Source organism: Salminus brasiliensis, chromosome 10 (assembly GCF_030463535.1).
Source record: "Salminus brasiliensis chromosome 10, fSalBra1.hap2, whole genome shotgun sequence".
In the NCBI taxonomy this organism is placed as follows: Eukaryota; Metazoa; Chordata; class Actinopteri; order Characiformes; family Bryconidae; genus Salminus; species Salminus brasiliensis.
Window position 1 is genome coordinate 4,901,537 of NC_132887.1, and position 288,358 is coordinate 5,189,894.

The following is a 288,358-nucleotide window of genomic DNA, read 5'->3' on the forward strand; positions in this document are numbered from 1 at the left end:
TCACATTTCACACCACGTTCATGAGCAAATGGCCTGGTGTCATTTATATATATATATATATATATATATATATTGTTTATAGATATATTTATATAGACATATTTATATATATATATTTATATATATATATATATATATATATATATATATATATATATATATATATATATATATATATATATGCACATTCACTAACATACTCACACACACACATAACCTCACAAGCTAAGCCAGTAAAATTACAGCAGTGCAAACTTTCCTGTCACTCAGGCCGAGAGCACATATGAATTAACTAGCTACTGAAGCTCTCTCTCACACACACACACACTCACACACACACACACACACACACACACACACACACACACACACATACACACATACAGACATACAGACACAGAAATCGCCTTTTACTGACATGGGGTAATCCAGCAAAAGACACGCGGTTAACAGAATCTAAATACCGCAGAGTACATGCTGACTAGCAGACATTATACACACACTCACACACACACACACACACACACTTGCAAACCCAGACTTTCTCTCACACTTCCCATACATCCCCATAAAGAACGCACACTATTTCAGACACATCCACACCATTGTATTAAACTAAAATGGGCAAAGTCTTACACACACTTTAATTAGTCCTCACACACACACACACACACACACACAACTCTCTCTCACACACACATACACACACACACACACACACTGAAAATGCTGTCTAACCATCAATCTATCTATATATCTACCTGTCTATATATTTAGATACATGGATAGTTATATACACATACACACACATATGCAAACACACACACACACACATATATGTATGCATTTGTGTGTGTATATTATACATATTATATATTAGATATATAAATGCATACATATATAAATAGATCTATAAATAAAATGTATGTGTATATATGTACATTCATACATACACACACATAATGTTAAGTGCATATATATATATATATATATATATATATATATATATATATATGTATAAAGACTTGTTTGTATATGTGTGTGTATTATATATATATGCATACAAAAGTCTATACATCAAAATTTGACATTTGCATTTGTATGCATATACACACACTAATATATATATATATATATATATATATATATATATATATATATATATATATACACACACACACACCTGCATATACTTTTATACATTTGTCTACCCTGTATACAATGAACAAAGACATCTGTGACATCTGTCTCAACACCAGTCCTCCCTCTCTCCCTCTCTCTCTCCCTCTTACACATTTAGTCTTTGAGGAGAACAATGAACTCTCAGGAAGAACACACTCCTGAGCTCAGATGAGTATCTGCCAGCAGCCGGCTGGCATCTCCCCTGTCTGAAATAAAACACACAGCCTGCTGATCATCGTCCTTTCATTCATTTCACTGGGCCCTCGAATTCTGCCCCCATTGCCTCGACTAGAGAAGGAAGGCGTAGACTATCAGTAACTCAGTGACTGACTTTCTGCCTCTCTCTCTCTCAGGGTCTCAGTCTCTCTGTCTCTCTGTACCTACCCCCACTCTCCCTCCCATAAAAAGAAACTCTTGATGTCTGTTTTGGTGACTACTGCGGTGTGTGTGTGTGTAAGTGTGTGTGTGAGAAAAAGGACAGAGGCGAGCTCCTCGGTGTAATCGGAGCGTTCTGATCCGAAGGCCAAATTAGTTACAGCAGCAATCGTACAAGCTAGAAGACCACGACTGATGAGGCTGATGGACCGATAGTGTTACGACTGTAACGTCAAGCCTGCTCTCATTAACAGGCGCAGGGACGTGCTCATGCATGGTGGTTCTACAGTTGTGTACATCTGAATAATACAGCCGCTTTGCAAAGGATGGGCTGGCTTGCTGGACAAAAATGCACCATAAAGTATAAATATATATACATATATATTATAGCTAAAATCATCCACGTTAAAAGTGGCGTGTCAGATCAACAGTGCAAAATGTTTAAGTGCAAAAAAATAATCAGTCAGTAAAGGGACGCGCTTTAAAGCCGACAGTAAAAAGACTCAGAGGGAAGGGAGGAAAAAACAAGCTCCCTAATGAAACTACACATGCGTACGCTTAAAGAAAATGATTAGGCCGTTAGTGGAAGAATGGTGTGTGTGGGAGAGAAGCAGCGTACACAGTCCTAACTCTGCACAACACAAAGCAGATTTGGGTGGCATTACATCACTGCTTTCTGTTATGAATTAGCCGGATTAGGCTTGAAGACTATACTTGAATACTGGAATATATTAAGAAAAAAAAACAAGCCTTTGAAGTGCTCGTTATTTCTACCCCCTAAATTTAAAGTAGGCATAAAAATAATAATAAAAAAATATCACATCATTATTAAAAGTATGTGGTTACCAGCAAAATACACACATACACTTGTAGAATCCCACATATATATATAGATATGGATAATATTTAGGCTGCTATGACAAAAGTCTTTTTTTTTTTGTTTTTTTTTTTGCATGATAATCCTTGTCTGTTATGCGGTCACAAGCTGCCTATATAAAAAACTGACCCCCCCAAAACTTTGCAATCAGCCTTTTACTGGTAAAACAGCCCTTCCCCTGGCCCTTGGCCCTGCGTTCTGCAGCGGTGTGTGCATGCACTCACCTACGGCTGCAGATCTGCAGATTTTAAGGGGGGATTTGATCATTAAGGTGCTTTGCAGAAATGCAAAAGCAGGCCTGCAGCCTCTGCATGTGCATAATAATAATAATAATAATGCAGCTCAATAATGCAATAAGAAAAAGCAGTGCTGCTTAAATGTGCTGCCTTTCATGCAAACTGAGCAGCAACTCTCAGGAACCTCCAGCTCCACTCCAGCGTCCATTCAGAGGGTGAATACCTACAGGCAAGGCTGCAGATGACCCTCTCCCACTGGAAGCGCTGCTCTCGTGCAGGGAGGTGGGAGATAAGTCCTCTAAAATCTACTAAAACTGCGCTAAAACCTCTCAGAGGAGGCTGAGATACAGGCTGCAGCAGATCAAGCCTGCAGATAAACCCTGAGTAGCAATGCAGACTTATGATTAACGCTAAAAACGCTGTCACTAAAGTCCTCACGTAACTCAGGGGTACGCGAAAAGATGCCAAACGCCTAAAACCGCGCGCCTTTTCAAAATTAAAGTTTTTAAAAGCGAAGGTGTTTCTAATTTTAAGGTTTTAAAAATGCAAATTTTTCAAAATTGACGTTTTAAAAAATATACGATAAAAATGAAAACGCTGCATTTTAAACTAAGGCTTAAAATTGCAGTGCTAATTAATTTTTAAAGCTTAAAAAAAGGCTGATTTTAAGATGTAAGGCTTAAAAACACGATTTTTTAAAGTATTCAACAAATAAATATATATAATAATATTAAATAATAATAAAAAAAAGTGACGCAACGTTTAGTTCACTTTTTGCATAAAACCCTCTCTCTCTTTATCTTTATCTATCTATTTCTTTATCTCTCTCTCTCATCTCTTTGCTTTTCTTTCTTTTTTTAGTGTCTAACTTTCTTTACGAAGCACAAAACGTCTCTAAACTCACTTCATCTGATGCATTTATGCCTTTTTATCGCTAAAAGATACAAATAAAAGTAAAAAATAATAATAACGTGCACGCGCACCGCGTGCTGGCACAAATCTGCGCTTCCACAAATACACACACACACTCACACACACATTTGCACTTCCATAATATATATATATATATATGTATACAACAGCACCAGCCAAGCAGCACTCACTACTACTACTGCTGCTGCTGCTGCTGCTGCTGCTGCTGCTGCTGCTGCTGCTATCAGTGGGGTAATGCATGGAAAAGGCACCGAAGCCTGGAGGAGCTACTCACGCGTCCTGCTCTCTCTCTGCGACAGATGCTGAGGGTTTCCCTGCTTGCGACGGGACATTGCCCTGGCATTTACACTGGCATCGCCCGGAGACGGTGCGCAACGGACGGCGAGGTGGCCTCTCCTCCTCCTCCTCCTCCTCTTCTTCCTCCTCTTCTTCCTCCTCTTCTTCCTCTCCTCCTCTCCTCCCTCTTTCTCCGCTCTCTTCTCTCTTCTCCTCTCACACTTCTCTTCACTTTCTCCTCGTACTTCTCAAAAAGGAAGAAAGGGGGGAAAAAGCAGCCCTGGCACGCGCAGCGGCACCTCAACAAAAAAACACAACACTGGCAAAAGTAAGAGAGAGCGAGAGAGATAGAGAAAGTGATAGAAAGAGAAAGAGAGAGAGAGAGAGAGAAAAAGAGAGAGCTGAGAGTTGTAGTCGAGGGTCTTTTCTTTTTTTCTTTTTTTTCTTGTTGTGCCCGGTGTACCCCACTCAGCTCGGTGTGAGTGGCACGAGCGCAGCAACTCTTTGCCCCGTGCACATCAAAGGAAGAAAAAAGGGCAAAAAAAAAAAAACAACAACAACAAAAACAAAAAAAAACCCAAAATGAAAAAAATTATCCTCGACGTGTCGTGCCCTCGAGTGCCAGTTTGGTAGGTGCCAACCAAGCAAGCCTGTGTGGAGGTGCTGGAGAGAGAGAGAGAAGTGCCAGGCTGAGCGATCAGGCTGAGAGTGGTGTGTGTGTGTGTGTGTGTCTGCGCGGTATGTGCGCGTAAGTGTGTGTGTGTGTCTGTGTGTATGTGAAGGATGAGGCGAGCTGAGGGCGAGTCTTCTTATGGCCCCGAGTTTCGCCTCTGCAGCCTCTCCAAAGCGCGTGGCGCACGAGACTGGCTAAAGCAGACCTGCACACACACGCTCTCGCTCGCTCTCTCTCTCTCTCTCTCTCTCTCGCTCTCTCTCTCTCTCTCTCTCTCTCTCTCTCTAGACGACTCGGTCCCTCAGTCCTGCTCGTTTCGCCCCCCTCCTCCTCCTCCTGCTCTGTGTGTGTGCATGTGTATGTGTGTGTGTGTGTGTGCGCGCGCGCGCGCGTGTGTGTGTGTGTGTGTGTGAGGGCTGCCTCCGTTCAAGTTCAAGTGCGGACGTGACGTTTGAGTCCAACGGTGGGAAAGAGAGAGAGAGAGAGACAGAGAGAGAGACAGAGGGAGAGAGAGAGAGAGAGAGAGAGAGAGAGACAGAGAGAGAGACAGAGGGAGAGAGAGAGAGAGAGAGAGAGAGAGAGAATGAAGGAGACGGAGGGAAAGTGGTGTGTGAGTGTGTGTGCAAGTGCACTGGGGGCGACTAGCGGTGGCTCCTTGCAGCTGTGGGACGGAGCGGACAGCGAGGCTGCTTTTACGCGCTTTTGCGCGCTGGCGCTCCTGCTCCAAACGCCGTTACGCGCGGCCTCCTGCACGCGCACGGCCGCGGTACTTCATTCCAGCCACCTAAGCCGGTACTTCAGTCCAGGCTGGGGCAGATGGGGCAAGAACCGGGGCAAGGGGTACGTTAGTACAGGTGCTGGAGGGGATAGAGTGCACCGGTAGAATAGTGGAAGCGGGAACGCGTGAGGCTGGAAGCACGGTCGTGGGGTGAGGGCGTTAATGCTGACCGCTGTGGGGGGATTAGGAGGGATATCAGTGTGTTACTAAAGTGGACGGTATTATTTTCTTCTCCAAATGTCACCAATTTATCCAGTATCAGCAGTGATTTTGTGATGTTAGATATTAAAAAAGAGAACACATTACATATGAAACATATTGATATGACCCCAAACTGGTTAAAGTCTGGGAGCACATCACACTCTCAGCTATTTCAACTATAATAAATTAATGAAATCAAATTAAATAAACATTGTATACAAAAAACATATAAAATCAATACTTTATAAGTTTACTAACACTGTTACAGATAAATGTATTATTGGTATATTACTGTAATTTAAACAATATTATATTATTTTATCTATATATCTGTAGATAGATATAAGGGTAGATAGATGAATAGATGTTTAGTCATAGTAGATATAGATACACACACAAATCCATATATATACATATGTATAAAGAGATAGATATAGATACAACATATGCCTGTATATATAATGTTTATAAATATACAATATTGATAAATTAATAGTATATATTTTTATTTATTTAATAATAAAAGTCTCATCTCATAATTGTAATTGTAAATATTTTTTATGTATATGCATTATTATAAGATATATGAGGATATGTATAGAAATATATATATATTTATTGTTTATTGCTCATATAAACAATAGTGTATATATTAATATTATGTTTTCTTCTATTTCATAATAAAAGTATCTCTGAATTCTGTGAATATCTAAAATCACACTTCATGACATTCTACAATTTCTTCATGCAAAATTAATTAAATAAACCACTAATTAAAGAACTAATTAATGCATATTTTAAAACTGGTTATCTTAAAATAAAGAAAATTAGACTCATCCTTTCAGTCGGTTTGTGGATTAAGTGAGAGTATGGGAATAGTCTCAAACGAGAGGAGACCGCTTCCCCACTGCAGGAGGAGAGCCTTTTCTTCTGGAGCAGTGAGAGAACACACACACACACACACACACACACACACACACACACAGAGAGAGAGAGAGAGAGAGAGAGAGAGAGAGAGAGAGAGAGAGAGAGTCAATACTTCATATAAAACCATGAGAATCATAAGCATCTCTTTCTTTATGCATAATCGATAAATGGATTATTTAGGGAGACCGCCTGCTGTCTGTAACCCCGACTATGAGAAAGGTGGCATTACTGGCATGGAAGCTCTCTCCCAGGTAACAGAACAGTCGGCATGAAATGAAAGCAAGGTTTTAGTGTCTGTGTCCGAGACCACGAACATCTAGAGCAGCCCTGGTGAGGCCGTGAGTAAGCAGGTGGTGTGCGGTGGCCGAGCAGTGCCAGCCAGAGCAGGAGGAAACCTTGCTCAGAGACCAAGTGGCAGAGGGAGCCCAGAAAGAGGCCAAAAGACGTCCTCGCACTGCGCCCTCCACACTAAGCTTCTGCCACCTCCATCAGAAGCCCACTGAGGAGCTTCAGCTTTTACACCAGCAGCATTTCCAGACTTCCAGCTGTGCGTCTGGAGCGGGATGAGCTGCAGTGGGCGTCAGCGATTCAGTTTAAAAGAGAGTGTATTTAAGGAGGACTGTGGTGAGCTGAGGATCCTGGGCACGTCTGCAAGCTCAGTGGTGCTCAAACACAAGCGTATTGAGGGCCGATTAGGAGAACTTGGCTTTTTCCAGTGTCAGTTTCACGTTGAAGGCCTCTGTGATGATTCTGTTTGACTCAATGGGAGCTAAACACGCCTCATTCCTACTGTGAGTGTTTACATCTCATCATATAGCCATGATTAGTCACGTAGCCTGCGCTGTGGCACGGTCGGGTGCTGTGGAGCATCTCTTTCCTTGTGCAAATGGATGAGATTTGCTGTGATATTGGATGTGTGGACTATGGCCTTCTTCACCTTAAGGCCTCCAAGGCTGGTCTTTTCTAAATCCACCATTCTTACGTCTGTGAGTCCAGACGCAATCCTAAGCAGCAGTGTAACACACTGGTCTCTTTTTAGGATAGAGGACCATCACAAAACATCTACATCCAAACTTTGGTCTTCAGAGGAAAACCAGATCCACACTGACTGACTGGGTGAGTTTCTCTCAGCCTGTGGGACGTGAGATGTGAATGAAGGGCTCGTTGGTATCTGCTGTCAGTGTTCACAGCATGTCCTTCAGTTTGTTTGGTCATAAAACAAAGTGACGACCTCTCTCCGTGCACAGAAGCGACCTGTATGTTGGGTGAGAGCTAAGTTTCCACAGCTGAAATGATCGGGGCTGAGCTGGATGTGAGAGAGCTGACGCGATTGGCCTCCACATTGCTGCAGTCAGTTTAGGCAGGCTGCTTTGTTGGACCCTTTCACGTGTACTTGACTTGTAATGCAACAGTACCCTCTGTTGGCTAGCAGAGTGTCAGATGTAAACCACAGGGCCGGCTTTACTGAGGCACGCGCTACCAGCAGCAACTGGGGGATGCTGCACTGCACTGTTAAGACTGATTGCTTTTGTATGCTCTGAAAGCTTAAAGGAGTCATTCTATATGAATCCAAATGAGGTGAAAAGGGCTGTTTATGATCATAATAATAATAATAATAATAATACTGTAAAATGGCCCAGTGTTAAAATAATGAGTTAATCTACCTTACAGTGTAAATTTAACTCCAAATAATAACCAATGAACGGAATGTAAAACACAGATTTTTTAATAACCAATTACATTTAACAATAATTTTTTTATTACACTGTATTATTACATTTATGTATGTTATTATGACACTGCATTATAATATGTTATTAAATTCTTTTTGCACTCCATTATTGCATACATTCATTCCATTATTATTATCATTATTATTATTATTATTATTATTATACACTAAATATCTAATAAATACAACAAATATATTATAGTGTATATAGTCAATAATAATAATTACCCTGAGATGGACTGGCACTCTGTTCAGGGAGTATTCCTGCTATGTCCCACATGATTCTGGGTGACCACAACCCTGATCAGACAAACATAGATCAGAAAGAAAAGAAGAAAAAATAAGAAAGAATAAAGGAACACCAGTAATAATAATAATAATAATAATAATAATAATATATATATATATATATATATATATATATAATAGCAATAAACTAGGTTTTACGGTATGCCGTATTAGCTATGTAATTCCTTTTGTTCTTATATTTTTATAAAGATGCTACATGATGCCATAAAAGAACTGCTTTTGCTTCCATAAAGCAAATATGAAGAACCATCACATCCACTTCTTTAGACCTTTAAACAATTCTGTACACACTTCTATCTCTTTTACAACACTGGGTCTTTGTGCAACCAAAGAACCCCTAGCAGCACCTTTATTATTGGGTTAAAAGTGAGGCGTAAACTCGCATTTACACTTTCTGCCCCCTGTTCATTTCTGCACCTCCAGCTCTAAACTTAAATAATAGCAGTGGGTTCATTTCCCTGTAACTGGAGAAACTCAGTGTGAGCTTCTGCTTGGCGATGTTCTCACACTTTAACGTTTGTGAAATTTACACATTTACACATGAACGTATCGGCAGTATATATGTGCACTCAGGCACAGTGAAGAACGGTGAAGTTAAGGAAAGTGTGGGAGCATGACGTTTACAGGTGTTCTTCAGGATTACACACTGCTCTCTCTTAAAGTGAGTGAAGTAAAGTGATCTTTACTGATTTACTGACTCCTGAGCTTCAGGAACACGTACAATGAAGCAGAATCATGCAGGGTTTTAATAAACATGTATGTGCTTTCCCTTAATATTAATAACAATAACATTTATGGTCAGCATACAATGTTAGATAGATAGACAGGCAGACAGACAGACAGACAGACAGATAGATAGATAGGTAGATAGAAAGGCAGACAGATAGATAGATAGATAGAAAGTCAGACAAAAACAAAAACATAAAAAAGAACAAAATTTCAAATATACTGTATATGGAGAAAAATACAATACTAAAAATATAATTTTATTAGTTCCAAAAGCATAAAACATCTCTATATCTAGACATCATCTATAACCTATATATATATATATATATATATATATATATATATATATATATATATATATAATTCAGGCATCCTAAATTATCTTATCATATTATCATCTTATCTTATCTTATATATATATATATTTATTAGATTTATAAGAGGTTGTAAATGGAGAAACTGCAAAGTAAGAATTTCATTGTACAGTGCTAATGCTTGTTGCTGCATTGCATATGACAATAAACTCTTGAATCTTGAATCTATATATATATATATATATATATGTATATATATATATATATATATATATATGTGTATATATATATATATATATATATATATATATATATATATATATATATATATAAATGACAAAGTAGCAGTACTTATGACACAGTTTAATATGCCCTCATCAAGGTTTTAATAATAAACTGAATGTTTCTAATACAAACATCCACACACTTCTAACTGAATTACCCAGATAACAAACACTGCAAAATGAAATATAATGAAGACTAAAGTCCAGATAATGACATATTGTGAATGGGTGTTTGAGTGTATGAGGCTGTGTGTGTGTGTGTGTGTGTGTGTGTGTGTGTGTGTGTGTGTGTGTGTGTGTTCTGTCCACTCTCCATCCCTACTAGCAACAGAGACAGAGGCATTAATCTGCTCAATCTGAAGGAATGTCACCCTTAATTGCTTTTCAATAAAAGACAGATACAGTGTAAAGGCAGCACTTTGTCATGCAGTGACTGATGTGAGTGATAAGCGTCCTGATGCTCTGCTGAGGCCTGCTGACAGCGTCCGGACCCACGCTGGATTCCGGCATGAAGACTTTCAAACACTGAAGTTCTGAAGTGTGTCAAACCCAAAATTCACCTTCTGTAACCCCTTAGAACATAGAGCCATGGTTCCCCATACTGTACATTTAATAACTCACTAACAACCCCTGTAAACTCCTGTAAAGAAAGATGCTAAAGAAGATTCTGTGGAGAAATTTCGTAGAAGAACCTCTTATCTCCCTATAGATCCTTCCAGTCATTTTTTTTTTGTAACTGAGAAAATATTAAAGTTTAAAGAACCTTCATATAATATATAGCAGTTCTGTAGGTGGAACTGATATTTCTAGAAGTTCAACCCAAGAACCAATTAGAAATCTACTCTTTTAAAACGTATGTGGTTAAAGAACCGACGAAATCTTAAAGTTCCAGACCCATTTACGGGTTCTTTGCAGAATATTTACTATACGTGAAGGTTCTTATGACCTTTAACTGGTTCTCCACCCTCGCACATCACATTTACAAAAAAACTGGCCTCTAAAGAACCTTCCAAATTTGGTTCTACTATGGTGGTCCTTGGGTTAGGTGTACTGTTGGCATGAAGGTTCTTCACTCTCACACAATAAACAGACACAAATTCATCCCTTTAAAGATCTACTATAATGTTCCTTTACTGATCCTCATCGTAAAAAATCTGACACACCCTGAAAAGGTCAGGTTCCTAAATGGCTCTCGGCCTGGGGGTACGGTTCTAGGACAAACCTTCACATGGCATTTGTCTTTTCAACTGTGTGGAGGTTCCTGATGCTTGATGAAGGTTCTTCACACTCTTCACATTTATACTCATTATTTTTAACAGTGGATCTTTAAAGAACCTTCTCTAGGGACCCAGAAATGGTTCTTCTTTGGTCTTCTAAGATATTACTACAAAGAACCCAAATAAAGGGGCAGCTTCTTGGTTCTTGCTGGTGATGAAGCCTGAACGGGACTGCTCTGTCAGTCTGAGGAGATGAGATCGTGTAAAGGAGGTTCATCATCTCTTTCAGAAGCTTCTAGAAGTTTTAAGGCTACTCAGCGTCTTCTCTCGGTTCTTTTAATGATGGAACTTCTGCAAGTGGGCGTGTGCATGCATTTAGAGATGCCCCGCAAAGGCCCCCGCAGCTTCTCTTCAGGAAGCCCCTCTCGCTGATCCCCTCAGGGACGGCGGTAGCTGCTCTTTGAGGCGCCCGGCGCGTGGATGCAGGAGGGAAATGCGATTGTTTGAGAAGGAAAATGGCAACAGAGTGTGACTAAATCGGTTTGCTTGGCAGTCGGACATAGGCTTGATTCCACTCGTCCCGAGAGAGGGAGAGTGAGTGAAAGTGAGAGAGAGAGCGAGAGAGAGAGAGAGAGAGAGAGAGAGAGAGAGAGAGAGAGAGTGAGGCCTCACAAAATCCTGGCATCAGATTGAAAAGTTGAACGTTGCCAAAGGCGCAGCATTCACGACAATTAGCTACCTTTTCAGTCCCGGCCCCTCGCTTATCCGTCCCCTAGGTGGCTATCTAATCGTCCGCTTTGTTTGGAGGAACAGCTCTCTTTTACTCCGACGCCAGACCCTCACATCACTTGCAGCTCGCGGCTGGCTCTTCACTAAATCTGTAGAGGAGAGAGAGAGAGAGAGAGAGAGAGAGAGATAGGGAGACAGTGGGAGAGAAGAAGAGAGAAAAAGAGAAAGAGAGAAGGTGAGATTGTGTGAGTAAGAGAGAGATTGTGTGAGAGAGAGTTCGACAGAATAAAGAAAGAAAGTAGAGAGACAGAGAGATAGAAAAAACAACACAGCCTGTGAAAGACTGAGAGAGAAAAAGAGAAAGAAGAACAGAGAGAGAGAGAGAGGGGGGGGGGTAGAAAGAGAAAGCGCAAGAGAGAGAGAAGAGGAAGAGAAATGACAAACAGCAAGAAAGAGAGAAGAAGCGAGAGAGAGAGCGAGAGAGAGAGAGAGAGAGAGAGAGAGAGAGAGAGTGAGAGGGGGGAAAGAAATGAGATAGAAAGAGAAAGTGCGCGAGAGAGAGAGAGAAAAGGAAGAGAAACGACAAACAGCAAGAAAGAGAGAAGGAGCGAGACAGAGAGAGAGAGAGAGAAAGAGAGAGAGAGAGAGGGAGAGACAGATGGGGAGATAAGAAGAGAGAGAAAAACAGACTGTGAGAATTAGAGATAAAAGAAGTGAGGAGAGCAAGAGAAGAGACAGTTAGAGAAAGCGAGAATGAGAGATTGGGAGAGCGAGAGTTAGACAGAAGTAAAGAAAGAAAGTAAAGAAGCATGGAGATAGAAAAAGAGGAAAGGAGAGAGAGTGTGAAAGATTGAGAAAGGAAAAGAGAAAGAAGAACACAGAGAGTGAGAGAGAGGAAAGAAAAGAGCGAGAAAGACAAAGCGCGAGAGCAAAGAAAAAATCAAAAGAGAAAAAAAAACAGCAAGAAAGAGAGAGAGAGAGACAGAGAGAGAGAGAGAGAGAGAGAGAGAGAGAGAGAGAGAGAGATGAGAAAGAGACAGAAAAGAGTGTGTGTGTAAAAAGAGTGAGACCAAAGAGAAAGAAAAAAGAAAGCAAGAATAAGAGACTGTGTGTACAAGTTGAGAGAGAGCGAGAGAGAGAGAGGAAGTATAAAAGGAGGAGAGAAATAGTGAGACATAAAAGAGTGAGACCCGACGTGAGAAAGAAGACAGGGAGAGTGACGAGCAAAGGAACGAGTGAGAGTAAAGAGAGAGAGAGAGAGTTAGACAGAAAAAGAAAATGGAGAGAGCGAGTGAGTGAGACCAAAGAGAAAGAAAATAGAAAGCAAGAATAAGAGATTGTGTGTGCGAGAGAGAGAGAGAGAGAGAGAGAGAGGGAGAGAGAGAGAGAAAGACAGAGACAATAAGTGAGAGAGAGAAAAGGGAGACAAAGAGAGAGTGACATAGATAGATAGATGAAGAGATAGAAAGTGAGGGAGGGCAAGAACAAAAACCTGCTGAAGAGAGGAGAGCGAGTGAGAGAGTGTGAGAGTGAGTTGTGAGAGAGTGCCGCTCTATCTGAGAGACTGAAGCAGATAAGCTGAAATACACTCAGGCCCTGCATGCAGCTCTGTAAGCCTTTAATACTCCAGCCCTGCAACTTCTTCTTCCCACCTCCAACATGTAAACACAATCAGCCGACTCCGCTTTTTGTGCAACAACTCCAAGGCTCGGAGTCGAGCCGGCGCTGCAATGGACTATAGGCTGAAAACTGCCGCGGGAGAGAGAGAGAGAGTTGGCGCTGACAACTCTGAGGGATTAAAGGAACGAGACGGAGATGTGGAGATCCAGCAGAAACGCCGGAGTTTCAGACTCTTCTGTAATAGTGTTCTGATCCAGAGTGGAGTTCTCTGAATGCGGGGGGGGGGGTCTCTCAATCGGATTACACAGCCAAACAAGACACTGTTTCAGTATTCAGTACGCACTGCATTATCTCGCCCAAATTAGAATTACAATGACATCAGACTGAACCTCAAACGACCGCAGCGTCACATCAGCACAAATACGCCTCAGCCTAACTGGGTCTGTACGTGGCCCCACACTTCAGTTCTTAACACTAATCATCTCTCGTACCTCCTAAATGGTGACTTCTAAACTTTCAGTGTCCAAATATTTGTGGACACCCCTTCTAATAAATGCATTCAGCTGCTTTAAGTTGCACCCATTGCTGACACAGATGTGCAAATTTTTAGACACACACACACAGCTTGTCTAGGCCCTGTAGAGAAGTACTGCTGCCAATAGAATAGGACTCACTGGAGCTGTTGAACATGAACCTATTGGCACCATGCTGCCTAATGCCAGGCGTGGGCTAGAGGGGTCTAAAGCCCCCCGGCATTGAGCTGTGGAGCAGTGGAAGAACTGTGTTATCTAGAATGATGGTTGGTGCTTCATCCAATATTTTTGGGAAGAGTCTGAGAGGTCCTGACCTCACCAACGCTCTTGTGGCTCAATGCATTCAATTAAATCCTCACAGCAATGCTCCTCAAAATCCAAAAGTAGAAAGTCTCTTTCACTGGACAGTAGAGACAGTTACTCCAAGAAAAGCAGGATCACCTTTTTTTATTACCTTTGATTTCAGAAGAAACAACAAATAAACAGGTGTCCACATACTTTTGTCTATATAGTGCGATTAAACATATGGACATTTAATCTTCATCTGAACAATATTGAGAGATGAAGGGAATAGAACTAAGCCCAAACAACTGCAGATAGCCCCGTCTTTGTCATCTGCATCTACAAGCTTCTTCCTAAAGGCCTCAGAGAGCTCTCTGGATCTGGCAATGATGGTGATCTTCTTCACCCCTCACTTCAACCATCAAGAGCAGACCAGACTAAACGTCTGAGGTTTAAATAAGACAGACCCCTCCAGAATAATCCTCTCCAACCATGTTCTGATCCTCTGCAGCTGACGTTCTGCACCTGGTTGGTACTAGATGTTAAAGACGTCTTCAAACTAGCCTTTGGTCCATGTTGGAGGGACTTCCAGACATAGTAACTGCCCTCCTGTTGGCTGGGCTGAAGCCTGGAGAAGTCAGCCGGCGCTCAGTTAAACAGTGCAGGCAGAGGCGGACGTGACGACGCAGCGACTGTGAGGGAGGTCGGTCCTGTGCCTTTTAGCTTGTCAACAAATGTATGTGTACAGCTGGCAGTAAGAGGCCAAAAATGCCATGTTCTCCTCAGGTTCTGACTCGAATTGGTTATTTGGACCAGTTACCTAGTGCCCAGCATCTTCTGACCTGCTTCTGCCTCCTGGACAGTAAAACACTGAGGCCTGTAAAGAAGAAGGAGAGGCAATGGTGGAGGAGGCGTGAACACTGAGATGGACTACAGTGATAAATACGGTCCTGCTGACCTCACACAGAAGTCACTCCCGGTTCAAACTGATAGCGCCGCTCCTGAGCGGAACATGAGCCCGGTGTACGTGAGCTGACGGCAAACTTGTGTGTCTGTGCGAGTGTGAGTGCGAGTGGGGGCGGCTCTCTGTCACTCTGCTTGTAGGGTGGTTCAAGGCTACGTATACCATATCAAAAGGCACGTCCCGAGCTTTCAACTGGGAACCAGCCTCTATTACTGTATGCACATGTTAATTATTACACAAATTAGCCCCTTCAGATCCTATTGGGGCTGTTCTTCTGGGTGAGCTGTTGTGATGCAATTATAAGCAATGCTCGCTCTGCCATTTTACATTGTATCAGTATGCAAGATTGTCGCAAACTTGGCAACCCTGCTGCCGTGCATCTACTGTTCAGTTTTAGGTTCTCTCTAAACACTTCAGGGTGGAGCAGACTACCCCCTCTACTAACCTGAAGAATCCCTCACAACCCTCAACAAGACCCTGATACTACTGTTTCTCTTCCAATTAAATGTCTCTGAGAAAGCATGGTCAGTTAATGGTCAAATGTTTGTGGACACCCCTTCTAATGAAGGCATTATGATACTTTAAGTTGAACCCATTGCTGACACAGATTTGCAAATGCACACACAAACACACACACACACACACAGCTTGTCTAGTCCCTGTAGAAAAGTACTGCCAATAAAATAGGACTACCTGGAGCAGATCAACACAAACCTATTGGCAGCATGCCTTCAAATGCCAGGTGTGGGCTAGAGGGGTATAAAGCCCCCCAGATTTGAGCTGTGGATCAGTGGAAGAACTGTGTTCTCTGGAATCTGATGGTTGTGCTCCATCCAGTATTTTGGGATGAGTTGTGGAGCTGGGGATGATGAGGTGGGGTGGTGATCATCCGAGATCTTGACCTCACGAACGCTCTGGTTGTTGAATGCAATCAAACAAATCCTCACAAGGACAGTAGAGACAGTTACCCCAACAAAAGCAGGATCAACTAATTTTAAAAGCCTTAATTTCAGAAGAAATCAGGAATGAGCAGGTGTCCCAATACTTATGTCGAGTACAGCAGCGACTCATGCAGAGACCCCAACACGACCTCAGCATGTTCTTGCTTGTAGAGTGATCTGCTATCTGAAGATTAGTGTTTTATGGAAAGATAATACATTTACAAGCACATGTTCCATACACGTATGCACACACACACACACACACACACACACACACACACACGATTTTCAAGCCGGCGCGCTCTCTGATGTTGAATAATGGTGTCCTCTTTGGAAAGCGGCACTTCTGGCCCTATTTCTTGCCATCCAGCTCCATCAGCACTTTAGAAGATTAAGTTCTACCTTTCTCTTATCACCGGTGGTGGCGGCAGCTCTGCGCTCCTGGCTGTTCGCCGGCCCCTCGCAGGCCTGGCCTTGTCCCGCCTCACCCCGCTGTCTCGACAGGGCCTTAATTCGGCCCTTTCCAGCGACTATCTGCTTGTTTCACATTTCTCTCTCTCTCTCTCTCTCTCTCTCTCTCTCTCTCTCCTTCTCTCGCCCATCTCTCCCTGGCCGCTAGATTCATCACCACGGGATCGGTGGCGAAAGAGCCTCTCCGTCATTGAGCGTTATCTACAATCTCAATGTCATCCCCTACCAGTCCCATCCTACCCAGTGAGAGAGAGAGAGAAAAGAGAGAGAGAGAGAGAGAGAGAGAGAGAGAGGGGAAGGAGGAAGGAGAGTGATGTTTGTGAATGAGAGAGAGAGTAGGGGTGACACAGTGGGTGCTAAAGAGAGAGAGGTACTATCATTACTACAATCATTAGTATTAATTATTATTGTTAATGCTACTAATGTTGCCTCTACTTCTGTCTAGGCACTGAACTGTTGCTGTTATTGAAATAATTAGAGTTGTTTTTGTCATTGCTGCTGCTGTTATGATGCTTTGGCAATTTTGTACTCATGAATCTTGAAGAGTGGGGATAAGAGAGAGAAAGGAAGAGAATGAGTCAGTATGACAAAAGAGACAAATATAAAGATGTCTTTCAAAGGCTTGTCCAATATGTTTGGCTAATGGAGCTATGTCTACAAACTCTTGCCCAAAAGCTCATCCAGTAAGTTTTTATTAATAGAGCTCTGTCCACAAACTTTTGGCTAAAATCACATCCAGTGCACTTGACTAATATACTTATGTCCACAAGCATTTGGCATATATAGCTACGTCCACAACCCTTTGCCCAAAAGCTCTTCCAATACATGTGGCTAATAGATCTGTGTCCAAAAACATTTGGCTAAATTGTGGGGGGCCAAAGCTTTGCCCAAAAGCTCATCCAATACTTTTCGCTAATAGACCTATGTTCACAAACTTTTGTCAAAAAACTCACTAAATACTTTTCGCTAATAGACCTATGTCCACAAACATTTGTCCAAAAGCTCATCCAATACATGTGGCTAATAGTCCTATGTCCACAAACTTTTGTTAAAAAAACTCACTAAATACTTTTCGCTAATAGACCTATGTCCACAAACATTTGTCCAAAAGCTCATCCAATACATGTGGCTAATAGTCCTATGTCCACAAACATTTGGCTAAATTGTGGGGTGCCAAAGCTTTGCCCAAAAGCTCATCCAATACGTCCACAAACTGTCCACAAACTTTTGTCCAAAAGCTCACCCAATACTTTTCACTAATAGATCTATGTCCACAAACTTTTGTCGAAAAAGCTCACCAAATACTTTTCGCTAATAGACCTATGTCCACAAACTTTTGGCTAAATTGTGGAGTGCCAAAGCTTTGCCCAAAAGCTCATCCAATACGTCCACAAACTGTGCACAATATGTCCACAAACTTTTGTCCAAAAGCTCACTCAATACTTCTCGCTAATAGACCTATGTCTACAAACTTTTGTTCAAAAGCTCACCCAATACTTCTCGCTAATACACCTATGTCCACAAACTTTTGTCCAAAAGCTCACCCAATACTTTTCACTAATAGATCTATGTCCACAAACTTTTGTCGAAAAAGCTCACCAAATACTTTTCACTAATAGACCTATGTCCACAAACTTTTGGCTAAATTGTGGAGTGCCAAAGCTTTGCCCAAAAGCTCATCCAATACGTCCACAAACTGTGCACAATATGTCCACAAACTTTTGTCCAAAAGCTCACTCAATACTTCTCGCTAATAGACCTATGTCTACAAACTTTTGTTCAAAAGCTCACCCAATACTTCTCGCTAATACACCTATGTCCACAAACTTTTGTCCAAAAGCTCACCCAATACTTTTCACTAATAGATCTATGTCCACAAACTTTTGTCGAAAAAGCTCACCAAATACTTTTCGCTAATAGACCTATGTCCACAAACTTTTGGCTAAATTGTGGAGTGCCAAAGCTTTGCCCAAAAGCTCATCCAATACGTCCACAAACTGTGCACAATATGTCCACAAACTTTTGTCCAAAAGCTCACCCAATACTTCTCGCTAATAGACCTATGTCTACAAACTTTTGTTCAAAAGCTCACCCAATACTTCTCGCTAATAGACCTCTGTCTACAAACTTTTGTCCAAAAGCTCACTCAATACTTCTCGCTAATAGACCTATGTCTACAAACATTTGTCCAAAAGCTCACCCAATACTTCTCGCTAATAGACCTATGTCTACAAACTTTTGTCCAAAAGCTCACCCAATACTTCTCGCTAATAGACCTATGTCTACAAACTTTTGTCCAAAAGCTCACTCAATACTTCTCGCTAATAGACCTATGTCTACAAACTTTTGTCCAAAAGCTCACCCAATACTTCTCGCTAATCGACCTATGTCTACAAACTTTTGTCCAAAAGCTCACTCAATACTTCTCGCTAATAGACCTATGTCTACAAACTTTTGTCCAAAAGCTCACTCAATACTTCTTGCTAATAGACCTATGTCTACAAACTTTTGTCCAAAAGCTCACCCAATACTTCTCGCTAATAGACCTCTGTCCACAAACTTTTGTCCAAAAGCTCACTCAATACTTTTCACTAATAGAGATGTGTCCACAAACATTTGGCTAAATTGTGGGGTGCCAAAACTTCGGGGAAAATAATATTAATAATAATAATAAGAAGAAGAAGAAATGGGACAACAGTATAATTATCATTAAACTACTTACCAACTGCAGTGTGTGTGTGTGTGTGTGTGTGTGTGTGTGTGTGTGTGTGTGTGTGTGTGTGTGTGTGAGAGAGAGAGAGAGAGAGAGAGAGAGAGAGAGAGAGAGAGAGGCAGTATCCGTCTGCTTTCTATATCAGCTGACCTTTTCTGGCCTGCTGCTGTTTACCGTGGCTCCAGAGCGTGCAGCCTGTCTAATACATTCATTAGAGGAAATGTAGCGCTTGTGTCTGAGCACGTGTTAATCCATTATCAATACCACGCTCGCCCTTAATTACGCAGAGGTGACTGATAAATTAGTTTAGGCAGAATTTGTGATTATCTGTTCAATCCTTTGTTATCTGGAATTAAAATCAATGGCTCATCAGCCGACTACATGCCATACCAGTCCAAAAAGGTGGAAACACACATTACAGTGTGAATCGCTCGCAGCAACCGTGCTCACGTCCTCCTCCCACCCACTTTACTCTCTATTACTATTGAGAAAGAGACGCGTTGCATTACAGCCATAACATTAGTACCACCATTGTCACCATTGTCACAATTTAGCCTGACCATTCGGGCCATGGACCCCACAACACCTCTGAAGGTGTCCTGCTGTGGTATCTGGCCCCAAGCCTAACGTTTGCAGTCCTGTAAGTCGTGGAGTGGGGCCTCCATGGGCATTCGGTGAGCCCATGAGACCCCCTTTTTTTGGAGAATGCTAAGACCACCGCAGAAGATGTCCCGACTCAGTGGTCTAACCATCCTTCTGACCATGGTTCCTGCTTTTAGCACCAACATCACCTTCAAGAACTGACTGTTAGTGGTTTTAATGTTATGGCTGGTGTATCACAGTATGTGACCCTATTTACTGAAGTGGGAGCAGTAACAATACCTCACACTACATGTCCAAATGTTTGTGGACCCCCCTTTTTATCAATGCATTTAGTGACTACAGGCTGCATCCATTGCTGACAGTGTGTCTAGTCCCTGTAGAGAAGCACTGCCAATAGAATAGGACCATCTGGAGTAGATGAACATCATGAACCTATTGGCACCATGCTGCCTAATGCCAAAGGTGAGCTAGAGGGGTATACAGCCCCTTCCCCAGCATTGAGCTGTGGAGCAATGGAAGAGCTGTGTTCTCTGGAATGATTAAATAATGAGTTGGGGAGTTGGGGATGAAGTGGGGTGGTGATCGTCCATCATCCTGACCTCAAGAACTCACTTATCGTTGAATGCAATCAAATCCTCACAGCAATGCTCCTCCCAAATCTAGTAGAAAGCCTTCTTCTTCTCTGGAGAGTAGAGACAGTTACTCCAACAAAAGCAGGATAAACTCTTTTTTTATGTCCTTGATTTCAGAAGAAACAACGAATAAGCAAGTGTCCACATACTTTTGTCCAAAGTGTATCACTGATGCTCTAATCAGAGTGACTGACACTGACCACGTTCCACGTCGACTTTTCTGCCCATACCTCTCTGTGGGTTACAGGTCACTTGCATCCCCTCATTAATTATGCTTTAAGCTCATTAACTGTCCACCACTGCCCTCTTCTGGCTGAACCTGCATGTGTATGTGTATTGATCTACACTCACTGGACACTTTATTGGAAACACCTCCACTGTAGCTTCACCTTGCTGGTGGACAGTTAGAGACCTGTTTGCTTGTGCGTAGTTTGTATTAGTCATCTCCTAGCTTCTCATCAGTGGTCAGTATCTGACCAGAGAGCTGCTCTTGGCTGGATGCCGGATTTCTCAGTGGTGGACCCACAACCTAAACCCGAGCAGCACTGCCACAGCTGAGCTCTACACACACTACCATTAACACGACCATGCCAGGGGCAGTGTCGACCCGAATATAACATGGGGTCAACAGCGGGCCTGTGGTCAGAAACTGACCAATGACGAATGGGCAAGCAACATTTGAGCTACAGCCTACAGGATGGGTTCGCTCACATACACATATGGCTCTTCACACTCATCTCATTTACAAGAAAGATTCTACACTAAATAGACAAAAGTATGTGGACACCTGCTCATTCATTGTTTCCTTTGAAATGGAAAGTCAATGGTATTAAAAGTGTTGATCCTGCTTTTGTTGGAGTAAATGTCTCTACTGTCCAGAGAAGAAGACTCGACTTTCTGCTTGATTTTGGAGGATTGCTGGAGCATTGCTGTGAGGATCTGATTGCATTCAGCGCCAAGAGCACTAGTAAACCCAGCAGGTTAGATGTTCTCCATCCCACCACATCCCCAACTCCCCGGCCCAAGTATTAGATGAAGCACCAGCCATCATTCCAGACCCCAATTGGTTATGCAGTACCAGTCAAAAGTTTAGACACAACTCATCATCATCTTAAAAAACCTAGAGTGCTAGAGTGACCATACACTGGGTACCCAGACATGGGTATCCACTGTATCTAGGATATCATGGCTGGGGGAGTTTTCCAAGTAGGTCTAAGTTGTAGGACCGTGGCCGTGTGTGTGTGTGTGTGTGTGATGGTGGAAATACCTCTCAAACCCTGCAGATAGAGCATTTCAATGTACACAAATACAAGCAATAGCAACACCAATAAATAACCTTAATGGCCTATAAGACCCAATCATCTCCTTTCAAGTCAATTAACAACTTAGGCCTACTAGGCCGCCCCCCCAAGCCCCTTTATGGCGCAAAAGTTGTAACTCAAACAACCACTTGAGGCACCATCATTTATAACTGTAGACGCTTGCTAAATTTCTATTCAGAACCATAAACAGTCGCCTCTGTATGGCACATTACACACGGTGGACTTCTGAGACTGAACACTCCCACTGTGAAATCCACAGGACCTGTCTGATGTCCGTTGTCTTCAGAGCTCCTGCTGCCGAGTGTTTTTGGTCCTATAGTTTAATTGAATTAACAACAGAGGTAGCACAGGCACATTTAAAAGGCCGCCGTTCTGCCGATATGAAAGCACGATTAAATATTAATTGGCCGCTGAATAATAGATGAACAGTGTCGGTGTACAGTTCAGCAGCCTAATTCCTGTTAAAGTACAAGTCTTTAATCAAGCTGTAATGAACATTACTGTGTCAACAGACGTTGTGCCGTATCAGCAACGGATAGAGGGAATTACCACGGAAGGCCCTCAGCGTGAAGGGCCCGGACCAATTGTAATGTAATTATGCTTTTTAAAAACAACTCATTTAAAAAAAATTAAAAAACAGCATTCGGTGAAACGGATTCAATAAAGAGACGACGTTTCGTATTCCAGCCATGAGCTGTGGTCTTCTACCCTGTGCTGCTGAAGAAGGAATTTCAGCCATTTATGCCATTCAGCCTTAACATTAAAACTACCCACCTAATCAATCATTTAATCGAGTTGTCCTGTGGTATCTGGCACCAAGATGCCCTGTAAGTTGTGCTGTGGGTCCTACAAGGACATCAGTGAGCCTCAGGCCCCCAGGACCACATCACCAGGTCACTGACTGTCCTTCCTTGGAGCTCTTTTGGTCAAAGTGTGTGAAGCACAGAGGCCTCACTGCTAGGCTGAAAGTAGGTCCACCACCCAAACCTATCCACCCTATCCTATGGCTCCCTAGAGAGCCATGCTTAAGAGTGCATCATAAAAATGGGTTCTATAGAGCACTATAAACAGGTTCTATGACTTTCTGAAATTTGAAGACATTGGCAGCAGTTCCTTTAAGTCCTGTAAGCTGGGGCCTAGAAGAACATCAGTGAGCCTCCAGCACCCAGGACCCAGTCACCAGTTCACTGGTTGTCCTTCCTTGGACATTTTTGGTAGGTACTGTCCACTGCATACCAGGAACACCCCACAAGACCTGCCTGACATTTTGGAGATGTTCTTCCAACATCAAACTGACTGACTGTTCACTTGCTGCCGAATATATCCACCCCTTGATAGGAGCCACTGGAACCAGATAATCAATGTTATTCAATTTAGGCGTTGGTGGTTGTAATGTTATGGCTGATTAGGGTATACAGCACAATGCACTGAGAAGTTTTTTGTCCCCTTACTCTCATATCTACATGAAAAAGGTTCTTTATTGCACTAAACGAAGGTTCTCTGCTTGGTTAATGGGTTCTTTGTAGGACTCTCTGGAGCAGATCAACATGAACCTGTTGGCACTATGCTGCCTAATGCCAGATGTGGGCTAGTAGAGGGGTATAATAAAGCCCCCCAGCATTGAGCTGTGGATCTGTGGAAGAACTCTGTTGGAGTAATGATGCCTCATTCAATATTGTTGGGATGAGTTGGGAAGCTGGGGATGAGGTGGGGCGGTGATCGTCATCCAACAGCAGTCAATCAAATTCTCACAGCAATGCTCCTTCAAAATCTAGTAGCCTTCTTCTTCCCTGGACAGTAGAGACAGTCACTCCAGCAAAAGCAGGATTAACTCTTTTTAATACCCTTGATTTGGAAAGAAACAATGAAAAAGCTGGTGGTGGTTGGTGTGGCCCAACAGATGAAACCAGTAGCTGCCATGAGCTATTAAACCATGTGGGAGACCAGGGTTCAATTCCCAGTCTGGGTGTGCTACACCAATACGAGTCCTTGGGCAAGACTCCTAACACTGCGTTGGCCATCCTCTGTAGTACAAGTAACCTTGTAAGTTGCTCTGGATAAGAATGTAAATGTAAATGTGAATGTAAATTAAAAGCAGGTGTCCCAATACTTTTGTCCATTTAGTGTGTGTAGATTTTTATCATTTTTAGTTTGAACTCCACTTTAAGAACTTTACCTTCAACTTCGACACTCTTGAACCATGTGAAGGAAGTTGGTCAGACCACAGCTCGGGTGTTTAGATGCTTCAATCGCACCTGACCCTTCCGACACAATATCGCTGTCCTGCGGCCTCCACCCACAGGGCTTTCCTTTGAGATGATCTCTCCCACCCTCTCATCTCTCATCCCCCATTCTCCGTTCCCTCTCTCCGTTCCCTCTCTGCGTTCCTCAGACATTAGCTCTGACAGTGTGGCTAGTGGGCCGGCTGGAGCTCTGGCGTGCCAAAAGTCATCTCGTCTCCCTTTCTGCTCGGCTCCACGCCGCGCCGCGTCCACCTGAGCGGCCCTGCACTCCTCCACCGGTCAGCCGCCACACCACACTGCCCTGTTTCTAGGTCAGGCTGGAGGGAGGAGGGGGTGTGCGTGATGGAGATTGGGTCGGACACTGGAGCATCTCCACTTCACTGTGGGCCAACTGTGAAAAGTGCAGCTCACCAGCCCGGCGTGAGGAATCAGGCCTGATCCAAACTGATCCTGCTCTCTCCACTGTCTCTCGCGCTGTCTCGGAAAAGGGAGACAGAAGGGAGACAGGACAGACGATCACACTGGTTGAAGTATCTCAGCACGGCTGATGGTCAGGGCTGGACAGTGAGACGTACTGCATGCACCGCTTCACTCTCCTTCTGATTTCATTTCACTGACTTTGGGCTTTGATGCACTGCAGTGTTATACACTCCCCAGGTACTTCACTCACTGGCAGTGGAACCGCCAAACCCATCCACCCTATGCCATGGCTCCCTCAAGAACCATGTTTGAGAGTTCATCACCAGTGAAAACATGATTATACACGAATAGCCATAGCAAAACAGGTTCTAAGGAGAACTAAGAACAGGTTCTACGACTTGTAATTTATACATATAGCAGAACTCATGTTGGTGCTATATAATTATGGCACAAACAAGGTTCATACAGGTCTGGAAAACCTGGAAAGTAATGGAAAATAAATAAATATGCTAAAATCCAGTACTGAATAGTCCCTGAAAAATAATACAATTGAAAAAAGTACTTCAAAGTCTCGGAAAATATTGATGTGAACACCTGTTGTCATTTTATATAATAATATATAACACAAATTTCTACAGTAGCATAATTTTTCACAAGACCAATCGCTGCCTGTATTTTATATGACCATGCACACTTTTGGTCTTTCAGCTACTGACATGGACTAAACATTCCCGTAATTAAATTACGAGAAAATATTTGTTCCTAGAATTGTTAGTTTTTTGGTACTTGAAAAGCCACGGAAAGTCCTTAAATTTGAAACAGTTTTAAAGTATATGAACCCTGAAAAAAAAAGCCATCCACTCTGATTATGCGGGTCAACTAAAAGACACTTTAAAATGAAGATGCCAAAAATGTTTTTTTTGGAGCAGGTGTCCCAATACTTTTGTCCATATCGTGTCGAATCTTTTTTGTAAATAAGATGAGTGTGAAGAACCTCTGCCTTTTGAAAAATTGATCTAGGAAGAACCTTTTACTTTCCAATGTTCTTTATATTCCAACAGCCTTTACGAATTATGGTCATTTAGGGAACCAAAAGTGGTTCTTCTATGGAACCATTTGTGGTACTGTACCTTTTTTTTTTTTTTAGAGTGCATGGCCTCACTCCAAATGACCAATTTTTGGCGCATAGCGTTAAGAGTGTAAGTGTTTCCAATAAAGTGGCCACTACAGTGTAAGCCCTGTGAGAGTTTATACGTTCTGGACACTTTATTGGAAACACTTACATTCTTAATGCTACGGGCCAAAAATGGGTCATTTAGGGAACCAAAAGTGGTTCTTCTATGGAACCCTTTGTGTAACTACCTTTTTTAGAGTGCATGGCCTCACTCCAAATGACCCCTTTTTAGGCCCGTAGCGTTAAGAGTGTAAGTGTTTCCAATAAAGTGGCCACTACAATATAAGCCTTGTGAGAGTTTACACGTACTGGCCACTTTATTGGAAATACTTACACTGTTAACGCCAAAAGGGGTAATTTAGGGAACCATTTGTGGAACTGTACCTTTTTTGTATGAGTGTATGGCCTTAGCGTTAGCGTAGCGTTAAGAGTGTAAGTGTTTCCAATAAAGTGGCCAGTATGTGTGAACTCTCACAAGGCTTACACTGTAGTTTTGTCTTAAATCTCAACATGTAATCTTCATGTCAGAAGATAACGCCAGATGTTTGGTTGGACAGTTCGGAAGAGCAGTGAGTGGAGGTGAGCTCTGGTGAGGAAGGCCGTGGCGATTCCCAGAGACCAGAGACAATTCCCTGTCAGCAACAATGGCTTTAATAGGTGTGAAGCATTGCTCATTTCTGCCCGTGTGTCGGAAACCGCCTTTATCTGGAGGTTCCTCTGCAAGGTCACATGTGCACCGGGCCCCAGACACCACGCTGAGAGCTCGGCGTCCAGCAGAAAGCCGTCCGAGACTTGGAGAGTACAAAACCGCCCAAGACGAGCCGGAGACGAGCAGCTCCTCGCAGATACACACTTCCAAACAGAGCACAAATTGTCTCTGACTGTTCCTACATGCTATTTCTGCACTCATATATATTGATCTCAAGACAGACACAAAATTCATTTTTCCCATACAAGTGAAAAGATTACGCTTCGGTTATTACACAGAACCCACGGAGCAGGACCACCACCACACAAACTACAAAAGCCAGAATCCTATTATAGAAAGCCTGCATCAGATACAATAAAGTATTTTCAAGGGATCTTCAGGCAACAAAGTATATAAAATGCCATAAATAAAAAATGGCAGACAATTTTAAGAGCATTAGAAGTTTGATCTCCTTCAGGCAAGGCCGCCGGGGACTCTTCAGCCAGTAATTATTCATAAAAATGAAATGTCATATTAGTTTGTCACAATCTAATTTGATTTTGCTTTGATGAGTTTTTTTCCCCCCACGCTCCCTCACCACCCAGTTCAACAGGACAACCGTGATGCTCCTCTTACATCACACTCTACAATAATGAGCTATTTATATAAGATCATTAAAGCCATGCTGTAGTTATTATTATTATTATTATTATTATTATTATTATTATCTTATTATTTTCCTCAGTTTAGCCCTGCATCGTCAAAAAGCTTGATTATACAGGAATATACAGAGTAAAATACCTGTAAATATAGCAGAACCCGGTGCTAGGTTCTGCTATATATATATATATATATATATATATATATACACATACACACACACACATACACACACATAAACACATATATATATATTATTATTATTTTTTTTATATATATATATATTGTTATATATTGTAATATATTGTATACTTGTAAATATAGAAAAACCTAGTTTGCTGCTATATGATATTAGCAAAAAGGGTTCTTGTGATGTCACAAAAATGAAAATATTTGCATTTGTTCATCAATTTTACACCAACACTATTAACAGTACTGGAGGTTCTTCAGTTTGAAAAAAGGTTCCTTAAGGGTTCCTCCACAGTTTTAAACTGAAGAACCTCCAAAGGTTCCCCAAGGATCTTATACTTTTAACAGTGTACAGCACTTTAGCCCCGCCCCTTCACGCTAAAGTAGTAAGAAGGGCTCCAACCTGGACTGAGGCAAAATACAAGGCGGCCAATCACAATTGAGGACATTTGCATATGCATATGCCCCATAAAGGTAGAGTACAAAAAAAAAACAAATAAATAAAGCAATGGAATGATAATTGAATTCTTTCAATGATGATTGAATGACAATTCTTGGCCCATAAAACAAAATGGTCAAAACCCAGAACACAAGGAACGTGTGAGACGTCAGGCCTTTAAGGGCGAGCAGTGTTTTCCTGATCAACTTCAGCTCATACATATTTCACAGACAGAGCAAAGATGAGCGGACTGACGCGCAACTGAGGACATGAAAGGTTTGACTGGGACAGAGAGGGGAGCTCTGGCTGGCTGGGATGTCCTCTGAGTCCCAGACGTACCTTGTTAAGGGTGTTAGGATCAACACGGTGATTGATCTACATGTCAGATCCTTAAGTGAAGGCGTGGACGCGCCAGTCTACAGCTCATTTTACACCCAGAGGTCAATTAGGAGCTGGAGAGGTGAGGGAGGAACTGGGCTGGAGCCTTCATCTACTGTAGAGAGCCTACTTTCAGTCCTACCACCCACCTTTTCTCTCTCTTACACACACACACACACACACACACACACACACACACACACACACACACACACACACAACCTCATTTGCCTGCCCCCCTTCCCTCTATGACTAGTTTTTCATGGGGGAGGGTCCAGCCCTCAAGGACAGTGCACACCTCACATATCTGTGTTTCTGAATGTGTGTGTGACACGGACACTGTTTTTATAGCTTCTTAGGACACTCGTCGCACAGTGTCCCAGTAATAATATGTGCGGTATATATATTGCATATATTTAAACACCTATATGGAATAACACATACATTATATATAATATAATATTTATAATAATTATAATAATAATATAATATTATAATATTTTCTTTTTTATTTAAATTTTTTATCACAGTAATATATAAGTAATAATTATAATAATAATATAATATTTTCTCATTTTTATCACAGTAATATAACCCATAGGTATTATATATATATATATATATATACTGTAACATAACTGATTACTATATTAAAGTAATGTAATCTGATTACTTTGTGTTACTTTTTAAATTTTATATTAGAATAAAATAAATAAACTTTACTAAATAAACTCTCCTGAAAACCGTGTTGGATGTCTACATCAAATACCTGACTGTGGTGACAGAATCTAATGTCCACATCAAAACATCTTGTGCCACCATGAAGCAAATCCTCTGTCTACTAATATCATATACACCACCGTGGTTGGTGTGGCGCAACAGATAACACCACTACCTGCCACTGAGCTACCACACCATGTGGGAGCCTGGGGTTCGATTCCCGGTCTGGGTGACTATGCTGCGCTACACCAATAAGAGTCCTTGGGCAAGACTCCTAACACTACACTGACCCACCTCTGTAATACGAGTAACCTTGTAAGTCGCTCTGGATAATGTAAATGATACTTTAAGGTTTAAAAAAGGTTGAATTGTGTCAGTGATGTACAACAGTTTGCTTGAATTGATACTGTTAGCACAGAAACACACCTGTACACTTAACTAGCAGAATGAAAGACTTCGACAACACAGCACTACTCACAGGCTAGTTTAATAGCAGTCGGCTAGTCAAACAGCGGTCACCTAGTCATACAGCAGTCGGCTAGTCAAACAGCAATCGGATAATCTTACAGCAGTTAGCCAGTCATGCAGCAGTCGGCTAATCTGAGCACTAAGCCAGTCATACAGCAGTCGACTAGTCAAACGGCAGTTGGCTAATCTTACAACAGTCAGCCAGTCATACAGCAGTTGGCTAATCATACAACAGTCGGCTAGTCATACAGCAGTCGGCTAGTCAAACGGCAGTTGGCTAATCATACAACAGTCGGCTAGTCATGCAGCAGTCAGCCAGTCATACAGCAGTCGGCTAGTCATGCAGCAGTCGGCTAATCTGAGCAGTAAGCCAGTCATACAGCAGTCGACTAGTCAAACAGCAGTCGGCTAATCTTACAACAGTCAGCCAGTCATACAGCAGTCGGCTAGTCATACAACAGTCGGCTAATCTTACAGCAGTCGGCTAGTCATACAACAGTCGGCCAGTCAAACAGCAGTCGGCCAGTCATACAGCAGCCGGCCAGTCATACAGCAGTCGGCCAGTCATACAGCAGTCGGCCAATCATACAGCAGTCGGCCAGTCATACAGCAGTCGGCCAGTCATACAACAGTCGGCCAGTCATACAGCAGTCGGCTAGTCATGCAACAGTCGGCTAGTCATACAGCAGCTGGCCAGTCATACAGCAGTCGGCCAATCATACAACAGTCGGCCAGTCATACAGCAGTCGGCCAGTCATATAGCAGTCGGCTAATCATACAGCAGTCGGCCAGTCATACAGCAGTCGGCTAATCATACAGCAGTCGGCCAGTCATACAGCAGTCGGCTAATCATACAGCAGTCGGCTAATCTGAGCAGTAAGCCAGTTATACAGCAGTCAGCTAGTCAAACAGCAGTCGGACGATCATACAGCAGTCGGCTAATCTTACAACAGTCAGCCAGTCATACAGCAGTCGGCTAGTCATACAACAGTCGGCTAATCTTACAGCAGTCGGCCAGTCATACAACAGTCGGCCAGTCAAACAGCAGTCGGCCAGTCATACAGCAGTCGGCCAGTCATACAACAGTCGGCTAATCATACAGCAGTCGGCTAGTCATGCAACAGTCGGCTAGTCATACAGCAGCTGGCCAGTCATACAGCAGTCGGCCAATCATACAGCAGTCGGCCAGTCATACAACAGTCGGCCAGTCATACAGCAGTCGGCCAGTCATACAACAGTCGGCCAGTCATACAACAGTCGGCCAGTCATACAACAGTCGGCTAATCATGCAGCAGTCGGCTAGTCATGCAACAGTCGGCTAGTCATACAGCAGCTGGCCAGTCATATAGCAGTCGGCTAATCATACAGCAGTCGGCCAGTCATACAGCAGTCGGCTAATCATACAGCAGTCGGCTAATCTGAGCAGTAAGCCAGTTATACAGCAGTCAGCTAGTCAAACAGCAGTCGGACGATCATACAGCAGTCGGACGATCATACAGCAGTCGGACGATCATACAGCGGTCGGCCAGTCATACAGCGGTCGGCCAGTCATACAGAGGTCGGCCAGTCATACAGAGGTCGGCCAGTCATACAGCAGTCGGCCAGTCATACAGCAGCAGCAGTGCTACAGCAGTGCTAGCTTGCCTACAGGACTGCAATGAAGATTTTCTTAGCATCAAATGTCTCTGGAGTGAAGCGAATGTTTACTGCTGGAAAGCTCAATTCACACCTTTTCATTTTTTAAAAAACTAATTATTTTATATTTTCCTTTTTCCACTGTAACCCCTTCTAATGATTGAATTCAGCTACTCACCCATTGCTGACACAGATGTGCAAATGCACAAATACAGCTTGTCTAGTCCCTGTAGAGAAGTACTGCCAACAGAACAGGACTCTCTGGAGCAGATGAACATAAACCTATTGGCACCATGCTGCCTAATACCAGGTGTAGGGTAGAGGTGTACAAAGCCCCCCAGCATTGAGCTGTGGAGCAGTGGAAGACCTGTGTTCTCTGGGATGACAGCTGGTGCTCCATCCAATGCTTTTGGGATGAGTTTGGGAGCTGGGGTTGAGGTGCGGAGGTGATCAATCAACACTCTGACTTCACTAACACACTTGTTACTGAATGCAATCAAATCCTCACAGCAATGCTCCTCTTCCAAAATCTAATAGAAAGCCTTCTTCCCTGGACAGAAGAGTCAGTCACTTCAACAAAAGCAGGATAAAGTCTTTTTAATAGCCTTGATTTTTGAAGAAACAATGAATGAGTGGGTGTCCCAATACTTTTGTCCACATACCCCAGTCTTATCAGCAGGGACCAAACATAAAGGACACATCTTCTACAGGACAGTTTTGCTGTATTTGGACATTTTTGTCCTGATCATTTATGAAAATCATAAATATGGACAGTAAAACCTGCCCAAGCTCTTTAAACGTGGGTTTCTTGTCCGGAGAGAAAGAGAGAGACGGACAGAGTTAACAGTGTTAATAAACTGACTCCCCTTCCTCAGTCTATTTACCGCTGCTCTTCACTGATGGATTGAAAGGAACGTCTTCTCAGCATTAAATATAGATGCTGTCGGATTAACATATCACGAGAGGGAGACGGTGATTAATGGGAGATTTGACTGGGTAGCGCTGCTCCTTATTCCATCACTAGCAGACTAATGGGCTTTGATTTCATTCAGATCATCCTTTACCCATCAACCTAACCATCCCCACTTAAGAGGAAGAGGGTTTTCCCACTGCGCCGTCGACAACAACAGCCACGGAGTACAAATGAGAAATAACAAGCCGGGCCTGAAGCCTCTCCACATCACCGCGGCTCTGCATCAGCATCCATCACCAAGGCCTTTACTTAAAACCTGAGCGTTTAAGATTCATAGCGGATCCTCGAGCTGTTACGACGAGCAACGGATGAAAAAACGGTCATCTCTTGACCAATCCTTGCCCGAGCCATTTATTTCACTTGCTTTCCAATTTCAGAGCTTTTTTGCAAATAAGCACGTCAGCATTGGATGTCCATGTTTCCAATAAATTGGCCACTTAGCGCATCAGTATTCTCCAGCCTGGTCCTCTATTGCCTTCTTTCTTTCTCCTTGAAAGAGGTGCCCATAAAGGGTTAACTCCCTCCCTCCCTGTCCCCTGCCCCTGACTTTGCCTCCCTCGCTCTCTCTTTTTCTCTCCCTCCATCTCCCCGCATCCATTTGCAAATGATCTCGCTTGTCTGCATATTGTCACTTGCAGCCTGCCCGCACATTCATCAACTGTCGGCCGGCTCGCGGCGCCCTCCACACTTAATTGTTCCCACTCTGACCTGAGAGAATAGAGAATGATGTTCCTCCTCTCTCGCGCCGGAGCAGGGCGAGGAGAATTAACAACTCTGTGGGGATGGCCGAGGCACAGCGGTCAGGCAGCCTCGCCCCTCTCCCCCCAAAAACGCCTTTCTGGGCCACAGTCCTTCCCCCCCCATTCCCCCATTACTGCACAACTCACCAGCCACACAAAAGAACCAGAATGGAGGGGGTGGTGGACGAGTCTATGGGGCAGAAGAAAGACGAGGCCAGCTCTCTCTCTCTTACTGCAGCCTAGGGATGGGAGATACTACTACTATTTCTTCCAGGTCCTCTGATATAGGGTAGTGTGAAGGCTACAGGCTTAGCAATAAAGGACCTACAAAAGGTTAGAAAAATTTGAGAACCACCTTCAGTTCCCTAAATAACCACACTAGCACAAGAGATCTGTGAGTGAACCGTTTGAAGGCTTAAATAAACTTCGCTTGATTTGAAGCTGCATCATATTTGAGTAATGCCATCATAGAACCACTTTTGGTTTCCTAAAGAACAAGGTTCGGCTACATTGGAGGATCATTGACTTCCCGTTTAAGGTCTGGCCACTTCAAAACCTTCATGTTGTTACTGCTGAGCCATTCAGAGGCGGACTTGCTAGTGTGCTTTGGGTCATTGTCCTGCTGCAGAACCCAACTGCGCTTGAGCTTTACGTCACAAACTAATGGGTGGATGTTCTCCTTCAGAAGCAAAGCAGCCTCAGACCATCACACTACCACCACCATGTTTGACTGTTGGTATGATGTTCTTATGGTGAAATGCAGTGTTGGCTTAACATTTTAAAACATTGCTGTGAGAATTGTACTAGGGCACGAGAGCATTAGTGAGGTCAGGTACAGATCGGCTGATCAGATCTGCAGCTCCAACTCATCATAAATTTATTGAACTGCCCCCCAGTCGGGGACGTTTCCCTACAGAGCAGCGTTTCACACGAACCACACTGAATGGCTGTGTTTACATCTTAACGACTTGCCATTACGAGTTGAGTAGAAAATTTTAAAAGATGGTGGAATTCTCCTTTAAGTCAAAACCTGTTCGGACTTGTTTCAGGCTTGTTTTAAAAACGTTACATAAAATTTACATATTCATAATCTTGCCTGTTACAGAACTGGGTGGACGGTCTCCATTTGTTCCCCTAAGCTAGTGTGTGTGTGTGTGTGTGCTGAGTGAGGTTGGGGGCGCTCTGGGGGATGCTCTGGGAGCGTGCTAGCATAGGAGACGTCACACACAATGGATTTATGGCTCCTTATCAGCATGCCATTTGCATGTGCGTGGAGCCGTGTGGCTCAGGCCCATTTTCTCTCTCTCTCTCACTTTCTCTAGGTAGAGGCTCACTCGGCCTCTCAGTGCCCACAGGGTCTGCCATGCATCACTCCTGCTCCTAAACACTCCCGCTGCATTAGTTAAGACAAGGCATCAATTATACATGCCTTGGTTTCACTGTTGCAAAATACTATTTCCAGTTGGCTTAAATAGGATTAAAAATTAACCATCGCTGCTGAAAAGGAATACCAAATCAGCCTGAACTCCTGCTACTTTCAAGCAGGACTGCCGGGGCCGGCGGGGGAGAGAGAGCGGCTGTTTTGGGGCGAGATGCTCATGCTAGGCCACGCGATGCCAGAACGCGAACCCTTTGATGGCTGGTCTCTGAACAGATCACCAGCAAATATTTACCCGACTTTAAGTCTGCGGCGCACAAACAAGCACCGCCGAAAAGTGCACTTAAAAGGGCCGAGGCTGAAAAGTGACCCAGCCTGCACTTCATAATTCACTCCTTACTGCTGTTAGAGAGACAGCCCGACTGGGGTTTGAACATGAACTCGTGTTCACACACACACACACACACACACACACACTGTAGCTCTGCTCATGTTAAGCGGACAGAGAAGAAACTCATGTTGTAGGTATCAGTTCACCTGTTAAAATCTTAAATAGCACACAGAGAGAGAGAGAGAGAGAGAGAGAGAGAGAGAGAGAGAGAGAGTGAGAGAGAGAGAGAGAGAGAGAGAGAGAGAGAGAGAGAGAGATGGAAGGAGAATGGAATGAAAGACAAAGTAATTAAGAGAGAGAGAGAGAATTATGAGTGATAGAATAAGATAGATAGAGGACAGACAGATAGATAGAGAGACAGACAGACAGGAAGGCAGGATCAGTGTATGTAGGACAGACAGACAGACAGACACAAACACACAAAGATTGATATATGTATACATGTAACAGACAGGATCGATAGCATATGTAGGACGAACAGACAGAAGGACAGAGAGAGACAGACAGAGAGGATCGGTAGCATATGCAGGACAGACAGACAGACACATGTAGGGTAGATGGACACAGACAGACATACACATAGATGGATATATGTATATATGTAGGAAAGACAGACAGACAGACATGTAGGATCGGTAGCATATGTAGAAAAGACAGATCCAGACAGACAGAAAAAATAGCATTTGTAAGATAAACAGAATAACAGACAGGTAGACAGACAGACAGACAGACAGACAGACCGACAGACAAGCAGGATTTAAAGTATATGTACGAAAAGACAGACAGACACATGCATGTATGTAGGGTAAATATAAACAGACAGACGCATACAGGGATAGATATGTATATATGTAGGATAGACAGACAGACAGACAGAGACAGGATCGGTGGCTAATGTGGATGTCGGACAGACAAGAGAGAGAGAGACAGATAGAGAGAGGAAGAGAAAACGAGAGAGATAGATAGATAGAGAGAGACAGGTAGAGAGAGATAGAGAAAGAGAGATAGAGAAAGAGAGAGAGAGAGAGAGAGGTAGAGAAAACGAGAGAGATAGATAGAGAGAGACAGGTAGAGAGAGATAGAGAAAGAGAGAGAGAGAGAGAGAGAGAGAGAGAGAGAGAGAGGTAGAGAAAACGAGAGAGATAGATAGATAGAGAGAGGTAGAGAAAACGAGAGAGATAGATAGATAGAGAGAGACAGGTAGAGAGAGATAGAGAAAGAGAGAGAGAGAGAGAGAGAGAGAGAGAGAGAAAGACAGGTAGAGAGAGATAGAGAGAGAGAGAGAGAGAGACAGGTAGAGAGAGATAGAGAAAGAGAGAGAGAGAGAGAGAGAGAGAGAGAGAGAGAGAGAGAGGTAGAGAAAACGAGAGAGATAGATAGATAGAGAGAGACAGGTAGAGAGAGATAGAGAAAGAGAGAGAGAGAGAGAGAGAGAGAGAGAGAGAGAGGTAGAGAAAATGAGAGAGATAGATAGAGAGAGAGACAGGTAGAGAGAGATAGAGACAGGTAGAGAGAGAGAATCCAGATTTGCTCTCTCCACTCTTTCTTCTCCCAGAATTCTGCCACTCACTCCTTCCACATGTCGCTTCCATGAGGCGGGGGGTGGGTGGAGGTTTGGCCTGGTCACGCTAGGCCAGACCCACAGACTCATCCTCAGGCCTACCATCCCTCCTCATCCATTATACATCCACACTTCCATTATGAGCCACAGCTGCCTTAAAATCAGAGACGATAGAGGAAGATAGACAGAACTCAAATATTCAGTTCTCTCTCAACACTAATTATTTCTCTCTCTCTCACACACACACACACACACACACACACACACACACACACACACACACACACAGCACTTTGAGAGCTTTGAACTAAGGTCACTGACTGAGGGTAGACGTCTTCACGAGGTCACTTGAAGGTCAAAGCACTTTAATGTAGAGCGGCTAAGCAGGAAACATCTGTAGGCTTCTACCAGGGCTTCAGCGTTCCACCCAGGTGCTTTTCTAAGAAGAAGTTTGGATGTTTGCATGCCAAATCATTATGTCCAAAAGTATGTGGACATGAGCCTCTACCGTTCTGGAAAAACAGCACCATTACTCCACAGAACCCGGTTCCACTGCTCCACAACCCAAAGCTGGAGGGCTTTCATTTTCATAAACAGATGCCTGGTATTGGGCACAGTGACCCTAGGCTCCTCCAGAGGGTCCCATTATATAAGCAATGCTTTTCTATGGATCACACAAGCTGTGTGTGAGCAGCTGAACAGCTGTGTCAGCAATTGCTACACCTTAAAGCAGCTGAATTATAATTGGCATCTGGACACTTCTGGACATTTCTATGGTTGAAGTCAAGGGGAGGCATCACACCACTCCTGAAAATGTGAAATTTGACAATTGGCTTGGTACCTGGGCTAAAAGGAAAGGTTTGATTCTGTGACAACCCTGCTCTAACACACTAAAACAAGCGGACCACCTCCAGACCACCATATTTGTACAAGGTTAGGAGCAACTTGCTGTAACGAGGCCAACACCAGCGAAACGCGCCGCCGCTGCTGTTCTGAAAAGTTGCTGTTTTGGAAATTGAGGGCTTTTCTTGTGACATCAGTGATATAAAAGGCTGGAGGACAAGCGCTCAGCAGCAACCACTTCAAAAAGACAAGAGTCTACAGCAGCCATGACGGCTCGAACGCTCTTTATATGTAACCGTTAGCATGTCTGAGCCTCTTAAAACGGCCAGACTAGAGCAGAGAAACCACAGGTCATACGGCGTGCAGAAACCTACAGCAACCTTCTCACCATCTCAGACTCAAAGAGTGGCTCAAACTGAAGAGGGGCTGCAACCGCCAGCAGCTCTCTCTCTCGAACCATTGCGGCTACGGTGAGAGCCTTACGCCCTCAATACAAAATAGGGGCGAGTGAGGAGATGTGCATCATGCTCTCGTTAGGACTGAACCTTCTTCAACTTGTTTTGTTTTCTGGATTAAAAACAACACACTTTACAAGCCAAAGGACCACTTTTGGTTCCTCAATGGATGGTTCTTCAAATAACTATTTGAAATTGTTGGGTCTTTTTGCGTTTAGCAACTTTAGTTTGAGCTTCAACAAGTGAGGGCACAAGAACAGGAGCCAATTTTAGTCAAAACAACACAACATAATGCAGTGGTTCCTTATAGGGCTGGGCGATATGGTAAAAATACTATATCACGATATTTATCACAATATATATAATCATAGACTAACAACTTATAAATTGCTATTCAGATCTGCTGCTCTTCATCTAATTAATCCAGTCTAATGACACTGTTACTAATGAAACCTGCAGCTGATCAGTGTTTATTAAGCACTAACAGTCTCCTCCATATGCCTAGAAAAACTTATGGTTATCACGATAACAATTTAATCACGATATGATAAAATATCGTCATATTGCCCAGCTCTAGTTCCTCACCAAGGCCCTTTTAGAACCCTTCGTTTTTAAGAGCATTGATCATAAACAGGCTTCAGCTAACTCCAGAAGCATGAGCCATTATTAGGGTTCTGCTGAAAGTCATTTTTGACTAATTGTATTGATACACACATAGAATTTAGGGGAGGGGGGGCAGCTGCACCCATCTGCTTGCCTAATGATTTTACTCATTAATAATAATAATAATAATACAAATAATAAGTTTAACATAATTTGTGATTTTGTCTTTACATCATCAGTTCATGTTAGCTAGAGCTTTAACTGGCTCTATTGCTATCAATATTTTAGTTAGCATAGCGCTTTATTTAGGCTAGCATTACTGATGCCTCAGTAAAGGGCCTTGCAACAGTGGCAGCTTGCTGAGCCCGGGTATGGAACCCACAACCCTGCCATCAATAGCCCGGAGCTCTAACCACTGAGCCGCCACTGCCAAACAGGCTCTGACTGAAACTGCTCAAAGTTTTGGAATGACACTGGGCATTATGGGAAATGTAGTGCTTGTAGTGATTTTTTTTATGGCATGTCTTGTAGTTCTGCTCAGCAATCCAGGATAAAATTGACTTTTTACTGCTGTAATTTTAGTAGGGCACAACCAGTTGGGTCTCATGAAGGCCCTGGTTCTGGTTCTTTACACATTCTTATTCATATTCATATTTTACTGGTTCTCATAATAATCTTCTGAACCCTGACTTTTAAGAGTGTGGGCGTCTCAGGTCTAGTAACAGTTTATGATACCATGAATTGTACATCTGATTTTGTAGGTGTAACAAAAAAACCCCGGAGATACAGTACCAGTCAAAAGTTTGGACACACTGGTTGAATGTGTGCTGATCATCATTTTAAAAATATCTGATTCAAATTCTAGGGTTTACATATTTTAGTTTTCCGTGGGGACACTCAGGGATCCATCGTAGTTAGGATGTGGTGGCTAGGGGGGATTTCATACAGGCCTAAGTTGTACTATGAACTGAAAGGAGATGATTGGGTCATATAGGCTATTAGGGCTATTTATTGGTCTGGCTATTGCATGTATTAGTGTGCATTAGTGTACTATAGCTGCAGGGTTTGCCACAGTCCTACAACTTAGGCCTACTTTAACCCCCCCAACCCCAACAACATCCTACATAGCTTTTGGATCCAAACTTTTTAAGATAATGCTCAGCACACATTTAACCAGGTGTGTCCATTGCTCCAGGTACGGCTGTGTGCTCCATCATGATCCGAACTCAATTACAGTGTAACGCTCACAGTACTGGACCCCTTACCTTATAGAGGCCATTTTCTTTCCTTAATGATTATATAATTACCATATTAGGGCAGGACAATTAATAAAAAATAAATAAATAAAAAAAAATCTACATTCAGAACATCAAATCGACATAATCTCACCCATGTAGATTATTTTGATTTTTAAAATTCTAATATATATATATATATATATATATATATATATATATATATATATATATATATAAATTATTAGAATTTAAAAAAATCAAAATAATTTAAATATTTTGGTTTGTGTGGGGCACTATACCGTATGATTACTAACCAGGCTCACGGCTAATGATAAAATTGAATGCTATTAAATATTACCTATAATCTACACATATGCCACAAACGATGGTATATAACATCAAGTGCCTCTTCTGATAGTTTAACCAAAACATTCAAACAGCCAAACGGTCACTCAGAAAAGCCCACTGTGACTCATTATAACGCAACGTATCACAATAATGATAAATACTGCTATGCCGGGCCTTCTTCTGGACCAGCTTGTGCCACCTACTCTCTACCAGAGAGCAGCTCTCCTGTGCTGGAGTTCATCTGCTTGCTTTGTATGAACCTCAGCATTTTTTACCTGACTCAAAACCTACAAATATTACAGTAGAGCTGGGCAACATGACAATATTTTATCATATCGTGATAAGTTATATTATCGTGATACACAATATCTATATGTTTACTATCAATATGCATATCGAGAATATTGTTAGTGCTTAATAAACACTAATCAGCTGCATCAGCTTCATTACAGACAGTGTAATTAGACTGGTCTAATTAGATGAAGTGCAGCAAGTGCAGATGTTGAATAAAAATCACTGTATCCAGTACGGGAGAGTGTCTGAATAGTAGTTTTTAAGAATCTGTTGCTATTGATGTATTTAGGCTGTGATTATCTGGATCATGATAAATATTGTGTCTCGTGAAAATGTTGTGAAATATCATGCTACAGTATTTTTACCATATCGCCCAGCCCTACATTACAGTCTTTCCAACTGATGTTTAAAGCCTGTCTGTGTATTTCATTACTACATAATGTTTTTTCTTTTGTACACATTTTAAAAGTCTAGAATGACCGCTCAAAGGAAACTCAAGGCCGATAATGTAATTAATATCGGAAAACTTCCCAATAGTCGATATCAATTCTCTGCCCAAGGCTACGGTATAGTGTAAAACCCAGCACACGATGTCCGAAAACAAGGACGTAAACTTTGTCCTGCTGGACAAACTGAGAGGCAGAAGACCCACTGCACATGCAAAGCTGCAAAACTGACAACCGACACATGCAAGAACGATTCCCAGCATAAATGAGCCATGAGCTGAAATACTTTTGCTGAGTTTGACTGTCAGAATAAAAGAGACATTTTTACTCAGCTGTCATCTCTTCCCAAAGTTACCAAAGACCGAAGCCAGCTTCACGTGACCGAAACGTCTGGGGTTCACGGTTTCTGGTCAATAAACAGCTAGCAGAGTGACCTCTTGACCTCAGGAGTGGCCTCGTGTCCTCGGACAAAGGACGGGGGACATATTGGTAAATACTCGCATGACAATAGGGTTTCCACTCGAGTGCATTCAGAGCCATTGTATATTAATAGAGGGAGTGTGTATTATTCATGAGCGAGATTACTTTGGTGCAGTGGTCCCAGGCCAAGGGAAGCTCCACACGCTCTTGCTCTCAGCCCTGACACGAGGAATACTAACCACACTGGACAAGTGCAGCGCTGCCCCCGTTTACCACTGCCCATCCCACTGCCCATTATAATAATCTATTCAAGGATTAAAGGGGTTTTATCTCGAAGCCCATGAATAATGAATATGGAATTTCAAAATTTAATTGCCCCGAATTAAATGATTCAAGATAATGTTTCTTTTATAAATTCGTAATGGGGCTAAGGGGGCAAAGAATAGGAAAAAAAATACATTAGATAAAACTTCTTTTTCCCCTCTCTGTCAGGGAGGGAGACAATAGGCTGGTGGCCTTATGTCATCTTAGGAATAAGAAAAAAAAAAGGCAACTTCAAGTGATAGGATGGGTCACATATTGGAGAAAGAACAGCACCTTACACAATTCAGGTGAAAACCGTGAGGGACTTTAATCCTGGACTGTTCAATTGTGGACATTTTCTGACAAGGGTTCTTCCCGCACAATCCGCTGCCCCTTGATGGAACCCTACCACAGGCAGTGTGCAATCCACCAAGGACATGTTTGTGCCTAGATAACAAAGTTTTAAGGATTTGAGAGAACAGAGTACAGTTAAAGCTATAGGTTCTCAGATACTCTACACAAAGCAGCAGGAACATCCAAGAATGCCAACCGGACAGAGTCCTCCAGAGCGGAGGCATCAAGCACTTTCAAAACCAGTGGGATTACACCACCAAAACCTGAAACTACAACCAAAAAAAAAACCCAAAACAAAAACAAAAAGCTGAACTTTCTTCTTTAACAGAACATTCAAGCAAAAAATACATTCAGTTATTAATGTGACTGGGTGAAAACAGGAGAATGGACTATGTGCAGAAATGACCATCACAATAGATTTACACCTTAGCACCTTCATACATTACCATCTCAATGCTTTACAGACCATCTTCATTATTTTACCTTCAAATTACCTCCAGCTTAGTGGACGCTCCAAACGACCACACGACTTATTTTTTAATACATTTTATATTCTGCCCCCCGATTTGTCCAATTTTGTCCCCTTTTCTTCTCCCAATTTGGTTCCCAACCCACGTTCGTAGCTCCACCTAGCGCTAGCAATGCTCCCGACACAAGGAGGTTAAGGACTCGGCTGAACCGCCAGCCACTGCCTCTTTTCAAACTGCCACTTATGCGTCATCGTCAGGCAGCCGGGACGAAAGTGCCGGGCTAATGGACGCCTGTGCCGGCCAACATTGCTTAAGAGTGATGATGGGAGAGCATGCCTACTCACAACTGTGCTCTCTCAGACTCCGGCTGCTGATGGCAAAGAGGCATGGCTTGGGATTCAAACTCATAAACGCCCCCACCTCCACCGCACCCCTCTGGGGCCGATCACAGCCCACAAATGAAATAGCTAAGCACTTTTGTTTTGATACTCCACATATTTAAAGCTCATTATTCTTAATAGAGGTCACCTACTCTTCGTTATTATCTGCTTTACATAAAAATACACAAAAATGGTACATTAGAATTGTTCATATTTTATTCAAATTGAATTAATTGTTGTCAAGCAAAAACCCTCTCTCTATTTTTGCTGATTTTGATTTTTGACAATGTAAATTGTCAATATTTAATAACTGGAGAAATGCTCCAAAATGACCTGGAACCAAATCGATTTACATTGAGTTAAGAAGGTTTTGGAGATTTAAGAAGGTTTTTGGGTTGTGGCGACATTTTACAATTTATTTACCACCTAAATAAAGACAAAAATTTGTTTATTTAAGAGTTCATTGTCTGTATTCAGCAGTGCATATACTGTAAAACACTTTAAACTGCATTCAGTTGTATGAAAGGTGCTGGAACTGACGTTTGTCTGAGGTTTTTATTACCGTTATTGAGGAGGAAAGAAAAAAAAACAAAAACAAACAAAAAAACACATTAACGAAACCTACTTTGGAAAACGTGACGTGTGTTGTGTTGCAGTCTTGTACATGACCGCACTACGGTATCTTCGTTGCGGGAAGCAGAGCAGTTTAAGGCTTAAAGATAACCACAGAAATCAGAGATGCGACCACATTAGATCTGGCTAGGGACGTAAACAAACTGTGAAGAGAAGACCATACTGATAAACAGCTCAGAGGCTCCTTAGCAGCTCAGAGGCTCCTCAGCAGCATAAAGTATTAAACCTACTGAATGACGATGCGTTTTAACTACATTCATTGTACGAGTATTTCTCGCCAACCAAAGTAACCAACAGCTTCCTGTTCGATTGAGGATGATCAAATGATCAAAACAGGAAACTACACCCTCAAGAAAAAAAAAAAAGTGCCAAAAAGGGTTCTTAATGCAATGCATTTAGAAGAATGGCTTTTGGTTAATTTAGTAAGAGCTTAAATTCCCTTTAAATTCCCTTCATATTGTGTAAAAGCTCTAGGAAGTGCCCTTAAACCGACACAGAAGTTTAAGACGTCAGCCATAACATTAAAACCACAGAGCAGTCGATGAACAACTGGTGGGACAAATGGTAGGATCTACATACAGAACATGATTCAGTTCTTGAGGGTGATGTGCTGGAAGCTGGAAAGCTGGGCAAGCATAAGAATCTGAGCCACTATGATGTGAACCAAACTGTGATGTTCTAGACGATTGGGTCAGAACATCTCCAAAACATTGGGTATGTCCTGTGAGGTGTTCCTGGTATGCAGTAGCCAGTGTCTACCAAAAGCATCCAAGGCTCACTGAAGCTCATGGAGGTCCCACCTCACATCTTACAGGACTTCATCAGCATCAGCTGCTAACGTTAGCCTTGGTGCCAGATCCCACAGCAGGACACTTCCAGAGGTCTCGTTGAGTCCATGCCTCTACGGGTCACGACTGTTTTGATGGAACGAGGTGGACCTAGACAATATTAGGCAGGTGGTTTTAATGTTATAGATGATTGGTGTACATAGACTGACTGAGCTTTTACTTCATTTGTCAGTTTGATTACAATTTTCAAACTGAGTTCTTCAGAGAACCAACAGTGGTTCTTCTGGTTTGAGAAACTCTGGTTCTATACAAATTTCCTAAAGAACCCTTTGTAGCACCTTTAAGAGGGTTGGTGTGGAGGATATCGCTTTGAAAAATACACTGACTGTCCCCAAAGTGCACAAAAACTAAAATCCATCATCTATTTTTGGGCGAACGTCCTTTTGGAAATGCCAGTACTCCACAGGTAATATTAGCAGAGAGCAGTGCAGGAGCAGGAGGCTTCTCCAACAGATCAATGCAAAAAACATGAGCGGAAAATGATTGTCTAGCAACACATCAACACATCGAGCACTTTCTCGGCGTAGCCTACGGTAATTAAAGTAAACGCTGGCCTCCGTTAGAGCAAAGTGAGTCACTCGGGCAGAGTTTTTAGACGGGAGGAACTGAAAAACACCCCTGAAACATCAAGTCAACAGTCCTTTACGAACTGAATGGAATCCTGAACGCTCACAAACTGGCTTCCCTTCTGTAAGATCCGTGAATTAGACCCACAGGCGTCCACAAGAACGTCGCAGAGTGACGGCTTATTTAAGGAGCTATATCGCATAAGGCTCCTTGCTCTCCACGTTCTCCACATTCTTCTTTACCCGTGGCCTCTCCTGTGCAGGACGAGTGATCTGCTTCAAACAAGAGCTCGAACATAAACCAGTGTGCCACTGTAAAAACCTCAAAACACGGGACAGAACAGCAGATCGAGCTCAGCTCCTACTAGCAATGCTAAAGGCTGCGGCGCACATTTAAAAACGCAAATATAAACAAAAATATAAACAAAAACAACCCCCAAAAAAAGCAATAAAGGATAAACGCACTGAAATCTGCCGTTTTAGTTTCGATTGCTTTGACTTCTATTTGCCAGTCACTTAAAACTTAAAAAAAATAAATAAAGTAGCATAAACCACGACTGCGCCAAGCTCCCGACTTTACTATTCCCCCTTGTCTTTGGCTGCATCTTCAGTTCGCTGGCTGCTTGGCTCCTCTTGGTGCGAGCGAGCCTCCTCTTTTCCCTTTTCAGTCGCTCTCCCTTTCTCTGGTTGGCCGTCTTCCTGGGTTCCGTTCACCTCCTTGCTCTGGCCGTTGAGAAGCGGCATCTCCGTGGAATCCAGCAAGGCATTATGGGCCTCGGTCCCGGCCACGTGCTCGTCCTCCTCGTCCAGCTTGCGCAGGATGATGGGCAGCTTGGCGTCTGCGTTCTCCAGAAGCGCAATGTCGCTCTCCTCGTACAGAGGCAACGGAGCGCCCTCCTCCAGCTGCTTCTGGAAGTGCAGGCGCTTGTTGCGGCCGCTGGCCACGGCCCGCTCCAGGATCTCCTTCTCAGCCAGCCGCAGCTTAACGGCCGTGCGGGAGTGCAGGGACAGGTCGGGCTTCTGCAGGATGGAGCGGTCCTCCTGAAACACACGAACAGAGGCTACGCTTGAGGAACTGGAAACCACATAATGATGTTTTCTGGCTAAAATAGCTACAATTTATGCAGAACCAAGAACCAAGCGGCGGATGCATATTGAAGTACCTCAGATGTGGTTTTATATGTTTTGAGGAGCAGAGTGGCTCTCGTCTCCAGGAAGGTCCACAGCTTGATCTCGTTCTCCCAGCTGACAGGGAATTCTGTGTTCCCCAGCGTGAAGATCTTGTTGATGGCATGGTCACCCACCAGGTAGTCCTTCAGCTCCTCTGCAGACGTGGAACATCACAAACACCTCAGTGGTTGAGCTGCACTGCAAAGCTCAGCCAGGCTACAAATACTGTTAAGGTTCCCCTTAAACAAATGCCCAACAGTAGCAGCTGAAGTGAACTAGGGTATCAAACTCAGAACCCTGTGGATCAATAAGACAATACTTTAACCACTACGCCACCACTACCCTTGTATCATCATCAACAGTTATACTGTTAGCTCTTTAGCCTTTGATACTAGAGGGTTTGACTGGGGCCATTTTTCCCCACAAATATTGCACTTCTACTCTGTTAAAATCTTCCATTAATTGCTGAAACTGAAAATAGTAAAGTCAATCGTTAAAAACCCTTCACAGCCTTTACCAAACTTTTATTACTTACTCCTTATTAGCACTTTCATAGGCCCTAAAATAGAACCCTCGGGTACACCACAAAACCTGGTAAACCACATAAATAAGTTGTTTAGTTTACCAGGTTTTGTGGTATGCCACAGGGTTCTATTTTAGGGCCCATTTTGATTAGTTTTCACTTCTGAGAACACTCCCAATTTTCCATTGTTTTATTGACAAGTCCATTGAATAACTTGCAATAGTACAAAGTCCTACGACTTCAAATATTACAAACTTAGGCAGCAAACTGCCGTGGGCTTTTGAGTAAAATGAACTAAAAACTAAACAATTATGTAGATTTGGGGGGTGGGGGGCTTTTTAGAAAATTTAGGGTGTTAGAATGTTGTGAGGACAGTTTCCTTCACCAAAAAAAAGGGGTCTGGTACAGGAAGAGGTCTGACAGACTCGCATCCACAACATCATCAGAAGACGAGTTTCTGAGAGTCAACACCTTGTGTGATCGGCAGCTCACATGACAACACCTGGTAGGTTATCTTAACACTGGACCAGGTCTCAGCTTCAGCTGTGAGAAGACCTGGAGCTGCAGGTTTGCCTGCAGGTGAACCGGCTGGAAGAAAGTCAACGCTAAGATGGCAAAACAAGCAAAGCAGGCTTGTGTGGGGCAGGCAGCACTGACTACTAAAAAAATGGAAGGTGTTCTAAAAGTAGTTTTGGCTTTTAGAATAATACTTTTTTTTAATCATTTATAATGTTTTCACCTTCTGGAATAATACTTCTTAATATCACTGGAATAATATGTATTGATTTCTAAATTTTCTCACTGTATTTATATTTTATATAAAAATATAAACATCTTAATTTTATTTATATTCTAAATATTTGCCAGATTTATTATATTTATTGTAAAATAATATTTATTATTTATTAATAACATCTTTTGGAGGGATGTTTACTGTAAAAAAAACTTTTCTGTTTGGAATAATTAGTCAAGTCAAATTTATTTGTATAGCTTTTTACAACTGTTGTCGTCACAAAGCAGCTTTACATAATTAGTAAAAGATGATATTAATAATTGGTGATATTGGTGATATAGTGGTGATATTAATAATTACTGGATCACTAACTTTTAAAGGGTTTAGTGGTGATAATTGGTGATATTGGTGATATAGTGGTGACATTAATAATTGGTGATATTGGTGATGTAGTGGTGATATTAATAATTGGTGATATTGGTGATATAGTGGTGATATTAATAATTGGTGATATTGGTGATGTAGTGGTGATATTAATAATTGGCGATATTGGTGATATAGTGGTGATATTAATAATTACTGGATCACTAACTTTTAAAGGGTTTAAAGAGCTTAGTAATAAATGTGAAATAAAACATAAAACAAGACAAAAATAAAGATACACATATAAACATTTCGCTCCAACAGTAATGATCTACAGACGGAAATGCACAAACCCACATCTTAACAAGGTATAAAAACAAACCTGTGTGTGCCCATACGTGTGTGTGTGTGTGTACGAGAGAGAGAGAGCACGTGTGTTTTAGCAGTGAGGCGGCAGCCCTGACGAGTGATGAGACATTACGTAAGGTATGATTACACGCCTGCTAACGAGATGAAAGGGCTGGGTGAATGAGTACTTGATGTGTGCGGTGCTCTGCATCATGTCAGATGTGTAAAAGTGAGCCTCTACTACAGGGCCCGCGCCTCCTTTAAAAAATTAACATTCAAACCCTGAATAATATATGGGCTCACCCTTAAGAGGTCTTTGCCAGAGGACACGGCCTTGCTTCATGGGATTTATGACACAAACTCTTTCTGCATATGTGTCGATGAATATTTCACTGCCTCTGGATCGCTCCTTCCACACAGCTGTGTGACTGTCTCGATCAATTAAAACACCTTAGGGACATTCGCGCAGCCGGTTTCCCGACTCTCTCGCCGCATGTAGGGTTGGGTAAGGTATCTGCCGTGGAAAGAGGTGGAGCAGCTCAGGTGCAGCAGGGTGACTGTGGCCCAGGGCTGCTAGGATGGGCTCCGACTAAAGCTTGGGCAATTTGGCGTTTGTGAAGCAACATTATGTAGCAATGATTCCTAAATATAGCAGCTTCAGAAATATGCTGATGCTCCACTGACTGCGATGGTGCTGGATGGGAGGGACGATGGGGCACGACTGGGGCTCTCTGATATAGTTATCAGAACATCAGTAAACCCTAAAGATCTGTGAAATCAGATGTTCTCAGAGGTCTGAGGAGTGCAATTTGACGATAGTTGAGCGATGCATAATTTTTCTGCTGTTTTCTATATTAATTTAACTGAACATCTCAAACTGCGATTCCTGAGGCTTTCAGCAGTTTGGGCAGCAGTAAATAGAGCTATCTACCAGTGCCACTGCTCATGCAAACCATCAAGAGAGGGTACAACCCCAAGAAGCTTTAATCAAATCTATATAATTTGCCAAATTCTTCCCTTTTTCTCCCAATTTGGTACTGCCAATTAACCCACCCGTTTGGGACTCCCCGAGCACTAGCTGTCTATAAGCTGCCAAAACCAGGAGGTAAGGACTTAACGCATGTCTTCTCCAATACATGTGAAGTCAGCCATCACCTCCTTTAAACCCGCCGCCGATGCAGCACTGCCGGGCAGCCGACACGTTCGGAGGCAACCGCTGGGTCCCAGCTTCACCCCACCAGATAAAGGGCAACCAACCCAACTTTAAGAGTGGTTAGACTACCTGGAGAGACAATTGTGCTCTACCTGACTCCGGCTGCTGATGGCAAGTGTTTTAATGTAAACGTTCTGCTCAGTTTGTCTTTTTAAAACATTTTAAATCAATAATGAAATAAAAATTATATTTTTAACAAACCTTAACAACACTTGTCTTAACAATACTTATCGTATTATGATCAATTTAGTTCTCGTGATACACAGTATGCTTTTCTTAGCATACCGGAGATATTGTCAGTGCTTTAAAAACACTGTAATATAATTATTACAGTAATGAGTAATTATACTGGTTTAAATGGATAAAGTTCAGCACATTTTGAATAAAACCCCCTGTGCTCAGTATAAGACAGTATTTGAATAATATAAAAAATAAAAAATAAATAAATAAATAAAATAATATATATATATAATCAATGCCATGCTAAACATATTTCTATTCTAAAAAGGTATTTAAGATAGATTTATTTTTTTAACTTTATTTTCACTCTCAACTTAATATTGACTGTAATTTTCATTTTAGTAAAACACTACTAAGCTTCAAAGTTGGCTATTTAAGAACAACATTTCAATATTAATGAAATTACTAGTCTACACTATGAAAACCACAAATCAAGGTCATTTTTACCACCAATACCAGTATAACAAATATATAATCAGCCATTAATAGATATCATGACTATCAGCTCTTTGAAAGTGTCACCTTCCCGCAGCTCTGACTCTTACCTTCAGTCATGCAGAAGACCCGCAGAAAGGCCAGGAGCTGTGCGGATATGGGCGGCTCACTGCAGTGCAGGGCAAAGATACTGGACCTGCAGGAGTTAGAGGAGCAGAAAGGGTTCAAAGTGAGGCTTTACAGTGAGGGCCTTTTTACCCCCCACCCCCCACACCCCCACCCTAGAATTAAACCCTAATTAACTCCAGCAGGTGGGGCAGGCAGGAGCTAATGGAAGCCTCCTGCCTGTAACGGAGCACGCAGCAGCTCCCCCTCACATGACAACTGATTGATCTGAAGTGATGAGAGGCCACCGAACCCGATGCATTTTTAAAAACACACTCAATCATTTATAATTTACCATTTAATTACCGGAGCATATCCGTGGCCTTTTCCTCACTGATTCCGACACTGGATGAAAAGGCGAGCGATCGCTTGAGCTGAATCAAAAAGGTAATTTTGGACGGGCGGCGTTTTCATAAATTTCAGGCTATTGATCAGCGAGACAATACACGGGCGATCGAGTCGACAATATTACACTGCAAATACATTACAGAGGCTTTGCTGCACAGCAATTCAATTACCCCATGCCCTGTGCTTCATATAGAATGGATTCAATAGGGGAAAGATTAACCCTTCACACAGACAGCGAAAATAACCACTGTCAGATCTGTCCAAACACCGCCTGAAGTTTAAACTCTGAGAACACGGATATAAGTGTGGTCTGAAAACATCAACGTCACCATCAGAGTAGCTAATGCGACAAGTCAGAAAAGAAATGGACTGTACTTTTTTGTTGAGAATTTGAGAAAGAGATTATAAGCAAGTTACCAACAATGCTGTGTGTAACTCAATAAAACCAGACAAACACAAAATGCGGACCTGGAACTTTCCATAAAATCTATACAGCCATACATTTCTAGTTATCTCCATTTGTGTGGAGGAGGTGCCTGCACTTCTGAAAGCATTTGGTATTAAAGCCATAGAAGAACCATGTAGGGTTTATAAAGAATCATGTTTGTAACAAAGATCTGACTCTAAAGAAACTCAAATTCATAGCTTCACACTCATACACCATATGGACAAAAGTATTGGGACACCTCCTCATTCATTGTTTCAAAGGTCTTAAAACAGAAGGTTATCCTGCTTTTGTTGGAGTAGCTGTCTCTACTGTCCAGGGAAGAAGGCTTTCTACTAGATTTGAAAGCCCTGTTGTAAGGATTTGATTGCATTCAGCAACAAGAGACATTAGTAAGGTCAGGATGTTGGAGGATCACCACCCCACCTAATTCTCAACCCTCCAGCTCATCCCAAAAGTATTAGATGGAGCACCATCCATCATTCCAGAGAACACAGTACCTCAACTGCTCCACAGCTCAATGATGGGGGGCTTTACACCCCTCTAGCCTACGCCTGGCATTAGGCAGCATGGTGCCAATAGGTTCATTTCTAACTGTGTGTGTGTGTGTGTGTGTGTGCGTGTTTGTGTTTGTGTGTGTGCGTGTGTATGCATTTGCACACCTGTGTCAGCAATGGATGCAATGTAGAAAAGCGGAAAGCATTCATAAAAATGGGTGTCCACAAATATATGGACATTTAAATATGCAGAGATAGTGTTTTAAATGTCTTACGCTGGAATTCCAGCACGGGCCAAAACCTCAGCCTTCATGGCGTACAGTCTCTCGCTCTTGCTGACGCCCAGTTTAATCTTCACCCGGTCGTGTGCGTTGTCCTCAAAAAAGAAGCCGTTGTGGATCACGAACTCTGCGTTGGATCTTGTACCATAGAATATGTAGATCTGGAACGGAACAGATATCGTAAGAGACATTGCATACGGTCACAGCCAAGCAAAAACCCCACAGCTTCAAAATATCAACTTCACAGGAGGAGGAAAAAAACCTTCTTAACTTTTAATAGAAGTCTATGTAAAAAGATTTTTTACCAGGTCATTATGGAGCATTTCCATTGGTCAGTTCACCATAACATCAGGACACAATGTAAAGAACCACTGCCAGATTCACATTAGGGTCAAAAGGCTGTGCAGGAGGTGATCTGCACTGACTAATGAGAAAGGACTGAACCGCTATACACAATATGGACAAAAGTATTGGGACACCTGTTTCTTCATCGTTTCTTCCAAAAATCGAGGATATATAAGAGCTGCTCCTGCCTTTGTTGGAGTAGCTACTAGATTTCAGAGGAGCATTGCTGTGAGGATTTGAATACATTCAGGCTGTTGGATGATCACCACCCCACCTCATCCTGAAAATATTGGATAAAGCCCCATAATTCAGAAGAACACAGTTCCTCCACTGCTCCACAACGAGAGACATTAGTAAGGTCAGAATGTTGGATGCTCACCACCCCACCTCATCCTCAACTCTCCAGCTCATCCCAAAAGTACTGGATGGAGCAGCATCCATCATTCTAAACAACACAGTTCCTCCACTGCTCCACAGCTCAATGCAGGGGGCTTTATACCCCTATAGCCCATGTCTGACATTAGGAAGCATGGGGCCAATAGGTTCATGTTTATCTGCTCCAGAGAGTCCTATTCTATTGGCAATACTTCTCTACGGGGACTAGATAAGCTGCGAGCCCATCTAAATTCTGGTGGCACTTTGCTTTCTTCTACAAATGTCCCATTGAAGGTTTTCTCTGGGTATACTGACTTTCAACACTCAGCCTAATGTTCAGCGATGTGCCCTCCTTGGCATGAAGAACAGGTTTGCCTAAATAACTACTGCTGCAAATGTGGTTTAAACATCTGGAAGGTTTGAGTGCTCAGAACATCAGAACAAGAGGACAAAAAGTGAGGGCCATTAGGGCCAATAAGGCCGAAACGGCTTATCTACATGGGGAACACAGTTTCCCTTGCGTTAAACCCACCGGGACTGATCCAACATGGGTTAGAGGGAGTCTGTGTTTACGGTTATGTATCCTAAAGTCCGAAACGCTGCGTTTCCTGCCATTCAAATCATTCATCTAGACAGCAACTGCAACAGATACAAACCCGATACTACTGTTAATCAGGTCAACTCTACCATGATGGTGTTGTTTTTGCCATATTGCTCAGTCTTTCCCAGACTCGAGACAGATTGACTCCCAAAAACCTAACTTCCATCATTCTGGAGCTGCAGCTGTGTCCCCTTCCAAACCCCACTCACGTCTCCCTCCCCCGTATAACACTTACAGATAGTGCAGCACAGAGCGAGCCGAAGAGAGGGCCAGATAAAGAAAGAGGAGAGCTGGATATAGAGAGAAAAAGAGAGAAAGAGAGAGAGAGAGAGAGCGCAAGTGAACGAAGCAGTTCTGATTTCAGCCACTGCTGCGAGTTCAGGCCCCATGTGAAATCTGCGGCAGGAATCAGGGATCAAAAGGCTTGGCACAGAGAGACACTCTCGAACCCTCCCTCCGCCCTCGTCCCACACCGCGGCCTCCATAGCTCCTTTCTTCTTCTACTGGCTGTCTCCCCAAATCTTATCAAATAATTCGTATTCTGCTGTGAAGGGGGGGTGGGGGATGGAGGGGGGTGGGAATCTACCTGGTCTGTCAGCTTGTGCCCCCCTATCCTCTCTTTCTATGGCTGGAGCTGAATGCCTCCGCTCTGATATTACCCACGGGCCTCTGTAATGGCCAACGGCTGATAAACGCATCACACGACCGTGAGCAGGAAAAAAAAGAAAGTGCAATAGCATGTGAATGGAAACCTGAACCGAGATGGATGTAGTAACACTGAATTATAGTTTATAATAAAGCTAAATCTGCTTTGAATTTAGTAAAGTGCAACGGTCTCTCTCAGCAGTGAGAGTGTCTACCTGTAAAACTCTATATAACATTAGAATAAACCCATATAAGCATAAAGTCAGTTGTCAGTGAGAATGTCTACTTGTAATTAACTCTATATAACATTAGAATAAACCTAAATAAACATAAAGTCAATAGTCAGTCAGGTAGACAGTCAGTGTCTACCTGTAAAACATTTGGGTTTATTCCTGTTATTAACTCTATATAACATTAGTATAAACCCAAATAAGCATAAAGTCAGTGATCAGAGAGTGTGTCTACCTGTAAAACTCTGTTTATTTGGGTTTATTCTAATGTTATATAGAGTTTTACAGGTAGACACACTCACTGATCACTGACTTTATATAACATTAGAATAAACCCAAATAAACATAAAGTCAGATGTCAGTGAGAGTGTCTACCAGTACAACTATATAACATCCGAATAAACTGAAACAGACAAAGTCAGTGGTTAGGGGGAATGTTGTCCTGCTATTACCTCTATATAACATTAGAATAAACCCATATAAGCATAAAGTCAGTGGTCAGTGAGAGTGTCTACCTGTAAAACTCTATATAACATTAGAATAAACCCAAATAAACCACATGTCAGTGGTAATATTAAGATGTTAATTAGAAGAACACAGGATTTGGCGCTGATCTTCTTTGTGAACTCTAGACACTGTATAGTTCAGTCCCACCAGCAGCTCACCTGATTTACTTTAAAGAAGTATCCATATATAACGCTGCCCTGTATGCAAGGAAGAAGCTTTCAGAAGGGCTCCATGTAATGCTCACCTGCTCATTCTCCTTATAGTCCTGTAGAGCGACACACTCACATCTGTCATCTTCCAGATTGTAACCAGTTGTAATCTGAAGGCGAAAAAAAGCAGTGAGATCAGATACGATCACTCTAAAGTAACAACATACAATCTGGAGATAATGCTGTTAGTTTAGTATTCCTACACACTCTGTCAGCGTGGAGGAAAGCTTTAAAAGTATTAATTGTTCAATTAAAAAAACCTTATACACAACAAACAATACAAGGCCGCTCTGTCATGTCACTTATTACCAGAGGGGGGAAAAAACAAACAGATTAAGAGGCTTAAACACATTTTAAGTTATAACCCACTAATCAGTGCATGTACCAACAAATATGTACCTGCGAAATCCAATCACAGAAAACCAAGAAATTAATACAATTTAATAAAGCCTAGCTAAATTGTCAACTTCATGATAAACAAAACTATTACAGAAACCATACATTTTTATTAAACCTAAACCAGGGGAATAGCAGGAAGCCGTTTCATTAAGCACCTTAATGACTCTCATTTCCAGAACATATGACAATTCAAAACAAAAATTCATTGTAGGATATAAATGCCTTTCCCACACAAATGAAAGAAAGCGATATATTGCTCTGTGGCAGGAGTCTCTGAATGCAATCAAATACAAATTATTCTAATAAATATAAAATATCCCCTGAGACGCCGGCACAATCAACACCAAACAGAATTACTTTGGAGGTTTTCTTACAAACAGCTTGTTCACATATACCCATAATACGCAATTCACAAATACATAACACACACACACACACACACACACATATATATATATATATATATAAAAAAAAATAAAAGTCAATGGTCAGTAAGAGTGTCTACCTGAAAAACGATATAATATCAGAATAAACCCAAATAAACAAAGTCAGTGGTCAGTGAGTGTGTCTACCTGTTATTAACTATATATAACATTAAAATAAACCCAAATAAACATAAAGTCAGTGATCAATGAGAGTGTCTACCTAAAAATCTCCATATAACATTAGAATAAACCCAAATAAACATAAGGTCAGTGGTCAATGAGAGTGTCTACCTAAAAAGCTCTATATAACATTAGAATAAACCCAAATAAACATAAGGTCAGTGGTCAATGAGAGTGTCTACCTAAAAAGCTCTATATAACATTAGAATAAACCCAAATAAACAACAACAAGTCAGTGGTCAGTGAGTGTGTCTACCTGTAAAACCACTGACTTTGTTTATTTGGGTTTATTCTAATGTTAAATAATCAGTGGTTGGTGAGAGTGTCTACCTGTTATTAACTCTATATAACATTAGAATAAACCCAAATAAACAACAACAAGTCAGTGGTCAGTGAGAGTGACTACTGTTGGTAAGTAAAGTTATTGAGATGTTGAGTAGAAGAACACAGGATTAGGTGCTGAACTCCAGACACTATATAGTTCAGTTCCACCAGCAGCTCACCTGATTTACTGTAATGAAGGACACTGTATACATATATATATATATATATATATATATATATATATATATATATATATATATATATATATATATATATATATATATATATATATTCATATAAAGACCATAGAATCAAATTTTTGTAACAGAGTTTAGAGTTCTTTGGAGTGATGCCATAGAAGAACCACCCTTTGGAAGGCTCTGAAGGTACCCAAATGTTGTCGTTGCCCCATTTCATATATATATATATATATATATATATATATATATATATATATATATATATATGACATACATCAGTCAGTGCCAGTGTCTAGTTTTGGATTGGAAGCAAACTGTAAGTGAACGTGCTTTTAGATCCTGATGAATGTGTGTGGACTCACCAGGCCATTGGTGTGGTTGCACATGTCCCACAGTGGAATCAGAGCCAGGGTGACCCGACTGCCGTCCTCTGTAGGGATCTGGTTCTGACGGGTCATCACAGATGACACGGCCCACCTAAGATATAGAGGACCATTACTTCCACCAATCAAAGCCCTATCAGAGGTGGATTAGTTTTACCTGCAGATGTGTTAGAATTGGCCCAATATCACTTTCCCCTTTTTGCTTTTGTTATTGTGGAGTGACTTTAATCCAGTATGAATCTGCAATGTGTAGCTGTTACAGTATGACAGCAATAAGTGTGGAGAGATATGTACCCAGTATGAATCTGTGGTTGGTGTGGCGCAACAGATAACACCACTACCTGCCAGTGAGCAGCCATACCACGTGGGAGACTAGGGTTCGATTCTCGGTCTGGGGACTATGCCGCGCTACACCAATAACAGTCCTTGGGTAAGGCTTCTAACACTACACTGACCCACCTCTGTAATACGAGTAACCTTGTAAGTCGCTCTGGATAAGAGCGTCAGCTAAATGCCTTAAAAATTGTGATTTTAATGCGGTCTGAATCTGCACTAGATTTTGGAGGCGCATTGCTGTGAGAATCTGATTGCATTCACAGACAAGTGTTAACGTGTTCGTATTGGATTTTATGTATTATTTGCTTTAATCCAGTATTTAATCCTGAAAATATGGTGTGATGTGATGGGTTTTCTGTGATTGGCTGGATCCTGTGGAGTAATACATGTTAGCTATGACCTTTCAATCTGGGTTATCTTTTTATCACCTGGCCGAGGAAATCCCTAACCTAACCCGGCTCCAGTACTGCTTAGTTATCTTTGAATTCACTCCAAGAACCACAGCTTTATTAGCCAGTTATAAACCTTAGGAGGCATCCCTCAGCAACTACTCGGTGTCTGTGGGTCACAAACAGGTCCTTGCAATTTAATCGGTTAAATTACTGACTATAGAGTGTAAGAATCCTTCACTACTGTGATTTACCAGGAAATGGTAATAACAAAAGATTAATACACAGATTATTATGATTGAAATTAGGCAGTCTTACACCAATCAATCAGCCTGGTTACATATGTACTTTCCCAGCCCAGGTATGACTATGGCTTTAGGACAGCTGCTGCTCATCCTCGGAGAGCGGAATACGCCGCCTTACCTCTACAAATGATCCCGTTCTAATTAATAAAGATCAGGAAAATCTGAGGCCACTAAAAACTCCAGCATTATCTATGACAAGATCCTATTTCACTCCTTTCACACATTGCCCAGCGGGAGCAAAAACTTGCATCATGCTCAACAATCCGAAGATAAAAGGGGACCAATGATAAATAATTCCCTTACAGATAATTTGGTGCTAATGAAAGAACAATGAGAACAAACGCCTCGTTTTAAGAGGCCATTTCATTTCCTTACAGCCACCCTGTGCAGTTCTCCCTCTTTTTTTTTTGTTTAATTTTATTCCTTCCCTCTTCTTTAAGGAGTCAAAGAGGAGGAAAGTTCCAATTCGGGAAGTGCGGTAGGACGTTCCAACCAACCTGTAGTCGTCAAAGGTGAAAGCATCCTTCAGGGGCAGTTTGCTGGCGTTGGGATGAGTCTGGGGATCGAAGGTGACGAGCAGAGAGGATGGTGGCGAGGAGAAAGGAGAGACAAAAGAAAAGGAGGGAAAAATAAAAAAAATGAGGGATGGAGGGGAAAAAAGAGAGAGGGGGAAGGAAAAAAACATTACACACACACACACACACACACACACACACAAATCAGTCAGTGGAATTTCATTATGTGGCTGCCTAACAGATCCTAACAAGAGCGTGGAGAAGGTAGGAGCGTCCAGCGGTGGTACTGAGGGATCATTGTGGCATTAGCCCCCCATACATCACTGTCAACTTAATTTGTTGTGCCCAGCAGCCGTCATAAATCTGCTTCATCAATTTGGGTGACAGAGAGCCACTGGTGCCACAGAAATCTACATTTAAAGGAACAGGCCAACTCCCTCCAAGGGCTCATTTGCAGCGGGTGTCATGGAGGGGCTAAAAAAACTGCATTCCTGTGGAGAGGAGAGATATGGGGGGGGGTTGCAAAGAATGCCAGGGTCCAACTCAGCCAGACTGAAGCGCCCTCCTGAACATGCAAAATGAGTCATAAAAATAGACGTAGGAATGAATGTGAACGAGAACCATGCAGCACTTCTCCCCACCCAGGTGCTCCCTAGGCTGTGTGTGTGGCTCTCCTCGTCCTACTAAATGAAGCCCCGCGCTCCACACTGAGGACACACACACACACACACACACACACACACACACACACACACACACACACACACACACACGGCTACAGTCTCAGTGGGAGCGGAAAAGCAATTCATCACCTTACGTTTGTGCACCAAGATCATTAGCATTAATCAAACGATCACTGCGTCACACTGACCAAATGATCAAACTGCCCTACAGCCAACACCACGCTGTCTGGACAAAAGTAATGGGACACTTGCTCATTCACTGCTTCTTCCGAAAACAAGGGTAGTCCCAAAAAAATAAAAACCTGCTTTTTTTTTCTTCTTCTGTGGAGACAGTCCACAGAAGAAGGTTTTCCACAAGATTTTGGAGGCACATTGCTGTGAGGTTTTGATTGCATTCATAGAGGAGAGCGTTAACGAGTTCGCATTGGATTTTATGTATTATTTGCTTTTTGATTCAAGATTTTTGAATAAAAAGATTAAAGATTATTTATTTGTTATTTTATTATTTACATTTTAAGACTTTTTGTTTAATTTAGTAAACACTTAATAATAATAATAATAACAATAATAATAAATATTTATGTAATTAGTTTAGCTTTCAAAGTGCCACAGTATGCATTTATTATTTATTTTGCCTTAACTTGTTTATTAATGTCTAAATATAAGCTCTGACTTTAGTTGGGGTATAATTTACCCAGAAGCAGTTTCCTTTTTACCACCCCGTTATTTGGCCTCCTAATAAAACATGTTGATTTGCCCCTGAAAAGTTTTATGAGCACCATAACACCACATAGCATAGCATAGCTTGTTAGCACTGCAACAAGAACATTGTAATTGCTGCTATCCGGATTTATGGAGTGCAGTTAACTGGCCTATACGATACAGCTGGTCGGCAGGGGTTAGCTTTTAGTCTAGCACAGATACTCATTTGCTTCTCTGGGTTTGGGTTCGTCACACGCACAGAGTTTGAGCTCCTCTTCTGCGGACACTGGTACAGGAGAATCCGCAGCCCCGAAGCCTCGTTCCCGGAGCAACTCGTACAACAGGTAGTCTGGTGGTGATGAGCTGCACTCCAGTAACACCACCACCATATTCTCCCGAAGTTGCAATAAGAATATACAGATTCACCAGCCTTGACTAGAGCTAGTGGGTGGAGTTTATGCAAATTATGGGAGTATAATAAGTATAATGAGGCAAAACTGTTATATAACACGACTGTTGCAGCTCTGTTTTGGTGATGTCTGAGCTGTTTGAGGGTTACAGTTTGTCAAGGTCATGTACTGAACTCTTATTATTTAATTATGCTGAGATAAACACAGTTTTCCCTTTAGGGCCTCTTAAAATATTTTCGCGTATTAATTTTATTATATCTAGCACTTTAAGATTTTATCATTTAAAGCAAATTATTTTAGTTAAATGTGTACAAAAAGCATGTTTAGGTGTAAAATAATTGTCATTTTTGTTTTTGGTCATAATGACAATAATAATAATAATATACAATTATGATTACACATTTTATTTAATTTCAATACTTAAATATTATTGCATGCTTAGTTGTCAATTTTGCTTGAACATTAAATTTGTTATAATAAATACAATTACAATTATGATGTCTCCTTTATATATTATTTTTTTAAATGACAATTAATTAATTTATATTAAAAAAATTATTTCATGTATATTGTATTGTATTATATTTATTATATTTCATAAATATTTATCACCCCATTTAAGTTTTTTTTTAAATAAATGTTTCACATTTTCCCATGTTAATATAAATAATAATAATAATAATAATAATAATAATTTTATAGTATAAATAATAATATATTATTTAATTTAGTTATAGCTATAAGAAACAGTTTTGGCTTACAAAGATGTTCAATGCTGACATCAGACCACCCTTTCCCTCTCCCTTTTTTTTTTTTTTTTTTTTTTTTTAGAGGTGGCGGTACATGCGCATATCAAACAGTATAATTATACACACTCAAAGAGTAGGATAAGCATGAAATGAAACCACTCAGAGGTGGTAGCTAACTTTTACCTTCCATGTCTCTTCCCATTAATCAATTTCACTGACACTAATTGAGCCCTGTACTACCCCTTGCTGGTCTGCCACACACACACACACACTCACATACTGAGACTGTGAGTGCTGTGCTAAGGGTAGGCGTGTGGTCACGTCTCAGTCTTGCCCATGGCCCGGCGCAGTGGAGCTGCAGCAGGCAGGTCCAGCCTTGATGCTGATTCAGGCCTACAGGGGAGCGAGAGCTGCCGTCTAACCAGCTCTTTCCTCCGCCCCTCCTGACCCTGCCTGCAGCCACTCTGACGTCTTCTCCAGCCCATTCTCGCTGGCCAAGGTGCAACCCACTCAGGGGCAGACGAAGGGTGGCCGGTTACGCACAGGCCTAAATACTGAGGCAACAGCAGAAAGAGAAGAAGCGCCAAGAAGCATCTTCTCGAACTGCCACCGATTACCACCTCCACAAGTGACCGTTACTTGACTGATCATCTCATAGAACTGTACATTTGGGTCTTCATCCAGTTACATTTTTTTTTGTTTGTTTAACAATTAAAAAGTCATATCGCCCCCTAGGCTTCATGTAGTGTATTGCAATCTGTAAAAATCTCACATATTGCGAGATCGTTGCACAAATGGCGCAACTGTCTAAGCGTTGGCCCGGACCTTGCATTAGACTCTCTCTTTATCTGTCTGTTACAATCCATCATTACCTGCTATTTTAATTTATTTTAAATACATTTTTTTTGCAACTGCACATAGCATTATAAAATATTATTATTAATAATAAAAATAACAGTAAATAAATAAGAATTTTATATAGCCTCTTTCACAAACCCAGGGCTGGGGAAAAAAGAGGGGAAAAAAGGAAAGTGAGCAGAAATTTGAGATAATATAAAAAGAAAAGCTCTGAACTGAAAGATCTGACACCCACAGCAGAATAAACAACTGAAGGAACAGAAAGAAGCCTGGAGTTAGAAGATACAGCCAAGCAATGCCATTAGACAGTGAGGTTACACATGTAAGCTCAAAAACAAGAACCTAAGACGTAAATTTTATTTGAACGTTCTCCCCCTACTGGACAGGGGTGTGAATTTCTTAAGCTTATGGTAGATCGTAATGGTCAGTCATGATGACAGACAGCTTACAGTAATTTCATCTTCCTTCATTGCTGTTTTAAAATTATATAACAGAAATAAATAAATTAATGAATAAATAAAAGTGCCAATGACAGAAAATGATCAGGGCTAGCATGCACTCTGCACTGGTCCCATCACCCAATTACTGAACAAATGCAGATTAAGAATTTTAAGCTACTGTTCCCCTCCAAGGAGGAAGCATGTGCTGGCCTTCACCCTCCCAGTGCTGGTGATACTGTAGAACATGGGAAGACAAAGCTCTGAATTGGCAAGCTGGGAAGTCTACCAGTTCACACTGGCTCAAAAGTTCATAATGAATGGACCAATAGAAATAGCCTAAAATTACCTGAACAAGATCAAGGTAAAAAACTCTACTGTCCATGTTTTGTTCTGTATAGTTACCAACTCTGTTGACCAATCACTGCCGTTCTATCCCCTATCACCCCTCCCTTTCTCCTTCAAAAGGGTGCTGAAGGACTGCCCCGTCCACAGAGCAGCTTTGAAGAGTTGCTCATAAACCCCTGATAGACAACCATTAAAAGATAGGCGGCGGGTAAAGCCAGCTGAAACCGAGACCGCGAGGGTCGGGGTTTGAGTGTATGAAGCTGTGCAGGGTTTCATGTCCAAAAATAAATAAATAATAAATAACGTCTATTAAAGAGCTGACGGAAATGGGAGGAAGCGGGGGAGGGGGGTCTCCAATCGTAACACAGACCCTTGACAGTCTTGACAGGTCACCCCTAGCTTATTAATCAGCTATTAAATTTTACTCTTATTATTTCTTTACTGCTATGAGAGTAGAGTTATAAGAGTAAGGAACTGAAGTGTGGGCCCGTTCACAAGCACTCAGGGTTTAAAAGGTTAAAGACGGATTAATAGTATCTTCAGCCCGCTGAGATCGGCAACCTTGGAGCACCTGGACATGTTAATAGACTCAATTAAGGCAATAATTAGTTGAGTGGAACAGCAAAGCTCTGGGGAGACGGTGCCGCCCTCTTCAGGGGGCAGTTCTGTCCGAACAGGACAGACATCCAAGAGTCCAAAATCATCAAAGCCAGTAAACAAAAAGATAAAGCATCACATGACAGAACGAAACTGGCAACAAGGGGGTCCAGAGGTGGATGTAGGTGGTGTAGCTGATGAGGGTGGAGTTTTTGGGTAAAAAAAGAGGGGAAAAAAGGGAGGTAGGTGGGGTGGGGTCTTCTGCAGCTCGAGCTCTTGATGCATTAGCATCACCAGAGAGAGGTAATTCATCATGTGCTACAGCAGCCCACACTGGCACCACGTGTGGTGGCCGGGAAGGGAGGGGGGTGGGGCTAGGAGGGGGATTGCGGGGGTGTCCTGTAAATCAATTAAAAAACAAAAGCTCTCACGCCGAGCTCCAGATTTCTTTAACGAGCCGATGGGAAACAGCTAATTGGCCGCTGGTCTGCAGGAGGAGGGCTTTGAGTCCTCCGAGGGCTTTGCGGGGTCCGTGGCCCACCTGAATCAGCGGCCAGTGTTACAGGGAGCCGCCATGAGGAACATCCGTAGGCATTTTACAGCTAAATCTGCATCGATTTTCCTCCTTCTTTAAAAACAGGCATTGCTGATGGGCCATCTTTCAGTTTAGGTTTTCTACCCTTAGAGATCTAGAGGTGTTACTGCCATTCAACTATACTATTCATGTGTAATTATACAGTGACTCGATTATTACATAGTTATTACACAAGGAATTTCATTACAGTCTGCACTGCCAGTTGATTTAAAGTTAGCTATGCATAAATCAGCATATTTTTCAAATGATCAAGCTCATTTATAGCAATAATAAATTTACATATTTGCGTGCCCATAAATTGTCACACACACACGTGTGTGTGTATGTATATATATATATATATATATATATATATATATACATACATACATACATACATACACACACAGACACACACACACATATAATGTTTTGTTTCCCCACTTCTGTCTTATAGTGTTTCTGGTGTGTAAGAGTGTTACCTGTAGTGTAAGCTGTAGTGTCTTTAACTTTTTTATGTCTTATAGTTTCACTCATGTCTTAATAATTGCGCTTTAGAGCGTAACTACCTGGTTGCTCTGCTTCTGACGATACAACTGAATCCTGAATTACTTTAGAGCTCAAATGTACAAATATACAAACTGAAGAGGAACTCAAACACTTCTACACAACTTCAGTGGTTGTGATGTAAACAGACAGTGCGTTTGGTGCTCTGGGAGACTCCAAATTATTTGGAGTGGTGGTGATAAGAACCATAGGTATGGCTGGGCACCTAATCCTTAAATGAAATTGACTTTCAGAACCTTTAAAATCAATATAAATCTAGCCCTTTGTCATTTATTATTTTTAATTTTTTACACCACTTTCTGTGTGCATGTACTGCCCCCTTCAAAAGATCATCATCATCTTACATAATTGTTCATTAAGCGCAATCAAGGTCAAACTTTCAATTAATTGTGATACCAGATTGAGGTCGTATCGTCCAGCGCTAATCAGGACTCACCATTTCTTCAACCCAAACAACGCAGTGGGCCTATATGTGTCTTCCAAGTTTCATAGATAATGTTCATTTAATTTTTTTTCGTTATGGACTATTTTTAATTTTGCCTTACCAAACACCCTGTTGTAAGCTTTTTGCATAACTATCCTAACTCAGTGTCTCAAGCATCAGGCAGCATACCTGTAATTAGTTGGAGTGATTAAGCTTTTAGATGCATTAAAGCAACATTATGAGGAAATTATCTCTTAAACCAGCAGCTTTAGGATCATGCTGATGCTCTACTGACTGTATCAGGAAGAACGGCGTCTCCATTATTCCCAATCCGGGCCAGAACGCTACTGCTACTGCACTATGGGACTGTGGTGGAAGAGCTGCAGGAGGACAACCTCTCTCCAGAACTGCTGTCTAACGCTGCGCAACCCATAGAGTCATATTAGTGTAAAATCCTGTAGTATTACTCTACCGCCTCAGTCCACATGCTGCTCTACCTTCAGATCAAGCTTCTGGAGCTCTCAGCTTGTCCAGAAATGCATGTGTACACTGTATAAGATTTTGCTGAAAGCAGGAGTCTTTAAACTACTGCCGTAAACATGAATTATGCTCCCCAACTGTAGGGGGAGCCCAGGAGCCTCCTAAAAAACAAACAAACAAAAAAAAAACACTATTGCATAACTATTGCATAACACTGCTTTAAATTCTTCAGTCATCTGGTTGCATTAACCACCACTGTCAACAATTCTGACTGTACGTTTCTGTAGAACACGGTATTTCACACCAAACCACTCTGACTGACTCGGTTCACATTGAACTTATTTATTGAATTATTCAGATTCCTGAAATATTGGTGGAGTTTCCCTTTTAACTTCCAACAGTTGAAAATTCAGACATCCTGTATGATCCCATAAAAAAATCCTAGATCACCAAACAGAAAAACAAGAACAAAAAAAAAGGTAATGTGGACGATGTAGTCATGCATGATGTGTCAACCCATTATTTCGCTCGCCACACCAGGAAGGTCAGACAAATATCTTGTGTGAGATACGGGGACGAGGAGGAGGGTGGGGGGTGCGGTGGCGAGAGTGTACCGCAGGGACCCTATTCATTTCTCATCAACAGCGGCAGATGCAGCACACCAAGGTTACTTTGCATTCGCTGCATACTGGGGGTCACCTTATGAGGTCCACCTCCCCCACACACACACTCGCATAGTCCCAGTGAGGACGGCACAGCGATCATTGGTCCCCTGCGGACAGGAAAGGCACTCGGATACGCCTCAGAGGGCAGTCGACGCTGACAACAGACTATCCCTCTTCAGACGGGAAAATATATATATTTAAAAAAAAGACCCCCCAATTCCAGCAGACAGAGGGCCTAGCCTTTCCAGCCAATGCAGATTGGGGGGTTGGGTGTGGGGGGGGGGTTTGGGCAGACCAAAGCAAGCAGGCAAAAAAGGGAGGGGTGGAATAAAGGCGACTGGTGGAGGGATGGATAGGCGGAGGGGGAGGGGGGGGGGTACAGGGTGGTGTCAGTCTCCTTTCTCAACATGTGCGGAAGGTACAATCAGGTCAATTCAATTCAAAGCCGATGCGACAAGCTAATTTTCCAGCCCGGTCATCTGCGGCCGCCTCCGACGAGAGGCTGACATTGACAGTAGTCATTACAGTGACACCGGCTCCAACCTGAGCAGAGGAAGAGTGCGGACAGGACACTCTCCGAAGGGGCCAGAGCGACACCCTCCCCCTGAAATCTCCAGCCAAGCAAGAAACAGTTATATGCACATATCACTTCTGACTCCTCTACCTCTGCACTGGGCCAAAGTGTGCACTCAAAAAAAAGACACTGACTAGCCTTTAGCTCTGGAGACTTCACTTGGGGTTTTAGTCCTCTGTAAAAGTGTGAAACTTCTGGTTCTCCTGTAAGTTAAGATGAACGATGAGCTTTTGAGATTTACAGCTCATTCCATACATCCACAACCAACTACTGCCACCTAGTGGAGAGATACAGATCTGGAGAACCCCCCCCTCCCCCCCCCCCCCCAAAAAAAAAAAAATTGTCAGCGCATCAACCACACACATGCTCTACCCAAAAAACTGATGAACTCTCTGATGAAAGGAGCCAAAGGATACGAGATTACCTCTGTTAATTATTTGTCCCGTATATTACTGTATTCAAATTGGCACAAATTCAGCTGATTAAGACAAGGCTGAGGTAGGGAAAACAATAAAGCTCAGCCTAATTACCCCCCCCCCCCATCCAACTTCTTCAGCTGAGCACTAGAAAACATTTAATAAAGAAAAATGTCAATAGACTCAGTGACACAATGACAAATACATTAACTATTCCCATGAATATTTGATGGCTTATCTTGACAATAATGTGAAATATTACCTTTTCCCTAATTGACAGTCATCTAATGAAAGAGACAAAAAGCACTGGCAGACATTCGGAGTGAAATTTGGGGGAGCAGAGCAGATTATTGCTTCTTTAATAGCCAAGAAGAGGAACATAAACAAAGCTAATATTTATTGGCCTGATCAAACGCATGTTAAAATGAATAGTCATATCTGCACCTCACTTCAGAGCGTCACATCGGCTCGTTCGAAGCCTTACTCACAAATTGAGGAACGTAAATTAAATTGAGAAGTAATAACGTAATAATCATTTCACTGCTGTAATTAATTGTATTTTAGATATTTCGGCACAAGTAGCATATAACCATACATATTTTTACCCTCAATCCGTCTCTTAAATCAGTCTAAGCATAATATAAGCATAATATATATATAAAATATATAGTAATAAGAATATATGTTTTTATATATGCACATAACAAAAAAACAGAAGAAAACATACTAAGATTATTGCACTTGCTTACAGTCCTGAGATCACCCTGTTGTGCGTTATGTTGGTGGGTGTTCAGTAACCTGATGGCTTGTGGGGCGAAGCTCTTAGTGAACCTGGTAGTATTACACTGCACACGGCGGTAGTGTTTTGGGTTTCTGTAAACAACAGCACCATAACTCGGGTAAACAATGCTAAAACAATAATAAAAACAGCAGATAAATTACTATTTCTGTGTTAAATCAGGGCTTAATGATGGTAAATCAGCTGATGATGGAATTGAACACATCCTCCACGCTGTGCTGGCTGGACTGGGGGGCGTCCAGGAGAAACCAAGCTCTGTTCTTCAGACTAAAGATCTCAGAAGATCTCACCAACTTTCTTCAGAATGAGAAGCTCTTGTTATTTATTACTGGATTTATGTTCACCTGCATCTGGAGCTTCTACAGTGAAAACAGTGCCTAAAGCCTCTGCACAGCTCTGCATGTGGATCTGTTTGGGTGTAGAATCCAAAGTTTCATGACTCACAAGGTGGACTAAGGAGGAGGGAACCGCTTGGGAGTCAGCCTTCGTTCGGCGTTCACGAGCAATGTGGTTCATACGGATTGCTTCAGAGAGCAGGACTGTTCATGCTAATGGAATATGGACAAAAGTACTGGGACACCTGCTCATCCATTGCTTCTTCTGAAATCAAGGTTTTGTTGGAGTAACTGTCTCACTGTCTCCGGAACACTGTTGTGAGAATCTGACTGCATTCAGCAACAAGAGTGTTCGTGAGGATGGGATGATCACACCTCCACCTCATCCCATACTCCACGCCTCATCCCAAAAGTATTGGATGGAGCACCATCCATCATTCCAGAGAGCACAGTTCTTCGACAGCTCCACAGCTCCTCAATGCTGGGGGGCTGTATAGCACTCTAGCCCACGCCTAGCATTAGGCAGCATGGTGCCAACAGGTTCATGATGTTTATCTGCGCGTGCAGAGAGTCAATTCTATTCTATTGGCAGTACTTCTCTACAGGGACTAGACAAGCTGTGTGGGCTAATTGCACATCTGTGCAAAGTCTAAAGAAAAGACTCTTAAAGTAGCATTATGTAAGAACTGGTGCTACCTGCTCATGGGCTCCCCCTTCAGTTGCAGTGTCATTTACCACCACCCAAACTGCGCTTGGATAAAAAAACGCAATGACCTAATGTGAATCTTGGAGTTAGCCTTTACACTATATCAAAATGTCATGGTAGATAGACCATAGACATGCTATAATATTTTAATAAGTATTATTATTTTTATATATTAAAAGGTAAGGTAAAAAGGTAAAGGTGCACGTATTTGTCACTGTACAGTGTGGACTGTACAGCGAAATGTGTCCTCCGCATTTAACCCATCTGGTAGTGAACACACACTCACACACACACATGTGTTAGGGGCAGTGAGTACACACACACACCCAGAGCGGTGGGCAGCCAACTCCAGCGCCCGGGGAGCAGAGAGGGTAAAGGGCCTTGCTCAAGGGCCCAACAGTGGCAGCTTGCCAAGCCCGGGAATCGAACCCACAACCTTGTTATCGACATCCCGGAGCTCTAACCGCTGAGCCACCACTGCCCCACTTACATTGCAAGTTTATCCTTTACACATGTAAAGATTACAAGACAAATTGCTACATAACATTGCTTTAACAGGCTAGCAGTGGCACATCAGGGGTTAGAGTACCAGGCTATTGATGACAGGGTTGTGGGTTTGCTTTGAGCAAGGCACTCTGGGCACAGAGTCACTGTGTGTGTTCGCTCACTAGTGTGTATTTTCCAATGGCCAAATTCCATCGGTGTCCAACACAAATGGCGAATATGGGTGACTTGTTAAAGTTAAACAACGGGCCGAGACCCACCTACCCATGCTTACTTTAATGAACCAAAGCTGATAATTAGAAAGACACCCTCAAAATGCAACAAGAGCCAAAATGTGACTTTAAAAACTACCATTAAATATTATAATCATCTTTAATAAAAGCACCCATAGAAAACCCAGCCTTGTAATGTCCTAACTGCAGTCTGAATTTGACTCCAAAAGAGCCATAAAAGAGATGGCCTTATACAGTATCTGTGCCCTGTAAGCGGTGTTCATTTTGGGTTGAAGGCCACATTCATTAAGGGATGAACAGCTCCCCCTGCTGGCCTCAGAGGGCCACTGCAAGCCAGCTTCTGAGCCATGTCAATGGCAGCTTATCAGAGCCCCTGAAATTGGGTGCAAGAGGGCATTATAAAGCTCCTTTTACCCATCTCCAATGTGCTGCCAACGGCGAGAAACCTTTTAAAACCTGATTTCCACACCTGATCACTGAGCAGAGTAAAGTACAGCTGTACATGGCTACTGAGGCTGAATAAGTTGTGGCAGAGGCTGCTTAAAGGAGCCAATGACTCCGGAAAGCTTGGGAATAATAAACCAATGGCCTATTCCATCATTATATAATAAAATAAAAGACATCCCCCCTCAAATATGTTAAATTAAGCAAATAATGTATGTACCTGCATTTTTTTTTAATCTGGTCATTTGATCTATATGTGATCAATACTAAGAGAATTAATATAAATCTCTTATATAATATTTAATATAACTAAACTCACACACCTGAAACAGACAGTCTTTCAATATCATTTATAAAATATAATTTATAGAAATAAATTACATTTATTTATTTATTATGTGTAGAATTAGACCCAGGTGCAGAACGTCAGCTGCAGATGATCAGAACATGGTTGGAGAGGATTGAGGGGTTTGCTCTTACAAATGCTCTAAATAAATGGTAATATGAATTAATGGACTCACATGGATGACTTTGTAGAAGTAAGCGTACTGACGCGCTGTGTTCTTGTACTGGCTCAGGACGTCCTGAATGGCCTGAGTGGCCAGCAGGTGGCGCACTTCCTCCTCCTCGAAGTATAAAGGGGTGTCATAGTCACCGGGCAGGGTCTTGATGTAGGGCAGCCAGGGAGAAGCAGGGTTTGCCCGTTCACAGAGCAGGTGGAGGGCCAGAGTGACGTTGCCCATGGCCTGCAGGATCCGGTCCTGACCGTATAAAGGGCCTGAAACAGAGTTCAGCACAAAGTAAACTTCATCATAGTGAGCAGATTTACACTTACGATTGCCAGAGAACCTAAACAAAGACCAGGACGTCCGGAACAATGCACTTTGGGAAGGTGAATCTTAAGACAGTAAGGGTTTCTTTCTTACACACCTCCCAGGAGGTAGATGCTGGACTCTGACATAAACTGTGGCAAAATCTACCTGGAGGTCCAGTGATGACATTTTTAGGATTGTTGGAGACTTCCCCCTTCCCCCACTCATCTGCATCTACAAGCTTTTTTCTGAAGGCCTCAGAGAACTCTTTGGATCTGGCCATGGTGATCTTCTTCACCTCTCACTTCAACCATCCAGAGCAGACCAGGCTAAACGTCTGAGGTTTAAATAAGACACTAAGACTCCTCCAGAATAATCCTCTCCAACCATGTTCTGATCTGATCCTCTGCAGCTGATTTTCTGCTCCGGATTTTAATTCTACACATTTTTGGTGGTAATAAATGTGGAGGGTTAGAACTTTTTCCCCTCACAGAAAAAAACAGATTAATTTAATTTTATAAATAATGTTTAAAATATATTTTATTTCAGTTGTGTGTGTTTAGTTAGAGCTGTTTTATATACATAAAACATTTTAGCAGCATCATTAAAAGGCGTGCATGTCCAACAGCCACACTGCCGGATGTGCAAGGTCATGCAAGGCAAATTAAATTAAATGCAACATTAAATTCACACTGTTCTCAGGCAGGTTATATATATGACCAGAATAATTAATTTTACTCCAATACTGGACATAGCAAGTGTATCATTAATAATATATATATATATATATATATATATATATATATATATATATATATATATATATATCACCTTCCCAAAGTGCATTGTTCCAGACGTCCTGGTCTTTGTTTTATATATATATATATATATATATATATATATATATATATATATATATATATATATATATATATAGCTGCTGTCCAATGAAAACCATGCATCTCGATTTTTTCCTCCTTGGTTTGAATTCTGTAGAAGCTTCTGTAGACTGTGTACATTATTCTGACGAATGGACCATCAGAATTGACCTTAATTACTTTGATTGAAAACTTTGATTTTACATTGACTTCCATTCAAAGTTAAGAACAGTTTCTTCAGTCTCCTGTAAAGTTCCCATTTTGGAAATACATGTTTTTCATTGGACAGTATATAGGAAAAAAAACAAATATAGCAATGTCAGTTTTTCCAATATTGTGCAAGACCTATTTAGTTATATTACCTTGATCTCTCAATATCGATCAAACGCTTAAATAAGAAAAAAAAAAAGGTTTTTGATTAATTATTATATATTTATATATATATATATATATATATATATATATATATATATAGTAGTAATTAAGATATATAATATATTAGAAATTAAGATATATTTATTTTTTATTTTTTTTCATTTTATACATTTAAAATATTTTTCATTTTATACATTAACCTTTTTAAATTCTTTTTATTATTAATTACCAGAATTTATCCACCTACAATCAGTATTTCTTACAAAATATCCACATTAAACAGACAATGTCTTCAATACCTGAACCTGAGAATGTAATAGTATGCAGATCAGGTGTGCATGCAGACTGGGGACGAAACTTGTCGACGCTAAGGATCAAAACCAAATCTGAAATTCTTCTGAACTCACCAAGAACAGAGTTTTTAGCTGATTCTACGGTCATCAGCATCTTCCTAGGGATCCACAGAAACAGCTCCTCTGCCTGCATATGGCAAAAAGAGTGGGTGAGTAAGTGAATAAGGAACAGAGCAAAAGCGACTCAGGTACAGCGGTTAATCTTAGACTCAGACCAGACAGACGTGAGAACAGCAGTGCAGAGCGCCGGCCTCTCATCACCAAATTCAAACACAATCCAGCTAAATGAGGATAATCCAAATGGGGCAATAATTGCGCACTCTGTTGTGCTGGGTCATTTAATAGCTGAGTACATTATAGTTTTAGGGCTTCGAGCAGCATGAATGGAGGCAATTGAAAACGTCAATAAGGACTCGCGCCGCAGCCATATGGAAGCGTATTGACCACTGAACTCAGCCTCGTCTGAAAGCAAACGCTGACCAATCGATAACTTCTATTTTTCCACAACCGTCAATGCTCAGGTTACACCGCAATTCAGGCTGTTTCTAATAAGCTAACAAGTTGCGCTGAGGAAAATGACAATGATTATTCCATCTATATGTAACAGCAATCACATTGCTTTTGAGAGGAAGTGGACAACATTGATTTCTCCAGTAAAAACCTGTCTGGTAAAATGCTGGTTTGGTTGCGTTGATCAATTCGTCAACATTCGACTGGAATAAGAATCCATCGCTCTGTAAAAAGCAAGATTCTGGCCATCTAGAAAACTGCAGACAACTAATTTCTACATTACAGCCAGCACACAAGGTTGGGGGGGTGGGGGGGCTCCAGTCCAGGAGATCTACCGTTCTTACAGTAAGCTCTGGTTCTCAGATGCTAGATCAGGTGGTTCAAAATTCTGGTTTGATTAATGAATACTTTACACTGAACTGAACTCTGAGCTTACTCTGGGTGCTGTATATTCCTCACCAAGTATATACATCAATCAGCCATAACATTAATACCACCTGCCCAACACTGAGTAGGTCCCCCTCATGCCACCACAACAGATCTGACCATTCCAGGCATGGACTCCACAAGACCTCTGAAGGTGTCCTGCTGTGGTATCTGGCATTAGCAGACATTAGCAGCAGATCCTTTAAGTCCTAGAAATTGTGAGGTGGAGCCTTTATGGATCGCATCAATGAGCTTCAGGTGCCCATGACCCAGATCACTGGTGGGTTCACTGATGGTTACTTTTGTGGACTGAGTACTGACCACCGCATACCACAAAACCCCTAACACTGTTTTTCACCAGACAGTTTGTTAATAAACTGGACATCTGTAGATAATCTACAATGGGCTAGAGTGTCCTATCCAAATAAAGTAAATTACTTCATTTTTGCTTAAATTATGTCATTTCCTGTGGTCACAGGATTTGGTTTATCAATATAAATGCTCATGGCATCATATTTCACTGTGTGATTATGTCTATATCACATTTATATACTTTTAGTACTTTTTAAACGTATTATTCACACATGAGACACATAACGGGCCCTAAAATTCTCCAATTACTCAAAGAACACCACAAACCTTGATGTCTCTGGTGGCTTTCAGACCATATCCTTCATCAGCAAAGCTGCTGATCTCAAAGCCATCGCAGGATGCACCGCATTCTGCTGCCCAAGACATCAGCTCAGGGAAATAATCCTCCCTGCTGCCGTCAAACACCACAGAGACCCCTGCAACAGAGGAGGACACAGACAGTGCTATCAGATCAGCCCACAGTGAGGTGGTTCTGGCCTTCTCGTTGGTTTAAACTGCAGAGCGCACCTTTCTGTTTCTTGCGGATCTTCTCCACCAGGGCGCGGATCTGCACGTACTCCTCCCACTCTTTCCCTGCTGAAGGAGCTGCACTGCTGCATTCTAATAAACACAGATGAACACAGCTTAACATGAAACTGCAGGTAAAGCAATAATAAAACAAATAAATAAAACAGTTAAACCGGCTGGTTAAAAATGGTGCATTCATTCTATTAATTCTAATGATCAATTCTAATCAATTCTAATAAATCAGTTATTTTATACTTTATTAAAGTTAGGTGCAGGGTTGTGAAAACTGTTGGATATGGATTAAAATAGTGGTCAAATCTAAACATCTGTTTGATGCTGGTTATTTTTGTTTAGTTTTTTGAGCAACTGCCTGCTGAATGTGATCAGTTTCTGATATTAACACACAGTATACAATCATATGAAAATGTCTGGGCACATTTTGCTTAGTGAACATAATTGAACATATTTAGGGGAAATAATCAGAAAATTATATAACATAAAAACAGACAAAAATGGAGATATGTGTTTTTATTGGACAGCAGGTATATATATATATATATCCAATAAAAACACGCATCTCTATTTTTGTCAGTTTTTAGTTATCCCAATAGTTTGAACCCTGTTGCTGCTTCTGTACACTGTGCAAATTATTCTGGATGAGTGGACCAATAGAAACGCTCTATTTATTTACAGGTAATTAGTTTAATCCACATGAACTTTAAATGAAATGTAAAGGTAAAATCTATTTTGCGACTGTATATATATATATATATATATATATATATATATATATATATATATTGCGTGTGTGTGTGTGTGTGTTATAAATGTTCCTGCAGAGGACTTCAAATCAACAATTAAAAAATATATATATTAAATATTAAAATATATATTAATTATTTTATTTGTAAAATTTATATAAAAAAATTCAAATTTTACAGTCACATGCAATGGTTTGGACACCTCTGTTTTGTTGAATCCTCTGCTTTTTGAATCTCACTAAATAATTGAATATTTGAGATTTCTTTATTACTTCTGATTTTAAATTATGTTAATCTTTCTTTAATATGACATCGATTGTGTTAGTGAAGTAACGTCTGGGAGTTTTACTCACTCTGTAGGAGTTCAGAGATCAGGTTCATCATCTCTTTGGGGGACACCACCGCTGTGGCTCCTGTCCCAGACTTCTGAGTCTTCACTCGACTCTTCTTGCCCATTGTCTGGCTGCGTTACTTTCTGTGTTTCTTTCTAAGAAAAACATGAACATTAAAAGAGAGCATGAGCCAAAACAGTCATCTGTGGCTGATGATTTCACTGCTGCTACACACCTGAAACTCAAGAGTTAAATCAGACGACTGGGCAGAGAACTCACTAAACTGTTTAGGACACTGTGGAGTCCTGGGCTTGTAATGCCACTTGCGTTAACTGTCCACTAGAGGGCGACACTGCTATTGTATACTATATAACTGCTGTAAAAGTTTTAACCACGCTGAATCAGGATGAAATACCAAGATAAAATGCCTCAGTGTCGAGATTTCCCAGACGTTCAGAGTTACAAAGCCAAACTGCTGCAGTGCTACCACCTAATAACCACCGCCTGAACCTTTTAGCTGTCCCGTTAGCCTCAGTAAGAACAGGCAACATGGTTGAAAGATCCATTACTGCAAAAAATGCCAGTTTATCTGCATTCTGGAGTGAAGGTCACCAAGTCTGGCAGTCTCAATGGTCTTTAAGCCAAATAAATAAATACATAAATATAGTATATTATATATATAGTATATATATAATATATATAGTCTCTGAAAGGCTTTCACACTAAACCATGCAAAAAAAATGAACACATATACATAATGGGAGTACAACCTAATCATAACCTATAACCTGAGCTGGGCGATATGGAAAAAAATTATCACGATATTTAAAGACATTTTTTTTTTTTAAGAACCGCGAACTGTAAACAAAATACACCAATAGCGTAAAAGTCCAAATACTCTCTCATACTGAGTACCATGATTTTTACTCAATACATGCTGCACTCTATTTTATTAGACTGATTACACTCTTTATAACGAAATGTGCAGTTAATCAGTGCTCTTTAAGCACTGACGATATCCACGATATACTCATAAAAGCATAGAGTACAACGATTTAAAATTTATCATGATACGATAAAATACTGTCACATTGCCCAGCTTTACCTATAAGGTAAAGGTAAAGCTTTGTACATACAATTATCGCCATCTGCATAGGATGCAAGTCTGGCTTGAGCGGCTACTGACAGTTCATTTCATATTAGAGAAGCACCGATACCACCTTGTCCTCTCTGATACCAATACCAGATTTTCAAGTATCTGCTGATACCGAATACCGATACTGATACTAACTCTGAAAGACTGAAAAACTTGACAGAAGGCAATAAATCCTGATATTTCTAGTGTTCCACTTTTTACAGGTTGTACTTTTTAATATCTTCTCCCAAATAAAATCTAATAAGCTTGAAAGAACAGCATTTACAGGCTGAGGAACTGCACAATTTGATAAGTTTCAGAGCTATGAAAAATAAAAAATGGCCAAAATGCAGAAACATGTGCAGGTAGGGAAGCATAATCGGGCTAAGTTTCACTTCTGCTGAAACTCAACTAACTAACAAACTACCAAACCCCCCCAAAAACACCACACTGAAACAGAAGGTGCTGTCATGTAAAAGTTCTATTAAGAGTCTGTTTAATGATAATAACTATTTATGACTGGCTGTTTAAATGTTTGGTATGATAATAAATTACGCAAAAATAAAATGTGTGTAAAAAAATAAATAAATAAATAAATAAATAAAATAATATATATATATATATATATATATATAAATGTAGAGCATCAGTAGGCTTCATGGTATCAGTGTTTTCTATTACTGATACTGTATTTAAGAGCCAGTACCGGCACAGATACTGATACAGTATGGATATTGGTGCAACACTACTTTTTCATTCTTCATCATTCTGACTAAACCTTTAAAAGTGACACTAAATGATCTACTAGAGTTACACTGGACCTAAACAAGAAATATTGTAAGTTTTTGATCATTTTAATCCTGTATGAAATAAGTGCAGATTAAAGAATTCAGCGTAATTATATTTAATGCTCGGGTCAGATCGTGTCAGACGATATTTTATCTTATTGTGATAAACTTTGTTATTGACAAATGTACATATGACAGTGTAATTAGACTGGTGTAATTAGATGAAGAGCAGCAGATGTTGAATAAAAATCACTATATTCAGTCTGGGAAAGTATCTGAATAGTAGTTTTTAAGAATCTGACAATACTGATGTATTTAGTCTGTAATTACATGTATTGTGATGAATATTGTGTATCGTGAAAAATGACTTGTGATTGTGTTTTTAGCATACCGCCCAGCACGCCCAGGGCTTGTGAGGTTAAACCTTAAACAGGTGTGTATAACTCTGATAGAGACATATTTGGTTCAAATGAGCACCGACAAAAGCATGAAAAACAATATTAAAAAACAGCACTGAACGATATTTCTCATTATGTATTTAGGATCTGGCAGTGTAGTGGTAATATCATATTTGAATATGTTGAAGGTATTTCAAAATGACGACACATCTGCTAGTACATCTGCAAAATATTTATGATAATATTTATGAGCCTTATTTACTGCATGTGACACTTTAACTGCTTTGTTATATTCTTATTATATCTACATGTGTACAGATATGGGAGGCTGACTGGCAGCTAGGCAGATAGAGACAGACAGACAGACAGACAGACAGATAGAGACAGACAGACAGACAGATAGATAGAGACAGACAGACAGACAGATAGATAGAGACAGACAGACAGACATATACATAGATAGATAGATAGATAGATAGACAGACAGACAGACATACATATACATAGATAGATAGACAGACAGACAGACAGACATACATATACATAGATAGATAGATAGATAGATAGATAGATAGACAGACAGACAGACATACATATACATAGATAGATAGATAGACAGACATATAGATAGATAGATAGATAGATAGATAGACAGACAGACATATACATAGATAGATAGACAGACAGACATACATATACATAGATAGATAGATAGATAGATAGACAGACAGACAGACAGACAGACAGACAGACAGATAGATAGATAGATAGATAGATAGATAGATAGACAGATAGATAGATAGATAGATAGACAGACAGACATATACATAGATAGACAGACAGACAGAAAATGTGCTGTAGTGTTTGGCCTGCTAGCCTTGTCCAAGCCTAGATTGCCAGCTATGAGTCCTAACACACCGTCTCTCACTTCACCTTACTGTCCCTCCCAACACCCGGCGCCCGACTGCGCTCTCTTTAAGACACCAGGTTTTATGGTCAACACTTGTGTCTGTAGCTCAGCGGTCAGTCAGTCGGTCGGTCGGTCAGCAGAGCAGCTGCACTGGGCTGTGTGATACTCAGTGGAGCTTTAGTCCAGCTAGCAAAGCGATGACTAGCTTAGCGAGTGGCTACAGATCTAAAAGCTTTCTGTCCTTTCAACAGCTGACGCTCCACCGGAGTCGGTCAGTCACAGGTGGTTTACAGACGTTTACAGGTGGGCTTTGACCTGAATTAGCCCCCCCGATTCAGAGCAGCTGCAGCTGTTGTCAGACTGACTGTCTATGAATGTGATTTTGCTGGGTTTCATATTATTAAAAAAAAGAAAAGGTTTAAATTACATTAAAAAATGATAAAATAAAAATAATAAATAAATAAAACTGGCAGCATTTTCACGTGAAGTCTGACTATGAAGACACTAAAAAAAGCTTGTCCCATGATCGATACTACAGCTGGGCAATATGACAATATTTCATCCTAATATCACGATATTTAAAGACTTTTTATCACAATATATTCAATAACAGACTAAAAACATCAGTCGCGACAGATTCTTATAAACTACTATTCAGATCCTCTCCTGTACTGAATACAGTGATTTATATTCAACATCTGCTGCTCTTCATCTAATTAACCCTTCAGTCTAATCACACTCTTACTAATGAAACCTGCAGCTGACCAGTGTTTATTAAGCACTAACTGTCTCCTCAATATGGCTAGAAAAGCTTACTCTGTATCACAATAACAAAATCGATCACGATATGATAAAATATCATCAATGCCCAGATTGAATTGTGATTCGTTTTCTTATCCGAATACACAATATGCTTTCCCAAACATAATAAACACTGATCCGCTGCACGTTTCATTACAGACAGTGTAATTAGCCTGGTTTAAATGGTCAAAGTGCAGCAGATTTTATGTAAAATTCACTGTTCTGCCAGTACAGGAGAGGATCTGAATAGCTGCAATTATGTTTATCGCGATAAATATCGTGATAATATATTTACCATATCGCCCAGCCCTATTCAACATTATTAAATATATCTGTACAGTAAAAATAGACAAATATCCCTCTAGAAGGCCGATATTTTTGTTGCTGCATCAAATGGTTGCTATCTCCAGATATTTCAAGATATATCAGAATATCAATATTTTTCACAGTATTCACATCAGGACCATATTCTACATCAGAGAGGATTGAGAGGTTGGTAGAGGGCCTACAAAGCCAAGAAGCCGAGCCAAGAACGGACCAGCCCCTCCGTACTTGATGGCAATGGTCAAAAGTCGATCCGCACCAAGAGCTTCGACCCTTCGAGCTTCAAGTACAGCTCGGCTCGACCCGCCATCCCTCAAAATCAGGCTTTTCTCTGTCCTGCACCGAAGTGGTGGAGCGAACTTCCCCTGGGTGTCCGAACAGCAGAGTCCAGAGTCCTCAAACCCAGACTGAAGACCCTCCTCTTCTGGGAGTACTCAGGCGAAGAGAAGAGTACTATGGTCTCCTTACTGACTTGCGTTTAGTAGAGTCTAAATGTCTAAACTTAGAGGATCTTTGAATTATTAGTCTATTTAATCTAGCTGAGGTTTTTCTTGGGTAAACAGCCTTAAATGTAAATGTAATGTTAAACGGATCACGGCTACATAAAAGATCCTACCTTACACTTGTTCTCATGACTGGATTTGTCTCTCTTCATAAACAACCAAAAAATAATTTTAGATTTCTCACAATTCGATAAAACACCATCATATCACCCAGCCCTAATGACATGAATATGGATTATTGCAATTATTTCTGGGACAATACAACATCCAGAAGAAGAGTCATCATGACCGCCCTAGACCCCAAGACCACCTGCACCCCTTCCAAAAATAAACCACCTAACTACAACAGAACGGGCTTAATAAAAATGGGGTTTAGTAAGTCTTAATGGGGTTTCGACATCATTTTAGATCCTATTATAAGACATAAACTATTTTTAGACATAGAGGCTTTAGTCTGGGTTCACTTGAACAGGAAAAAGAGCAGAACAGCTCATTGCAAACAAGCTATTGTAGCTGTGTGAGACTTTATTACTGCTTATTACTGTTCCTGCATGAATTTGATCAACATTAAAGAGGGAAGAGCACTGCAGACAAGCATGTTTGGCATAACCCCCAGAAGGAAACCCCTGATCCCTGCAACACTACAGGCCTTTAAGGGTCTCTAGCTGCTGCTGCTGCTGCAGCTGCTGCTGCAGCCCCATATACTTCTGCAGGAGGCCCAGACTCCCAGAGTCATGGAGAAGCACGAGCCAGTGTCTGGCCCTGTGTTCCCAAGCACACAGAACCGAACCAGTTTCAACAGGCGTTGCACACCAGTCCACTCCAGCTCCTCCACCTCCAGCACCACCACCAGCACCACCAGCTGCACCACCAGCACTAATGCAGCCCTGCCTTCCAGCATGCAGGAGCATTTCGCAGCTTTCCCAACCCAAACCCCACCAGCAGGCAGTGGCAACCCCACGCAGTTGGGCTCAGATAGGCAGCCTCCACCTGCACCACCCACGCCTGCTAAATAACCCCCACACAAAGTAGTAATGCAGCTGAAACTACCTGGAAAAGGCCAAAGGAGCTCGCTGTCAATCCCCGTCCACTTACGAGCTGGACTGGTGCAGCCTAACCCTTCGCCTCCTCTTGACAAAACCCCGCCCTCTAAATCGGCTGTGTGAAGCTGATTGCATGAGCCACGCGTGCCCCCGCCCACATCACTGCAGACTGGCTTTTCATTGGCTGCTGCAAATGCCCGTCTCAAAGCTTCACTTATTTTATTGGTCGGAAAGTCTGTCAATCAGCCGTTTTTTCGGCTGCACTAAGGTTGGTGTCACTGAACGAGCAGTAAAGCACGGCTGGAAGTTTACTGGGTGGATGAAGTTACCATAAAAGGCTGGAGTTGGAGGAGCTGAGATTCATAGAATAAAAGTCCTGCAGCAGCAACTAGGCTTACTAATTTCAGTCTTAATTAATCCTGCATTTAATTAAGATACATTGATTACATTAATTACATTATATTAATTATAGCTCTAGTTTAATTGTAGTTGTAGTAATTAATTGTAGTAAATGTGCACATAAATATTTCTTATATTATAACAAAAATATATAAACAAAGTGTTATATATTATACTTTTATAAGTGTTTATTTTGTAGCATTCCTTATAATAAAATAATGAAAATGATAATAATAATAATAACAATAATAATAACAACAATATTACTACTACTACTGCTACTACTACTACTACTACTAATAATAATAATAGCAATAACAGCACCACAACCAACAACAGTATATAATAATAATAATAATAATAATACATGTATATAAATTCCACTATAGCTATTATTATTATTGTTGTTGTTGTTATCATTTTCATTATTTTATTATAAGGAATGCTATTATATTATATTGGGAATATAAATATATTGGCTTTATATGTTTTATACATTATCGAATTTCATGTTTATTTAGAAACATACCATGTGCCATTATACAATAATAGGCAAAGTAGTATAGTATATATATATATATATTGTATATATAAGTATATAAGTATATATATATATATATATATATATATATATATATATATATATATATATATATATATATATTGTGTGTGTGTGTTCAGATGCAAGTGAAATCTGATTTCTACACCAACTTAGACCAAAGTCTAATTACAGTGTGTGTATATGTCTCATATAAAAACCTTGCGTTGAAGAATTGATTCAAATATTCATACAATGTGGAAAAAATATTCTGCTATTTATACAAACACTTCCCACTTCCACATAATTTCTCGGATTTCTGTTTATTTCTAAATTCTTCATTTTTTCCTACTTTTGCCAAAGGGGTGAGTTGAAGTACTCTAGGGACTTTTATTGGTGTTTCAGAAGCATGCACTGGCAGTGAGTGTGCAGTAGGTGTCACCCTTGCTCTTCAGCCAACACCCTTTTACTTCCCACAGTAAGACAGACAGGCAGCAGTACAAAGAGTGTTCAGTTTATTTGAAATCATCTACAGGAGGTCCATTAATTTCATTTTGACAGCTTTCATCTTCTAAAATACTGCTCACTCCTCTCCTACGTACAGTTTATGAAAAAAAAAAATATATAAACGCATGCTAGTTACAGGTATTCTACAGGAACGTGTATTTACACAGCATATCTCCTAGAAATACAGCGGCTTGCTCATGTCTCTCACATAAACACACTACAACAGAACACTGAGTTTAATTACAGATGCCACGTCGAATCCTCGTTCACAAAAGAAGCAGTGCATTTGAAGGAAACATTAGGAAAATATCAGTTAGTGATTTACTTTGTGCTTTTTCAGATTAACAAATATAAAAAGTCAGTAGTTCAGACTACATGTTTACAAAGGACACTTTTTTCTTGTCAAAAATAGTTTTAAGAGCGAATGAGTGCGCTCGTACCTGCACACTTATTCATATGGCCGTAATCACCATGCCTTCACCTTAAAACCCTTCAGGCCCAACAGAATACACTGTGCTAATAACAGTACGCACTGTAGCTGACCTCAGTCCAACCGCTGTCCTTTTTCACAGAAATATCAAATATAAACAATTTTCATTTCTCGGTTTTCAAATGATTGCTGCTCATTTTGTTTATTAGCATATCAGACATAAAAAAGTAACAATAACAATAACAATAATAAGGATGTCATCCACACACAGACTGCCAAAAGCCACCTGCTGCATCCTGGGTCATTAACAAACCAACTAAATCCATCCAATAAGAATGTGACTTCCCAGCAGGCACCAGACGCCAATTTAACGTCAGACAGACGTTGGGCAGTAACGTTGAACAGGCGGTGAATTCTGGTTGATAAATGAAATTCGGGCTGCCGTCAAAACCAAACTCTGTACAGAGCGTGAATTTCTGTTATTAAATTAGAATCGGATTGACACCAACACTAAACGTTTTGCAGACATTGAATTTTGATTGAAATTTTAAATTTGAGTTGACGTCAAACTTAACATTGTATAGATGTTACATTTTAATAAAACCTTTAATTGGGTTGACACCAAAACTTAACGTTTTGCAGACATTGAATTTTGATTGAAAATCTAAATTTGAGTTGACGACAAAGTTAACATTGTATAGATGTTACATTTTAATAAAACATTTAATTGGGTCGACGTCAAAACTTAACGTTTTGCAGATGTTGAATTTTGATGACAAATTCAAATTGAGTTGACGGCAAACTTAATGTTGTAGAAATGTTACATTTCAACTGAAAATTACATTTTGTACAGACAATAAATTTTGCATACAAATACAAATTTGGTTGACGTCAAATCTAAACATTGTACCAAACATTGAATTTAGATGGCAAATTAAAATTGAGTTGACGTCAAAACCAAACGTTGTACAGATGTTGATATTTGATTAGAAATTAAAAATTTGGTTGACGTCAAAACTTAACGTTGTACAAATGTTGAATTTGGTTGTAAATTAAATTTGGGTTGACGTCAAAACTAAGCATTGTACTGATGTTGATATTTTAAAAAATATTATAATTGGGTTGATGTAAAAACTTAATGTTGAACAGATGTTGAATTTTGGTTGGACATTAAATTTGGGCTGACATCAGATCGGATTCATGTCAAACCCCAACATTGTGCAGACGTTGATTTTAGTTGAAAATGAAAACCGAGTAGACGTCAATTGGTCAAACCCAAACATTGGACAGATGTCGAACTGGAAATCAAAGTCACATATATCCACAAACAAACAGCACTGGGTTGACCGTAAGCTCCAACGTTAGACAGATGTTGAATTTTGGTTACTTAACACCATTACCTAAAATCACCAGCATATAAACGTCTAATGACATAGACAATGACAAATAGATAATTTCATGTTGGTTGGACGTTAACACGATAAAATTTAGCAGACGCTGGAATTTAACGTCACTATGACATTGGCATGTGACGTTTGGAAGACGTTGGATTTTGGATTGTACGTAACATCACAACTTCAAACCAACAAAACCTCAGCATCAGCTGTCGTCACTTTTCTACGTCGAACTGACGATGGCACTAGACGTTGTTCTGGCGATGAATTCGGATCACCTGACGTCACGCCCCACGTCAACCAGATGTCAGCGTTTATTGACGCTGGTGGCCAGCTGGGTTTAGAGCAGCACTGAAAACGTGCTTTAAGAAACGTAGAATTTCAATGAGAATCACCAAAAGCTGGGTGTTAACTGACCGGTCGGAAAGTCCAGTCAGAGGTTTCAGAAGATGCTGAAACACTTTTGATTTGACGTAGTAAAATACAAAATTATGGCTTATCAGATCTGCGGAGCTCCAATAAGAACTGTACATGCTCGCTTGGCTGACCCCCTCTGAGACTGTGGGTGCTTTTAAAACAGGGTTCTCACACACATACCGGGTCAGAGAGCTGCAGGAATTCTGGTTTGGGGGTTTTGGAGAGTCTACATGTGCTCTAGGACTGCTGTCAGTACAGTACCAGTCAAAACTTTAAACACACCTTATGCAGCTGTGGCCTAAAGGTTGGCTAGAGAAGCGGGCTTGGGCCTGGAAAGGGGGGGGGGTGGTTATACCCCTTTAGTCCACGTCTGGCATTAGGCAGCATGGTGCCAATAGGCTCATGTTTATCTGCTCCACAGAGTCCTATTCTATTGGCAATACTTCTCTACAGGAACTAGACAAGCTGCATGCAACGGGTGCGACTTAAAGTAGCTGAATGCATTCATTAGAAAGGGTGTCCATAAATATTTGGACATATAGTGTCCCTTATATTATTAACAATGAGCACCAGCGGGGTAACGCTTATTTTGCTCTATTTGTGCAATTTCATAGTTACGCCGCCTTTTAAAATGTGGGAGAATAAGGGCTGATGAGTGGGTGTGTCTAGACATTTTGACTGGCACTATCTAGGAATCGTTACCACTGTAGTGAAAGGCAGCATTCCTAGGGATGAATGTACGTACAACACCTACATAAGCCTATCATGACACCTGGCATACACATTCATAAGGCCTTATTCCCACAAACTAATCTGAGGGGAAATGACATCACAGCCTTTATGACAGTTGATGTTTATGCAGCTTGAAGACAGTTGAATGCTTATGTAGATGGCTGGTGCACCATACTACACCAGTAAGAGTCCTTGGGCAAGACTCCTAACTCTGCATTCTCCTACATGGATTCTGTACCATCATATGGATGCTTATTTGAAAGACGACTCTTCTGCAGCTCTCTGCCCGACACATCTGTCGTAAACCCTGTGATGCACACGTAGATGCTCCTGAGCTACTGTGAATGACACCAGCCCAAGCTTGATGATGTGATTAGCAAATCAGCCAGAGCATGGACAGGAGACTCGTCTAGCAGTGATATCCTGTGACCACTGTGTTTCCACTGTTCACAAGAGCTTTGCACGAATGCAGCAAATATCTTTTGTGGCAGTTCTACGCCACTATCTCGCATGGTGTCGCTGTCGTATCTCAGAAATGGTACGTTTTTAGGAAAAAACTCCAGGTTTTGAGTGTGGATCCTTTGTTCCTTGGGCCCATTTGCTGGGAATTGCTCAGGTCAGACAGTTTTTGATATGACAGCGACGGTATGCACCTAAGGGATCGTACATAGTACACGCAGAGTTCAGTAAAGACACCTCACTTGCTGCACAGTTCCTTATCTAGAGACCTTCCTCATACATGACTGCTAAATGTCACGAACATGTCGCTGTCATGCAAAAACCTTGTATCTCTAAAATGTCAATTTTACAGCCGAAGGAAAAAACCTTCTGGACTTTTAATGGAAGTCAGTTTGGAGCATTTCTATTGGTCCATTTCTTTAAGAAATTTGGACATGACATAAAAAAACAACTGCCAGATTCGTATTATACCATAAAGTGAAAATGCAAATAAAAAATAAGCAAAAATGGAGATACAAGGACTTGGGTTGTGTGACAGCAGCCATATACAATAAGACCTCTGCCTACTGTTTGCTTTTTTTAGTCTAGGCCTAAGCAGCAGAGGTAAATCTCAAGCTAAACTCAAGATGACAAGATGACAAACTAAGCTACGTGCCCCCAGACAATGTTGGCAACGCTTGGCAGTACCTCATAGTTCAGTTCCACACAGAATTGAGCAAGCCTGGTTCAGAAATCTCTGCCTTAACTGCAGAGGTTGTACTTCTAGATCATTACAGATTCCATACAGAGAGTGGAGTGTTTACACAGTGCCCAGTTTAACCAACGTACCCATGCTCTGTCCACAGGTGCATACTTTCTGTAGCTGGTGTTGCTAGACTGGACGAGTCCTGGCAAATGGTCTGTCCAACCAGATGAGAGCTGTAGCACACTTGTGCCTTTTTGTCAAAATACATGAATTATTTGCATCAGATTTCTACAATTTATACGTAGAGCTGCTATATAACACTCAGTTTTTCTTCTTGCTTATCCAGCTAATTTAAAGGGCCCATATTTGACATTTTATTGTTCTTAGTTTTCCAAATTTTTTGGCAAATATTAGGCAAATATTGCTCCAATAAGCACTAACACAGTTAGACAGGTGACAGTGTTGCTTTCCATACATTTTGTGGTAAAGAGCTCCTACACTCTTAAAAATAAAGGTGCTACAGGGTTCTTTGTCATAGAAAAAACACTTTTGGTTCCATTAAGAACCATTTAGAACATCTAAAAGTCTGAGAACAGCTTCTTTACACTCACAGCTTCTTTACAAAAATGTTCTTTATGGTTCCTCTAAGATCCCTTAGTAGCACCATGTCATATTTTTGGTGCTGCCATTTAACCCACCTGTTCATAACTCCCCCCAGCACTAGCTAACAGACGCCTGTGTCGTCCAACTTTGCTTAAAAGTGAGCCATTTGAAGCCATGACACACACCGGAATCTAGAACCCTAGTTTCAGCATCTACTCTGCAACACGATCTGGCTTATAGTGGTGTGTCCAGTGTGCTGCTATGACCAGAAGAGTTGTGTATTGAGTTTTCCATTGGATTGAATAGGATTTTTTTTTTTTTGGTAAAGCTTCTCCAGCCTCACAACAGTAACTATGAAAGTATGCATTTGTGGACAAAACCCTACCATAACAGTACTATAATATAGAGTACTTTAGTACTATACCGATGATCACCTTGCCCAGTTCTGGATAGGCCAGACTACAAGAGCTCTGACGGTGTTCAGTGTCTTTAATGGTCTTTATCGACCATTTATCTTGATTGTCAAATATGGTATCAAATAAAAAGCTCTTAGGATTAAAAACCTTTAGACATCTTCTCTAAAGGTTCTCAAGATGCCCTCAAGAGTTCACAGGACGTGACAAAAGACAGTCAGTCATTTGTCAGGATAAGGTGGATAAATGTTTGAAATCTGATCCAGCACATTCAAAGTAAAAATAGATTCACACTGAGGATTAATGTAACTGTAGACGTCTGAGCTGTCTGATGAAGTGATGCATGCCCCAAAAAAACGATGAATGTGCTCATGGCTTATTACAGACAAACAGGGCTGCTATCATTGTTCCTTTTTCTGTGTTCGAGGGGCTTCTATTAGGGCGAGGGGAGGACTGGCTTCTGGCACAGAGTGTGTATATCTGGGACAGTACGTGGGAATGGTTCCTCTGGGCAGAACCGGCTCTCAGAAAGAAGGCATGAAGCCTGTGAACTCACACAAACCCCCAATTAGTGTCTCTACGCTCTTAAAAGTGAAGGTGCTTCAAAAGGTTCTTTGGTTCTGCAAAGAATGTAGAACGTGTGAGGAACCTGTTACGGGTCTAAAGAAGCTTGATGTAAAGGTCTTTTCACGCTCACATTTCTCTACTACAACACGGTTCTTCATGGACCCAAAAGAGGTTCATCGCCTCAAAGAACAATTTAGGAATGAAGAACCTTTAAACTGATAAAGAATCTTTACATTGTTGAAGGTTCTTCACACGCACTGATCTCTATTATAAACATGGAACTCTATTTTTTATGGAAGCAAAAGTGGTTCTATATTTGCTTCCCTCCAGGAACCATCTGAGAGTGAAGAACCTTTAAATTGGTGAAGAACCTTTACACCTTTACATCAAGTAAGTGTCCCTTAGACCTGCAAAACGTAAAAAATTGATCTATTCCTTACAGAAGCAAAAGTGGTTCTTCTATGGCATCGTTCAAAGAACCCAGGTCAAGAACCTTGAAATCTTAAAATTGGCAAATAACCTTTACATCAAGTAAAAGATCTTTACACTTACACCCTATATTACAGACATGGTTCTTGATGGAACCAAAAAAGTGCTTCTTTCTATGGCATCCCTCTAAGAACCTTTAAATCGGTGAAGAACCTTTACATCAAGTGAATGTTCTTTAGACCTGCAAAAAGTTCTTCAATCTTACTTATCTCTATTAAAACATGGAACTCTGTTCTTGATGGAACCAAAAGTGCTTCTTTCTATGGCATCTCTCAAAGAACCATCTGAGAGTAAAGAACCTTTAAATGGTGAATAACCTTTACATCAAGTAAATGTTCTTTAGACTTGCAAAAGGTTCTTCACACGTACACATGTCTATTACAAACATGTTCTTTTATGGAACCAAAAAAGGTTCTTTTATTGCATCACTGAGAGTGAAGAACCTTTAGACTGGTGAAGAACTTTTACATTAACAATGTTCGTTAAACCTGCAAAAGGTCTATTCATCAATCTTACTGCTCTCTATTATAAACATGGAACTCTGTTCTTTATAGAACCAAAATGGTTCTTCTATGGCATCGCTCAAAGAACCCACTGAAGCACCTTTATTATTTTTGAGAGTGTAGAAAAACAACTGCATCCCTGCCCAGACTCGGTCTCATTCATTTATCTTAATAGAGTCGTTCATCTGAAGCCATTCAGGTTTAGACTGAGAACACTGGCTCCAGCAGCTCAGGAGTGTTCGCACAGAACCACAGAACTAACAGTGTTAGGTGCGTAGACTTGAGACTTCCACTGGGAAATGGGTACTAGCTGCCTGTCCCGAGTCCCTGGAGGGTACGTAAATAGATAGCTTAAAAAGTTAGCTTGTGATATAACTGTAAGATCATTTTTGATCAGATAGCTTTATCAGTCCAGTAGATTGACCTGTTCAGGCTCCGCCCACAAATGCAATGTCTTTTCATAGCAACAGTGGCCGGGTTGGACAGGGTTTAATTTTCGAGTTGGAGAAAATACTAAATTCTGATTTTTATTTTATTCTGTATGCATTAAGACTAATGCTGATACGTGGTAAATGCTTGGTGGTGTCTGTAGGGTTGTCACGATACCATACATTTGATGCCAATACTAATTGCAATATTACAATACTATGGCATTACTATATTATTTTTTGAATGCCAAATATTCCAATTTTTACCATTTTATTTGTTAATATTTATTTAATTAAATTAAATTATTAAGTAAATGAATAATTATTGTATTTATTTTGTATTCAAATATTTGTTTTACTCATATATATATATATATATATTATTTATTTATTTATTTATTTTTAGCTAAAATAAAACAAACACTATATCAAATTGGTAATATTGTATTTAAATAAACAACTGAAAGTATTAAAAGTTACAGCACTAAGCTGTTTGAGAAATTGCAGCATTGGCTTAGTCCTGAACTTTCAACACTTTCAATACCTGCGACTCTTTTTTCCAATCTGCCCTGCCTTTGTCACACCACAGCAATTCTAAACGAAGCCCTTTTTAGGCTGAATTAGGGTGAATTAGGCTGAATTAGGGTGAATTAGGCTGAATGGGCCACAGTTCTGCACAGCTTGTCCAATCTAACAGCAAACACAGCATTTCAGGCAGAGCATGGAGAGGTCAGCTGAAGGGTGAGAGAGGGCTCTGGACTGGACTGACGGTATGAAGCTGTGTGATACTGTGAGCGCAGTTCTACGGGCTGGTGCCCTTGTGAGTGTTACATAACGCTGAGGCGTCGTGGTCCTCCGGTTGTAGACGGATTGGTCAGTTGGTGCGAGGCTCTGTGGTCATGGACTGGAAGCTACAGAGGACCTTTGAACTGATTCCCAGAGAGATGTTGCCGGATGGATGGCTTGGTGCCTGCTGCATCGCCGAGCTTACGCCACACCACCTGAGCACACAGAGAGAGAGAGAGAGAGAGAGAGAGAGAGAGAGAGAGAGAGTGGGTGTTATACAATGCTTCACATAGAGAGGTTACAGAGTAAATTGGGGGGTGGAGGGGGCGGTCAGAGAGGGGCTGATGGCAGCCTAATTCTTCTAAAGCTCAGTGTATGTAAAGAGAAGAAAGGCTCCATTGTAGCTGCATGTCATCTCTGCGATTGTGCTTTTGACAGGCGAGAGAGCCCTGAGCACAGAGTCATCCGTGCGGGAACAGTGTCCGCGTCCAGGTCCCAGACTGCACTGCCTGTAACGTGTGTGTGAGCGGAGGCCTCCAGCTCTGCTCCAGCTCTGCTCCAGCTCTCTGCGGCTCGGTGCAGGAGTTGATAGGGCTGCATTGTTCTCTGCACTGAAGTTATTTTAATTGCTCTGACAACTGCGCCGTAAACAGCGCTGAGCTGCTTTACTGAGGCCTCTAATTAAAGCTGCGTGAAGAAAGTGGGGTTCTGCTGGGAGGGGAATTGAAACACTGTCCCCCATCAAAGCCATGGAAATCCTGCAAATCTGAGAGACAAACAAACACAAGGACAGGGAGTGCAAACCCCCACAGTCCCTCCACCCCTAACAGAGCTTACTGCTGGCCCATATAGTGCTATGCACAGGTCTGGGCACCCCTGTTTGAAATGCATGTGTTTTTGATAGCCATTATTTCCAGAATTTAACATATGGCCAAAAATAATAATAATAATAATAATAATAATAATTAAATAAATAAATACCACACTAAATGTGCCATCCTTCTTGCCTCTCCTATCAATAATGACTCACTACTGAACTCCAGGAATCCCAAAGCCACACACATGACTGCCATATGTGCACTCTATCCACCAATCCCAAACTGTTCCCAGGATCTATGTCAGCTCACCATTACTGACCATTCTCAGCTGTGATGTCTGTAGTTCATTATATCGTCAGTGTCATGCAAAAACTCCCATCTCCAAAATGGAAATTTTACAGGAGAAGGTAAAAAACCTTTTTTCATTTATATTGACCCATGCATCATGAGAAGTACATACATCGTCTCTGCATACTAAGCGTTTATCTGTGTGCTTGATCTGGCCCTGTCTGTATGCTGCTCTTCTGGATTGCCCTATTGGTATTAAGTCTACTTCACTAACCACCAGCAGCCAGAGCCCACGAGAGCAAAATTGGCCTTGCTCTTGCCGGGTGGGTAGATCACTGTTTCTCTCTCCCCAAATCACTTCAGTATGATGCTGGCCAGCAGGTGCTGCATTAGAGCTGGGTACCCGGGACTTTCTTCAGAGTTTTGCATCAACGCCAGTTTAAACAGGGCGGTGGCTGGTTGCGCCTGTGTCAGTCCTCACCCTCCCAGTGACGGGAGCATGTGTAGTAATTGGGAGAGTATTAGGGAGAGTATCAGGCTTTATTAAAAATGGGGAGAAAAACTGGGCAAAAATGAAAATTAAAAATGTAATGTGTTTGCTAAATAAATAAATAAATAATAATAATAATAATAAAAACACACACACACACATATATATATATATATATATATATATATATATATATATATATACACACACACACACATATATCTATCTATCTCTCTATCTATATCTATATATATATATATATATATATCTGTCTCTGTCGATCATTTAAAAAAAAAAAATTCCCAGTTTTTTGTTAATATCAGAAATAAAAACATGCAGGATATATATATATATATATATATATATATATATATATATATATATGATAAGATATTCCTTTATTAATGTAGATATGTAAAATGTAGATAAATGAATTACACTATATACACAATATAAATAAGAATTAGAATTAGAATTAAAAAAAGCAATACAAATATTTATATATACATTTATTAGATATATATTAGTTAGTTAGATCGTTTTTTTCCCAAATGAAAAAAAATATCTATACATTTGTTTCCTGTGGAAGATTTGTTTACTTATTCACACTTAGAAAATCAACAAAATGTGTCACCTGACCAGGGGCGCCCAAACTTTTGCATACAACTTTATACTTTAAATACTTCATATAGTTTACACAAGCTTTAACATGAACCTTTTTAGCGTTTTAGGAGAAGAAAGTCGACAAATAAATTTTTCATGATCAATGTTGTCAACTCTGGCGACACGCTGCTGCTGCAGCTGTAAATAAATACAGAGCAAGGTCAAGCGTGGCTAATCTGGAGGTGCAGTTCTGCAGACTCACATTACACATCTCCCTGACAATAGCTTTCTCCTTCTCACTCAGATCCTCCTCGTAGTCCTCAGGAATCTGTCTATCCAGGTTCTCATGAACCTCCAACACCTACAAAACAAACAAACAAACAAACAGAACATCAGGGGGGCCATGGGACTGTTTGGGCCACTTGTTCTCATCAGGAGGGCAGAGATGGACTAAAGGTTCTTGCAGGGTAACATTTGGTCACAATCCCTCTTTTACTCCATCAGAGGAAGTTACATAATGCCCCTCCAGAGCTGAACATCCCGTTCTCTAACACAGACGACTGTGGACAAGCTGACTCTGCCTGATCATGATCTGTGCCGACGCCCAAAACATCCATGCTTCAGTTTTTATAGTCACTGACGTCCCGATGGACGTTCACGATACGATAATAGGTAACGGGTAAAAAGGGGAGAACATTCTGCACTGTTCAAAGTATAAGATCCTTGAGGAACCTTTGGAGGTTCTTGAGTTTCAAACTGTGGAGGGACCTCTTAAGGTGCTTCAAGGAACCTTTTTCTTCTAAAAAACCTTTTCTTAAAGGTTTCCCAAAGCACCTTAAGAGGTTCCTCCACAGTTTTAAACTGAAGAACCGCAAAGAACTGCCATGTGCAGTGAGAATAAAAATTAAAAAATGGGGTCGAACACTCTAGCACAGAGTAAATGGGGTAGAGCAATCTAGAACCGTGTGAATGGGGTAGAACACTCTAGAACAGGGTGAACAAGCAGACAAGTTTAAGACACTATGAATGGGGGAGAAGATTATAGGACATTGTGAATGGGGTGAACATTACAGAACAGTGCTGAAGAACATTCTAGCACATTGTGATCGGGGCAAAATCCAGAACACCTGAATTGGGAGAACATTCTAGAACAGGGGGAACACTTTAGAGGAGTGTGAATGAGGAAGGCATTCTAGAACAATGAGAAGGGAAAGAACGTAGCACATGGTAAACAATGAGAAGATTTTTAGAACATTGTAAATGGTGAAGAACATCCTAGAACAGTTGTATTATGGTGAACATTCTAAAACAGTTTGCATGGTGGAGAACATTCTAGAACAGTTGAATGATGGAGAACATTCTAGAACCGTTTGAATGGTGGAGAACATTCTAGAACAATTTGAATAGTGAAGAACATTCTAGAACATTGTGAACAGACAGAACACCTCAGAAGAGTATGAATGATGGAGGACATTCTAGAACAGTTTGAATAGTGAAGAACATTCTAGAACATTGTGAACAGACAGAACACTTCAGAAGAGTATGAATGATGGAGGACATTCTAGAACAGTTTGAATGGTAGAGAACATTCTAGAACATTGTGAACAGACAGAACACTTCAGAAGAGTATGAATAATGGAAAACATTCTAGAACAGTTTGAATGGTGGAGAACATTCTAGAACAGTTTGAATGATGGAAAACATTCTAGAACAGTTGGATGGTGGAGAACATTCAAGAACAGTTGGATGGTGGAGAACAGTCTAGAACAGTTTGAATGATGGAGAACATTCTAGAACAGTTTGAATGATTGAGAACATTCTAGAACAGTTGGATGGTGAAGAACATTCTAGAACAGTTGGATGGTGAAGAACATTCTAGAACAGTTGGATGGTGGAGAACATTCTAGAATAGTTTGAATGGTGGAGAACATTCTAGAACAGTTGAATGGTGGAGAACATTCTAGAACAGTTGAATGGTGGATATATATATATATATATATATTATACATTATATAACCTGACAATATCAGCGGTTCTGGCAGAGCACTACTGTTAAGCTTAGAGCAGGCATACCTTCATGGCATGGACCACAGCCTCAGGTTTCTGAGCTGATGGCAGGTAGCTTGTGATGGGGGACGTCAGATCTCCACCGGGGAGCCGGGTGGTACCCTGTGGAGGAAAAAATTAAAAATAATATTTGATTAACTATAAATCAACAAAAATTAGAGAACTAATAAAAAAACAACAACAATAAAACATAGAGGAAGATTAAGACATTAATTAAAAGCATAAAATACAATCTGATTAGAGGGATTTTATTAAAATCATAATTAAAGAAATATAAATAAAGTGTATTGTTTGTATTATTTATATATTATTATTTATAGTATTATATATATTTAAGAGTTAGGAAATATGAAAACATACAGTAAACTAAAATTAAGCTAAACTAAATCAACTGAAATAATTCTATAAAAAAATAATTAATAAAATAATAAAATTAAGTAAAACTAAAGCTATAGGCAGGGTGGGGGTGATCAGAAATGAGCATTTTTAAATGATTGATTAATCACACAAAACAAACAAACAAGCACACGTCCATCAGTCCATCATTAAGGTGTCTGCTGAAGATGCCGTCCCATTTCAGCAGCGGAGGCATCAATTGTCGGGAACAGGCTGGGCCTGTTTTTCGGCGGTTTACCGAGTTACAACTTGGGTTAAATCATCTCATTAGGACTCATCTCTGCTAGTGTCCTCCTCTTGGGTACGGAGCGCAGAGTGCATCAACAAAGAGCTCTTTGAAAGGGGAAGGCCTGGTGCAGCCCTGTTTAGACACAGCCTTTTGAGTTCCAGTCTAGCGTTAAATCCACAACAATTGAGGCCGCATTCCAGCGGTGGGGCCGGGAGCACAGCGCTGAGCGAGAGGAGCAGCCACTCACACTCGGCCTGCGCTGCTCATTTACAGCTACAGCAGGCTCACCATGGGCTGGACCTGAGGGCGTTACATCTGCTACTGACTAGGGGCATAATGATGCTATGAAGTGGATCAGTGCATCGACCCCAAAGGGTGGATCTAGTCTTGTGTGAAAGTTTGGGCACCCTCCCTTTTAAAAAAAAAAAAACAGTAATATGTAGCTCCAAAGTAATTGTTATGCTCAACTGACCATTAATTGAAGGAATTGCTTGTCTGTCGTTGCTACTCCAGGCTTGGCACGCCGCTAACTACATGATGTGACTCGGGTGAAGCGGGCAGGACAATCATATCCCCTCCGTCACATGTGAAGCCAGCTTGCTGCCACTCATGCAGCATCGCTAGCTAGCCACGGCACTCTGAGGAAAGCATGGCTCCCCAGCACCAATACAACAGCTAACAGATGCCTGTGCTGACCAACATCACACTAGGAATGATGAGGGAAGGAAGTGCCATCAACCCACCCCTCCCTGAGAGGGCAAGGCCAGTTGTGCTCTCTCTGACTGCGGCTGCTGATGGCAAGATAACGCTGCTTACTCTGAGAAGTAGTAAATAGTCAAGAGACCCTCACAATATTACAAAAATATGTCTCTGTCAGCTACTGTGTGTGTCATAGCATAGATAGGGGCCTGTGCAGAGGTCGGACCACCTTACTACAAATACCAGTAGTAACTAAAAGTCTTTCAGTTCATGTAGTTCTTTGCAAAAAGCCTCTAGTTTTGAGATAGTCTTGGCATGTCTTGCTGCATCGCTTATTTATATATCTGTCCAGAAACTGTATATAATCAGGAGACTGTGAAGGCAATTCCAAGACCTTCAGTTTGTCTCTATAGACAATGCACAGTGGATTCTGAGGTGTGTCGGCCTTTTAACACATGCTTTGACATTTGCATCCAGGGTCATCGCTACTGGTGGCAACATAATCCCATCGCATGGTACATCCAGCCCCATGCTTTACAGTTGGCAAGGGGTTCTACTGACATCATCGCAGGTAAGAGTGGTGGCTCAGTGGTTAGAGCACCAGGCTATTGATGACAGGGTTGTGGGTTCGATACCAGGTTTGATATCGGGTTCAATACCCCACAGTAGTGTGTGTGTTCACTGCATAGATTGGTTAAAGGCGGAGGCCAAATTCCATCTGTGTCCAGATCAAATGATATATGGTTGAATATGGTTGTCTTGTGTTATGGTTCTTCCCTGAAGACTGCATTTGTGCAGAACAGTGCACACAGATGGAATTTGCATTCCACAACCTTGTAATAACCCTCATCAAGCATGAGCTCCACCAAGCACCACTTTAAAGACTTAAAAAATGGAGGTAATCAATGCCTACGAGGCAGGGAAGGCTATGAGAAGAGTCTACAGTGCAGAATGTAAGAAAATGGCAGATCAGGGGATCTGTGGAGGTCAAGATGACCAAGGAAAAAAAAATTGTTTCTTACCAGCATACTGCAGGTTTCTGATAGGGTACCTGATTTGCCTTTCTTACCAGCATACATTCTGCACTGTAGAATCTTCTTATAGCCTTCCCTGCCTCATGGACATTGATTTCCTTAGTTTTTTAGGTCTTTAAAGTGTTGCTTGGTGGAGCTCATGCTTGATGAGGGTTAATACAAGGTTGTGGAATGCAAATACAGTCTTACAAATCAAAATATACTATAATAGAGAAGCCCCCCCTCCTACTGCCCTAGAATTGATATGGGCCTATTCCATATATCAGGCTTAAGCTGGTTGCACATTGCAAACAAGGCCTAGTAGTATGCAATTATTGTTATGATGTCCCACTGGAGACTTCCTAGGAGACTGAGGTGAAAGCATGTCTCAGGTTTGTGATATTACACCAACTCCCTCTGATGGAGAGACGAGTAAGCAATCAAACCTGTGTTGCTGTGCCCATATCTGGAGCAATGCCACCGAGAACATCTGTGTGATCGGCTCAGCGGGGGCCCCTAATTACACAGCATTAGTCTTCTATGAGCTGCTGGCCAGCAGAAATCCTCTGAGGACAACATTCCCCCTCGATCCTGTGGGCTACCTGCAGCCCAGCAAACAGCAGGACATTACCATATCCCTCCGATCCATCCTCCCACCACCACTGTAGCAAGGGATTACCATCATTCTGCCTGGACTGGATCCTAATCATTCATTTGAGGAGCATTTGAAAGCCTCCATTTGCTTTGGACGGCCTCCCAGCCAGGCTTGACTTTAGAGGCGTGAAGCCCCTGATGATGCGCTAAGCGTCCCAAAGCTGCTCGAGCGCCGGCTAGCGAGATGCTAACCCACACAGCTGAGAACATAGGCTTAAGGCTGAGCGCGGGTAAATCTTCACAAAAACAAACAGGCTGAGGACGACTGGGCAGTTCTTAGAGTGCCAGACAAACTCAGAAGGGCTTGACCTCAGGACACCCTCTGCCTTTGGCAGGCTTATAGAGCAATATAGAAAGCCCTTGGAGGCTATTATGCTCTGTTAAGGAAGACAAAAGGGTCCAACACAGTAAATCCATTAGGGCCGAGCACGCCTCATAGGCAATAAATAAAACCTCCCTGCCATCGGCCAAACAATGCCTGTCTCTTGAAGATGATGGAGGGAAAGGGGAGCTGGCCAGGCTATACTCATCTCAGCTGCAGATAAGGGTTCAGACTAGAGCTTGATTGATCTATCTGTTAGCTGATAAAGTCTGCTGATCTACTCTGTTATAAGCATAATATCCTTGAGGAACTTTTGAAGGTTCTTCAGTTTGAAACTATGAAGGAACCTCTTAAGGTGCTTCAAGAAAAGTTTTTTCCAGAAGAACAAGGTTTCTTCTCCAAGGGTTCCTCAAGGATCTCACACTTTTAACAGTGTAGAGCGAATACTGCAATATTTCTACATTGTTGAAATCTACATTTCTAGATAGCTGATTTTGGATGGTCAAGCTGGTCATCCAGACGAAGCTCATCCACTTTAGTCATGCAGGTCATGCTGGCCAACCAGTTTAGTCATGCTGATCATACTGATCAACCAGTTTGGTCAAACTAGTCAACCAGCATGGTCAAGCTTGGTCATACTGCTGGTCTAGCCTGGTCAGGTTGATCAGGCTTGTAGCACAGCTAAACCATCAAACTTCTACTCTTTACTGGTCAAGAGCTGACAAACAGTAAAGCACCAAAGCTACTGGAGTAGCAGTATTTAGAGGAACTGTCCTAACGAAAGCTACAGGAGAATAAAAGTAAAATCTCACAGAAATATTAAATTCCATCACTCAGGTATTATTAATATCAGTTATCTGAACTTTGATACTCTTATAATCAGTATAGGACACAATGTTTATACCGGTCAGGGCCGTAAAAAGGACAAGCAGCACACAAGTTGCACTATACAATACCTCACTAAGCTCTAATTACACATCTGTCATCTGTCTAATCTATAAGGCCATGAGTCACTGACACAAAGCAGAGTTATATCATCACCATGATCCTCAGATCTAACAGCAGATTAGATGATGTCTGAGGCACACAAAGGAAAGTGTTAAATGACCGTTACAATGTTGGATGTAAATTTGCTCAGACAGGTAAATTTACCCCAGCTGTGTCATTTCTGAGCCAGTTTTATCAGGTCAGACGTAATCCTCAGCTAATCCACAGGCTGATCTCATGAAAACTGCACTGCATTTCAGCACAGCCGAGAAACCGGGGCTGACTGAGTGACCTGAGCGTGAGTCATCTCATGACGCAACGCTCAGGACCTGGGAGTTGACTCGACCAGAAACCAGAAATGCTTATCACTCCCACTGATGTGAGATCTGATCTGAGGTGTAGGACTCAGACTAGGACCTGTTATGTCCTCAGTTATTAAAAATAGTTATGATGAATGGACTGTAAGAACAATGATCATCAGTATTCTGTGAGTAAATACAGAGGACAGAAATGGATTATAGTTTTTGGATTATTAATGAATTAATGATTTTGACTAAAAGTTGACTAATTTTGACATTTTACTGAACTGATATTATTATTATTTTTATGGAACGTTTTATGGAACTTTTATGGAAATAGAAGCTTCTGGTGCTCATTCAGGTCTTCAAATGAGCTATACAACATAAAGAATGTGAGGCTGAGTGAGATACAGATCATTAAAATGGATTATATGACTGTTTCTGGTACATTGTGGTGTCAATTCCAATAGTACTGGCCATGGCATGCTCTGTAAAGCTCTTTAAGTAGGGGTGGAAATTATACAGCTTGCAGAACTGCCCCCAAAACAGTTTCTGGTCTGGCCCACCAAATTAACTTTCAAGCATCAAGGTTCGTAATAGCTTTTCAATTGAGTTCTACCTCTACTCTCCCTCCATAAACAGCACTGACCTACACTGACCTGTAGGCCCAAACAGGGGTAATTGCTAATCCAGTAGTTGGATGGTTGCGTCCCCAACTTCCAAACTCATCCCAAAAGTACTGGATGGAGCAACGTCCATCATTCCAGAGAACACTGAAATGTTCACAGCTCCACAGCTCAGTGCGGGGGGCTTTATACCCCTCTACTTACATTAAAAAACATCCCACTGCATACCCCATACTCACAATATGGACAAAAGTATTGGGACAACTGCTGATTGATTGTTTCTTCTAAATTAAGGGGGTTAAAAAAGAGTTTCTCCTCCTTTTGCTGGAGTAACTGCCTCTAGGCTTTCTGCTAGATTTCGAAGAAGCATTGCTGTGATTATTTGATTGCATTCAGTGACAAGAGTGTTAGTGAGGTCAGGATGTTGGATAATCGCCTCACCACCTCAACTCCAAGCTCCACAGCTCAATGCTGGTAGGCTTTGCACCCCTCTAGACCACGCCTAGCATTAGGCGGCATGGTGCCAATACAACTTAAAGCAGCTAAATGCACTCATTGGAAGGGGTGTCCATGAACATTTGGACATATTGTGTCCATAAATAGGTTTGGATTGGAGCAAACTGAATGTAAATCTGTCCGTCTCCCTTGACTATGTTTAATGTGGGCCCTCACTTCAAATGGGTCTTGAAGGACGCAGAAGAACTAACTTTCTCAGCTGGATTTCAGCAGGACCAGCATGAGGTCAGTGTTAGATGTTTTGTCTCATTCCTGGTACCCCTGGTCCTCAGGTAACCCCCAACAACCAGCCCGCCTCACCGGCGGCCCCGATTACTGTTTCAGCAGCACGTTCCTGCATTATTTAGAGCCATCATCATCCCACTGTGTTTGAAGTGAAAGTTCAAAGCCATGCTAATGAAGCATTGAGCCCAGAGACAGGGTCTCTCTCTCTCTCTCTTGCTCTCTTGCTCTCTCTCACTCTCTCGTCTGCCTCCCTCTGCACAAAAAGGAGTTTTAAAATAAGCCCTGTCGTTTCTCTGGATGAAACCCGCGGCGCACTCTAATTGATTTCTCCTTCCTGTGGAAGCCGCCCGCCGTACCGAAAGTGGGCCGAGCGCGCAGTTTTAGCCTGTCACGGCCCATGAGCGCCGTGATTAGCTAAAGCGGGGGCTCCGTCATCCTCAGGGCTGCTCACGACCTTTTCTGAGGAGAGGAGGCGGAGGAGAAAGATCACTACCTCAGGGAGTGAAGCAGAAAAACAGCAAGAGGGAGACAGAAAGAGACAGGGATGAAGTGGGTGGTGATGAAGAAGCGAGGAAGAGGAGACTGTTTCTAAATACAGTAGTGTTCATTTAGAGCAGTGGTTACATTAAAAAAAACAGCCCACTGCATACCCCTTATACACTATAGGGACAAAAGTATATGGACACCTGCTCATTCATTGCTTCTTCGGAAATCAAGAGTATTAAAAAGAGTTGATCCTGCTTTTATTGGAGTAACTGTCTCTACTGTGCAGGGAAGAAGGCTTTCTAGTAGATTTTTTAGGAGCATTGCTATGGGGATTTGTTCGCATCGAGCGACAAGAGCGTTATTGAGGTCAGGATGTTGGATGATCAACGTCTCACCTCATCCCCAACTCCCCAACGTCCAAATTATTGGATGGAGCACCATCATCCATCATTGCAGAGAACACAGGAAGTTCCACCGCTCCACAGCTCAATTCTGGGGGGCTTTATACACCTCTACCCTACACCTGGCATTAGGCAGCATGCTGCCAATAGGTTCATGTTTATCTGCTCCAGAGAGTCTTATTCTTTTGGCAGTACTTATCTACAGGGGCTAGACATATGTGTGTGTGTGTGTGCGTGTGTGTGTGTGTGTGTGTGTGTGTGTGTGTGTGTGCATTTGTACATCTGTGCCAGCAATGGATGCAACTTAAAGTAGCTGAATGCATTTATCAGAAGCAGTGTCCACAAACTTTTGGACATATAGTGTAACTCTGTACATGCACACACTGTCATTATACATCTATGGCATTTGCCCTTGTGAAATGAATCACTGATAATATCACAGTATTACACATGGCGATCAGCATGCATGCATACACACACTCACACACACACACATAATCAGTGGTGCATGTTTGACCAAATTGCTGCAAAGTGCATTAATAATATGCTGCATGAATATTGTGTGTGTAATTATAATAACAGTTATTATAGACACTTAATATAAAGTGGGACCCCCTACTTTCGTAACTCCCCCTCACCGAGGCATCCTGCAGTGAGGACAGAGGGAGAGGTGCTGCTCTGCTGGCTCAGCTAATCATGAGAGGCTAAATAAACACAGGGTAATGCAAAGTCTCATACGGAGCACAGACATGCAGGCCTGTTCTACTGCCCTGTGTTATTGCTGAAGTCTGAGAGATGTTTACACAGTGGTTCAGGTTATTGTCTCTCGCTTCCAGAGGACAAGCAAGAATGTGTTGGGTTTGGACTGTCAGATTTGCTGAGTCTAAAGAACTGGAATTCATGCTCCAATAAAAGAGCGTGACTTCAAAAGCACTCAGCAGGAGCCGTTTAAGGCAGCCTGCCTCTGAGCGAAAGCAAGGCGAGAAATGAAAACCTTCTGCTGTGAATACAAAAGCACTCACATGCACTCTGAAAAATGTTGAACCACAGCCTTCTTCATGCTCTGAGTTCATCTGAGAAATGGTTTTCTGCAGGTCATTTCCAGGCTAGCAGATATCCTTTAAGCACTTCAGTGAGACAGCATGTCTCCTGCAGGGATCACAGAGCTACACTACCCCCTACAAGGATGCAGGAAATCGTCTCAAAGCCAAACAGCGGCCTTGTGTATTTTCTCCTTTTTTCAGAGCTGGTTTTATATAAACAGCTCTGATGGCTGATGTGAGAGAAGTTCCAGAACAAACCATCACTGCAGCTTAAATACATGAATACAAAAGTCTTAAGAAGTCATGAAAATAGGTTATTTATATATATATATGTCAGTGGTCAGTGAGAGTGTCTACTCATAATTAACTCTATAAAACATTAGAATAAACTCAAATAGATATTAAGTCAGTGGTCAGTGAGAGTGTCTACCTGTAATTAAATTTATATAACAACAGAATAAACCCAAATAAACATAATGTCAGTGGTCAGAGAAAGTGTCTACTTGTAAATAACTCTATATAACAGTAGAATAAACCCAAATAAATATAAAGTCAGTGGTCAATGAGAGTGTCTACCTGTAATTAACTCTATTTAACATTACAATAAACCCAAATAAACATAAAGTCAGTGGTCAGAGAAAGTGTCTACCTGTAATTAACTCTATATAACATTAGAATAAACCCAAATAAACATAATGTCAGTGGTCAGAGAAAGTGTCTACCTGTAAATAACTCTATATAACAGTAGAATAAACCCAAAACACATAAATTCAGTGGTCAGTGAGTGGCTACCTGTAATTAACTCTATATAACATTACAATAAACCCAAATAAACATAATGTCAGTGGTCAGAGAAAGTGTCTACCTATAAATAACTCTATATAACAGTAGAATAAACCCAAAACACATAAAGTCAGTGGTCAGTGAGAGTGTCTACCTGTAAAACTCTATATAACATTAGAATTAATCAAAATAAATATAAAGTCAGTGGTCAATGAGAGTGTCTACCTGTAATTAACTTAAGCGAAACACTAAGATAATGTTTTTAACTGGTAATAGATAATAATTAAATTGGTTATATGTTGCTTTAGCTCATGTCCAGCAGGGTTCTGTCTGGCAGCCCAGAGCAAAATATCAATCCATCATCATTCCTCATAACCACTGCAAATACACTTGTATCTAATTTAAAATCTGCAAATCAGCTCAAACTGACACTCTTTTCAGACTCAACAGAAATCCAAGCCTGAAGCTTTGCTAGAGAAATAGGAAGGTCAGGTCAGGGTGGGCGGGTGAGAAAGCACAGCCTGTAGAGAACACGTACATTCTGCAAGGCGTCCTGGTACTTAGACAGAGCGGAGAGCTGGGACTCGGAGTGGTACAGCGACAGACCTTTTCTCAGCGTCTTCAGATCCCCGATGTTCCCCTGCTGAGCACAGAGACGGCGTATATGAACATTAGCATATACATACATTATCCGAATCATCAATGAGTCAAACAGAAAACACACTCCCTACTCACTACATGTCCAAATGTTTGTGGACATCCCTTCTAATGAATGCATTTAGCTACCTTACATTGCTCCCATTGCTGACACAGCTGTGCAAATGCACACACGGATACACACAGCTTGTCTGTACTTGTCAGTACTGCTGCCAATAGAATAGGACTCTCTGGAGCAGATGAACATGAACCCATTAGCACCATGCTGCCTAATGCCAGGGCGTGGGCTAGAGGGGTATAAAGCCCCCCAGTATTGAGCTGTGAAGAACTCTGAAATTATGGAGTAATATTGGTGCTCCATCCAGTACTTTTAGGATGAGTTGGGGTGTTGGGGATGATGAGGTGGGGTGATGATGATCAAACATCCTGGCCTCACTGAACACTCCTGTCGCTGAATACAACCAAATCCTCACAGCAATCCTCCTCCAAAATCTAGTAGAAAGATACTCCAACAAAAGCAGGATACGATCATTTTAATACTCTTGATTTCAGAAGAAGCAATGAATGAGCAGGCGTCCCAATACTTTTGTCTTTTAACGATGGGTATGGCTGAAGAAACATTACTTTGCAGCACACTGAACACGACCACACACCAATCTGATTATACGCTGGAACAGTGACCCCTGATCGGAAACCAGGGAAACCCCTCAGCATAATGCCACTAAAATGGCAATGTGTTTTCCCTTCGGGCATTTTCACAAATGTCAAAAAATCTGGATTGACTTCATCCATGCTGAGCATGCTAAACATGCAGTGTCCTCCACTAAAATACCAGAGAGTCCTTTCCGCCTGATATTTAGTGTATTTGGCTTTCAGACCACTGTATTTCATTTTCAGTGGATCGTAATTTCCTCAGTCGACTCGTCTAATCTTCACCCTCAGGATGTCACGGATGGAAGCCTCACAAGCTCTGGATGAGCCTGGATGTCATTTTGAAAAGCAAGAAAAAAAAGCAGAGGGAGGGTCACAGCTCGTCTGGCTCATTATTGTCTCATCTATTTGATTAGAGGAGGAAGAAGCCACTCCAGTCGATAAATTGCCCTCCAGGTCTCGTCAGGCAGCAGTCATTAAGATCAGTCTCCTCCATCAGCAGCCTGAATTATTATTGATGAACTCTGGCGGTTATGATTGAGCGGTTGCCAGCGGGACGTGTCGCGTCTCCAGGTCTCAGTCTGCTTCATTTTCCATCAGCTTTCTGGAAGAGGGCTGGACTGGAGTGCTGCGGAGGGACTAACACAGAGGAAACACATCCCCAGTGTTCGGACACACAGCTGCAGCATGCAGAAATCTGACCAGCAGCTTTGGGCTCCAGTTCTGATCCAGACAGGCTTCCAAACATAAGAAAGATTTTTCTGAATGTGCCAAAAGTCTTTGGGCTGCTCTATTGTTCATTCCTGAGAAATTAAGCTCGAGTTATTCTATAAAAAACAAGATTATTGTAGCTTGAAATACATGGTCTTAAAGTCTTAACCCTTAGAAATGATAACGATTAAAATATGATCAATAAAAGTACTGTTGGGTGTGCGGTCAGGATTTCTGTAAATCCTTTACATCGAACCTCAAATATAGAATTCAATCAATTGCAATGTAATTTCATATGTAACCAGTCTTTTAATTACTAGGAATGTGTCAATATGGGAATTTAGGGATGAAATTTGTCATGTACTCTACACATCAGCAGAAACGGAGACCGAGTCCATCTAGATCAGCACTGCAGAGAATTAGAGCATTTCCTTAGAGTGGCTGAGTGGTCTACCGCGCTACCGCTATGGCCCGGGGGTTATAAGTTCGAATCCCGAGCCACGCCGCTTTGCCATCAGCAGCCGGAGTCCAACAGAGCACAACTGCTGTGCTGCCAGGTGGGTAGATGGCACTCTCCTTGTTTTCCCAGTGTTTGGAGTATTACATGTGATGGGGAGAGTATTAATAACTGGGATGGGTCATTGGCTATTAAAAAAAAAGGAAAATAAATGAATAAATAAAATAAATAAAATAAATAACTCATAGAGGAATGATTTATGGTCATACAAGTCTATGGTTCGGGGGTTATGAGTTTGAATCCCGAACCACGCCGCTTTGCCATCAGCAGCCACAGTCCAAGAGAGCACAACTGGCCGTGCCCTCTCTTCAGGTGGGTAGATGGCGCTCTCTTCCCTCATCACTCTGAGGAGATGTTGACCAGCACAGGCGTCTGTTAGCTGGTGTGGTGGAACCCTATTGGGCTGCCTGGCGATGCAGCACTGACGATGGCAGTTCGAAAAGAGGAGGTGGCTGGCTTTGCATGTACTAAAGGAGACATGAGTAATAATCCTTACCCTCTTAGTGTCAGGAGCAGAGCTAGTGCTAGGGGGAGCTACTAACCGGCGGGTTAACTGGGTGGAAAAGGGGAAGAAATGTAAAAAATATTTATTTAAAAAAATCAGTGCAGTAAAATCAATAAATGCAGGTATGTAAAGGTTTGTTGTCCATACTAATAATTAAATCTATACTTAGTAATTTTAGGGTTTATTTAATTAGCTTTGTATTTATTTGTACACTGTAAAAAAAAATAAAAACGATCCAATCACTGGCAGCAACGGCGGCCAAACAATTAATTTATCTACAATAAATTAATAGATATTTTAATGATTCATTATTGAATTATTCTCTGCAGATAAACAACATTTTTTTACAGTTTTTTCCTGAATTATTAGAATCGAACACTAGGGTTTAAGACTAAAGGTACTGTATGTAAATGTCCCTGTACAGACACTCACCGTCTGTGTGTTGTCATTTCCCCAGGGCTACCTTCTGTGTGCCAGTGTTCACTCTCATACTACCATTGAATTTTTTCTATAATTTTGCTGCTTTTTGTTCGGCAGCCATTGCTGCCAGTCATTTGACCCTTTCTTTACAATGTTTTTTTTTTTTTTACAGCGTAGGTCAAACGTTCACGGGAGGATGAGTGATGGAGCAGTGGAACGTCCCCTGTCACAGTTCATAAATACCGTCTGAAACTGCGGTGTAGCCTCCCTGCACCTGGCCAAAGAACTCAACACACAGATAATCTGTTTGGGTGTGGAGCGTGTCCTGAGGATCTGTGTGTACAAGCTGCCCTGTGTCAGTGACCAGACCGCACGGTGTCTGAGCTACAGACAATCCTGTGCTTGACGTTATCTATCTGATGGAATTCCCTCAGTCTGGGAGATGATCTAATCCAGACATGCAGATCTTTCTCCTTCATGGAACCTCTTGCTACAGTAATAGCATATATGTGTGTGTTTGTGCGTGCATGTGTGTGTGTGCTGTGTGTGTGTGTGTGTGTGTGTGTGTGTGTATGTCATTATCCTCTCTGGTCTTTTCTCCAGAACAGTGCTCTGCATGCTGATTGCTGCTGTGTGCCAACAGCTCATAGCTTTTGACTCAGAGGGATTACTGGAGCTTATGTGAGGTTACTTCCTTTTTTCTAAAAAAAGGGATTGTTTACATGTGTGTGTGTGTGTGCCTGTGTGTGTGTGTGTTTGAACATTTTCAGAACCGGGTTAGCTTAACCGTTTCCAAAGATCTCCTGGAAGAAGTCCAGTATTTAAAGCCCATCCAAAACCTAGTTTATCTAATCAGTCTAGGCCTGGGAAATATGGCGATGTCATCAGATATCAGTGATGATTGACAAGTATCCCGGTAACGGAGCTTTAAAGGCGAATGTCATGCTGGTACACAGAATCTTCTAGGACTAAAGAAGCAACTCTGGCCACTCTGACCAGCCATGCTGCTTTGCCATCGGCAGCTGGAGTCAGAGAGAGCACAATTGGCCTAGTTCTCTCTCTATCATCAGAGCTGGGTACCCAGTGTTTTCCTCCAAGCATGTTGGTTGCCTGGTGATGCTGCATCTGGGGTGGTTTGCATTTGTCATGTGTCAGTCCTTGTTTTCCCAGTATTTGGAGTATTACATGTGATGGGGGAGAGTACTAATGACTGGGTTGGGTCATTGGCTATTTAAGTAAAGTTAAAAAAAATTATAGTAATAATAATAACTCCTAGAGGAATGATTTATTGTCATACAAGTCAAAAACTTGTCGTTTTTAGCCACAATGACCAGTTATGTTTGGATTAGTAAAAGGCATTTAACCCAAAGACAATGGTACCAACTGTTAAGCATGGCGGTGGTACTATCATGCTGTGGGGCTGTTTTGCACCCAGTACGACTGGTGCATCCACAAAGTGGAAGTTTCAATCAGATAATAACTGCAATCACACATTCAAGGCTGATGTTAAATGGATAAAGCAAGCTAACATGAAGCTTTGGGAATGTCCTAACCTCAACCCTATTAAAAATATGTGGACTATGTTTAAAAGTCAGGTCCTTGGCAGGCAACCAATTGACCTCTACCAGAAGCTTGCTGGTGGCTTCCACAAGCTACACTTCCACAGTCTAGTCAAGGGACATTTAACCAAAGACTCAGTGTGCTGTATGTACATTTTTGACCCTGTATGGATAATTAAAACCTGTGTTCATTTCAGAAAACACCCTAAAAATGAGAATTTATGCACTAAATGATCATATTTTGCTGTATTTTTCTCATTCTACCCCAGAAAAATAGAGAAAATTCAATAAATCATTGAAGATCCAGTATTAGCATTACTTTCACCTCCATGATAAGTGTATGTAAACAACTGACCATGACTGTATATAGACTGCTGCATTGTTTACGCAACTGCTGTCCTTGGACTGTAAACGGGAAAACCGCTACAGCTCCACCTGAGCTTTGTGGTTTGGTTCTCAGCTTCCTATTATTATTATTATTGGCAGCTCCTCATTTAGTCTTAGCCACACACCGCTGTCCGTCTCCAGGAAAACGGCTGACTGTTTCCTGGAACTGATGAAAGCTCTGACGAGCAGACATGACTCAGCCGCTCCAGCCCTCAGCGGGTGTTCTCCACTTTGAATAACAATAAATGATGGATAATGCTGTATAGCCTCTGTTCTTGCGGAAGGGGGCAGATCTTTATCACACTGTAAAATGTTTTACAAATTGCAAAAATGAAGCCATTTCTATTCTACTCAGAATATTTTTACTCAGTGAGCCACACGGACACCGGATTCGGCTGCATGCGTGTGTCGGCAGATTCTGTTAATACAGCTCCCAGTGGGTGCCAATAAAGCTTTTTCTCAGAGCCCTTATATACAATGCTATATTGCATTATAGTGTATAACCATTTTTGTATATTTCCTTTGCAGAGCTGATGGTGTTAGTTTAGGGGAATTCGACTGAAAACCAATGTCTGTATAATTTATTCATTGGTGTGAAATTTTCCATTCTAGAGAAACGTATGGAGTCAGGATTGTTTACAGTGGTGGTGAATGAAACCAGATGGCTAAAGCCTCCATCCAACCAAGCTATATTACATAAATGTCGGGTGCATTACATGTGACAGGGAAAGTGTACTAACTAGTGGTTGGGTATTTGGCTCCAATCTAGAATTGGGGAGGAAAGTTAGGTAAAAATGTCTAAATAAAAAAAAATCATGAATAAATACAATTATACAAATATACATTTGTCTAAATAATTTTTATATGAAAAATATACAAATGGTTATGAATACGCTGCCACCATCCCTGAGACTCTGTTTCAGGATATTATAAGATGGTTATTTAAATTTTTTTATATATTAAGTTTTAAAATATACTTATGAAACTGAAGACAGACAATTGACAAAAGTATTGGGACACCTACACACTACACCTACAGGATCTTTCATGACTACATCCCATTCTAGACCCGTAGGCATTAATATGGAGCTGGTCCCCCTCTTCGCTCTAAGCTCTAACAGCAGCAGCAGGTCTGGAGCTCTGCAGTTACTGAGTCAGTTGGAGGCTTTTCTGCACTCTGCTCTGAGCTCAGCACTCGGCCCTGACCCCGCTCTGTAACTTTACGTGGTCTGACAGACACTGTTCCTTCTAAACTCTTCCACTGTTCAATAATAACACCACTCACAGCTGATGGAGGAAGATCTAGGAGTTAGGAAATTTCACCTGCTGACTTGTTGTTGGTGCAGCGGAGTCTCCTATTACACACAGAACCACGCTGGAGTTCAGTGAGCTCTTTAGAACCTCCCATGTGTGTAAAAAAAAAAGGCTAGGGGCTTGACTTTATACACCTGTGGCAATGGGACTGAATGAGACACCTAAATTCAGTGATTAAGAGGTGTGTCCCAATAAATTTGTCCACACAATGGTAGCTTTGGATAGTAAATAAAATGTCTATATTTGTGTTGTGTCGTATTGAAATCTGGGGTCGTGAGTTTCCCTACAATGGGTCAATTCACGTCGAACCCATTCTGAGTTGCATTGAGTTTAGACCTTGAACATCTAAATGATGTAGATTTAAGTTATGTACACTCTATTATATTACATGTCATGCATAGCAGTTGATATTCAATCTTATTTAAACAGTCTTTGACCACACTGCTGAATATTAGCACAGACCCCTTCCCCACAGCCGTTTAAAAGGATGCAGAGAGATGTTCTGCCTTTATTCTGCATTATTCAACAACTGTTTTAACAAGGTCATGGAAGGAGGTATCTAAACAACTTGGACAATCAAACAGAGGGTAAAGCAATTTTGGATAAACCGCTCTTCACAAAAGACGTCTGCTGAAGTGCAGTTTGTTCAAATCAAACATAGATTGTAGGCGACCTCAGAGGAAAAGTCACAGAAGGTCATACAGCTGGAAGGGGTTAGAGAAGGATTTCAAACAGTCCAGGCATCCATCGGCCCACAGCTATCCAGATTGACTCAAACACCACGCCGATCATCCAAAAATAACAACGTAATTCAACAACACAGCCGCTCAAACAGGAGACACTGCTTTTTCAAGAATGGCCGAGTCAGCCTTGACCTCAATCCCATCGATTTCGGGCTGTGGCGGGACTCGAAGCAGCCCAGACCTCTCCACAATCTAAACGAACCACAGCGGGTCCGTATAGGAGAACGGCCAGAAATGCTTATTAACCTCAGCACAGAACAGATCAGCAGCCAGGAAGCATCTGGTTGAGCTTACTGTGAATGAAGATCCCACTCGTTACTCAGCATAAGGATTCATATTCGTTTCAGTGAACAGATGCACACTATATGGACAAAAGTATTGGGACACCTCCTTATTCTTGGTTTCCTCTGAGATCAAATAATAAAAAAAAAAGACGTCACCCTGCTTTTGTTGGAGAAACCGCTGCTGCTACTGTCCAGGGAAGGTTTGAACTAGATGTTGGACGAGATTGCTGTGAGGATTTGATGGCATTCAGCGATGATCACCACCCAAACTCACCCCAACTCCTTCCCAAAGTATCAGATGGAGCACTGAAAGAACACAGTTTTTCCACTGCTCCACGGCTCAATGCTGGGGGGCTTTATACCCCTCTAGCCCATGCCTGGCATTAGGCAACATGGAGCCAAGGCAATAACTACAGGTACTAAGCTATGTGCGTGCATTTGCACATTTGTGTCAGCAATGGATGAAAGTTAAAGAAGCTGAGTGCATTCATTAGAAGAGGTTTTCACAAATATTTGGACATATAGTGTATATTCAAGCATTGGAGTGTCTCATGCCTCTTACCTGGGACAACACCTGCTTGTTGTCGTCCTCTAAAATCCGGACTTTCGTCTCCAGCTGACGGATGTAGTTTGATGAGTCTGTGGAGAAGTCAGAAAGAAAGAAAACGATGAATCAACTGTGAAACAGTCCAGAGGGATTGGAAGTGCTTGATTCCACATCATTAAAGGGCTCATCACTTTAGAAACGAACAAAACCAGCACACACACACACACTTACACCAGTTAGCAGTCAGTTCCTGAAGGTGATGTTGGTGTTAAAAGCAGGAACAGTGGGCAAACGTAAGAATCTGAGACACTTTGAGAAGAACCAAACTGTGATGCTAGACGACTGGGTCAGATCCTCTCAAAATAGCAGGTTTTGTTGGGATTTTCTTGTATGCAGTGGTCAGTACCTACCAAAAGTGGCCCAAGAAAGACAATCACTGAACCGATGACAAAATCAAGGACACCCAAAAGTCATTCATGCTCATGGAGGCCCCACCTTACAACTTACAGGGCTCATAGGATCTGCTGCTAACGTCTTGGTGACAGATCCTATTGGTATGGTGGTTGGTGTGGCACAACAGATGAAAGCACTAGCTGCCAGTGAGCTATCACACCATGTGGGAGACCAGGGTTCGATTCCCAGTCTGGGTGGCCGTATGCTGCGCTACACCAATAAGAGTCCCTGGGCAAGGCTCCTAACACTACATTTACATTTACATTTACGGCATTTAGCTGACGCTCTTATCCAGAGCGACTTACAAGGTAACTCGTATTACAGATGTGGGCCAATGTAGTGTTAGAAGTCTTGCCCAAGGACTCTTATTGGTGTAGCGCAGCATAGTCACCCAGACTGGGAATTGAACCCCAGTCTCCCACGTGGTGTGATAGCTCACTGGCAGGTAGTGGTGTTATCTGTTGCGCCACACCAATCACATTGCCACACTATATTGGCCCACCTCTGTAATATGAGTAACCATGTAAGTCGCTCTAGATAAGAGCGTCAGCTAAAATGCTGTAAATGTAAATGTAAAATGTATCTGAATGGCCTTGAAGGTGATACTCGTACGGCAGTCACATTATATATATATATACACATTTATATTAATCATGCTCCTTCACTTTCGCTGGAGCCTTAGGCCTAAACTGCAACCGTTTGTACAACACGACTGATTACAGCACTGTGGAGTCTGTAAATCACTGCCCTCAGCTCTCACAACAGGAACATATTTAAAAGATTAGCATCTCTTTCTCAACATAATCCCACAGTTTTATTGTGCAGAATTCTGTTCTTTGTATCCACTGATACACAACACCGCGTCCCTGAACGCACTGCACCTGCACAGCGTCAAACGAAAGACATCCGTCCCAGCAAAAGAATTCCTGAGCACGAGAAACCTTCAACTAAACCCAAACCGCGGACAAAGGCAGAGAAGCTTGTACTTTCAACTGATATGAAAACAAAGGAGGCATTCGTCCTTGTGAAAGCTGTCCCTACAATTTCCCTACAGTGGTCTCTGACTTTCTGAATACCGCCTCGGACGTCACTACAGGACAAACAACTCTTCTACGTCTTGAGGTTCGTATGGTGTAAAGCTGTGATCCTCAGGATCCACAAACCATCCTTGTCTGGTCTGCAAAGCACGTTTAATCCATTATAGACTTTATTGTCTTTAATTAACTGCAATTATGTTCTATTATAATCTACACTATATGTCCCAATGTTTGTGGACACCCCTTCTAATGAATCCATTCAGCTACTTTGAGTTGCACCCATTGCTGACACAGATGTGCAAATGCATGCACACACACACAGCTTGTCTAGTCCCTTGTCTAGTAGAGAAGTACTGCCAATAGAACAGGACCCTCTGGAGTCATTAGCTCCATGCTGCCTAAAGCCAGGCGTGGGCTAGAGGGGTATAAAGCCCCCCAGCATTGAGCTGTGGAGCAGTGGAAGAACTGTGTTCTCTGGAATGATGGCGGGGGAGCTCCATCCAATACTTTCAGGATGAGTTGTGGAGTTGGGGATGATGAGGTGGGTGGAGATCATCCAACATCCTGACCTCACTAACACTTTTGTTGCTGAATGCAATCAAATCCTCACAGCGATGCTCCTCCTCCAAATTCTAGTAGAAAGTCTTCTTCTCTGGACAGTAGAGACAGTTACTCCAACAAAAGCTGGATACACACTTTTTAATACCCTTGATTCCAGAAGAAACAATGAATGAGCAGGTGTCCCAATACTTTTGTCCATATAGTGCATGTACTCTAAAAATGGCAGCTGGTTTCAGACGTTCAGAAGTTCATCTTTGATGGTCAAGGTGGTTGAAAAGATGGTAATTCTGAAATTATGTAGTGGAAATGACAAGCATTAGTCATTGGTCAGTGTGAGCTACATATGCAGACCACTGCTCTAAATTCCAGTACTGAGCTGAACGGTGAAAGGACTGCTGAGAGACAAGTGTGGATGTGTCTAGCCACGTGTTCTGGGCTGCATTCCCTGCATAGGTGTCCTGACCTCACTATCTGGAACTAATGGAGAATCCACAGGTCAGGAAGGCCCTTGAGAGAGAGTCCTACCCTGCATTTCACACTCCCTCCTTTTAACCCCCCCCCAACCCCCCAACACACACACACTCCTCAGCACATAGGCAAAAAATATGTGGACAGAAATGAATGGTTACTGTTAATATAGTAATAACTCCAGCAGCTTATGCTTGTCATTGCCATTGAATACTACACTATATGTCCAAATGTTTGTGGACATGAACCTATTGGCACCATGCTGCCTAATGCCAGGCATGGGCTAGAAGGGTATAAAGGATGGTGCAGCTCCATCCAGTACTTTTGGAATGAGTTGAGGAGTTGGGGATGATGAAGTTAAACACACACACACACATACACACACACACTTGTTTACTGGGTGTGTGTGTGTGTGGTGGGGCTGAAGTGATTCTGTTTGAAGGAGAGTGACAGCAGCGTGACTCACCCTCAGGGTCAAACTCATCCTTCTGCACTCTTACACACACACACACACACACACACACACACACACACACACAGCTATTTTTCTCCACTGTTAAAAGTATAAGATTCTTGAGGAACGTTTGGAGGTTCTTTAGTTTGGAACTGTGGAGGAACCTCTTTAGGTACTTTGAGGAACCTTTTTCTTCTAAAAACCTTTTCTTGCAGGATCCTCAAAGCACAGCTCTCTCTTGTCTCTTACCCCATCTACCAATCTCTCCACCTCTCTCTCTCTCTCTCTCTCTCACTTTATCTCACTATCTCTCTCCACCTCTCCCTCTCTCTCTCTCTCTCTCTCTCTTTATCTCACTATCTCTCTCCACCTCTCTCTCTCTCTCTCTCTCTCTCTCTCTCACTTTATCTCACTATCTCTCTCCACCTCTCTCTCTCTCTCTCTCTCTCTCTCTCTCACTTTATCTCACTATCTCTCTCCACCTCTCTCTCTCTCTCTCTCTCTCTCTCTCTCTCTCACTTTATCTCACTATCTCTCTCCAGCTCTCTCTCTCTCTCTCTCTCACTTTATCTCACTATCTCTCTCCAGCTCTCTCTCTCTCTCTCTTTATCTCACTACCTCTCTCCAGCTTTCTCTTGTCTCTCACCCCGTCTACCAATCTCTCCACCTCTCTCTCTCTCTCTCTCTCTCTCTCTCTCTCTCACACTTTATCTCACTATCTCTCTCCAGCTCTCTCTCTCTCTCTCTCTCTTTATCTCACTACCTCTCTCCAGCTTTCTCTTGTCTCTCACCCCGTCTACCAATCTCTCCACCTCTCTCTCTCTCTCTCTCTCTCTCTCTCTCACTTTATCTCACTATCTCTCTCCAGCTCTCTCTTGTCTCTCACCCATCTACCAATCTCTCTCTCTCTCTCTCTCTCTCTGTCTCTCTCTTGCTCGTCTCAATCTCCCGGTATCTGCCCCCATTACTTCCTGTCTCTCCTGTGTCTCGTTCTCACTCTCGGTTCTGGATCACATCTGACACTCCAGCTCGTCTCAAAGGTACTGGATGAAGCTCCATCACTCCAGAGCTCATGCCAAGCTCCTATGTCTCTTTCTCACTCTCCACTACCTCTCTCTCTCTGTCTCTACCTTTCTCTCCCTCTCTCACCCCACATTCCACTCTCTCGCTCCTATCTCTTGCAATCTCTGTCTCTATCTAGCTCTGCTATTTCTCTCTCTCTCTTTCCTATAAATACGGAGATGTCCCTCCAATGTCTCTCTCTGTGTCTCTCACCCTCTCTCCACACCTAATTACCTCTATTAGTGGGTCGTCCCTGCTGCCCTTCACTGCTGTAAATCAGAGTGAATCGTGAAGAGTGTCACACCTGTTCCTGAACAGTGACGGCATCCTGCGGAGAGTTCGGCTCCTAAGCGAGATAAAAGGCTGCATTCTTTGAAACCCAACCCAGGAGTCGTGTCATGGCTCTTTACTCCTCACCAGTAACACCGACCCAGACTACTGACACCATTTTGTACCATCTCATCCCAGGACTGAATCGATTATCAATATCCTCACCTTCCACCAGGTGTCAGTGCTGCTCTGTTTATCTGTTAAGGAGTATAACAACACCCATAATTACAACGAAAATACCTCAGAAAGAGGCGGTTTACATTTCTCAATGAAGGGAAAACACATGGGTGAGAGCTGCGCAGATGATAATGGCTGGTAAATAAGTCCTCCAGGCGTGCGGCTGGGCTGTTTGAGTAGTAAAACGGAGGCCGGGTGGACTGGGAGGCAGAGGCTTCTCTTGGTTAATCCTCTTTGCCTTCCTTGTGACCCTCTAATCTAACTACAGTACATCTGATCACCTGACCCACAGCCAGCGCACAAGCCGATTAGAGAGAGGGCCGAGCAGCTAGGCCACAAATCAAAGCCGAGAAAGAGACAGAGAGAGAGAGAGAGAGAGAGAGAGAGAGAGAGAGAGAGAGTGGACGCCCCCTCCTCTTGCATTCATCATTGGAGTGGTCTTTCATCTCTGCAGGGCTGCAATGCAGTAGAAGCTGCAGAACATGCAGGGTTCTACTGCTTGCTTTTTCTCCACTATGTGAGGACGTGTTGGGCAGAAACGAGAGAGGAATCCACCCAGATGAACATCCATTGTGTGTCTGAATGTTCATAGACACTGCCTACCCATAATTTCTTCAGAAATCAAGTGTATTTCTGAAGAGTAGTAACAGCCTCTACTCTTACACTGGACAGCGGGACCTTTTTTTTTTAAAGATCTGGCTGCATTCAGACCACAGGAGCATTGACTGGGTCAGGTACTGGTTTTGGATGATTGGTTCTGGATCACAAGCAGTCCTCCAGCTCAGTCCAAAACTGTTGAATGAACACTAGAGAACATAGATCCACTGCTTCACAACCCAAAGCTGGTGGAGAAGTAGAACTGTGGTTTCTGGAGTGATGGAGCTCCATCCCAGACATTTGGAATGAATGGCCAAGTCATCCCAAAGCTGATGGTGCTCCATCGCTCCAAAGAAGACAATTCTATTGCCCCACAGACGAATTCTCTGGATGGAGCTGCATCCAAGACCTTTGAATGATTTGGAGTTGGAGTTGTTTGTGATCCAGAACTGATCATCCAACTCACTGTAAAGGTCTTGATGGAGCTAATGCTAGAGCTCCATGCCACCAATGAATGCAGTTTCAGTGTTTCACAGCCAAGTGTTGGAGGAGCAGTGGAACTGCGTCCTCTGGAGGGATGGAGTTCCATCCAATACATATGGAATGAGCATGAGTGTTGTTTATGATCCAGAACCAATCACCCAACTCACCCCAATGGTCATGGGTCGAGCTCCATCACTTAGGAGAAGGCCGTTCCAGTGCTTCACAGCCCAATGTTGGTGGGGCAGTACAACTGCATTCTCTGGAGTGATAGAGCTCCATCCATTACCTATGAATGTTTGTGATCCAGAACTGATCATCCCATTCATCCCAAAACTATTGGGTGCTATTGATGGTGCTCCATCACTTTATAGAACATTAGGCTACTGAGCAGAACTCCATCCAATACCTTTGGGACGTCTTGTCAGGCTGTGGATAACTGACCAACATCAATTGTGTCAACTAAATTTCCTAATTAGAAGGTGTGTCTGGATACTTTTGGACATTTAGTCTATATCTATGTGGACTCCCCCGTCATTTCTGTAAGATCTGAGCCGTGACTGAAAGTGGGCCATTCCACTGTTAGCAATGGGAAACTGAGAGGATTACCAAAGGAACCTCTTCCTTTAAGCCCTGAGTATCTGTATATACACACAAACACAACACACACACAAAGACAAAGCACTTGACACACAGGTGGCTTGAACTAACCCTGTGGATGGGTCTAATTAGTATTAGAGTCATGGCTGAGGTCCTGAGCCCCACCCTCCCTCAGTAACTCTCCAGTAACTCACTCAGCTCTGCACAGTTAGCTTCATCCCTGCCATCCTTACAGACAGTGTCTCCAACATTGTAGCCTATAAACACACTTAAATAAAAGCACATCCCTCAATTCCAACCACAGCTAGACCCAGCATGGCGTAAATGCTGCAACCTCCCCAACCCAGCCTTCACTGTAGCAATTCATACAAACTGTGTCGTGCTAATTCTTATGAATCTGCAATCATGAGACCGGAAAACCCTGCTAATCTCACATAAAGCAATGCTTTGGCTGAAAATTGAATTTAAACATGCCTAAGGCATCACTCACTCGCCCCTAAAACCACATCAGGTTGTTATGTAATCTCACATAGACTTGCTTATGTGGTTACAGACGCACGTGACATACAGTTCTCCGTAGCCTTGGGCAAAATTCAGGCATCTAGATTGCTGATATTATTGTTTTTAGCTATGTTATGTTCATTTCTATAGATAATGGTATGTCAGAATGGTCAGAAACCCCATATAAACATAGGGCTGGACGATATTGCAAAATTATCTTGATACTACATTTTCACGATAGTCTGTATGCATCATAATATTTGATTTTCAAGAGGTATGGTAAGCTGGTATAGACAAAAAGCACATTTTAATAAATGAAAAACACCAATTAAATTTGAGTATACATTATTGTATGCAATCAGTTCACATGTATCCACCTATTTAGCATATCTCACTTTAGCTCCCCCCATTCACACAGTTCTATTTCATTTTCACAGTGATGTTTTACTGTGTTTAACACACTGTGCTACATAAAAGGTATAGTCAACTAATGACAGTTCAATACAGGGAAGTCACAAACTGTGAACCTCAAAAACTGTTGTCTTTTCATTTTAATGGAATTTTACAAAAAGCTTAGCTGTGAAATTCCAATTCCAAAACCCCCAAACTATTTAGATTCATTATATTTAAGCTCCCAAAATGTACATATACCAGCTTTCCTGCCAATGTCAATGCTGGCTGTGCGGTAACATACCTCAAAAGTGGGGCACGAGGGGCTAGGCTAAAAGCTAACCCAAGCTGCCCGCTAATCGCACATCATGCCAAAAGGATGGCAGCATTACTAATCTCTAGTCCATACAAGCCCATATATGGATATTCAGTGGAAAAACAGCCTGTTTTTGCGATCTCACAAAGCTCTCACAAAAACTCGGCAGTTTTGCTACGCCCATTCGCACTGTTAGAAAGACAGTTTCAGCTAGGATCAGTCTTAAAGGCACAAAACGTTCAGTATATTCGAAAGAAAGCAGAGAAATTATGTAAAAATATCTTTGTGTTTGGGTTAAAGAACAGCACAAATGTCACAGTAGAAATTCAACCAGCCAATCAGAGCAGAGCTTATCAGAGCTTATAAGTATTCACAAGCCCATCATAAATGGAAAGTCAGTGTTCATTCTGAAGGAATATAACAGGGTGGTAAACCTCATGTAAAACCTCATGGCACAGGGGTTGCGAGTTCAGATCCAGAGCCATGCTGCTTTGCCATCAGCGGTCGGAGTCTGAGAGTGCATAACTGGCTGAGCTCTCTTTGCGTGAGAAGATGGCGCTCTCTCCCCTTATCCCACTTTGAGCTCTGTTGGCTGACACAAGCTACCGCTGGAGCTGGGGAACCGGCGCTTTTCTCTGAGCCTGTTGGCTGCCCGGTGAATCACAAAAATAATTACGAAAATAGGCGGAGGCTGGCTTTGCGTGTATTGGAGGAGACACTTGTGGTCGTGCTCTTTCTCCAGGTGGGTAGATGGCGCTCTCGTCCCGCATTACCAATGTGTCCATGGACACTCCCTTCCGTTCTATAGAAATAGGTCCAAAACTGTCCGCCATGTTGTAAAATTAGAAAATAGGCGGAGGCTGGCTTTGTGTGTATTGGAGGAAATACTGTGGAAAGAGTGTGTTGGTTGAGGTATGTAGTCCGCACAAATAGCTACATTAGCCATGTAGCTAAAGCACACCAGACATGTCTACGCTGACTGCTTACATTTAGGGGTTGGGTTCATTTAAAGCAGGAAAGAGGAAGAGGAAACATGGCCGTAGCAACGCTGCATTCGCGCAAGTGTTGCTGCTCGTCTGTCTGAGTGGGCTTGACTTAATTGGAGCGACAGGGGGGTGTGTGATGGCCTTGGAGGATGTCTCTCTCTGTCTTGTCTCATTGTATCAGAGCTGTGACCCACTTGCAGCTCTGTGTTTGTATTCCTTCCGCTGATCATTTGTTGGGTCTAGGCTGGGAGCAAAGGGCCTCTCCAAGAAGCGGCGAGTGAGCGTATTAAAGTAGTAGCTGGCCGAGAGAGGTACTTGTAATCAGGCTGGACACAGACCAAGCTGAAGGCAAGGACAATCTGCAAGGCTTGCGTAAACATAACTTTGTACATAAAGGGGTTGAGCTTAAAGATTATTACAAGGGAAGGATTACTGTATGAGGACTTTGACCACTGGACGCCCGGTGGTTATGTCACTTCCCAAGTCAGTCATGTGTTCCCTGGTAGTGTTGCTGATACTACGGTCAGTTGAATGCAGGCCCAACAAATCATAGTAATATTATAGGGCTGATACCAAAGACATACAAGCTTTTGCTGACATTCAGGTTATAGGTTTCAAACAATGACTGTAGAAAACATGGACGCCATGGTTACATTCTCTTCCGTTCTATAGAAATAGGTCCAAAACTGTCCACCATGTTGTCAAATTTGCAACCAGAGTCAGTCTAGCGCAGTCAAGACCAGAGCCAGTAGAGCCAGACCCACCTACTCATTTGGTAGCCCCACCCCCTGCTCCCAGAGCAAGTCCATGTCTCAGACCACCTTCATTGAGCTTCCATTGCAGAAGCAGAGCGGATTTCCCCCTTGGATTCCCAGTTTGTCCAGTAAGTGGACGCTCCAGCAGTAAAAGTGTAGCTCGTGTAAGTTCCTCTACAACTCAGCTCCTCCACATAATGCAGGTCCTGCACACGACCGGTCTCTTCCAGTTAAGGCTTACATTTACCGGCCAACATTTACCTGTCTAGCCAGCCTACAGCAGCTTAACTCTGCCCATTCACACTGTAATGCTGTTATAAGGACAGTGTTTCAGCCCAAGTTGCTTCTTTAGGATGGCACAAAACAGGGCAGCCAATCAGCAGAGACGTCATTTACATACAAAATAGGGTATATAATGTTCGTTTGGAAGGGTGCTGTAAAAATAGTATGGAGTAGAGCAGTTCTGGGGGCTCAGAGTAGCTTAGCGGCCTAATGCGCTACCACGATGGCCTCGGGGTTGTGAGTTCCAGAGTCCCGAGCCATGCCGCATTGCCATCTGGAGCCGGAGTCTGAGAGAGCACAATTGGCCGTGATGATGGCTCTCTTTCCTTTCATGACTCTTAAAAAGGCGTCTGTTAGCTGGTGCAGCGGAGCGGTGGAGCTGTCGCTTTCCTCAGCGCATGTCGGCTGACGGAGGCCCAGTTTGAAAAGAGGAGGTGGCTGACTTGGCATGTTTCAGAGGAGACATGTGCTAAGTCCTTACCCTCTTAGTGTCTGGAGCATTGCTAGTGCTAGAGGGAGGGGTGGGTTGATTGGCAGCACCAAATTTGACAAAAACAAATGATATAAAAAACAAAAGGGCGGTTATAAACTTTTAAAAAGTCAGCAGTGCACACATGATCCGACGTCGTACTCCATAGGCTATTAGTTACATGATTACGTAATCATATTTGAACAGTATTGCGAAAACGACAGCAATAACTCTCAACTTCAAAGGGTTAAAAAAAAATCATAACCTTTGTACTGAGTCCTACAGAACTCGGGCAGGCCTGGTTATGGAATCAATAAAACTCTCGTTATCTTAGCCAGCCGGCCCACCGCCGAGATCATATGTAAAGTTATATTCGAAGGAAAACAAATGTGCACCCCTGCCATCAACTCTTCTCCGACCAATGTGAGGAAATGAGGTCTGGTATGACAGAGGCCCAGGAACGATTTAAATTACTCCAAGATGTGAAAGAGGGGCTGGCCAAACAGTGCTGTATTGTTACACACCCCTGTGGGTCCTCTGTCTGGTGTTAAGCATTTCCCCATGAAACCTGAAGCTACGTGAATGTCGGGGGGTATACAGTGAATAGAGCAGCATGGGCCTGACCCTGTGTGGCACCTCATTGACTGTGGTACATACTGAATCAATACAGAATGAACTGAAAGACAGCACACAGTGGCACACACGGTCAAAGGGCTAGCTCAGCCAACACAAATGGTGTATTTAAGAGTCAAAACCATACAACACTGTGCAAAAGTTTTAGCCACCTTAGAATTAAAAAAATCTGCATATCTGGGCAGTAAGTGTTTATCTCCTCAGTAAATCACTAATAGAATAAACACTAATAACATTCCTACAGAACGTCTTGGTGGTTTTCCATCACTGTGTTCATTAGAACATCTTCAAATAGGAGTCTAGTATTATTTATAGCCATAACATTAGCACCACTGACAGGTGACGTGAAAAACACTGATTATCTTCATCTACAGCGGCTCCTGTGAAGAGGTGGATCTACATATTAGGTAGAGAGTGAGCAGTCAGGTCTTGAAAGCGATGTTGGTGTTAAAAGCAGGAAAAACAAGACAAAGCAGGACAAGAGCCAAATTGTAATGGCTAGACGACTGGGTCAGAACATCTCCAAATTATCAGGGAGGTCCTGAGAGGGGGTCCTGGTATGCAGTGGTCAGTACTTACTTACAAAAGTGCACCAAGAATGGAGCCAAAAGTGCCATGGGCACCTAAGGCTCATTGATGAGATCCATGGAGGTCCCACCTCACAACTTACTTAATGTAAAGTTAAGGATCTGCTGCTAACGTTTTGGTGCCAGATACCACAGCAGGACACCAGCAGATGTATTGTGGATTCCATGTTACAAATGGCCAGATCTGTTGTGGAGGAGGGGGGATACTCAATATTAGGCTGATTGGTGTATTATCCAACACCTCAGGGCGTAATGACGGTGTGCTGGCTGGACTGGGGGGCGTCCAGAAGAAACCTGGAGGATTCAAGCTCTGTTCTTCAGACTAAAGATCTCACAAGAAGTTCTTGTTATGTTCACTGTATTTACATTTACCTGCATCTGTTCCAATGGGATCTTTGATTCCTTTAGGTTCATTTTGTTTTCTACTTGTAATCATGTAAATCTTCATACTTCATCTAAAAGCTTAGAGGCCAATATCAGACCATAGAGGAAAGTTCTCAATAACATGAAACAACCCTAACCGACCCTAACCAATTCATAAAAAGTCAGATCATGTGACTTCATTTGAGGTTACAGGAAAAGATTCTGGGTCTGGGAGTCATTTGTGATTGGCACTGGTTTAGGCCCCGTCGGCCCTGGCCTGCCTTCACTCAGATCTGCAGATATGGGAAAACTGTATCAATGCTATCCGACGCCAGACGAAACTCAGTCACATTTTTTTTAGCTGACAAAAAGTGAAACTGCCCCTCTCCACTTCCTTGAACAGCGTGGCACTGAGCAGTGAAAGGATCAGCTGCACATCTGAAGGGCATTTCCTCTCTGATTTCAGGACAAAAAACAATGATTTGCATTCACTTTCTCAGCCCCGCCCATTTACACTTCAGTTTTCAGGAGTGTTTCAGGCTGAACTGCTTTCCGAATCAGTCACGGGGCAGCTTATCAGAGCAGACGTCATTTACATATAATTGGGCTTAAAGGCACGGTTACAGCCTGTTTATTTCTAGGGGATAGAGACAGGTCTAGGCAAACAATTGACAGGAAAAGGATCAGGTAAAATAAACTGTGCATAAACCACACAGATGTAGGAGATGGGCTCTTCAATGCCATCAAACTTCAAAGTTATTCTGGTTTTATACTACTGGTTTTAGTGCATAGTAAAATTACAGAATAGAATAGAATAGAATAAAATAGAAAGTTAACATGGTTCTCGAAATGCCAATAATCCCCAATGTTATTCTGAATTGATTCTGACGGTAAGTAAAATTACCTAGAACAAAATAGAACAGAATTAAATAGAAATGAATATAATAGAACAGAAAATTATGGTCTAAAATGTAGGACATAATGTCTTTAAACCCCAACATTATTCTGATTTGATTATCTAAAATGTAGAATATGGCCTCTTTAATGTAATCAAACCTCAATTTTATTTGAGTTTGAAATATTACATAGAATAGAATAGAGTAGAGTAGAAAAGTCTGTAAATTGTGGAATATGGGTCCAGAAACATCAATAAACTATACCTCTGATTTTATTCCGATGCTCAGTAAAATTAAATAGAACAAAACAGGAAAGAATAAAAAAAGAAATTGTCGAAAATGTTGAATATGGCCCCTTTAATGTAATTAAATCTCAAAGTTATATGAGTTATATGAGTTTTCACTGCAAGGTGGTATAACATAAAATAGAATAGAATAGAATAGAAATGTTCCAAAATGTAGAATATGGCCCCTTTAACGTAATTAAACCTCAAATGTTATAGGTTTGCTTTCACTCAAAGGTAATATTACATAGAATAGAATAGAATAGAATGGAATAGAATAGAATAGAAATGGTCCAAAATGTAGAATATGGCCCCTTTACCATAATCAAACTTAAAATGTTATATGAGTTTGATTTTACTCCATGGTAATATTACATAAAATAGAATAGAATAGAATAAAATAGATTAGAATAGAATAGAAAGTCTGTAAATTGTGGAATATGGGTCATGAAACATCAATAAACTATTATTCTGATTTGATTCTGATGCTTAGTAAAATTAAATAAAACAAAATAAAATAGAATAGAATAGAAATTGTGCAAAATGTCATTAAACTCAAAACATTATTCTAATTTGATTTTGAAACACTGTAAAATGACATAGAATAGAACCAATTCAGCTCACGAGTGAACACAGCGTAAACAGAGAGTACAGGGTCTCTGATCAGCATTCTGCCGAGGACAGTGAGGCACTATCTTGTCTACTTCCTGTAAAACGACTCTGATCAAAGAGCTGCAGGAGGTCCAGGAGCACAGAGCCAGTTCAGATTGCACGAGCTCAGCAGCCCAGGCTAACTCAGAGAGCTGCACTGATTTCAATCATTAACTGTTAAAGCTGCGAGACTGACGCGTCTCTCTGCAGTGTCGCTGTCGGGCCGCCGTACCGAGACACTGCCACTGATGAGAGCTGCACTGACAGCAGTAAAACTGTAGGCCATAAAGTGCACAGTGGAGGCCTGTCAGGACTGAGCCTGGTGTCAGAGCCTGCTGCATCACTCACACACTGAACTAACACATCTGCAGGATTCAGCTCACACACAGACCTCTCTCTCACACTCTGCTTTCATTATGATAGGAAAGAAAAAAGAACAAAATATTCATGCAAGATGATCCTGTATATGATAAATGGAACAATAGGATAATATTCAGTAAAAAAAAACAAAAAAAAAACATGGATCTGAGTTTCTGACCTCATAGTTTTAAATAATTTATTATCTAAAATTTTATTCAACTCCATTATTTTGGAACAATTCTGATTTTCCTTGGATATTCATTTTTGAAAATTTACCAAATAATGTGTTTTGGCCAATTTAACTGAAATCACCACTCAAAAACTCAATACATCAACTTTGGAAAGATACTATTGATAATTAATCAGTATATTATAATTTCTTATAAACATAGAATATAATAGAATATAATGCTTTTGAAACTCAATTGCCTCAATTTTACCCAGAAACTGAGCACAAAAGTGTAATATATAATTAATCCTTACACTCTAAAATAGAATAGAATAGAATACAGTGTTTACAGAACTCAATTGTCTCCACTTACCCGAAAACAGAGCAAAAAGGTACCATTCATAATCAATCCTAATACTCTAAAAAAATAACATACAATAGAAATGTATAGAATATAATATGATGTTTACAGAATTCAAATGTCTCCTTTTTACCAATAGCCTAAGCACAATAGTGTTGTAAACAGTTCCCTAACACTAAAAATATAATAGAATAGCCTAGAATAGAATATGGTGTTTACAGAATGGTGCCTCCAATTTACCCAAAAAACTGAGCACAACTGGGTCATCCATAATCAATCCCAACACTCTTAAAATAGAATAGAATAGAATATAATAGAATAGAATAGAATATGATGTTTACAGAAATCAAATGTCTTCAATTCTCCAGAAACTGAGCACAATAATGTTGTCCATAATCAGTTATAACACTCAATATTCATTGTCAATCCTAATAAAAATAGAATACATTAGAATTGTATAGAATATAATATGATCTTTACAGAATTTAAATTACTCCTATTTGCCAATAACCTAAGCCCAATAGTGTCATACATAATCAGTTCCCTAACTCTGAAAACAGAATAGAATAGAATAGAATAGAATAGAATATGATGTTTACAATAAATCAAAAGTATGAAATTTTCCAGAAACTAAGCACAATAATGTCATCTATAATCAGTTATAACACTCTAAAAATAGAATAGAATAGAATATGGTGTTTACACAATTAAAATGCCTCCATTTACCCAGAAAGAGAGCACAACAGCATTATTCATAATCAATCCTAATACTAATTCCTAATAGAATATAATAGAATTGTATAGAACGTAATTTGATGTTTACAGTAATTTACAGAATTTAGCAAGAAACTAAGTCCAAAGGTGCCATACATAATCAGTTCCCTGACTCTCAAATTAGAATAAAATAGAATATGATGTTTACAGAATTCAAATGCCTCCAATTTACCCAGAAACTGAGCACAATAATGTTGTCCATAATCAGTTCTAACACTTTAAGAATAGAATAGAATAGAATAGAATGAACCGATTCTATTTAAGCAATGAGGTTAGAGATCCACACCCTTGTTTATTGTTCCATTGTTCCACTAATTAATCAGTTATAATAACACTCAACTAAGCGTGTGCTTATTTTGGTGATAATACAATAGCCTGGCTTTTTCCCCCTGAGAATGCATTTACAGTAAAGGTCCAGTATTTACAGCAAAACACCCATTCACAGCCCTCTGTACACTCCTCACCCCTCGCTGTTCACACTCTTCCTCCTCCTGCCACGCCATACCGAACTCCCCCGAGTGTACAGTGATTCGCAGTGAGGCAGCGCTGACCTCCCTGGTCAGGAGCCGAGCCCGCGGGTACCTCCTGCGGAGACGTGTTGATGTTTTGGTCGGTGGGGAATACCAGAAAGCTTGCTTCATGCGTACGAGCCGCAGACTGGGGCATGTTAGTGTGATCGAGTGTCTGCTTATATTACACACCGTCACAATGTCAACAAACCCTTCCCCTGCATCCGCAACGACCCAACAACCAACACAGCCACGGGCTCTGAAACAGAGAGGACTGTGTGAAAGAGCGAGGAGAGAAAAGCAGGGGAGGACCGAGAGAGACAGACAGAGAGAGAGAGAGTGTCGGTGTAAGAGAGAAAGTAGAGAGACAAAGAGAAAGGGAGTGGGTAAGACAGACAGACAGACAGACAGAGAGTGTGAGAGATGCTGCTGTCATTATTCATCTCATCAGACCAGATTTTAACCATCGCCATCAAGTATGGAGGGGCTGGTTGGTCCAGCCTTGGCTTTGTAGGCCAGAGTCAGGGTTTTGAATCTGATGCAGGCAGCAGCTACAGGATGTCCCTGTAGAGAAGTACTGCCAATAGAATAGGACACTCTGGAGCAGATAAATATGAAGCAACAGGCACCATGCTGCCTAATGCCAGGCGTGAGCTAAAGGAATATAAAGCGCCCCAGCATTGAGCTGTGGAGCTTCAGACTCCTAACAACAGTGGTACCAATTCCACTATTATTATAACCATTATTAAAAGGTCTAGATACAAGAACTATCAAAGAACCATATACAAGTAGTTCTTCACCAGAGATGCCTCATTTGACCAGTCAAAGAATCTTCTAAGTGTTTATCTGGCTCTGTGAGCTGTGATTTTCTATGGTTCTATATATAAAACCACTGGCTTTACTTAAGAACCCTTAAGGAACTTTATTTTTTATCGCTTCTGAGATACAAGCTTTTGTTCAGACAGTGGCAATACATCTCTGCTTCCTAACAGCAGGTGAACATCATCTCAGTAACAGTCTCAGTGGGTGAGCTCAGAGGTGCGCACCCCAAAGTGCTACATCTTTACTTAAAGAGCCAACTGGGCAACAGTAGGAAATACAATTAGCGAGTAAGTCGATATGTCCACTCTATAGAAGCCTGACCCCAGAGCGTAACACAACTCTCAGAGCCTCGCAGTCTGGCTAATGAGTTTCGCTGTGCTGGGAGATCGCAGGGTCAGTTTAAACATTGCATTAAGTGGCTTCAGATGGGCGCTAGCCATTTTATCCACTGAGCTTTTTTTTTTTTTTTTTGATGCAGACTCTGAAAGCTGTAATCATCTTACAGAGAAAAGCTGTAGATTAACCGAGAGAGGCATATGTTCTCCCTCCCACTGCAATGCTCTCTCTATCCCACTCATTTCTTCTTCCTCTGGTCCCTTCTTAGACCTGCACCACAATGGAGGTGTTGTGATTTTAATTATTTTTAAAACATTTTTAGTAATTATGAATTTATTTGTTTATTTATTATTATTCATAATATTTTTATTTTTTTCCTTTTTTTATTGTGATTTTTTTGTCATTTTACTTAGTTAAGCGTTATTTAATTTCTCTTTTTGATCTTACTTTTCTTGTCTTAATTTTTAGCATTTTGCTATCTATTTATTATTATTATTTTTCAAAAATCAAAAATTATTTAAAAAATGACTCTTCTTCACATCTTTATTTTTTCTATCTTCATTTTAGGTCCAGTTTTGTTCACTTACGGCTGCTCATCATGACTTATTTATTTTATCATTTTAATGGTATTACTTTATTCATATGGTCCGTCATAGATGCTTTGTAGAAGCTCACCTGACATTCAACTAACTCGACTGAATATCTTTTAAATGCAACTGAACTGAACTAAGTTGAATGTAAATGACTGTCTATTGAATGTTACCCTATCCCTAACCTTAACCTAACCTTAAATCTACCCAAAATATAAAAACCTTACCCTTAAAACAATATTTAATCAACTTTAATCTTGGAAGTAAATGAACAAATGAAAGAAAACAATCAATAATAAAAGCTAAAATGTTTATGACATGCTAAAATTAACACATTAAGATTTTATTAATAAGAGAAAAAATATGTGCATAAAATATATAATATATATAATATATACATATATAAATTGTGCAAATTAATTATATCATATAATTTACTTTTCATCTTCTATTATTAATTGTATTCTGTAATTTTTTTTTGTATTTTTTTTTTTATTTGATAATTTACCTCCATTGATTTTAGTAGTAAATGCTTGGCTACTTATAATAATCACCCTTGATGTTGTTCTGAGTGAAAGTAAAGATTGACTGACTGCTTGAGATTCTCCTGAGGATTGGCCTTTTTTAAAAATGTGTAAAATGCCTGATGTTACAAAAGTTAGTTTTATTGAATCTGTGGTTAAACACGCTTCTTCCCTCTACAAGCAGACTCCTTCAATCCTGAAAGCGACAGTGGAGAACACAAACCAGATACCACATGGGTGGTTTATCTGGCTGTGTTATCTATAGACCTTTCTCAAAGTGCCACAGGCTGTAATGTGTTCACTGCTGGCAGAGGAAAGCCAGAGCTTGTCTCCAGACAGAGGTGTGAGGAAAGACCATCAGACAATCTGCTGACAACTCACTTCCCATTAGGTGTGCCACGATACACAATAATGCTTTCAGGTTCGGCTTTTGATTCTTAGATCAAGATCCGGCTCAATTTTCAATGTTTTATATGTTATAAAAAACTTTCATGACCCGGATCTCCCGTTCTACCACATTCCAAAAGGAGTTCTACTGGATCCAGAACAGATGACTGGGATCACCACTAAAGAACAATGAACACTGAGAGACTTTCTCTTATTATGGCATGGTGCATCATCATGCTGGAAGCTGCTGGTAGAAGATGCTAAACCGTGGTCATAAAGGGATGCACATGGTCAGCAACAATACTCCAATGGGCTGTGGATAGGCTGTGGCATTCAAGAGATGATCGATTGGTATTAACAAGCCCAAACTGTGGCCACACCACTACACCTCCACCTCCACCAGCATGGGCTGTTGCATCAAATTCTGAGCCTACCATCTCGCGTTCCTCTGCAGAAACCCAGACTACGCTTCTCCAGTCTTCAACTGTCCAGGTTTAGTGAGCCTGTGTCCACTGCAGCATCAGCTTTCTGTTCTTGACTGACAGAAGGGGAACCTGAAGTGGCCTTCTGCTGTTGTAGCCCATCCACCTCAAGGTTGGACATGTCCTTGTTCAGTCTGAAATGCTTTTCTGATCATCACAAGTGTACAGAGTGGTTACCTGAGCTACTGTAGCCTTTCTGTCAACTCCAACAAGTCTCTCTCTCCTCAACAATGTGTTTCCGTCTGCAGAACTGCCGCTCTGAGGAACTCTAGACACTGCCATGCAGAAAATCCCAGGGGATCAGCACTTCTGGAAATACTCAAACCAGTCCTCCTGACACCAACAGTCAAACCACCCCCATATTTTGATGGTTGACATGAACCTCGTCTGAAGCTGCTGGCCTGTATATTCATGAGTTTATGAATTGGCCTTCTGCCACATGATTGGCCGATTAGATCACTGCATGTACAGGTTTTCCTAATAAAGTGCTTGGTGATAAGAAACCCACCACTTTGCACATGCAGAACTCTGCTCATGTCTCAGGTCTCTGCCATGAGCTTCTAGGCAGAGAATTGTAACAACAAACTGAGCTCCCACACATGTTTTCTACTACACACACACACACACACACACACACACACATCTCAGAGAGTGAAGAAAAATGCTTTGCACGTAAGACTTAAATAGCACACACCCTCGGAAAACATCCCAGCGTGACCAAAGTTCAGATCAAACAAGGAGTCATGTCTGGGAAACCTCCTTCCCACTCCAGCTGTGCGGGATGAAGGAAAATCAAAACATGCAAACCTCTAATCCAGGCCAACCCAGCAGTTTGTAGTTTCATTAAAAGTGCAAAAAAAAAACACATTTAATTATTCAGAAATAATCTAATTCACAAGTTCACTTCTAACGTCCTTATTAATCCACAATCAAAGCATGCAGATCCTACAATGGGCCCAGCAAGGGTGTAATAGTACACAAAAGACATGGTGTAAAAAGCAGAACCCCCCCCCCCATGTGGCTAGGCTTTCATGTAAATCAGTGTATGTATGTATGTCAGTGTTCTGCAGTGTGTTAATTAAGCGGTAAAATGTAAACAGTGACCTACACACACTCTTAAATAGCTCATATTTGCTTTGTAGGGTTGATAATACACCAAAACGAATAGGCCACGATTGGCTACAAACCTAAAAAAGCATCTTGTATGATGTAAAATTACACAATTACTGAAAGTGAAAGTGTATTCATATAAGTGTAAATTTAATATGCCAGTCTCTCCCCAGCCCTTATAGTCCATGTATATGGAAACTAAACAGCGACAACAAGCCATTTTGAGAGAATATCAACACACACATATCCACTCATTCAGCTTACAGCAGTTTAGCCCCGCCCATTTCTACTTCTTGAATGAGGCACAATACTTGGAAGCCAATCAGAACAGAACTCATTTACAAACACCAGTCAGTTTCAAGCAAGTTTAAAGCAGCCTTATGAGATTTTTAATTGTATAATGAGGTATTTGGTGCCCCTCCCCCCCCCCCCCCCTACAGTTGAGGAGTGTAATTTACCTGAATACTACTGTTGTAAATACACATGCATTTGTTGACAAGCTGCATCTGAAGGTAAAGAAGCATGTGAACTGAGTCGGAAGAGTAATACTACATATATTACTATATATATATATATATATATATATATATATATATATATATATATATATATATATATATATATATAATTTTTATTTTTTATTATTATTATTTATATATATATTCATGTGTACATCTCTCCGAAAGGGGGCGCTAAAAGCATGATCTGTATTTACAACAGTGGTATTTAGGTGAATTACACTCCTCAACTGTATATATATATATAAAATATTAGAAAAAAAATTACTTATGACCGTTAACGGTTCCTAAACCCATGCAAATGTCAAAAGTTGAGCAAAAAAAAAAGAAAAGGAGGGTAGGATACGGGCGTAGGATATGGGCCCTGAAAAAAACAGCACTGTAGAGGTTAAAAACCAAAAGCCATTAAAATGAATAGAAGGATGAATTTAGCCCAGATCGAGTGCGATTTTGAAACGGTGCTGATGTGGGTATAATAACAGCGGGCTCTGTTTGAAGATATAATTGAAGCTTAGGCTGTTGGGCTGCGTGGTGTGTAAAGAGTAGATCTGTTTGGTATGTGGGACGCACTTTCCAAACATTAAGAGTCAACAGTGGGGGATACAGGGGGTCTCCTGGCTTGCTGCAGGCCAGACTGGAGTTGATTCAGAAATAAGCCCATGAATAAAACCGTGGTGCAGCAAAGGGCCGAGGAGCGCGTGAGGAAGGAGGCCAGCATACCGCGGTATTGATAAGAATGTATCCTAGCAACAAGCCCCAGTGTTTGACTAAAGGGTTTGTCTGTTCTTTAGTGCTTACACCTCTAGCTTCTGCCAAATGCACATGCTCTCTCTCTCTCTCTCTCTCTCTCTCTCACACACACTCACTTTAACATCAGCAGCAGTAGCTGCAGCGCTCTGCACAGGGAAACCCCTAATACAGAAACTCTCATTATGTCAAACCTTCATATGGTTGCAGTCATGTAAAAAGTTTGTATTTATATTATAGATTTGATTTATATTCTATTTTTGGAGCATTTCTATTGGCCATTCATCCATAATATCTGATTCAATGTAAAGAATAAAAAATTATAATAATAAACGTCAAAAATAGAGCAACAAGAAAATATACTACCAAGATAAGACAGCCATATTCAGCATTAGTGTGGGATGGAATTTGGCCTCCATGTGGTGAACACACACATACACACACACATACACACACACTAGTGATCAAACACACACAGTGACAGTGAGCACACATGTCCAGAGCAGTGGGCAGCTAATGCTGCTGCGCCCGGGAAGCAGGGAGGGTGTAGGGCCTTGCTCAAGGGCCCAACAGTGGCAGCTTGAAGAGCCAGGGTATTGAACCTACAACCCTGTCATCAATAGTCTAGTGCTCTAACCACCAGCGCTGAGCCACCACTGTCCCAAGAAGGTTTAGAGCATGTTTTGAGTGGATTGACTTGATCGCTTCAGAAATGTGAGCGTTAGTGATGAAGACGAGGAGACGCATAGGAGTTGAGGTTTCACCTTTACACTCATAATTAAGCCTTAGAGTGCTCATTTGCATGTTTTGAAAGAACTGATCAATCAGACTGAAAAGTTGAAAGGCTTAACCAAGGATTTTCCTTTTTAGTATATTTTACATTTTACAAAAAAAAAAAACAAATGATCAAACAGAACGTGTTCTTTTTTTTTTACTGATCTAATAAATTACTTTTTTTGTTGTTTCGTGACTCAAAAACTGCGATCTGAACTGTTTTGTGAGTTTTGTGATCCGTTACACCACTAATTTATATACTGTCCTTTACATCACAGTTTTAAAATAAATGATCCAGTAGGAATGCTTTTTGCCCTCCCTGTAAAGTTACTATTTTGGAGATACATGTTTTTTATCCACAGTAACGTTACTGTATATTTCCTGAAATATTCTTAACTGTGTTATGAGGGATGTTATTCCAACAGGACTGAAGAAGTTTCTTAACATGTTGAAAACCAGCTTTTGTGCATAAATAATGTAGAAAATAAATCAAAATATATTCCTGCATTTTCTGTTTCTGCTACACTTTATTTTTTATAATTTCTTATTATATTTTATCTTTTTTTTTATTAATTTTATTAATAAGTTTTTTCTATCTATCCATTATTTAATCAACTTCTTCTGATTTGGATTGTGGTGGGTCCTGGATTATTTGGCAACGCAGGAATGCCCCCTGGACAGGACACTAGGCCAGGCTATTACACTTGCCTTTGAATTGAACTGACCTGAACTGAAATAGTATAAATTTTACATTCTTGACTCTAATTGGTAATTATGGCTACAGAAGAGGACCACTGGAACACTGGGGGAGGAAGACCACATGGGTCAAATTTGTAAGTGCAACACCAGCCCTCCAGGACCAGATTTGAAGAACAAGGCCATAGAAGAACCAGTTTTGATTCCTTAAAGGCCCTTCAAACAGATGGTTCTTGAAAGCACCATGTTTATAAATGAGGTGTGCACATGTTTAAAGATCCTCCATACACTTTTCCCCCCCAAGAACAATAATTTCAAGCCAAGAACCTCTAAGGAACATTCATTTTTAGGACAGTCTCTCAACCTCAGGCATTTCTACTGTTCCAGCACAGCGGAATCCCTTTTTCACCAAGAGAGGAGTGCTTCTCCATTGCACTCAAAATGTCCAGCATGTTGGACTGAGTTCAGACAGGAAAATGGATGATCGCTACAAGGATTTTCTCTGATGGCTGCGCTGATGACAGTGATGCCCAATTACCGTTGGAGAGAATTCCTGAAATGCCTCAGCACAAGGAGTACCTGTCAGTCCTCAGGCATAGACAGACCTACAGTGGTAGTATAGCCTACAGCTCACACACTGCACCTTCACACAAAGCAGCCTCTTTCTGAAGCCAGGGGTTGCGTGTTGACTGAAATCCGTCATGCATGAATACCTGGGACATCATTAAATCCAGCCAGCCAGGACATGCTTCACACAGAGGTGCCGCTACTTTGACAAGTGGTGTGTTTAAACTGCTGGATCTACAGGAGAAGCCCATGGGCATACACTCTTCGTTCTATTCAGTTCAGAAAAATGATACCGAGAAAATGGGACCCGTAACAACCATTCCAACCGTGGTAGATACCCAAAAACAAGCTTCTGAGCTTCTGAGAACAGATCTGAGAACATCCACAGGCGTTTGTGTCCTCCTTCCACTGCGAGAGATGGACTCAACACTGTGGATCGGGAAGCATGATCAAGAAGCTCTGACTGAGAAAAGCAAACAGCCAAATCAAACAGAGAAGCTTCATTGTTCTCAGAACAACAGACTGACCACTCCAGAGTCCAGACCTTTACATCAGTGTTGAGTCTGAATGGATTGCTTGAACTTGAAGTGCTGCAAGTTCTAAGACTCTGCTTTGGAGGTGTGGAAACATCTCCCTGCAGATTTCTGCAGAGAGAAGAACCACTTTTAGTTCCATAAAGAACCTTGTTTATAAGATCTTGTGGGCTCTAGTGGGCTAGTTTGAATAATAGTGCCTGGTTCCAGGTTTCTCCAGGACGTCCCCCAGCCAGTGGTGTGTCTACTGGTGTGTAATAGCTGGTTTATAGTGGGTGAATTTGCTGTAATTTGAGTTTCTATAGTGTGTGTGTATTAGCATTAGCGTTAGCCTCCACTTGGTTCTGAATGGGTTCTTCAGTGCTGGTTTAAGAACAGAGAAAGCCGAGCTGTTCTAGGCTCAGATTTAATGTCTGTGGGTGATCTGAAAGAGCTGAAACGCTTGTGTGCTTGAAAAGAACCTAAATGGTCATGCAGTGAACAGCAGTGAGGCCCAGAGCTGCCCATGTCCACTGAGGCTCAAGCATTTCATTAAGGTCCGTCAGAGCTATTAGAGCAAAACAGGCTGATTTCAGATTTTCTTTCTCGTGTCCTTTTACATAATTTGTCCCACAGAAATGCTGCCCCAAGCAGACTTCAGCCAAGCGGCACAAACTGCCCGAAGATCGTTCTTACCTCATTACTGAGGGCCGCGTGAGGCTACGGGGAATGGCTGACTGTTATATAACTCGCTATGATAAAACTCATCTTTACAAACGAGGAAAATGGAAGTGAGCGTCCGGAAAAGTGGAGCAGCACTCCTCCGACTCTCAGCTGGCTAATGGAAAGAGGAAAGAGACAAGAAGGAGCCTAAAAGGTTTGTAGAGACATCCTTATCAGCGTGCAGAAAACAGAACCCCCTGTTTGAAAATGGTTTGTGATAGCAGCACTCCAGAACATCAACAGCTCTGAGAATAAAAGCATCTTAGAGGTTGAGGGGCGGGAGGGTAAGTGGAGATGTGAAGACGAGAAGGGAGAGAGATTGAGAGAGAGAGAGAGAGAGAGAGAGAGAGAGAGAGAGAGAGAGAGAGAAGGAAGCTGTGATAAAAAAGAGGGAGAAGAAGGGCAGAGAGAGAAGCAGAGAGAAAGAGACTGAAAGAGATGAAGGAATGAAAGAAAGGAAGAAAGAAAGAAAGACGAACAGTAGAAAGAAAGAAAGAAAGAAAGAAAGAAAAGAAAAAAGAAAATTAGAAAGAAAGAAAAGTAGAAAAAAAGAAAGAAAGAAAGAAAGAAAGAAAGAAAGATGAACAGTAGAAAGAAGAAAGAAAAGAAAGAAAGAAAGAAAGAAAATTAGAAAGAAAGTACAAAGAAAGAAAGAAAGAAAGAAAGAAGAACAGTAGAAAGAAAGAAAGAAAGAAAGAAAGAAAGAAAAGAAAAAAGAAAAGTAGAAAGAAAGAAAGAAGAACAGTAGAAAGAAAGAAAGAAAAGAAAAAAGAAAATTTGAAAGAAAGGAAAGTAGAAAGAAAGAAAGAAAGAAAGAAAGAAAGAAAGAAAGAAGAACAGTAGAAAGAAAGAAAGAAAAGAAAAAAGAAAATTTGAAAGAAAGGAAAGTAGAAAGAAAGAAAGAAAGAAAGAAAGAAAGAAAGAAGAACAGTAGAAAGAAAGAAAGAAAGAAAGAAAAGAAAAAAGAAAATTTGAAAGAAAGGAAAGTAGAAAGAAAGAAAGAAAGAAAGAAAGAAAGAAGAACAGTAGAAAGAAAGAAAGAAAGAAAAGAAAAAAGAAAATTTGAAAGAAAGGAAAGTAGAAAGTAGAAAGAACAGTAGAAAGAAAGAAAGAAAGAAAAGAAAAAAGAAAATTTGAAAGAAAGGAAAGTAGAAAGTAGAAAGAAGGAAAGAAGGAGAGAAGAAGGGGGGAGTAAAAAGGGGAAAAACAGAGGAAGAAGAGGAAGAAAGAAACAGAAATAGAGAGGAAGAGGGAGCAAGAGAGAAAGAATGAGGAGAGAGAAAGAAGAGAGGGACAAACTAGAAAAATAAAGAACGCAAGGGGGAAAGAGAGAGGGAGGGAGAGTTTGTAAGATAGAGAGATGGAGGAGGAGGAAAGGAAGAAAGAGAGAGAGAAAGAGAGCTCTTACTCAGGCTCAGTAACAGGGCTGAGGAGAGATGCTCTCAGGCTTAAACAGAATGACGTTATTGCCCCATTCAGGGCGATGCTCTTTGAATGGCTCTTTCCCCTTTTGTGCTCTGAACAATACTGTCGGACAGATGGCCTGAGCTCCAAACCCACGGCCCATAACCTCTCTCCCCCCACCAGACAGCGGCAGGGGTCCACCAGCCCCACTTCTCCAGAGTCTGGAGGGGCTCTCTAAAGTGTGGGAGAGCAGAGAGGGGTGAGCGTACAGCCAAACTCCAACTCCAATACCGTCACTGGTCTTTCAGCATAGGCTCCAACGAGGGCTTATACAGCACTGTGCAAAAGGTTTACTGGGGTAGAAGTATTCATGATTAATAACAGTGTAATATCAGAGTCGGTCAGAGCAAGTCTGTGGACGGCATGAAGACAGCTCCGCAAATCTACAACAGAAGGGGTGACGGATTAAGGGATTTTCTGATTAAAACAAGAAGCTAAATATCGGCCTAAAAAGAGCCAATTGCCTGCTTTACTGGCCTCCTTTTTCAGATAAGCACAAGCTTGTTTAACAAGAATTAGAGACCCAATAAGCAGATACTACACCATTCCTAACATACGCTATATGGACAAAAGTACTGGGACACCTGTCCATTCATTGTTTCTTCTGAAATCAAAGGTAGGTGGAGATGTGAAGACGAGAAGAGAGATAGAAAGAGAGCGAGTTGGAGAGAGACGGGGGGAAGAGAAAAAGAGGGAGAAAGAAGGGCAGAGAGAGAAGCAGAGAGAAAGAGACAGATAGGGTGAAGGAATGGAAGGGAGGAAAAAAGAAAGAAAGAAAGAAAAGTAGAAAGAAAGAAAAAAAAGTAGAAATAAAGAAAGAAAGAAAGAAAAGTAGAAAGAAAGAAAGAAAGAAAGAAAGAAAAGAAAGAAAGAAAAGTAGAAAGAAAGAAAGAAAGAAAGAAAAGAAAGAAAAGTAGAACATTAGAAAGAAAAAAAGTAGAAAGAAAGAAAGAAAAGTGAAAGGAAGAAAAGAAAGAAAGAACGAAAGAAAGAAAGAAAGAAAAGTAGAAAGAAAGAACGAAAGAAAGAAAAGTAGAAAAAAGAAAGAAAGAAAGAAAGAAAAGTAGAAAGAAAAGTAGAAAGCAAAGTAGAAAAAATGATAAAATGAAAGAAAGAAAGAAAAGTAGAAAGAAAGAAAGAAAGAAAGAAAAGTAGAAAAAGAAAAGTAGAACCTTAGAAAGAAAGACAGAATGAAAAAAAGAAAAGAAAAGTAGAAAGAAAGAAAAGTAGAAAAAAGAAAGAAAGAAAGAAAAGTAGAAAAAAGAAAGAAAGAAAGAAAGAAAAGTAGAAAGAAAAGTAGAAAAAAAGAAAGAAAGAAAAAGTAGAAAGAAAGGAAGAAAGAAAGAAAGAAAAGTAGAAAAAAAGAAAGAAAGAAAGAAAAAGTAGAAAAAAAGAAAGACGGAAAGAAAGAAAGAAAGAAAGAAAAAAAAATTAGAAAATTAGAAAGTATTGGGACACCTGCCCATTCATTATTTCTTCTGAAACAAAGAGTATTAAAATGAGCGTATCCTGCTTTTGTTGGAGTAACTGTCTCTACTGTCCAGGAAAAAAGGCTTTCTACTAGATTGCTAGTGAGGATTTGATTGCATTCAGCAACAAGTGTGTTAGTGAGGTCAGGATGTTAGTTGGTGGTGTTGATCACCACCCCACCTCATCCCCAACTCCCCTACTTATCCCAAAAGTATTGAATAGCACACCAATATTTGGTAAGGTGCCAAAAGGTTCATATTTATCTGCTCCAGAGCAGATAAATGCTGTGTCAGCAATGGGTGTAACTTAAAGTAGCTGAATGCATTCATTAGAAGGGGTGTCCACAAACATTTGGACATATAGTGTATGTTCTCCGAAAAAGAATCACATCACTGCCAAATGAAACTAGAAAGCTGAGTCAGCACGAGGCAATCCGAGCATAAACACGTCCCGATAGCTGAGGCGGCTGTTTCCCAAATATGAAATGTCATTCAGTTCTCTAAGCTGGGAGAGGTCATATTACACACAGTCCAAAGAAAGAGCTTCAGAGCAGCTATGATGGGATCATTCCCTCATCTGACTGTGGCACAAAGGAAATGTATACATGTAGATCTCAATGCCTCCTCTGACATTAGCAGCATTTCTGCTTAGCTAGCTTCTGAGCCAAGCAGAGTGCAGCCAAGCTGAAAGCTGACCCTGTGGTTAACAGGGCTTGTGTGCAGTAGGACCAGCGATTCGACCTGCTCTGAACAGAGCCCGACTTTGTATCCAACCCTAATCCACCCAACCGGATCCAACTAACTACTGCCTTCAGAAGCCCTTGATTGGCGGGATGAGGTGTGTTAGATCTGTGTTGGAGTCCAAAGGTAAGAAGGCAGATTTCCAAAAGGAGGACTCAGATGTGCAAATACACACACACAGCTTGTCTAGTCCCTGTAGAGAAGACCTGCCAATAGAATAGAACCCTCTAGAGCAGATAAATCAGCATGAACCTATTGGCACCATGCTGCCTAATGCAGGCGTGGGCTAGAGGGGTATAATAAAGCCCCCCAGCATTGAGCTGTAGAACAGTGGAGGAACTGTGTTCTCTGGGATAATGGTTGGGGCTTCATCCAGTACTTTTGGGATGGGTTGAGGAGATGGGGATGATGATGAAGTGGGGTGGTGATCATCCAACATTGGATCTTACTAACGCTCTTGTCGTTGAATGCAATCAAATCCTCCTCACAGCAATGCTCCTCCAAAATCTAGTAGTATGTCTTCTCTAGAGAAGAAACAGTTACTTCAACAAAGGTAGGAGAGACTCTTTTTTTAATACCCTTGATAAAAAAAAAAATCATTGAATAAGCAGATGTCCCAATACTTTTGTCATAAAGTGTATAATTTATCATCATATTGTCTGGATTTTTTTAACCACATAGAGTATAATCTGGATAATATATAATATAATCTCTGTCCCAATACTTTTGTCCATATAGTGTTCATCCTATACTGATGTTGATCAGATGTGATGGATCTTTTCTTGGTGGAGAACCACAACCAATGACTTGATCAGCCAACAAGACACAGTGGGACCCCAGCACCACTCATCCAGTAACAGAGTGGGCTGAGGAGGTTGAGAACCTGTGAGACTGTGTTAGGACCACCACTATAGAAAGTATGTGGACAGCAGTGCTCCACACACAAAGCCAATGCCCACATTAAGTCCTCTGGGATCAATCATAGAGCTGATAATGGCTCCACCCTCGCCCAGTCCACACCCACTGCTCACTGTGAACAGAACCGATCCCAGCTCCCCTCCCCACTGACCCCCTTTTCCCTCCACTGAGTTCATACTTTCCACAGAGTAAAGCTCAGCAGAGTGCAGTGGAGAGATCCACTAATTCATTCAGCCTGGGCACACACACACACACACACACACACACACACACACACTCCTTCAGCCACAATGTGCAGAAATGGAAAGTCCAGGCCCATATGTACACATATGTAGATTTATTTATTCAGTGGTCTTGAACTCCAGCAGACTCTGGGTCAGGACTAACCAGTTCCAGACCAGCACAGACCGCTAGAGTTTCTATCAAACGCAGAGGAATTCAGCAGTTAAAGCCGAGCCTATATGCCTTTAGAGGATATCCACAAAGAAACAATGCGAAACTCACAATGAAGCAATGTGAAACTTCCACTATTGTTGTCCAGGAATGCAGAAACTCACGGTCAGCAAGCTTCTTTTTTTTTTTTTTTTTGAAAAAGAAACACATCAGGGATTTGTTGTAAGCGTGTTTATCATTGTAATTCAAATACCTTGAAATAAGCAGGGGTCATTTTACTGTTATGAAATTAAATTAAATGTTTAATTTTTTTGTTTTTTAAATGCCCAATTGAACTTTTGTAGAGGAAAATGAATTGTTAGATTAATTTACTAATCAACATAGTAATAGATTTATTAATAAAACACTAGTCGTTAGTGTCTGCCCTATCTTGAATTAAATTCACTGTTTAGCCCCACCCATTTAGTCCTGGCCTGCTTTTAGAACGAAGCACAAGTCTCAGGGCAGCCAATCAAAACAGGAGAGACTCTTTTTCAATACCCCTGATTTTGAAAGAATCAATGAATAAGCAGGTGTCCCAATACTTTTGTCCATTAAGTGTAACATTTATCCCCACATTGCCTGGCTTTCTTCACTGGATTGGACTTTGGAGAAATCAAATACAGTATAACCTGGATAATATATAATATAATCTCTGTCCCAATACATTTGTCCATGCCCTGTTTATCCTACACTGATGCTGATCAGATGTGATGGATCTTTTCTTAACTTGATCAGCCAACAGGACAACGTGAGACCCCAGCACCACTCATTCAGTAAGAGAGTGAGCTGAGGAGGTTGAGAACCTGTGGGACTGTGTTAGAAAGTATGTGGACAGCGGTGCTCCACACACACAGCCAATGCCCACATTAAGTCCTCTGGGATCGACTAATCAACATAATCAATATAATAATCAATAGATTAATCAATAGGAAAAATCATCAAGTTGTTAGTGTCGGCCCTATCTTGAATTGAATTCACTGTTTAGCCCCACCCATTTAGTCTTGGCCTGATTTTTGAATGAAGCACAAGTCTCAGGACAGCCAATCAGAACAGGGTCATTTAAATATATCAGTATTAAAGGCAGTAACAGTCTAATTTTAGGTTTAATTTTTAAGTTTTAAGTTTAATTCTAAGGCGTATTATTATTATTATTATTATTATTATATTTATCATATTTATAAAAAAAATAAAGGAAAATTAATTGTCCCATAAAATTGGCTCTCAAGAAAAAAGCTATGACCGTTAAATCAGTGGTTCTCAAACCTCCACATTTTCGCTCAACCTCAATTCACAACACGCTAAGATAAAGCAAACCTGTGGACCGTCTGGGCGCCTGAGGACCAGTCTGAGAATCACTACCCTAAATCCACCTCAGCCCCAATCTTAACAGATGCTAATTTTACACAGGATTTAAGGATTTATACAAACATGCAGTCAAAACGTGTTAGCTGTGCATCACTGATCCATTACAGTCTAAACCCATACTGCAGAACGTGCCTCCAACAGCAAAACCTCCCCAGTTAATCTCCAACCTTCATTCAGTATGACCAGATGTCCAGCCCAGGTGTGAGCTGTCTGATCCAGGCTTGAAATTCTGGCCAACAAACTACACTAAGCACTGTCAGCAACAGTAACAGTACAAATATCTGATTTTAAAAAGTTCATATAAAGAACTTTCTGGAGGTCAACAAGCAGCTGGTAGATACTGGAGCTGCTAAACTGGATCCCATTCTAAACACCCTGATCTGATCACCACCTTCTGCCATGATTACACCAACACAGCTTCTCTGAGAGGCGTAGTTCTGTTCTCGAGAGGCCAGGTGTGACTCTGAAGATCATCTTGATAAATAAAGAATGCCACACAGAACTACGGGACCTCTGACGCACTAGACGAAGCCAAAGCTGAGCTCCTCATTCAACACATAAACAACTTCTCTGAAAGAAATCACATTTGCATCTTAACAGAACCGTGTACCTGAAGACCTCGGCACTCGTTAGAACATGGTGCACGTACACAAAGACGCTGTTTCAACCATTTCCTGCAGTTTACCAGGACACTGAGCCACTTTGCCATAGACGTTGCCCAGTTTCTTCTACAGAGGATCTGTAAAGTCCATCCTCCTCCATTCATGAGCTCAGGACAAGTGTTTCTAGGCTGGACGTCCCAGGAGGGCTGTTTGTTAGGGCCAGAGGCTTGAAGTGAAGTGGGACAGCCCAATTACAGGCCTGTTTAAAAACGGCTCTGGCACGATCACCTCTCAGGGGTGAACCGCTTTGTAGCATTATTACCTTCTTTTACAAGGCAAGGCAGTCTAGAGATCCAGATTATTCTGTATGTGGTTCTTTAAATTCAATACAATTATGGACAAAAGTATTGGGACACCTTCTCATTCATTGTTTCTTCTGAAATCAAGGGTATTAAAAAGAGTTTCTCCTGCTTTTGTTGGAGTAACTGTCTCTAACTGTCCAGGGAAGAAGGCTTTCTACTAGATTTTGGAGGAACATTGCTGTGAGGATCTAATTGCATTGAGCTACAAGACGGTTAGTGAGGCCAGGATGCTGGATGATCACCACCCCACCTCATCCCCAGCTTCTAACTTCTAACTTGTTCCAAAAGTACTGGATGGAGCATCGTTACTCCATCATTGTACAGAACACAGTTCTTCCACTGCTCCACAGCTCACCGCTGGGGGGCTTTATACCTCTCTAGCCCACGCCTGGCATTGGGCAGCATGGTGCCAGTAGTCTCATGTTTATCTGCTTCAAAGAGTTCTATTCTTATGGCAGTACTTCTCTACAGGAACTACACAAGCTGTGTGTGTGTCTGTGTGTGTGTGTGCATTTGTACATCTACGTCAGCAATGGGTGCAACCTAAAGCAGCTGAATGCATTCACTAGAAAGGGTGTCCACAAACTTTTGACATATAGTATTTACTGTGATTGTTCGCATGATCTGTATCGCCAGTCCTGAACAACAAGGGCGTTGGATGCCCAGTGGGGTTGCATCTGCGGCAGTTCGGTAAAAAAGAGGCAATGGCTGGCTGGCTGCATGTCGGAGGAGGCGTGAGTCGGCCTTCACCTTCACAGTGTCCAGAGCATCGCATGTGATGGGGGAGAATATGTATGGGTGGGGTACTTGGAGATCCAAACAGGGCCGAAAATGGGTAACAACTCATTTAGGTCTGCCTACAGACATTTAACCCCACCCAATTTGGTCCTGGCCTGCTTTTGGATTGAAGCACAAGTCTCGGGACAGCCTATCAGAACAGGTTCATTTACATAGATCAGTATTAAAGACAGAGTATCAGGTAGGCCAGGTATCGCCAGTCCTGAACAACCCTATGTTTCATAAACATAAAAAATTATTTATGACAATGATCTGTATAGTAACTGCATCACCTGCATGCTAACACATAGCTGAATGGATGGCAGCTCATTGGGTCATTATATCATATTTGATCATATTTTATTTATTTATTTTCATCAACTATTTGTTTTTTTTTTTGTGATCAGGATTTTTTTTAATAAGGGGATAGGGGGCAACAGACAGCAATAAGACACACAAGAGACATGGGCAGCAACAATGATCATAGATAAGCGATGAAATGTCCAAATTCAACGTATACCTTGCAGGAAATCCAAAATATATACATTGGATTTGGTTTTTATTTTTGGAAAAACTGCTTTAAAATAATTTCACATTAATTTTAAATGTAAAATCACAGTTTTCTGCTGCATTTCAACCTCAGATATCATCAAAATGCTTTAAGCTGTTGTTATCTTTTACTGTGTGTCAACGTTTAAGTTCAACTTTGACCCTCTTTCTCTGGTTGACTTTGTATTTTCGGTCGAAAATCTCCTACAGAGGCACTAAATGAGCTCTTTGAAGTTTCTTGCTGTTTCATGTTAAGAACAGAAAGCATGACTAAACAAGTAATGACATGGGGAATTAAAAAGAGCAGCGCTATCTTATCCTATGCTTGGCCGACCAAGAGTATTCCCAAGGGTACGTTTTCAATTACCATTATCTCACTAAGGCTGAAAGATCACACAGTCAAACATGATGAATGGCTGAGGATACTTATAATGGTGGGCAAAGACCAATGAGACGTTTATCTAGTCTCCCAATTATAGCCCATTACTCACACTCCTAACTCTGAGGTTACTTCAGGTAAAGCTGAGTCAGTAACAGTAGACAACATTTAGACTCTTTTTTCTAAATGAAATGTCTTTCTTAAGGGCTCGGCTGAAGCGTCCATTTCGAGAGATTGACCTCCGTCCTGAACTCATGAATCGGAATCAGCAGCAGGACAGGCCACACATCTGTACCTTTGACTTGTGCAGGGGGTGGCGGGGCTCTAACGACCTGATGAAGGGTCCTAAAAGGGCAACCAAAGCTCTTTCACTCGAGTCATGGGAAGAGTTAGGGAGAAGCGTTATCTGAACTGTGTAACAGGACCCCACCGTGACCTCGGTCACAGACTCTACCCCATAGGTGGCCTGCATGGGGTCTGGATCTTTTCACAGGAAGCGGGAAGCCCTTTTTTTGCATCTGAAAAGGAACTGATACCAGATCCTAAATCACTTTTAATTACTTTTATAGACTTTTATGAACTTTTGGCCAAGTTTTATTATTTCGTATTACTGTTTAACCCCCAATAAAGACTTTTCAGGCCTACATTATTTAGTAATTACACAGATTACATAAAATTGAGGTTGGGTGAAAATGTGAAAAATTGTGTGGGAACCACTGCTTTTTTCTTGAGAGCCAATTTTATGGGAAAATTCCTCTTCCTTTTATTGTATATTAAGTGATTCTAAGTTGAAGGAGTGAGAAATAAAAGCCTGGACATGCTAGTGGCTCCTGGAAATAAAAAAAAGGCCAACCAATGGACTTTAATTTCATCTATGGCATTTTGTAGTTTGCTAGCACTTTAAATGTTAAACAGCAGTGCCTTATAGGATGTGAGGCGAGGAGCGCCCCAATTCTGCCTTAAACGCTGATGTCCCTTTTACACACTCCTCTGGACAACTTCATAAAAGTGCACTTCTTAAGGGGGCTAAGGGCTAAGGGTGAAATTGGAACAATGCCTCTGTTTGTTGTACTGTACAAGTGTATAAAGACAAAGACAACCATATTCACCATTGGTGTTAAATGGAAATGTAGCCTTTGGCTTTAACCCATCCGTCAGCGAACACACACATACTTATCAATATTAATATCATATAGCCCGGTGCTCTAACTGCTGAGCCACCACTGCACCAATGTATATGTATAATAACATTAACAATAAAGGTACTTCATCTCTTCAGCTCCTCGAAACCATCAGCGGTTCCTGGCTTATTTTCCCCACTGTCATAACTCAGGAACAGCTCGGCCAGTTTGCATTGCTTTGCATGCAGTTACTGATTAGCAATCCTTATGCTATAATAAACGTCCGGGATCATACGAGGGTTAAATTTAAGTATGATAACAGTGTGAAGGAAACAAATGACTTCTAAATGGAGATAGCAAAATGCTGTTATTCACTATAGAGGACCAGAACCAGAGGAGTGAATTGCTGGGTTGAAAGTATACAGGCATAATTAAAAAAGCACACAGATTAATTAATAAGTCAATATTTGTCTTCATGCTGAATCTGCTGCAGATCAAAACTACAACTATGCCGAGCCCATTCTTAACTCTTCAGTACTACCATACAAAACACGCCTCTATCTGATGAGGAGTAAATGAGGAATACACGGGAACACACAGAAAATACACAACGCCCTGTTTTTCCACTGCGTTTTTCACCCATCAGTTTCACAGACATGAATTAAAGCAACCTGAAGCTCAAATTAACTCAACAGGGGAGGGGTCAGGACCAGGCAAGAGGACACGAGCCAGCCTAATCTCAGCGTCTGACTGCAGGAAGCCTAAATATAACACACAACAGCCTACGCTGCCATTTACACATGGCGCAGCACGTTACAAAAGAAGCCTCCGGGTTGTCCCCTGCCCCAGACTAGCATTGTGTAATACTTGGAGCCAGGCCAGTTGCACACCACAGCTTATATGGGGACGGAATAACTGAGCAAAATGAACTTTGCTGAGGATCAAACATTGTTTAAATGCTTACCCTTTAACCCTCCAGTCAAGAAGCGCACCTAATAACCACACCACTCACTAAACCACGCTTACCACGCTTCGTCCAGGAAGGCGGGGGAGATGTTGCTGCAATTCCTGATTGGACTTTCAACACCACTGTGGAATGTGTAACTTCAAAACTGAGAGTGAGTGCAGCTTAACTCCTTAAACCCTGAACATAGGCCCACACTTCAGTTTTTCACCCTCAAAAATGCAGTTCTCTCATCCTTCAGATCAGTTTCATAGACCCTACGATTGAACCCTGTGGGACTCAGGGTACCAAAAAAGGCTTTAATCATGCTATCTATACTAATAGCTGAATAAGACACGTACGGCTCAAAAGGTTAGACTAGAAATCAGTGTGAGGTGCTGGAATTGGGTGTGTGTAGAAAAAGCGACTACAGTGGATTGCAGACTAATCAAGTAGCACTGATAACAATAATAATATACACCCTTAAAAATGAAGGTTCCTCAGAACCGCGGTTGGTTCCAGGAATAACAATGGGGGAGTTTTCTTACATCTGTTCTTCAGAAAAGTCCTAATGAAAAGTCTACGCCAGATTCATGGAGCGTTTTAAAGCGCATAATTGTTTACAGCTCAGCTCAGGTCTTCTAACGATGGATCCTGTTGTCCTTGTAAAATTAAACAAATCCCACCCAACAAAGAAAGCTCTGGTGAATGTCAGAATCTTCGTAAAACTTTGTGAAAGTGGGTTTTAAGAAGAAATCTCTTCTTAAGGACGGTTGGAGAATAAGGTCCCACGCTTGTAACAGATATGTAAGAGAGATGTGTGAGTGTAAAGAACCTTTTAAAGGTCCTCATACTCATACATCACAGTTACAAATAAGGAACCAAGTGGTGCCTCTATGGCATCCCTCAAGGAACCATTCAAAGCACCTTTAGCACGTGGTTGGTGTGGCGCAACAGATAATACCACTACCTGCCACTGAGCTACCACACCATGTGGGAGCCTGGGGTTCGTTTCCCGGTCTGGGTGACTATGCTGCTAACACTACACTGACCCACCTCTGTAATACGAGTTACCTTGTAAGTCGCTCTGGATAAGAGCGTCTGCTAAATGCCGTAAATGTAATGTAATCTTTACGTTTTTCAGAATATACATGCTACATGTTATTTAGACAGCCAATCAGCAGTCTAGATTTTAAAACAAGCATGCTTACTGGCCCATGGATGCTAATAAGACCGACTACTGAAATGGTGGTACTGAATAATGGGCATTTTTTTATACTCAGTAGTGTCAGAAGTAATACAGTCAACCCTACAGGTAAGCAATCAGCATTTGACAATTCTAATAGTGTACAGTGGAAAACATTGTACAGTGAAATCGTGCTGCATCTGGACATTGCTAGGAAACGCATGATGATTCAGCCTCTGTGAGACCCCAAAGCTAATTTCCTAAAATCTGAACTGGGCCCATTGTGGGATCCCATTATGGGACTGTATTATTAGAAATAAGAATTAGAAACACACTCTGCAGCACAATGGATTCCAACCTCCACATTTAATCCATCCGTGGCAGTGAACACACACACACACATGCTAGTAAACTGGGGCATTGAGAACACACACCTAGAGCTACACAGAACCCACATACACTATATGTCCAAATATTTGTGGACACCCCTTCTAATGAATACATTGCCCTACTTTACTTTAAGTTGACACAAATGTGCAAATACACACATGCACAGCTTGTCTAGTCCCTGTAGAGAAGTACTGCCAATACAATAGGACACTCTGTAGCAGATAAGCATGAACCTATGTGCAGCAGTGGAAGAACTGTGTTCTCTGGAATGATGGATGGTGGTGCTCCATCCAATACTTTTAGGATGAGTTGGGAAGTTGTGGATGAGTTGGGGTGGTGATCATTCAACATCCTGACCCATTGCTGACACATATGTGCAAATGTACACACACACACAGCTTGTGTAGTTCCTGTAGAGAAGTACTGGCATAAGAATAGGGCTCTCTGGAGCAGATAAACATGAGCCTATTGGCACCATGCTGCCTAATGCCAGGCGTGGGCTAGAGGGGTATAAGGCCCCAAGCATTGAGCTGTGGAGCCCCAGTGGAAAGTCTGGGGTGGTGATCATCCAACATCCTGACCTCACTAACGCTCTTGTCACTAAAAGCAATCAAATTCTCACAGCAATGCTCCTCTAAAATCTAGTAAAAAGCCTTCTTCCCTGGACAGCAGAGACATTAACTCCAGCAAAAGAGAAACTCTTTTTAATACCCTTGATATCAGAAGAAACAATGAATGAGAAGGTGTCCCAATACTTTTGTCCACGTTGTGTAGGTGCGCAGGAACCTCAGTGCCCAAGGAGCATCTGAGGTCAAGCTGTTGTAGAGGCAGGAATGAGAAAGCATTCCTTCACGGCCGCCTCTATAGATCATTACTCAGTAATAACATGGAAACTATGCTACGTTACAGCAGTGAGGAACACTGGTCTGGAACCACCATCACTTTCCTAGAGCGTAGAGGTCAAGCAACATGGGCCATAAAGGTCATGCCCTTTAGTCACAGACTGGTAGAGGTGCAGTATAAATGTCAAGCCTTCTCCTTGCTATTGGAAGAACACCACATTCCAGGTGACGCCACTGTAAACCATCTGCTCGGTGGCAGTGGAGGTACAGAACCTAAATGAGACATGACAATGTTCTTAAAGTGACTGTTTTATAGTGTTTAATATCTTATAATCCAGTCTGACTCTCCTCCCTGACCAATCAGCTCCCAGCTCCTTTAAACACTGCAGTCTGATCACTTCCTGTGTGTGTGTTAGCATTAGCGTTAGCCTCCACTCAGATCTGAATGGGCTCTTCAGTGCTGGTTTGGAAAACAGTGAAAGGCGAGTGTCGGTTCTCCCGCTGGTAAAACAGAGCGTTTCAGTGAGAGTTTTATAAAGGGTCAGATATTATGGTCTGTTTTCAGGTTCCACTGTAAAATAGCTCCACACTGCAGAACCTCAACTCTTTTATTTACCTTCTGAGAACGTCCACACTGCTGCTGAGGACACCGTTGTTCCATTAAAGTATGCCTGGATCAGCCCATGACTCTAATTTTTGAGAACGAGCTCTCAAGAAATGAACATGTTAAAGGTTAAAAGAGCAAATACTGACGTGACAAGTCACAGTTTGATGGACGGAGCTGTTTTGCCTACTGCGTATGCAGAACAGCAGATAGCTAAACCACATCTCGCCATTTATAGAAGCTTTGGGGGGGTAATGACCATAAAGATTGGTAGACACAACACATCAGGTGCGTTACATAAGTTTACATGGTCTCTGAGTACACAGGAACAGTTTGCTCTGTGCTGTATCAGTAACAAAGCCCATATCCAGGGATGGGTCAACAAGCAATGCTTATGCAAACACGTAATGTCCACAGAATTAAAATGTACTGCATCGACTCAATGTCTGCTGTGACAATAACTGGAGGCCATCTGCAGTTATATGTTCCTCCAGACAGTGTGGAGAAGAATCCTCGACACTAATGTCTGGGTTGGAATTGTTTGCAATCCAGATTCCTTTCGAATGGTGGAGAATAGAACCTGCGTCATTTCTGCATAAGAAAAAAGTAAACATACATACGCTATATGGGCAAAAGTATTGGGACACCTGCTCCTTCATCATTTCTTCTGAAATCAAGGGTATTATAAAGTTTATCCTGCTTTTGTTGGAGTAACTGTCTCTACTGTCCAGGGAAGAAGGCTTTTTAATTGCTTTTGGAGAAGCATTGTTGTGAGGATTTGATTGTATTCAGTGACAAGAGTGACCTCATTAGTGAATGATCATCACCGCACCTCATCCCAAAAGTATTAGATGGAGCACCACCATCATTCCAGAGAACACAGCTCAGTGCTGGGGGGCTTTATACCCCTCTAGCCCACACCTGGCATTAGGCAGCATGGTGCCAATAGGTTCATGTTTATCTGCTGTTCATCTCCTACTTATCTACAGGTACTAGACAAGCTGAGTGTGTGTGAGTGTGTGCATTTGCACACCTGTGTCAGAAATGGATGCAACTTAAAGTAGCTAACTGCAATCATTAGAAGGGGCGTCCATAAATATTTGGACATATAGTGCAGGTCTTTGGATATATAGTGCTGGTAATTGTACAAAATAGGAATTTGAGGCATTAAGTGTTATTCCTAGTTTTATTCACCACCACTGTGAGTGACAGATCACTTCTACTCAAACTTTGCTTTATATTTTACCAACAGAATGACCAGAAGTCTTCACTGCATATATAGTCTTCACTCTATTATCTTAACTGGTTAATAACCTTTCCATCTTTCCCCCATTTCTATTTGCCACAATTTGCCTGAGAATGAAACCTCTAATTTCTCAATGAGGTGTTTAATGACCTGTTGACTGAATTTACAGTGTGTACAAAGAGACCACGAGCGTTAAATCCCCATTAGATCTGACTTCACAGGCCAAGGTAATTAGCGCAATGCCATCTGTACAGCCAGCCTGCTCTGGGTAAAGGATGTCTCGTACGGCCATGTGCAAATACTGCCTTGTATACAAAGCAAACCCAAAGGCACAAGTCCTTGTGTCATGCTGCGTTTCCGTGGTTACCCAAGGGAGATTACTGTTGGCATCTCACCTCGACTCCTTAGTTAAGTGCCTCTACAAGCTGTCAGGAATACGTTTGTCAAAGGGTTTTTACTATAAACATACACATGCGTTACTCTGAATGGCTACAACCTCTTTTTTTTTTTGGTAAATTTTCGTAGTCAATAAAATGATGCTAATCTAATTTGGAAAAAGGCCTAAGTCTAGGTCTAAAGAAGGCCCACTATAGTCATTTCTCTTGCCAATAGAATTCCATACTTCTGATTACAGTGCGTAACAGACTGGATGCCAAGGGAGGCTATAGGCCAGGGATGGGCAACGGAGGCCATAGTCCCGCTCTAACAGACCTCCAAAACCTGGCAATTAATGTGTATGTTGAATCAGGTGTGCCTGAGACAGGTGTGCCAGGACAAGCACAAAACCGTGCAGGAACCTGTCCCCCCAGGACCGAAATTGTCCAACTCAGCTATTGGGATTGGGCTGACATCAGCAGAAAACGAGCAAATCCCTACCCGTGCTTTCACAAATCTATCCAGAAACAACTTCCATTGCCGCTGTTGTTGTCCTGTTAGCTGTAAAGTGTTTGTTGGAGAGTTGTTAGAGCATGATAGTCCCCTTTTAGATGCTCTCAACCACTTAAACCTTGGGTGCAGGCCTACACTTCAGTTCACCACTCTCTACATTACAACTACATTACTTCCAGATTGGCATCAGTTTCAGAAACCCTAAAACCGAGCCCTGAGGGACTCCACAAAAAGAAAAGTTTCTGTATTAGGACTCACAAATGATTAATACATCTAGGGTTTACTGTGTGTTAAAAACAGATCCATTTAGAGATTTCAAAATTGGTGTCCGGGCTTTGCACCATCACCAGACGAAACATCCACAAGAACAAATGGACATACGGCTGCCGATGGAGGTACAACCTTGTCCATTTAGGATAAATCTTTAAACAACGCCACTCTCACTAAGAGCTCTCTGTAAACCGTGCCATTTACTTACCGTTCAGCCCGTTGGGAATGCTTCTGTGGAGATGGTTGGCCGACAGGTCATCCATAGATCGCCTGACGGACGCTGTCTTGCCCTCTGCAGGCTTGTGTCCGTGACTGTGGTGATGATCCGGGCTGCCAGCACTGCCCGTGCTGGAGGTGCTGCTCCCATCTCCCACGTCCCTCACGTTACTGGAGCCTCCATTGAGGTTGGTCAGACTAGACTGGCTGTCTATGGAGCTCCTAGAGCCGGCACCACTCCTCTCCTCCTCCAGCATGAGGATGATCTCCTTCAACTCAATGTTCTCCCGCATGATAGTGTCCTGGTTGGCCTCCAGCTCCTTCAGTTTCTGCTGGTAGACACCAACCTCCTTCCACATGACGCTGGCCGTGTACCTGCCGAAGCGCTGCCACTCCCGGGACAGCTTCTTGCCCTTTTGGCGGTCATCGTCCAGGAAGCAGCACAGCTCCCTCAGCTCCTGGTTGTCGTCCTGCAGCTTCTGATTCACTTCTTTCAAGCCCCGGATCTCATGGAGATGGACCTGCAGCCTCCGGTTGACGTCCTTGATCATATTCCCGTGCTCCACCATCAAGCTCATCTTCTCGCTGTCCACCTTCCGGAGCCTCCTGACCAGTTCATCCTTGCTAAGTCTGAAGAGATCTTCGTCAGATAGCTTACCTAAATCATCCCTCGGGTCATCCTGGACTATTTTTGCCATGTTCCTTCCTTTGATAGGGATCTATGCAAGGAACCTGGAGAATGTGATGATCTAGTGATGCCTGGGAGAACCTGGGATCAAATTCATGGTCCTGAAAAGTCTAGAAAAAGAATAAGAAGAGCAAAACAACCACAACTCACAACTACACGAGATGCTTACTATCCTCGAGTGCCTTCTCGTCCACTTAGAAAGAGAAGATCTCCAGCCCAGAGCCTGTTCGAGGAGTAATGAGGAGATCAGCTCAGCTCTGCTCCAGCGCAGCAGGCTGGAAGCCCTCACTGAACCTGGGTCTGTAGAGATGGCACTCTCAGCGTTCCCACAGAACCCATTCAGTCTCCTCGTTCACAATCCAAAGGGAGGAGCGCAGAAGATCTCTCCAGCTACCCACAGACTTACACTCCCATCCACCAGTTCACTTCAGAAGAACGATATAGCCGGCAAACTTTCTCCACTTGGCGCGCAGGAATGGTAGAATACAGCCCAGGACTAACCCCATTCAGCACCCTGCGCTCCCTAACGCGACTCCTCGTTACGCAGCAGCCAGTTCCCCTTCTCCAAATGCGTCACTGGAGCTCTCGGTGTTACGGAGGCTTTTGGAGAGGCAGCCAGCTCCCTGAAGCTCAGCGAGCAGGTAGCTGGGATCTGATGGAGAGGTGGGCAGGCTTTAGCCGTGCAGCTCCTAAAGCTGCTAGATTGAGCTCTCTTAAAGGGACAGGGGCCAGAAATTGCACAGCAATTAGGAAACAACTATAACGGCACGTAGTAGAGCCAGTTTCAAAGGATTGACCCACCTACCTCTCCTTAAATATTAATAAATACTACACACACTGCATTCATACCCAAATAAAACATAATAATAATAATAATAATAATAATAATAATAGGATTCTCAGGAATTGCAATGGTGAATAGAAGCATCTGTACCTTGTAAGCAGATAAAAATAATAATAATATAATAATAATAATAATAATATATTTCAACAAGTAGATCAGCAGTTATTCATATTATTAATGAATCTGATTTGGATATTTTAGGGAACGAGTTGAAAAATGGATAATAATGTGAATATATCGCCATCTAGTGGACATTAAAAAACATTAAAAAAACAAAGTTTTTATTGTGATCAAACACAAACACTGATAAACCTGATTCTGGTGATTATGGTAGTATTAGTCCTTAGATGAGATGAATGTAGTATGTGTGAGAAAAGGGACCAGCTAAGCTGCAGAGTAGGTGAGGATGCTGCAGGTGACAGGTGTAGAGAAAGAGGAGACCTTTCTGCCAAGGGAAATCCTGACTAGTTAATCGGAATTGGAAATGAATTTATATGGAAGAACTAAATAAATGAATTAATAAATAAATAAATAAATAAATAAAGAGTGTCTCTGTCTTTCTCTAACCTCAGTAAAGCAGACTTTGTGTTTTTTGTTGGGTAGAAGAGCAGAATGCTTAAGTGTGTCCAAAATATGAAAATAACAGTAGATTATTTATTAGTACATTAAAAAATATGCATAATTCCCCAATAGAATAGAACTGAATAGAACATTAGTGTCTTCTTCCATAAAATAGAATGGAATAAAACGTGTGCACCTTCTCCAATAAAATAAAATAAAATAAAATATCAGTGCCTAGTTTAAAAGAATAAAACAGAGAATAGAATAGTATATTAGTTTATTGTCCTGTTGAGTAGACTAGAATAGAGTAGAATAGACTAAAATAAATCAGGTGTAGTCTTTCCTTCTACAACAGAATAGAATAAAATATGTGTTCTTTCTCCTATAAAATAATAGATTAGAATAAAGTAGAGTACAATAGAATATGTGTGCCTTCTGGCACACAATAGAATAGAGCAAAATAAAGTAGAACACAGTTGTATCTTTTCCAGTAGAATATAATAGAATTGAATATATGTACATTCCCCAGAATAAAGTGTACATTTTCCATAGAATAGAATAGAAGTGAAAAAAGCAGAACACAAATAGTTGTATCTTCACCAGTAGAATAGAATAGTATATGTACATGCCCAGACTATAGAGTTAATATCCTTCCATAGAATAGAATAGAAAAGAAAAGAATAGAAAAGAAAAGAATAGAAATGAACAAATAGTTGTATCTTCAACAGAAGAATAGAATATATATGTACAGTTGCCAGAAAATAAAGTAAATATCCTTCCATGGAATAGAATAGAAAATAATAGAAAGGGACAAATAGTTGTATATTCATATATATATATAGAATAGAATTTGTGTCTTTCTCCTCTAACAGAATAGAGTTGGAGAGCATCACTGCTTCCACGAATAGAGCAGAACTGATCAGTTTAACATGAGGGCGCGAGAGGAGCCCGAGAGGAGCGTGAGAGGAGCACGAGAGGAACGTGAGAAGAGCGTGAGAGGAGCACGAGAGGAGTCTGAGAGGAGCCCGAGAAGAGCCTGAGAGGAGCCCGAGAGGAGCGTAAGAGGAGCGTGAGAGGAGTCTGAAAGGAGCACGAGAGGAGCCGGAGAGGAGCGTGAGAGGAGCCGGAGAGGAGCGTGAGAGGAGCCCGAGAGGAGCGTGAGAGGAGCCTGAGAGGAGCCTGAGAGGAGTCTGAGAGGAGCCCGAGAAGAGCCTGAGAGGAGCCCGAGAGGAGCGTAAGAGGAGCGTGAGAGGAGTCTGAGAGGAGTCTGAAAGGAGCACGAGAGGAGCCGGAGAGGAGCGTGAGAGGAGCCGGAGAGGAGCGTGAGAGGAGCCCGAGAGGAGCGTGAGAGGAGCCTGAGAGGAGCCTGAGAGGAGTCTGAAAGGAGCACGAGAGGAGCCGGAGAGGAGCGTGAGAGGAGTCTGAGAGGAGTCTGAAAGGAGCACGAGAGGAGCCGGAGAGGAGCGTGAGAGGAGCCGGAGAGGAGCCTGAGAGGAGCCTGAGAGGAGCCAGAGAGGAGCCTGAGATGAGCCTGAGAGGAGTCTGAGAGGAGCCAGAGAGGAGCCTGAGAGGAGCATGAGAGGAGCCCGAGAGGAGCCCGAAAGGAGCCTGAGAGGAGCCCGGGAGGAGCCAGAGAGGAGCGTGAGAGGAGCCCGAGAGGAGCATAAGAGGAGCGTGAGAGGAGCCTGAGAGGAGCCTGAGAGGAGGGTGAGAGGAGCCTGAGAGGAGCATGAGAGGAGTCTGAGAGGAGTCTGAAAGGAGCCCGAAAGGAGCCGGAGAGAAGCGTGAAAGGAGCCCGAGAGGAGCCTGAGAGGAGCCCGAGAGGAGCCTGAGAGGAGCCTGAAAGGAGCCCGAGAGGAGCGTGAGAGGAGCCTGAGAGGAGCCGGAGAGGAGCGTGAGAGGAGTCTGAGAGGAGCCTGAGAGGAGCTTGAGAGGAGCCTGAGAGGAGCCTGAGAGGAGCCCGAGAGGAGTCTGAGAGGAGCGTGAGAGGAGCGTTAAAGCAGAAGCAGCTGTTGAGCAGGAGGGCAGGAAGAGGAGCAGCGCGCGCAGTGCGCGAGAGGAGCCTGAAAGGAGCCTGAGAGGAGCGTAAGAGGAGCGTGAGAGGAGTCTGAAAGGAGCACGAGAGGAGCCGGAGAGGAGCATGAGAGGAGCCCCAGAGGAGCGTGAGAGGAGTCCGAGAGGAGTCCGAGAGGAGCCCGAGAGGAGCCAGAGAGGAGCCAGAGAGGAGCCCGAGAGGAGCGTGAGAGGAGTCTGAAAGGAGCCGGAGAGGAGCCGGAGAGGAGCATGAGAGGAGCGTGAGAGGAGCGTGAGAGGAGTCCGAGAGGAGCCAGAGAGGAGCTTAAGAGGAGCCTGAGAGGAGCCTGAGAGGAGCGTGAGAGGAGCCTGAGAGGAGCTTGAGGGGAGCTTGAGAGGAGCCTGACAGGAGCCAGAGAGTAGCCTGAGAGGAGCCTGAGAGGAGCGTGAGAGGAGCCCGAGAGGAGCTTGAGGGGAGCTTGAGAGGAGCCTGAGAGGACTCTGAGAGGAGCTTAAGAGGAGCCTGAGAGGAGCCTGAGAGGAGCGTGAGAGGAGCCCGAGAGGAGCTTGAGGGGAGCTTGAGAAGAGCCTGAGAGGACTCTGAGAGGAGCCCGAGAGGAGCCTGAGAGGAGCATGAGAGGAGCCTGAGAGGAGCGTGAGAGGAGCCCGAGAGGAGCCTGAGAGGAGTGTGAGAGGAGCCCGAGAGGAGCCTGAGAGGAGTCTGAGAGGAGCCTGAGAGGAGCGTGAGAGGAGCCTGAGAGGAGCCTGAGAGGAGTCTGAGAGGAGCCTGAGAGGAGCGTGAGAGGAGCCTGAGAGGAGCTTGAGGGGAGCTTGAGAGGAGCCTGAGAGGAGCCTGAGAGGAGTCTGAGAGGAGTCTGAGAGGAGCCCGAGAGGAGCCTGAGAGGAGCATGAGAGGAGCCTGAGAGGAGCCCGAGAGGAGCCCGAGAGGAGCCTGAGAGGAGGCTGAGAGGAGTGTGAGAGGAGCCTGACAGGAGCCCGAGAGGAGCCTGAGAGGAGCCCGAGAGGAGCCTGAGAGGAGGCTTAGAGGAGTGTGAGAGGAGGCTGAGAGGAGTGTGAGAGGAGCATGAGAGGAGCCTGAGAGGAGGCTGAGAGGAGCATGAGAGGAGCATGAGAGGAGCCTGAGAGGAGCCTGAGAGGAGCCTGAGAGGAGCGTTAAAGCAGAAGCAGCTGTTGAGCAGGAGGGCAGGAAGAGGAGCAGCGCGCGCAGCGGAGCTGACCCTGTTCACTGAGGAGGAAGAGCTGCGTAATGGAGAGACTCTGAGCGGGACGTTAAGGCTCATTACAGTCCCAGCACTCACTTTCCTGCACCAGGACGGAGCAGGGAAGCCGGCCAGGTCCTGCGGCTGCATGGAAAGCCTCGGGCTGGTGGCTGTGAGTTCATGTCTGCTGGAGGAAACAGGTCAACGTGCGGGAGGTTTGCCGATGTGACGCCTCGAGACGGGCTGTGGACTACATAATAAAATGGAGGCATGAGTCAGGAGGTGGACGACAAACAGATGGCATGGCAGATTAAGCGCGAGACGCACAGCAAACAGGGCGCAGGCTGACTTTTGCCTCGTGCCTCGTCAGTGACTGCAGTCCGGGCAAAGTGCAAAAGTGCAGAAAGGCAGCCGGGGCGCGCGGGGGGTGCCCAGTTCGCTCTTGCGTAACGTCTGCGTACATGGATCTGGAGCTGGGCTCCGTTTAACGAAGCACCATGTGCTGGTTCGGAGATTTGCGCGGCGCTCGGTGGCGATGGCTCTGTGTTTTGTGGTGTTTCGTGGTGTTTGGGACACCACCTGTGCTCATGCACCCCCAGTGCCTGGATTTTAAGCCCCCTTTTCAGCCCCAGCAGGAGCTGCAGTTCTGCGTTATGTACAAGCACTTCGGCTGCTGCGATTACGCCAGAGACCAAGATCTGATGACCAAGTTTTACCAAATCATGGACAACTTCGACTATTATGGCTATGCCAATTGCGCAGGGTACGTCCAAGACCTCATCTGCCAGGTCAGTGGTCCAGTGCTTTTTGGGGGTTCTGCTCATTGCGTAGAAATGAGTGCTGACGTAACTGGATGCCATTGAATTGTGTGTGAGTTCTATAGCAACTCTGGAAAGAGTGAAAGGACACAGAGGGGGGTGTTTCAACAGTTGGATCCAAACCAAAGAACAGAGAATTCTTGTCTGTTTCTTGAATAGAATAAAATAGAACTGAATAGAATTGAATTGAATGAGCAGAATATACTGAATAGAATAGACCTGATTGAAATCTTACTGACTTTCTCCAGATATAATAGAATGACATTGCCTGACCAATAGAACAGAAAAAGAGTTAGCGGGTCACTTGAGTAGAATAGAATAGAATACATTTGCACTGGCTTTAAAAAAAAATAGAATATAACGTTAGTACCATCATCCATAGAGTGGAATAAAGAATTATCCTTGAAAAGAATAAAATAGAATAGAATTGAGTCTTACTGGCTTTATTGACATAAAATAGGATATAATGTTAGTGCCATAATCCATAGAGTCTAGAATAGAATCTAATAGAATAGAAACCTTTCCCCCACATATGCTCAAATACAATGTTACCACCTTTCATAGGTAGAGTAAACAGAGGATCAATCTTGTCTTTGAATAGAACTGCATAGAATATTGCTGTCTTTCTCCAAACAGAGTAAAATAGACTAGAATTAAATGAAGAATTGAATGTTCTGTATAGTATAGAGCATAGATCAACTAGCCTAGAAGAGAGTGTACGCACATTCCCCAGTAGAGCATATTATTACATGAGTGTTAGTGTTTTTATGGAATATAATAGAGTAGAATAGAATAGAGTTTTCCTGTGTGACAGTAATCTCCATAGCAACATAGGAGGTAGAAGTATAGAATTGAATGTTATGTATAACATAGAGCATAGAGCAACTAGTCCCCTGGTTGTGTTAGCACATTCCCCAGTAGAGCATATTAGAGTGTTTTCCTTGAACAGAATAGAGTAGACTAGACTAGAATGGAATGTTAGTGTCTTCATCAGTAGAGTACAATAGAATATTAGTTCTAGTTTCCTTTAAATGGATCAGATAGGATAGGATACAGTGTTAGTCCATTCAACAGTAGAGCTTTTCTTTTACTTTAAGAAAATAGAATAGAATAGAATAGAATCTTACTGACTTTGTCTAGATAGAATAGAACAGTATACAACATTACTCCCTTCACTCCCCACAGACAGATTATCAGTCTTTGAATATAATTTTATGTATGTTAGTGTTTTCTTAGAATAGAATATATTAGAATAGAATAGAATAGAATCTTACTGACTTCCTCCAGATGGAGTAGAACAGTAACTAATGAAAGCCGGCAGTGCTGTAGGCTGTCATTAGTAAACAAAGGAGCAATCGTGTCTTTGAATAGAACTGAATAGAATATTACTGTCTTTCTCCAAACAGAGCAAAATAGAATAGAATTGAATGGAAATATTGCTGTCTGTCTCCAAACAGAGTAAAATGGAATTGAATTGAATGTTAGTGTCTTCATCAGTAGCGTACAATAGAATTATAGAAAACAATAGATTAGAACATTGCTACCTTCATTGGTAGAGCAGATAGATTATCAGTCTTTGAATAGAATTGAATGTTAGTGCTTTCTTAAAATAGAATTGAATAGAATAGAATCTTACTGACTTCCTAAAGCTGGAGTAGGACAGTATACAGCATTACTGGCTTTTATTGGTAAAGTAAACAGAGGATCAATCGTGTCTTTGAATAGAACTGAATAGAATATTGCTGTCTGTCTCCAAACAGAGTAAAATAGAATTGAATTGAATGTTAGTGTCTTCATCAGTAACATACAATAGAATTATAGAATACAATAGATTAGACCATTGCTACCTTCATTGGTAGAGCAGATAGATTATCAGTGTTTGAATAGAATTGAGTGTTAGTGTTTTCTTAGAACAGAATAGAATAAAATAGAATAGAATCTTACTGACTTCCTCCAGATGGAGTAGAACAGTATACAGGTTTGCTGGCTTTCATAGGTAGAGTAAACAGAGGGTCAATCGTGTCTTTGAATAGAACTGAATAGAATATTGCTGTCTGTCTCCAAACAGAATAAAATAGAATTGAATTGAATGTTAGTGTCTTCATCAGTAACATACAATAGAATTATAGAAAACAATAGATTAGACCATTGCTACCTTCATTGGTAGAGCAGATAGATTATCAGTGTTTGAATAGAATTGAGTGTTAGTGTTTTCTTAGAACAGAATAGAATAAAATAGAATAGAATCTTACTGACTTCCTCCAGATGGAGTAGAACAGTATACAGGTTTGCTGGCTTTCATAGGTAGAGTAAACAGAGGGTCAATCGTGTCTTTGAATAGAACTGAATAGAATATTGCTGTCTGTCTCCAAACAGAATAAAATAGAATTGAATTGAATGTTAGTGTCTTCATCAGTAACATACAATAGAATTATAGAATACAATAGATTAGACCATTGCTACCTTCATTAGTAGAGCAGATAGATTATCAGTCTTTGAATAGAATTGAATGTTAGTGTTTTCTTAGAATAGAATAGAATAGAATAGAATAGAATAGAATCTTACTGACTTCCTCCAGATGGAGTAGAACAGTATACAGGTTTGCTGGCTTTCATAGGTAGAGTAAACAGAGGATCAGTCTTGTCTTCGAATAGAACTGAATAGAATATTGCTGTCTGTCTCCAAACAGAGTAAAATAGAATAGAATTTAATTAAGAATTGAATGTTCTGTATAGTATAGAGCATAGATCAACTAGACTAGAAGAGAGTGTACGCACATTCCCCAGTAGAGCATATTAGTGTGTTAGTGTTTTCCTTGAATAGAATAGAATAGAGTAGAATAGAGTTTTCCTGTGTGACAGTAATCTCCATAGCAACATAAGGGGCTTAAAATAACACACACAAAGGCTTTTGTTTATGTTCAAACGCTTGGGTCCAAAGTGTGTTTCTGTGTGTGTACGTGCAGAATCTGAGCAGAGAAAAGTCCCGCCGCCTGCCAAAAACTCAGCCCCCCTTTCCCCACTCTTCCTGTTTCTGCTCATCAGGAATGTTCTCCCTACGCTGCCCACCTTTTTGATGCTGAAGACCCCAGTACACCCCTAAGGTCCATTCCTGGCCTCTGCCCAGATTACTGCTCCCAGTTCTATTCCAAGTGCAGGTCCACCATCTCCCTGCTGTCCGACGACCCGCGGCTGTCAGAACTTCAGCACGACCGAAGCAGGCTCTGTCAGCACCTGGAGCTGGACGACCCGGACTACTGCTACCCTCATCTCCTGAGCAACGAGCAGCTGACCAAAAACCTGGGCCGTGTGACCGCTGACTCCGAAGGCTGCCTGCAGTTGTGCCTGGAGGAGGTAGCTAATGGGCTCAGAAACCCTCTAGCTATGGTGCACGCCAATGATGGCACCCACAGGTTTTTCGTGGCGGAGCAAATCGGCTTGGTTTGGGTGTACCTTCCAGACAGGTCCAAGCTGGAGACACCATTCCTCAACATCACCAAGGCAGTACTGACCTCCCCGTGGGAGGGGGATGAGCGGGGCTTTCTGGGACTGGTTTTCCATCCCAGGTTCAAGTACAACAGCAAGCTGTATGTCTACTACTCCGTAGAGGTGGGCTTTGACGAGAGAATCCGTATTAGCGAGTTCCGTATCTCTGCTGCAGACATGAACGTGGTGGACCACAGTTCAGAGAGGTGAGATTTCCTGCTGAGCATGTTCCTCCAGTCAGGTTTATAGTTTTATTACTGGAAGGGTGAGGAGACACTTCTCAGGCCATAAGAGACTCGACTTTTCAAACACCTCTTTTTTTTTAAGCAACTAGCGACAAATCTAGCGACTTTTTCTGGTGTTATTGGAGATTTTTGGAGACTTAAAGATGTTCTTCAGTTACTGTCCTCGGCAGCGGGTACTGCTCTGAGCCCCGTCCCACAACACTCTCAGTGCTCGGTCTCACAGTCGGAGCAGACCCACACCACTCCACGTCCACACTGCAAAGCTGCTGCTGCCTCCCCCCCCCCCCCCCCCCCCAATTAACAGAGTGGGATGTAAATATAAATGCGTCTTCAAAGAGACACGAAAATAAATCACTGTATTTAACTTCCACAGTCTTCGTCACTCACCCACCTCAAAACTTAAATTAAAATAAAAAAGTAAATCTAACTTAACTCACTAACTTCCCATATCTAGCAGAGTCTAGGGGTGATGAGCTGCTCTCCAGTATCAACAACACTGTCTTCTCCTGAAGTCACCGTCATCGCACCCTCCCATTTTGCCAGCTATGACTAGGGTTTTCTCTAGTGGGCGGGGTAATGTAAATTATGGGGGTGTAAATATATAACGAGAAAAGTAACTCAGCCAAAGTGTCTCTTTTAGGGTCATTTTGCTGGTCATTTTAGCCTGGATAAATGGGGGGGGGGGGGGGGTTGAATGTAGAGTAGCAGTCCCACCCCACATAACAGTCTTTCGATTACATTTGATATGCTAACATTTAACATCACAGGACAAAACTGATTTATGTCATTTATGTAAAAATGATTTAGGTAATGTGGGTCTAGACAAAGCATTAAAGTCATGAAATTATTTTCAGTAGTTTGCCTATTTCAAAGGCAAAAAAAGAAGTTAATTTATTCATTTGTTTAAGTTGATTTGTAGTTCAGACAATTATGCAAATATACACACAATTATGCAAATTGGGTCAATTATGCAAATTAGGAGATGATGTCATTTAGCGACTTTTAGCACATTGCCTTGTTGTAAAAGGGCCATTACACAGAACACTGAATTTGAATCCACAGTTTTAACGGAGCTGTATATGATTTCAATTGACCAGACCTAAAATTCAGTGAATGTGTCCTCGCGGTTCGCTAGCTCTGCGGTCTGTTTGCATGCCGTTGTTGGTACTCAGCCCTGGCTCTGGAAATGGGAAACATAGAAAGTGGTACAGGCCAAGCCACACAACACTATTTCAGCTAATAATCAACAGGGGGCGTTTGTGTTCATGCACAACAGCTGCTGCCAATAGCCTTGTCCAACATCGCTACAGTGGTGGTAGCGCACTAAACAACGTCCTCGTCCAACACCACTACTGCAGTGGAAGCACGTCGGTCATCGGCCTTGTCCAACATCACTATGGCGGTGTTAGCGTGCCAGCTATCGGCCTTGTCCAACATCACTATGGCGGTGTTAGCATGCCAGCCATCGGCCTTGTCCAACATCACTATGGCGGTGTCAGCGTGCCAGCTATCGCCCTTGTCCAACATCACTATGGCGGTGTTAGCGTGCCAGCTATCGGCCTTGTCCAACATCACTATGGCGGTGTTAGCGTGCCAGCTATCGGCCTTGTCCAACATCACTATGGTGGTGTTAGCGTGCCAGCTATCGGCCTTGTCCAACATCACTATGGTGGTGTTAGCATGCCAGCTATCGTCCTTGTCCAACATCACTATGGCGGTGTCAGCGTGCCAGCTATCGCCCTTGTCCAACATCACTATGGCGGTGTTAGCGTGCCAGCTATCGGCCTTGTCCAACATCACTATGGTGGTGTTAGCATGCCAGCTATCGTCCTTGTCCAACATCACTATGGCGGTGTTAGCGTGCCAGCTATCGTCCTTGTCCAACATCACTATGGCGGTGTTAGCACGCCAGCCATCGTCCTTGTCCAACATCACTATGGCGGTATTACCATGCCAGCCATCGGCTTTGTCTAACATCACTATGGCGGTGTTAGCACGCCAGCCATCGGCTTTGTCTAACATCACTATGGCGGTGTTAGCATGCCAGCTATCGTCCTTGTCCAACATCACTATGGCGGTGTTAGCATGCCAGCTATCGTCCTTGTCCAACATCACTACTGCAGTGGAAGCACGTCGGTCATCGGCCTTGTCCAACATCACTATGGCGGTGTTAGCGTGCCACCTAATGGCGGTGTTGGATAAGGTTGTTAGCTGGTGCATTGGACGAAGGCATGTTCTGTTGTCTTCCAGACCTTTTGGTGTTGACGATCATGTAGAAATGACTTATAGCTGTTTTGGTTTCATAAACCAGGCTATAATTATGTATAATTTTTTAGAACTTGTCTTTGGTGTTCTTCACTGACTCACAGAGTGTTGCTATTTTCTCAGAATCATATTAGAGATTGATGAACCGGCTTCTAATCATAACGGAGGTCAGCTTCTGTTTGCTGAGGACGGGTACCTGTACATCTTCACTGGGGATGGTGGCATGGCTGGAGACCCTTTTGGAAAATTTGGAAATGCACAGAACAAGTAAGTCTGGATAACACATCAACCACACTGTGTGTTTTACATTAGGACACAGATATTCCATGATTAAGCGGCCTAACACTCTTGAACTGACCACATACACTTTTATCCAGAGCAACCTACAAAAGTGACCTACTTATTCACTCAGAATATAACGTAACTCAGTCATGCAGATTTCTCCTGTACAGCATCCGGAGAATTCAACCCTTCCTCTCTAGAAACGTCGCCCAGGTGCTCGTTCAGTCTCTCGTCACTTAGAGACTTGACTACTGCAGCTCTCTTCTGGCTGGTCTCCCTCTGCGCACCATCAGACCTCTGCAGCTTATCCAGAATGCAGCGGCACGGGTCGTCTTCAATGTTCCTAAATTCAGCCATGTCTCTCCACTGCTGCATTCTCTCTTCACTGACTTCCTGTAGCTGCTGCCTGCATCAGATTCAACCTTGACGCTGGCCTACAAAGCCCAGAAAGGACCAGCCCCTCTGTACTTGATGGCGATGGTCAAAGGCTGATCCGCACCAAGAGACCTTCGAGCTTCAAGTATTTCGGCTCGACCCGCCATCCCTCAAAATCCACAGAAGACAAGCGTCCAGGCTTTTTACTGTCCTGCACAAAAGTGGTGGTACGAGCTTCCCCTGGGTGTCCGAACAGCAGAGTCCAACGCTCGCTGTCTTCAAACCCAGACTGAAGACCCTCCTCTTCTGAGAGGACTTGGGCGAATAGCAGAGTGGTCTCCTTACTGACTTGTGTTTAGTAGAGTCTAAACTTAGAGGATCTTTGAATTATTAGTCTATTTAAACTAGCTGAGGTTTTTCTTGAGTAAATAGTGAAGCACTTTTGTAAGTCGCTCTGGAGAAGAGCGTCTGCTAAACGCCTTAAATGTAAATGTAAATATCCTGGAGATCGCATTTCTGTACATTGGGACAGATGTAACAAAAGAGAGAGAAAGTGACACAGAGAGCCTCCTGATTGGCCAGGAGACCGTTCAGCGTTCTCTTTGGGCGGTATTTACAGTCATTCTCTTATTAGCATAGCTAATGTTATATACTAGCTTGCTAGCTGTGCTGCTCAATTGACGTCCTTCATGATGAGTGTGATGAGTTCCCTGTAAACTAAGTACACATTTAAATGGCACATATTTTGCATATGCCTAGCCTAGATTAGCTAGCCAACGTGGTTTACAGATTACAGAACCGCAGGGGTGATCGCAGTGGAGGTTACTTTTTTGGAGTTGGAGTTGTTGCTTGGTGCTACTGCTCTGAAATTAGTTATTGCAGGGTGGGTCTGACAATGCCATAGAAGAACCCCTTTTGGTTCCCTAAAGAAAAACATTCATTTTTTAGATTAGTTTTTCTCAAATTGGTCCGTGGGGTTCCTCAGACCATCAAGGTTTTTGCTCTGGAGCTAAAAAATGGAACATCTAGACAACCCTGAGGAACATTTTGAGAATTACACCTTTATTGTGGCACCTCTGTTGGATGGATAAAAAGATACAACAATTAATAAGCCGATTTATAAACACTTTTTTAGAATATGCACATGCTCCTATTACTAATTTTGGCCTTTTTGCCTTTAATTTACAGGTCTGCTCTTCTGGGTAAGGTCCTTCGTATAGACGTGGATGACAACGAAAGGGGACCCCTGTACAGAATCCCTCCCGACAACCCATTTGTGCATGAACGGGACGCTCGGCCGGAGGTGTACGCTTACGGGGTGCGGAACATGTGGAGGTGCTCTGTGGATAGAGGGGACCCGTTCACCAATGAGGGCAAGGGACGCATCTTCTGTGGGGATGTGGGCCAGAATAAATATGAGGAGATAGATATAGTTGAGAAAGGCAGGAACTACGGCTGGAGAGCGAAGGAAGGCTTCTCCTGTTACGACAAGAAACTCTGCGCCAACAGCTCTTTGGGTGGGCATCCTGTGTTTGTGGACAGAGATACAGTAAAAGAACTGATACACTCAAATAGATCTTTATATGTTATTAATATTGCTGTAATCATTAAGCTTCAGTGTTAATTATGCTGGTATTTTCTATTCTCTTTAGACGATGTCCTCCCAATTTACGCATATCCTCATAAAATGGGGAAATCCGTAACAGGAGGATATGTCTACCGAGGCTGTGAATACCCCAATTTAAATGAAATGTACATATTTGGGGACTTCATGAGCGGGTAAGTGTCAAAAATGAAGACACAGCATTGCTCCACATGCTCATCTTATGATCAACCCTAGTTGTATTATTCCAGACTGTAGTCCAGCTGCTTCTCTGCATACTTATGTAATTAGATCTCCTTTCACCCTGTCCTTCAGTGCTCAGGACCCCACAGAACAGACCACCACAGAGCAGACTGTAGTTTTGTGTGGGTGGTGGGTCATTCTCAGCATTACAGTGACATGCATTGCTGGTGGTATGAGTGGATCAGACACAGCAGTGCTGCTGGAGTGTTTAAACACTGTCAGTCCACTAGTTGGTTCACTTTGTAGATGAAGAATAAAGTCATTTGTGTTGGTCATCCTCTAGTCCTTCATCAGTGCTCACAGGACGCTGTTGGCTGAATATTTCTCTCTCCGGGTGGGTAGATGGTGCATTTTCCCCTCATCACTCTTAAGCGATGTTGGCCAGCAAAGGCACCCGTTGGAGCTGGGGACCCGGCACTTTCCTCCGAGGGAGTCGGCTGTCCAGCAATGCTGCATCAGAAGTCGTTTGAAAAGAGCCGCTGACTGGCTTCGCAAGTCCTCCTAGTGTCGGGAGCACTGCTAGTGCTAGGGGGAGGTTTTAGGCCTGCCTTTACATGTTTTACTGTGTTTTACACTCTCAGTATCTACCAAGCCCGTAACCTTCTTAATTCTGTTGAGTAAAAGAACTTCACTGTTTCCTGCAGACGTATGATGAGCCTGAAGGAGAACAAGAACACCAAGCAGTGGGACTACAGCGAGATCTGCATGGGCATGAGCCAAACCTGTGCATTTCCAGGCCTCATTAATAATTACTACCAGTATATCATCTCTTTTGCGGAGGATGAAGCAGGTATGAAGCCAAAGAACACGTAGTTCCTTCCTTCCTTTCCAGGCTGCACTGCAAAAAAAAATTTGTCAGCTCAGCTGGAAGAAATGACACACACAGCCAATAGAATAGGACTCTCTGGAGCTGATAAACATCATGATCCTATTGGCACCATGCTGCCTAATGCCAGGCGTGGGCTAGTAGAGGGGTATAAAGGCCCCAGCATTGAGCTGTGGAGCAGTGGAAGAACTGTGTTTTCTGGAATGATGGATGGTACTTAATCCAGTACTTTTGGGATGAGCTGGAGAGTTGAGATGAGGGATAAGGTGGGGTGGTGATCATCCAACATCCTGACCTCACTAACACTCTTGTTGCTGAATGCAGTCAAATCCTCACAGCAGTGTTCCTCCAAGATCTAGTAGAAAGCCTTCTTCCCTGGACAGCAGATAAACATTTTTAATACCCTTGATTTGAAACAATGAATGAGCAGGTGTCTCAATACTTTTGTCCATGTGGTGTACTTCCCACGACTTCCAGAGAATAATGATGATATTATACAGGACATCTACAGCTGTCCATGATGGGGTGCTCAAAGCATGAGCTGTATTTACAGCAGTGGTGTGAAAGTGAATTACACTCCTCAACTGTAGGGGGAGCCCAGGAGCTTAAAATACCAATTTTTGCATACTGCTGCTTTAAAAGGATGGTTTTGGAGATGATTTGTCTAATAAACGCTGTGCTTCTCTGCTTATTCTGTTCCTGTGTGACCAGGTGAACTCTATTTCATGTCCACTGGAGTTCCAAGTGCAACGTCGGCCACTGGCGTTGTGTATAAAATTGTCGACCCCTCTCGGTAAGGATTCTGCCGTCACATTTAATCGTGGGCCACAACCACAGTTTAGGATGCCTAGGCTCAGCACAATGTGATCTTCCCCTGCTGAAGCTTCTTAAGTGAGCTCACATCTGCTCGTCGTTACGCTGCAGAGTTGCTGCGCTGAAAACATGATTGTAAAAGTTCTCCTTTATTTAAAGGCTATTTTGAACGTGCAGCTCAGCTCTGTCTTCACTCACTAATGCATGAAAGCAGTGGTGTAGATGTCACTGTCTGAGAAGACTAAGCTCTCCTGAAACGAAAAGCCAGGCCTGGCAGCACACCGCACTGCTGTCATCTAAATCTCTCTCTCTCTCTTACTGGTATGGATTAAGTGAACTGGCTGAGATCTACACGGCTGTAATGTGATTTCTGATCTCCTTCTTGCTTCGTTGTGGATGAAGCGTTCGCTTTGGAGAGCATCTGATTTGATTTGATTGATTTGAGTGTGTGTTGAGTCAGAGATACACATTGTATTGCATTGTTCATTGTATTACAGACGAGCCCCACCCAGAAAATGCCATTATGACCCCATTCCAGTTCGAGTCAAGAGCAACATCATACAGTTCCAGCCTAAGGAAAGTATGTTTTCCAGTCTCTTTGGACCCAGCCATTCATTTTTGGCTTCTGTAGTGGATAAAAGCCATATATATACGTCCAGCACAATCAGTTGAATCCTACTGTACTGCTAAGAGCACACCCTGGGCTTCCTAGTGAGGCTAGTGTGACTAACAGAGTACATGGACTTGCTTTTCAAAGTGGTGGACACCACAACTTTCAGATATTAGGGCAACAAGAGACGGCAAGTCATCAGTTTTTGCAGATATTAGAAATATGCACACTACTTGAATTCTGTGTCCTCTTTAGTGAACAACAGGACTCCACTAACTCCCATGTTTTGCCCAATTCCCATACTTAAGGGAGGCAGAGGGCTGAGTGAGGCAGAAAGGTCCCGTCTTTCAACAAAAAGAGCCAGTCAGCTCGAAGTGGGGATCTGTGCGATCGCAGTAGTCGGACGCTAAAAACTATTCATGAGATTTAATTTAATCAGATTTGATCAGGTTTTGACTTGAACTGTAATCTGACCTTCAGTTTTCAGTTTTTTTGGTCTCCCCTCATGCAAACAGACAGAAGCTTGGTCTGTTATGACTGGAAATAACTGCCCGACGGCATTGCATTGCAATATGGCCGCAGATTGAACAGACTTTTGTTTTATTCTTCACCTCTGTGAACAAATCTGACTCTCTCTGAAACCACTCTGAAAGGCATTGTTTACATCTTAATCATGTAACTATGCAGAAAAAAAATATTGATATTTTAAGGTATTGTATCAAAATAGCATTATTACATGACTTTAAATGGCAACAATATTAATGTGGTGATCAATATTGCATTAATATCATCATAGATTAAGATTCTGCTCTAACATAGCAAAATAATTACACATATTAAACAGGGGTAATGTAGTGATACTCTCCATATAACATGATGTACTGCATGTGCTCATTATTCAATTAAATAAAATTCTCCTACACAGCATTAATTGGGGTTGACCTGCCAACAAAGCCGCCGAAAGCTGAAGCCCGGCCAACGGAATCTCCTCTAGTCACCACAAAAGACTGGCTTCAGGAGTTGCTGGACACCCTGAAGGAGCAGGAGGAGGAGGCGCTGGGTGTGACCACGCCATCTCCAACCACTACGACCACCAAAGCTCCAAGGCAGTCCCGTCAGCGCAAAGGCAGACGCAGAAAGGGCAAGCATAAGTCTGAGAGTGGCACACAGAGCGGGGCTGTGAGACTGGCAGGAGACGAATACGGTCAGAAGGACCGCGGAAGGGTGGAGATCTACGCCAATGGGGAATGGGGGACTGTTTGTGATGATCTCTGGAACACCAAGAATGCGGCTGTGGTCTGCAGACAGCTGGGCTTCCGCTATGCGCTGAAGGCCTCCAAACACGCTGAGTTTGGAGAAGGGAAGCATCTGAAGATCCTTCTGGATGATGTGCAGTGTGAGGGCACTGAGGAAACCCTGCTGGACTGCCAGCATGCAGGTGTGGGCACTCACAACTGTGCCCATTATGAGGACGCCGGTGTGATTTGCGGAGATTCCGATTATGTGGAGCATTAACACAGTAATGCAGTCGGAACGGCCTCTGTGCAAAGTTCAGATGGAGAAAGGAACCGTTAACCACAAACATAGCACATAGGTCTACCTCATCCACTCAATTTAAAGCAAATTTTAGCTCGTAACCTTTAATGGAGGTGTTAATTGTGCCAGATGACGATCTGGCGATGCACCACTGCAGCTTCTTGTTAATAAAGTCTATAAAACTATGTGAATATCTAGCTTTTATTTTGTATTGCTGAATAAATAAATATGTGAATTCCCATCAAATTTCATTGTCCGTTGAATCTGAGGAATAACTGTCCCTTAACAATCACACAAAATAATGACTACCACAAAGAAAAGGGGGAAACCTGTTGCCTTACCGTTGCCATTCTTGAGATCAGATAGGTGATTCGATATCAGTCTTCTTCACTGTAACCCAACAGGATTTCTGACATTCCTGATGTTCCTTAGAGACTGGAAACTGGTGGTTTCTGTGTTAAACAGGGGCATTCGGAGGGGCAGCCTTTTCCTGTGGGCAGAGAGAGTATCATTACCATGTGATGAGCTACATTGCAATTGCTTAACACCAATATCCATGCATACAGTGTATACACTATGTGTCCAAATGTTTGTGGACACCCCTTCCACACCCCTTCCACTAAATGCTAACAGGGTTGTGGGTTCGATTCCCGGGCTCGGCAAGCTGCCACTGTTGGCCCTTTACCCTCTCTGCTTCCCGGGCGCTGGAGTTGGCTGCCCACCGCTCTGGGTGTGTGTGTACTCACTGCCCCTAACACCTGTGTGAGTGTGTGTTCACTACCAGATGGGTTAAATGAGGAGGACACATTTTGCCCTTTTACTTCATGAGTTTGAGGCTTGATGCTACTTAATGCCCAGCATGGACTAGAGGGGCACAAAGCCCCCCAGCATTGTGTTCTCCCAACAACTGCTGGTTGGTGCTCCACCCAGTACTTCTGGGATAAGTTGGGGAGTTGAGGATGAGGTGGGGTGGTGATCATCCAACAGCCAACATTGCATTGCATTAAAATCCTCACAGCAGTGCTCCTCCAAAATCTGGTAGACAGCCTTCTTAGGCTTAGCTGGACATCATTGCCTTTCACATGCAGTTAAGTTGCTTGTGAGCTGATTTGGCCTCTAAATGATCCAGACCTTCATATCAGGTAATATCCAGCTGATAGTCTGACATTACAACCAATAATCAGGAAAAGTGAAGCCGAGGCCCCAGCGAGGATCGAACTCGCGACCCCTGGTTTACAAGACCAGTGCTCTAACCACTGAGCTATGGAGCCATGCGCGTGCACTCAGACTCAGGGCTTATAAACATTAAACCACACGGTGGCGTGTTCCCTTCAAATACCTTCATATTTTGTAGCTATTTGGGCTTAATGTGCAGCAATCTGCCCTTATATGGTAACATTACAAATTCCAGGTTATATTAGTTTATCAAATACCTAAAGTTAGCTGGTGCGACCAGCCGGTGCGGCCTCTCCCTGGAGTAACGCTAGCTAGCTAGCTATCAGCTAATGCTAGCGTTACAAGAAGCAGCTAGCTAGCTTCTCATAACTTAAAATAAACTTAAACAGGCGACATTTAGCATCTACTGCTATTTTGTGAACTGCAGTGTCGCATAAACTTAGCAATTAATGCCGTCGACGAAATTATCTAGCGCTAGCCAGGTTGGCTAGCTAGCTAACGCTTCCACCACGTCGCCCCAATCGCCCAAACACGGCTCACCAGTCCCCTAAGTTAGCTATCTATCGTATTTTACATGCTTACAGACTTCGGTATTTACTCGATAATAGCCCCTGTTGTTGTCGTGAGCTAGCTGGAAACAGGAGCCCTCCAGCGGCCACTGAACGTGTGTGTGATAGCTAGCTAGTTCTGTTGTGGGTTGAGCTGTGTGTCCACATATTTCTGGCCACCTCTTCTACTGAACGCATTCAGGGACTTTAAGTTGCAGCCATTGCTGGCATAGATGTATAAACACACACACACACACACACACTGTAGAGAAGTACTGCCATTAGAATAGGACTATCTGGACCTGATGAATCTATTGGCACCATGCTGCCTAATGGTGCCAGGCATGGGCTAGAGGGTCCTAAAGCCCCCCTAAAGCTGTGTTGTCTGGAGGGACTGAATAATGGTGCTCCATCCAGTACTTCTGGATGTTGGGGAGATGGGAATATGGTCCAACAGTGGCAGCTTGCCGAGCCCGGGAATCGAACCCACAACCTTGTTAGCAGTGGTGCAGTGGTGGCTCAGCAGTTAGAGAGCAGGAATATTGATAACAGGGTTGTGGGTTCGATTCCCGGGCTCGGCAAGCTGCCACTGTTGGGCCCTTGAGCAAGGCCCTTTACCCTCTCTGCTCCCTGGGCGCTGGAGTTGGCTGCCCACCGCTCTGGGTGTGTGTGTGTACTCACTGCCCCTAACACGTGTGTGTGTGTGAGTGTGTGTTCACTACCAGATGGGTTAAATGCGGAGGACACATTTCGATGTACAGTGACAAATACGTGCACCTTTACTTTACTTGTTATCTAACCACCACTGAGCCACCACTGCCCCTATGAATGAGGCTGAATATACACAGCTTGGCCAGGTCAAACTAGTCTACCAGAATGACCGGCTAGATCAGGTTGGTCATGCTGATAGACGATCTAACCTATCACCTAAACACTAATAAAACACATATGCTGAGCTGGTCAAGACCTAAGCTGGACGACGAGCTCAACCACTGTAATTTAGTAGGCTCCTGCAGATGGTGTTGCACCATCCATAGATTGAGAAGAGGTGGAGAAGTGCAGTGAGGGTCTCGTGGATGTGTGGAAAATAGGTCACAAAGCATATGTTGGGCAAAAGGAGTGATTGCATTTGGGCGTGCCAAAGACCATAGTGTGAAGGAGGTGGCTGAGTCTGCAGGTGCATGGAAGCACACAGTCCTACGGAAATTCTCCACATTCTCATCATTCTTGTGTGCCGCTCTGCTTGCTCCATATGCTGATGGTATGCAGCTCCCTGCAGAGTGTTCTTTCAGAAATCGATGGTGAAGGACCTGCTCTGACTTCTCGAGGCAATTCTTGCCTCTAAACGAAGCGATTAGAGCCGTGAAACGCGCCGACAGGCCCTGTCTGAGGAGACCTTCCTGTAGGCTGTGATTTCTGCCACTGCTGGTAGACCCTTATGACCGTAAGCTTCATGTCAGGACGTTTATGCATTGAAATATTTGAGGTGAGGCTCAGGTTGATGCTCTACAGGAGGACAAAACTATATACATACTAAACATATTAAAATAAAGTTATGTAAAAATTATATTATATACAAAATATACACAAAATACAGAATATCTGTAGAAATTCTCTGATATGTACATTTATGAGACAGGTATAGTCTGAGAGAGAGTGGAGCTAAATATAAATATGTATGTTTATGTCTATTCCTGTTGTATAAAGTGACTTAGTGATGTTGTCCATAGCAGTGATATATAGAGTATTAATGATAAAGTGTCAGAGTTTATTAATAATAAAGTGTACACCTGCAGATTCAGCTACTTCCTTCACACTACGGCCTCTAGCACGTCCAAATGCAGTCACTCCTTTTGGCCAATCATAAACATCTGGATTAACATATCTAACATAACATACCTCTTCACAATCTATGAGTCCGATTGCAAACCCTGCAGGTATTTATAGCCTAATTATCTTTGTGCAGCACCATCTGCAGGAGCATGAATGGTGGCAATCTTTATATATATATTATATATAATTATATATATATGTATACTGGTCTCCCAATTTCTTTTATTTAACAGAGTGTTTCCCACAGACACAGCTTTCCATTTGACTGTCATCTAATTAATTTCTGGTGGAAAAGTGCAGCTGAAAATGAGGCATGACTCTGAAAACCAGACAGAGTAGCCGAAACCTTTTCCAGATTTAACCAGACGGCATCCTTCTCATGTCAATAAGGCCGTCTTTGTGTGCCGGGCTGCATCTCCTCTTTGAACAGGGTCATTGATATGCTGAGCGTTCAATCACGTAGGTAATGCCAGACTATCGGTGCCAGCTTCCCCTCAAAAGTGGCTGTTCCCCTGAAGTGTAATTTTAGCTTTTAGCTGCCTCCAGCAGAAACCCCCTGAGTCTCTGTGCAGTAGAAGGGCGTTGAGTGAGGAGATGAATATCATTTCATTGAACAGCCCAGGTTTTTGATTTGTCTTGTATTTTTAATTTAATCAGATAACTGCAAGCTCAGCTTCGAAAACCGATGGAAATAAAGACACCAGTCTTTATGGATATACCTTAATGAGTTTATTTATATGTTCACTAAAGGTCCAAAAGTTTGTGGACACCCCCTTCTACTGAATGCATTCAACTACTCTAAGTTGTGCATGTTCACACAGCTTGTCATGTCCTTCTAAAGTAGCACTTCAAGTAGAATAAGACTCTCTGGAGCAGATAAACCTGTTGAACCTATTAGTTCTGTTGTGGTTATTAGCTGTATGTCCATATATTTCTGGCCACCCCTTCTACTGAACGCATTCAGGTACTTTAAGTTGCAGCTATTGCTGGCACAGACGTACAAATGCACACACACACACACACACACTGTAGAGAAGTACTGCCATTAGAATAGGACTATCTGGAGCAGATGAACCTGTTGGCACCATGCTGCCTAATGCCAGGCGTGGGCTAGAGGGGTATAAAGACCCCCAGCTTGGAGCTGTGGAGCAGTGGAACTTCCAGTGTTCTCTGGAATGATGGTGGTGCTCTATCCTGGGGTGGTGATCATCCAACATCGGATCTCACTAATGCTTGTGTCGCTGAGTGCAATCAAATCCTCACAGCAATGCTCCTCCAAAATCTAGCAGAAAACCTTCCTCCCTGGACAGTAGAGACAGTTACTCCAACAACATCCAAGGATACACTCTTTTTAACGCCCTTGATTTCAGAAGAAACAATGATTCAGCAGGTGTCCCAATACTTTTGTCTATGTGGTGTATGTTGTAATCCCTATACAACTGAACTATACAGCAGCTGAGTTGACTTTTCTGGACAATGCTCTTATAATGAAGACTAACATAAGAACCTAATATATACCACATAGAGCATATGGCATTGAAAGTGAGGTCACAAAGACATCTGCTGGTGTAACTGGGGTCCTGAATGAGAGGGAGTGAGTGTGGGATGATTTCGGACCACCAGGGGGCAGGATTGCTCTACTCTTTACTAAACTACTAACAGACTGACAGGTATCCAGTGCACAGCATTCTTCATTCACCTCCACCTTCTTCTGAAACCAAGGCTATTGATAGGGAGTTTCCCACCCTACCTATCCGCCTATCCCTATATCCCTATCTTACCATTGCTGAGAGGGTTTGATTGAATTCAGGCACTAGGACATTAACTGAGCCACACCACCCCAACTCATCCAAAGATATTGGAGGTATTGGACTATCATCACTCCTCAGAATGCAGGTCCAGTGCTGGGGGCTGGGGGCGATGCTTGGCACTGGGCGTGGTGACCCTAAGACTCCAGACCTCCAGACCCCCCCAATATTTATGGGCAACGTAATGAATGCCTGTGTCAGCAATGGCTGCACCCTTGACGTAATTTAATACACTTCATTTAATAGGAAGAAAGACTGCCTGGTCACTTTTGGACATAAAGCGCTGGCTTCCCCAGACATGGATTAAGCCTGATCTTGAACCAGCTTTCAATGTCAATAGAGAATCATCATTGGAAATTATTTTAAGTGTGTGCTTAAGCTTAATCTGCGTCTGTCAAACTGGGCCTCAGCTTTTTTTACAGCTTCTATGGTTTTCAGGAGATTCACTTTCAGAGATTCTGCAGAAATTTGCAGGATTTTTCCAAAGCTCCAAGGTTCAACTGTGGGAGTTTTCTTCTTACCGACCCAAAGTCACCCCAAACACATTCAGTGAGGTCTGGACTCTGGTCAGTCTGGTCATTGTTCACACAGTGGAAGGATGGACACAGACACCTGTGGATGTTTTCAGATCTGACGAGAGAGCAGAGCTCAATTTTTTCCTCTCTCTCTCAAAGATAAAAGCCTTAAGAGCTGTTTATCTGATGGGGCCACCTTGGTGGTCTACCAGGTCTTGCGGGGGTCTGTTAGCTATCCCATTTTCTCTGTATCTCCAGTTTTGGAAACTCCTACTTTCTTGCTGGGAATGAATATCTTGTATGTAATGGTTTGTTTGGCTAGAAACTTTACACACTGCGTTACAGCACTTTATTGACAAAAGTATTGGGACACCTGCTTATTCATTGTTTCTTCTTGAATTAAGGGTATTATAAAGGAGTTTACCTTGCTTTTGTTGCATTTAATGACAAGAGCATTAGTTAGGATGTTGGATGTTGGACCACCCCGTTTCATCCTCACCATACATCATTCACAGCTCAATGCTGGGGGGCTTTATATCCCACTAGCCTATGCCAGAGATTAGGCAGCATGGTGCCAATAGGTTCATGTGAGTTCTGTTTCATTGTCAGTTCTACTGGGGATGAGATAAACTGTGTGTGTTTGCATGCACACATTCATTAGAGGGGTGTCCACAAACTTTTTGGACATATAGTGTATATAAGAAGTTTTTCTTTAACCCCTTAAGCTGCCTGGGATCTGCTGGTAGGCCGGAAGTGTGATGACAAAAGTTCTATTACCAAGGAAGCCCCACCAGTTTGTACAAAGTCCCTGTAGTTAGTAATACGAAGTGGAGTGTTAAGGGGTTAAGGTTTCTTGGAGATACTGACAGCTTATACCATCATGCAGCTGTCCTCATCAGGTGAAAAAGGCATGAAGAACACCTGAACTGTGTCTTCATTGGCAGCGATGCAGGAATTATAGGAATCTGCTGCTGATGGACAGAAGTAAACATTAATAACCATGTGCCAGACACACGGCCCTTCTACCCTTACACTGGTTCTGTCAGGAGGATCAAGAGTTTGCATATTGGACATCACATGTTTAAGGCAAATATTTTCTTTATGAATTATACTGTCAGATGAAAAATGCTCTACGCTGGAAGCGCTGCACTGGTCAGATCCGTAAAGGAAAACAGTCTCATTTCGTGAGGAAAAGGTTTTCCAGGGGAATCGCTAGAACTGTGCTGTGTTCATTGTTACGTTCTTTTCTGACAATCGAAAATAAGCAAATGTAAAAAGTGCGAAGGCCGACTTTCATAGAAAGCTTAATTCACACAGTGGAGGGACACGCTTTCTACCTTCTGTTTCAAGCCAATTCCAATCCTAACAGCCAATATGGATCTATTTCACTTCACACGTTGGTCATCATGTCTCCCAGGTAATTATGGTTGATTAATGAGACGCTAATGAGCGCTCTCTTCCAGCAGGCCGCATAGCAGAGCGCTGTACAAATCCCATTTCCTCTCAGGAACCCAAAATGTTTCCTCCTCTGTTGTTGACGACCGGTGTCTCCACACCACAGACGTGCAATCTGCGCTCTGGAGAGCCATGGGGGCATTTTTCACCCTTGCATGTCAAAACTCATCAAACATGCATAGGCTACTCTTGTTCAAGGCAATTGAGGGTATTTTCCTTATCCGTTTGCAATAACCTGCCATACTGCAGCCCGAGCAGCTGTCTTCAACTGCCTGTACCCCTAAGCTCTCAAACCTACTGTGGCGATTAAGAGGGACACCCTGGACTAAAATAAAAAGTGCACCCATCTGTATGTCTGTGTAAAAGTCATAGTTCCGTCTGAAATTAAGGGGATTAAAAAAAGAGAATCCTGCTTTTGTTGGAGTAACTGTCTCTACTGTCCAGGGAATAAGGCTTTCTACTAGATTTTGGAGGAGCAAACCTGTGAGGATTTGATTGCATTCAGTGACAAGAGTATTAGTGAGGTAGGGATGTTGGATGATCACCACTAGGGTTGCAGCAGTATATGTTTTTTAGATATACTGTGGTATGAAAATGAGTTGAATAAGTTGAAGTTGAAGAAATTGAATTGAATAATGTAATAAAATATTTCAAAAGAGCCCCACCTCATCCAGCTGTCCTATTAATTAATTTTCAAAAGGGGGACAATACAAATAATAGTAAGAAGAAATACCGAATAACATAATACTATACAACCACAATGGTTTCTGAGACAGTTCTCATAAAATCTCATACTGTAGCAATCCTAATCAGCACCCCACGTCATCCCCAACTCCCCGACTTGTCCCAAAAGTTCTGGACCGTCATTCCAGAGAAAACAGTTCTTCCACTGCTCCACAGCTCAAAGCTGGGGGGGCTTTATACCCCTCTAGCCTACGCCTGGTATCAGGAGGCATGGTGCCAATAGGTTCATGTTTATCTGCTCCAGAGAGTCCTATTCTATTGGCAGTACTTCTCTATGGGGACTAGATACTAAGTTGTGTGTGTGCATTTGCAAATCTGTGTCAGCAATGCATGCAAAGTAGCTGAATGCATTTATTAGAAGAGTGTCCACAAACTTTTCACTGAAAGGGTAACTTGTATCTGGGTCAGTTTTTTAGGATATTTAAAAAGGGCATTCATATTTTAAACATATTAAGCCATAGTCGGTTTCACTTAAAGTTTGGCATCCTTGCCAAAAATGCTGTTCTTTAAACTGTCAGGAACAGACGTGAAGTGAAGTGAACAAACAGATCTGGCGAACCTGCACATTTCCCCCATCCAGAGCTTTCCCATTCAGAGGTGTGCCCGTGTCTATAGGTCCTGTCTATTATTAGGAGAGATGTGAACGGGTCACTGACTGGTTGAAGGAGTCTGCATCGCGTCTGGCTCCAGGCCGGCAGCCGATCCTATACTCAGCTGTTTACTCACAGCTTGGGGTCTTCCTGTGAACCTTCCCCCTCCCAAAGCTCCACTCACCCTGGGCCTCCTACTACAGTTCCTCCTGCCCTCTGGACCTGCCACTTTGGAGCCATTCACATGTGTCATTTAAGCTATTGCTGCACTGCACGGCTTTAGTTGGAAGTTCTAGTAAATACTTCAAACATCTCCTAATCGCCCCTCTTAAACATCTGACGTCATTTGTTAGTAGTCCCTAGAGCTTTACGACTGCTAATCCCGGCCTGAACTCCTAACTTGAACTCCTTAATTCTCACAGTGAAATTCTTACCCACCGTATTCTCATGTGTAACATCCTATATCTATTTCTGAGAGTGGTTGTTTGACGTTGGTCATTGGTTTATCTTAGATATCACTTCTCTGTATAACTCATTGTCTCTATTTTCCATTTAAAGTATTGGTTCTTCTCAATGGTTCTTCTTCATGATCTTGGAGAGTGTTTCCTTTTGTATCTTGGTTCATCCCAGTGATTATCCCTTAAGCTTGTAGAAAGTGTTTCTCCATGGTTCTCTGAGTGGTTCTTCCTCATGCTCCTAGAGAGTGTTAACTCTTTTTTCTCAGTGGTTCTTCCTGATTCACATCTACACTTTCTAGTCTGTTTAAATTGGACTCTGGTATGATTCATGTGTGAATACTGTATTCCCACTTGGATTGGGACTAAAACAACCACACCAAGACCCTCAAGAAGAGGTGGTATACATCTGGACCCAAGCAAACTCAGGAGCTGTTGGTTTGTGAGAAGAATGTGATCTGACCTCAATCCGAGTCCAAGTTTGACCTGGTATACTGCCCAGATGATCACATAGCTGTAGTGATTATCTGGGCAGTATACCAGGTGAAATTTGGACTCGCCGAACAAATGCCACCCCTGTGGTTGTCGTCCATGGTGAACTCCACAGAAAAATGCACAAAGTGAAGTAGCGCAAGTATTTGTCACTGTGCTGTGTACAGCAAAATGGGTTCTCCATGATGGTCAACACACACATATACACAGTAGTGAACTAAGGGCAGTGAGCACACCAACATCCGGAGCAGGGAGCTCCAGCTGGAGAGCAGAGAAGGCCAACAGTGGTGGTACTACCTGTGTTAGACTAGTTGCCCACCCTTTAGCTAATGCTATCTGCCTCACCCTCCATTACCTACACTACATTTAAGCTAACACAGACTTTAACTATTTGCTGCTATTATTATTATTACCACCATTAACCATCTTCATTACTTTTCAGTGCAGTGGGCAGCTGACTCCAGCACCTGGGGAGCAGAGAGGGCCAACAGTTGCAGCTTACAGAGTCTGGGTATCGAACCCACAACCCTGTCACCAACAGCCTGGAATTCTAGCTGCTGCTGAATTCTAGCTGCTGCCCTATAGTCCAGAACCACAGGACCTTCTACCTGTATTTACTTTCTTGCTCCCGCTGAGAGAATGTACTTACATGGTTTGGTCTGATTTTGCATTTTGGTGCATTTTGGTGCGCTTGGGTTTTTTCCCTGTGTGAAAACAAACCACACCAAGGGGAAAACGCTCCTAATTTACAGAGCAAACCGACTATAGGTGTGAAAACTCCTATAACTTAATGTTTCCATTTCCATTTACAGCATTTAGCAGATGCTCTTACCCAGAGCAACTTAGAAAAGTGCTTTGCTATGTACCCAAGAAAAACCTCAGCTAGTTAGAATAGACTAATAATTCAAAATTCATTCCCTCTAAGCTTAAATACTACTAAATACAAGTCAATATGGAGGCCATAATACTCTACTCTTCACCCCCAGTACTCTCAGAAGAGGAGGGTCTTCAGTCTGGCTGTTCGGACACCCAGAGGAAGTTCGTTCCACCACTTTGGTGCAGGACAGAAAAAAGTCTGGACGCTTGTCTCCCGTGGATTTTGAGGGATGGCGGGTCGAGCCGAGCCGTACTTGAATCTGGAAGGGCTCTTGGTGCAGTTTAGCTTTTGACCACTCCAATCAAGTATGGAGGGGCTGGTCTATTCTTGGCTTTGTAGACCAGCGTCAGGGTTTTGAATCCTGCATGTAGGTTTCTCTCAGTAATTCTATTTCAAGCTTCAATAAAAATGTTTCCCTTTGAGTCTTGGTTCCTTTCAGTGCTTTAAGAGAGTGTTGGTGGTAAACTGAGATATTAGTGCTGTCATCCCACCACTTGCACATTAAAAAAACTCGGACAATGGAGTGGATGGTTGCCACTGTTTCTGGGTGCTCCCATGTCTGTGTTACCTCCTGGCTCTCTCCTTTTTAGCCAGGCTGTTATAGTCAGATCTGCCAGAGTTGTTAGCTATACTTTGATAATGTTCACATCAGACTCTCCTGCTACCCAAACATAACCAACTCTGTCTCTTTACCTTTTCCTGAGTTAATGACTGTCCACCTGTCGGGCCTGACACAGATGGAAGAATAACGATTGGACTCTCCTACCGTGTTAGACTAGTTGCTCACTCTTCAGCTAAAGTTATATGCCTCAAACTAGCTGCTCGACCTAACACAGACTTTTTGCTGCTATTATTATTACCATCATTAACCATCTTCATTACTTTCATTATTCCTACTGTAATTACATGATTATAGTGTTTGTATGATATTATTACTATCAGTTCACTTAAGCAGAAGAAAAGCATTGTGGTCTAATGACTTTTTATAAGCTGTGGTTCCTCCTAAGGTTTCTTCCTCCAGCTCTGAGGGCTTTTTATGTTTTAAGCTCTTAAAGCGTCTTTGGTTCATCCTCATTATCTTAGGGTGTTTTTGATTTTTGAGTTTTAGGGGCTGGATCCACAGGCGCACAGTCTACTAGCAAACATCTACTTGTTGTTTTTTTCATTTGTAGATGCTGCCGTGGATAAGCTAACTCCCCCATCTCCTGTTCTATTTACAAATTCCCACAATTCCCAATGACTGCTGTAAAGGCCTGACAAACACACAAACAGAAAGCAGCGCCAATAAAGAAAATCAGTAACCCCAAGGTCTTTGGAATGCAGCAGGTGTGGTGTGGTCCTAAGAGAGCCAGCAGCAAACATTCGTTTAACTCTGACGTTGCTTTTAGACAATGGAGGGTCGAGCTTTACTGCTCTCCGCTGCAATAGAGCCATTCCGTTGTCCACATAACCAGGTGAGCTATCTTCTGCCATTGTGAGGATTGTGAATGGAAACAGCTGGGACTCCCAGCCTAGGTCACGTCCGTAGCATAGAGTGCAAAGGGTCAGTGATAACATCTCCTGAGTGCTTGGTTTTGCTAAGGACCGAATAGCCGGCAGACAATAGGATGACCCTTAAAGGTTGGGGTCCAGCCATTCTGACGGGACGTGCTCAGACTTAGTGCACGTTTTTGCACGTCTTCAAGCTGCCCTGATGGCTTACAGACAATGGCTTCTTTTGCATCTGGGTGGTCAACAGCTAACGCAACGTTGGTCAGCCTACCACTTAGAGTAATTATCTGAATACACAAATGCAATTGGCGTGCTTAAAAGCCAACAGATGAAAGACTTTGCACTTCACTGGAATTCTTCAGATAGAGGACCAGGAAAAAAGGAAATGAGACTCCAGGTTCCTGGATTTCCATTTACATTATTAAGCACTGGGCATAAATCATGTGTCTCTTTCACTTTTTGACATAATGAACATAATTTCAATCTGGCTGTGATTCTTCACCTTTTGTCCATTTTTTAAATGACGAATGGACAAATAGAAATGCCCCAAAACAACTGGAAACAAAATATTTTACCACTGACTTATACATTTTTGATACAGTTTTTTTTCTTCTCCTGTGAAGTTGCAATTTTGGAGATATTGTTTTTTTTTCTTGGGACAACAGCAGCATAATACAGATACACAATCCACTGTGATTGTCTAAGATCTTTGCTTAATCATTTCCAAAGCTCTACTGGAGAAAGCTCAATATTTACAGTTCCCATCCATTACCTAGTTTACCTACTCAAGCTGTCATTACGTAAAGGCTGGGGGTTGGTTGTTCCTCCAACTAGCTCACAAGAAATCAAGATATTAAATACAGATTCTTATTAACAAAAATGATTGAGCTTATTCACGTTTATTGTAATGTTAGATTGTATGTGGTCTATTTGGTCACAGTCATTTCTCATATTGTTGGTATTACAGAGTTTGCTTCGATTCATTAAGCTTTACAAGAATTTCAATTTTCTTTAAAAATTATTCAAAACCTTTTTTATAATTTATTAAAATTTTTGTAAAGCAATTCGCCAATGAAAATAACACAAAATCATCTGAATTAATGTACAATTGGTACAGTTAAGTACAAGCTTTCATCCGCCTTTCAGTTTAGATTTTATGTATGATATAAATTTGTTTACTTTTATATATAATATAAAAGCATGTACTATCACTCTGTTGCAGAGAAGGCTGCACATTATACCGCTATGTTTGGTGTGGTGTAACAGATAGCATCGCTACCTGCCAGTAAGCTACCGCACCATGTGGGATACCAGGGTTCAAACAGTCCTTGGGCAAGACTCGTGACACTACACTGGCCCACCTCTGTATTATAAGTAACCTTGCAAGCTCTGGATAAATGTCGTAAATGTACAACGGTGTATCTGTCAATAATTTCTGCACATGGGTCTTTTGACCCGGAGTCATTTTCAAGGAGGGACTAATTATGCTCTCTTTGTTTCATGAAATCTGTAAATATGCTCAGCAAAGTATGCTATGAAATGCACCAGTCAACCAGAACATCAACCTCAACATCCACCACAACAACCATCTACCTACTATTGGGCTTGTCTCTTTTGTGCCACCAAAACAGCACTGACCCACCAAGACATGGACTTTGCAAGACCTCTAATGGGTGTAATGGGTGTCCTATCTGGCACCAAAGACGTTAGCAGCAGATCCTTTAACCCTTTAAATCTGTCTACTTATCAGTCTTCCCACAACATACAGCGCATCCTGAAAATGCAGGCGGAATTTTCCGTTTTTCATTTTAATGGTAAAAGGAACCGACTCTGCCCGGACCATTACAGGTATAGCCAGAACTTACCTGTGGAAGGGTTAAGCCTTGTAATTTGTGAGGTGGGACTTCCATGGTTTCCTTAAATGAGCCTTAGGTGCCTATGGCACTGTTACCGGCTGTCCTTCCTTGGGCCTCTTTTGATAAGTACTGACCACTGCATACTAGGAGCACCCCACCTGCCTGATGTTTTGGAGATGTTCTGATGTCCCAGTTTCCTGCTTTTAACACCTTTATCACCTTAAAGAACTGACTGTTCACTTGCAGCCTAATATGTAGACCCCCCCCCCCCCTTGACAGGTGTCACTGGAGTGGTTTTAATGTTATGGCAGATTGGTGTAATTTATCACACTAAGGAAAAAATATGACCATCTATGTTGCTTGTTTTCCATGTTTTGTATGCTAAATGCACATTAGTCATTGGAGAAGTGGCAGCTTTGTGCAGGTGTACTGACATGCTCATGAAGAATTAGCACACAAATACTAGGGAGGCACTCAGGAGAGCACCTAATCGGGAGAGACGTGCATGGCTCTGGGTTTCGGGCCCTGTTTTTAACACCACCGAGACGAAATGAGTTAAGAATTACTTTGAATAATCATTATGAAATGAAAACATCAGGGTATAGACTATTCCCAGAGAACAGTTGCAGATAATTGGAGTTGACATCACTGACCTCGTTGTTATTGCTCTCTTAAGGGTTTGTGGGACAGACAATCTGAGAGTAGCACATAACGTCAAATCCCCCGTGGACAAAGCCCAAATCAGCTGCAGCTGTGTGCGGGACACCAGGGTTACAGCTAGAGGCCTGGAGTTCAGCACTGTGACATGGGTCCCATTCATATTGCACTGAACTGTTATCACACACACACACATACACACACACACACATACATACACTTACTCTCCAACACTCTGGGAAATGATGTGTTAATTAATAACACACTTTCTCTTATTTTGGTTATTATTTTAACACATTTGTGTGTCATATTGTGTTACATATGTGTTAAAGCTACACCTTTTCAAATAAATGTTCCTTAATAGTTGCTGGCTTGGACGGGTTCTAGGAAAACCACTTTACTGGTAAAGAGCCATTGCCTAAATGTGTTGACCTGAACAGAAGTTTTTATATATATATATACATTATTGTTTCAAAATATACAAAAGTTGGTATTTAGTTTTTTATTAAAGTATTATTTTATTTTTTAATTAATGTATTACTTGAATGTATTACGAAATTATATATTTCTAGTTTTTAATATAAAAGTTATATAATAATATAATATTTAAAGTTTTTAATATATTTAATATCTAAGTTTTTTTGTGTAATAAAGTGTTTTTAACATATATTAACAACTTGGGGACACAAAAATTGAGAATTGAGAAATCACTCATATAAGCTGTTTGGGTTCTTAAACTTATAGCATAAAAGCATAACCCCTGTTTTAACGTAGCCCCAAAATGAGCTTTAACAGAAATGCGGTGTTATGAACAGCCTGCCTATAGTCGAGTCTGGCTAGAGTGTTTCTGTATGTTGAAAGGAAAGCATCGAAACACAGTATTACATTGATCTAGCGGTTCCCTGAGGGCAGAGAAATTTTCAAATGAACTTGTCTGGACTATGGAGGCCTTGTTGCCTAAGGATGCTGAACACCTACTCACTCTGGAGAGGGTCAGAGACTAGCAGGCTGCACAGGGCCGCTCATTGACTGCGCTGCGAGCTTTGCGCTGCTGTGCAGCAGGACTCACTGAGAAAGTCTGGGATTCCCGTTGGTTTGCAAGAGTAAACAGGGCTTTAACCACCAAGAGCTGGCTGTAGGCCTGAAGCCCCACTTGCAGTTCACATAGTACATCCTTTCAGTGAAAGGCCCATGCACCATAGCTTCTCCATTCAACATAACCAAGCAGCACTCCACAGGTGGTTCAGGTGGGATATGTAGTACAGGTATGGGATTTAATGTATCCACCGTAAGCTTGAGGCTCTCTGACTGTCAGATATAATTATTATCACTGCATTAATTGTGTGATGATCAACCTGTACTGCTGAGTTACACTATTATTCAGGAATACTCAGTATCTACTAGAGATTGTTCATTATAGATTTTACCTATGACTCCTAACTCCTATGAATCATTCAGTAACTACTATGAATCATTCAGTAACTACTATGAATCATTCAGTACCTACTGTGAATCTTTCAGTAACTACTATGAATCATTCAGTACCTACTGTGAATCATTCAGTAACTACTATGAATTATTCAGTACATACTGTGAATCATTCAGTAACTACTATGAATTATTCAGTACCTACTGTGAATCATTCAGTACCTACTGTGAATCATTCAGTAACTACTATGAATCATTCAGTAATTGTTATAAATCATTTGGTACCTACTATGAATCATTCAGTAACTACTATGAATCATTCAGTAACTACTATGAATCTTTCAGTAACTACTATGAATCATTCAGTACCTACTGTGAATCTTTCAGTAACTACTATGAATCATTCAGTACCTACTGTGAATCATTCAGTAACTACTATGAATTATTCAGTACATACTGTGAATCATTCAGTAACTACTATGAATTATTCAGTACCTACTGTGAATCATTCAGTACCTACTGTGAATCATTCAGTACCTACTGTGAATCATTCAGTAACTACTATGAATCATTCAGTAATTGTTATAAATCATTTGGTACCTACTATGAATCATTCAGTAACTACTATGAATTATTCAGTACATACTGTGAATCATTCAGTAACTACTATGAATTATTCAGTACCTACTGTGAATCATTCAGTACCTACTGTGAATCATTCAGTAACTACTATGAATCATTCAGTAACTACTATGAATTATTCAGTACCTACTGTGAATCATTCAGTAACTACTATGAATCATTCGGTAACTACCATGAATCATTCAGTAACTACTATGAATTATTCAGTACCTACTGTGAATCATTCAGTAACTACTATGAATCATTCAGTAATTGTTATAAATCATTTGGTACCTACTATGAATCATTCAGTAACTACTATGAATTATTCAGTACCTACTGTGAATCATTCAGTAACTACTATGAATAATCCTGTAATTGCTATGAATCATTCAGTAACTACTATGAATAATCCCCTAATTGCTATGAATCATTCAGTAACTACTATGTATCATTATGTAATTGCTATAAATTGTTCAGTAACTAATATAAATCACTCAGTAACTACTATGAATCATCCTGTAATTGCATGATCATTCAGTGACTTCATGAATCACCCAGTAACTACTATGAATAATCCCCTAATTGCTATGAATCATTCAGTAACTACTATGTATCATTATGTAATTGCTATGAATTGTTCAGTAACTAATATAAATCACTCAGTAACTACTATGAATCATCCTGTAATTGCATGATCATTCAGTGACTTCATGAATCACCCAGTAACTACTATGAATAATCCCCTAATTGCTATGAATCATTCAGTAACTACTATGTATCATTATGTAATTGCTATGAATTGTTCAGTAACTAATATGAATCACTCAGTAACTACTATGAATCATCCTGTTATTGCATGATCATTCAGTGACTTCATGAATCACCCAGTAACTACTATGAATCATCCTGTAATTGCTATGAATCTTTCAGTAACTACTATGAATTATAGTAAAATTACTAAGAATCATTTTGTAATTACTATAAATCATTATTATTAAATATTCTCTAAATGCTATGAATCATTGTAAAATTCCATAATCATTCAGTAACTACTTTAAATCTGGCTGTAATTGCTATGCATCATTCAGTAACTATTATGAATGATTCTTTAATTACTCAGTCATTTAGTAACTACTATAAATCCTTCAGTAATTACAATGAATCATCCAGTAGCTACTAATACAATAACTTTAATTAATGACTGTGTCTTTAATGACATTCTGTGTCTTACAGAGTTAAAAGAGATGATATTTGGAATATTTCTGGTAAATACAAAACAGGTGTACTAGACAACACTCAGTACCAGACTTGAACTTCAAGGTGAGATAGGTTTTGATGGCCTTGAAATTAAGAGCTGTTGACTTGAAGGTAAGCAACATCATCACAACCCTGTGCTCACTGGCCGCTTCCTTTCTCATTGGTCAACTATGTGGATAAACTATACGGTTACAGATTACAGCCCATCTGTTGCACCACACTGTGTCAGTCCCCTCTACCTTATTCATCATTCGTCAGATTCTGACCACAGAGCCACCGTTGATCAGATAGTATCTGAGTAGTTGGTCATCTAAGCACTTCAGAACGTTGTGGTTGAAAGTTGTCCAAGAATATTCAGCCAAGAGCAGCTCTGTGGTCAGAAACTGGCTGTTAAGGAAAGGCTTCAGGATGACTAACACAACATGTGGCAACAGATGGTCCACAGTCTATAACTGTATACTTTGGTTCTTCGAAAATGAGAGTTTTGGGCATGAAAAGCCTTTAAAATTCGCAAAGGATCATCAAGTAAGGTACTTGCGAGGGGGTTCTTCAAGATTTAGTAAGGCTCTTCACTCTCACGCCCCTTATTACCAAGAGTGGTTATGTAAATAACCATCCACTGAGAGGCACATCACTCCAAAGAACCTTCTTGGCACATCTGTTTTAGCGAGTGTTGGGGTTTCTGCTAAATTATCCTAGGGTTGCAGATCTCCACAGAGCAGAGCTTCCACAGGGCTTAAAGTGGCGAACACTGCGGACGTCTATCTGACTGACAGTCAGAATGCTGGAACTACACAACCCTGTTTGAAACCTCTGAAGCCAAAACTCTCTGTTGCTTGTGTTACTTCCCCTGGACTTCACTCTCATCTTCAGGTGATTCCTCATCTTTTCCGTAGAAGTAAATGAGCTCTGCATGTGCTTGGCCGGCCTGCTCGGCCCATTCCCAGCCCCGTTCCCCTCTGAATTAATAATGTGCTATCATTAGGGGCTTTAGACACAGCCGTCAATCCACCCCCCCCCTACAGATGTCCAGCAGGCCCCCCTCCTCTCTGACCTCACTGCTGATGAATTAGTAATGATGCCCGACTGCTCAGGGATTAGCCTGAGAGAGAGAGAGGCCTTAAGCATTTAACAGAAACAATAAGACAAGGTATGTACACGCACTCAAACAGACGTGTGATTGTTCGTACGTTCCACATTTCCATTCAGATTAGTTTGAATAGAGTAGAGTTTGCGTACATGAACTTTATTTGATCTCACCATGAAATTTTATCGCAATTAATTTCGACATAATTTCAGTCTGTGAGTCAAACAATCTTTCTAACTATTTTTTTAGAGCTTTTTTTTAGAGAAATAAAAGCAGTATATGAATCAGTGATGATTCTAATGGATGTATAGCATCCAGAATAATTTTAAAAAGTCATTTTTAGAATTTATAATATTTCAAAAATGATTCGGAGTGAGTCAGAAAACAATACCAGATCTCTTTCAGCCCCAAACAGTATTTATTAACTCTACCAGACCCTGCTGGTGTTGGCTGGCTTCTCAGGTATCAGAGGAGACGTGTGTTAAGTCTGGTTTTATTGGCAGTGCCAAATTGTGAGAAAATAGGGAAAATTCAATAAAATATTTTTAAAAAGAAGAAGAATGGAAGGGAAAATACTGTGCTGGGAAATTTCACTGGTTTGCATATCGTTACTGTGACCCAAAAAATTCTTGTATCGCCAAAACTGCATCTTTACAGAAGAACCTTCTTAACTTTCTATGTAAAAGATTGTATTTCATGTCACTTTGGAGCGTTTCTATTGGTCCATTTATCATGAAATTATGACACAATGTCATAAAAAAAAGAACAACCATCAAAACTTGAGATTTTTGAGCAAAGTATTTGCAGGACAGCGACAATATGCAGTATTTCCTTTGTTTCTTAGCTGATACGTGTGTTTAACGTCTGCACTTCCATAAAAAAAAGGATGGATTGTATGTAGGTCTTCTAAATAGATGCATTATATTGTCCATCATAAAAAAAATGAATTAATTAAAATTCTAGTTGTTTCCAAATTTTTTGATTGGTGTGGCGCAGCAGATAACACCACTACCTGCCAGTGAGCTACCTCACCATGTGGGAGACTGGGGTTCGATTTCTGGTCTGGGTGATTATGCTGCGCTACACCAATAAGAGTCCTTGGGCAAGACTCCTAACACTGCATTGGCCCACCTCTGTAATACGAGTAACCTTGTAAGTCGCTCTGGATAAGAGCGTCAGCTAAATGCTGTAAATGTAACAAATTACTTGAAATATTGAGAAAAAATATTACTTCTGATCTACGTACATAGTTATCATTTTAAATCTTCCCTATATTAATTGATAAAAAAAAACACATCAGATTTGCTGTCGGAAATGAACAATTCAGGAAAGTATTTCATCAATGTAAGTAATCTTCTAAATGATTTCTCAGAAATTATTATCATTAAATCGATGGATATGTTGCAGCTGCTTCATACTGACCCAAATATACAGAATACACAGAACAACTCTGGGCTTTTTTCAGTATCCAAATATTCACAGTTACTTTAACGACTTTAAAAATGTGAAATATAAAGTTAAATATGCATGTAGAACAAACCTTATGGTCCGCAGCTGCCAGAGGAATCATTAAGCCCTCTGGGAACGTGAACAAACAACACTGTTAGCTTGATGCCAACAAGCACAGAGAAATCCATATAGACGCTAATGGAAGTTAGCATCACGTTAGACCACAGCATGGTTTATTTATACTTTTAGATAGTTTTTGCTGGTAGAGATTAAGGTTGGGTACCGTTCACATTTAGAATTTGATACTGGTTCTCAATGGTATTTTGTTGGTACTTTACTCTCTCAGTAATAATAAAAAATAATACAAATAATAATTTTAGTCGAAAAAAAGTCAAAGCTTTTCATTTAACAGTGAATTGATACTGTTATCACTATGTGAAAGTAGTACCCTTAAATGTACCAACTTTGTGGAGATTCAGTTAGATACACAGACTAAGTTCACGAGATCTGTGAGCCGTTATAGTCAGGTCCATAGCTTACTTCAACCCTTTCAGCCCCAAACAGTATTTATTAACTCTACCAGACCCTGCTGGTGTTGGCTGGCTTCTCAGATATCGGAGGAGACGTGTGTTAAGTCTGGTTTTATTGGCAGTGCCAAATTGTGAGAAAATAGGGAAAATTCAATAAAATATATTTAATAAGAAGAAGGGAAAATACTGTGCTGGGAAATGTGACTGGTTTGCATATCGTTACTGTGACCCAAAAAATTCTTGTATCGCCAAAACTGCATCTTTACAGGAGCTGGACAAAACCTTCTCAACTTTCTATGTAAAAAACTATATGTCAAGTCACTTTGGAGCGTTTCTATTGGTCGATTTATCATGAAATTATGACACAATGTAAAAAACAACCACATTGCCAGATGCACATGATATCATAAAGTGAAAAACAGCAAAACTTGAGATTTTTGAGCAAAGTATTCGCAGGACAGCGACAATATGCAGCATTTCCTTTATTTCTTGGCTGATACGTGTGTTTAACGTCTGCACTTCCATTTAAAAAGAAAAGGATGGATTGTCTGTAGGTCTTCTGTGAGGTGTGAAGCTGAACATTCATGTGCAGGTTGTCTGTTGTAGCTGCATTTCTTCAGGGCTCTGGAAGGTGTCCAGCGTTTGCGAGGAATAGCGTCTATCAGTTCTGGGAAGTGGATGGAGTGCAAACAAACAGAAATGTGCTAATGGCTGGATTCTTTCACACCCAGCAAACCTCTCTTGTGTGCGGTGCCTGGGCGAGCTTTGATTAACAGTCGGTGGTCATTTAGTGCCAAGCCCACATGAATACAAGAGCAGTCTTGTGTTAAAGTAGTAGACCGCAGAGCAGTCGTTGGTGTAACCGAATAGCGATTACAACAGGGCCGTGTCAAAGTGTCTCGCGGCGGGTTCCAGTTTCTGTTTTCCCCATCAAACGAACTGAGCGGCCTTCGAAACGTGTGAAGCGCGAATGGAGAGGAGGGCAAAAGACAACAGAGAGGATTCAGTGTTTGCTGAGACGTGATGTTATGAAGATGCATTGTGAGAGGGAAGGCGGAGGGGCTGGCGATGGAGGCCGCAGCGAGCCAAAGCTCTGGGCTTTGATCTCGGCTCATCGCGGCCCATTCCACCAGCCCCCATCTGGACTCACTTTTCTCAGGTCTGTTTTGCATCTCCAACTCTCTTATTTATAGCCCCAAGAGCGGTTGTAAAACAAGTCCTTCTCAAACGCTGTTCCTGCTCTCCACTGCCTGCAGTGACGGAGGGCCAGCGTGTTTTCTGCCCGCCGTTCAGCAGAGCTTCGGCAGGATTTACGGTGCTGGGTAGGGTTTTTTTTTTGAAGATCGCCACAAAAACGCTAAACTCATAAACACTCCACAGCCACAAACACTCCACACTTGTCGCAAACAACACAGAGCAGCATGTCTCAGTCCTTTTGATATCTGGAATAAAATTCTATATGTGGCCTCCGTCCTCACTCCTGTCAGCAGGGGTGGGAAATACTTGACTAATTGTGCAATGTACTGTATTAAAGTACTGTACTGGAAGATTGGTACTTTAAGCCTAGTTGGGCCTGACTGCCATTAGCTGCAATGGCATTTCAACAATGGAGAGTTTGGGACCAAAATCTCTGCTCTTTATTGTGAAAAAGGTTCTGTGGCAGAAAACGACCTCTATTCTGTTTCCAGTAGCATTTTCATGTGACCCTGTCCGGTAAAGAACTCAAGCCTTGCCCTCAGATGTGAAGTGCCCAGGACCTCATGAACATAGCGATTGTAGGCTAGGCTGGCAGCTGGCGATGCTAATCCCGCAGCAGAGATGCTGGATGAGGCCGGTGCACTGCCAGCGTAGTAGCAATGCTGGGGGAGGCCGGCAGCTGCTAAAGCAGTGGTAGCAATCTTAAGTCAACGTGCTACTGCTTCCTAATTTGACAAACACATTAATGCCACAGTATGTCTTTGCCCCACTTCCCTTTACAATAATATTTAAAGCAGGAGGACCTAACCTCAGCTTACCCAACATTTTGCTCACTTCTGCTCGAAATTGAGGAGAATTTCCTGTAGACTGGGATTTCTGCCACTGCTGGTAGACCCGTATGACCGTCCTCTTCCATACAGTTACCACCACCTTAAACACACAAGGTGACCAAGCTTCTGTTCCCAGAGCTTATAATGCATTATACATACATATAGCTTATAATGCATATACACATAGACTTAAATATGGCAGAAAAAGGACCTCTTGCTGAACCGAACCGAACGCACCCACTAAACACAAAACCTCACGTTACCTAAAAGACACAGATTCTCTCCTCCATTGGCACTGATGTTGGCTTATTATGCAAATTTCCATTCCACCTTAAACAGTGCTGCAGTATCGGACATGTACTAATGCCAGAATGTAGTTACTGCATCATTTCAAGTAGAATGTAAAATTAAATGGCTAAAAAAATGCCTAAAACTGCCCTTTCTGTGCTCAGCTTTCATTGGCTATAGACGGGACCCTTTCAGATGGGACCCTTTGAGTCACTGACCAGCATAGTTTACACTTAGAGTCAGCTAGACAAAAATCTAACGCGTCAGATATGGTCCGATTGGTCTAAAACGCCATCAGGAGGCTAAAAATGTGTGGTTGGTGTGGCGCAACAGATAACACCTCTACCTGCCAGTGAGCTACCACGCCACGTTGGAGACTGGGGTTTGATTCCCAGTCTAGGTGACTATGCTGTGCTACATCAGTAAGAGTCCCTGGGCAAGACTCCCAACACTACGTTAGCCCTCCTCTGTAATACAAGTAACCTTGTAAGTCGCTCTGGATAAGAGCGTCAGCTAAAAGCCATAAATGTAAATGCAAAAATTGAGCCAGCGAGCACAGACTCAGCCAGACTGACAATCAGGGCTAAAATCTGGGTAAAAGTCATGTGGTTTAACTGGCCGTGGCTTAACTTGTTAGCCTCCTAGCTCCAGTGCTAACTTCCATTAAGTAGAATCGATATACTACATATTTATTCAGTTTTCGCATTAGCATAGCACCTGAAATCACACCTCGGCCTTAGTGCCAATATTGTATTTATTGTCTATTGTACCTTGTCTTGTGTTCTGTCCATTGTTCTTACACTACTGTCCCACGTCCCTAATCTACTACAGCCCCGGAGAATCAGCCTAGCAATGTGTGCTTTGTTAGTATAATGACAATACAGTTGAATTGAATTAATTTAGGAGCCTTTTTTCTTCTAAAAACCTTTTTTTAAGGTTCATCAAAGCTCTCTAAGAGTTTCCACCACAGTTTCAAATCGAATAACCTTCAAAAAATTCCTTCTACGTTTAATAGTGCACTGCTTTAAGATCAGTTTGAACTCTAAGACTCAGTATTTCACATCGTAATGGGACTCAGGCTGCCTGTTTTTGCTAGAAATAGAGAACCTGAGAAGTATATAGATGCTGAGTCCTTAGATGTGATGGATATTGCATGTGTACAGTATTGTGAGGCTTTGCCCTACTAATGCACTAACGATTTTCTGCATGGTCTATTAAGCAGAAATATGGAGACTCCAATGGAGACTTCCTAATGATTCATAATATATGAGAGAGCGCAAAGGGCATGTACATAAACGCAACAAGCATACACATAATGAATTTGGCGGTCCCTCTCCGGAGTCTGGCCTTTATGTTTGACCAATGTCCTGTAACCGTTTCCCCATTCATTTATTTTTGTTTCCTCCTCTGGCTGGAGACAAAGGGAGGGCGGGCGGGCGGGCGTCCCTCCCTTGGCCTCCACAGCCTTTCTTAGGGGGGGGAGAGAGGGCTGTTTTCAGTGCAAACAGAGGCACATACAGGTGGAGTTATCTTTGTCTGAACCCCAGCTCTGGCCCCTGTAACCCCCCACAATCAGGCAAGCCATAGCGGTCAACATGGGAGCCGTGAAAAGTTGACCTATAATAAATATCCGTCTTGAACTCTGCGGCCAGTGCAGTTCACCTTGTTATTGCCACTGATAGAAAAGCAGCATCGCTGTGGGGGGTGTAGGCAATCCGGAGGGTGGCACTGACTTCAAAGGGTGGATAAACACGGCTTTGTTATTATTGCTTGAATGAAAAATATTATACATTCAATAAAACTAAAAAGATATTTCCACTGAGTAACAGCATGTGGTGATTTATTGCTTTTCTGGAAATTAACTATAATGAGCGCTTTGAAGGCGCTTTCTCACGACGCCTCTCTTGGATCTCTGAGATTTTTTTTTTTTACAACTCAGCGGTGCATCCAACACTGCTGTTACTAAACCTTATCTTTAATGCAAGTTAAAATTATGAGCTGAACCAATGAACCAATTAAACTGTGTGTACTGCGTCAGTCAATTTTACAATTTTACCAAAAAAAATAGTAGAGCAACAACACATAAATAAACTTTTAAACACCAGGATGTTTTTAAAATTATGCTAGCATTGATATCCCAAGGATTTATTCATGAACAGCTTACAGGTTTGCTGCTCTTTCTTACTTAGGGTGCTGGAAATGACTCAAGGACATGTTATCCTAAGCGTTATCAACTCCTGCAGGTATCAAAATTTTGCTAGCAGCGATAAGTGGTTGGTGTCGCGCAACAGATAACACCACTACCTGCCAGTGAGCTACCACACCATGTTGGAGACTGGGGTTTGATTCCTGGGGCAAGACTCCTAACACTACGTTGGTCCACCTCTGTAATACGAGTAACCTTCTTTTAAGTCGCTCTGGATAAGAGCGTCAGTTAAATGCCATAAATGTAAATTTTCCAAGGACCAACTCTAGGAGTTTTTAAACTTTTGGTTGCATAGATATTCCCAGGACAAACTCCAAATCATAGAGGTTTTAAAATTCCACGGATTAAACATTTACTGCATTTAGCTGACGCTTTTATCCAGAGCAACTTACAAGGTTACTTATATTACAGATGTGAGCCAATGCAGTGTTAGGAGTCTTGCCCAAGGACTCTTATTGGTGTAGCGCAGCACCCACAGTCACCCAGACCAGGACTCGAACCCCAGTTTCCCACATGGTGAGGCAGCTCACTGGCAGGGAGTGGTGTTATCTGTTGCGCCAGACCAACCACAGATAAGCTCCCATTAAGCTTGTTTTTGCTTGGAAAAAGGCACGAATGGGGATCGAACCTGCGATCTTCGGTTTACAAGACCGACGCCTTGCCACTTGGCCATCGCGCCCACCGCCCTAGCTGGTGTTACTCTTGGGGTTAAATTTTGCTTCGTTGTGGCTGCTATCCAGTGGGAAAGCGGTGACTATTATAATATTATTTTATTTAATTTTATATCTAAATAAATACTTAAATGCTTCTTTACTGCTGTTTATGTATAGCACTTTGTCTTACTACTGTGCATGAAAGGTGCTGTACAAATAAACTTGCCTCAATTTCAAAAATGCATTTTAAATATTTTTTACATTTAAAATTAAGATATTTTACATTTACAGAATATTTTACATTCAAATCAATTACCTACATTAGCAATTTTATCTGATCTGAACCCATTTCACATTTTCATTTTAAATGTCACCACAATTTAAAGACACTTAAATGCTAGAATACACTTTAACTGCAGATGTAGTGTGATATTAGTCCTAAGTATTAAGTATAATCTGCTCTCATCTCCATCAGCATTGCAGCACATAACAGACAGTGCTGTACTGAGCTGAATTAGTGTAGATATGAGCGGTTTCATCTTACATCAATATGCAATTGGTTGGATGTATTAAGGTGTAGAAGTTTGTATTAAATGTTTGATGCTGATTGTTAATGACTTTAAGTACAAGATAATACTTAATTACAGTATAAAGTACAGTAACTCAAGCATTTTTTTCTCCCTGGCTCCATGGCATTGCACAATTGACATGACATTGACTTAAAAAACTCCCAAAAACACTCCACCTCCACCCTCTCTGCACACGGAGAGGTTCGTATCTGGCTCTCATTTCCTACTGACGTCAACGTGAAAGGCCACTAACTGCAACATCATCAAACAAAAGCATCAGCCGTGCCTCGGAAGCCCTCGGCGTGACCTCGTAGTGACCGCAGCATTGTCTGTTGGGCTTTTGAAGAGCTGAAAAACAGCCATTATGGAAGAGGAGAAAAGGAGCAGCAGCCACGGAGGTCATATAAAATGTAAGCAAGTATCTCAGCTCGGAGCCAGTTGGACAGACCTCACTGAACTATTGAGGAAATGTATTAACTGCCACAGCGGGAGGGAGAGAGAGAGAGAGAGAGAGGGGTTACTGACCTCCCCGGCAGCACCTGACTTGGACTCGAGTCAGGTTGTGTCCTGGCTCAGGCATTCAGGCAGTGCTTAATGTGGAGGCAATTAGATTATTAGTGCACCAGATGGCGGTTACATAGCTAGATAGCTATTCAGTGATAAGCTTTGTAAGCCCCATGAGGAATAGCTCTCCCCCTCTCTTCTTCTCTCTGGTAACCCAATCTCGGCACCACACTACAAGGCCATTGACTGCGTTTGTGCTTATTGAAGAACTGTAGTGTCAATCTATAAAGACTCCTAAGGGTGCCCATCTTTTCAAATATATCGTTATTAACATTGTAACAGATATATACTAATATATATACAACTAAACTAATATATACCTTATATTACTATTCTAATTGTACAAATACTCCAAAAAAATGCCCAACAAGTTCAGGATTTTGTAATCATGGATACCCCAGTGATCTACACTTGGAGTTTTTAAAATTTTGCTAGCACAGATATCCCAAGGATATCTTAACTCTTAACAGACTGAGAAAGACACACTTTTAAAAGTATTTGAACTAAACTAATATATACAGTATATTACTATTGCAATTAATAGTGTACAATACACCCCAAAAAACATACCCAAAAAGTTCCAGATTTATTTCATTGCTCCACATATGTGTTGGAAATCTGGAAATATTTGCAATCATGGATATCCCAGTAATCTACACCTGGAGTTTTTTAACATTTTGCTAGCACAGCTATCCCAAAGCCCAACTCTTAAGGGTGCTTATCCGTTTTTAACTCTGAGACAGATCACATACTTTTAAAAGGATTTTGACTGACCTACTATAATATACTAATAATATAGCCTAGAACAGTACAGTATAGTACAGTGCAGTACTTTAGGTCACGTCAGGTACATATTACTAATAATATAGTATAGAAAACATGTAGCTCCAAAATGGTGACTTTACAGGAAAAGGCAAAAATGTTCTAAACTTTGAATGGACGTCAATGTAAATTAAGAGTTTTTAGCATTTCTATTAGTCCATTCATGCAGAATTATGTACACAGTGTACATTATATCAACATCAAATGTATTTATATAGCGCTTTTTAGAACTGGTGTTAAGCAGCTTTACACAATCAGTAATTAGTAAAAAGACAAGGAATCAACAACATAAGAAGACATGAAAATCTAAGACCCCCAGTGAGCTGTCGAAGGCCACAGTGGCAAGAAAAAATTCCCTCAGAGCTGGAGGAAGAAACTTGGGAGAAACGAAGACTCACAGGGAGGACCCATTTATCCCCCTCTGATCAGAACTATTAATAAATTATTACTAAAAGTCACCAAACCACCTTAACTGTTGATCTGCTGAGGTGCGCAACATATTCATAATCATAATATAATAATCATGGTGTAGTAGAACTTAATATGTGGCAGTGATGTCAGAGTAGTGAGAGTAATGATAGGTAATACTGGAAATATTAATAGTGGCAGATAGTTAAGAGTCCATTTAGGTTTTAATATGGTCATTAGGCAGGTAGCAGTGGTAGGAGGGTGTGCAGTTGGTGGGGGAGCCTGGTGGTTGGACTGGGGGGTGGTAGCTGGTCTGACGCAGGTAGAGGGGACCCCAGCAGTCAGTCTTCCAGCAGGTCGGCTTTATTATAAAGTATACAACACACCCAAAAAACATACCTGAAAAGTTCCAGGGTTGTTTCATCGCTTAACAGAAGTGTTGGGATTCTGCTCTGTAGGGCGATATAACAGAACTAGAACTTTTTGGGCCTATGGATCAGCAGTATATACGTCTGGAGGAGAAAGAATGAAGCCTACCCTGAAAAGAACCCCCTACCTACAGTGAAACATGGCAGTGGCTCGGTGATACTCTGGGGCTGCTTCGCTTCCTCTGGCACTGGAAACCTGCAGCGAAATCCAAGACAATAACGCCATGCCTTTTGTGAGGAGGCTGAACCTTATGTATCATTAGGCCTTCCAACAGGATGATTATCCCAAGCATCCCTCAAAGTCCACCGAGGCTTGGTTTCAGAGAAAGTCCTGGAAGATTCTGTAGTGGTCATCATAGCCGCCTGACTTGAACCCTGTAGGAAATCTTTGGTGGGATTGGAGGAAGGTGGCTGTAGCAGCAAACACTACAGTATTAGTGAACTGGAGGACAATGCCCATGAGGAATGGGTAAAGATTTCTCAGGAATGCTGCCAGAAGCTGGTGCCTGGCTAGGCGTCCCGCTTGCAGCAGGTAAGAACTGCAGAAGGCTGCTCTACTAGGTACTAAACATGCTGGTCATGAAAGGGGATGAATATTTCTAATACTGCAGTCATCATTAAATGTGGTAATTTGGTGGAATTTGGAGAATGCACTTGTTATATTACATATTTGTGTTGAGATATTTAAATCGGTCTTGTCTGATTGGTTGAAACAGCTAATTTGCAATAGGGGTTCAATAAATTAGAGTGCAACTATAGTATTAACAGTACCATAATAGTTAAAATAGTATTGGTATAGCATAGTGGCTAACATTCTTATCCTCCTCATGGCAGGCTAGGGTTCGCTCCCCTGTCTGGGCAAGCCCAACATACTAGAAGGACTCCTCACACTTCTGTGATTTTAATAAACTTTAAGTTTCTCTGGATAAAGCCACCTAACGCCATTTATGGAGTTATGAAATAACTGGAGTTTGTAAAAAGGGACATGCCTGAAACCCCTTCTCTTCGAATGTTCTATAAGTTTCCAATTCTACATGACAACATGTCCCTTTAACTTAGTCATATCTCTCACACCTAGCTCCACTCATCAGAGGGGGTCTGGCCTTCTAGCTCAAAGCAGACGCCACCTGAACTCGCAGTTCTCAGAATTCCCTCTCTAAAGTCATACAGTCTCCTCCCACACTGTCATATATTATTTGCCGTTATGCAAAAACCCTGCATCTCCAATCCTCAATTTTGCTGTGTTTCACTTTTTGACATAATGGGAATCTGCTAGTTATTCTTTACATTGAATCAACATTGTGATGAATGGACCAATAGAAATGCTCCAAAATGGCTTGGAATAAAATATTTTAAAATTTAGAAGGTAGTTTACTTCCTCCTGTAAAGTTGCCAGGCTTTTGCTGGACAGCGACAATATGCTAATGGCGTGGTACATGCCTGCAAAACGAATTGTACACTGCAGAGCATTCTGTACTAATAGTTTAGTACAATACTCTGTGCATTATTCTAAAGTAATTCTACATACTATATACAGTAATAGTATTGCAAAGCTCTGTACTGTACCAATAGTATCTAACACTGTAGACAATATTCAATAATTAGTTTGAGTAAGTGTGTTTACATTGCTTCAGTAGATATTTTAGTAAATAATAATAATGCATATGACTATAACTATAAAAGTCTTTGTAGATGAACACTTGTGTTATTGCATTTAGCCTGTCCAAATACGATGTGCAAATGCACACATACAGCTTGTCTTGTCCTTGTAGAACATGAACCTATTGGCACCATGCTGCCTAATGCCAGGCATGGACTAGAGGGGTATAAAGCCCCTCTAACCCATTGTGCTGTAGAGCAGTGGACGAACTGTGTTCTCTGGAATGATGGATGGTGGAGCTCCATCCAATACTTTTAGGATGAGTTGAGGATTTGGGGATGAGTGCCCACCCAACATCCTGACCTCTCTAATATCACTCTTGTCACTAAATGCAATCCAATCCCCACAGCAAAGCTCCTCCAAAATCTAGGGGAGGCCTTCTTTCTGGACAGCAGAAACAGTTACTCCATTAAAAGCAGGCTAAACTTTTTTTCTTTCAATAAAAAAGAAATATTGACTGAGCAGGTGTCCCAATACTTTTGTCTAAATGTTGATTTTACTTGCATGAACATCTAATCACTGTAAATATACTGTAGAATCAATTACAGAATGAAGAAGAAGAAAAGTAGTCAGTGTTTATCCTGCATAGGGAATGAGACAATGCCAAAACTCTAAAAGTAAATGCATGTGTGTGTGTGTGTGTGTGTGTGTGTGTGTGTGTGTGAATGAAACCCACAGCTCAGTCTCAAGCATTTCATGCAAAGCGATCTCTCTCTCTCACACACACACACACACAACGTACATGCTTTTTCAATTACCTCCGTCTCAGTAACACGTCAGAGAGTCAGAGCTTTACACGACCACCAAGTGACAAAAACGATGACGCGCTCCCATTAACTGTCAACGTTACATTTATTATATTTATAACAGAGCTTTAGTTACAGAGGAGATGACAACTGGTAAAAAAATACATATATATATAGAACTGAAGTAGCATGGTGTGTGGCGCGGCTTGAACACATTCCCTTTTTTTCACAAGGCATCTGATCAGGAACGGGATATTTCACTCGGCTTCACATAGTGCATCTCACGGATCATCTTATGGACAATAAATACTGTACAATAATAACTCTAAACAATAGAACATGACATGCCATGACATTTTACATTACATACAAAATCCTTTAAGAATGCAGCATTTGTGTAATTTATCCCTTTACAATAATGACAAATTAAAAACAAATTGTCTGTAAATTGTACATACAGGTATTATTCAATATATGATAGTATATACACAGAGATATATCCCCTTATTTATCTTAAATAAAGTGCCTTTCTTTCAGAAATCTCTTAAAAGTGACACAATCTTATTAAATATTCCTGAAAGACCATGAAAACGTAAACTTTTCACCAAAGGTTCTGCGATGGAGAATGAGACACCAGTCCGAAGCGCCTTCCTGCCCATAGATCCTCACTCTTCAGCACTCTTCTCTGTCCTCTCACTTCCACGATTAGATCTGGAGGCTCATGTCCAACATTCTGGAGAATCCACGACTCTTAGCTTTAGTTAGTCTCAGCACGTTTGGCACTGCTGCTGGCAACGGCAGCGTGAGCCTCATAATGGAGTCTTTATTGTAAGATATAAAGCAATGAAACCTGCCCTAGTCTGCATTCTCAGTCCAAGCCTCGCGCTAAAATGAAACAGGAGTGGAAAGCTGGCACGGCTTCAAAGAAATCCCCCTCTCCCCCCTCCTACGCTCAGGTCAAAGCCAGATAGTGGGCTTTGCCCCCTTTACGCTGGCCGCACCCACACCTCCCGGCCTGGGCACATACCACTCAGCTCCTGGATTCCAGGGTGCTGAAACGTGAGGCAAACATGCCATAACAGAGTGCAGAAGGGTGCTGGTGGAGAGGTTGGAGCTCTTTCACAGCTGCACTGTGGGAGATTGTGGAAAACTGGAATTGACTGGTAACTGATAGGAGATGCATTATCCGTGCCTTATAGAAATGGTTCCACCAAACCTGCTAACGTGATTAACGGCAAACGTGATTAACGGCAAACGCGATTGACTGATCCAGGCTCCACCCACACATGCAGCCATCTAAAAATAAATTTGAGATTTTTGATCATTTTTGCGTCAAACCAAGACTCTGTAGCAAATTTACCTTAAAATAGCAGCTCAGGAAACATATTAATGCTCCAAAGACTAACAGGGAGAAATCCCTACCAGAGAGAGCCTGTTCTGTACCTCTCGGCTTGTCAGCAAATGCATGTATACAGCTGTCCATCAGTGAAGTACACTCCCAAACTGTAGGGGGAGCCCCAGAGCAACAAATACCAGTTCTCGCAAATGCTCTGAGCAGATCAGATCCACCTTAGTGTCGTCCGAACAGGAATGGTGGACAACTCTGACCTTTATGTTGGACCATGGTCTGGAGCACACACTTGCATACACACTAAACTAAAAGTACACTAAATATTTCTATTAGGCTAGATGGGATTTTTGCCAGGGTCTGGTAAAGCTTCCTCAACCTTCCTCAACAGCTGCAACAAAAGAGCACATTTGTGGGCGGAGCATGTGGAGATACCTCAATAAGCTTGATGTCACTGCCGTAATGTTAACCGGTGGCTATACGGTTGCATTCGCCGCTAGAAACCTTATAATTCCTGACTGAAGGACTAGTCTTCTTATCCAGAACTGGTGGCATTGGCCAGTGACGCACTGAATTTAGGACGCGTGCATGACTTTATGCAAGATACTGACTAATGCAGGCAGTTATTCGGCATGTAATAATATGACATAATAAATAATAGTCTATTATACGTCTAATAATATGACTAATAGTAGTTTTGCTGTCAAATTCAAAACCAGAAATTTCAGAATTGAGCAACTTTCTAGACTGTCTGACCTCTCTAAAGTAATGCCAGAGGGTGTTCGGATGGTGAAAAGGTCTTGGATCTATCTTAGACACCGTATGTGATGGAAGGATGAACATGCCACTGCATTTTGCACTAGATTTCGGGGTGGAGCGACAGTGTGTCTGAATTCACTCATTAAGATGTCACCTCGCCAAAGGTGGATGTTTTTACTGCGGCGTGGAACATGGAATAGGCCTCTGTCAACACGCCTTTGGCTGGTAAATCCCCAGCGTTCGGTTTCAACATCTCACAAAGAGACAGATCATGATAAACGCCCAGTCTGAAAGGAGAGGCTTTAGCTGCTAGAACAACATCCCATACAAGCGGGGCTTTGATTGGAGCCCACTGATCAGCAAGGTTCTGCGACCCACGCCTTGTTTACATAGATGTTCGTTTTTATAAAGACAGCGTCCACTCCACAGCCGAGCCACCGTCTCACACTGTAATCAGCACCAGCAGTTGTGTTCATGCTGAAGGACAATCAGAAGGTCAATAGAATCCAATGAAATATACTTAATGGGATTTTCCAACCTTTCCCACCTATCTGAATGCATTTTTACTTTACAGTAAGAAACAGAAAGCTACCTGACTCACAACACACTTACAGTCGTATGCATGGAGGTTCGGGCGTGCCTGCTCAAATGCACTGTTTTGTTTTATTTATATTATATTTTAAGTGAATAAATTCATTTTATTCACTATTTTCTAAATTGCTAAACAATAAAACTACATATTAAGTGTTCCAGAGTCACATTTGTAGTTTTATCTTTTTCAAAATGTTGAATTAAGCAAATATTATATTATATTATATAATTTACCTGTTATTTTTATTGTTAATTATAATTAACATTATTCTTATTATTTTATTGCATTATGTTAGAGTAACCCTAACCCCTATAAATGATTATAGATGGCTCAATATTAGTTTATTAATGGTCATTAATTAGATCATACAAACATCTAAAAGATAATTCCTTAGATCAAACACCTCGCAATCATTAATAAACAGTTAAAGCACCACTAAAAAGGGCGGCAGTGGCCCTGTTGTTTCAGGCTCCTTTTCTTCCTTAGTCTTCTCCATCAGTCAGTCTTAAACCTCCCAGCTTCAGCAGATATCAGTCAATGGATTACTCACATTGAACCCCAATCAGGATCAGTCTTTTAGATAGAAATCATCATCAGACCTTTTCATCATCATCTGTTTAGTTTGATGTTTCTTCATCTCAGATGGTTTATGTCCATTTTAATAAACTATGAACATGACCTAAGGGCCGTACTGTAAAGTGTAAAACACGTCAGTGGTTCTGTCCAGGTCAACAATACTGCTTAGAGCCTAGACTGAGAATGTAGTCTCTTAGTGAGTGATGGGTTCAGCTGTAGTAAGGTATTAACAGATCTCTGCTGAAGTTGACAGTAAAGAGCACTGACTGATGAAAAGATTGTGAATGTATGGGATATGGGCTCAATATTGTGAAAGCAGCAGGCCACTGTTGATGTTTTTATGTTTTTGTGTTATAAATGCTTTCTAAAGATTTTTAATGATGTTTATGGCTCAATTAATAACTGTAATAACACATGTCTTACAATTATAAGCCATTTATAAGGTAGTCCTATTACTATTACATTGGTACCAATTTTATTTATGCCCCAAAAACATGTGATTTGATCAGGGGTGTCCAAACCTTTTCATACGACTATATGCTTATTGTCGCTGCCCTGAAAAAACTTTGCATGCCAGCCATTTTTACATTTTTTGGCAGAATGTAATTCTGCCAGTTGTTCTCGGCATCGTGTCCAAATTTCGTGATAAATGGACCAATAGAAACGCTCCAAAATGACCAGGAATGAAATCTTTTACATTGACTTTCATTGAAAGTTTGGAAGTATTCTTAGATTTGGAGATACAAGGCTTTTGAGTGACAGCGATAACACATTAGAAGTTAGTGGGCAGCTGTTGAATATCTAATGATTTATATAATGAATATTCAATATTCAAAACTTCTATTAATACTGGTGATATTGATTTTATCACATTTACTAACATTATTCAGCAACTGCCCAGCAGCTTCCATTATGTGCATTTCCAGTCAACAGGTTTTGTGTCCAGACACTAGGGTTCCTTTAGGACCGAGAGTGGCCGTGATGTAGCCCTTTTTACTGCTGAAAGAAAATTCCTGACCTCCTGAAAGGTTGAAGTTCACCTTTGTCCCTCGTCTGATTACCTAATTATGTTCCAGTGCCGTCTTCTCTGAAAGCATATCAAGGATCGAATCACCTTGTATAAATATCTTGTCCTATGACGCCCCATCTGAGGAGATCTGGGGTAACAGTATACAGGCCAGGAAGAGTGGAAGTATGCCGCCAAATATGTTGAAGCAGACGCACGCGCGGCACCGGGGCTCGTGTTTGATTTGTTTGGATTGATCTCGCCCAGGCTGGAGGAGGGCCAGGAGCGAGCTTCGAGTCTAAGACAACAAAAGAGCATTCTGCTTGGATTCGTTGCAAGTTTAGCAGCTTGAGCGGAATTCCTTTCATGACACATCTGAGTCTCTGAGCACGTCGTAGAGGGGAAAAAAACGGAGCAGTACGAATCCAATAAATACAGTTTCAGAGGATGCCAAGTTTGAACCCCCACTGAGCCCTTGTCCTGCCGGTTCTGAGCCAGGCTGTGCACATTCGGCTCTCTGGAGACGAGTCCCAAGCTTTGGTACATCGCTGACTTCTCTTCTAGGTGCCAGACCAACATCTTAAACCCATGTTATTTCAGTTTAGCAGTAAATAAACTCTGTAGAGGTTCTATCATCACGTCTCCAGCTGTGATGTTCCTTGCAGTGATGGTCCAACCTACTTAATTTCAACACCTCCAGTACATCTACAGCTCCTTATTGAGCTGTACATCAACATAGGGGGCCTCTCACCATGTTTTGAGTATTGACTTTCCTCGCGATGAGGTTGAAGCCAAATACTGTACAAGCTACTATTTCCACCATGACTTCTTTATCTATATAACCAATAGCAGGCGGATTGAACCCCTACAAATGTGGCACAGTAAGAGAGCAGACGTTCCAAATATCCTATAATTTCCATACCTCCAGCACGTCTACAGCTCCATACTCATAAAAGTTCAAGTACACAGCCTTATTTTCTTCAGACCTTGCTCTAATATATCGTTAAATGCTCCACAATCTCTACCACCTTCTCTTCCATTAAGAAGTCTACAGCTCAGCGTGGCTCTCAGTACTCTCGGGCCTCCTCCAGCTCGTTCATATAGACGTCCTCCTGGGGGTTTTCCGCGCACTGCAGTCCGTTGTTCGGAGGGCGAACCGAATGGAAGCGGCTCCAGTCTCCTTTGCACAGAATCCAGGGCAAAACGTCCACTTTGTAGTGCAGCTCTGGAGAGAACTCCGTGCTGATGAGGTTGGGCGCTCCGGCCCCTTTGCCTCGCGTGATGAGCTTCATGTGGTCATCATAGCAACAGTGCTGGGCGGCCAGCGTGGTGCTGTCGAAGGACAGCATGGAGCGCACGCAGAACTTGGCTGACGGTTTGTAGATGTCCAGGCGCTCTTTGGGGCCGCTGGCGTCGCGCCACCTGTAGGTCTTGCGAAGCTTCTCGTCGAAAATGTTCACAGCGCTGTAGACCACCTCGGAGGGGTAGACGCAAGGGCAGCTGGGTAGTTCCGTCAGGACCTGGTGGAGGTACTTCTGCAGGAAGTCGTTCTTACAGTTGAGCCACTTCTCACAGCTGTCCATATCTGCAGGAAGCAAATGGAGACAGAATTTAGAGACATCATACATTCGTCCTCTTTTCCTTTTACCCTTTTTCATGTTGCTCTTATTCTGACAGGATTTTATAGCCCAGGGGTGCACATTTGCAGTCCTAAAGGCCGATCTGCAGCAAAGTTTGGTAATTGCCCTACTTAAACACACTAAAATCAACTCATCTGTTAATTATCAGCCCCTTCAGGACTGAGTTGTGCACCACTGATCTAGACACTTGTTGTTTTTATGTTAATGATAGGCTAAATGTAGCTACTCAGCCAACATGCTCATATGGGGCTCACATGGCTGGAATGTGGGCTCTATGTGTGTTTTTCACTGGGATCTAGTTGGGTCTTCCAAATCGGCCCGTCTTTACAACCCACCTTAATCTTACATGGGTCCAATCTAGGCCCGGTATGCAGTGAACAACCCAGATGGGGCCCATGCTTAACCCCTCCTGGTCCCATCACTGACCTTGGTCGGCAGCCACATGTTGGGCCAATGTGGAACGTTAGGACAAAACATTCCGGTCCCCAGTTGGGTTACTTATACAGGCCCCACATGGCCCCATGTTAGCTGGGTACTTGAGTGTCAGCTGATGCTAATATCAATATTTCTTCTTTAAACCCTATTAGCTTGTGATTTAAAGAAGACTGTGGTGCTCCAACTACTCAAACACTCCACAGGATTGGATTGGATCCATTCTTTTTCCCTCCAATTTCCAGTGACATCCAATAATCGGGTGACATTTCAGGTCAAATTTACTGTTTTGTACTTCTGCTCTGATTTTCTGTTGGTATCGACTGATGTGAGGTATCAGATCGGCACCATCTCTAACTCAAGATATTCGATTACCTATATGATGAAAACACACACACACACACACACACACACACACACACATACATATATATATATATGCTAAACTGCCCATCAAAGGTTTGGAGACACATGTCTTTCCTTACTTTTTTATTGTGTTAGAACAGCTTCAATATACAAAATGCAGCTATTTAATAATATTTAGATTATCAAGATAAAAAAAAAATGTTTATCAAAGTTATTAAAGACTTATTGTGGTTAAAAAAAGTATCCAAATTCCCTTATAAATATTACATATTGTACTTTTGGCCCAATGATGTTTTAAGAAGCTATAAGGTTTGATTGCTGACATGAAAACAATGAGATAAAATACACTCCAAGAGTAAGACTCTCAATACATTTTTATATATCATCCCTTTTGGAACAAAGCCTTCTATAAAAAAAATCTATAAGATAGGAACATTACAGGAGATGGGAAAACTTACATTTAGCTCGAGGTTATTTTTTTGTTATTGCTAACTAACAATGAAGACAATGAAGTATATCTCATTCAAAAATGCAAATGGCAAATATGGAGATACCAGGTTTGTGCGTGCCAGAGAAGCTATGATAAATTGTTTTCTGAAAGAAGTTAGAAAACATGGTAATTTGCATAAAAAATGTTAGCAAAGCTGGATCCCCCGCTAAACTGAAAGGGGCAGCATATGTTCCTGAGAAGTTCAGTCATCACTTTCTGTACTGTACTGTACTGACATCTTCTCTCTTTAATGTGGCAGGAAGAAAGTGAGTTTAACTGAAGCAGACAGCTCTGAGCATAAGCAGATTTCCTCACCCCCTGAGGAATAAGATCTACGCAAGAGAACTGTCCTGGAACGTATTCATTAGAAACATTTAGGTTCTGATGTGAGTCATGAAAAAGAACGTCTATGAAATACATGAACGATCCTTCATCTTGTTTTGTTTTTCATATGCGTTCATTATTATTATTATTACTATCAAGGCTGAATAAAAAGAGATATCACTTTCAAATGTTCTGTGCCAGACGTTGGAGAACTAAAGAAAAAATAAAAAAATTAAAAATCCTAAGTAAATAGCACGGTTTAATGGCCTCAGCACCACTCTCAGTGGAGCAATCCTGAACATGTTAAATGTGGGTCCCCGTCACCCCCCCCCCTCAGTCCAACTGGACCCTCTGCTTTCTTCGTCTGATTGCTGCAGCCTCAGAGGGGTCGTTTCCATAAGGCCAAGGACCATTTCAGCTGCAGAGGAAGCATGCTTTAAACTGGACACGGACTAAATAGAAGATAATAGAATCAATAAATATTTAAAGAGAGAAGCAGTAAAGCTGTGCAATCAACTCAGATGGAGGGAATTAACCACTCCCATGGCACATAATCTCCAAAGCACACATAAATGCATAATTATTTTAAATCAGCCCTATTAGGAAAGTACTGGCTGAACGCTGCAAAAACACAGTGTGATATTTCAACTAATAGACCAGATTAAAGTTAATTAACTCATTATCACAGAGAGTTATGCTGAATATTAGCGTAAGTGAGGAACCTAATATTGTGCAAATGTATTGGGCCGGTACCAGGAGAAAATGCTGGCAGATGTGGATTGGTGAGGGGGGAGGAAGGGACAAATTCAATCAAATTCTGCAACAAATATAACCTGAAGAATCACCAAAAATCTTATCAGACAACATAACGTTAAGTACAATAAACAACACATGTAGGCTAAAACTGGCATTAGTGTAGCTATGTACCCACGTTTACAAATGAAGGTGATACAAGGGGTTCTTTGAGGTTGTTCTCGAGGTCATAGAACAACCCTGTGTGGTTCTCTAAGGAGAACCATGTTTGTAATAGAGATCTGTTAAGTGTGAAGAACATTTTAAAGGTTTGAATAGTGTGAGATAATGTAAATCTATAAGTCTATATTTATGTAAGATATCTAGAACATCTCATTTTGGAGGACTGACCGCCAATGGAGGACTGACCACCAATGGAGGACTGACCACCGGGCTCTCCTCTCACTCACTCCTTGATTTAAAAAATGTGGATGTGGATGGTTCCTAACGTAGAAACTATAGAAATGGTTCTACAACACCAACCAAAAAGGATTCCGCTATCGTGTACCTTATATTAGTACCATATAGAACCCTTTTAGTGTGTTTTTGGTACTTTTAGATGATCTTAACTGAAGCACTTTGCAGTTCAATTGGTACAATGTGTGGTGGGTCACTCTGTTAACCTCCATGTGGGCGACTGAGAGTTTGATTCCCCACCCAGATAAGCCACGCCAAAGTACAGCAATTAAGAGTCTTTGAGCTCCTAACACTATATTTATGTACCCCTGTAAGACCAAGATCCAATTAAACTAGCAATGTTTACAAAGTCAAAATTGGATTAGTATCAATATCCATAATACTCAGTATGTTTCTATACATGAGGTATTAGATATCAGTATACCGTATTTTATTTGCTATTAAATGAGAAAAGGAAGTATAGTGTAATTTCTAATGACTACAGATAGGATAAATGGCATTTATGTGACACTACAGTATCGAAATCACTTTACCAACCTGTATCAAAAGCATCCGTATCATTCATCTCATGAGGGATGAGCTCTGTCACTGCATTCAGGTCATCTGAAGAGGAAGAAAAGCAGCTGTTAAGACACTAAACATCATACAGTCCAACATCACCACGACTGTACAGTAACTTGGTAACTGTCCTCATATGTGTTTTAACTTAGTCTCCCACCCTGCTAGCTTTAAAGCAGCATTATGCAAGAATTGGCATTTCTTGCTCCTGGGCTCCCCCTACAGTCAGGGAGTGTAGTTCGTAATGGACATGCATTACACATGCATTTCTGGACAAGCTGAGAGATACAGAACTGTCACTGAAAGGTAAAGAAGCATGTGGGCTGAGGCGGTAGAGTAATACTATGGGATTACACAGCGTTACACCGTTCCCACGAGAGCTGCCCTGCCCACTACACTAAAGTTACATGAAGTTACATTAGCTGAGCCCGGAGTAGCACCTCAGTTCTCTCTATTACAGTCAGTGGAGAATCACAATAGTTTTGAAGCTGTTGTTTATTTTTTTAATCATTATTATTACCCATTCTTTCCCCCCAATTTTTTAGCCAATTACTAAACCTACTTGTTCGGACTCTCCCCCATCACATCCCTGATTGTCACCTGTACAACATCACCGGGCAACCAACACACTTGGAGGAAGGCGTTGGGTACCCAGCTTGTCGGCCAGCATCACACCGCAGTGATGTGGAGGAGAGAGGGAGACATCTACCCACCCAGAGAGAGAGCAAGGCCAATTGTGCTATCTTTGGCTCCGGCTGCTGATGGCAGGCAGCATGACCCGGCATTCGAACCAGGGATCCTCGGTTAATGGTTCGCTGGACCATTTAGAGCCTCAAGCTGTTATTTTAAGGTAAAAATGCTACACAGTGTTGCTTTAACACGCTAAACATTATTCAGTCAAAACCACAACTACGGTAACTCTCATCATATGTTATTTAGCTTGGTCTCCTCCACCCTGCTAGCTTTGACCAGGGATGGAAACACGGGAAGGGAAGGTTTAATGTGTACAAGCACCATCTATTACACACCGTGCATTTTATGTGACTGCGATTTGAGGACAAATCAGCATCAATTCCACCGTGTACAGCGGTCTGTATCTCTGCCTAAATCAGCTGACTTACTCTAAATGGACTGCAGCTTTACAGTGTGTGTTTCGGTAAGTCAGCAGTGCTTAACGGCCAGGGCTCTGCGTGGACATAGCGAAGGCTGTGTGTGTGTGTGCGGTGGGGAGTTGTCTGGACTAACCCATGTGTGTGAGAGCTGTACTGAAAGCCCTCATTGATCTGTCTCAGAGGAGCCCAACATACAGTTCTGTGAAAAAGTGTTAGGACATGGACTCCATTGGTATTAGACCTCTGTAAGGCTGACCTCATACATCATGACCCTAAAGACTGCTGTAGAGGTGTTTTTGGTATGTGCAGGTCTGGTGGCAGAGGTTTTACCCCTCCATAAGTAGGTCCAAAGCCTACCCAGATCCACTGGGCGCAAGGCAGGACTACCCCCTGGACAGGGCAGAGGTTTTACCCCTCCATAAGTAGGTCCAAAGCCTACCCAGATCCACTGGGCGCAAGGCAGGACTACTCCTGGACAGGGCAGAGGTTTTACCCCTCTATAAGTAGGTCCAAAGCCTACCCAGATCCACTGGGCGCAAGGCAGGACTACCCCCTGGACAGGGCAGAGGTTTTACCCCTCCATAAGTAGGTCCAAAGCCTACCCAGATCCACTGGGCGCAAGGCAGGACTACCCCCTGGACAGGGCAGGGTACCACTCAATCTCACACCCACACCTAGGGGCAATTTAGCATGGCTGGTTCACCTACCATGTGTGTTTTTGGAAGGAGGAAGGAAACCAGAGCACACGAGGAAAAACCCACACAGACATGGGAGACACACACAGACACCAAACTCCTCACTCTGAGGCTCACCTGGGCAGCGCTGTAGCTCACATGTCCGTGACTCTGTAGCAGTGCAGGCGTAGCCACATGAGCGAATCCTCTTCTGGTTGCCATGACCACAGGAGACGCTGCACGGAGACCAGTCACTCCATTCCTCCTCTTCATATTCTGGAGGTTTGGGAGAAGCAACACACAGGGTCACATACAGGACATGAGAGACATAGCTTTTAATCACACTCAGACTGACCAACTCCTGGTAGGAGGTAGGGTGGGTGTATGATAATGTGGGCGTTTGTGGATATGAGAACTATAAAAGTACTTAAGGGACACTATCCAACTGCAGGTTTTAATAAAATAGGTTCATAACTTGATAAAAAATGATGAATAAATGAATAGTAGTTTGACAAGAGTAGACAGCGGCTCTTTTCTAACCCCCGCCAATATGGCATCATCTGGCAGCCGAAACACTTGGAGGAAAGCGTGGGGTCCCCAGCTCCACTGCACCAGCTAACAGATGCCTGTGCTAACCCACATGACTTAAGAGTGATGACAGGAGAGAGCACGGCCAGTTGTGCTCTCTCTGACTCCGGCCACTGATGGCAAAGTAGCATGGCTCAGGATTCGAACCCGCAAGCCCCGGGTCATAGTGGAAGCACTTTAAATGATAAGTTTTCTATTTGAACAATAAACAGGACATCCGCTGGTCTTTACACAGTCATGTTCAGCAGTCTGGTTGCTCACAAGGTGGCTTTTTGTAAGGTTGGTCACTTACAAAAAGTGGATTTGTGAAGTAAACACTGCTTCATAATAATATGCACCTATTAATATGAGCCCATTACATATTTTGCTGCTACTGTTGTACCAATACTGTTTACTTTTGTGTTTACAATGCACATTACACATGCAACTCTACTCTGTACTGCATTCATTAACTTAGTACTTAGTGTTTTATTTTTACTTAGCGTTACTTTAGTGTATATAATATATACATATATTTTTTATTATACTTATTATTTCTCTCTTTTTATATTGATATTTATAAGATTGTTGGTAAACGGAGGAAATGCAAAGTAAGAATTACACTGTACGGTGTAACTGCTTGTTTCTGCTGTGCATTTGACAATAAACTCTTGAACCTTGAGTTGACTGTATAGCTCCGACAAGTTCAGGAAGTGAACTGGCTAAAAGTAGCATGAAAGATCTCAAATTTAGGATTAGAAATGACTGATACAAGCAGATTTTCTTATAATGGTGTGAGGAAATGAAAACATTTTGCTAACATCCTATAAATTCCATGTCTACCTTGTTCACATGTCTACAAGAGGTTTTCGCACCCCTCCACCACCCAGCCTCCTTCCTTTTAACCCTGTCATCTATCATTCCTGGCTCCACTTATCAGAGGGGGGACTGGCTTCCACTGACAGAAGCCACCTGAACTCCAGCCCAAGTCCCCTGAATTCTCCCCTCCTCTTACAGTCTTTACACAAATCATCATAAGTTGAAATTATTGAAAGTCCTGCTGCTATAGAAACATGATGAAAATACACCTAGACATTTTGCCACCTTTATTGTATATTTTCAAAGGCTTTCTTTTGATCTTTCTCAATATTCTGGAAGACTTCAAAGGCTTCAAAGAGTAGCTTACTGTTCAGTTAAGCCCATTTTTATTGTTTGCCTTTTTAAAGAGTTGGTAGATGACTTGATTACTAATATAATTGATAGTGACAAATCCAGAGCTCAAATCCTGACCATGCCTGAAGTCCAAACAATTAGAATTATCCCACTAAAAAATCATTGTACTCAGTTTTTCTTGGCCTTTATCAAATATTAAATATCAAATATATGGGGCAGGGGTGGCTCAGCAGTTAGAGCGCCGGGCTATTGATAACAGGGTTGTGGGTTCGATTCCCGGGCTCGGCTAGCTGCCACTGTTGGGCCCTTGAGCAAGGCCCTTTACCCTCTCTGCTCCCTGGGCGCTGGAGTTGGCTGCCCACCGCTCTGGGTGTGTGTGTGTGTGTACTCACTGCCCCTAGTTCACTAGTGTGTGTGAGTGTGTGTTCACTACCACAGATGGGTCAAATGCAGAGGACACATTTCGCTGTGCAGTGTACAGTGTACAGTGACAAATATGTGCACCTTTATCCCACTGCCTTGCACCATGTTACATTGCAGTTGCCTTCAGTTATGACAATATTACATTTTAGATATATTTCCAGATCCAGATTGTCCTTATGAGAATGCCCTTTAGCCCTGCCAAAGCCGCATCAGCACACTTCGCAAGGAAAGGTGGCCAGAAAGAACACCTGAGCTCAGGAGAACTCCATCCAAGCTTGTGTTTTTCTCTCGCTGCCTTTTTGTTCCCGCTCTTTAAACCGAGTACCTGCTGGTGTTTGAACCGTGAGCGCCGTTTGAAGTCCCACTTCACAAGGCCGAATAAAACACAGCTATAAAGAGCTCCTCTCGGCTCGGCTTCCACAGCAAGGCTAATGATGCGCAACTAAATTAATATTGCATATTTGTCCCGAAAATATAATCTCACTAACGAACAGGATGTGGGCTCTGCTGGCAGGCCGGCCTTTCTGTTGTAATAAATATGTCAGTGGCAGAGAAAGAGGCGAGAGGCCGGCCAAGACAAACACTTCAGCGGGAAAGCGCGGCCTAATGGCTTAGCTTTCTGCCCAACAATGCGCTTGCCACCATGGTAAAAAAATTAGGGCTTCGAGAGGACTCCACGATGGGAGAGAGAGAGATAGAAAGAGAAAGGCGAAAGAAGAAGAGAGAGAGGCCTCAAGCATTTAGCAGAAACAGTGAGATAGAGTACAGTGTGTACATGCATTAGCTTATGGTGATCACGGCTATCTGCACTTTGGCTATGTTGGCTGGTGCATGTTGCTTGTTGCTGGCTGCAGGTAAATTAGGCTATAGATACAGGAGCCCAACTCATACACTCATGCCAAAGGAAACACAGCGAGGTGTTAATGACATGCCTGGCATGGTCAGTTTTTTTTCTGCTTACTGTAATACTGGGATGCTTGGACTCACTCTGTATGGAAAATAGAAGTTTTTCCAAACAGGACTGAAAAACAAGCAATTTGAGAATTCCCGTCTACGTTACCTCTTTAACTCGCTCAGAAAAGCAGCTATTTGTTCTCTTCCCTGTTCTGCATAAATAAATAAAATAAATAAACTTAGTTCACATGCTTCTTTACCTTCAGATGCTGCTTCTATATTTCTAAGCTTGTCAACAAATGCACGTGTAAAGCTGGTCATGAGGGGGAAAACGTGATTTGTATTTACTGCTGTGGTGTAAATGTGAATTACACTCAACTGTCGGGGGAGCCCATGAGCACAAACTACCAATTCTTATTGTAGTGTGGTTTTCTTGTCTTGTCTACTGCATGGAGACCTTCAACACATAGTACACCTGGGGGCTTTACTCTGGGGGCAGACTGTATTGAGTTAAAGGATAAAAACACAAATGCTCTGAATGTGTGTCTGCATACAGAGGATAGGCTTCCCAGAAAGCGTCCATGTCCTGCCCTCTACTAGGCCACCATGCTGCTCATGACCAGGCCCTGATTCTGCGGCTGCCCATAATTACAGGCAAACTTTACCTTACTGAGTGTCTAGAGATTATTCGAAGGCCACATCATTAATAACGTGTCTCATTTGCCCTCCTCGGCTTCTCATTTAGACTTGTTTGTACACAATTGGGTCCTTTATGTTAAGTACCCTCATTAGGTGAGTTGTAGAGCATTGGACCCTCTGAGGTAATGTGGGAGGCAGAATTAACCCTATAGCCATGAGTTTTCAGTCACAACCACAGTGAGTACACTGTACGGTAATGGTCTTTTGGGTGGGGGGATTCGCTGTTGACCACACACACCCTCTTAATGACATTTGGAGAACATGATGTTTAGGTCAGGGAAACGAAGCTGTAGGGCTTTGTGGTATGCAGCACCAATCACATCGGGGTGGTACGCCTCAAATGAGAGGACTTAACCTTTGATGAAATTGCTGATGGAACTGATATGACTATAAATGTTGCTTTTGACGCAACACAGTGTAAGCTAAGCTTTCTGGTCAGGAGCACTGTAATTTCAACGGTTTACCAAGGATTTCACTGAGCCTGAGTTTCAGAACTACCCCTGCAATATCAGATTCCTTAACATTCCTTTCAAATGTCCTAACTCCAACACCGCTCACAAGTTTGGGGACATCAGGCTTTTTTAAATGTGTCCTTGCAATAACTCAACATAGCAGGTTTATTCCGAGGAAAACAACTTGATGCATCACTGTGAATAGAACAGAAATGTAGAATTCCTTCATACAAGGCTGGCAGTACTTTATTTTCATATATTTTTTTACTTTTACCCAATTTGACTCCACAATTTTAGAATTTTAGCCCCCCATGAATACACTGGAAGGGTAAATACTGACGCATGCCTCCTCCGACACTGCACAACCAGCCACCACCTCTTTTCACACTGCCGGCTAGCTCACGGCTCTGCTGGCCAGAATCACACTAAGCGAGCCATCTTTCAGAGCAAGGCCAATTGTGCTCTCTGAGGCTCCGGCTGCTGATATCAAGCAGCATGACATACGACTCGAACCAGAGATCTTTGGGTCATAGTGGCAGCGCCTCAGTCTGTTGGACCACCTAGAGCCAGCAGTGGCTTATGACATTTTTATGGCATATATTTCTATCCATTTGGGACGGTGCTACCTAAAGCCAAAGCTCACACACTGTATCTCCTTGCCGTAATATCAGCGATTAGCAGCACTCAAACCTTTCTGGTCAATTAAGTCCATTTATTTACCTTCTGAGAACATCTGCACTGCTGCCGACTGGGCAATAGTGTCCGTTAACGGTGCCTTGAGGACACCAGATGGCGCTTACAACATAGCCTCAGAAATAGACTGTAATTAACATAGTCAATGCCCGATCCATTTAAATATGCCTGGTTTGTCCCGATCCTGATGCTTCCCTAATTTAAATAAAACTTGTGCAGGAAGGTCACCAGCAACCTCTAAGCACTGAATACAAATGGACATATTTTCTTTGTCCATTAGCTATAATGCTATGTTACTGCTATCAGCAGTGCAATGGTCCAAGCTAACTCACTAACCACAAGCTAATGTTAGCCCTGGGATAATGCACTGAAGTCTAGCCAGCACGCCAATCACAATACAATAATATTAGAAGAGCGACTTACAACGTTACTCATATTACAGAGGCGGGCCAATGTAGTGTTAGGAGTCTTGCCCAAGGACTCATATTGGCGTAGTCACCCAGACCAGGAATCAAACGCTGGTCTTCCACATGCTGTGGTAGCTCAGGTAGTGGTTTTATCTGTTGTGCCACAAAAAAAAGGACACAAGGGTTGACAACAAGATGTCCCTCCATAAAGAATCTAACTTGTTTGGTCTGATGGTTCTGATGGTAGATGCAGGCAAGATAGACTTCAGTTTTGTGGAAAGGCCACAAATTCCTCAGCGAGCTCAAAGTGTCCAGACCGTGAGAAGGACAGCGCTGCAGCGGCCGGCTGGGGAGATGAAAAGAAGAGCCGAGGCCTTGTCTGGCCAATCTGCCGTCTGATTGAACACAAATATTAGTTGTTTAGCCAGTGGAGAGGAGGCCCCACACTGCTATTAGCAAGCGACAGAGCCTCTAAATGCAGCGCATTCCCAGGCAATATTGTCGACTTCAAAGACGGCACAAAGGCCTGATGCTTGAGTGGCCACTGTTAGTAATGTAGGCCAGACTGAGCCTCATATAGTCTCCCCTACTGTCACAGACAGGCTTAGAAAAACACTTTTTAGAGGAGACGTCTGGAGACGTACATGTCCATGTTTGGAGGTGTACGTAAATCTCCTCCTCATGGTCTCCTCCTGTCAGAATGTACAGAATGCAAAATCCCAGACTCAGATAGGCAAGAAAACCGACTTTGATGTATGTCACCACTATCAACTTTAATAATGTAAGCAATATATCAGGATACAGCACATTTAGGCCCTATTTCTATTTACTACTGATAGGCATCAGAAGAAAGTCTGAGAGACTGGCGACAGCAATGGCATGTTTATATAGCGGTTCTTGAGTGCAACCTCAAAACATAAATCACGTCGGGACTACAGAGGAGACTGGGGCCTACATTGCTGTTTCAATCTAGGGGAGGAAATTGGTTTAACAAAAACATTTTCTGAGCAGCTCAGTGCATACAAGCTCCAGTTTTACAAGCACAAACACGAACGCCTGTTATTTCTGGTAGCGAGGCAGGGCGAGAGCAAAGCCCCGACAGTCAAACTTCCTGTTTTATAAGGGAAGAGGCAAAATTGAGCTGCCCAGTCTGACCCAACTCCACTCAGAAGGGAATCATCTCCATCATAGCTAAGGGTCTTCACCGTTCTCTTCAAGACTGGCCTGGCCTGGGCTTTCCTTACTGGAGTCGCCTGTTGAACGCCTGTTATTTCTGATAGCGAGGCAGGGCGAGAGCAAAGCCCCGACAGTCAAACTTCCTGTAGTAACAACTTCACACATTTTGCCTGATCTTCATACTCAGTCATAAAGAGTCGTCGCTTTCCTGTTAGAGGAGTGCATGAGCGTCTGATCTGTGTGAACATTAACTATTAGCCATTAGCATGTGCAGTCGCTGTAGACCCTGCAATCCAAGCCCCAGGCTGGGCAAAGCTTCAGCTTGGGAGTAATATGCCCCAGCTTGATGTCACATGATGGCCAGTATTGCAAGAAATGTCTACGTATACACTGTGTACACTGGTTCCTCTGCAAAAAAAAAGGACTTTAAGGACAAAAGTATTGGGACACCTGTATAAAAAAAATAGTTTAGTCTGCTTTTGTTGGAGAAACTGTCTCTACTGTCCAGGGAAGAAGGCTTTCAGCAACAAGAGCATCAGTGACGTCAGGCTGTTGGATGATCACCCCTAACCTCATCCTGAAAGTATTGGATAAAGCACCATCATTTAGGAGAACACAGTTTCAATGCTCCACAGCTCAAAGCTGGTGGGCTTTATTCCCCTTATAGCCCACGCCTGATATTAGGCATGGTGATAATAAGTCAGTAGGCCAATTGGCAAGACTTTTCTTTACAGGGACTAGACAACCTAAAGTAGCTGAATCTTTCATAAGAAGGGGTGTCATTTGGACATACAGTGTACATTGTGTACCTGAAAGCCACAGAAATCCATTATCAACCACTTCAAGCCCAGACCCTATTACAGTAATGCTGATGCTTTCTTACCATAGTTCTCCATTGAGTCCCATCCCTTCCATCGCCTGCCCCAGTCCATTCCAACTCCACTCAGAAGGGAATCGTCTCCATCGTAGCTGAGGTCTTCACCGTTCTCCTCCAGACTGGCCTGGCCTGGGCTTTCCTCACTGGAGTCATGGTATTCCCAGAAGAGCGGCCAGAAGAGCTTCTTGTGGCCCAGCCATTCCTCAGAGCTCAAAGACCAGTCATTCCTGCCTTCTTTTGCCAGGTCCATCTCGACCTCCATCTGAGGGTCATCTACGACCTCAATGGTTACCTGAAAGACGGCAAAAGAGTCAATACTCACTTTCTTTCTTTAATGTTTGAGGTTACCATAGGTTGACTACATTTTCAGAGATGTGGACTGTCAAACTGGTCTGAAATCATGAGAGTTTGAGAGCATTGCGAATGAGTGCTGAGCAGTCCTTTCATCGATGCTGACTGTCAGAAAGATCTGCATCCAGCTTGTAAAACAAAACATGAAAGGCCCTTGCACTGTCCCTTCCATCCCCGGCTCTCCAGAGGATGTTTTCATGGTGACAGGTTTATGTTTGGCGTGCCCTGGCTTGCAGTATCTGCAGGGTGATAGAGAAGTTCCAGCCATCCGCCCAGCAGGCCTAGACAAAGAACTGGCTGTTTATATTCCTCCCAACGTAACAATCTGATGGCTGTAGCAGCTGTTTATAAAGACGCTGTGCTGTTTAGCAGGGTGATTAAGCTACTGTAGCCACGCCGATTACATCAGTCAGCCTTGTCCTCCTCTGCCCTGGACTCCATACTGCGTGAGCAAAGCTTAGGGTGGAAGATCTGACAGTCTTCCAGAATCTACACTACACAGCTTGCCTGATGAACATTGTGGGTCACAGGAGCGTGTAAATCTTCTGAGATCACACGGTTCCTGCTCGCGAAATCAATCAGGACTGGCTTTAGCAAAATAAACTTTGGCTTAAAATAAAAAAAATGATCAGGTCTCGCAGGAGAAAATGACTGAAGAAATGACTGAACATCTCAAGCACCTTCCAGCCGGGTTCAGTCTGGATCCTTAGGGATAATCGAGGCAGCTGAACTGCATCACGTTTGGCCGTAGCCCAACTGAAACGGAGAACGAATTTCTTAGCCTTGCAGCTTCTTTGGGACTGGGCGCTGGGAGTAAGTCATGCCTTCGGATGGCAAGTGAAGAGTGCTATCTATCATATTTTCAGCCCGTGTTAACTCCCCTGTCCTTGAAAACTCTCATAACATTATTATAAGCGTGCGATACGATAAAAAAGCCATAAATCCTCCCACACTTAGTGAAGGTTACTGCTTAAAGGAAAGACACATAAAAAAACAAAACAGCTTTGTCTGGTATGTATGGAGGATGGACCGTTCCCACTTGGACGACTTCAGCTTTTTCCCCTGTTATAAAAGTAAATTTGAATACCAGGGTTCTCTTGTGTATTTTTTCCCAGAAGTCTAACTTCATTTCCTCTCAAATCTTGATGCTCATATAAACTTCATAAAAGTACTAAAAATACGGTTTTCTTCAGACCTTTTCATCAGCCGTAAACACAGACGCCGGCCTTTCACCTTTTGAGATATTGTTGTTTTCGGTGCCTCTTTTATAAACTCTGTAGAGAGGCTCGAGCAGGACGGCTGAACTGTGCTCCTTCGGTGTAAAGGTTTCGCCTCGGGGTAATTTAAGAGGCCTCTTTGCTTAAGAACAGCTGTGACATAGCCAATAAGCACACAGAAATCCCACTCCCTTTTGCAATCATAGCAGCACACTCTGTAATAACAGTATGAAACAATCAGTGCATAGGTTAATTACATCCACCATAAAGCGTTGCCAAGTAAAATTAATCCATTTCTTCAGCCGACTACCAGTTGATTTAGTGCTCAGAGAGGTGGGAAATCTACAGCGCTGGGCACTGTCACACTGCTACACATATCTGTTATAACATATATGCCTCGCAATGTCAACAGTGCTGTTTAGACGGGAACCGAAGCCAAGATACACAGCCCGACTACAAAGAAAGGCCCCGAACTACAAAGAACGTTCCCAAGCCCGAGCAGCCAAATGATTGATCTACTGTGCCTTTTCTTGCTATTCTGCGTTTTACAGCCACCCAGTAAACAGTCTACGTGCTTGTTTAAACAGTATTTGTGTACAGTAAAATCCCCAGAACAACAAGCTTAAGTTATTACAGTAAAAGGTGAGCTAATCAACACTAAAGCTTCACACATGAGAGGTCCAGGCCTGGTCTTCTTCTGAACTGTGTCTGGCTTCTACGGTATGCTTTATCTCACGGTTCTGTCCTCTGTCCTGATCTGAAGGCCTCTGTTAAATCTCATTTCTTTAATCACAGTTTCCCTCATTTATCAGTATCTGTGTTCTGGTGAGGTCCAGAGGAGAATGGATTCCCTATTTTGTGCCTCGGTTTCTCTCTATGGTGCTTCTTTATGCTCTTAAGGAATTTCTCCTTTTGAGTCTTGGTTCCTATTAGTGGTTCTTCCTTGTGCTCTTAGGGAGTTTTCTCTTTTTAAAGCTTGGTTCCTTTTAATGCTTCAGTTCTCATGCTTTTATGTTTTAAGTTTTCCCTTTTAATTTTTCTTAGTAGGTCTTCCTTGAGCTTGAAGGGAACTTTTGCTTGAAGTCTTGGTTCCTTTCAATAGTTCTTCCTCATGCTTTTATGAAGTTCCCCCCTTTGGTTCCTATCAGTAGGTCTTCCTTGAGAAGGGAAGTCCTGGTTTCTCCAGTAATTCGTCCTCATGCTCTGAAGGAGTTTTCCGCTTTTGAGTCCCGGGTCCTCTCAGGGGTTCGCCTTCATGGGAGTTTTGTCTTTTTGAGTCTTGGTTCCTTTCAGGAGGTCTTTCTCATGATCTTAGGGAGTTTCCCCTTTTGAGTCTTGGTTCCTCCAGTAGATCTTCCTTATGCTCTTATGCAGTTTCTTCTTGTGAGTCTCCACTCCTATCAGTGGTTCTTCCTCATGCTCCTAAGGAGTTTCCACTTTGGAGTCCTCTCAGGGGTTCGTCGTCATGCTCTTAGGGAGTTTCCCCTTTTTGAGCCTTAGTTCCTTTCATAAGCTCTTTTCCTCATGTTCATATGTTTCATAGAAGTTTTGGTTCATTCAATAGTTCTCCCTCATGCTTTAGGAAGCTTCTGTCTTTGAGTCTGGGTTCCTCCATTAGTTCTTCCTCATGCTCTTATGAAGTTTCCCCTTTTGGTTTCTCTCAGTAGGTCTCTCTCAAGCTCATAGGGAATTTCTGCTTTTGAGTCTTGGTTCCTCCAATAGTTTTTCCTCATGCTTTTAGCGAGCTTCTGTTCTGTCTGGATTCGGCCAATAATTGTTCCTCATGTTCTTAGGGAGTTTCTCCTTTGGACTCTTGGTTCCTCTCAGTGGTTCTTTGTCATGCTCTTAACAAGTTTCCCCTTTTGGAGTCTTATTCCTCCAATAGTTCTTCATCATGCTCTCATGCAGTTTCTCCTTTTGAGCCTTAGCTTCCATCAGTGGTTCTTTCTCATGTTTTTAGGGCTTTGAGTCTTGGTTCTCTCAGTGGTGCTTCTTCATGGTCTTGTGAATTGTTTTCTACTGCATTTGGCTTCAGCGCATCAGGAGTCTGAATTATGGCCTAACTGATAAATTTTCCATAGATAATGATTTTGGTCCCACTGTATTTGGACGTTCAACCTATTAACAAACTATCTGGTCCAACTCTGAGTCCTAACGGCATAAAGGTTAGGTTTAGGACACGGAAAAAGGTTAGGTGTATGACAATGGTTAAGACTGTCTGCCCCAACATAAAGCAACTCCTTAAGATTAGTTTTTTTGCTTCACTTACAGGATTTTTGTCAATATCAATAAACTAATAAGACCAATAAGACATTTTGGGTCTGGCACCCTCATTTACCTGAATATTTGGATTCTGGGAGCCCAGGTCAGCATTGGCGAGGTCAGGAAAGTTCTTCAGGTCTAAGATGAATGGCTCCTCTTCCTCGGGTGGAGGTTTGGGCAGGACTCCCTCTGAGCGTAGCTGTGACCATCTCCGCCTGTGTCGACGTGGAGGTGAGCGACTCCTCAGCTGGTTCTGCTGCTGGAGCTCCGCCAGCGTCCGCTTGACATCTACAGAGCCAGCCTGGCCTCCAGTCTGAGGAGACACACAACATTCATTGATCACCCCGAGCTACACCACGTGGTCACTCACTGGGTTGTTTATCTAAATTTGGTTAAGGGTGGGAGAAATGGTTCAAATACAACACACATCTTCTCTACGGGGGCTAGACAAGCTGCGTGTGTGTGCATTTGCACATCCGTGTCAGCAGTGTAGTCGAATGTGTTCATTAGATTAGGGTTGTCCACATACATTTAGACATATAGTCTAATATCTGTGTAATTTGGCCACTGTTTGCTCTTCATTATGGGTCTGGATTGGAGTCTGTGGAAAGCTGGCCTGTGCCAGTGTGTACAGTAAACAGCTCTGTACAATAAAACTGACCAGAGATTAACTGGTCCTTAATGTCTAAAGAACAGGCAAAATATTTCCCAAAGCAATTATACCATGCATGTGAGGAAGGTTAGAAGATCAGTCATACTCCAACACCATATCAAATCTATACAGCTGTGACCCTGCACCCTTATGAAAAAAAGGCCTGGGTTTCAAATAAACCCATCTGGAGTGAAATGTCTACCACATGACAGCATATCAGGTGGATTTTGCAGAGGGATTAGTGGAATTATGTCAATAATCTTTCCACTGTATGGCTCAAATAAGGTCTCTGCCATGGACTCCGAGCGGGTTTGAAACCTGGGGTATAGGAAAACCGAAACTTCCTTAAAATGATAATGCTCGAGAGTTGGTTTGCGGTGCCGTTTACAACATCCAAGCTCTCTTAAAATCCCAAACCTCCTGCCGTATCCTCAGACGATCTATTGCACAACCCATTTGAGAGTGCAGAACTATCTGATAAAAGGTAGAGCTGTTGTTCTTAGGCCTCCATCGTACATAAGTTACTTATCAAACCTGAAACCCCTGTGCTCCACAGGGTTCCCGTTAGCAACCAAACAAAACAAAGAGGGCAGAGAAACATCACAGGCATGAACAACATGACGGCGTTCAGCTGGGCTGCTCTGCTCTGTCTCCCTCGCCCACAGCTAGACGCTGCCTCCGTCTCCTGACAGCTGGTTGACATTAAGTGCAATGCTGGGTCGAGCCGATGGAGAAGCGCTGTGAATTCCTGGAGAACGGCCCAGGATGGTGCATGCAGGTAAATTATTACACATTAAGGGATATGTATCTCTTTCATCTGGTTTACTTTAATATGGAGACTTGAAGTCTGGGCTAGAGGAGCAGCCTCCTGTTGTCCCGTATCCACAACAGTGCTCCTCACAAGCTCTGGAATCATCTGCTACGTGTCACCATCCAGTGACCATTCAGGCATCTCCTGTCTCGCCACTTAGATCCATGAAGTTCTCAACTCATGATCCAGAGATGAGATTCGTCACATTGTTTTAAAAGGCTTAAGTATGCTTTACATCTCATGATGGATAATATCAGCTATATACGCCACATGTCCAAATGTCTGTGGACACTACTTTAGGTTGCACTCATTGCTGCCACAGATGTACAATTAAACACACATTGTCCATGCCCTGTGGAGAAGTGCTGCCTAATGCCAGGCGTGGGCTAGAGGGGTATAAAGCCCCCCCAGCATTGAGCTGTGCATCAGTGGACAAACTGTGTTCTCTGGAATGATGGATGATGGTGGGGAGTTGGGGATGATGAGGTGGGGTGGTGACCATCAAAATCCTCACAGCAATGTTCCTACAAAATCTAGTAGAGAGCATGCTGTTCATGCTGGTCAACCAGCCTAGTCATACTAGTTGCCTAGCTTGGTCAGTTTGGCCAATTTGATAGACCACCTAAGCCACCAACTCAAATATTCCACCTTATGTTGGTCAAGAGGGAAATTGATCATCCACCTTGACCAGCTTGAGCTTTTCCAGCATGGGTATTCAGGTACAAGCCTAAAGTGGCCAAATTAGCTGTTTAGCCATCTTGCTCCCTAGGTGTCAATACACTGTTGTGATGTAAACATACTGTAAATGCTTACAATTGTGGGATATTACAGCAATCAGCTCAAATAACTGATCAGGTGATTGACCAGTTCAACAGATGCCAGTCTATTGCTTGAAAATACCAGTATCTTATTAATTCTGGTGTGATTATTTCATCTGGATGTGATGAAACCTTTGCAAAATTAATATTGCTTGATTTTACTGGCCAACTGATACATCGGTCAGGCCCCTAGTAAGAATGTCTTTAGTCTGACCGTCATTATGAACTACATGCATGCTTTAACAGCACCAGATGAGACCCAGTCAGGCCAGGCCTCTACATCCTGGTTTCCTCCGCACTTCAAAGGCCTCATGGAGGCCCTGTCTATAAGCCACCAAAGACATCAAAGGGCCGCCATACAACAGGATCAACCAGAGACCAGGAGCCACATACACACCAATAATGACTAGGCCAATCCCTCAGTCTTATCAATTCTCCTTGAATTGGCCACTTTCTAAACTCTTTCTGTCCAGTACTTTAACCCCTTAACCCCTAAGACCAATAGCCTTGTCCAGACTCTCTTAAATTGAAACAATAGCTTTTAGTTGGGAAGTCTCTGGAATGATGGATGGAGAGTTGGGGATGAAGCGTGGTGCGGTGATGATCATCTAACATCCTGACCTCACTAACACTCTTAGTATTGAATGCAATCAAATCCTCACAGCAATGCTTCTACAAAATCTAGTAGAAAGCCTTCTTCTTCCCTGGACAGTAGAGACAGTTACCCCAACAATAGCAGGATAAGCATGTTTTTAATGGCCTTGATTTCAGAAAAAACAGGGAAACGACAGGTGTCCCAATACTTTTGTCCACATAGTGAAGTTTGCTTCTCAAATAATTTCCCCTTACTGTTACGATCCTAAGCTTTGGTCTACAGAACTGTGGGATCAGATACACATGGCATTTGTTGTTTAAGCAACGTCAGTGCTGTCCACTACCACCACATCTGTGCTGCTCCTGTTCTTCCTCCTGCACATCTGGAGGCCTGATTTGATTGTCCTTCTTGTCTTCTGGTGGAGCAGCCAAAGTAAAAGGGTGGGGGGGGGGGTGCGAGGGGCGAGAGGCTGCCTGATCAAAGCCTTCCTCCACTGATCATGTGTAGCCTGCCTTGTCTCACTTCTCTGACTCCGTCTCTCCCACACGCAAAGCAGATGTCCTCGGCTGCAGACGATAAAGCTCGCCCCGCCGCTCTATTGAATTTCACCATTTCCCGAAAGGAAGAGAAGACAAGGAGGCACCTTCTGTCCTTCTGTGTTCTTCAAACAATGACTGATCTCCCAGCGAGAGCCAGAAACTCTTTACATTAAAAAAAAGCCCTGTATGAACTTAATTGAGCTAGGCCACACAAATAGAGCCAGCATATGGTTATATTGCTGCTGTCACGCAAAAACCTTGTGTGTTCAAAAGGGGAGCTTTACTGGGGGACGGAAAAAACTTCTGAACTTTCAATGGAAGGCACTGTTTACTGGCATGGACTTTCATATTTTTTTTATCATTTTTGACTTCATGTCATACTTGCCACAGCTTTTAATCTTTTTTTGTCATTTTCTTTTATTATTATTTGTGTCCAGTGTCAACAAGAGGCGGATGGGTTCCCTGTTTGAGTCTTCTAGGGGGAGGTTTTCCTTGAAACTGTCGCCACTGGCTTGTTTAAAAGGGGGTTGGACAACACCCGTAGTGAAAATCACTAAATCATTTTTATTTTATCATTTTTTATTTTTTTGTAAAGTAAGTAATTTTGGAGAATTACTATTGGCACATTCACCATGAAATTCTGACACAATGTAAAGACCAGCTGGCAGATTTCTATTAAGTTAAAAATGGCAAAAGCGACATATATAGGGTTTGCTACCTCAACAGAATATGAACGAAAGGGCCCATCCAAATATAAGAGTCTCATGGAGGCCCTGTCTATAAGGGCCGCCATACAACAGGATCAACCAGAGACCAGGAGCCGCATACACACCAATAATGGCTAGGTCAATCCCTCAGTCTTATCAATTCTCCCTGAATTGGCCACTTGTTGTCCAGTACTTTAACCCCTTAACTCCTAAGACCAATGGTCTTGTCCAGACTCTCTTAACTTGAGACAATAGCTTTTAGTTGGGAATTCTCTGGAATGATGGATGGTGCTCCATCTAATACTTTTGGGATGAGTTGGGGAGTTGGGGATGTGCATATTGGGCAGAAGAAACAGTGAATCAACAGGTGTCCCAATACTTTTGTCCACATAGTGTACTTTTGCCTCTCAGCTAATCAACTCTCCCAAAACCCAGGGAGAAAACCTCCCCTTGATTCGTCTCAAGAGTCCGAAAGCGCTCGGACACCTGAGGAAGCTCTCATTAGCTAGCTCTCATCTCATCTAAACGAGATTTCCCCGAAACTGTCTAGTCACTGCAGAGCAATGAGCTGTGCTTTTTACAGGTGCGTGTAAACGGTGGAAGAGGCTCTATTACATGACGTCTTCGCCACAGCACGTCTGCAGTATAAGAAATGAGGTACTCGAGAAAGCCTTCCAGGGATCTCTCATACCTTCTACCCCAGTCATGCTATAATCAAACCTCGGAGAGAAGCCTGTGCCAAGATAAGCTTTGCGCTCAACGTAGCGCCGTTTGGATTAGTCTCTTCCTCCACATCAATGGAAAGGACTGGCCCCCGAGTTCTGGGGTTGGGGGCGGGGGGTTGGGGGCAGAGAGGGAGGAAAAGGATGGTTTTGCTTTTATATGAGTAATACAAGTTAATAATGGAAAACAAACTACAGAGAGGACGTTCCTGTGGTGAGCAGCACCCCACAACAACTGACTCTAATTCAAAGTCCCTCCAGCTGGAATTCCTGACCATTCACATGGAGAGGAAGAAGAGGAGGAGGAGGAGGAGGAGGAGAAGGAGGCGTGGCAAGTCCCCAGGAGGAACCACGCCTGATCTGACCGCACTACTAAGGATGGACGCCTGCCCAAAGCTTGTCGCAAACACAATCCCTAAAATGCTTTTCTTTCTTTCCCTTTCTACTCCAACCCCACCCCCCAGATCCTGCATACCACCAGGTTGCAATCTGATTTGGCTGGCATGTCCCGATAGCATCAGCGTACCCTGCGACTCACAAACGGTCATTGTGCTTTCACCGGGGCCCAAGAGAGCAAACACGGCAACAATTTGCCAAGCATAATAGCATAAAACCTGCGGCCGGACTGCGTGTTGGGTTCCACTTCCACTGGGCTCGAACTGCTGCTCCACCACCCCCGTGAAAGCAAGGCTACGGTAGCAGATCAGAGTCCAGGTGCAGCTCCTATGAAATTTGTTGAGTGAATTTAGGCCTTACAGTTTTGCTTGCACATCCCTTTACTGATTCAAACGAGCTGCGAAAAATTCCTTTCATGAAATACTCAATTAGGACTGGGAGATATGATCAAAAGTCTATACCTGTAGCTGCTGCCCACATCAGACTCAAAACCCTGACGCTGGCCTACAAAGCCAAGAATGGACCAGCTCCTCTGTACTCGATTGCAATAGTGAAAAGCCGATAAGCACCAAGAGCCCTTTCAGCTTCAAGTACGGCTCGTCTCGACCCGCCATCCTTTAAGATCCACGGAAGACGAGCGTCCAGGCTTTTTACTGTCCTGCACCGAAGTGGTGGAACGAACTTCCCCTGGGTGTCCGAACAGCAGAGTTCAACGCTCGCTGTCCTCAAACCCAGACTGAAGTCCCTCCTCTTCCAAGAGTACTTGGGGCGAAGTGTAGTGTTGAGTACTGTGTCTCCATATAGACTTCTGTACTTAGTAGATATCTAAGCTAATCTTTTGGATCCTTGCCGATACAAACAATACAAGGCCAGCCACCGCTTCTTTCCAAGCCAGGCAGCCATCACACTCTGAGGAAAGTGCCGGGTCCCCAGCTTCACCACACCAGCTAACAGAAGCCTGTGCCGGGCCAACATCACTCTAAGAGTCATGAGGCGAGAGAGCGCTATCTAGCCACCTGGAGAGAGAGCACGACCTGCTGTGCTCTTTGTGTATTACAAGAACAAAATTGATCATGATATGATCATATACTGCTGATCATATTGCTCTTGCCTATACTTAATTATAACTTGAACAAGCTTATAGAGAGTTGTAGACCTTAACTGTTAAATAAACACTGCTGTAATGCTGTAAAATACTTTAAGGGTCCATACACTAAACTGTTATTTTATCTAAAGTGTTTCCTTCCTGGTATTTGTGTGATTTTATGTAAGAAAAATAGCCAAAAATATATTTTTATACACATTTTTTACAACCCTTTTTATTCCTTAGAATTAAACAGACTTCTGCTTACAGGTCAAGGCAGATTTATCATCACTGTTATGCAAAAGCACGTATTTGTCACTGTACTATGTACGGTAAAATGTGTCCACCTCATTTGAAGGGTGAAGGGCCTTGCTCAAGGGCCCAACAGTGGTAGCTTGCCGAGCCTGGGTATCGAACCCACAACCCACAGAAAGGTCTAACCTCTGAGCCACCACTGCCCCTTATATGTGTTACGTTCTGATTTGCTGAGCACTCTTTATAAATGCAGTATGAGGAGTATCTACGCAGAAAAGTGAGGGAACGTCTGTTCTTCATGACATGGGCCCTTTAAGAACAGCCGTGAAGGAAGCACTAGTACGCCAGCACTTAAGAGGTTTAATGCAATGCCGTTAGGTACATCCCTCAGCATAACTGAGCTTGGACTTATCCCTAAACTATTTACCTGAAGATAAATATTTACGATCTTTGTGCAAGTGGGCGCAGACCTGCATAAGGGCCATGACACGTGTACATACATACACACACACACACACACACACACACACACTCACATTCATCTAGAGGCCGACTTCTCTGAAGCCCTCACAAAGCATTACCTCCTGTTGTCGAGACAGAGAGCGAATGGGATGTATTAAAATGGAAAGCTGAGCAGCTCGCTCATAACTCAATGAAATGGATGGATCTGATTATTCCCCTCCAAAAAAAAAAGTGGAGAACTATGTTTTTTCTTCATGGGCCTGAGGATTAATCACTGTGTCAGAAGCCTTTATTCCTTGCTGAGCTGCTATGCAGTCAAACACCTCAGTGCGCAGGATGTGAAACCGAAGGAAAGAACGTCCACACGAATATGTTCCACAAGTCAGATCTGACTGCTTTCACATGCTACAACAGACAAGCTCCGAAAGCTCTTCGCTACTTTTCACCAAAGGCCCCGGGAATCACATTCCCAGAGGAAATTCCTGTTGACACACAGTAACGGCATTAATTCACTTACTGTGCAAATCAGGACCCGCTGAATCCAGTAGCTTCCTATGTTCTTCAAAGTCCAGGTGCCATAAAGGGTTCTTTGAGCCATGCCTTTGGAGAACCCCCCTTTGAAGAAACTTTTAAAGAGCTTTTACATGATGTAAAGGTTCTGTGCCGGTTTTTGGGGTTCTTACTCACACTTTTACATTCTGTTGAGGTTCTTTAAGCTCCCCGCAAAACCCCCTGACTTGCATTTGTCATTCCTATAAGTACAAAATAACACCCTGTTTGAGTTATTTTACTCAGACTTATGTACATTATCTAGAGATTTCTTAACCTCTGAAGCTAAACAGAACCCTAGTAGTTGCATTTCCCATTCCTATGAGCTCTTATAAATGGAGTTCTGTAATAACTGAAAGTTTGGGAAAAGGACCATGCCCAAACTCCTCCCCTCCATTTCTACACACTATAAAACCGCTCCTCTCCCTTCTCGTTCTTGTGGCGAAAACTTGCACCCCACCACCGCCCCTGCTCCTCCTCCTCATCCAACCATTCTCAACCTCCACCTGGCAAGGGGGGGTCTGGCTTCGGGTCCCATCAGCCCGAAGCCCCCAGAACTCCAGCCCAAATTTCTCGAGTTCTCCTCCTTGCTGCAGCTAGCGTGGTCCGCATTCGCAAAAGTCCAGTTTACACTGTTTTCAATGTAATTCATATATAATAACACAATGACAAAAAAGGCACATCCTTCAAGGGTAAAAAGGTTAAAGGGCTAAACAAAAGGCTACTGCACTTTAGGATTTTTCATACCCATCATAACATCTCACTTAACGGTTTTCTATTCATTTAAAAGATTCTAAGGGGAACCAAAGGCTGTTCTTCTATGGGTGCAGCACTGCGCCATAGAAGACCCCTGTTGGAGTGTAGAGTGTTAAGAGTGGACTGGATCCAGATGTATACAGTACATGAATTCTTCTTGTGGGGTAGTCGAGTGTTTCAGACGTTTGAGCATTGATGGCCTACTTTGGGGGTCTCATCATAAGTGAAGATTCAATTAACCCCTTAAACAGCATATGGACCACCGGCAGAGAATAGCCCCACCAGTTTGTACAGAAGTCCCTGTAGTTACTGAGTAATACACCTTAGTGCTCGATATAGATCCGATACCATTGTTGAATTAATAAACCATGTACCGGATCATCTGGGAGAGACTCAAGGCATCAGGATTGACGTAATCATTACTTTACTAACTACAAACTTTAACAAACAAACACAGATAGAAATGAACCCAATTTCTGTTTATTGATCACTAAAATTAATTACTGTGCTGGACCTCGGCACAGTGTCATCTGGGCTCAGATTACTAGGCTGGATTACTCACTGATGGTTGAAGACAGGTCGAGGGCACCATGCAGGTTAGATAGGAGGGGTCTAGCTGTGTGCTATGACATGTGTATGATGTCTGTAGGTTACTCTGATCCTGGAATACCGGCGGTGCGAGAATTGGGTTCCTTCCTAGAATGCATAAATCACCTTTGGTGGTTCTTTGAACCTTAAAAAGGTTCTTCAGATATCTCTTTTGCAAAAAATGTTTCTTTAAGGACCCTTTCACTGACTTATTTGACTCAGTTCCCCCATGATGGAACGTATACAGTATGTGAGTTATAATTACATATATGGTTGGAATGAACTCGGCCAATTAAATCAGCTCCACTCACACACCCATATAGGGATGTATCCATCAGCTTCTCTGCAGACTTTGTTAGTAGCCTCCTTTCACCCTGTCTGTTCTTCAGTGCTCAGGACCCCACAGGACTGACCACCACAGAGCAGACTGTAGTATTTGGTTGGTGGGTCAGTCATTCCCAGCACTGCAGTGACTCTGACTGACATGGTGGTGGCGAGTGTGTTAGTAGTGTGTACGAGTTGTGCTGGTGGTACGAGTGGATCAGACACAGCAGTGCTGCTGCTGGAGTGTTTAAACACCTCAGCTTCACTGCTGGACTGAGAACAGTCCACCAACCAGAGATATCCAGCCAACCAGCGTCCTGTGAGCACTGATCAAGGACTAGGACTGTGCAGAGCTTCTGTCTCTGATGTTATATCTACAAGGTGGTCCAACTAGGTAGTCTAGTGTCTAATAGAGTGGACAGTGAGTACCCACACCAGCCACCAGCATATCAGTCAAAGTCGCTGTAGTGCTGAGAATGGCCCACCACCCAAATACTACCTGCTCTACCAACCCATGTAGGAGAAGTGTTTTGCTGTTGAAGGAGGTTCTGTAAGTCCTCAAAGGTCCTCGTTTCACTGCAGATACATTTATTTAGATATGGCTGATTAATTTCTTACCACAATCCTATAAACCTGTGGTCATGGCTGTATGTCATTCTCCTTTATAGAACGTACATATACATCTAATAAGGACAGTGGTCAGTTCCAGCAATAATAAAAAGTCAAACCCCATCTGCTGAACCGCAGTAAACCTTTCAGGGGTCAAAAAAAAGAGCCCATGAAGAAACTTGTGCGTCGTTCAGCTACAGCTTGGCCCCGTTAGAACATGTTCTAGTCTGCCTGCATGTTCTGGTCGCTCCGCAGACTCAAGCATTTCATTACCGCCGAGACGGTTGAAGCCAGTGATATACAGCTCGGCCATTCCGCTCGTTCCTATAGCGAGGCTGGTGCGTGTGTGTGTTCTTGCGGTTTTACTGAAACATAAGCTAGTATTCCAGCATTAAATCCTGGATATAGCATCCACACAGCATGTACGAGAGCTCGCACCATATACTTTGAAACACAGCTTATGGTTTACAGTTTCAGCTTAACCTCAATTAGGGTGCTGGATATTTGAGAGCTGTCCAACCCGCAGTCATCCAACACAACGGTAAAGAACAGCAACATGAACTTCTGAGCAGGCTCAAGAATTTGGCACCCTCTGCAAAATGTGGCACCAGCGTCTGCTTGGTTCTAAGAGCGGGACAGGCCTGCAATTCATTTGGGTTTATTTATTTTGTTGATTTATTATTTGGCGCCGGGGGTGGGTCTTCCTTTAAAGTGCCCCGTGCACGTTCCTCAGTCTCACTTCTTACAAGCCCTGACGGGGGGGGGGTTCGCCGAGCAGGGCCGTGTTTCCGTCACTCTGCCCGAACAGTGTCAGGCCTGCGTGAACCTTAGGTTACATGAATAAAAACAGTTGAAAGAAGGAAAGGAGAAGGAGCCGTAAGCTCACATGCTACACAAAGACGCCCTGTCAGCACAGCATGTCTTCACGGTGCTCCACACAGTGCAGCTAAACATGGATGAGTATTTGCTAAGACTGCACACGACCATGCATTTACATTAAAGCCATCAGCCTAATATCAAGTACGCCCCCCTCGTGTCGCCCAGGCTTGGCCTCCACAAGTGACATGGACTGTAAAGTCACTGTAAAGCACAGTAGCGTCGGTTTCCTTTGGAGCGTAGAGAGACTGCTTATGCATGGAACTGGTTTTTGGACTGTTTTTAGCAGAACATGCGTCTAGTAAAAGTGTCTGCCTGGGGTGAATATGCATTTCCTCCCTGTGGTAACACTCCATAAAGCTGGTGCTACAAAAATAGGGCAAAGAACCATGCCACTGCCCTTCAAACTGAACCAGCGCGTCAATCTTTTTTTAGTAGTTAACTGTTGTTGTTGATTTATTCTTGTCTCTCGATTTAGGCCACCCATTCTCTGAACGCTAAGGTTCCTCCCAACAACTCCTGTGGAGACAGTCTGAAGCCTATTGGGTGGTCGATCATCATGATTCATTGCTTTAACAAAGCTGGAGGTGTTAAAATGTGTTGCTATGCAATGATCAGCCACAACATTAAAACCACCTGTCAAGGCATGGACTCCACAAGGCCTGTGGTATCTGGAACCAAGACGTAATCAGCGGTCTAGACGGGCTAGCCTTCACATCAATGAGCCTTGGGCACCCATGACCTCTTCATTGGTTGTCCTTCCTTGGGACATGTTTGGTAGGCACTGACAACTGCATACCAGGAACACCCCCACAAGACCTGCCTGATGTTTTGGAGATGTTCTTGTCGAAGTGTCTCAGATTCCTACGCTTGACCATTTTTCCCGCTTCCACTGAAACCAGATCATCAGTGTTACGCACTTCACCTGATCTACGGCTAAACAGCTTCTCCAACTGTACCCTTCTGGGACAGTTACTAAAGAGGGCACCGCGGATTAACCTTTGACTCGTTTCAATCATCAATCACCCTTTATCAAGGAGGTGGTGATTAACACGGGGGCAGTCTGACCTCTAACTAATGGGCTACTCTTACACTTGCCACCACGAACATCTAGACTTCAGTGTTAGAGACACCTGCCTCAGTATGAGATGAGCTCAGTCTCAGAGCTGCAAAACTGGACCATAGCTAAGGCACTAAGTGACCAAAACTTTGACCAAAACCAATATAGATTTGAGAGTCTGATCAACAAATCCATGTGGTCAACGCTACAAAGTGAGGTTCCAATCCCAATTGAGCAAAACCAAAACTTCAGTCAGGTCTATGTACAGCATGAAGGAGTGTGGTAAGTGTATGGGGTCAAAACCCCAAAACTAGGTTCTAATCCCGTTTTAGCGAAATCAAAAACAATATATCATCATACAGAATTACAAACTAAATACATAAAACCATATAGCCATCCATTGTCATCTATTCTGGCAGCAACACATGTCTACTTACAACATAACATTGATCAAGAGTTTGATCAACAACTTTATGTGGTCAAAGCTTCAAAGTGAGGTTCTAATCCCAATTTTGCAAGATTAAAACTTTACATTAACATTTAGGCTAAATAAAAAGCACATAAACAATGCATCTTCCATAGTCTGCGAACAACAGGTCAATGTCCAGTATAAAGGTGCGTGATAGGTTTATCGGGTCAAAGCCCCAACATGAGGTTCTAATCCCATTTTAGCAAGATCAAAAACTATATTTTATCACACAGACTAAATACAAAGCACATAAAATTATATAGTCGTCATTCGCCTATGCTGAGATGCGGGTCTACTAACGATATATATATATGGATACATATCCAAAACCTGACTGGTTCTAATCCCAATTCAGAAAGACTAAAAACATTATATCATCAATTAGGCTAAATAAAAAGCACATAAACAATGCATCTTCCATAGTCTGCGAACAACAGGTCAATGTCCAGTATAAAGGTGCGTGATAGGTTTATGGGGTCAAAGCCCCAACATGAGGTTCTAATCCCATTTTAGCAAGATCAAAACTAGATTTTATCACACAGACTAAATACAAAGCACATAAAATTATATAGTCGTCATTCGCCTATGCTGAGATGCAGGTCTACTTACAATATATAAGGATATATATCCAAAACCTGAGTGGTTCTAATCCCAATTCAGCAAAATCCAATGGTGATCCAGTAGGTTAACCTTGCAGGGTCAAGGCCCTAGAGTGACATTATAGTATAGTAGGTAACAACACTACCTTCCCTGCGGCAGACTTGGGTCAATTCCCCAGCCGGGCAAGCACATTACAATACACCCCTAAGAGTGATTGGGCAAGACTCCTAAGGCCACATTTGCCTGCCTGTGTAACATGATTCAAAAGAGCCTCAACCATCTACCCTACGTGTATAAGTATAATCCTAATAAAACAAGGTCACTGTAAATAATCATTTACATCAATCATACAGCTATATAGCCATCACTCTCTCAGGCTCATAGCCCAGCCGGTCTATGTACAGTGTTGTAAGTGAATGATGGAAAGCCATAATGAGGGGTTTCTTCTACAGGGATTAAACCTAGTCTAGGACTACACTCTGCCTGCCACCAGAAAAGGCCTATTCAGTCTAGAGGTATGCTTAGTGAAGGTCTAGAAAACCAGGGACACCCATGTGTATTGTAACCTGCTATTCTGAAGATAACTGCTCATGAAGCCCACATCAGTGGACCTCACCAGCCCCAGCGAGAGTGCTGGGCTCACGTACCCGCAGAGCGGCGCTTCTCCCGGGCTTGGCCTCCCCAGCTTTGGGCGTGTGGGTAGGGAAAGCCTGGACTGACAGGAGAACAAGGGTCAGGAAGGCAGTCCAGTGCAAAGGTGTCCCACGAGTCCGCATAGCTTTCCAAAAGTGAGAGTGAAGAAAGAAGAAACTATTCTCGTCCTAAAAAAAGCTTTTTGGGGGGCAAAGCAGGCTGAGGGTCCAGAGCTCACCAAGGCTTCATCCAAAGAACTCCCCCACCAGAACTGAGAAATCCACTAAACGCTTCAGTTAGGACCATCAGGTTTCTGCAGAACCTCCTTACTTCAGCTCCTCCAGCCCCTGAGCTTCAGATGCCATTGGCTCTGCGTTGAATCCTCCCCTGATAAAAAGCTCTCCAGCCCCTGTTGGTCCATGTGGGGGTAGATGGAGGTCTTCACACCCTTAAGGCTGTCCTTTCCTCCCCTGCTTGCTCTTGCTCCTTGGCCGAGAAGCTCCTCCACACCTCCTGTCCCGTGCAGCTCCACGCAGAAACGCCTGAGAAGAAGAAACTCCGCACCACGTCCAGCATCTGACCCCCCTTAAGCGCTCGTGCACGACTACAACTGCACCCCCATCCCGCATGTGCTCTCGTGAAGCCACACACTCACGTAGTCCCCGCCTCCTACTCTCCTCATTGGTTGGTTTGGGGGGGTGACGCCGGCATGGGGAGGAGCGTGACGGGTACGGGTTGAGCGCGCCCCGGAGAGAAGCCCTGATGAATGAAGGCGCGTTCATGTGACACAAGGAGAGTAAAGTGACCAGGTTGTAATACTTGTATTTAATCTGTATTAAAAATAAGGCTGTTTATGGGCATATTTATCACATTTCAGATGTCTGGGTCAATTCTAGACTCTAAATGAATCCACCTCGTATCTCCAAAAATGGCAGCTTTACAGTAGAAGGAAGCAAGATCAAAATATACTATATACACTATAAGGACAAAAGTATTGGGACACCTGCTTTTTTTTTTTTTTTTTAGAGTTTATCTAGCTTTTGTTGGAGTAACAAAGAGTGTGTTACGCAATAACTCAGTAATCACTTATTCTAAATATATAGATATATAGATATAGATATCCCGGCGCTCTAACCGCTGAGCCACCACTGCCCCTTAATATATATATATTCCACATTTAACCCATCTGGTAGTGAACACACACTCACTTCTGTTAGGGGCAGTGAGTACACACACATACCCAGAGCGGTGGGCAGCCAACTCCAGTGCCCAGGGAGCAGAGAGGGTAAAGGGCCTTGCTCAGGGGCCCAACAGTGGCAGCTTGCCATATATATATATATATATATATATATAAAGGGGCAGTGGCGGCGCAGTGGTTAGAGCACCGGGCAATTGATAACAGGGTTGTGGGTTCGATTCCCGGACTCGGCAAGCTGCCGCTGTTGGGCCCTTGAGCAAGGCCCTTTACCCTCTCTGCTCCCCGAGCGCTGGAGTTGGCTGCCCACCGCTCTGGGTATGTGTGTGTACTCACTGCCCCTAACACATGTGAGTGTGTGTTCACTACCAGATGGGTTAAATGCGGAGGACACATTTCGCTGTACAGTGACAAATACGTGCACCTTTATATATATATAGCATAAATAAACATTTTTAGAGTATGTACAACATTAAAATGTTATACATAGTATCATAATCCCAATCAAACAAGGTCCACAACTATAAACAATCGCCTATAGACGAAATACAAAGCATATACAAGTATATAGCCATTATCCGCCTATGCTTAGAGCCCCACAGGTCCGTTTACAAACTAAATGAGTGTGATAAACAAATCGTATGTGGTCGAAACCACAAAGTGAGGTTTTAATCCCAATGAGAGGTTAGAAAACCACATATGCTGCTTTGGTTGGACTAACTGTCTCTACTGTCCAGAGAAGAAGGCTTTTTATGACTGTATTGCATTCAGCAACAAAAGTGTTAGTGAGGTCAGGATGTTGGATGATGATCACCACCCCACCTCATCATCCCCAACTCATCCCAAAAGTACTGGATGAAGCACCACCATCCATCATTCCTGAAGACACAGTTCTTCCACTGCTCCACAGCTCAATGCTGGGGGGCTTTATATACACCCCTCTAGCCCACGCCTGGTATTAGGCAGCATGGTGCCAATAGGTTCATGTTTATCTACTCCAGAAAGTCCTATTCTATTGGCAGTATTTCTTCTCTAAAGGGACTAGAAAAGCTTTGTCCATGTGCATTCCAACATCTGTCAGCAATTGGTGTCCACAAACTTTTGGACATATAAAGTGGACATACTAAATGGTCTATGTACGTCATCAAAGTGTGTGAAAGAGTACAGTAGGTCAATCTATCGGGTCATGGGTTCCATTTTCACCCTAGCTGGGTCCTTAGGCAGACTCCTAGTGCTTCCTTTGCCTGCCTGTGTTACGTGACTCAAAGGAGCGCCAGCCAAGTATGGTACACGGAAATGTATAATCCTAATAAAACAAGGTCAAAGGCTATAAATAATCATTTACTTCAAGCATACAGCTATATAGCCATCACTCACCCATGCTCAGATGGTCTATTTACAGTGTTATAGGCTGGGAAAAGTAAATGACCGAAAGCTCTAAGGATAGTTTCTTCTTCATGGCTTCAACCTACACTGCAATGCCAAAAATGCCCCACCAGTAAAAGCCCTGTTTAGTTTAGGTTTAGGTTTAAACTAGGTCTTAAAAACCCAAACCTTCAAAATGGCCAGCTTACAGTAGATGCATTCACCTATGTGAAAAAGTGCAGAAATGGAGAGACGAGGTTTCTGCAGGACAGCGACGATATACACGGATCATCCATAACATTATCACCACCTGCTTAATATCATGTACATCCCCTGACCACTCGAGGCATGGACTCCACCATACCTCTGAAGGTGTCAGCAGATCCTTGAAGTCCTATAAGTTGTGAGGTGGGGCCTCCATGAGCATCAGTGAGCCTTTTAGGTGCCAATGACCCACATTTGATAGGTACTGACTGTCCCTGCTTACCAGAAAAAGCCCAACTCATCCCAGAAGCACTGGATGGAGCACCATTATTTCATCATTCCAAAGAACACTGCTCCACAGCTCAATGCTGGGGGGCTTTATACCCCTCTAGCCCAAGCCTGGCATTAGAAGCAATGGTGCCAACAGGTTCATGTTTATCTGCTGCAGAGAGTCCTATTCTATTGGCATTACATCTCTACACAGCCCAGACAAGCTGTGTGTGTGTGTGTGTATGTGCAAGCAATGGGTGTAACTTAAGGCAGCTGAATTAGGAGAGGTGTCCACAAACATTTGGACACTGCATAAATGAGCTTTCTGGTAGCAGACTACAGTACAACTTTAAAATGAAGTGATATGAAGACAAACAGCTGCGCTGGAATAAAAATCCATGACACAAACTCACTTTAGTGCTCGTATTTTAATGTCCTCCAAGGAACGAAACCCATTCCAGCTCTGATACGAAGCCCACAGTGATCTAAAAAGTAAGTCTATGCAGTGTTGTGTTCGCTTGTAGTAATTCCAAGCTCTTCTAAAGAAGGCGACTTTAACAGCCCCATGGCTTAGATTTACTCACAGGCTGTCCTGCTGTCTATCCTCAGAGTGCACTAACGTCTGGGAGGTATACTTCCCTAAGCAGGATTTCTCAGTAAAGCCCACTGAAGTTCGACTGCCCTCCTTCTGGAAAGGCTTAACGTGAGAAATCTTGCTTTGTGTGGTCCACGGAGAGCATGGAAATCAAGACATACCTCCAGCCTTTATCCTGCAAAGTGCATTAACAGTATATTTACAGTAAATTAAAAGGTTATTTATATATTTCAGTGGTCAGGTCACCTCATTTGCTCATCACTCACTCTTCACCTCAAGACATGTTCACATACCCAGTCATTCTTATGGAGGAAAATAAAATAAAATAAAAAAAACAAAATGTAAAAATGATATATATACCATCTTAAATCATGTAATCTGGCGTAGAATTGAACAGAACTATATCTATAGCTATACATAGACTGAACAGTCTTATTGTACAGCCCGACCTTTAGAAGGAAAAGCAAAATGCTGTGTGATCTCATCTTTAGGCTTTCAATAAACTCAACGTCAAGACGGAGGAAACAGTAATAATAGAGATCTGGAGTGGAAATCAATTCAGGACGAAGCCACAAAAGCGACAAAAACCAAAGCGCATAGTGTGTTCATTTCAGCACCTTTTATCGTAAACTAGCAGCTTCAGCGACTACGTCATACGTGCATTCGAGGGGTTACAGAAAATACTCATCAGTAGTATCTGCATGAGGGCATGCACACTGTAGATATGCATGCACGTGTGAGGCCTTCTGGAGCTGCCACAGATAAATGGAGTACAGTTATTCGTTGTTGTTGTTTTTTTTTTTTGTTTTTTTTTTAAATAATTAAGACAAAACATTAATAAATAAATATGTACACAGAAGAACCACACAGCAGAGCATAAGAGAAAGCACATATATATATAAAAACAGGTGTTAAGACTCCTGACATGGCCTGAAGTAGGGGTGGGCAATAGATTATTAGCCTTGTTTCATTTAAAATAATGGAAAATTACGGCCAGTCCAACTTGCGGATAACGATAATTAAGACATATCAGCTATCATGATATTGGATTTTGGCCGTATCGCCCACCCCTAGCCTGAAGGCTATATAAAATATCAAACGACAACAGACAAAACAAATAAGTTTGTGGTCAGAGCGTATAAAAGTGGGAATAATAAAAAAAAAAGAATAAAAAAATCTTTAAGACATTACTAGAAACCCGCATGACGAGGGGATTCATATGAATTAATGACGCCGCACCTTATATGCGATATGTACGACTCTGCGAGCAAGACTTACTCAAATAGAATCAGCAAAAACACCTTTCCTACTTCCTACAGGCTTTCCTACTGACAGATGTTCAAGTCTCTGGGGTCAGTTTCCTGCACTGGAACTTGACAGATGTTAGCTTACACTGGTATGCGCAAATATTTGTTATGGATGAATATTTGATAGATGTGCAGGACCATGCACACATTTTCCTCACACCTCTCCAACACTGACCTTTGTGATTGATAGTGTGGTGAAAAAAAAAAAAAAGGAAAACTAGAAAAACAGACTGGCAACGTGAGGATAAATGACCGCCAAGTTCAAGTAAGACAACAGTTCTCGCTGTGAATCGCTGAGAACAACTGTGGAAATGTAAACATGTGGAAAGCGAAGCTGTGGAGGTTGTGGTGCATGATGCAGTATGGAGCTGTGGAGGTTGTGGAGTATAATGCAGTATGGAGCTGTGGAGGTTGTGGAGTATGATGCAGTATGGAGCTGTGGAGGTTGTGGAGTATGATGCAGTATGGAGCTGTGGAGGTTGTGGTGCATGATGCAGTATGGAGCTGTGGAGGTTGTGGTGCATGATGCAGTATGGAGCTGTGGAGGTTGTGGTGCATGGTGCAGTATGGAGCTGTGGAGGTTGTGGTGCATGGTGCAGTATGGAGCTGTGGAGGTTGTGCTGCATGGTGCAGTATGGAGCTGTGGAGGTTGTGGAGTATGATGCAGTATGGAGCTGTGGAGGTTGTGGAGTATGATGCAAAATGGAGCTGTGGAGGTTGTGGAGTATGATGCAGTATGGAGCTGTGGAGGTTGTGGAGTATGATGCAGTATGGAGCTGTGGAGGTTGTGGAGTATGATGCAGTATGGAGCTGTGGAGGTTGTGGTGCATGATGCAGTATGGAGCTGTGGAGGTTGTGGTGCATGATGCAGTATGGAGCTGTGGAGGTTGTGGTGCATGATGCAGTATGGAGCTGTGGAGGTTGTGGTGCATGATGCAGTATGGAGCTGTGAAGGTTGTGGAGTATAATGCAGTATGGAGCTGTGGAGGTTGTGGAGTATGATGCAGTATGGAGCTGTGGAGGTTGTGGTGCATGGTGCAGTATGGAGCTGTGGAGGTTGTGGAGTATGATGCAGTATGGAGCTGTGGAGGTTGTGGAGTATGATGCAGTATGGAGCTGTGGAGGTTGTGGAGTATGATGCAGTATGGAGCTGTGGAGGTTGTGGAGTATGATGCAGTATGGAGCTGTGGAGGTTGTGGTGCATGGTGCAGTATGGAGCTGTGGAGGTTGTGGAGTATGATGCAGTATGGAGCTGTAGAGGTTGTGGTGCATGGTGCAGTATGGAGCTGTGGAGGTTGTGGAGTATGATGCAGTATGGATCTGTGGTGGGTCTGTATGGTGCAGTATGGATCTGTGGGGGTTGTGGAGTATAATGCAGTATGGAGCTGTGGAGGTTGTGGAGTATGATGCAGTATGGAGCTGTGGAGGTTGTGGAGTATGATGCAGTATGGAGCTGTGGAGGTTGTGGAGTATGATGCAGTATGGAGCTGTGGAGGTTGTGGAGTATGATGCAGTATGGAGCTGTGGAGGTTGTGGTGCATGATGCAGTATGGAGCTGTGGAGGTTGTGGAGTATGATGCAGTATGGAGCTGTGGAGGTTGTGGAGTATGATGCAGTATGGAGCTGTGGAGGTTGTGGAGTATGATGCAGTATGGAGCTGTGGAGGTTGTGGTGCATGATGCAATATGGAGCTGTGGAGGTTGTGGTGCATGATGCAGTATGGAGCTGTGGAGGTTGTGGAGTATGATGCAGTATGGAGCTGTGGAGGTTGTGGAGCATGATGCAGTATGGAGCTGTGGAGGTTGTGGAGTATGGTGCAGTATGGATCTGTGGTGGGTCTGTATGGTGCAGTATGGATCTGTGGTGGGTCTGTATGGTGCAGAATGGATCTGTGGACATTGTGCTGTGTGATACAGTTAACATTTAGCAGAGAACCAAGAGTTGCTTTCTGAAGCCAGAATCTCTGGGACTGATAATTTGTTCCCCACCGGTCTGGTCCCACTTATTTAAAAAGATGCAGAAAAAAATAGGGTTGAGGGTTGCAGTTACATATGGCTTTAGCAAGAACATAAGCAGTCCAAAGCCTCTTGTGGTTGGCAGAGAGGAATTAAAGCATTTCTCTGCCGCCAATAAATGTCACAATGAGTTAAGGACACGTCTCAAATCTCACGTCAAAATGACAGACAAGGAATGACAAGGCAGGCAGAAAAAAGAGCAACAGTTTCCACTTTAAAGCATCAGTGTTATTAGGAACTCCATATGCTTTAAAAAAAAAAAAAGAAGAAGAAGAAGAAATCATGATGAAAAAAAATAAGAATGGCATTTGTTAAGTGGTTCAGTGACTCTTCTCGGAGAGCTTAAGACGAGCAGTGCACTTTTGGTTTGGACTGGAAGATGTTCAGTCTTCACACTCCTCATATGTGGTCTCATCAAAGGGTCGGTCGAGAGTGGGCAGGATTCTGTGTCGGGAATATTTCAGCTGCAGCAAGTCGCCCACCTCACCGATCGCACTCAGAGCCTACAAACAACACACACATACAGTAAGGCTATTACTATAAATGCAATTGTATAATAATACAATTATATATATATATATATATATATATATATATATATATATATATATATATATATATATACACACACACACACACACATCAACATTTGATTTTCAATCCATATAACCAAGTTTAAATCCGCATTTTGGGCATTTTTTCATCACAAAAACATTTTTTTAATTTTCACAAAATGAGACAGAGGGGAAGTACAGCCAAAATTAGACATTTAACCATTGCAATATCTGTTATAAACATGACTCAATATACCAATATAAATCCCTATTTACAGTTAATTACACTATCGCCTACATTGGACATTTTTCTCAGAGTGTCCGAATCGTAAAGTGGAATTCGAGCAAGATTTTAAGGACAAGCTTCCCTATCTTCCCTGATGGGATGATACAATCTGCCCACTACCTGAGCTGAATGTGGACAATACAATACAATACAAGGAAATGGAGCAGATGATGTGTGCTCATACAAGCAAACGATCATAACGAGTCACGTGAATCAACAAACCTTGAATCAAAATGAAATTATTTTATTAATGAAATCTGATTTATTTGTTTAGCACTTTTTTTTGTTACAACTGATCTCACAAAGCAGCTTTACAGGAATCCAGTAATAAGATCAACAACACATAAAATATTAGACATTTAACCCCCTCTGTGAGCAGCCAAAAGAGACAGTGGTAAGGAAAACCTCCCTCAGAGCTGGAGGAAAAAAGCCTTGGGAGGAACCAGAGGAACCTCTGGTCAGAACCACTTATAAATGACTGATAAAAAGTCACTGTACGACCACACGAGAGACATAGTCATGCTCAGGTATTCTGATATATTCATATAAGCGACTTAAATAACTTAGAGGTATATTTGAATTATTAGTCTATTCAAACTAGCTGAGGTTTTTCTTGGGTAAACAGCAAAGCACTTTTGTAAGTCGCTCTGGAGAACCTTAAATGTAAATGATAATGTAAATATATAGTAATAATAGTTAATAGTGGTAATAGTAATAGATCTCCACAGAGCTTCTAATCTTTCTTTAATAAACTACTGAAGAACGACTGAGAACTTTATTTAAAATGAAAACATGGTTGTTAAAATCAATTAAAAGTCAATGCATCACTAGAACTAGAAGAAGAAGCTGCTGTAATATTAGGAATATTACACAGTCACAGTAATCCTGTTAATGTTGCAAAGGCTGCAAAATATTAGGACAGTTTCCAAGCCTTTACTGAGGTCAGGTGACTGTGGCACATGGACCTTCTCTAAGCCTGAGGAGAAGGTGGGAGGGGAGGCTCACAGAGGAAAGCCTCTCATCTACAAAAGGACCAAAGAGCTGCAAAAAGTCTCACCCGCTGCAGAGCTTTTACATGAAAATGTGTTGGAGGGGAGAAATGTGACAAACCCATAAATAATGCTGAGAGGATCATTAGCTGTCAGCAGTAAAGCACATGAAAGACTGGAGTTACGTCACACACAGTGAGAGAGACAGAGTGAGCATTGCTAAACCTTTTATTCAGAGCCAGAAAAGAGGCTACTACTGTTTTAACAAAGCCAAAAATGTGTCAATTTTTTAATTTTTCATTTTTTGGTGTCACGACCCTTCTGAACCAGCAACCCTATTAACAGTGATGTATTTCACACATCAGAGTCCTTTTATTATACTCTAAAAAAATAAAAAAATAAACAAACACTATAATCCTAATAATCATATAAATAAAAAACACTAATAAAACACAAAAATAAAAAACACTAATAATCCTTTCCACAGGGATCTCAACTGTGCACACTCTCATTCAGAAACTACTACAGTGCATCCAACAATAAGGGCAGCACTGAACCTCTTTTAGACAGTGGTAGAAACACAGTAGCTCCCAGAAAGCCCCACTTCCACACACTGATCCATTTCACCATGACCAACGTGGACATGCAGCCCATCCCCTACTCCGGGGGGCAAGTTTTAATCAGCTCAAAGGAACAAAGTCAGCGAGACGTTTCTGTAAAACCGGGTTAAAGCGATCTGATGTCATTACATCTTCATAAGGCCTCCGCCGCACAACATCGGCCAGCCAGCAGATGCAGGAAAACATCTCTCTGAAAAATGCGTGGATGCGATAAACGGTCACATCAAAGTTAGGCCTGTTTTCTTAGAGCTGAGGGGGTGTGTGTGGGGAGGGGGGTGGAGGGTGGGGGGCTGAGACGGCCGGAGTGCTTTTCAGCATGGTTAAATCAAGAGTCCTTGGGGAGGCAGATTAAGATGCTCTTTGATCTCCTGCCAGAGCAGACCCCTGTGGCAGGCACTTCTTATGTAAACCCCTCAACTGCAGGCTGCCAAAGAGAGCTGACACTGTCAATTAATTTACGGCACGGGACACTTTGAAGATGTAGCCTCGCATTCCTTTATCAGTAATTGCATTCAAACAAAGAAGGGTGTATCAAGTTAGAGACACTAAACTTCAAGGGATTGATGGACTGGGGCTTGAACTGTGTTATGAGAGGTAGCTGTGGCGTGTGCTCTCATTTCTCGAGAGAAGATTGAAGAAAAAAAAAAAAAAAAGAAAGAAAAGAAAAGGAAAGAACACACCCTAAATTATGGGTTGGGAGATATGGTAAAAATACTACATCACGATATTTAAAGATTTTTTCACTATACATGATATGTAATCACAGATTCTTATAAACTACTATTCAGATACTAATTTTTATTCAACATCTGCTGCTTTTCATCTAATTAAATTCTCTCTGTATTTTATTTTCATTTTTACATATATTTTTATATATTTATGTATATTTTATTTATTTAAGTACTGCTGTCTGGGTAAAACTGGGTCCTTGGGTACCACAATTTCGTTCCACCCCATGTACCACATGTGATGCGAATGACAATAAAGTCTCCTTGAATCCTTGAATCCTTGAATCAGTCTAATGACACTGTTAGTAATGAAACCTGCAGCTGATCAGTGTTTGTTAAGCACTAACAGTCTCCTCCATATGCTTAGAAAAGCAGATTGTCTATCACGATAACACAATTTATCACGATACGATAAAATATCGTCATATTGCCCAGCTCTACCCTTAACTGCTCATCCTTACCCATCCGGGGATACCAAGGGTATTCCCTATATGACATTTCTTCAGATTTTGGACTGAAGCACCAGAATGGAGTGAAATAATATGTAGTACTTAATCAATCTAAAGGCTGCAAGTAACATTTTTTATACTAATTGGCTCAAGCAATTGATATAATTATGCAGACTTCTCTCACTTTACAGCACTGCCACTATTCAGTGTTGCGTGTTTTCTTACGTTTTCTTCTATGCAACAAAACAAAGGCTTCTGTAACAAAGGGACCTACACATTATACCAACACAAGCTTTAACGACACCCCATTCAAACACATTATAGGCAATATTAATATGGAGCTGGTCCCTCTTTGCTCTAAGCTCTACCAGCAGCAGCAGGTCTGGAGCTCTGCTGCAGTTACTGAATCAGTTGGAGGCTTTTCTGCACTCTGCTCTGAGCTCAGCACTCGGCCCTGACCCCGCTCTGTAACTTTACGTGGTCTGACAGACACTCGGTGGCTGAGCTGCTCTCTGTGAGCTGTTCCTCCTAAACTCTTCCACTGTTCAATAATAACACCACTCACAGCTGATGGAGGAAGATCTAGGAGGGAGGAAATTTCACCAGCTGACTTGTTGTTGTTGGTGCAGCGGTGTCTCCTATTACACACAGAACCACGCTGGAGTTCAGTGAGCTCTCCAGAACCTCCCATTCTTTCACTGATGTGTGTAAGAAAGGCAGACTGCAGGACTAGGGGCCTGATTTTATACACCAGTGGCAATGGGACTGAATCAAACACCCGAATTCAGTGAATAAGACGTGTCCCAATACTTTTGTCAATACAGCGTATATTCCAATCTGATCCTCTAACAAATCTGTCCAGAAACAGCACACACACACACACACACTCAGTGTAATGTGAGCGTTTGAGTCATTTGAGCATGACAGCCTACCTTAAGTCAGAGGTGGGGCACAGAAGGCCTGAGTCCAGCAGAGTGCCCTGATTTCCCTGCTGTGGCACAACTACTGTAATTTGGTAATTAACTGAGAGGTTTAATTAAGTGTGTTTGAGCAGGAAAAAACACCAAACTGTGCAGCAATCCCAGTCATTACTTTAAAGCAACATTATGTAGCAAATGTACCTTAAAATAGCAGCTTCAGAATAGTGTTGATGCTCCACTCACTGTAATGGGGAGAATGGCGTCTCTGTCATTGCAACTCAGGGCCAGAATGCCGCACTATGCAACTTGGGAGGAGCCGCACGGGACCTCTCATCATTGTCATATTTGTGTAAAACCCTGTAATACTACTCTACTACATCAGCCCACATGCTTCTTTACCTTCAGATGCTGCTTCTGTATCTCTCGGCTTGTCTACAACTGCATGTACAGCAGTCAATGAGAATGGTGAGGTTCAAAGCATGTGATTTGTATTTACGGCAGTGGTGTAAGAGTAAAACACCTTCTAACGGTAGAGGGGAAAAATACCAATTCTCACATATTGCTGCTTTAAAACGTAAAAGTTAAAATAGTTGGTTGGCATCAGTGAATAATAAGTAGGAGGGCTAGCAGTGCATTACCTGGTCCAGCATTTCTTTGGTGTGGGCTGCAGACACACAGAAGCGTGCTCTGGACTCGATGATGGGAGTAGCAGGGAAGCCCACTACGACCACACCTATATTCCTCTTCAGCATCTCCCGACCGAATGCCCTGAAGGTGAGATTTAACATAAATAAATTAAAAAAAGATATATATATATATATATATATATATATATATATAAAAAAACAAGAGAGTAAGTGGTTTTTGATTATCTTGAATGGTTAAAAGTTTTTTTTTCTTCTATAAAGTTGCTATTGTGGAGATACAAGGCTTTTGCTGCGACAGTGACGATAAAACATTACTTAACCTAACACAATTAGAGGCAAGTGTATCATGATTTAGGCGTGTACACTGCACAGTGCTAACCTTGTGACTGACTATAAGCTCCCATTACTTCTTAGCTATACTATAAAGACAAAAGTATTGGGACACCTGCTCATTCACTGCTTCTTCGGAAAGAACGAGACTGTCCTGCTTTTGTTGAAGTAACTGTCTCTACTGTCCAGGGAAGAAGGCTTTCTACTAGACTTTTTGAGGAGCATTGCTGTGAGGATTTGATTGCATTTAATGACAAGTGAGTTTTTAGTTCAGGATATTGGATGATCATCACCCCACCCCACCCCACCTCACCTCATCCCCAACTCATCCCAAAAGTATTGGCTGGAGCACCATCCATCATTCCAGAGAACACAGTTCTTCCACTGCTCCACAGCTCAATACTGGGGGGCTTTATACCTCTCTAGCTCACGTCTGGCCATAGGCAGCATGGTGCTAATAGGTTCAACTGCACCACAGTCCTATTCTATTGCCAATTCTATTGCCAATACTCTACAGGGACTAAACAAGCTGTGTTTGTGTGTGTGTGTGTGCATTTGTACATCTGTGTCAGCAATAGGTGCAAATTAAAGTAGCTGAGTGCATTTGTTAAAAGGGGAGTCCACAAACATTTGGACATATATTGTGTATTAGCCTTGTAACTGCCGTCCAACGCTAAACAAGCCAACTTTGGGCACCGACCAAGTCTTGGCTGATGCACTATGTTAGGAAGGGAAAAAAAAACAGTGTAAATTTGATTTCTGGCTGAACCGCCACTTTAACAGAGACGTGACGTGGGCCGAGGAGAGGAAGCTCACCCGATCTTGGCGGGCATGTAGAGCATCAGGGGAACCACAGGTGAATCGTTGTTGCCGTAGATGATGAAACCCATCTCCCGCAGCCTTCTGCGGAAATAGACTGTGTTTTCCGCCAGTCGCTGGACGCGCTCACGGCCTGCAACAGACAAACACACACACAGACATTAGAAACACTGAAGCTTTCAGGGCAAAAAAAAAAACCAACAACTTTTCTCTTGGCGTTAATCTGCTTTTTCCACAGGCCTTTCATGCGATCAGACAATTAAATTTACCAATCCACAAGACCCATTACTGGAGTTAATAGGGAACCTGACCACCTGAGCTATAAACTTTATCATCAGACTGGAGCAAGAGCCGAGCCGCGGCTCCGCATGCAGTCCGTCCCGAACTGTTAAAAGGAGAAATGTTTTATACCTGCTGATTTTATACAGCTTTTTAAGTTTCCCCTGTGAGGTCATCGGACCGTATGCCCTTTGCGCACAGAGAGGGATAAGATGTTTACTATTCATGTTTCCAACGTGAGGTTTTTATCACACTTTCAGCTCCATCTAAGCCCTCATGCCTCTGCCAGAGAGATGCTAATCAGCTGGCCAAACAAAACCTGGCGCTGTTTGCAACAGCGGTGCTTTCAGAGGCTGCGTCAAACTCAAAAGCGTGATCAGACAGCAAGAGATAAGCCTAATGGGAGCCAAGCTGTAAACAAACAACCCCTAAAAACAAAGAAACATGACATCCGAACTACGATGTCATCAGAGTTGGCGAATTCCTTTGCTCTCACTTTGAGAGGGGCTTGCGTTTTCCATGAAGGCCCACTTTATATGAAGAAAAAAAAAATCATCAAGAGTAGTAGGCATCTGTTACACTGGTATTTCTCAATCCTGGGCTCCCCCTTACAGTCGGGAAGTGGAATATGCGCTTTGAGGCAAGGACGCGTTGTAAACGTGCATTTTTGGACAAGATGAGAGATACAGGAGCTTGATCTGTAGGTAATACTACAGGATTTTCCACTAATATGACGCAGCGTTACTCAGTTCGCTGCTCTCACAAGCACTGTCCTGTCTGTCTCACCAAATGCCTGGAGTAGCGATGACCGAGACGCTACTCTCCCCATCACGGTCAGTGGAGCGCAGACATGATTTTAAAGCTGCTGTTTTAAGGTATAAATGCTGCATACTGTTGCTTTAAAGCAGTATTATGCAAGAATCAGGATTTCTTGCTCCTGGGCTCCCCCTACAGTCAGGTGGTGGACATGTTGTAAACTTGCATGTCTGGACAAGCTGAGACATACAGAAGCTTGATCTGAAGGTGAAGAAGCATGTGGACTGAGGCTTTAAAGTAACATTACAGGATTTGGCCTGAACATGACTCGGGTTACACAGCGTTACACAGTTCTTGCAAGCACCGCCCTGCCTGCCTCACCAAATTTATCTACTGCAGTCAGCAGCGTGTTGAGCCGGAGTAGCAACGATAGAGACGCTGCTCTCCCTATTACAGACATGATTTTAAAGCTGCTGTTTTAAGGTATAAATGCTGCATACTGTTGCTTTAAAGCAGTATTATGTGAGAATAAGGATTTCTTGCTCCTGGGCCCCCCCTACATTCAAGAAGTGGAATTCCACCACATTGGAGACATCACTAAAGCACATTGGTTACTCACTAATTTCTGGACATATAAGAGATACAAACCATCACAAAAGTTAAAAAAAAGTGATGTGGACTGAAGTGATGCAGTAATATTACAGGATTTTAAATGGATAGGACACCCTGAGCAGCAGCAATGTAGACGCTACTCTCTCCATTACAGTCGGTGGAGCATCACAAAGGTTTTGAAGCTGCTATTTAAGGTAAAATGCTACATACTGCTGCTTTCATCAATGCTGCTACATTAAAAACACACAAACACAAACCCCAATCTCAGATTCTGTGAATGCAGTCTGCTCTCACTTGGAGAGGGGCTTGCGTTCCCCCAAGAAGGCCCACTTTGTGATGAAACTCAAAGGCATTCTTGAGACGTCTGAGCAGCACTGCGCAGTGTCCTGTTCAAAAGAGCTGCCGTTTCTGAAAGCTTCAGTTTTCACTCCTCAAACGTTCTGTGCATGCAGAGGAAATTCCTTTTCCTCTGCTAATGTCCCACCCTGGTGTCACCTACGCACCGGACAGGGCTTGCAAAGGGATGAAAAAATTTCAGCACAGGATGAAACTGTGCAAAAGAATGCTTGTTAGCCAGCTTTGTGAAAAAGCACCGTGCACTGATCAAAAGTAGGCATCTGGGTGCATCCTATTCAAAAATGTGGACTTGTGGAGGTCACATGACCTAGAACTCGAGTTTGGTGGCTTGAGACTGGACTCAAAAAATCTTGCAGCTCAAATTAGTGAGTGATTAGTGTAGAGAATTTGTGCTCTTTGTAACTTTGGCTTTTGGTTATGTTTCAAAATATGAATTTAGCTTTATTTTGCATTATTAAATATTCATTTTAGAAACTTTCTTCAAGCCAAGGTCCAGAACAGCCTAATGTCTTGCAGTGCGCTTTCCTGTTTCCTAAAGAAGCCTAGTAGTTCTATCATTTAACCATAATTTAGTGATTCTGTGACTTTTATCAATAATTTATTAATAGTTCTGACCAGAGGAGGATAGATGGGACCCCCTTGTGATTCTTGGTTCCTCCCAAGGTTTCTTCCTCCAGCTCTGAGGAAGTTTTTCCTTGCCACTGTGGCCTTTGGCCGCTTAATTGGGGTCTTAGATTTTCATGTCTTCATATGCTGTTGATTTCTTGTCTTTTTACTAATTACTGATTCTCTAAAGCTGCTTGGTGAAAACGTCAGTTGTAATCATTTTATTTGAATTTAGTCAACAACTGAATGTCAAACCAAATACAAAGTACAATTACAACTGTATTTATGTATTTGTTTTACAGTGAAGTGGATGAATTATAAATACTCTAAGTAAATGGTATCAAAAAAAGATTAGAAATAAATGCATGTACAACGCAAGACAAACCGTAACCGGACTGACTTCATACACAGCTGCAGAAATGCCATGTTGGATGTCGCTGCGAGTTACCATAGAAAATAGATCAAAAACAATGTTTTTATTTTATTTATGTAGGATACTTAAACATTTTGTATATTCCAATTCCAATGTCCGAATATTCCTAATAATTAAAATTTCATTGCTCTTTAGAAGGGTGCAACTGCATCGTTATGCTATTATATTACCATCATCATCATCATCATCATAGGGCGGGGCGATATGGTAAAAATATTATATTACATATTTATTTTAAAAAATAATAATAAAAAAAAATAATGTTATCAGCGATACACGTGACCGCAGACAAAAAAACGCATCAGTGGTCGCAGGTACTTAAAAAAGTATTATTCAAATACTCTGTATTTAGTACAGTGGATATCAGATTGGTTTTTTACAACGATTACAAAAATGATCACGATACGATAAACTATCGTCATATTGCCCACCCTTATTTTATCATATCGGTGACATAAAATGGTCCTAAAATGACAATATTAGCGTTTTTCTCCAAAAAATTTTTTAAATAGCCATCATGACAGGCCTACATTGAGCTGGACGTGACAAAGTGAAAGGACTTGGGTAACAGACACTCAACACACACACCAAAATCAAAGAGGTCCCCCACTTTGCCCTTTGACTACATCGCCAAAATCGTTACATCAGATGTTCTCAGCAAATCTTCCCATCTGTTGGCCTGCGGGCAGGTTCAGTTTACAGACTGCGGCGGCGTCTGAAACAGGAGTCGGACAGCAGTAAACAGAGGACTGGGGCGCTGGAGTAAAGGATAGGACCCAGCCTGCAGTGCGACACGGCCAGGGCAGCAGACGTGCGAGTGTGTGTGTGAGAGTGTGTGTGTGGTTTTGTATCTGAGGAGTGCTTGTGAAAGGAGACTTGACTGGCTGTGAAATCGGAGTCCTCCAATGATCCCTCTCCATGTAAATTGGCTACTGACAGATAAAGCAGGCCCCACATGTCATGACTGGGTCGCCCACTTTGTGGTAAAGAAATGGAGCCTGACCATTCGTGTAGCGTTAAACACCTCGTTTCACCGCGAGCGCTCCGTATCCCGCTCTCTCCATGGCCGCGGCTTTCTCTGCTCTGGCCCTGCACCCTTACAGGACCCTGCAGGGAAATTATAGCCAATGGCATTTTCAGACCCCTCTCAACTTGAGCTGTCCCGATTCCACACTGCTGCTTCGAAAGATCCGACAGAGGGATTTCATTGGATCATATCTGACATATTAGGCCCTAGTGAGTCCTTTTTTATTAGACAGATATTTTAATATTTCTGTATGATTAAATGGCTCAGATGTAATCAAAGTCATTCAGAGTGGTTTAGTGTGAAATTCTCTGCTTTACAGACAGTATTGCTGCCAGTGGTGGTGAACTAAACCAGACAGGTTAATGCTTCTAAAGAAAGTTATCTCATGAAATTATGAATAAAATATGCTGTCTGAAGGCAGGTAGATTGTTTTATGATTTGCGAGCTTTAAAACTTACAATTCTGTTGTAGGAGATATTTTTTAAATAAATGCAGGGTGCAGATCTACCGCTATTTTATCATCAGTCTTCCATATAACACTCAGAAGACACATGTAGGTTCACTTGTGGGTTTGTAGTAAATATAATTAGGGATGTCTTGATCCAATCAAGGCATATTTTAATGGATCGGGTCTTGGCTATGTTAATCCTAATCCAGTTCTGAGTCTTTGTCAAAGCCCCATCTGGTGTCCTCAAGGCACCATTACTGGGCATTACAGCTCCAGCCGGCATCAGCAGCAGTGCGGACGTTCTCAGAAGGTAAATAAAAGAGTTGAGGTTCTGCAGTGTGGAGCTATTTTACAGTGGAACATGAAAACAGACCATAATATCTGACCCTTTATAAAACTCTCACTGAAACGCTCTGTTTTACCAGCGGGAGAACCGGCACTCGCCTTTCTCTGTTTCTAAACCAGCACTGAAGAGCCCATTCAGAACCAAGTGGAGGCTAATGCTAATGCTAACACACACATGCTATAGAAACCCAAATCACACACACATTCACCCACTATAAACCAGTTAATACACACCAGCAGACCAACAACCACAGATATCAGTCCAGTCAGGTGTCACAAAGGAAGTGATTAGACTGCAGTGTTGTAAAGGAGCTGGGAGCTGATTGGTCAGGGAGGAGAGTCAGACTGGATTATAAGATAAACACTATACAACATTAATTTTAAGAAAAGTCTCGACTAAACTAAATCAGTCAGTTTAGAAAGTCTAATTATAGAAACTGATACTGAAAATAAAGGATTTTACTGAACCGATGAATCAGCAGCTCGTCTGATCTAAAGAGAGCACAATAACCTGATTGGAAAATCCCTAAATAAAATGACTATATTTGTGTTGTAGTGGCCCCTGGTTAGATTTATCACCACCAGTGTAATAATAAATAAATAAATAAATAACTAAATAACTAAATAAACGTGCGTCTAAGTGTCCCTACAATGAACTCACAATCTCACTCTCTGTGCTTACATCTTAATGTCCAAATTGTTGAGAAAATAATAATAATAAAATGTTTGGAATTTCCCTTCATATGTGCTTTGTGGCACCAGGGCCCGTTTTCAGTCTGCAGGGATACATGCAATGTGGAAGTATTTTAAGGTGGGAAAACAGTCCAACAGCTACTTGAAATATCTGCAATACCAGTGTTTTCACTGTGGTTAAAGTAGCCACACATAAAATGCGAACACATAGCAACTACACACAGATGGGTAGAGCGGCCTAAACCCAAGCAAAATTACCATTGTAGACCGAAAATAACAGCAGATAGTGAATCATGCTTGACTGGATATGTCTGATTGGATTTCCCCTCATGATTTCGATAGTTAGTGTCTATTTACAGGCATCAGATATGGCTTGTATATAATATATAATTTAAAAATTACATAATTTTTATAGGTAATATTGAGTATAAATGTCAGATTTTACTTTGTGTAACTCAAAAAAAGTAGATTTTATAAAATAAAATCTACTTTTATAAAAAGGACAATATAATGGGGGGGGGGGGGAAACTCCTCTTTGAAATAAAACTAGCCTTTATTAAAATAAAATACTATGTGAAAAGAAAAACTATGTAAATATTGTTGGTACAAATCATTCCACAGGCCATACAATCCACGTATGCTCTTTTTGGATCCACTGTTTAAGCAATGCTACCCCAAATCAGTTCCAAAGTCCCACCCATTCCATCGACAGCAGTTTAGCCCCGCCTGTAAAAGTTGGCATTTACACTTAAATATTTTTATTAATTTTAGTCATTAACATTTAGTTCAGAATTCCTTGTTTATGTTTTTATGTTTGTAGGTATGTTTATCAGTGAAGGGTATAGAAGATATAAGACAGCTGAACAATACAGGGCAGCTAAACAGAGTTTATGTATACATCCGAACACAATATGTAAAGACTCAGTAACAAAATGGGTTGTGTTAAAATAATTACGTTTTACCCCCCAAAACATTACATATATACATAAAAATAATAAAATGAATTAATTAATTACATAAAAAAATGTATTAAGAAGTGCAGAAAAATGCAGGATATGGGCGCTTTAAGGTATGCACTGTGTATTCTGTTGTATGTATTACTGCAAAATCCTAATGTCAGGATGTAGTATCAACAAATACTCAGTATAAACCTGGTCAACCCTAAAGGCCTGTATGTACGTTTCGAATGACAATTTACATATTATTTTTTATAAGAGATTCTGAATAATTACTACTGAATAAGTACTAAACAGATGCTGAATAATAATAATAATAATAATAATAATAATAATAATAAAGTACAGTATATTTAACTTAGTAGGTACTGAATGATTACTTTTTTTTTATATAATTACTCAACACTGAATAATTAGTAAGGTTAAAAGGTTAAAGGACTAGGACTGAGAGGTTTCTACTATGAACCATTTTTACCCCCCAAAAAAGATACACTAGTTGTTTTGCAATACTGTATTGATTATCAGAGTATTGACATATATATATATATATATATATATATATATATATATATATATATATATATATATATATATATATATATATTTATTTTGCATCTTGCATCTCCTTGCTTACAGTGTCGCAACATACCACAATATATGTAATAATAACCCCTGTGTTGTGATGCATGACATTGCAACGCAAGGTTCGAGCCAATACACAGCCCTCGTAGCAGTACCTGCAGCAGAACCTGCTGAAAATGAATCAACCTGCTGCTCACGTCACACTCCAAGAGATAGGTGTAAACAGGGGCCATTACAGCTGACAGCCGTGTCCGTGGTGGGTGATTATGGGCTCTGTGGAGTCCAGCTCCTACGAGAGCCCTTAATAAATGGCGGCACTTCCACAGAGAAGAGCGCTGATCAGCTCCGTAAAGGGCTCCGGAGAACAACTGCAGTGGAAAGGAGCATCTGAAAGCAATAAGGCCGTGGAGGAACTCAAACTGCCGGACTTCAAGCCCCTCAGTCAGCGAGCAGGTCCTCCAGGAGGTGGGGGAGGGGGTGAAGGAGGGGGCTGAGGGTGCACTGGGGTGGAGAAGGGCTCTCCAAAGTAAATCTTTCTGGGGTACCCTTTCAACAGCTAGTTTCACAATGCACAGCACCCCCCCATAACTCCTTCCAGACACAGGGACTGGAGGATTTGAAGCGAGAGAAGGGCCGAGAGAGGCTGAAAGAGCTTCCAGATGTGGGGGGCCGCTTCCCTTTTTTTCTCCTTTCCAAAAGCCAGTTCCTCCTCACTTCCTTTTCATCTGAAGGGAAGAGATAAGTACAAACACCCATGTGGAGTTCAGGGCTGTGGAGGCATGCCCCCCCCCTCCAACAAGGCCCTCTAAAGAACAGGGCACCACAAAGCTCTGCAGCACCTTCTGAGCTCAAATCCATCATCTTCCTCTTAGTCTCTGCTGCTTCTCCTAACCGCTGTGCTCACATGCAGCTGTCCAGCTCTGGATCTGATCAGAGCAGATGAGAGCCAGCAGACTGGATAGGCACGTCTACAGGCCGAGTTCGGCTCATCGCAGGGAGCATTGCAACCTCCATATATATATATATATATATATATATATACACTCCATCTGGAACACCTAGCAACCAACAAGGGCTACCATAGGAACAATCTAGGAACACCATAGCGCCCAATTAACAACCACCTGAAATAACATAGCAACTACTTAGCAAAACGGTTTCACCCTAGTTACCGCAGAGTAGCAGACTAGCATCTGACTGCAAGTGGGAATAGCTGAAGCTACGCTACACTGTTCTGCTGCGTCTCCAGGAAATGGTGTGCAAGTGTACACACTCTGTAGAGAAATACTGCCAATAAAACAGGACTCTCTGGAGGATATACACATGAACCTATAGGCACCATGCTGCCTAATGCCAGGCGTGGACTAGAGGGGTATGACGCCCCCCAGCATTGAGCTTTGGAGCAGTGGAAGAACTGTGTTCTCTGGGATGATGGATAGTGGAGCTCCATCCAATACTTTTGGGATGAGCTGGGGAGTTGGGGATGATGAGGTGGGGTGGTGATCATTCAACATCCGGACCTCACTAACACTCTTGTGATTCACTCAATGAATGCAATCAAATCCTCACAGCAATGCTCCTCCAAAATTGAAGAAAGCCTTTTTCCCTGAACAGTAGAGAGAGTTACTACAACAAAAGAGAACTTATGAATTCCCTTGATTTCAGAAGAAACGATGAATGAGTAGATGTCCCAATACTTCTGTCAATTTAGAGTATGAATATTTTCATTATGTCTAGACCGATAGAACTTTGTTTGTTTTTGTAACACGAATCACAGGAAGTGATTAGACTGCAGTGTTTCAAGGAGCTGGGAGCCAATTGGTCAGAATGGATTATAGGATCATCTGATCTGAACTGTGTGACTGTATTATTTGCACAAAGATCGGATCTGAATCGGAAAGGTAGTCAGCAATAAGAGATTCAGGTCGGATCGGGGGGGCTAAATACCCTGATCAGGACATCCCTAGTTCACATTTGCAACAGAGACCGAAAAAGATCAAGAACCTTAAAATTGGTTAAAAATAAATAAATAAAAACCTCAAATGAAGGTTCTTTAAATCTTAAACCTAAAAAGGTTCTTCACACATTGGCAGCTCTCAAAGAACCCTTTGTAGCACCTTTATTTTCAAGAGTGCAGTCAAGAGTGCTATTACTCAGAATACCTCCAACAGTACAAACGATATACTGAACTTGGGCAACTGTATAGCACAGTATGCTACTGAATATTAGATTATTATTGGTGGCTGTAGGTGCTGTAGGGGTTACGCATGAGATCTGTTACAGTAGCTTAGAGCACAGTGATCTGAACCAATTGTCCTTTTCAGAAGTGGAGCACTGGCAGTAGACAAGCTCAAACACCTAAAACATGTGTTAACTAACTCTCCAGCCAAGCAGGTAAATACCTTCAGACAAAGCTGAACGTCTGACGTTTGCCAACGCCGCCTGTGTACACACAGGCAATTAGGCTCAACAATGGGCTTAGATATACTCTGCTCTCTAGGCCTCAATACCACCCCGTAACAAAGACAGAAAAATGTTTGTTGTACCTCTGAAGTTAACTATGGCAACTAAGAGGCTGAGCTGGTCGCTCTACAGCAGACAGCGCACGTTTAAAATGGTCTCTCTGAAACTACATTGTATGGACAAAAGTATTGGGACACCTGCTTATTCATTGTTGCTTCTCAAATCAAGGATATTAAAAAGAGCTGATCCTGCTTTTGTTGGAGTAACTGTCTCTACTGTCCAGGGAAGAAGGCTTTTTACTAGATTTTGGAGGAGCATTGCTGTGAGGATTGTTGGATGTTGGATGATCACCACTCCACCTCATCCCCACCTCCTCTGTAATGAATGGCAAACCCTCCATCACTCAAGAGAACACAGTTCTTCCACTGCTCCACAGCTCAATGCTGGGGGGCTTTATAGCCCTCTAGGCCATGCATTGCTTTAGCCATGGTACCAACAGGTTTATGCATTCATTAGAAAAGGTGTCCACAAACATTTGGACACATTATTATGTGTGTGGATGAACAGCTGAACACAAAGTGTTGACTTCCCCAACACGGACTGCCTTCTCCAACAAGCCCGAGAGTAGCTTGAATCTGGGTCTGGGACGGCAGCCCAAAAAGTGCGGAGCAGCTGTCGGCCGCTTAATCCTGACCCGATGTGTTAGCAAACAAAAATCAAACCCACACCAAATACTGAGGAATTTACTTTGATGACGAAATCAAACAGTGCCCGAGTGACCGAAGATTACACAAGTTCTGCGAAGCTTTGAGCCCGGCGTCCAAAACAAACTTGACGGCCGCGTAACAACTGGGTTAACAGCACACACAGGGACGCGAAACCACATTTGCGGATGATGTCAAATTGACTTGGAGGATCTTAGACCTCTTCAAACTAGCCCGACGTTAGCCAAACATGACTGGAACATGAGCCAATATAAACTCTTCAAAACAGCGCGGACAGTTCAGGTCAGGCCTGGTGTTTGTGCAGGCCTGATATAGATCTAACTGCAATTATTATTTTTTTATTTGAGATTTTATCAACCATGACCTCTTTGGTGTCTGAAGATGTTTGCTTTTTTGGTTTTACACTGGAGAGACAAGGCTAATGTAGCTAACAAGTAGCAAAAGCTCATTGCTAGCCTTTAGCATTTGCCTAATTCATCATATTCCTGCCACAAAACCATGACTAGAGCCATAGATGAGCTGGGGAGTTGGGGATGAGTTGGGGATGAGGTGGTGATCATTCAACATCTTGACCTCATGAACACTCTAGTCAATGAATGCAATCAAATCCTCACAGCAATGCTCCTCCAAAATTAAGCAGAAAGCCTTTTTCCCTGGACAGTAGAGAGTGTTACTCCAACAAAAGCAAATTCCCTTGATTTCAGAAGAAACGATGAATGAGTAGATGTCCCAATACTTTTGTCAATTTAGAGTATGAATATCTTCATTATTCATTTCAAAAGTGTCTTAAAAAAAATTTGTTTATGTGGTTTCTGACACATTTTCTCTGGAAAAACAGTATATGAATATGGGCGAAATTCAGTCTTTATGATAGCAACTACTAGCCTATTTTTATTTATTTATATTATTTATTTATTTAATTTTTTTATATTAATGTTTAAAGATCACAGTGTGTTATATAGTCTATTTTAGATGACCATGCGTTTCGTGGTAAAGCATATTGCAATGATTCGGGCATGCAGTTTGGTAAATATTGCTACACTGAAATGATAACTTCCATTAATTGTTAGCTGCATTAGACAAGACAAGACAAGACAGCCATATTCAGCATTAGTGTTGGACACAGATGGAAATTGGCTTCTGCCTTTAACACATCCGTTCAGTGAACACACACACACACACACACACATATACATACACATATACACTAGTGATCAAATACACACAGTGACTGAGCACATGGGCAGCCATGGTGGGCAGCCATTTCTGCGGCACCCGAGGAGCAAAGGGCCCAACAGTGGCGGGTTGCAGAGTACGGGCATCGAACCCACAACCCTGTCATCAACAGCCCGGAGCTCTAACTGCTGAGCTTCAGTGTTAAACTGAAAAAAACTTCAAAACACCAAACATGTCTTGGCTGTTCGATTAATCTTGAGGAAATCGGATTATATTTAATTAATTTGAAGTAATTTAATTACTTAAAGTAATTTCTAAGGCATTATGAAGCAGAACAGAGATTGATGGCTAAGGCTATGGCTAAGGCTGAGGCAGAGACAGAGGCCGAGGCTTGGGCTTGGTCGTGGACAGGAGCTGAAGAGGTGTGTGTTCTCAGTAGGACCCACAGGATATCTACCTCACTGACCTCTGCCTGATTAGTTTTCTTTGTGCGACCACCTCCCCACACCCCCCACACCTCCCCACACACACACACTCAATTGTTCCTCGAGTCTCCCAACGTAATCTCTCACAGATGCTCCACAATAAGTTAATCTGTAATGATGTCATTAGTTAAAGTGCAACCTGTCATTACTCTGTTTTCTGAACAGGATTAGCCCCGATTCACCGTTCAGCCAATTTTACTCAAAAGCAACTGATTGTGCTTAAAAACGGCAGTAATATCATTAATCACACTGGCACATAACAGTAAATGGCATATGTCTATCTGGCAGGACTTTTTAATGAATTCATTTTTTTAATACACTAAAAAAAAACAAAATACTAAACAACATCTAAACAAGCCAATTTTTGCACATTTCTGGTTGCGGTCATGATAATTGTACCTTATTAACAGGCAAAACACCTGAAACATGGCCAAACTTTCGCTCGGCATCTTCTTGCAGAGCCTAAATCCGCAATAATATGAAGACAATAATACAAGTGCATCTTCTAGCACAGCTGGGAACACAGCTGCTTCCTTCTCCGGTTCATCTGAGTAACTTTAACTTCAGTCAAAGTCAGTCAATCACCAGGTGACAGAGGAGGCCACACCCCAGGGATTCACAGAGACCCTCCGAGCAGAACCTGCTCAGGAACATGTGGAACAAAAGGCCTTTGTGGAACCTGCATGTGCATGAAGGAGATCAGCAAAGCCCTTAACATGGCCCAGTTCTCGCTCATATCAGTCACACCAAAACCTACACCTGGGCCTGACAAGCCAGCAGGGCCTGTTTGGTGTAGCTGCCAGCCATGATTGAGTGGCAGAGGAGGAGAGAAGCCTTTCGGAGGGTCCAAGCAAAGGGCCAGATCGGCCTAGCTGTGTGGGTAATTGTTAACACATTTCTCAAGTTTAAACTTCGAGCTAAATATTTTACCTGGACGGCGTCTGTACATCTGTAGAAGTCATCAGTCTTATTTCATGAGTGGTGGGAAATTGCAGAAAGCAAAAAAAAAAAAAAAAAAAAAATCTCATGCAACAGCTCTCTTCTCCCCCCCATTTTTCTTCCCCTCACTCCCTCGCTTCAAAGAGCCTTGAGAGAGAAATACTCATGTCTGATTGTGGTCCAAGCTTAGATCCAGCATCTTGAGCAAATAAATTTGAGGGCTGTATTTTCATTGTAAAATAAAGCAGTCAATAAACTGATCCAAAGAACAGTAAACTGTAAAACCCACAGCGCACACATTCAGTGCCAGAGCTTGGAGTGGAACACATAATAGACAAGACAAACAGACATGATATGACTAAGAGAGCGTCAGGATTTAGGAGGCCTAGGAATCGTTTACTGCACAGCAGGCCACCAGAAGAGGACCGCTGTGCAAGTAGATTCATTTCACACACACCGAAGCTGCAGATATCAACTGATGCATGACGTGGAAGCCGGCACGACAAAGGCCTCTCTGTGGGTGTGCAACAGCGTGGAAACACCACGGCTTCAGGTAAACAGCTTCCACATCAGTGAACTCTCCACTTTTGGCACTTTTCGGTTGGAGTTAAAAGCGGTTGGGACCATGCGACATTAATATCATGATGTCATTAATATGCTACATCTTCATGCAATTACAAACCTCACTCAAACCTCTTGAAACCCAACTCAACTTGCCAGATCCTAGAGTGACTGCAGCCCCGTTTTTCTTTGCCTGCAGTGCCCCCTTGTGGCTAAACCACATTGTGGCAATTCACATTGAGCATGCGAGATTCGAGACTGCTGCTTTAGCTTCAGCTTCAAGCAAAGCAACAAGGAGCTACGAAATACATGACTCTTACCTATGGTGGTTCCATCTTCTCCCATAATGCACTTCATAGAAGTGATAATTTGCTCCACAACTGGAGGAGACATGGAGGTGGCATACACCCCACTGTGAGAATGGGAGCGCAGGTAGTCTATCAACTCCTGGGAAAAGAGAAGGAAAGAGAGAGATGGTCACAAATACCTGATAACTAGGTATGTTAGATTGGGCAGTTTTAAGAACAACCAACAGATTAGGTTTGTCTTGACTTTAAAATTTAATTTATCAAATTTTCTCTTTACTCAAATCTATCCGCTCCATAAAAACAGCTGAAATGATGTCACACAGCTAAAACAGTAATATCAGCCATCTTTTGTATTTTCATATAGACACACATGTATTTATACAGCACTTTTTATAGCTGGTTACAACTTTACAGAATCAGACCCCCATTTAGCAGCCAAAGGCAACAGTGGCAAGGAAAACCTCCCTCAGAACTGGAGGAAGAAACCTTGGGAGGAACCAAGACTCACAGAGAGGACCCATCTATACTCCTCTGATCAGAACCATTTATAAATTATTGATAAAAGTCACAGAAACACCACATAAGACTGGTCCACTGCTCAGGTTGTGCAAAATAATCGTAATTTCATAACATGATAATCACAATAATCATGGTATAGAATAACTTAATATAATCATATAATATAATTTTGCACTCTGCTATTTGCACTATGACTATTTGCACACTGTACAGATGTTCTTTTCTGTAAATATCAGCTCTTTATTACCTTTAGTACTTTTTACTTTTTTAATTTATCCCCTACCCTATTTATTGTTTAGTGTCATTTTCCTTTAGTTTAAGACTGTGTTCTGTGTTTTTTGTTACTTGTCATACGTGTTGCTCTCACCAAGACAAATTCCTTGTATGTGTAACATACTTGGTGAAATAATGAGATTCTGATTCTGATTCATAGTAGTGATGGTAAGAATATTGAGAGCAGTGATCGTTAATGGTGTGATATTTAAGAGTCCATTTAGATTTAAACATGGTCATTAGGAAGGTAGTAATAGTGTAATAGTGTGTGGCAGCAAGTGCATTAGAGGTTACTCAGCACCTCCACACAGTTTGAGGCAAGTGTGTTTCCTGCAGTCCAATCACAGAGAGAAAAAACTATGATCGTGATGTCACTGAGGCTCGCTGTAGCACTGTGTGTTCATCAAAGAACGTACGTTACCCAGCCTAAATGGCTCTATCAAGCCACAGCAGCACCGCAGTTGGTGTCATGGTGTCACATGCTATGTCCAAATGTTTCGGACACCCTTTCCATGGAATGCATTCAGCTATTTTAACCTAATGCTGACACATATGTACAAATGCACACACACACACACACACACACACAGCTTGTCTAGCACAAAAAAAGCACTGCCAATAGAATAGGACTCTCTGAAGCACATGAACATGAACCTACTGGCACTAATGCCAGGTGTGGGCTAGAGGGGTATAAAGGATAAAGGATAAAGGATAAAGGTGCACGTATTCGTCACTGTACAGTGTGGACTGTACAGCGAAATGTGTCCTCCGCATTTAACCCATCTGGTAGTGAACACACTCACACACACACACGTGTTAGGGGCAGTGAGTACACACACACACCCAGAGCGGTGGGCAGCCAACTCCAGCGCCCGGGGAGCAGAGAGGGTAAAGGGCCTTGCTCAAGGGCCCAACAGTGGCAGCTTGCCGAGCCCGGGAATCGAACCCACAACCCTGTTATCGATATCCCGGCGCTCTAACCGCTGAGCCACCACTGCCCCAGCCAAACTTGAGCAGGTGTCCCAATATTTTTGTCTATTTAATGTGGTTCTGAAGGACAATACCTTGGTCATCAACTTTGTTGTACCTTGTGGGATATATGGGATTTATGTCACTCGTTTGTCCTCTATGGACCTTGAACCCAGTGGGAATTTGGTGTGTGGACCTTTAAGACATATATTTGAGTACCCCAGGTTTAGCCCATGAAGGTTGCACATTTCCATACTACATTTTCCTAGTTTTGCTCTGGTGCAACTAAAATAAAGAAGCAACGTTCAGTCGGCTGTTCCACCACATTTGGAGCCATGGGAGAAACTGTGGATTAGATTTGATCACAATTTTGTTTATAAAGCCAAATAAAAGCTCAGTAAATTGGTTAATAAATTAAAAAAAATATCACTGTTCTGTACCTTCTTCCCGCCAATATAACCCCCAGCTGCTCCAAAGCTCTTAGTGAAAGTGCCCATCATGATGTCCACGTCTGTGGGGTCAAGGCCGAAGTACTCCACCACTCCCCTACCGCTGACCCCCAGCGCCCCGATGCTGTGGGCCTCATCCAGGTACAGGTAGGCCTTGTACTTCTTCTTCAGGGCTATGACTTCAGGCAAGCGAATGATGGAGCCCTCCATGCTGAGGAGAGAGCAGCTCACTCACAAAAGATGGACATTTCTGACCTCACAACAATTCAGTTCAACAGCTACTCTGAAATCTCATCAACTTTCATCATGATCTGACTCAATTATTTCGGTACGATTCGCTACAGTAAGAGCAAAAGTCAAGAGATCTCCACTTGCTTAACTTCCAATAAAAACATCAGTTAAAAGACACTGGGTTTGATTCTGGAGAACAGCTGCTGATCTCCCTTCAGCGCTCCTCCAGAAGCTCCATCTCCCTGATCTAAAACGTTCTGTTCAGCTTCATCAGATCTTTACCTTTCTGGCTGTTTCTCAGACATCTCCCTATGAAAACATGTGCAGTTCAACACATAGCTAGCAAGCACCAGATACACAGTACTCCCTGCCCCCATCAAAACGCCGCACTTTTCCCTCAATATGCAAACAGACCGAAGAGCTAGTGAACTGTGAGGAAAGATCTGGTGAATTGTACACAAATCTTACAAGTACAAGTACTTCATTTCTCAGGAGACATTACTGAGAAGGTTAGCTATCAGATAATCCGCTTACACAAACAAGGAGAGATTCAAAGAAAAATAAGTGAAAATCAGGAGGATTCAAAGTTACAGAGAACCAGAGATACAGAGATAATGGGACCCCTAATAACCAAACCCTATCTTTAATAAGGGGGCACTACCTTCTTGTGGACCAAGTAAGACACCAAATCCCCCCCCCTCCATCAGATGCCGTCTCCAACAGCACTTAAATCCTTTATCTTCAACTGAGAAGTAAACAGACGTGTCTGTCCATCCTTCCACTGTGAGGAGAATGGGCTGGCCACCTCAAAGTCCAGGCCTCAAAATCACTGAACAACTGAACAATTTGAAGGGTGGGAGGCAGAAAATGCTCTAACTTCTAAGACTGAACTTTGGAGATGTGGACAAATCTCCAGCAATTTTTTGCAGAAAAACTGAGAAGGTTATTAGATAATCTACGTACACAAGGAAGGAGAGACTCAAAAGAAAACTAGTGAAACATCAGGAGTTTCAAACAGGATTCAAAGATAAAGAGAACCAGAGATACAGAGACACTGGGGCACCTAATAACCGACCCCTATCAAGACCTGGTAGACCACCAAATTTAACAAGGGGGCACTACCTTCTTGTGGACCAGGTAAGACACCAAAACCATCCCCATCAGATAAACAGCACTTACATCCTTTATCTTCAACAGAGAAGAAAACAGACGTTTCTGTCCATCCTTCCACTGTGAGGAGAATGAGCTGGCCACCTCAAAGTCCGGGCCTCGGAATCACTGAACAGCCAGACCAGGCCTCAAAATCACTGAACAGCCAGGCCTCAAAATCACTGAACAGCCAGGCCTCAAAATCACTGAACAGCCAGACCAGGCCTCAAAATCACTGAACAGCCAGGCCTCAAAATCACTGAACAGCCAGGCCTCAAAATCACTGAACAGCCAGGCCTCAAAATCACTGAACAACTGAACAATTTGAAGGGTGGGAGGCAGAAAATGCTCCAACGTCTAAGACTGAACTTTGGAGTTGTGGATAAATCTTTGCAGAAACACTGAAAGTGAGTCTCCTGAGAAGAATGGAAGCTGTAATAAAGGCAACAGTGAAGCTCTAAACACTCAAACACTTGATATTAGATTTAAGCGTTGAGGCTTCTGGGTCATTTTCTTTTTTTCCTACTTTTAGTTTTTCTTGACGCTGAAAAATGATGAAAACTTCCGTTCTGACTGGAAATTGAACAGATGAATGGAGACCTTTGACTTTTGCACAAAACCGAAAGCCTCACTGTAGCATGGGCTAGAATTTAATGGTAAAATACGACAGACATTTGCTTAATCCAGGTGGGAAGGCACAATACAATCATAAAAAGCAGAAAAGCACTGTTGAAGACTGTGGAACTCTAGCTAAGAACATGAGGCAAGGGCTCACCTGTAAATCCCTTCTACCAAGATGAGGATTTTCTTCCAGGGTCTGTGTGTTCTTGGCTGGCCGTGCACTATTGCGTCTTTGAGCAGCTTCTCCAGGCTCTGCATATCTGTCACAAGAGAAGCAGTCTTAAATGTTTATGGAGCATGAGATCATTTTGCTAATATTCACCAAGTTAAATGGAGACTGAGCAATAAAGGGCATCTATAAACACATTAAGAAAAGCAGTATATGGCAGATGTGAGTCATTTCTCAAAGAAGTTAGAATTTCTTGTATCTTGTAGTAGTTTATTCCTCCCCAGGGTTCCACTGTGCATTTGCTGGATGAACTTGCTCACGTTTTACAAGGATAGCATCATATTTATACTGTTTATTGTTTCATTAAAGTCTGATCTCTGCCATATCTGTAGGGTACAGCAGAGTGTATTGTGATCATATTGCTGCTACTTTTCTATTTTCCCCCATATTTCCTATTCATGTCTACTCTTTTTATATTCCATTATTTTATTCATTCAATAATTGCTCTTTGGGTGTAACTGGGACAGGATCTCACAATTTCGTTCCACCCCATGTACCACATGTGATGCGACAATGACAATAAAGTCTCCTTGTCCTTATCCAAAGTACAGTGAATTGTCTACATTACTGTGTGGTAATAACAAAAAAGAAACAATGGGTTTTGTTGTCTACAGACGAACATACTGAATCTACAGGTCCACAGTGAAAACTGGCAAAAGTATTGGCACATGGGTGATTCAAATAAATATTGTTATCAGACAGCTGTTTAGATAGGGATGTCCCGATCAAGTTATTTTGACCCGGATATCTTTTTGCTTGTTTGTATAAATGATGCAGTCTAGCTCATGCCTCGTTCTAAACAGATTCAAATACAAGTGTGAAACAAATGAAACTGAAGTTTATAAAGGGTAACCGAGCCATTGCTAAAGTTCTGGGACATTGGCAAACCAAAGTAAGAGCCATTATTCCCAACTGGAGAAAACTTGGAACAGTAGTGAACCTTCCCAGGCATGGCCAGCCTACCAAAATTTCACCAAGAGGACATCGACTACTCCTCCAGGAGGTCACAAAAGAACCCAGACCAAGACCTAAATAGACGCAGGCCTCATTTGACTGAGGCCTCAGTTAAGGTCAATGTACACGATTCTACGAATCATAAAAAAGACACTGGGCAAAATGGCAAAACCACTACTGACCACAAAGCACTACAAACTTGCACAAAAGAACATGCATAGTGGTACTGGACCACAAACTATATCGTGGTGCCTTCCTAGAACAGAAAATGAAAATACTGTAATATGCATTTGCATTGGTGGTTCAGTGGTAGAATTCTCGGCTGCCACGCAGGAGACCCGGGTCCGATTCCCGGCCAATGCAGAGGTGGCCAACTTTTGTAGGGGCAGTGGTGGCTCAGCGGTTAGAGCTCCGGGCTATTGATGACAGGGTTGTGGGTTCGATACCTGGGCTCGGCAAGCTGCCACTGTTGTGCCCTTCACCCTCTCTGCTCCCCAGGGGCTGGAGTTGGCTGCCCACCACTCTGAGGGTGTGTGTGCTCACTGCCCCTAGTTCACTAGTGTGTTTTCTGTGTAGAATCTCTGAGTTTTGCAGGGGCTGTGCTGATGTTTAGCAGAGTTTAGAGTGAGCAGCAGCCCTGGAATGGCATCAACCCTTACCTACCATTGGTAGTAGTGGATGGGTTGCAATGCTCAACGACTCATTGTTAGAATTTATTATATATATATATATGCGGAGGACACATTTCACTGTACAGTGACAAATACGTGCACCTTTACCTTTATATATATATATATATATATATATATATATATATATATATATATATATGAGCATTGCAACCCATCAACTACTACCAATGGTAGGTTAGGGTTGATGCCATTCCAGGGCTGCTGCTCACACTAAACATCAGCACAGCCCCTGCAAAACTCTGTAGAGATTCTACACCTTCACCTCAGAGAAACCTTCAGCTGTCTGAATTAATAGAACTTGAACAACTTCATGGCCAATAAGTTAAAGGAACACAATAATAACAAGGTTGCAGAGCTGGTTCTTCAGAAGTTGTGACAGACAGAAATCCATTACGGCACAGGGAACACACTGTATTACACATTCCCCTCGGGTTTTCCATCAATTTAGAAATCCATTTACAATCTGCTAGCATTATCTGTTTAAATTGACAGTTTAAGTGCTCCATTTAGAAAACCATGGCTAAATAATCATCACAGGGATGACCTTTGAAGTGACTACATTCATATGGCCGGCCTGCAGCCAGACCTTCAGAGACTAAAAAGGCTGCGAGATTCAGACAGTGCTATGAATGTCCAAGCACAGGGCTGGGAGTAAGCGTTAATCTCAACCTCAGATGCTAATAGTGCTGGTTTGAACCTGGGTCCAACTATAGGTGAAGCTGATGATGACAGGGGCAGCACTGAAACGTAAACATGGCTGAAGTCCTGATGAATCACCAAGGCCTCACCACGTCCACAGTGCTGCGTGTTCCACAGAGGGGGGATGTTATTTGTGTATTGTACCAGAGGCTTGTGTGTGTTGGAGCTTGACCAAAGCAGCTGCCCTTCCCCTGCTGTGTCAACAGACGGAGGGTAAGGCCCGTGGAGGTACAGTGCTCTGAATAAATTAGGACACCTCTTGAAAAAACTCTCCTTTTGAACACATTTAAACCTATTCAACTGATACTTGAATATGAAAATAGAGTTTTGTGATGGAATATTTGGCATCCAGCATCTTTTTAACAGAACCTGCAGTTGGTCAGCGTTCACATACTGACAGTTCCCACAATTGGTGCTCACTGCTATGCTGGTCCTATATGGTCCATGGTTCCAGTCTGGTTCTCAGTCTGGCTGGATGACTCCAGTCTGCATATTTTTCTTCAGTCTGAGTTGACAGTTGTAGAAGGGGAATCGAGTAGTGTGTGAGGGGCAGACTCTGAGTGCAATCTAGTAATGAATCCTGGTCAGCAACTCTAAATCTAAACAGGCCCCGTCAATAGCCAATGAAAACTCAGCACGAATGGGCCAGTCGACTAAGCGCTGCTATTGTGATCCGAGGAACGCTGGTTTGAATCCTAGGACATGCCGGACTCTAAAAAAGGTAAAGGTGCACGTATTTGTCACTGTACAGTGTACACCGCACACCGCGCCCAGGGAGCAGAGAGGGTAAAGGGCCTTGCTCAAGGGCCCAATAGTGGCAGCTTGCCGAGCCCGGGAATCGAACCCACAACCCTGTTATCGATATCCCGGCGCTCTAACCGCTGAGCCACCACTGCCCCTAAGAGGGCACGGTTGGCCTTGGGTTGATGGCAGGTCCTCCCCACATCACTCCTAATGTGATGTCGGTCAGCACAGCCGTCTGTTAGCAGTTGCAGCGGAGCTGGGGAGCCGTGCTTTCCTCAGAGTGCGCTCAATGCCTAGCAAAGGGCAGTGGCGGCCTTCACACGTATCAAAGAAGTCTTCAATCTTCTAGTGTTGGGGGCATTACTAGCGATAGGGGGAGTTCACGTGAACAGTAATTGGGTACAGTTACTGGCCTTCCAAATTGGGTGGATAAATTAGAAAAGTAAAAAAATGCTCAATTATTAGGCAGTTTTAATTTTACATTCCACCCTAAGCAGCATTTAAGGACGAACTGAAATTTGTAGAAGCCAACACCTGCCTCAAACATAGGGTAGCCTCCAAAATGTGTCACGCTACTTAGCTCCTCTGCAGTCTCCACAGACCATGCGGACTCCTCTATCACACATCCTCCACCCACGACCTCACCCAAACCTTTCTTTCGCTTTAGGTCAGCTGTGCAAACGGTGGCGAGGATTTGAGTCTCCGATATATCGAGAGGCCTGCATGTTTTGGGCCGTGCTCAGTTCAGTTCAGCAACAGGTTGTAGTCGTGTAGTGGATGATCTTCAGCTGTTTAGTGTATGTCATTCATCATATTAAAAGCAGCAGAACTCAGAGAAACGGGAGAAACGGGAGATACAAACCAAAGCAAACCCAGCCCATCCACAGGAAATGGAAAGAATGCATAAATAAAGCTTGATGGTGTACTTACTGTTGTGCTTGAAGACCCGGATGGTGGAGCCGGACAAACGGGCTCCCAAAACCAGAGAGGCATGGTTCAGCTCGTCACTCAGAATCAGACAGCCCTGCACCCAAAAACAGCAACACGTGACCGCAGGTCAGAGGGTCAGCATGTATGATGAATAGGGATAGATGACCCGATCAGGTTATTTTGCCATGCCCCAGTCTTTGAATTGCTGAGTATCAGCGGATACCGGTCCGATCTTTATGTGTGTATAAATAATAATCCAGCCCCACGGTTTAGATCAGACAAGCTGCTGATTAATCTGTCCAGTCAATCCCTTTATTTTCAGTCTCAGTTTCTATAATCAGACATTCTGGACTGACTGATTTAGTTTAGTCGAGACTTTTCTTAAAATCACTGTTTTATAGTGTTTAATATCTAATAATCCAGTCTGACTCTCCTCCCTGACCAATCAGCTCCCAGCTCCTTTACACACTGCAGTCTAATCACTTCCTGTGTATGTGTGTGAGAGTGTGTGTAGTGGTACCCACTCTGGACTAATATTTGTGGTTGTTGGTCTACCGGTGTATAATAGCTGGTTTACAGTGGGTGAATGTGCTGTGTGCGTGATTGGGGTTTCTATAGCGTATGAGTGTGTGTTAGCATTAGCTTTAGCCCCCACTCGGTTCTGAATGGGCTCTTTAGCGGTTCTCCGGTTCTCCTGCCGGTAAAACCTAGATGAACTTTCAGGTTCAGAGCATTTATTCAGAATGGATTTAAACCTGCCTCACTAATAAAAATACACTAAATGGACAAAAGTTTTAAGACACCTGCTAATTAATTGAAATTTCACAAGGTTATCCTGCTTTTGTTAGAGTAACTGTCTCTACTGTCCAGGGAAGAAGGCTTTCTACTAGATTTTGGAGAAGCATTGCTGTGAGGATTTGATTGCATTTAGTGTCAAGAGTGTTAGTAAGGCCAGGATGTTAGATGATCACCACAATATTGGATTAAGCAACATCCATCATTCCAGAGACCCACAGTTCCACTGCTCCACAGCTCAATGATGAGGTGCTTTATTTAAAGTATTAAATTAAATATTACATGAATTAATTAAAGCACTGAAAGTATCTGTATATCTGGTATCTATTCTTTCACTTTTTCGTCCTTCCTGCGAATACTACAATAATAATAATAATAACAGTAATTTTATTTATTTACACAATATTATCATTTCTGTTGTTTATTAGTTGCTGTATTTTACCAAATAGTACATCGACTACTGCTATCTGTATTACTTTTTTCCCCTCTAACAGATGGAGCGCTGGCTATTTATACCCATTAGCTCATTAACATTAACATTAATATTAGTTTTGACTGGCCTTTACTGAAGTCACTTATAAAAGTACTGCATGGTTAAACAGGATGTGGCTTAATCAAAAAGACCACTGTGAATTTATGATCAGGACCTCAAAACGTACTGCACAGCCTTGGTGGTGTAGCTAGTATAGCACCCAAATGTCTCCAGAGATCAATAACAATAAATGAAGTGATTGATATAGCCATGATCTATGATTTTCCCCAAAATTAAACAAATAATACATCAATGAATTATCTAAGGTTGTCCTGATACTCAGACAAAACCCTGTAATGAAGTACTAGCACTAAACGAACTTGTGAAATGACCAGTTGTAGTTTCAGTTTGATGTGAAGAGAGCTTTCCCTCGCAAATGACTACAAAGGGTTTCGTGTTAAAGGGGAAGTAAACGTTTGTAGATGTAGCAGTGTTTTAAAGCATAAACCACTGCAAGAAAGGAAGTTGTGAAACCGCTCTGATGACAGTATGACTGAAAATGTCATGAGTGGGCTACAGGGATTTGAGGCCTTAGCTCAAAGGTGTTGAACTTCGGCTCTGCAGCACTCAGCATGTTTCCACCACAGCTTTGGTTCACTAAACCAGAGCTGGAAACCTCAGGTCCCTAAAATGAAACTTTCCAGGAGAAGGAAAAAAAAAACGGCCTTAACTTTCAATGGATTTTATTTATTCCAAGTCATTTTGGAGGATTTGTATTGGTCCATTTATCATTAAATAAATAAAAAAATCTACTGCCAGATTTATATTTTTTCAAAGATGGAAAAGGCCACTAATGGAGATACAAAGGTTCCCCTACTCACACACCTGCTAAACACTAAGCCTGGTCATAAACTGTTAATATAAGTCAGTTGGGTTAGGGAAGGGAAATTACCCCCAGCCCCCAGCTGGGCCTTCCTGTTATAGATCTGTTCAACTACCTAACTTTCACTATATGTCCAAATGTTTGTGGACACCCCTTCTAATGAAAGCATTTAGTTACTTCAAGTTGCTCCCATTTCTGATACAGATGTTCAAATGCACACACACAACTCCTGCCAACACAGAAGTACTGCCAATATAACAGGACTCTCTGAAGCAGATAAACATTGGCACCATGCCTCCTAATGTCAGGCGTAGGCTAGAGGGGTATAAAGCCCCCCAGCATTGAGCTGTGGAGCAGTGGAGGAACGGTGTTCTCTGGAATGATGTATGGTGCTGGGGAGTTGGGGATGAGGTGGAGTGGTAATAATTTCCTCTGTTACTCCGTTAATAGAAGCAGGATAAACTTAATTCATACCCTTGATTTCCGAAGAAACGAGCAGAAATTAGCAGGTGTCCCAATACTTTTGTCCACATAGTGTATGTGACAAAACCAAAAGGTTGCCTCATCTATGTGAAATGAAGTTGTAGCATTTTATGGAACGTCATAACATGCACCGACAGGTCAGAGAAGAATCCACCCGTTCAAATCTGTGCCTGTTTGTTCAGTCAGGCTGAAGTATTGCAGGGTGGCTTGACAGAGACAGGGAGGGAGAGGAGGAGGGAGGGTGAGAGATACAGGGAGTGGCCTGGAGCCAAAGGGACGGGAATCCTGAAAGCAGCCAAGGGGAAAATTGCAAGCGAGTGAAAAACCTCCGTTGCATCTTCATACAGTACCTTGCCGGTTAACGCTGGAATGTTCATGGAATTGGTTGCGAAACCCATCCCGAATGCCATGGCTGATTCCACGCCCAGAAACCTGGCTACCAGCTTTTCCAATTCTTCATGTCTGTCCAGGTTACCTAAGCAAACAGACAAAGCAGTCAGCAAAGACAAGAAGAAATACACATCCTGTGATATAAACAACTGCTAGATCGAGCCTGTGTGGGTTTGTATATCTTAGGCTGTGCTGTCCAAGAACAACTGCCTCAGCTTAATACCTTAAAAAGTCATTAGCTCTCGGCCTGCACTCACTCTGACCTAGTATTTCATTTTGCGGCTCTTTTAAAAAAAAAAGAAAGGTATCACGAGGTTTAACTTCCTGCAGGAGCAGGAACTCCTCTAAATAAATAAATAAATAAATAAATAAATAAAGGTGCAACAAAGGGTTCTTTCAGTGATGCCACAGAACAGTGCTTCCCAAGCCTAGTCCTGGAGGACCCCCTGCTCTGCACATTTTGGTGGTTTCCTGCCCTAACACAGTACCTTCAACTCTTGGCTTGTTAAGTAGCCGATTAGCTGGACCAGGTGTGTTGGTAGTGGGGTTAGCACTAAAACGTACACAGCAGGGGGTCCCCCAGGACCAGAGTTGAGAACAACAGCCGTAGATGAATGATTTGTGGTTTCATACTGAACCCTGTGTATGTGTGAAGATCCTTTAAAAGGCTGAAAGAAGTTGATAAAAAGGTTATTTACTAGTTTAAAAAATAAGTAAAAAAAGAGTAAAAGTTTGTGGACATCCATTTTTAGCCCCTTTACACCCACTGCTGACACAGATGTGCAAATGCTTCCAGTAGAATAGGACTCGAGGGCTAGAGGTCTATAAAGCCCCCCAGCACTGAGCTGTGGAGCAGTGGAATGGTGATGGTCGGTGCTCCATCCAATACTTTTGTGATGAGTTGGATAGTCGGGGATGATGAGGTGGGATGGTGACCATCCAACATCCTGACCTCACTAACACTCTTGTCCATGAATGCAATCAAATCCTCACAGCAATTTTCCTCCAAAATCTAACAGACAGCCTCCTTCCCTGGACAGTAGAGACAGTTACTCCAACAAAAGCAAGATCAACTCTTTTTAATACCCTTGATTTCAGATGGTACCAGGTGAATGAGCAGGTGTCCCAATACTTTTGTCCATATAGTGTATTTGACCTAGCTTGGCAGCACCCAGGATCTACACCGCGGTATCAGACCAGCTCTTATCAGCACATACCAATCTCCTGCCTGGTGCTGCCCACTCCGACCCCATACTTCATGGTGACTTCTGCCGCCGCCTCAGCGCACGAGCCTGTGTTCTCAGCAAAGCCCAGGTAATTATACGAGCCCATGTTGATCACGCCTTTCACCACTCTGCCCGTGTAGCTGCGAGAGAAAATCCCAGCGTTAGGCAATCACGCATGAAAGTCACATTTGCACAACCGCCCCAACCTTGCAGTTGCAGACACTAAAGCAAACGCTGCCGCCGACATTTACGGTGCTCATAAAGCGAAAGCATGTTTAAACACAGATCTGCTGAAAGTGACCCAGAGTGCGGGCTGATTTACGCTGCCTCTTATCGTGAAGGTTAAAAAAAGAAAGCCTTTACAGCTCATAGAAGCTGAGAGCTTACTTCAGCCTGCATCAGGTACAGTAGAACCTAGAGCTGGGCAATATGACGATATTTTATTGTATCGTGATAAATTGTGTTATCGTGATAGACAATCTGCTTTTCTAAGCATATGGAGGAGACTGTTAGTGTTTAATAAACACTGATCAGCTGCAGGTTGAAGAAGATGTTGAATAAAAATTACCTCCTATCTTTAATCTTTAAGTCTTTAAATATCGTGATCTAGTATTTTTACCATATCGCCCAGCCCTAGTACAACCTGTAGGTCACTTTACTTCCACGTTCCTAAGGATAAAAACACTGACCTTAAAAAGCGGATGCCCCTCCTTCCTCTTGAGAAACTGACCTATGGCCTCCACCAGAGGTCGAAGAGGTTTTGGCAGGTTTTTGGCAGACCAGGAGGGTCTTGGGTAGAGCCCTTCAGAGACTCTGCTCTGTTGTTTTGTTCTGTGTGCTGTGATGTATGGTGCTATCACCTTATGTTTATGTGCTACCTCAAAAATATATAAAATTAAAAATAATAAATGAATAAATTTCCTAAGTGGTTCCTGAGGTTCAGTGCTAAGGGATTTTTTTGGCTCTTTACACTCATATCCTGCTCAAGAGAAGGCATCTTGGCACTGTGCTCACCTGAAGGTCCAGTTGTAGTCATACGAAACCCTTTCCACCAGGTCCATTTTGTCGGCAGGCACGCTGCATATGGGCCGGTTCCAGCTGTCCCGAATCCTCATGTATAAATTTCGAGTGTAGAAATTCTCAAAGTCTTGATAAAGTGGGACAAAATCCTTGAGGATTAAAAAAGGTAAAAAAGATCATGCTTTCAGTCAGTTAACAATATGTCTATTGTTTAGGGGGAAAAAATAATTAATTGGGATAAATTTCATATCCTTGATTTCAGAGGAAACAATGAGTGAGTAGTACTTCTCTAAAGAGTAGCTGTATGCAATCATTAGAAAGGGTGTCCACAAACTTTTGGACATATACTGTATCTCCATTTTTGACATTTTTTTTAACCTTTTAAATATTTATCCATCAAGTAGTAGAGTTTAAATATTTATAAATCAAGTACTCTACTATGTACCCTGTAGTATGTACACTACTACTATGTACTAGTACCCTGGCATAGTTCGGTCTTCCTCTCCTTAATAAATTACAATCCTGGCCTCCTTTGCTGCTTTCTTTGATGTATAACTTTAAAAAAGGTAATTATGAACAAAAGTATTGGGACACCTGCTAATTCATAGTTTCTTCTGAAATCAATGGTATTAAAAAAATAGTTTATCCTGCATTTGTTTGGAGTGACTGTATCTACTGTCCAGGGAAGCATAGCTGTGAGGATTTGATTGCATTCAGCATCAAGAGCGTTAATGAAGTCAGCATGTTGGAGGACCACCACCCAACCTCATCATCCCCAACTCATCCCAGAAGAACACAGTTCTTCCACTGCTCCACAGCTCAATGCTGGGGGGCTTCATACCCCCTATTGGTAGTACTTCTCTACAGGGACTAGCTGTGGAAGAACTGTGTTCTCTGGAATGATGGATGACGGAGCTCCATCCAATTCTGTTGGGATTCGTTGGGGATGATGAGGTGGGGTGGTGCCCATCCAACATCCTGAACTTGCTAACACTCTTGTCACTGAATGCAATCAAATCCTCACAGCAATGCTTCCCTAGACAGTAGAGACAGATTCTCTACTGTTTAATATCCTTAGATTTCAGAAGAAACAATGAATGAGCAGGACTAGCTGTATGCAATCACTAGGAAGGGTGTCCACAAACTTCTGGGCATATAGGGTATCTCCATTTCTGGGTTTTGTTTTTACACTGACCTCTATTGAAAGTTAAAAAGGTTATTTCCCTCTCATGTAAAGTTGCTATTATGGAGATACCAGGTCCTTGTCAGTGTCAGTGATGATAAAACAAACGGTGCTTACCTTTTGCTCCTCTCTTTCCCTGGCAATGTGGCATTTTTCAATCTTCCACGACCTCATAAAGTCCCTCAGGTAGCCGAAGATGGTGAGGATGCCGTAACCCATGTAGGTGAGCACAGCAACCAACATGGGCGTCTCCTCAAACGACTCAATATAAGGCCTGCTGTATAACCCTCCATTACACGCACTGTGGTGAACCTGGAGGTCAAACATTGAGAACATTTATTTCGGCTGTTATCCAGACCACTGGACCGAACGAGACATGGCGGCATCCTTTAACCTTAAATTATTATTATTTATTTATTTATTTTAAATAACACCAAGTGGCTTCTCGGCTGTGGTTCAAAAGTCACCAGAGCAGCAAAGAGGCCCCCGGTCTAATAAAACTACACTGCTTAATCCAGCGGCATGCTCTCCACTCCTTCACTAGGACAACTTTATGGGAAACCTGAATTCACGCGCTGATACGGCATGTGTAAGTTATAAGCACCGAACAATGGTACGGGTCTTGCCATTCAAATTAAGCCGGTAATGTAAAACCGCATGTCTCACAGTCACACGTGACTAGTCATGCCCCTAACAAATACCAGACTAAGGCAAAGGGGCGTCTGTGTGAGCTGCAGTCGGCTTCAGATCATTTACAAGGCAAAGGAAACCTCGGTTTCAGGGCCTCTTCATATCTTTCCATGCAGATATGTACACACATGTAGAAATTGGGACTTAACCTGTCTGGACCAGCATTACAGAGATATCTAACATTTTTGTAGGGTTATAAATGCAGTAAAATTAATAAAATGCATGTATTTGAATAAAATAGTCCAGCGTGGTCTACAATACAACCGCAAATATCACCTTCGAATATCGGTCAAATCTGAGCATCTATCCCAAACGATACAGCTTCTTTTAACGATACTCGAACACCCTCTCTAACATGATTACTCCAATATTAACAACCCACCTCTGGATATAAGCAGACTTTCAGCCATTTATTACAGTATACATAAACACTGTTTGTGACCGCAAACCAACAAAGACAGGCCTCTAAGTCTATAAGGATAGAAATACCTCCAAAAAAATAGTGCATCAAATAAATACTGTGTTAACCCCTATAAGGCCCTGTCTATAAGCCCACATCTCAGCACTCTCACAACTACAATACATGAATAAAAACAACAACTTCATAGGCCCCAAAACAGAACCCTGTGGGACGCCACAATACATGTTAATAACTGAATAATAAACATACTGTTCAAAGAGAGCATTAAAGGGATAAGTACCAATCTTCTGTATAATTTAATGGCTAATATGTCAACAAATGACATCAAAACGGTTGACATCAAAAAACAAATGGGTCAAAACTGGTTACAGTGGTGGTGGACGGACGTCTGAAGAGTTTCATGCTTCTAAGCTAAATTTCCGCACAGACAAATATGCACTGCCAGAGGCCTGAGCTGATGTTTAATGATAGTTTTACACGACAGTTTTGTCCTAAAACTTAGGGTAGGGTGTCCTGAGGCAAAATATTCCCCCAAGAAAACACATATTTCCAGACTTCCCACTGTTTTATCATCAGTAAATTTCTTTATAATGAACCGTTTTACACCAAAGCCCACTCTGAATGACATCACTAATTTCCAACACTAATATACGAAGAAATCTTGAACATTTTAACGATCCCAATAAGCAAACTCTTACTGTATGCAGAAGGAAGTCACGACGGAATTCCTGCTGCCATGATTACGCATTTGTTTTGAGCATCCGATCACTGATAAGACTCTCCAGAATGAATTCAGCGCCCGTCCAACGTTTAACTCGTTGATTTCCAAATTCTAAATTTAGTATTATGCCTAAGAACGTGTCAAAAGCCAGTTTTCAGTACAGTTTGATGACTGCTCTGCTCAAGTTTGCCCATCAAACCCGCCAACTAACCAGGGAGCAAGGTATGATTGACCAGAGACATCACCAAACCATCCTGGCCGAGTCCTGCAGGTTGAAAGTGATGGCGTTTTGTGGAATTAGACCATGGATCAACAAAAATACATCAATAATTTCAGCAATTATCCAGAGTAACTTACTTATTTGAACGATGTTACACAGGTAAGAGAAGGCAGAGCTAGAAGCTTTGCCCAAGGACTCTTACTCTGGAATCAAATCCCAATTTTTTTTGCCAGTTTCATATTTGTATGCATTATAAAATTGGTATTTTAGACTAAACGATACATACACTTTTTACACAAGCACATTTTTTGCAGTTTGGTTGGATAAACCAGAACACTGTCTTCAGCTCTGGGCTTGGGCAAGTTCATTGCATGTACCAAAGCAAATGAAAAAATATCATTTGGGGTTATCAATGGGATAACCCCGCATCTCAGCACTCTCACAACTACAATACATGAATGAAAAACAACAACTTCATAGGCCCCAAAACAGAACCCTGTGGGACGCCACAATACATGTTAATAACTGAATAATAAACATACTGTTCAAAGAGAGCATTAAAGAGATAAGTACCAATCTTCTGTATAATTTAATGGCTAATATGTCAACAAATGACATCAAAACGGTTGACATCAAAAAACAAATGGGTCAAAACTGGTTACAGTGGTGGTGGACGGACGTCTGAAGAGTTTCATGCTTCTAAGCTAAATTTCCGCACAGACAAATATGCACTGCCAGAGGCCTGAGCTGATGTTTAATGATAGTTTTACACGACAGTTTTGTCCTAAAACTTAGGGTAGGGTGTCCTGAGGCAAAATATTCCCCCAAGAAAACACATATTTCCAGACTTCCCACTGTTTTATCATCAGTAAATTTCTTTATAATGAACCGCATGCACGCATGCTTGACCAACGTCTTGAGCCCAACAGCAGCCAGTATCAACAAAGCCACTGCCTCACCTCTGCTAGGCCACCTAACGGCCCGTCGAGCTGGACTAACACGTTCTAAGATCATGTGATGGCCTGCTGATTAAAACAGACAACAAAAAGTGAACCAAATACCCCTAGCACATGACTTTAGTTCTGTAAAAAAAAAAAAAAAGTGTTAGAAAGGTGGTCAGCAACCTACAGGACAATAAATAAATAATAAATTAATAAATAAATAAAAGTACAGAACAACTTGATCTGCCTGCATTAGTATGGCAGGTTAGTGCTGCCCAACCCTGCTTCTGGATATCTCACCTTGAGGTCTTACCCAGCCCTGATCAAACACACACACCTGACCCACCTGGTGGAGGAGGAGGAGGGGGGGGGGAAGCAGGTGGATCTTCCCCAATGATCCTAAAGCAGATCTCTGTGGTCTGAAGTCTCACATTTAGGAGAAAAGAGAAGTTCCCACCAGCACTTGGCTGAGGAAATCAGTGTGCTGCTTCTCAGGAGGTCCAGAGACCAGAGGAGAACACTGCTAAAACCTCCCACAGACCTCCAACAGACCTCCAACAGACCTCCAACAGACCTCCAACTGTCTAGGACAACCCACCAGGACCAAGAGGAGGTCTTAATTCGGGGGCTAGCAGGTGAAGGTGAAGGTCCTATCCTCCAGGCAGGCAGGCAGGTGTGTGTGTGTGTTTGCTGAAGCTCTGGGAGCAGGTGTGCTCACAGCTAGCTCTAGGAACTCCATGGCTTCCAGGAGGGAGCAGAGGGTGGTGGGGCAGTCATATGCACCTAAGATTTAGACACTTCACCTTCTCCTCGGGGTGGCTGGACTTCTTGTGGTGCTTCTGGCTCTTCACGAAGCCGTTCCTCCCCACTTCCAGCCCGTTTGCTGCACCATGGCACGGACCGCCGTTCGCCTCCTTGCTCGCTGCGCTCTCCGTCATGCTTGTCTCCGACACAGTGAACGCCGCGCGGTCACATACATGAAGCGTGTGACGAACACCGGGGCAATTGGGCAATAACACAATTTGCCCTCCCTGCAAAAAAACCCCCCCAACAACCACAACGACGAGGAACCTGAAATTCCACCCGCTGCATACCGGAAATCAACGCCCATGAGAACCGAATCCAGCCAATAGCGGTGAAGAATTTTGCATAGTGGGCGTAGCAGACCGCTTGTCGGAGCCTCAACCAATGGCGGCACTTGATTTTGCATTTGGGCGTGGCTCCCGTGGCTGTACTTGCCGTATTTGCTCAAAGGGATTTAGATTTTCTGGAATTAAAAATGTACTTGCTGTATGATAAAACAACACATTTCTACGTTATACTGCCTATTTATTAAAAACACACATTTATAAATATAGCTAGATATCTAGCTAACATTTAACGGACTGTTGACAACGGGCGTTGTCAAGGAGGCGTTGCTACGGCAAGGCGAGCGATCAAAACAACAGCTTAAAAACATAAAACGACCCATGAAGCTGGTTTTGATACAGTTAAGAGTACAAATACGTGCTAAAATGAGAAAACTTAAATACTGGAATAGTTTTGACCCTGAATACTGGTTGTTTTGTAGAGTGGGCGTTACTAAACGGTTCTCGTGGTCTCAACCAATGACAGCACGTTATTTTGCATATGGGGCGTGGCTACTCGTGGCGTTCCAGTTTCAGCCACACTTTAGGAAAATGAATTTTGAGGTTTAGGGATTACAAATTTATTCTAATGTATTTTTTAATGTTAAACTGTTGTTAATAATAATAATAATAATAATAATAATAATAATAATAATATAAGAAAGGAAGAAAGTAATAATAATAGAAAAAAAACCAAATAAAATCAAATAAAATAATAATAATAATAATAATAATAATAATAATAATAATAATAGTCATAAAATCAACAGCTAAATCATTTAATGACTGTTGACAACGGGCGTAGTCACGGTGGTTGCCAAGGTGGCGTTGCTACGACCAGACGCGATCAAAACAACAGCTGGAAAAGATCAAACGGGCCGAGCAGCAGGTTGCCAGGCCGTAAAGAGAAAAAAAAAATACTAAATTAAGGAAAATTAAATGAATTGTGACCCTTGATCAGAGAATTTGAGAGAATCTCTGCGGTAGTAAGAGGGATCTCGCTGGGCTGCAAGTGTAGTCACAGCCAATGGGAGCCCATATTTTTGCATAGAGGGCGTGGTCATGCTGGCATTGCATTCCCGGCCAGTGACAGCGCTGCTTTTGAAAGTTGGGCGTGGCTACTGTGTGATGAACTCCAGTAACCTCCAGCTAGAAATGTGTGGCGTTTCCTCTCCTGACTTTCCTGAAGTCTGAAGCCAAATCTACCCCCAATCCCACATTTCCAACATGAAAGTGAGCACATTCTAACATTAAATGAAAGTCAACATAAATAGATGTTATTTAACCTCATTTGGAGCATTTCCATTGGTCCATTCATCCATTTTTACTGTATATACAAAATTGTCTGACTAACAGAAAGTTTGCAGGTTATTAGGCCAAGTCACACAATACTGACAAAAGTATTGGGACACCTCATTCATTGTTTCTTTCTGCTAACTTTTGGAGGAGCATTGATTGCATTCAGAGCACTAATGAGGTCAGGATGCTGGACGATCACCTCAACTCCCCAACTCCTCCCAAATGTATTGAATGGAGCACCGCCATCCATCATTCCAGAGAACACAGTAGTTCCACAGTAGGTTATACCCCTCTACTAGCCTACACCTGGCATTAGGCAGCATGGGGCTATAGGCAATAGGTTCATGTTTATCTGCTCCAGAGAGTCCTATTCTATTGGCAGTACTTCTCTATGGGGACTTGGGGACAAGCTGCGTGTGTGTGTGTGTGTGTGTGTGTGTGTGTGTACGTTTGCACATCTGTGTCAGCAATGGGTGCAAGTTAAAGTAGCTGAATGCATTCGTTAGAAGGGGTGTCCACAAATATTTGGACATATAGTGTACCCGTAAAAAGTAACATTGGGTTGACCTCAAGCTCCATGTTAAACAGAGGTTTGGTTACTTAAGACCATGATGTTAGAATGTATGGTTGGACATTGGTTGGACATTATGTCCATGTATAAGTTTGGCAGTCGCTATACCTCATAAGTAAGTGTTGATGCTCCATTGATGGTGCTGGCCAGCTGGGATGTTTTTATTAGGGATGTATGTGTGTGAAGATCTTCTTGAGATCTTCAAAAGGTTCTTCACACTCACACACTTCCATTACAAATATAGTTCTTTATGGAATTTCTTCTTCAATGGTATTGCTCAAATAATCCTTATTATTAAAAAAAAGGTACTTCAGCGATGCAGAAAGAAGACCCTTTCTGTTGAATCACATGATTTCCACCGAAAAGATCTGAACTGGGTAGTGGCCTGCAGGCTGAAATGAGCTCTGGAGCCTGGTGGTGGCCCTCTAACATCATCTATGCAGTGTCCTTATCGGAAGCAGAGTCAGTCAGTCCGGGAGCTGTGAGCTGCTTTCCAGTCCTAACGGCCTGCGTTTGCTTTTGAGGAGCCTGCTGACCCCCCAACAAAATGCACAATCCACAATTAAGCCCCTGTGCATGGATGTGGCTCTAAATTACCAGCCCATCCCCACCTCCGTCCCTCGAGGCAAGTCCCTGTTTTAACATAATGGGTTCATTGTCAGTGTGAACTTGCTGGAGAAGGGCCTAGGATGAGAAAATAACACGTTCTCCTGCTGCCAAGGCGAGATAAGGCCGTGTTTAACTTTGCATGTATTAAACGACGGCTGCCATTATTTTTCTATTTGTGTGTTAAATGGTTTCTATTCCAGGCCGGTGCTCCCGCTGAAAAGACATTAGGCCCTGTGTAGGACTGCGATGCACGGGACGTTCGTTTGAAGGCCTGATCTGCAGCTAGTTAACAGGATGGTTTGCTTGGATTGGATTTGAGTCTTTACAGCTGTGTTGTTTGGATATGGGCTGTTGAAGTCGGGGTTATTGGATGTACATGAGGTTCCAGAGAGCTGGATCAGATCAGATAAAGCCTCTGATCAAATGTTCAGCAAAATGATACACTGACCTATAATAATTTCAAATAACACTATTATTATTGTTATTATTATTATTATTATTATTATTATATTTTACATTATTATTATATTTTACATTATTATTATTATTATTATATTTTACATTATTATTATTATTATTATTAGATGCATTGATATTACAAAGATGTATTTATATAATAAAATATTGCAAAATAGAAATATAATACCATATATAATAATAATGTTACACATATAATGTTGGAATTTAAATAATGAATAAATAATAAATAATATATATAAAATATATATTTTTCTTTTCTTTTTTAATTACTATGAAATGTATTTGTTAATAGAGAACCAATTACTGACAATCCATTTGGTCCTATTTGTATATTTATTTATTTATTTATTTATTAATGTAATTTATTTACTTACTTTTTATTTTTTATATGTTCCCTAATACAAACATCATTATTAGTTTTTAGTTATCATTTTAATGTTTGACTTTTATTTATTTAAAAAATATATATCTAAAATATATTCATTTAATATAACATAATATGTGCATAATATATTAACAATCTGTCATTATATTAACAAATTATTATTTCATAGGCTCCATAATAATATCAATATTCATATTGATATTATAATTAATAATAATCTTGATTTTTTCTTGACAAAAAAAAACAAACATAAAATGTATAAATCCAGTAATAAATCAAATAAACTATGTGCTGTCCTGTAAATACACTGACCAGCCATAACATTAGCACCTCATGCCTAATATTGAGCAGGTCCCGCTTGTGTCACCAAAACAGATCTGACCCATCAAGGCATGGGCTCCACAGACCTCTGAAGGTGTACTGTGGTATCTGGCACCAAGACGTTAGCAGCCGTGGCAAGGTGGGGCCTCCATGAGCTTTGATGAGCCTTAGGTGCCCGTGACCCTGGAGCCAGGTCAGCTGCTGTCCCTTTTTGGAGCACTTTCGGTAAGCACAGACCACTGCATACCAGAAAACCCCCACAAGACCTGCCTGATGTTTTGGAGATGTTCTGACCCAGCCGTCTAGACATCCATGTCTCAGATTCTTACGCTGGCCCAACATCACCTTCAGGAACTGACTGTTCACTTGCTGCCTCATACGTAGATCCAACCCCTATCAGGAGCCACTGTAGATGAGGATAATCAATGATTTTCACTGCGGCTGATTTTCATTCGCTCACAAGCTGCTACTGATGACCTGTAACAGTGAAACCCGCCTGTGTGAGACTTGAGCTTTTCAACAGCTTCTCATATCTGTCCATGCCTCCCGTCTTCCAGCCGACCAGCGCTCTAACATCACAGCCAATGATCTTCTTCCAAAACTGAGGAACAAACCTTTTATCTCCTCTGCTCCGTCTTCCTCTCTGAGCAGTTCTGCGTTTCATTAAATAGAAAAACAAAGGAAAAAGGCAGAGGGACGGGGGGTAGGGGGGTGGGGTTTGAGGGGGGGGGGTGTTGTAGTGGGGAAGCCGCTGCCCCTGGTGTTCAACCCCCTCTTTTTTCTCCCCACTTCATCTTCTGGTGCACTGACTTCTCACACCGATCCTGGACCGGGGCTTATATAAGCGTTTGGGTGGAATGTCACTCAAGGAGATTGGTGTCAGGACTGATAAGGCTCCTAAGTGATCGGAGCCTGAGATCTCGCCACCTAATTATGGAGCCTCTCGCCCGACGTGCATCTGGAAGGCAGTGATAAGAGGCGTGGAGCTGATGGGAGTAAAGCGGGTCTCAGGAGGGGGCTGAGGAGCCTGCCGGGTGAGCGGGCGGCCGAGCCAGGGATACACAGCTTCACTGCACCCTCTCTCTCTCTCTCATTCTCTCATTTTCTCTCCTTCGGTCTTGCCCCCCCCACTATTGTGAGTGTGTGTGTGTGTGTGTGTGTGTATCTCTCTCTCTCTCTCTCTCTCACTCTCTCTCTCTCTCACACACACACAATCTGAAGCTGCTTATGGTTTATCCTCACCTGAAAGAGAGAGAGAGAGAGAGAGAGAGAGAGAGAGAGAGGAAAGGAGAGGGGGAGGGAGATATAATCGAACAGTCTCCTAAGCCATGTAAACACGTGTGTGTGTGTGTGTGTGTGTGTGTGTGCACATGTACTGCAGCACATATGTGTGTTAGTTCTTGGCCTCTTTTACAAATTCTTGAGCTGTTCACTCTTTACAGTTCTCATCAGTGACCTCAGCTCAGCTGTGTCCTCCCAGCTTCACGGTCCAGCCTTCAGCATCATCTCTCAGCCCCCGTCTCTCCATGTCTCCTTCCGTCAG

At 42.2% G+C, this 288,358-nt stretch overlaps 6 protein-coding genes and 2 non-coding genes across 10 annotated transcripts in view; 1 reads left to right on the forward strand and 7 right to left on the reverse strand.

Moving 5' to 3' along the window:
- bcl11ba (BCL11 transcription factor B a) overlaps positions 1-4,945 on the reverse strand; it is a 77,174-nt gene extending 72,229 nt beyond the window's left edge. For both annotated transcript variants that reach the window (XM_072689023.1, XM_072689022.1), the window contains exon 1: positions 3,878-4,945. In XM_072689023.1, the coding sequence (XP_072545124.1) occupies positions 3,878-3,935 (58 nt within the window). In that variant the 5' untranslated portion in view covers positions 3,936-4,945. The remainder of the gene's footprint in view (positions 1-3,877) is intronic.
- Positions 4,946-41,163: 36,218 nt separating this feature from the next.
- Positions 41,164-80,061, reverse strand: setd3 (SET domain containing 3, actin histidine methyltransferase). The gene is made up of 13 exons (XM_072689024.1): positions 79,981-80,061; positions 74,093-74,226; positions 72,979-73,071; positions 72,739-72,887; positions 71,218-71,290; positions 69,267-69,523; positions 57,223-57,281; positions 55,675-55,789; positions 53,820-53,894; positions 50,867-51,033; positions 49,247-49,332; positions 45,275-45,435; positions 41,164-45,152 (listed from the first exon to the last, which is right to left on the reverse strand). Exons 2-13 carry the CDS (start codon positions 74,193-74,195, stop codon positions 44,691-44,693), a joined length of 1,800 nt encoding a protein of 599 aa, XP_072545125.1. The 5' UTR covers positions 74,196-74,226; positions 79,981-80,061; the 3' UTR covers positions 41,164-44,690.
- A 1,347-nt stretch (positions 80,062-81,408) lies between these two features.
- ccdc85ca (coiled-coil domain containing 85C, a) lies at positions 81,409-152,969 on the reverse strand. 2 transcript variants are annotated; one of them, XM_072689026.1, is made up of 6 exons: positions 151,616-152,969; positions 110,579-110,655; positions 102,807-102,908; positions 93,596-93,691; positions 91,785-91,883; positions 81,409-89,538 (listed from the first exon to the last, which is right to left on the reverse strand). In XM_072689026.1, exons 1-6 carry the CDS (start codon positions 152,319-152,321, stop codon positions 89,449-89,451), a joined length of 1,170 nt encoding a protein of 389 aa, XP_072545127.1. In that variant the 5' UTR covers positions 152,322-152,969; the 3' UTR covers positions 81,409-89,448. The 2 variants fall into 2 exon arrangements, with proteins under 2 accessions (XP_072545127.1, XP_072545126.1); XM_072689025.1 differs by having other exon boundaries at positions 102,807-102,911.
- A 3,955-nt stretch (positions 152,970-156,924) lies between these two features.
- Positions 156,925-170,285, forward strand: hhipl1 (HHIP-like 1). Its single transcript, XM_072689027.1, has 9 exons — positions 156,925-157,737; positions 160,812-161,458; positions 163,886-164,029; positions 165,608-165,936; positions 166,072-166,198; positions 166,910-167,055; positions 167,803-167,884; positions 168,402-168,484; positions 169,440-170,285. Exons 1-9 carry the CDS (start codon positions 157,447-157,449, stop codon positions 170,027-170,029), a joined length of 2,439 nt encoding a protein of 812 aa, XP_072545128.1. The 5' UTR covers positions 156,925-157,446; the 3' UTR covers positions 170,030-170,285.
- A 963-nt stretch (positions 170,286-171,248) lies between these two features.
- Positions 171,249-171,321, reverse strand: trnat-ugu (transfer RNA threonine (anticodon UGU)). Its single transcript has one exon. It is a non-coding gene; the product is annotated as a tRNA-Thr (tRNA).
- Positions 171,322-196,050: 24,729 nt separating this feature from the next.
- trnat-ugu (transfer RNA threonine (anticodon UGU)) lies at positions 196,051-196,122 on the reverse strand. Its single transcript has one exon. It is a non-coding gene; the product is annotated as a tRNA-Thr (tRNA).
- A 9,726-nt stretch (positions 196,123-205,848) lies between these two features.
- ism2a (isthmin 2a) lies at positions 205,849-237,665 on the reverse strand. The gene is made up of 6 exons (XM_072690255.1): positions 237,090-237,665; positions 223,647-223,883; positions 219,747-220,032; positions 212,518-212,655; positions 210,573-210,638; positions 205,849-207,159 (listed from the first exon to the last, which is right to left on the reverse strand). The coding sequence occupies exons 1-6, from the start codon at positions 237,216-237,218 to the stop codon at positions 206,642-206,644; spliced, it is 1,374 nt and encodes a 457-aa protein (XP_072546356.1). The 5' UTR covers positions 237,219-237,665; the 3' UTR covers positions 205,849-206,641.
- A 6,567-nt stretch (positions 237,666-244,232) lies between these two features.
- Positions 244,233-283,105, reverse strand: sptlc2a (serine palmitoyltransferase, long chain base subunit 2a). The gene is made up of 12 exons (XM_072690256.1): positions 282,827-283,105; positions 279,148-279,342; positions 277,842-277,996; positions 276,819-276,967; positions 275,562-275,686; positions 272,579-272,672; positions 268,485-268,590; positions 266,321-266,540; positions 264,132-264,258; positions 250,366-250,501; positions 249,211-249,340; positions 244,233-244,529 (listed from the first exon to the last, which is right to left on the reverse strand). The coding sequence occupies exons 1-12, from the start codon at positions 282,959-282,961 to the stop codon at positions 244,410-244,412; spliced, it is 1,692 nt and encodes a 563-aa protein (XP_072546357.1). The 5' UTR covers positions 282,962-283,105; the 3' UTR covers positions 244,233-244,409.
- Positions 283,106-288,358: the final 5,253 nt, after the last annotated feature.

Bases quoted from the DNA above. Each gene is read 5' to 3' on its own strand.
- setd3 (XM_072689024.1), bottom strand. From the start codon at position 74,195: ATGGGCAAGAAGAGTCGAGTGAAGACTCAGAAGTCTGGGACAGGAGCC. The intron at 71,291-72,738 runs GTTTGTGGTGTT...TGCCATATGCAG, and splicing joins AAGCCACCAGAGACATCAAG to GCAGAGGAGCTGTTTCTGTG. The intron at 51,034-53,819 runs GTGAGCATTACA...GTTCCGTTCCAG, and splicing joins ACTATAAGGAGAATGAGCAG to ATCTACATATTCTATGGTAC.
- ccdc85ca (XM_072689025.1), bottom strand. From the start codon at position 152,321: ATGGCAAAAATAGTCCAGGATGACCCGAGGGATGATTTAGGTAAGCTA. The intron at 110,656-151,615 runs GTAAGTAAATGG...ACTTCTCCACAG, and splicing joins CATTCCCAACGGGCTGAACG to ACTCATCAAACTACATCCGT. The intron at 89,539-91,784 runs GTGAGTCTGCAG...CTGTGTGCTCAG, and splicing joins TTGTCAGGGAGATGTGTAAT to GTGGTGTGGCGTAAGCTCGG.
- hhipl1 (XM_072689027.1), top strand. From the start codon at position 157,447: ATGTGCTGGTTCGGAGATTTGCGCGGCGCTCGGTGGCGATGGCTCTGT. The intron at 167,056-167,802 runs GTATGAAGCCAA...CTGTGTGACCAG, and splicing joins TTTTGCGGAGGATGAAGCAG to GTGAACTCTATTTCATGTCC. The intron at 167,885-168,401 runs GTAAGGATTCTG...ATTGTATTACAG, and splicing joins AAAATTGTCGACCCCTCTCG to ACGAGCCCCACCCAGAAAAT.
- ism2a (XM_072690255.1), bottom strand. From the start codon at position 237,218: ATGCGGACTCGTGGGACACCTTTGCACTGGACTGCCTTCCTGACCCTT. The intron at 210,639-212,517 runs GTGAGCCTCAGA...CTTCCTCTTCAG, and splicing joins TGAGCTACAGCGCTGCCCAG to ATGACCTGAATGCAGTGACA. The intron at 207,160-210,572 runs GTTGGTAAAGTG...TGCTTCCTGCAG, and splicing joins TACGGATGCTTTTGATACAG to ATATGGACAGCTGTGAGAAG.
- sptlc2a (XM_072690256.1), bottom strand. From the start codon at position 282,961: ATGACGGAGAGCGCAGCGAGCAAGGAGGCGAACGGCGGTCCGTGCCAT. The intron at 266,541-268,484 runs GTGAGCCCTTGC...CTCTCTCCTCAG, and splicing joins TTGGTAGAAGGGATTTACAG to CATGGAGGGCTCCATCATTC. The intron at 244,530-249,210 runs GTAATGCACTGC...TGTTGTTTGTAG, and splicing joins CCAAAGAAATGCTGGACCAG to GCTCTGAGTGCGATCGGTGA.